This window comes from Toxorhynchites rutilus, chromosome 2 (genome assembly GCF_029784135.1).
Source record: "Toxorhynchites rutilus septentrionalis strain SRP chromosome 2, ASM2978413v1, whole genome shotgun sequence".
Lineage (NCBI taxonomy): Eukaryota > Metazoa > Arthropoda > Insecta > Diptera > Culicidae > Toxorhynchites > Toxorhynchites rutilus.
In genome coordinates this window covers 102,971,320-103,259,677 of record NC_073745.1, presented here as the reverse complement: position 1 = coordinate 103,259,677, position 288,358 = coordinate 102,971,320, and the positions used below count along the sequence as shown (strand labels likewise).

General features: G+C 39.1%; 9 protein-coding genes across 12 annotated transcripts; 4 read left to right on the top strand and 5 right to left on the bottom strand.

Annotated features, from left to right (window-relative positions):
- Positions 1 to 5,557: 5,557 nt before the first annotated feature.
- On the bottom strand, positions 5,558 to 37,283 carry LOC129766011 (uncharacterized). Its single transcript, XM_055766471.1, has 8 exons — positions 37,201 to 37,283; positions 36,978 to 37,137; positions 36,654 to 36,906; positions 36,306 to 36,595; positions 26,698 to 27,589; positions 6,281 to 6,522; positions 5,960 to 6,218; positions 5,558 to 5,896 (listed from the first exon to the last, which is right to left on the bottom strand). The coding sequence occupies exons 1-8, from the start codon at positions 37,250 to 37,252 to the stop codon at positions 5,612 to 5,614; spliced, it is 2,433 nt and encodes an 810-aa protein (XP_055622446.1). The 5' UTR covers positions 37,253 to 37,283; the 3' UTR covers positions 5,558 to 5,611.
- Positions 29,222 to 30,885, top strand: LOC129769933 (zinc metalloproteinase nas-14-like). Its single transcript, XM_055772470.1, has 4 exons — positions 29,222 to 29,289; positions 29,355 to 29,448; positions 29,512 to 29,676; positions 29,738 to 30,885. Exons 1-4 carry the CDS (start codon positions 29,287 to 29,289, stop codon positions 30,262 to 30,264), a joined length of 789 nt encoding a protein of 262 aa, XP_055628445.1. The 5' UTR covers positions 29,222 to 29,286; the 3' UTR covers positions 30,265 to 30,885.
- Positions 37,284 to 61,387: 24,104 nt separating the features above from the next.
- LOC129768553 (seminal metalloprotease 1-like) lies at positions 61,388 to 62,961 on the bottom strand. The gene is made up of 3 exons (XM_055770281.1): positions 62,308 to 62,961; positions 61,614 to 62,248; positions 61,388 to 61,553 (listed from the first exon to the last, which is right to left on the bottom strand). Exons 1-3 carry the CDS (start codon positions 62,396 to 62,398, stop codon positions 61,452 to 61,454), a joined length of 828 nt encoding a protein of 275 aa, XP_055626256.1. The 5' UTR covers positions 62,399 to 62,961; the 3' UTR covers positions 61,388 to 61,451.
- A 29,440-nt stretch (positions 62,962 to 92,401) lies between these two features.
- LOC129768552 (blastula protease 10-like) lies at positions 92,402 to 93,472 on the top strand. Its single transcript, XM_055770280.1, has 4 exons — positions 92,402 to 92,503; positions 92,562 to 92,750; positions 92,817 to 93,271; positions 93,342 to 93,472. The coding sequence occupies exons 1-4, from the start codon at positions 92,407 to 92,409 to the stop codon at positions 93,435 to 93,437; spliced, it is 837 nt and encodes a 278-aa protein (XP_055626255.1). The 5' UTR covers positions 92,402 to 92,406; the 3' UTR covers positions 93,438 to 93,472.
- Positions 93,473 to 102,708: 9,236 nt separating this feature from the next.
- Positions 102,709 to 258,126, bottom strand: LOC129768551 (protein lines). Of its 3 annotated transcripts, none has more exons than XR_008741687.1 (4): positions 257,435 to 258,126; positions 240,781 to 243,652; positions 102,869 to 102,947; positions 102,709 to 102,805 (listed from the first exon to the last, which is right to left on the bottom strand). XR_008741687.1 is itself a non-coding variant. In XM_055770279.1 (3 exons), exon 2 carries the CDS (start codon positions 243,485 to 243,487, stop codon positions 240,782 to 240,784), a length of 2,706 nt encoding a protein of 901 aa, XP_055626254.1. In that variant the 5' UTR covers positions 243,488 to 243,652; positions 257,435 to 258,126; the 3' UTR covers positions 228,222 to 228,780; position 240,781. The 3 variants fall into 3 exon arrangements, 1 of the variants encoding a protein (XP_055626254.1); XR_008741688.1 differs by having other exon boundaries at positions 102,718 to 102,808; XM_055770279.1 differs by lacking the exons at positions 102,709 to 102,805; positions 102,869 to 102,947 and adding an exon at positions 228,222 to 228,780.
- On the top strand, positions 226,484 to 227,356 carry LOC129766009 (tigger transposable element-derived protein 1-like). The gene has a single exon (XM_055766470.1). The coding sequence runs from the start codon at positions 226,484 to 226,486 to the stop codon at positions 227,354 to 227,356; it is 873 nt and encodes a 290-aa protein (XP_055622445.1).
- Positions 258,127 to 261,121: 2,995 nt separating the features above from the next.
- Positions 261,122 to 262,756, top strand: LOC129768932 (WASH complex subunit 1). The gene is made up of 2 exons (XM_055770880.1): positions 261,122 to 262,405; positions 262,464 to 262,756. The coding sequence occupies exons 1-2, from the start codon at positions 261,233 to 261,235 to the stop codon at positions 262,665 to 262,667; spliced, it is 1,377 nt and encodes a 458-aa protein (XP_055626855.1). The 5' UTR covers positions 261,122 to 261,232; the 3' UTR covers positions 262,668 to 262,756.
- On the bottom strand, positions 262,697 to 278,466 carry LOC129768933 (protein mago nashi). 2 transcript variants are annotated; one of them, XM_055770881.1, is made up of 3 exons: positions 277,936 to 278,466; positions 263,082 to 263,590; positions 262,697 to 263,020 (listed from the first exon to the last, which is right to left on the bottom strand). In XM_055770881.1, exons 2-3 carry the CDS (start codon positions 263,355 to 263,357, stop codon positions 262,838 to 262,840), a joined length of 459 nt encoding a protein of 152 aa, XP_055626856.1. In that variant the 5' UTR covers positions 263,358 to 263,590; positions 277,936 to 278,466; the 3' UTR covers positions 262,697 to 262,837. The 2 variants fall into 2 exon arrangements, with proteins under 2 accessions (XP_055626856.1, XP_055626857.1); XM_055770882.1 differs by having other exon boundaries at positions 263,082 to 263,493.
- A 4,470-nt stretch (positions 278,467 to 282,936) lies between these two features.
- On the bottom strand, positions 282,937 to 284,898 carry LOC129769381 (venom peptide isomerase heavy chain-like). Its single transcript, XM_055771622.1, has 2 exons — positions 283,704 to 284,898; positions 282,937 to 283,423 (listed from the first exon to the last, which is right to left on the bottom strand). The coding sequence occupies exons 1-2, from the start codon at positions 284,575 to 284,577 to the stop codon at positions 282,984 to 282,986; spliced, it is 1,314 nt and encodes a 437-aa protein (XP_055627597.1). The 5' UTR covers positions 284,578 to 284,898; the 3' UTR covers positions 282,937 to 282,983.
- Positions 284,899 to 288,358: the final 3,460 nt, after the last annotated feature.

Sequence of the window (288,358 nt, the reverse complement as noted above, 5' to 3'; positions counted from 1 at the left end):
TATATGCAGTACTCGTAATTCCAAAGCGCTTAATCGTGTTCAACAACAAGGGCCTAGAAATTGTCTCGAAAGCGCGTTTTAGATCCAAGAAAACAGCAATGATGGTCTCTTTACATTCTAAATTATCTTTCCATTTTGCTAACACCAAGTTCAATGCGGTTTCACAGGAATGACCTTCCCGATATCCCGATTGTTCTGGTATTAGCAAAGTGTTATGATTTAAATATTCCAACAGCTGGCCTTTAACAACTAATTCCAATATTTTCTCTAATGTGTGCAACATGTTGATGGGACGAAACTCTTCGGCTTTAATCGTTCCAGCAACCTTTTGAATAGGGACTATCAGGGATTCTTTCCACACCTGAGGTACATGCCCAGTTAGTAAAGATTTATTGATAAGGTCCAGCAAGATGTAGTCAATAACATGAAAGCAATCTTGAATAACTCTAGCATTAAAACTATCTACTCCAGCCGTTTTTCCTAAAGAAAAGCAAATAGTTCTAAGTTCATTTAATGTAATTGGGTGAAAAATTTTAAAACTACAATTACTATTAATCGGCTGTTTTATTTCATCAGGTTCATCGATCAATTCAATAGATTGATTGATCAATGAAACACTATTGACAAAATAATCGTTAAATTTAGAAGCTATTATCTGTTCAGACTGTTCAAGTGTGCCATTAAAAGTTATGGATCGCTATTTGCTATTATTAGGTTTCAAAAGGGATTTCAAAATTTTCCATAACTCTTTGCTGTTGCTTTGATGCTGATCAATCTTCCTCTGAATATATTCACAACGAGTTTTCTTAACAGATTGTGAATATCTATTGCGCGCGTTCGTGTACATATTCCAATGATTTTCATTATGTTTCGAATATTTCCTCCAGCACTTTAATTTCACAAAATCATCGTTATTAACGAAATTATCTACTACATTAATAACTAAGGTCTCATGATCGGTTATTTTTAATTTTGCATCAGTGACAGAGCAAACTGTGTCAAAATTAGAATAAACATGATCAATTAAAGTTTCACTGTGCCTGAAAATACGCGTAAAATCATTTACTGTTTGTTTTAAATTGAAAAAATCTGCTAAACGCTTTAAATGGTTTGAATTATGGTTATCTCGCCAATTGATATTGAAATCACCAGCCAATATATTTAATATGCTGGAATCAAGGAACATTTCTAGCCAATTTTCTAAAATTTCAACAAAACGTTGGTCACTTGAGCTTGGAGAGTGATACAAAACACCATAGTTACCCATCTTCATGCCACGTTCAACTGTAATGCCCAAAAACCAGTTTCCATCAATAACTTCGTTGAGGCGAATATTGAATTGAACTGATTCTCTGACATAAACAGCAACACCGCCAGTATGTCTAGAATGTGATAGACAAGCAGCAACATTATATCCCGGAATACTATACTGATCAAACGATTCTATTTCAACGATGTGTGTTTCCGACAAGAGGACCAAAAGTGGACGCTTTTCTGACAATCTGACGTAAAGCTACGTAGTTTGTTGACAGTCCCGCAATATTCAAATACAAAATATAATATTGGTTCACAATTCTTCTGGAACCTGGTTGCTGTTTATTGAAATGCAAGCTCCTTTTTTTCAAATCAAAAAGTCTTTGATAGACTGAACATTTAGAGCTAAATGCGGCATGATTGACGTCCATATTCATTTTCCGTTCTCTATTTATTTTCAAACAATTAACGCATTTCAATACAGTTGACCTGCACTCAGATGTCTTGTGTTTCTGACTACACCTAGAGCACGTTTCACAATTTTGTTTGCAATCCGTGCTCTTGTGTCCAAATTCTCCGCATTTGAAGCATCGCAACACATTTATCGCGGGGACTACGGAGCACCGATCAAACCCGACATTTACTTTTTTCGCATTCAATAAACTATTGTATGTGTCAACATCTATTTCAATTACAGCACTGAACTTGTTATATGTGAAGCGTGGATTTTCGTACACTTTTAAAATTTTGACTTTTGAGATAATCAATGAAGACATCGGAGGAAATGCTGATCGCTCATACCCACAATTTTTAATCTGGGCACCGATGTGGGAACAACAGCACTGTATTTTTCACCCAAATTGCTTTCGATATCATTTTTTACATCGTTTAAATTGGTTCCAGTAGCACACTCAACAATGATGGAGCCATCTCTACCATTCCTAAAATTATTTATTTTGTGTGTTCTTGGATCAAGTTTCGTTTTCAAATGCTTTCGAGTATCCTCGCAAGCTTGTTTGGACTCTTTAGGTTTTATAACAATGACTGGATGAGCCTTACGATTCTTTTGCTTGACAGTAATATCCGTTGTCTTATTTTCATTAACAATGTTAGAACTTCTTACAACATCCACGAAACTTATCTTATTTTGAAGAACATTATCATCATCATTATTATGACATTTACGTTTCTTCCGTTTCGGATTATTCTGGTTCGATTCTGTAAGAATTGTACCAGGTTCACCAAGCGAATCATTATTCATTGCAGCAAATTTATTTTGCGCATTAATTGATAAAACTGAACTTGTCATTGAATCCAATTTCTCACGTATTAATTTATCAAGAGACCCATTTACATCTTGTCTCAATTCTTCCATACCGCACTTTAACGCACTGTCTATCTGAGAAGTGATCTGATCTCGCATGCCTGTAAGCGAGTCAGAGAGTTAAGATAATTTCATCACCTCTTTCTCTATCTTACGCACATCCGAGATAATATCACTCTGCTCACCACAACCCTGGTCTGATAAACAGTCATTGCATGTAAAAAAAAAACATTCACATTCTCCGTGATAAGCTTTGCCGTTACTTTAGTCAGAGGAGTACAGCGGTAGTGGAATACACCGCTACACTTACCTATACAGCAAACCGGCAGATCACTCACCACTATCCCCAGTTTACACACAGAACATTCCATTGCCAATTCCTCCAATACAAATTAAAGCGGACGCTATTAGACACAACAAACACCATACAGTGAAGAGAAGTAAAAACAATTGAATCGCCACAGCTGCTATACAAGAAAAGTAGCACGCTGGGGCGATCGAGAAAAATATAAATAAACAAGAATCAGCTGTTGTTGCAGCCGTTCCTCTACTTAGCCTGATATTAATGCACAATGGGCATGCGAATGAAGTAATCTTTCGCCGCACAAAAACAATATTTCACACGTAATTTTTGTTTTAATAATCACAGCACTAAACACACTAGTATGTCCACCATGATTAGTTCAGCGAATAGCAGGCGATTGACCAGAAGCGGCCAGAAATGATCAATAGGAATGGTGTTGTTTCCACCACGACAACGCTAGGCCTCACACATCTTTGATGACCCGCCCAGTGTTGCTAATGGTCACCATCGTATGACTGTTCATGGAGACGTATGTGCTGTGTCATTAATGAACATCATAAAATGAACAGTCAAACAACCGTCGAACTAAGAATGTCATATGACATTTCGGCTTTTTTTCGTCCTATACATTAGATATCCATCGCCCCGTAATTAAACAACAGTGTTCACGGGGAACGCTCACCGCTGAAAACGTTCATTCAACACATTCGCACTTGATAGGGGAGAGTTCGACGGTTGCTTCGATATAGCAATCCGTCTGAATACCATCCATCATGTATGGATGTGTGAGTGAGCAGGTGGATGTATATGTGCAGCTACGCTTGAATGCAGAATAAAGGGAGAAAAAGAATGCACACCACTGCAGTTTTAATGTCAAATGACATTAAAACTACAGTTATATTAGCCGAAATTGAGGGATGGTTATGAGCACGAACGGTAGAATGGAAATAGCATATTTTCATCGCTCTTCTGGGTACGGTCGACAGAAAGAGAAAACATATAAACGTTCAATTGATAGTCGTGTTTGCGGCTGTGCGTTTATTTCTGATGTGACTGTTAGAACCGAGCAATGCATTCTTGGTTACATACGCAATACATATTGAGCCGTAACTCTTGAGCAAGGGCAGTATGTGATGGTTGAGAGAAATGTCGACCGTTTACAACACTGGACCCGCCAGAAGCTACGGGAGCTCGGATGGGATGTCCTATTGCGCCCACCGTATAGTCCGGACCTGGCTCCAAGTGATTATCATCTCTTCCGGTCCATGCAAAACGCTCTTGGTGATACTAAGTTGGCCTCAAAAGAGGCTTGCGAAAACTGGCTGTCTGAGTTTTTTGCAAATAAGGCGGGGGAGACTGGGGTGGGTGTTTATAAGGGGGGATAATGAAGTTGCCTTCTAAATGGCAACAAGTTTGCGAACAAAAGGGCGCATATTTGACTTGAATTGGATAATTTTAAGTATGTTAAATAAAGCGCCAAATTTCGATCAGGGATACGACATTTCTTTTTCCCCAACTCTATATTACATTGGTGAGTTTCTTTATTCTTTATTTCATCCATACATAAAACAGGATGCATCTCATCTAGGATCACAGAGGGCGGTCTTCATCATTTCATTCCACTTCGGTATCTTTTATCTGATACGCACCATCCAACGACTGTTTACCATCCTTCTGTCATCATCACTCGGTAAACACTGGTGGAGTGAACAAACAATACCCAACAACCAAACAAAACGGCCCTTTTCAGGTGGCCACCAAATCATTATCAAAGAGTTTAACGATGTGATTCTTCAAACATATCCAAAATCAACAGATAGCCTAGCGAAATCCTACGTCAACTAGGCGATCGTGTCTCGAACCCAACCCTCCTGTGATTTTGTTTATTTGACTGGGGGTAGAATCACAAGGTGAGTGCCTAACCATTCAATTTTTTTTGTGTTCAAATTATATTCCGCTGTTACTCTGGTGAATTCTTTTGGCCGGAACCATTTAAGGAGCAGAAATTGGACCAATCTAAACGAGGCACATAGCATGTTTGGATAATGCTTCACATTTCACAATTACTGAATTGTTTATCCTAAGAAAAATAAAATATTATTCATTGTGATAGACGCGTAGAAATATTTTCTATCAATTGATGCAAACATATTTGCGATCTAAATGATGCTCGGGGTGAAGCTTTCGAAATCTTAATTTTTTTCCTACATGTTCAGTGCCTAGATTTTCATTTTACCCCTATATCTTTTATCAGTATCGTACAGGCTTCGTGCACATATTATGTAACGTTGAAAATCCGAAATCCCTTTACACTATACGTAATTTGTGCATGAGGCTTAAAGTAGCATGTAATGATCGGGGGAAGTGTACTTTTCAAGGATATCAGGTAGGTCCATCGTCATTTAGGTTAACAGCGACAGGTCGATAGCTGCAACAAGCATTTAATCATACATATGAGATACCAGAAACACCAGAAACAAGACATATTCTGGTAATGTTCATCCTTTTAACTTGAGTTTGAACTACTGAGCGATGAACGATAAACAGATGGCACTGACACATGACACATGATGATAGGGTTAAATTTTAACAAAAAGGTTTGCTGATGTGATGTATTTTTTCAAGAACCGAATGTCATCTAAATGATTCTTTTAGTATTGAACATGCTTGCAATCTGATTCAATTATAATTATTCGATTAATTAATTGTCTGTTGCTTTCTTGCGTGCTTTACAAATTCTCCTTAATAAAGTCCAAAAACTCGGAAACCCGAGTATACACCGTCGGATATCCCGGGAAGGCACAGCCGTAACCCCACGAAACGACACCAATGACCATCTCATTGGACACGAGCGGACCTCCAGAGTCTCCCTGGCAGGCATCAATACCCGCAGCGCCGGCACACAAATGGGTAGAAAGAATGGGTCCGAATTGCTCGTAAGCCTTGCTACATTCAGCATTCGAAACGATTGGCACCGAAACACTCTGTAGCCTTTCTGTGCTCGGTCCTTGATACTGAAAGTATTAACAGTTTATGCATCAAAAGATCGTGGCATTGGAGTTAAAGCTATTCATTACATAGAGGGTTCCCCATCCAGCGATGGATACCTTGGAACCGTGCTCGATTGTGAATGTTCTGTCTGGTAACGCGATCGGCTGGACGCTCTGTCCGAAGATTAAATTCTCACTCAGCTTCAGGATTGAAATATCCCATTGCAGCGTCCAATCGTCGTATTTTGGATGGTTGATGATTTCAGAAACGGTAATTAGCTGGCCCCCAACGGTCCGTTGAGTAGATCCGGCGCGGATCGAGAAATCGCTGGGGTTGGCATTAGTGCTGAAGTAGAGTGTAAGTATTTAGGTTGGACAGTTCCACTCATCATTCGACACATTACTCACTAGTATACGCAATGGGCCGCTGTCAGGATGGTGTCGACCGTAATAATCGCCCCACCGCATGTGTGTGCCCCGTGACGTCGCAGTGATACCTGATATGGATGATTCTCTATAACTGTGTCCTTGCCTCCTACGATTCTAGTGTCGGTTCCGGGTGCTCCCAGGCATTGCAGCGCTGAACAGAGAAGGATACCAACAATAGCTGTGACCAAATACATGTTTTTTCCTACCACCGAACCGAACCACTACTGGACTAATGGGCAGTGAATAAACAGTTTTTATATGATCAAATTATGAAATGGATTCACATTTTACAACTCACGATGAATTGATACAGTTTGATAACAACTGATATCAGCCAGCAAAACAATACCAATCGGATTTAATTACGAGTGTTCGGTGGATGCCATTATCGGGAAGCAAGATGTTGAGATCAATGATAGCGTCCAACGCCGGAAATACCCATCGGCAGCAACTATGGAGCCATGGTAGTGAGATCGCTTGGAGAGATGGGAATGTCTTTCGTAAGGGTGTCTACAGTGACCGGCATAAATAATAACCTACCATTTATGAGTTCTTCTATGTTCGAGATTTTTTTTGACGTAGAACTACGTCTTTCATCAAGGGTGCCAAATCAGAAAACAGGTCACGTTTTTATGAAATAAAGTTAACGTTAATAACTATTTTTGCCGCGAACGGATTTTGGCGATTTACATAACAAACGAATCGGACATTCCCTAAGATTAGTTTGATATGCTATACATTACAATTCCATAGTCCGTATATGGTTTAAATTGATGAAAATTGGAAGCATTCCTCATATATTTGTTCTGTCCATTTGTGTGCTTTCCCGAACAGAGCTATCAATAACGAACAACTTATCGACGAGCAATGGAGGGGAAAACGGGTATTGCTTGATTCAAGTTTTACTCACTAACGTTTTCTTCTTACCTTTTTATTTTCAGAAGCCGTTTTCCCGCCAAATTTGCGCTGCGTTGTGTTGTGCTGTGTTTGAGTGAGAAAAAGTGCTGCAAAAGTCTGTATCAAGACTCAGTGAATTTGAAATAAAAAGAAAGAATAGAAAAAGAAAATTATAAGCGAAGTTATAAGGAAACCAAAAGAAGAGAATATATTGGTGATCCAGTTTAGTGAGTGCCAGAGGGCCTCTTCGAAGGCTATTTTTTCATTTCGTGGTATTGAGGTGTTTCTACGGCGATAACCAGAGATCTCGGTTAATCACTGGATGTTATCTTGAGGTACGCGGTAAGCGAAACCATTTTTCTTATCTTATCTCATCAATAAATACCATATTAAAAACTCAGTGGGTCGATTAGCCCAGCCGTCATTATGGCGGCTAAAAGCAGTGGTGGCGCGGTACCACCTGATATAAATAAAAGGCGCAACAATTATAATTATACAGTTCCACTTTTTATGGACCCAAACGGCGAGTTCTGGCAAGCACATTTCCTTTTGCTCCAGGCAGAGGAAGGTTGTAAACTTCCAACGAACCCGTTTATAATTGGGAAAACCATCCAAGATGCGGTGAAGGGTGATATTGAAAACGCCCACACCGAAGAAAACCTATCCCGATACGTGTTGAAGGTGAGAAATCCCGAACATGTTGAAATCCTTCTTTCTCTGAAGGAATTAATTGACGGTACAAAAATTAATGTCAATTACCATCCAACGCGCAATTATTCTAAATGCGTCGTTACTTGCTGGGAAGCCATAGAATTGTCTGAAAAAGACCTTATGGCTTCACTAAGCGATCAAAATGTAACGAAAATTCATCGTATGACTAAAAAGGGTAAGGATGGTGAAGTAATTCCTCTTCCTACTTTAATATTGACGGTTTTGGGTACTGTTCCTCCACAATTTATAAAATTTGGTCTACTAAGAGTGGCAACCAGACCTTTTATACCAGAGCCAATGCTCTGTTATAAGTGCTGGAATATCGGACACACAAAATTGCGTTGCCCAAGAAACGAACCACTTTGTGGAACTTGTGGCGAAGAGCACAAAATTGTCAAAGATACCAAATGCGACAAACCAGTTTTTTGCCTTAGATCCAAAAACAATGAGCATGAATCTTTCAACAGAAAATGCCAATTTTACCAGGACGAAAAGGAAGTCCAACGGCTTCATATTGTCAAGGGGATCTCGTTTGAAGAAGCGCGTAAAATTGCAAAAGGCGGTAAAACCACCTATGCAGGAGTAGCGCAACTAAGGCTAACTCAACACAAAACAGATGACGAATTCAAAAAAATCATCGAAATTAAAAATCGCGAGATCGAAGATCTCAAGAAACAATTGGCAAATCTTAATAAAAAAAATTGATTTGATATGTGCTAATGAATCTTTGACCGAAATGGACACAGAAAGCGATCGTGAAAATACTAATATCGGAATTAACACTGAACAACCAGAACACACCATATACATGAACAAAAAACGATCAAAAAAACACAAACGACATTTAACAATGGACAACGGACAACAACCGGCAAAAAAGACTCCGACTAGAGAACACATGAAAACTCCACCAAAAACGAAACAAACTAACAAAGAACCACTTATAATCGGACCCAACAACACACAAATGAAAACAAATATGGAAATAGACCAATCTTTTGACAAAATGACGCTAAAGCCATCCACTTCTGGTAACAGTACATCTGCCCCAGCTAGAAACAACTCTTCATAAATGGCTAACAATCCCACCAAAAATAATTGGAAAATTTTTAACAATTTAGCCGTCCAATGGGACGTTGGAGGTCTCAGAAGTAGACTTACTGATTTACAACTATTAATTTCCGAAATTAATCCCATTATTCTTTGTATTCAGGAAACAATGACTCCTGGTAATTTTTCTTCAGATTACATAAAAAATTATGTAACATATTTTAAGGAAGGCCCGGAAACCGGGTCCCCCCATAAACTCCTTAAACTCAACACTTCAATGCAAGCAATAGGAATTTTATCTGAATTCCCAATTGCAGTTACAGTTGTTAGCCTGTACATCCCACATCATGCTGACTTGGCTACACTTGGTGGTCAACTGGATCATCTAGTGAGCCAGCTTCGCCCCCCATTTATAATTACGGGTGATCTTAACGCTCACTCTCATACTTGGGGTAGTACACACCTAGATCGAAGAGGAGAGATAATTGAGGATTTCACTTCTGATCACTCCCTTCACATTTTGAATAATGGTCAACATACCAGATTACACTCTTCTAATGGTCTCACAACCGCCATTGATCTCACTATCGCTTCTAGTCAACTTGTTTCGAAGCTATTATGGAACGTTTATGAAGACAACTGTAATAGTGATCACTTCCCCATTATTATTTCCCTTGGTAAGTCTTCTCCGGAAGTACCCACTAGACCAAGGTGGAAATTTGAATTCGCAGATTGGACTAGTTACCAGTTAGATACTGAAAACCGCCTCTTAGCCAGACAGGATTGGTCTGCAGAAAGCTTTTCTCAGACCATCCTTGAAATTGCTTTATTGCACATACCAAGAACCAGTGGAAATCCTGGAAAAAAGTGCGTCCCTTGGTGGACCCCTGAGGTCGGAACTGCTATTAAATGCAGAAGAAAGGCGTTAAGAAAATTGAGAAACACCAACTCAAACAATCCGCTCAAGCCTATTCTGTTGAAGGAATTCCAGAAGGCGCGAAGCGAAGCTAGGTCTGCCATTTTCAGAGCCAAACAGGACAATTGGGCCAAGTTTGTCGAAGACATCAACCCTCAAACGTCATCAAAAGAGTTGTGGAGCAAAATTGGAAGGCTAAACGGCAAAAAGAGAAGAAACCAATACAATCTCCTTATTGATGGTCAATATACTATTGACCGTAAAACAATAGCAGAAGCTTTTGGGTAACATTTTGCCAAAGCCTCGTCCAACCATAACTACAAATGTCTTTTCCAAACCAGAAAAGCCAAATGTGAAAATGAACTCGTTGACTTCAACTCAGATTCTGAGTTTGATTACAACAGGGATTTTTCCATCATCGATCTTGAATGGGCACTTGGTAGAACGAAAGAAGGCTCTGCAGGACCAGACGAGATTAGCTATCCTTTGTTGAGAAATCTGACCTACCTTGGAAAAAAAGTCTTATTGAAATTTTACAATAAGGTATGGTCCAGCGGGAATATTCCCAATTGCTGGAAAGAAGGTCTGATAGTTTCACTTCCGAAACCAGACAAAAACCAACATCTTCTTGACAATTTCCGACCTATAACTCTTTCGAGTTGTGTCGGAAAAGTTCTAGAAAGGATAGTTAATCGACTCTTAAAGACCTTCTTAGAGTCTAATAAGCTACTAGATCCAAGACAGTTCGCTTTTCGTGCAGGGAAATGCACAGAAGATCACCTCGAAGAATTAGAGGCTATTGTACATGACGTTATCGAGAAAGATCACCACGCAGATGTGGCCTCACTTGATCTTAGCAAGGTATTTGATAGAGCATGGAGGTACCCAGTATTGAGGAGTCTCTTCGACTGGGGGATCCGTGGAAGACTAGGTTTTTATATTAAAAGTTTCCTAGAAAATAGAACCTTTAGAACCATAGTCAACAACACAAAATCTTCACTAAAAATCCAAGAAAATGGAATTCCCCAGGGCTCGGTTATATCACCAACCCTCTTCTTGGTCATTATGCAATCCCTTTTTGCAAAAATTCCTGATAATGTAAAAATCCTTGTTTATGCAGATGACATTGTGCTAGTTTTAGTTAGCGTCGCTGCTTCAGCAACAAGGAAAAGACTTCAGAGAGCAATTGATTCCGTTCTAGACTGGGCCCAAAATCTTGGTTTCGAAATATCTCCAGAAAAATCTAAAGTTCTTCATATATGTAGTCCAAAAGCTCACTTCAAAATTTCCAACCCCAGAATTTTCGAAACCCAAATCCCTTCAGTCAAAACTCTTAAAATACTCGGAGTAACCTTTGACAAGAAACTTAGTTTCTTGCCACATGCTCAGGCGATCAAAAAAGAAGCCCGAAACAGATTAAATTTTTTGAAGGTAATTTCTGGCAACCTAGTTTCCGGACATAGGAAATCTCTTTTAAGGATAGTAAACGCTTGGTTAATTCCAAAAATTCTCTATGGAGTAAGCATCTTCAGCAGAGGTGGCGAAAAACCGCTTAAAACGATCGAACCGGTATATAATAAGGCAATAAAGATAGCCATCGGTGCCTTTGTTACAAGTCCCACTCTCGCTGTTATGGCGGAAAGTGGGCAGCTACCTTTCGATCGGCTCGTTACGAAGATTGTAACCGATAGAGCTATCCGTTACCTTTCAATTCCTGACCGCGACCATGATGTCCCATTAATATCTCGGGCGAAGGACCGATTCAAAGAACACACCAATCAGGATCTTCCCGATATATGTGTACATTCGACGGTTATGAAAAGAAATTGGAATGTGAAACCGCCGAACGTCAACCTTGATTTACTCGAGGAAGTTCGTGCAGGAGATCTCCAATCAAAAGTAAAGGCATGTTTCAATCACCTCGTAGAAACAAAATTCCAGTTTGAACACACTGATGGTTCTGTAAGCACTGACGGTGTCGGTTGTGGAATTTTTGATAACCAATACACTGGTAGCTTCTCGCTTCCTCCTCAATGCACAATTTTTAGCGCAGAAGCTTTTTCGCTTCTAATCGCTACCCAAGAGTGCACACATGATTCTCTTCCTACTGTTGTATTTTCTGATTCCGCGAGCTGTCTCCAGGCTCTTCAAAAAGGTAAAAACCTTCACCCATGGATCATTGCAATAGAAGAAGCTGCTTCTGACAAAAATATTACCTTCTGCTGGGTTCCCGGTCATACCGGAATTCCTGGAAACACTGCCGCCGACAAATTAGCCGGTAGGGGCAGAACCCAAGAACCCCCTAATATACCCATTCCTCGCTCTGATGCGAAACTTTGGGTAAAACAACAGATCCGCCAAAGTTGGGACATAGCCTGGAGAAATAGCAGATCAACTTTTCTTCAAAGAATTAAAAACAACACTCTTCCATGGCATGACAGAAACAACAGTAAGGAAAGACGGCTTCTCACCCGTCTTCGAATCGGCCATACAAAGGTCACTCATACATATCTTTTTCAAAGAAATAAAGAAAAACCTCAATGCTCTTGCAACGAGGCTCCCATCTCTGTAAGTCACTTGCTACTGGATTGCCAACATACGAAGGATGCTAGAATTAAAGGGTGTGTCACATCAAATTGCATCACGGAAAAAACGCTGTAGAAATTCGCCCAGTAGACCGATCCTTTTGAAAATTTTAGACAGTAAAATAAAAACTATTAAACAACTTTTGGCATTTTCTTTTTATTCATACTTCGAGCCCAAGCCCGTATGCTCGCACCTTCCTCTTTACCCCGTCCATAAGGTTCTGTACAACGTCAGGTTGTAGTTTTTTTTTTGAACAGAAATCCATTTTCTCTTGAAGTTCGCCTCCGATTTGACAACGTTTGGGTTCTTCCGGAGGGCCTGCTTCATAATCGCCCAATATTTCTCTATTGGGCGAAGCTCCGGCGCGTTGGGCGGGTTCATTTCCTTTGGCACGAAGGTGACCCCGCTGGCTTCGTACCACTCCAACACGTCCTTTGAATAGTGGCACGAAGCGAGATCCGGCCAGAAGATGGTCGGCCCCTCGTGCTGCTTCAATAGTGGTAGTAAGCGCTTCTGTAGGCACTCCTTAAAGTAAACCTGCCCGTTTACCGTGCCGGTCATCACGAAGGGGGCGCTCCGCTTTCCGCAAGAGCAGATCGCTTGCCACACCATGTACTTTTTGGCAAACTTGGATAGTTTCTGCTTGCGAATCTCCTCCGGAACGCTGAATTTGTCCTCTGCGGAGAAGAACAACAGGCCCGGCAGCTGACGAATGTCCGCTTTGACGTAGGTTTCGTCGTCCATTACCAGGCAATGCGGCTTCGTCAGCATTTCGGTGTTCAGCTTTCGGGCTCGCGTCTTCCCCACCATGTTTTGCCTTTCGTCGTGGTTAGGAGCCTTCTGAACCTTGTATGTACGCAGGCCCTCCCGCTGCTTGGTCCGCTGGACGAATGAACTTGACAAATTCAGCCTATTGGCGACATCCCGGACCGAACTTCTCGGATCACGTCTAAACTGCTTAACTACGCGCTTGTGATCTTTTTCACTGACGGAGCATCCATTTTTGCCGTTCTTCACCTTCCGGTCGATGGTTAGGTTCTCGAAGTATCGTATCAGTACTCTGCTGGCCGTGGATTGGACGATTCCCAGCATCTTACCGATGTCCCGATGTAACAACTCCGGATTCTCGAAATGAGTGTACAAGATTAATTCACGACGCTCTTTTTCGTTGGACGACATTTTTCCAAATTTACGAAAAATTGACAGTGAAGCATGGCCAACGTGATCTATACACTCTTATCTGATTATAAGCGAAAGCTGAAGATATAATTCCTAAAAATTAAATTTCTACAGCGTTTTTTCCGTGATGCAATTTGATGTGACACACCCTTTAGGAATAATATTGGACAGAACCTAAGGGACATATTAAGTAATGATGACACTCAGGAGAATAACTTATTATTATATATAATAACTAATTGAATTTTTGAAAGAAACAGAACTTTACAAGAAAATATAGAACATTTGAAACAAAAATAATAAAAAAGACGGGTGGGTAATGTCGGGGACATAACCGGAGTGACGTAGGACTATACAAAGGGGACAGCTTTTGTTAAATATATATTTTGAATATATTGTTTTATTTTCTTCTCCTACGTGAATACCTACCTATCTACCTGAAAAATGGATTAGTTTACTGTTTACTCTTTATGAATATGTTGATGGTTCTGAAAAGAACCTTTGGTGTTGTGTTTTTGTTATCACTCGATATTCCCATCTTGTTCGGTTAAACCTTCCTGTTTAGCTATTGCGTTTGCCACTCGCCACAGCTTTCACAGTTGGAAAATTTCTTCCCATCCAGCTTGTGACATATTGTTCAGTAAATTACATTTAATGCGACTTTGCCACTCACTTAAACTAATTGTTGCCTTGCCGAACCGAAGCTGCTCTGTTCTTGATGCGTGTTTTCTCATTGTCGTGAGCAGCTTTGCAAGCCAACTCGAGCACTCCGACGGCCGAAACTCTATAATCGCTGTTAGGTATACTGGTGCTCCGGCACCAATCCGTTCGGCCTAGTTACCCTTGCGGAGCAATCAGTGAATGCGGCCAACAGGGAACTGGAGATCTGCACGGTTCGAGTGAGACTTTGCCTTTCCCTTAACTTGTCCTCCTTTGTTACGTCCACGATGCCGATGCCGTACAACCACACGGGTTTACGGTTTGAAAGAAAATAAGATATTTTTTGGGGTCCACGTGCTTTATACTCTAGCGCAATTTAAGAATTGGTGAAAATCAATAAGCTCAGAACAACTGCCAAATTCACATACTCATCATATCCTGGCAAACAAATTATGAAAAAATCAATTTGTGTTTTATTATTATTTTGGATAATGTTTTAGAAAGCTTTGAACTGTATTTCCTAAACTCTTTTTTGGAAGGTTTAATGGCCCTGAAAAGCGCCTTGTTTTATGGAATGGTTCCAATTTAGAAAACTTAGTACTCGTGCTTTTGAAAAAAACCCATTTCGAACGCCCTCGATGCCGCCTTGTTCTGGATTTGCCACCAAAGCAGTTTGTATAAAGAACAAACTTTTTTCTTCTGCTACCTGATGCCGTTTTGCGATTGCGTTTGCCACTCGCCACTCGCTGCAACTGCCTGTTGTCTTGATGTCCACCGAACCGAATGTGTTCTGTTCCGAATGCGGGTTTTCTTATCGTCGCGAGCAGCTTTGCCAGCTAACTCGATCACTTCGGCGGCCGAAACTATATAACGCCGGCTAGGTGGACTGGTGCACTGGTACTAACGCGCTCGGCCTAGCTACCCTTGCGGGGAACTCCAGATCAACACGGTTCGAACGGGATTTTGCCTTTCCCTTCACTTTTCCTCCTTTACCATGTCCAGACATGGCTGCTTGGGTTGGTTTGTTGATGTGTTGTGATGCGAACCGATGTGATGTATGGTTTGAATGAGAATGATCGTTACGGAAGGAAGGAAGGTATTGTATTATAGAGACTTTAAACTTTTGCAGTTCATTCGTCTCTAGCCTTGAGAAAGGCCCTTTGAAAACTCTACTCTACTCTACTCCAGCGCTACCACCTCCGCCCTCTTGCCTTGAGAAAGGCACTCGATCCCTCGCCGTCCAGCTCGTCCAGCAACGATGTTGTCCAATCGGTGTCCACACAAAGAATGATCGTTACGGCAGCGGAGCGGGGATTTTTAAGCTGACTGGCTGGCTCGAGAATTACGCATGTGTGAGACTGCGACCAATGTTTCGTTCATTTTTTCTTTTTCCTTTCCAATCGTGCTTCATTCTATTTCGCTGCTGCTCTGGTTGCCCGTTTTGGTCGGTACAATATGAGGAGCACAAAATGGACCAATCAAAAATGGGCACATAGTGCACTTTGACAATGCTTGATATTTGACAATTATTCATATATTTATCTCAAGAAAAATGCAATGTTATTCGTTATGATAGATGCGTAGATATATTTCCTATTAATTGATGCAAAAACCTTTGCGATCTATTGAGAAATGCTCGAGTTATAAGCGTTCCAAATCTTGCATTTTTTCCTACTTGTTCAGTGCCTAGATTTCCATTTCACCCCCTATATCTTCCGGTTAGACGTAGTCCTACGTCAAAAATAGTAGAAAAGAAAATCGGAGACGAATGAATTGTTAGATTTAAAGTCTCCGTAAACAAAGAAAAAGAAGAAGAAGAAGAACATTGCGAATCTCGGAGACGAATGAATTGTTAGATTTAAAGTCACCGTAAACAAAGAAAAAGAAGAAGAAGAATGGAGGGGAAATCGTAAGATGTAAAGTCTGCGTGAACAAAGGAAAAGAAGAAGAACGAAGGGGAATATTTGCCTAGAGTATAAACAGTGGATTCGTGAGGAAATCGACTGCTGGGCGAGCTGGAGGCCGAGGGATCGAATGCCTTTCTCAAGACAATGAGAGTGGAGGAGTAATATTATGGATAAAGTAAAGTTTTCCAAGGGCTTTTTTGAAGGTTAGAGACGAATGAACTGAAGAAGTCTTAAGCAATGAAGGAAGGCAAACTTCCAGTATCGTTCATGTCTTCGTTTCGGATTGAGCTGTGGACGCTACCAAATTACTCACTCGCTGGTGTCTCTGGCATTGCAATCATTGCATGAAACTAACGCCATTGCATTAAGGTTCTGAGCTACACAATTATGTGGGGATCCATCCAGCAAGGATATCGTCAGCTCATCAAGAAAATAAATGTTCTTGAATTTTGCCATTAATTTGGTTTCGCATGACGGTAGGAAAACTCTCTCCACAAAGGATGACAGCTAAGCTAATCTAGACTGGCAATATTCACAGAAAGGGCGTCTGTTGAGAAGAGCGCAAAACGTAGATAAGTGTATAACGGAGATAGTGTATAAGTATATTTATTTTTTTTTTTTCCAAAATATTTATTTTTATCAAGGCTCATATGGCGTTAGCCTGACGGGGCCGGAGTTCAATATTTTGACAGTTTTTCTTATTATCTATGTTAGTAATATGTAACCGATTACTCGCGGTCGGCTCGAGGTTAGTATTACAAGTGTTCTCGTAATTGGGATGTTGCTGTCTCCAATGCTCTGTACGTGTGACCGACATGGGATACTTCCTATTGGGATGCAGCTGACCATTAATCAGCAACGCCCCCCTAGTATGTACCCCATATCTAGCGTGGTGCGTCTTCTCGACTCGAGGAATCCAGGATAGAATGGTCACTAGCCGGGGCAATCATCAGCTCGTGTAGAGTTGTCATGAGCGGTACAACCTTTGGCTCTTGTTGAATCATCAGTGGACTGCACAACCTTTGGCCCGTGTATCTGTAAAGAGTGTGTGTATGTATTGCCGCGACTAAGTAAAAGTTTATCATTTGGATAGGAGGGATATGAAACGGGGACACAACGAAGGAAACATCATTAAACGTTGACATCGGCGTTTCTGAGGAACAGGTATAGATGAAGCAGAAGATCAGGATCACGGCTACCTAAGATATCCCGGACGGGGATATCCGATTGTCTGCCTTGTGCTCTCAGTGCTCTAGAGAGCTGAGAGCGAGCAGCATGGAACCGGATACACGACCAGACAACATGCTCGATGTCGTGGTAGCCATCGCCACAATCACAAAGATTGTTTGCTGCGAGCCCAATGCGATAGAGATGCGGGTTTAGGTTGTAGTGATTGGACATGAGCCGAGATATCACGCGAATGAAATCACGACCAACATTCAATCCCTTAAACCAAGCACTCGTCGAAACCTTAGGGATAATCGTGTGTAACCAACGACCGAACTCATCTTCACTCCACATGCGCTGCCAACTAACGAGTGTGTCCTGACGAGGAATGTGAAAAAAATCATTATAGGCAATTTGCCTTTCAAAAAGTGTGCCTTCTGAAGCGCCAACCTTAGCTAGCGAGTCCGCTTTCTCATTCCCCGGAATCGAGCAATGAGAGGGAACCCATGCTAAGGTATAAGTATATTTAGTTGCTATTTGTATGCATCTTCGCTACACTGAAACCCCATTTGTATCTGCTCCCGTGTGCATTGACCCTGTAACGATGTAACAATCGCCTATTTTTTTATGCTGTGATTGACGATTGTTTGGTGTTGCAAATTATGCAGTCGTAATGATAAATATAAACAAGGAGGGGAGAATAGCGGGAGGGAAACATTTACGCTAGGGTATTGGTAATGAATCTCTGCTGAGGCAAATATTCAACCTTTTTTCAAGCAGTTAACATTGTTTGTTTTCTGTCATCAATGCATTGAACTGACGCTATGGTGAAGCAGGTGTTAAGGTTGTGCACCAAAAAATTATTTGGGGAATACCAAGTTATTCAATAGGTTATATTAAGTTATTAATTTACATTGCTACTCTTTTCGAGGTTGTTGAGATTAACAGATAGGGTTTATTTCGTTCATTTAGTCACCAAGAAAGTAAATGTCGTTCTGAAATTTTGTATGTGATTTGGTTTCGTTTGCCAGTAGCAAAACTTTCTCCACTAAGGATAAAGTTATAAAAAAAACTACTTGAATTAAATTAAACTACAGCGTAGTTCTACGTCAACAATGCGGTCGTGTCTTGAACACAACCTCCTATATATTTTTTTTCGATTCTGTGCCTCACTTGGTTCATGTAAATCAGTGGCCAGGTACAGACATGATGCGGCCGCAACGATTTTTTCACACTGCTGTTTATAACAGTATGTAAAATATATGGACCGGTTCTTTCTGGGGGTCTTCGTAGCCACTTGGTTACGCGTTCGCTTACTAAGCGATCGATCGTGAGTTCAAACTCAGGGCCCTCAGTTGACCATCTTTGTGTTGTTATAGAACAACTACGTCCACCGAACCATCATCAGCGATGAAGATCGATCCACGGTGGAACAAAGATCGATTCATCCATACAACTGCTCTGCTCTGCAAGAAACATCAGGTTGCTGTTCTATAAATAACCCAACAATGATCAATATCAACTGTCTCCGCTGTCCGGTCTGCTGAACAATGGAAGAACAGAAAGAATACCCTTACGCCTAAATGGCTACTACTGTGTAATTTACCATAATGTAATGGAACAGAAAACCTAACGCCTGAATGGCTACTACTACTGTGTAATTTACAATTTATAGAAACATAAACATATGTACATGTACACGATTAAAAACCCGGCTCTGTTACAGCTAAAATGCTAATGAGCCTAATAAATCAATAAATGGGATAAAAAAAACAACCGGTTCTTTCTGTTTTATAATATGGAGACGGTATCACGATTAATTGGGTGTTCCTCCATTCATTCAAAAAGTTATTGGAATATTTTTTATTATATTTCAATATAGAAAAAGCTGAAATACAAACATACTTCAACGCCGTTTCGATTTTACCTAGATAACTTTTTGAGCCAGTTTATTGGACGCTAGAGGTTGCTACGCGAAGCGAATTTTCCAAATGATCATCAGTTTCTGTGCTCATTGATTCCGATTTCATTTGTTGCACAAAGAAAAACAGTTTATTGCAAATTCATATACATTTCCAATCTAAGCAATAAGAAGAGCATGTTCTGGAAATCGCGCTTCTGGAACAAATTTTGCGAAGAAATAAAAAAAAGGGTTATCAAAGGGCCTGGCCGGGTACGGGAGTAAAAAGTACCTCCAAACTAAATCACCAGCTGTGTGGCAAATATTGTATAGGATATTAAATAAGAAATTTTGACGGTTTATTTGATCCCCTATGTGATTAACATAGGATCTATAGTGAAAAACGTACTTTTTCCTTTATTTCACGCCATTCTGAATAGCTTTGAGACAAAAATATGAAAAAATACTGAAAGTACATCTTAAGGTGTATCGATAAATATCTTCAAACTATTTTTTTTTCAAAAAATCTATTGATAAAAAAATTAAATACGCAGTACAAAAAAAAATTATATATTTTCTGGCATTTCGAATTTTTGAAAAAAATATAACTTTGAGATCCACTTCTGCTCTAATTTTTATTCAAATGCGTTCGTATGTGTCTTTTTTTTTACATGTGGCGTAATTTTTCATGAATTTTTAAGAGCATTGCGAGACACAAAAATAATTTTCTTCATAGTCTGCATTATTATTTTTAGTTTCTGGAAATAGATTATTTTATTGTATTCGTAGTTTTCAATGGTAAGATTTAAATTTAAAAAAAAACAAAATTCTAATTTTTTTAAGTGTTCTTCTCATTAATCTGAATGATCTTTCAACAAGGACTTTATTCTTTTTCACAGAGCTCTATCGTACTGCTGACTCCTATGAAACCATTCTGAACCATCTGAACCCAATGTAAAGTTAATCTCATATATTTTAAGATACGAGAAAAAAAAATTGTACAGTACAATGCTCTAAATATACCGACAAAATTTAAACATATGAAAAACAAAATTTTAAAAATATTAAAGCAGTAATGGGTCTCTAAATTCAAAATAAATTAAAAATGCCCAAAGGCCAAAAAAAATTTTTTTGCGCAATCCTCTTAAAAATTCAAGAAAAAATTACGCTACATGTGGAAAAAAACAACACACACGAACGTATTTAAATAAAAATTAGAGTAAAATTGGGTCTCATAGTAATTTTTTTTTCAAAATTTCGAAATGCCTGAAAATATATATAATTCTTTTTGTACCGCGATGAACACTCTAAAAATACTGAAAAAAATCACATATACCTAAAATAGACGTAGAAAGAAATTTGAATACAAATTAGAGTAGTACTGAATCTCAAAATTAAAAAATATATTAAATATTATTTGAAATTAAATAAAAATAAAAATTAATTTCAATTTTTTTTAGTGTTCGATTTTGTGATGAAAAAATTGTTTGAAAATATGGATCGATTAACCTAAGAGTAATTCCAAATGAAATCGACAAATGACAAAACATGAGTATTTTTGATTCGAATGAAAGTGTGTATTCCGTTTGGGTTAGAGGAAATATGAGTTTTCCACAGCAATTAGGATTTTTTTACTCAAGTGTAACTTTTGGAAAGGACGTATCGATTTGAGTAAGAGAAATCTTTGATAATTTATATCTCAAAAACTATGAGTCGTACCGAAATAGTGTCTTAGAAAGAGTTATAGAGTATTGATGGTTGAATATGAAAAAAATGTACACTCAGAAAAAAAATTAGTATTCCTTTTTTATTTACAAAATAAAAATTCAATTTGCAATATCGACAATACATATTTTTTATTTTTTTTTATTTTTTCATACAAAATAGAAGTCATGCAGAAAATTTAAAAAATGGGCTCAAGATGGTAAAACTATTTTTGACGAACTTCGTGGAACATCGAATTTTTAGGAATTTTCGAAACTTCGAATATTTGTATGTTAACAATCATTTTTAGCCACAAATTATGAATCCTGATGTGATTTAAAACAAAAAAGGTTATTATCAATCTCCTTCTAAATGTAGCCATTCTCGAAATATTTGAAAAAATATTTCTAATTTATTGTCTTTTTTATAGTAAATAATCCCTATTAATATGTTTGTCGTGCTACACCGTCATGTTCATGAAATTTTATGAATTTTCTTATAATTTCCAACAACTTTTCCATACACTGAGAATAAAAATTAGTGCTCTTTTTTTTATTGACAAAATAAAATTTTAATTTGCGAAATCCAAAAATATGTATTTTTTAATATTTTTTTAATTTTTTTCATATAATATAGAAGTCAAGTAGAAAATTTAAAAAATGGGCCCAAGATGGTAAAACTATTTTTGACGAACCTTGTGGAACATCGAATTTTTAGGAATTTTTGAAACTTCTAGTTTTTGTATGTTAGCAGTCATTTTTAATTACAAATTATGAATCCTGATGTTATTTAAAACAAAAAAGGTTATTATCAATCTCCTTCTAAATGTAGCCATTCTCGAGATATTTAGAAAAATATTTGTAATTTATTGTCTTTTTAATAGTAAATAATCCCTTTAAATATGTTTGTCGTGTTATACCATCATGTTCATGAGATTTTATGAATTCACTTATAATTTCCAACAACTTTTCCAAATACATCGTTATGGTAAAGACATATGTTTAGGAGTTACGTTACGAAACATTCGAAGACATGTGGGTTTTTTTTTTACTTGTTAAAATGCTTTATTGCTTTGTTCATAGTTTTATGTATACATTGTCATATAATTTCTAAGAGATTCACTATTTTTGTCATTATCTACAACTTCTAAATTATACATTATATATCGAATGAATGTTTTCACAATTATGCTTTTTATGCTTCTATTACAATGAATTTTAGCGTAGTGCAAATTATCAAAGTTTATACTGTTTTGTTGAGCTGTTGTGTTTATGTTCGTAATAGTTGTCTGCCAAAGATTGTGAACTATGCGGCATTCTGAAAATTTATGTCTAATGGTTTCTATTTGCCCACAATGTTGACAATCCGGATTATCTCTTCTCTCTTGTCGATAAAGTAACTCATTATGATGCAGCTTCCCATGAACCAGCAGAAAATATATTGACTTCTCATCAGGTTTCTGTTATTAATATTTTTCTACACCGTTTTCCAATTCTGTGTAAGTCTCGTGGTAATCCCAACAGGAGGCAGCTGCTTTAACATGTGATTATAGATAAGGTTTGATGTCGGGTTATCTATTATGCTTCGGGGTCTATTTTCCATCATTTGTTTGATAGTCTTAATGTGTACAAGATCAGTTGGAATTTGTGACATTTGGAAATATCGGGCTAAAGAAGGCGTCTCGTTCAGACATTTCAAATACCGGTTAACTAACAGACTCTTAGTCTTAAGATTCGGAGAATGTAAACCCAAACCTCCTTGCGATCGTGGACGAAAAGTGTCTATCATCTTGATCCGTTGCCCTGGAACTCCATTCCACAAAAAGTATCCAAATTGTTTTGTAAACTGCGCGATGTACTTGTTCGGCATTGGTAAGATTGAAGACAAATACCACAATTTAGAACATATATAAGTATTGAGAAGGATAATTTTTTGCCTAATATTCACCAAACGTGGACGATTCATCCATAGTAAACCGTTTACGTTACGGTAGACAGTTTCCCAGTTCCGGGAGATAGTATCCTTTATGTTATTTTTGAACGTTATGCCTAGTACTTTTATAACATCTTTCTTGACGAGTCCCGTCCAATTTGGAAGCGGAGGACCAATATCCATTGCTGTCGTTTTTGCCATATTTAATTTAGCTCCTGCTGCTATCGCAAAACGTTCAAACACTCCAGTATTCGAGGAATTTTCGTTGAAGCACGAACAATGATTGTGATATCGTCTGCGTATGCATATAACACATTCTTCTGGGCCGCAACATATTTCCGTCAAAGCGTCCAGGAGTGGTTGAAGATATATAACAAATAGGAGCATGCTTTGTGGGTCACCTTGTCTGACAGATCTTTTAACTGGAAAACTTTCACTCGTGCAGCCATTTATCACTATTTCGCAATTTTATTTATTTTAAAATGATCAATAAATTTACAAAAAGAGTATTGAATCCCATCCTACGAATAGTTTCCAACAGATATGAAATGCTGACTCTATCAAAGGCACTGCTAAGATCACATGCGATAGCAATTCCTCCTGTACCCTCTTGTTTAGATAATGCAATGTAATCCCTGACTGTGCATGTAGCTTCAAAAATATTGCGATTTCCATTGCTGCATTTTTGGTGCGAAGAAAGAACATCTGAGGTGATCTGTTCAAGACGATATTTAATCACTCTGCTGAATATTTTATAGTCTACGTTCAGCAGTGTGATGGGTCTCAGTCCATCCAGTCTATTGTCTCCTCCTTTTTTACGTACCAGCACGATTATTCCATCTTGCAGATCTTGTCTCATATTTCCATTTTTAATCTCGTTCATCACCAACACTAACTCTCTTTTTATTATGCTCCAGGCTTTTATGTAAAACTCCCTAGTGATACCATCTTTCCCGGGTGATTTGTTAGCTGCAGAACTTTTGATAATGGTGAAAATCTCATTTTCCGACATATCTTCCATAAGGCGTTCATTTTCGTCGTGGTTTGCGTCCAGTGTTCTTCTTGGATAGAATAATTCATCGTTCTCGGTGTCTTCTTCTTCGAACAGATTTTTGGTAATGCTCGAAAATAACACGGTTGATCTCTGTTTTATCCGTAATTTGTCGTTGATTCACCTCTAATTTTACAATGTTGGTTTCTTGTCGTCTGTTCTCTTGCTCCGCAATTTGAAAAATCGACACGTCTTCGCCTCCCAGTAATGAAATATTGGGTCTCCTTCTCGAATAACTAAATTGTTTTTGTTTTTGCAGCATTATCGCTTTTATTCTATTTATTTCGGTTGTGCGATCATGTTCCCGATGTTCCTCAAAAGTGCGATTCAAACAGGCATAATAAAAACCCATTGTGCTATTGAACGTTTGTATTGCAATCGAATTTTTCCAACGAAAAAATGATCTTTTTTTCCCTTTCACATAGGAAGCCCACCAGTCGACCCATGATTCATAATTTCTTTTTTGGCGTATCCAGTAATTCCATTTAAATCTCAATTCATTAAAATTTTCGTCTGTAAGCAGTTGATTATTCAATTTCCAATGAGGACGCTCAACTGTGTGTGGTCGCAAAGGGAGAACAATGCGAGATATCACTGCTTTGTGATCACTGAAGCAATTGGCATGAAGCCTGCAACATCGTGTATTGAGAAGACATGCCTGCGTGACGTATATTCTATCAATTCTGGACATAGATCGTCCACGGACAAATGTGTAGTCTATCTGATGATTAAAGTGCTTCCACACATCATTCAAATTTAATCCTTCGCATAGTCTCTTCAACATAGGACTTATGTTTGATACTCCTGTTGCATCGTTTGAGTCAGTGACTGAATTGAAATCACCCAACATTATGGTGTGTGTAGAAAAATTTGATTAATATTGAGGAATTGTTTGGTTGAAAGATAATTCTCGAGCAGCTCTGTTATTCGATCCTGACGGTGCATACACATTTAAAATATTTATTAAATTGTCATCGTTCCCCAATTCGATGCATACCAACCTCGAGTCCAAGCTTCGTTGCACTCGCCTAACATTTATCCCATTTCGAACTGCTATCGCTGTACCCCGCTGCGTTTCATTTACGTTCAATATCATATTGTAACCATGCAAACATATGCAATCACCAGCTACCTCTTGGAATGCAATGATATCTAAATCTAAAGGGTGTGTCACATCAAATTGCATCACGGAAAAAACGCTGTAGAAATTCGCCCAGTAGACCGATCCTTTTGAAAATTTTAGACAGTAAAATAAAAACTATTAAACAACTTTTGGCATTTTCTTTTTATTCATACTTCGAGCCCAAGCCCGTATGTATGCTCGCACCTTCCTCTTTACCCCGTCCATAAGGTTCTGTACAACGTCAGGTTGTAGTTTTTTTTTAACAGAAATCCATTTTCTCTTGAAGTCCGCCTCCGATTTGACAACTTTTGGGTTCTTCCGGAGGGCCTGCTTCATAATCGCCCAATATTTCTCTATTGGGCGAAGCTCCGGGCGGGTGAAGCGTTGGGCGGGTTCATTTCCTTTGGCACGAAAGTGACCCCGTTGGCTTCTTACCACTCCAACACGTCCTTTGAATAGTGACACGAAGCGAGATCCGGCCAGAAGATGGTCGGGCCCTCGTGCTGCTTCAATAGTGGTAGTAAGCGCTTCTGTAGGCACTCCTTAAGGTAAACCTGCCCGTTTACCGTGACGGTCATCACGAAGGGGGCGCTCCGCTTTCCGCAAGAGCAGATCGCTTGCCACACCATGTACTTTTTGGCAAACTTGGATAGTTTCTGCTTGCGAATCTCCTCCGGAACGCTGAATTTGTCCTCTGCGGAGAAGACCCGGCAGCTGACGAAAGTCCGCTTTGACGTAGGTTTCGTCGTCCATTACCAGGCAATGCGGCTTCGTCAGCATTTCGGTGTACAGCTTCCGGGCTCGCGTCTTCCCCACCATGTTTTGCCTTTCGTCGCGGTTAGGAGCCTTCTGAACCTTGTATGTACGCAGGCCCTCCCGCTGCTTGGTCCGCTGGACGAATGAACTTGACAAATTCAGCTTATTGGCGACATCCCGGACCGAACAACTCGGATCACGTCTAAACTGCTTAACTACGCGCTTGTGATCTTTTTCACTGACGGAGCATCCATTTTTGCCGTTCTTCACCTTCCGGTCGATGGTTAGGTTCTCGAAGTATCGTTTTAGTACTCTGCTGACCGTGGATTGGACGATTCCCAGCATCTTACCGATGTCCCGATGTGACAACTCCGGATTCTCGAAATGAGTGCACAGGATTAATTCACGACGCTCTTTTTCGTTCGACGACATTTTTCCAAATTTACGAAAAATTGACAGTGAAGCATGGCCAACGTGATCTATACACTCTTATCTGATTATAAGCGAAAGCTGAAGATATAATTCCTAAAAATTAAATTTCTACAGCGTTTTTTCCGTGATGCAATTTGATGTGACACACCCTTTAGTGAACGTACGAATGCCCTCAGCGCGTTGATTTTGTTATTATTGCATATGCCGTTTAGATTAATGGTAGCGAAAGTGTATGAAATTTTTTGTATATTTACTCCAGGCATAATTATTGATTACTTGCCATCGCTTTTCGACCTCGTTGATCGTCGTGCTCTCGTGTTGTCTACTATTTCATCGTCAGAAATTTCCATAGTAGTCTTCTCCTCCGCTCGGGTAAGAGAGTTTGATCTACTATTCGTTGGAGTGATACGTGGACGATCACTCACCATGCTGCTCGTCATTGGTTTGTGTGTTTGGTAGATAGTCTGCTCATTCGTTGGATCGGTGTGTGGTGCTGTGGTTTTAACTGCTTTTTCCCTAGATTCCTCATCCAGGGGTTGAGCGGGGCGTTTGAAATGACTTTGGGATTGCTGTGTTGTGTTTTGTTGGGTCGACAAATGTGTTTTTTGTGGTGTTGCTTTTTCTTGAACGGAATCGGCATGCTCTCTTGTCGGACCGACAAGCACTTTGGAGTAGAGCGTTGGACTTTTGCTTTGAGTCGATAGTTTCACTCGGTTTTCAGCGCAACTGGTCCCGAAATTGACCTCCTGATTACAGTGTCTACAAGTTTGTATTTGATTTGTATAGGTGCAGTGGCTGCTGTAACCTTTGATGTTTACGAAAGATAGAATTGAAGAATTCATGCGAATGCGTACAATACGTACGCCGCTCGGGGTTTGAGAGAAGAACTGTGATCGACACATTTCATGTTTGATGCTAATAATCTCTCCATAATTCGAGAGATATTCCACAATCCACTCTTCTGGCATCTTCGGTGGCAGATGATGTAATTTCACGTCAGTTCCACCATCCTCCACGTAAAGTCTCATACGGTGAGGATTGCCATTGTTGTTGAGAACGAACTTATCGTCGTACTCCTCCACTACCTCTCGAACCGCCTCTTGTGTTCTCAGTTCCACGAATACTTTTCCTTCGATCCGATCGATTTGTATGGCAGCTACTTCTACTGGTGTCAGCTTCAAGTTTTTAGCGATGAAGTTGAAAATACTTTCGTCTCTCAACTTGCGTAATCCTTGAATATCGATGAAGAAGTTATGTTTCCTCAACGAATCCATTTTCGCAGTTGGGGGCTTGGTCTTATGAGCAAGTTTTAAACCCCTAATGTATACGGTACTGATATAAACTTTTTGATTTGAAATTTCCGATCACTTCGATTTACGTCTGCTCAACACGAATGCTTAGCGGTGATTGTGGGTTAATACAAATCGTAGCGAAACTAAAAAATCTTTTTTATCTTAATACAAACTTCAATCAATCGAAAAAAATTGTTGGAAATTATAAGAAAATTCATAAAATTTCATGAACATGACGGTATAACACGACAAACATATTAAAAGAGATTATTTACTATAAAAAAGATTATAAATTAGAAATATTTTTTTAAATATCTCGAGAATGGTTGCATTTAGAAGGAGATTGATAATAACCTTTTTTGTTTTAAATCACATCAGGATTCATAATTTGTGGCTAAGAATGATTGCTAACATACAAAAATTCAAAGTTTCGAAAATTCCTTAAAACTCGATGTTCCACAAATTTCGTCAAAAATAGTTTTACCATCTTGGGCCTATTTTTTAAATTTTCTACATGACTTCTATTTTATATGAAAAAATTGAAAAAAATATTAAAAAATATATATTTTTTGATATCGCAAATTAAAATTTTATTTTGTAAATGAAAAAGAGTACTAATTTTTCTTCTCAGTGTATATTTTTTTCAAATTAAGCCAACAATACTCTGTAACTCTTTCCAACACACTATTTCGGTACGACTCATATTTTCTATAAATTACTCATATTTTATATAAATTATCAAAGATTTTTTTCTCAGAGTACATTTTTTCATATTCAACCATCAATACGCTATAACTCTTTCTAAGACACTATTCCGGTACGACTCATAGTAGTTGAGATATAAATTATCAAAGATTCCTCTTACACAAATCGATACGCCCTTTTCAAAAGTTACGCTTGAGTCAAAAAATTCCCAATTGCTGTGGAAAACTCATATTTCCTCTAACCCAAACGGAATACACACTTTCATTCGAATCAAAAATACTCATGTTTCGTCATTTGTCGATTTCATTTGGAATTACTCCATGTAAACCTTATATTCTTTAATAAAATTCACTTTTGTAAACACTTTCTGAACAGTTTTATTTTGATGTTTGAAAGTTTAAGACTACTTTTCGATACACTCCTTATATTCATTCATCACTCAGATGAAAAGCAAAATCCATCATTTTTCAAATCAGGCTACGGTCCGTAAAGTGAAATGACCCGTTAAATATTTAATTCCGGTGTCCATGTATTATTTGTAGCGATAAAAACGGAACCAGAATACGATGAAGCTCTGAAAGTTGTTTTGAAGAAAACTGAAGCAAAATGGGGTTTTACATAATTAAACCACTCTCCCGTGTAGTTTTCGCGAAATTTTGTAATAATCCTTACTTCTTGAACAATCCTTGTATACCATCATAAAGGCAAATTACGTTTCAGTCATAAGAAAAATTTCCGTCCCCATTCAGAGATTTTGAGTAAACGAGACCAAAATGTAAACATTGCCTACATCCGTTATCATACGGAAGATACACTTGAAACTTTCCCCTCCAAATCTCGAACAAATTCGCCGAAAAGACACACAATAATCTTATCATTTTCTTATCATCTTCAAATGAAAATCTTGCGAACTATAAAACATTCAGAGGTCACTAGCGAAAAAAAAACTGCAGATGTTTCGTGCTTCACACAACGTAATTCAAGTGGTTAGTCCATCTCTGGAGGCCAACATCTGCAATGGTGAGTATTGTCCGTGGATTTTAACAGAAAAATTAGAAAAAAAGGCATTGGTACATCTTCTCTAGGGTACAACATTATTCTATCTCGTGTGTATAGTTCCCCTGATGGGAATCGTAAGAAGCGCCCCGACGGAGAGATCTATCGAAATACAAGAACCAAGTGAGAACGAACTCTTCGATTTCCTGTTTGTTCGAGTCGAAATCGAATCTAAATCTCTTTCAGATACCCCAAGTGCAAGCCCATTGGAGGAAGCCGGCTTCTTCGAAGGCGATATGTTACTCACCGAACCCCAGCAGGATATTATCTCCTCCGGTCGAACGGCTTTGATATCGCCCGAGTCCCGATGGCCACGTAATACGGTATACTATGTTTTTGATGACACCCTTTGTAAGTATCCCATAAAATTTTCTATGAATAAAAACCGTCTCAATTGAATACATCTCCCCAGCTTCACAGCAAATTATACAAATCAGGCAGGGTCTGGACTACATTGAGAATTTTAGCTGCATAAAATTCTTGCCTCGAACCACTCAGAAAGACTACGTCAGGGTGACAGGCGAGTACACCGGATGTTGGTCTTTCCTGGGCCGCCGGGGAGGTGAACAACAGCTGAATTTGCAACCGAAAGGGTGTATGAGTCGGGGAACCATTATCCATGAATTTCTGCATGTGCTGGGCTTTGTGCACATGCAGAGTTCACCGGAGAGGGGTTTTTACGTCACGATCGTTTATGACGCCATTCAGGGCGGAAAGCAATCCAATTTCAACCTTTACCAATCGAAGCTGGTCGATAATTTCGGGGTTCCTTATGACTACGACAGTGTGATGCACTACAGCCCCACTGCATTCAGCAAGAACGGTGGCCATACGATTATTCCTTTGGAGCAGGGCGTCACGATCGGACAGAGAGTGGGGCTGAGCTTTAAGGATATCAAGCGTTTGAACCTGCATTACCCGGAGTGTCACATACAATAAAAGCAAGCATTGTAGTGGGCGGAGCGAACTATTTGAACTTTTGTTTTCATTATTTTTTTTTATTTTTGATTGATTTTTCATTTGATTGATTGTGTTCGCGCGCAACTGTATTAAGTTTTCGGATACATAACAGAAAAACAGATTTGAATTTGAAACACAGAACATAACGCAAACAGATAGGGTAGCTGTTCCAGTAATTGTGAGTCTAAGCACAAGCGTTGTTTTAAAATGTGTTTCTAAGTATTTATATCGCTAATATCCATTATATTATGTATGTGTGTGATAATAAATATTATAGACTGTCATGTTCATTAAATGTTTTTATATATTGTTAACAAAATATGTGTGGAAAATATATGTTCCAGTAATAGTAACAATGTTCCTATCATAGTGGAGAATGTTCCAGTAATAGTGGTAGTTGATTTTTTTATTCAATACTCCGTTTATACGAGCAAATGAATTATGACTTTGCTTTTCCGTACACTGAAGTATTATTGAATACTTTTTTCTTAGGAAACGTTACATATTCAAGGGAACATTTACAGCTTATGTTACGTTTTTTTTTCATATGGAGGAAAGAAATCAACATTGTGGTAATTATTATTTTCAAGTTTCATGGAAAGAAGGGTTGTGAAAAATAAAATGTGACTTTCTGTGCTCTACATCAACTCTCTTTTCGGTAGTTTCATACAAGCAAATTATAAAATTTTTATTCAAACAGATTACAAATTTGTTAAACTTTAGCTTACTGCAATTGAAACAACGATTCCATAACGAATAGTTTTTATTTCATATAAAAAAAATAAAAAATAGAAAATCAAATTCATTTAACAAATCAACTAAAAATCAAAGCAAATCAGATACATACAATAAGAAATACAATAAACATTATATTTAGATCAACATTTCGAAAGTTTCAATGCTTGAAGAAGTTCTAGTTTAGCCTTCTTCATCCCGTCAGCCTTCAACTGTCTCATTGTACTGTTGAATTCTCTCTCCTTTCTTTGCAATATTTCCTTACGTTTCTGCTCACGAAGTTCCGCTTTCTGTTTCCTAATTTCGTCTCGTTTCGCAGCTTTTTTAAATTTCATTATTTCAGCTTCTTCTTTATGTTTCTTTCTCTGTTCAGCTCTTCCTTTCTTTTCTATTATATTATTTCCCTTCTTTTTTTTCCAAACTTCATTGAGACGTTCCTCTGCTGTCAGAATTGGGAAAAACTTCCGAGTGTAGTTTCGATGCTTCATGCTGCGCTTTGGTGTTGCCGGAGTCTGCAGTAAACTTGAGATATCATCGGCCTTCCTTTTGCTGTCACGCTGAGTGTTGATTCGATCCGCCAATGCGGCTGCAGTGTCGGTTGTCCCCATATCGTTGAGAAGATTCTTGCTGTTACATCACTGTTTTCTTCATTGGTTGAATTTTTGCAATCTATCAATTCGCGACCGGGATATATGTCATTATCACCAGACAATATTGTACACAACGGTCTATTTCTAAGTCTCTTTCTGTTCTATTGCTGCACACAATCAGCTGTTCTGTCTGCTAAACCGAAAGAGCGAACAAAGCAGGAATTCATAAACTCTTCTCTCGAGAGAGACATGTTCGCTATGTGAGCTATCACAGTGCTGTGTGGATCACGTTTGCTCGGGATGCTCAGAATCCCCTTTCGGCGCAAACAGATTGATTTGATTTCATTGATTGATTGGACTTTCTATAGGTTAGTAGGTTGAGTTCGCTATTATATTTATGTTCACAATAAAGAATTCATAAAATATGACACCATCCATTGGGCTGTAGGTAACCAATCCGAGAGAAAGATAACACTGGTAGCAGGTAGGTAGGTGTAAAGTGATCATATTCACTAGTACTATGGACATTACCTGTCAGCTGGATGATAGGAGGTTCATAATTTACACTATCTAGGCGTAGCACACTTGGGGTTGCAGGACGATAGGGTTCAGATTTATTCATTAACATTGTTGAGGGCAGAAATTTATTATCCTAGTTTGAAATTATAAAATACCTAAAATGAATTGAATCCTAAATGAATTTGTCGTAGAATTAATTACAGTGTAGGAAATTCGTATGCTATAAAACGTAATCCGTAAACATAACGCAATAGTTCGCGTCAATCTAGTTCCTATCACTGTTTGCACGCATACGTATGCAAATAACAATTATAAAAATAGAAACAATTGTATCGATAAGTCCCTTTTTCAGCCATTCTTTGTGTGGACACCGATTGGACAACATCGTTGCTGGACGAGTTGGACGGCGAGGGATCGAGTGCCTTTCTCAAGGCAAGAGGGCGGAGGTGGTAGCGCTGGAGTAGAATAGAGTAGAGTTTTCAAAGGGCCTTTCTCAAGGCTAGAGACGAATGAACTGCAAAAGTTTAAAGTCTCTATAATACAATACCTTCCTTCCTTCGATCATTCAGTCAGAATATAACCTTTGTAGCGAAAACACTAAACCGAATTTCCATCGTTTTCCGAAACGTTTTTTTCCTTTCCACTGAGTTTTCTAGTCGGAGTGCCCGCGAACAGTTTCGTGCATAGTTGGACACCAATTTCGTTCTGAGCTTCTGGGAAGCCATGTCAACCTCAACTCAACTCTCGTCACAAGCTGTTAATATATGGTGCCGAATCCCGGGAGGAATTCCCGCTCGTCGTCCGAAGAAGCTGAATTTCGTCACTCTCGTTGGCTGATAGACTGCGCCAAATCTCTCGTTGCACGTGACCTGCAAGTTACCAGAGAAGAAAATCTGCATCTTAACCGAAAGAACTTACTTGGCTCTGCTTTACCTATCCAGAAGCTCAATGAAGCGTTCGAGGCTACTCAAGTTAATCAAGTAGCGATTCGCATTGAAAGGTTAGATCATTTGTGGGATAAATTCGAGGACACGGAGGACGATATTGCAGCGTTAGAGGGTCAGGAGGACGGGTTCTCGGAGACTCGACAGGAGTTTCAAAATTCATACTTTGAGCTGAAATCATCTCTGGTTAGCAAGCTACCGCGCCCTGCAGCTGCACAACCATCTTCTCCTGATCTACCTCCACCATCTCGAAGTGTACCTCATACTACCCATTCCATGTTAGTGAAGCTTCCCAAATTTTGATTTTTTAACGTAGGATTACGTCTTTCGGGAACATATTGGGGTACAAATTGAAAAATGAAAATCGAGCAAATCGTGAAAATTGTCCAATTTCAAACGCTTATTGCTCAGTCATTTCATGATCGATTGATGAAATTTTTGCGTCAATCGATTTCGGCGCTCCATAATAATTTTCTATATTGAATAAAATAATATATGTCATTAAACTAACTATCGAACAATTGAAAATCTCAACCCTTATCCTAACGGAAATATCCACTAATAATTGGTCGAAATTGACGACACATGCGGCGGTTCCCTAACAGAGACATCAAAACCAAGCTGCCTGAGGGAAATCGGCATTGCAAATACATGAAGATAGGGGGAACTTTTGTTCCCACTGAAATGTGTTCCCTAACAGAGACATCAAAACCAGGCTGCCTGGGGGAAAACGGCATTGCAAATATATGCAAGTCGGGGAGTTGGCATTTTTATATTGCAAGTAAGGTGAGTGATACGATTAATTCTAGCAAATAAAATGTAAATTTGGAACTTTAATGTTGGTTGCTTCGTGAAATTTCTTATCAATGACCGATCGTGTATTGTGAAAAAATTAGCACAAGTGTAGGTGTAAAATTGTATAAGCTAGCAGTTGTGTCAAAATTACTTGATATATTAAACGATTTATTTCAATTTCCATAAATATAAACCAATGTGTGTTTCCACTCGAGAACGGGTCGTTCGGTTTAAGCTGTCTGTTTTGTTGTGTTCATTTTCACCCAAGTTGATGCGGCAAGAAAAAAATTGGAAAAGTGAAGAAATATTCGAAAAAATGATTTTCCATATGCTCTACATATAGTATTAGGTGTTGTTAGTCCAACTAAAATTCGAATTGGGTAGAATAAACACTCAGAAAGTACAAATTATAAAACAAAATTACCTTTTTCATTTCAAATATGTTTTCTCTATATCAAAGTAACATGTTTTTACTAATGAGAAAAATTGATAATTGTGTTCGGTATTGGTAATTATCTTATATTACATTGATGAGTTTTTTTTCTTTATTTCATCCATACATAACACAGGAGGAATCTCGTCTAGGGTCACAGAGGGCTGATACGCACATTTCGGTAAACACTGGCGTAGTGAACAATCAATACTCAACAACCAAACAAAATTGCCCTTTCCATGGCCACCAAATCATTATCTTCAACATATCCAAAATCAACAGATATCCTAACAGAATCCTACGTCAACTATGCGGTCGTATCTAGGACACAACCCTCCTGTGACTTTTTTTTCTAATTTTGAGGCTCAGTACTGATTCAATTTTTATTTAAATATGTTCGTTAGGGTGCCAATGAATGTATGGGAAAAAATCGACCCTAAAATTTCTAAAAGTTACCCTATACAAAATGTTCACCACCTCGAAAAAACATCCTATGCCAAATTTCAGCTCAATCGGACTTAAGAGAAAGTGGCGCCAAGCGGTCAAAGTTTGAGTTTTGTGAAAATCGAAAAATCACCCATGGGGGGAGTAAAGGAAATCGGGGTTTTCGAAAAAAAGTTTTTGATGCCAAATGTCTTAAAATGGCATGAAACGTCGAGATTTAGTGTCATCTCGAAATTTTTTTTTGTCAAAAATATGTTTTTTTTGAATACGAAACGAAAAGTATGTATGGGTCTGAAGTAGCGAATCGACCCATACATACTTTTCCCCTATTGGAATCATTCTCCATCCCACCCTTAATCAATGCAAGTGTGTTGTTTCATGCCGGGATGTAGTTTTCATGCCAGAAGAAGACCTTCTTACTGAGCTATCTGAACAGAATGTGATCGATGTCAAAAGAATTTTTAGATACGATCCAATTAAAAAAACGCAAAAACACAACACCAAAGGTTCTTTACAGAACCACAAGCATGTTCATAAAAAGTAAACAATAAACTGATTAGTTTTCCAGGTAGATAGGTAGGTATTGACGCAGCAGAAGAAAATAAAACAATATATTTAAAAATATATTCAACAAAGGCTGTCCCCTTTGTATAGTCCTACGTCACCCCGGTTATGTCCCCGACATTACCCACCCGTCTTTTTTATCGTTATTCATGTTAAGTTGGCGTTTATTTTGTAAAGGAGTGAGAGTTTTTCCATCTGGTTCTATAGTTATGAAACACTGGAATTTTTGTTTTTTGAATGTCTCTTGTCTGAACACAATAAAGTTGAAATGGCCAGTCTTATAAATGAAGATAGTTATTGTATTCTACACTATATATTTAAATTCAACCGACTGCTTACATGTCTCTGGAAACTCAGAAAAAATAACTTTTTCCACTTTTTCCCAAAAATGACTTTTTTAAAAAGCTCATAAGTTTTGAACCACTGAACCGATTTAGATGATCGACATATCAAATTGAAGCCAATGAGCTAGCCTTGCAAATAGAATGGTTTATATTTTTGTTATTATTGATTGCAGTCGTTTTTTATTGTTTTCATTGCTTTGGACTAGAGGGTTTCATATTTTTTTATCTTTTTTCTTGAAAGCTGAGAATTTTTTACACAACATATCTCAATGTCAGAGATGCATTTTTTTCGTTTTTGAGTTATGATTTTTTCAAAGTTGATTGATGGTTCGATAAATATTTTTTCACTATTACCACCATAGAAATCTGAGAACCACTATATCGGTTTGGCATGGAATGGCTGTATATGTCAAATCGAAGAAATACATACAATCTCTAAAACATCAACCGGACAATTTCCACTTGCATGATCCACAATGCACACCTAGTACTGCATTTAAATAGTAATCTTTCAACGAAACTTTCTTCCTTCTTTCTAAAAAGGGTAATATTCGAAAATTGATAATTTCTGGTTAACAGTAACGAGGAATGTGAGAATAATCGAAATAGTTATTCGCTACACGGCATCATAATTTATTTATTTCATTCTTGCATATTCTTTTTGATCCACTCCCTGACTTGCAGAACCTTAACGTAAACACCTGGATATTCAGGAGCTGCACAGCTGATTCCCCATGACACAATTCCAGTCAATTTACCGCTTACCACTAGCGGACCGCCAGAGTCACCTTGGCATGAATCTTTCCCACCCACACCGAGCTTTCCAGCGCAGAACATGTTCTCGGTTATGCCGCCCAATGTTTTATACGTTTCATTGCATTTTGCATGATCAACAATGGGAACTTCTACTCCTTGCAGCACATTGGCTAGTTGTCCTTGAGGCTAGAACATTAAGTTTTTTTAGGTATTCGAGAATGAATCATTAACCATTAATACTAACCTCAAGCGTTCCCCATCCACTAACTATACCTATGCTTTTGGGTTGATAAAAGTCTTCCGAGTAGGCAAGATCAATAGGAGCAATCGTTTCTCCAAACTCCAAATTACTCTTCAGTTTAAGGATAGCGACATCAAAATCCATCGTAAATGCATTGTAATCTACATGAGATTGAACAGATTTAATTGCTACCACTAGTCCACCACAGCTAGTTTTATTGGATCCGGCTCGAATTTGGAGGCTACTGGGGCTGATCCTGAGAATGATCAATATGAACTGTTTGTGGTTTTCCGAACACTATCCAAGTGTAAGCAAAAAGTTTTCTACCTTTCAACACAGTGTGCAGCAGTCAGTATAGTGTTCTCATTCAGAATAGATCCTCCGCAAAAGTGACGGGAGCCCAAGAGTAGCGAGACCTGATATGGAACATCGTCGATTGTCACGGGCTTTCCACCTACAATCTTACCGTTATTTTTCAGAAGACCACCTGTAAAGGTTCAGTTATATTGAAAATTGGGACCAAAATAGAGTCATTCGAAGCACTAGAAACCTTCTCCGACGGCCAAGATTGCCAAACCCGATAGAAGGAAACGCAGCCCCATAACTTCGCGGAGAATCTGTCTGTTAAAACACCACACCGAGACTTGAATAAGATTCAACTGGAGGGAGTCCTCTATTTTATAGCAAACTACTACATTCCGAAACAAAACTTAGACTTAGTTAATCAGAAAGGTATAATAGTTTACGATATCAGCAGATTAGGAGAAAATCTGCGTGACACAGATACGCGATTCGAATTTGTTATCAGATGGGATTTTGTTAGTGACATTGATCCAAATGCAATTGGTCACGGTTTGAAATGTAGTGAAAGATAAGATTACTCCGATACGCTTATGAAACTGTAATCTGGAAGAACGCTAAGAAACCACAATTTGTCCGTCTAGCCCTGATCGTGCAGGCAATGATGAGTGACAATTTTTCCGAATATGTCATCCTGTCGATATGGTGGATATTATCGTAGGGACACTCTCATTTGTCCCTAATGTTTGAGAAACAATATAGTGAGGAGTTCGTAACACATCACTCTGAAATTGATTTCTATATTCATAGAGAACGTACCGTTCTGAATCATATTTCGGACAACATCATATTCCGGACACTTTGTTCTAATATCTTGAAATGCTTAATGCACTGATGATATAACTATCAAATTGATATCACAATTGCTTAAGAGTAATGCCTTAGTTTCACTATCATTTCACATGAGAACTACATTTGAATTATAACATAATCGGCAGAAATCTTACAACACTACTGATTATCGTTTGTGTTTGACGTTTCCTTAGCGTGAGCAAGTAGAGTTTACCCGTTCATAAATATTTGAATTTTTCCCGTGTTTCATCAGTTACCATCATCGTTAACAGTTTGATTGCTTGGTAAGTGTTTCGCAGTTGATTATAAAATATAATCAAGTGTAATGTAATTTTCGTCCAAAAAATTATAAAATAAAGTGTCCGAAATTTGAATTCAATCTGTCCGAAATTTGATTTTGTGTCCGAAGTTTGATTCTTATTTGCTTCATATGAAAAGCATTTAATTCGATAATTTTTTTTATGTTTTCAATCAAATAGGTACCAAAGTAGAAAGCTCAAAAGCATATTGAACTAATTTATTAAAAATATCAACCAAATAATACCTGTGCATAAAGTTGAGATCTGTTTTCTGCATCATATGCCTTAAGCGTCCGAAATATGATTCAGAACGGTATCAAAATTTCAATCAACTGTTCAAGCTTTTCCCATACCTCGAGTTTGAAGAGTTGATTTATTACGTCATATAATCATTGAGAGACATTGGTTTTGCATACAGTAATCTATGATTTGTAACGTCTAACTGTCCCCATCCATGGCAGTAATCGTACCAGCCATATATTGTTAAATTTGCATCATTACAAATTTTATAATCCCGAATGTAAGGTCATCATAAATAATATTGAACACGATATAACTCGGACATGAAAATCGTGTTAGAGTACAATCGTGCGTATTTTTTAGTTCTTCAATGTATCGGGTCTACATGACCAGGTGTTTCTAAGACCATTGTTTCAGTCTTACCTTTTACTAAAGGGTGTGTCACATCAAATTGTATCACGGAAAAAACGCTGTAGAAATTTAATTTTTAGGAATTATATCTTCAGCTTTCGCTTATAATCAGATAAGAGTGTATAGATCACGTTGGCCATGCTTCACTGTCAATTTTTCGTAAATTTCGAAAAATGTCATCGAACGAAAAAGAGCGTCGTGAATTAATCCTGTGCACTCATTTCGAGAATCCGGAGTTGTCACATCGGGACATCGGTAAGATGCTGGGAATCGTCCAATCCACGATCAGCAGAGTACTAAAACGATACTTCGAGAACCTAACCATCGACCGGAAGGTGAAGAACGGCAAAAATGGATGCTCCGTCAGTGAAAAAGATCACAAGCGCGTAGTTAAGCAGTTTAGACGTGATCCGAGAAGTTCGGTCCGGGATGTCGCCAATAAGCTGAATTTGTCAAGTTCATTCGTCCAGCGGACCAAGCAGCGGGAGGGCCTGCGTACATACAAGGTTCAGAAGGCTCCTAACCGCGACGAAAGGCAAAACATGGTGGGGAAGACGCGAGCCCGGAAGCTGTACACCGAAATGCTGACGAAGCCGCATTGCCTGGTAATGGACGACGAAACCTACGTCAAAGCGGACTTTCGTCAGCTGCCGGGCCTGTTGTTCTTCTCCGCAGAGGGCAAATTCAGCGTTCCGGAGGAGATTCGCAAGCAGAAACTATCCAAGTTTGCCAAAAAGTACATGGTGTGGCAAGCGATCTGCTCTTGCGGAAAGCGGAGCGCCCCCTTCGTGATGACCGGCACGGTAAACGGGCAGGTTTACCTTAAGGAGTGCCTACAGAAGCACTTACTACCACTATTGAAGCAGCACGAGGGCCCGACCATCTTCTGGCCGGATCTCGCTTCGTGTCACTATTCAAAGGACGTGTTGGAGTGGTACGAAGCCAACGAGGTCACCTTCGTGCCAAAGGAAATGAACCCGCCCAACGCGCCGGAGCTTCGCCCAATAGAGAAATATTGGGCGATTATGAAGCAGGCCCTCCGGAAGAACCTAAAAGTTGTCAAATCGGAGGCGGACTTCAAGAGAAAATGGATTTCTGTTAAAAAAAACTACAACCTGACGTTGTACAGAACCTTATGGACGGGGTAAAGAGGAAGGTGCGAGCATACGGGCTTGGGCTCGAAGTATGAATAAAAAGAAAATGCCAAAAGTTGTTTAATAGTTTTTATTTTACTGTTTAAAATTTAAAATTTTCAATTTTTTTATCCAAATCGCTTCGATCGGTCTACTGGGCGAATTTCTACAGCGTTTTTTCCGTGATGCAATTTGATGTGACACACCCTTTATATAGCCCATCGCTCGGACTTTCTTCCGATTCCGGCCCATCGTCCTTTACACCAGCTGTTTTCCCGCTCGTTTAGCAATCAAGTTCCATTGTCTCTTGGTTTCCTTTTCGTCGCTTGTAGGTAGGGTAGAGCGTGGCTAGTTGGTCATAGGAGTAAGTTGGTCAGTGACGATATCTTGGAATCTCAGCATCCAAAAAATTAGCGATCTATGGATGAAAAATAGTGAATTGCTGATACAATAAAATAAGCAAATTGGAAAAACTTTTTATTATGTAGGTTAAAAAAACGGACATGGTTCCGATTTTGCCAAAAATCATTCACGGTTTGCGCATTATAAAATGTGTTCTAAAACTGGTTAATAACCATGAAAAAAATCGGCTCAAACGTAAAACTAAGGTATATTGTACGTATTAGCTTGAAGTGTTAATGGAAAACGCTTTTCAAATTATTATTTTTTTAATTTTCATGAATATTTTTTTTCATATATAGAGGGGCTAGTTGGTCACACAAATTGCTCGTTTGAGAGCAACGCATATAAAAATTTTCAGGTATGCCGTGTTTCATTACGCAAGGTATAAATAAATATAGAAAGCATATGTTTTACTACTAAACGACTGGATCAGTAACAAGTAACAGTAACCGAAACGAGACAACCACCACACAAACCACTTGCAATATCATTGTCATTTTTATATTTTTTGCTGTAAAATTTTCATTAAATATAATAAACGCTGACATTGAATATCACAACTCACAATAATGCATTGAGTAATGTAGCATACCTGGAGGCTATTTCTATATACTTTGAGGCGAACGGTACAAATGTCATCAAAACAAATGCGAGCAAGAAGGCAAGCGGTGTGTGTCGCAGGGATGCCAGGTGATTTTTTTCAAAAGTCTTGACATGGTACGAGGAAATGTCTTCACCATAATATCGGAGGAAAGTTCTTCACACTAACACGGAACTATGATAACTCTATTTGTTTATTTCAGCTTTAAAATTTTGGTTGTAACTCAAACCATATCCATTAAACTTATTGTAGAAAAGGTATGTGACCGGAAAACCTTCGATTTGTAAATCAGTCGTTTGAAAGATGTAGGTTAATCTATTGCATAGTAGGGCGCAAATGAACTAATGTCTTCTAGAGACAATATGTATCCAAATCGCTTTGTTCGCTGAGACTAAAGCCCTACTTTTTTGACGATATTTTCAGCCAATAGTTAGAATTTCATAGAAATAATATCTTTTAAAAATCCATGTACACTATCATACTGAAATGCCTTAAAATATGTCATAATGTCTTCACAAAATTAAATGTCTTCAAAATGAAGACATGTCTTCGAACCTGGCATCTATGGTTCGCCACGAAGTGGAAGAGAGACGAAATCGCTAGAAAAGATTGCCTGACTAATTTTCAACAACCATGATAATTAGAAATTTTCATTGATTTGTTTTTTTACCTGCTACATGATATTAGGGAACTGTTTTTGTTTTGATCTAATTAATTAATTTATAATGAAGAAAACTTCTAATCGAAAAACGTTTATTACTTGCTCAAAAACATGCCTATTATTGACCAACTTACCCCGTGTTTGGGGATAGTTGGTCAATTTATTCTGAAATATAAAAACGTTAAATACAAGAAAAATGTCAAATAATTTATTCTCTGGTTATTTTTCATTGACAGGGTAAAAGTAAGCTTCATTGTGGTACAAAACATTCTAACGCAAAACTTCGTACTACAAAGTTATAACCAAATTTATTCAAAAATGACCAACTAGCCCCGCCCTACCCTACACCTTTCTTCTCCTGTTTGCACTCCACAATTGATCAGTATTTCTCAAACGACTCAACCTCCGAGGTATTGGTCGGATTCCGCTCAATGGGAACAACGGTGTCTTTGCACCACTTTACTTTGGTCAAATTTGAAAAGTGTTAGCTAGTCAAGTCGGATCAGAAAAAAAACAACCAACCTGGTGCTATCTTGATGCTCCAGTAATATCAGTAAGATCTTCTAAAAGCACGGCTTTTGATAAATTCCCTGGTTCATGATTCTAGAAGATACGATGGCGTAAGAGATGCTGAAATAGAAGTTAGGCAGGTTGTTTCCACACCAAGAAAATCTCATTTTTGCAAATTTCGATAGAAAATGATATAAAGGGCATCCTGCTCGGGTTTCGAAATCTCTGACTTCCGCGCCAGAGAACGAAGGTCCTCTGTCGGAATTCAAATTTATTGTTGCCCTGACTAGCGTCTTCGCTTTGCCACTCGACAGTATCCACCTTCTATTGACCTTTCAACCAACTTACCAAAAATCGATCCGAAGTTTTTAAAAACAAGTAAAAACAAGTGGAATACAGCATGTAATTTTATCAAGTCGTTCGAAATATTTCGAATCGAAAAAAATACAGAATAAGGGTGATAATCTTGACACGGAGCCACACGGAAATTCTTTTCGGAATTTTCCGTTCTCCGCGCAAAGAACTGCCGCAACCTATGCTTTGTAGAATTTTTCTACAGCAATATTTTTATTGTTTTTTTGAACTCGCACAAACTCACGCTTTTTTAAAATATTAAAGATGACTACGATTCTTTTTTTATCGACCAAAACAAAATCACTTCCAATCTTCACTCCAAAGAACTTATTCGCTCGGCGGCTCAGACGGAAAAGCTCGATTGGGTTCTGTTTCTTGAATTCGAAACCGATCGAATATTCTAGAATGTATTTCGTCCATTTCCTTTTCTACTTCCGGATTCACGAATAATGATTCGTGACTTAATTCCCGCCGCGTCATGTTTGAAATATGGAGTCTTCATCGATTATTTTCTTTAAGTCGGTTTAGACAGTAAAATAAAAACTATTAAACAACTTTTGGCATTTTCTTTTTATTCATACTTCGAGCCCAAGCCCGTATGCTCGCACCTTCCTCTTTACCCCGTCCATAAGGTTCTGTACAACGTCAGGTTGTAGTTTTTTTTTGAACAGAAATCCATTTTCTCTTGAAGTCCGCCTCCGATTTGACAACTTTTGGGTTCTTCCGGAGGGCCTGCTTCATAATCGCCCAATATTTCTCTATTGAGCGAAGCTCCGGCGCGTTGGGCGGGTTCATTTCCTTTGGCACGAAGGTGACCCCGTTGGCTTCGTACCACTCCAACACGTCCTTTGAATAGTGGCACCGGCCAGCGAAGCGAGATCCGGCCAGAAGATGGTCGGGCCCTCGTGCTCCTTCAATAGTGGTAGTAAGCGCTTCTGTGGGCACTCCTTAAGGTAAACCTGCCCGTTTACCGTGCCGGTCATCACGAAGGGGGCGCTCCGCTTTCCGCAAGAGCAGATCGCTTGCCACACCATGTACTTTTCGGCAAACTTGGATAGTTTCTGCTTGCGAATCTCCTCCGGAACGCTGAATTTGTCCTCTGCAGAGAAGAACAACAGGCCCGGCAGCTGACGAAAGTCCGCTTTGACGTAGGTTTCGTCGTCCATTACCAGGCAATGCGGCTTCGTCAGCATTTCGGTGTACAGCTTCCGGGCTCGCGTCTTCCCCATCATGTTTTGCCTTTCGTCGCGGTGAGGAGCTTTCTGAACCTTGTATGTACGCAGGCCCTCCCGCTGCTTGGTCCGCTGGACGAATGAACTTGACAAATTCAGCTTATTGGCGACATCCCGGACCGAACTTCTCGGATCACGTCTAAACTGTTTAACTACGCGCTTGTGATCTTTTTCACTGACGGAGCATCCATTTTTGCCGTTCTTCACCTTCCGGTCGATGGTTAGGTTCTCGAAGTATCGTTTTAGTACTCTGCTGACCGTGGATTGGACGATTCCCAGCATCTTACCGATGTCCCGATGTGACAACTCCGGATTCTCGAAATGAGTGCACAGGATTAATTCACGACGCTCTTTTTCGTTCGACGACATTTTTCCAAATTTACGAAAAATTGACAGTGAAGCATGGCCAACGTGATCTATACACTCTTATCTGATTATAAGCGAAAGCTGAAGATATAATTCCTAAAAATTAAATTTCTACAGCGTTTTTTCCGTGATGCAATTTGATGTGACACATCCTTTACTAGTAGTCTACTACTAGGAGTCAAATCTAATTAACTCTCTTTGAAACGACCAAACTCGTTTCATCACTCCCTACTCTCCCCGAAAAAAACATATGGAACATGATACTCTTAATTAAAACTAAAAATATAATTCTCAAGATTGAGGGGCTCGGAATGCAAGGGGTGTAAGTGACTTGATCGATTTCTCTTCGTCAACTTTTTCTTTGATTAATAACTCAACTGCAAAAACGTTCCAATTTGAGTTTGCTATAGAATCTGATAGATGAGGTTCTGACCTACCTTCCACATTGTCAAATACAGCTGGGAATGAGTTTGCAGCTAAGTTATGACCAAAAGAGAGAGTCGATGTAGAGAAATCGATAAAATCACTTACACCCCTTTCATTCTAAGCCCCTCAATTGTATTTACAAAAAAATTGTATGGGGTTGCATCTAGGACACGAACGCATATTTTCGAACAATTACATTATGTAATCCACTTGTTTACCACTTTGAATATTATTTTATTTTTTTTTTAAATCGTTTATTTTTACAGGCTCAGTTACATAGGTTTAAAGGAGCCGAACTCCTTACTGTATTGTTACTAGTATATATACATTTTTCCTTAATTCTAATGTTAATAATATAGGAAACCGATTACTCGCGGTCAACTCGAGTTTAGAAGGGTGACATATTTTCTTCAGGAAAAGGAGGGGATATGAGGATATGTTGACAATGATCACACTCACACTCTCAATCACACTCTCAATCACACTCATCACACTCAATTCTTAAACCTATCTTATATCTAACATGTATTTACATTTCATCTTATTCTTAAGAAGGGATCCGATCTCTCACAAAGGAAAAGGAAAAGGAAAAACTAAGGGTATAAGGACAATCACACACGAAGATCGATAGCTTTAAGGAATACATATATTTGGGACATGTAATCAAGGTCTAACCGAGCCAACACGTCTCTCACCGGCACATTGGGCTGCCTTCCTCGGGCCCGAAGGGTGACTACTAAATTCGATCTGGCGACAAGATACAGCTCGCACGACCAAACAACGTGCTCGATGTCGTGGTAACCTTGGCCACAAACACAAAGATTGTTGTCGGCAAGATTAATACGAAAGAGTAGCGCATCTAACGAACAGTGATTGGACATGAGTCGGGAGAAGGTGCGAATAAAGTCCCGACTCAAGTCCAGACTTTTGAACCATGGTTTGAGGCTAACCTTAGGGATAATCGAGTGGAGCCACCGGCCCAATTCATCTTCGTTCCATTTGCGTTGCCAGTTAACTATGGTATTTTTGCGGACTAAAGAATAAAATTCATTGAAGGCGATTTGACGCTGATAAATATCGCCTTCAATTGCACCTACCTTTGCTAATGAGTCAGCCCTCTCATTACCCAGAATTGAGCAATGTGAAGGGACCCAGACAAAGGTAATGACATAACAGCGTCTGGATAAAGCACTCAAAATTTCTCGTATTCTCTCAAGGAAGTACGGCGAGTGCTTTTCCGGCCTCACTGAACGGATAGCTTCGACAGAGCTAAGACTATCCGTTACAATGTAATAGTGTTCAACAGGTCGTGAGGCGACGCTGTCCAGCGCCCAGTGTATCGCTGCCAATTCAGCATTATACACTGAGCAAGGATTCTGAAGACTGTGTGAGGTGCTAAAAAATTCGTTGAACACTCCAAATCGTGTGGACTCATTCATAGAGAACCCATCAGTAAAGTACATATTATCACAATTGATATCCCCATACTTTGCATCGAAGATCGTTGGAGCGATCCTCGATCGTTGGTAATCTGTATATCCATGGATATCTTGCTTCATGGACAGATCAAAATGCACAGAGGAATTGATGTAGTCAGGGAAACAAACACGGTTGGGAATATACGAAGAAGGATCAACCTGCATGGAGATGAATTCATGATATGAACTCATGAATCCGGAGTGAAAATTTAGCTCGATCAGCTGCTCAAAATTTCCGATCACCAATGGGTTCATAACCTTACACCGGATGAGGAACCGAAGAGATAATAAATTGAAGCGATCTTTTAGTGGGAGTAGGCCTGCCAAAACCTCGAGACTCATGGTATGCGTTGAGGGCATACATCCCAACGCGATACGGAGACAAAGATACTGAATTCGCTCGAGTTTAATGAGGTGTGTTTTGGCAGCTGATTGAAAACAGAAACTGCCATACTCCATCACTGAGAGAATAGTTGTTCGATACAACATTATAAGATCTTCGGGATGGGCTCCCCACCAGGTGCTGGTAATTGTACGGAGAAAGTTTATTCTTTGTTGACATTTTTTACTCAGATACCTAATATGGGCCCCCCAAGTACATTTAGAGTCGAACCAGACCCCAAGATACTTGAATGACATAGCATGAGTGATCGGTTTACCCAAAAGTTGAAGCTTTGGTTTTGCTGGTTTATGCTTCCTAGAAAAAACCACCATCTCTGTTTTCTCCGTGGAGAATTCGATCCCTAGCCCAATGGCCCAGGTTGAAAAATTGTTCAAAGTATCTTGTAAGGATTCTTGCAGGTCGGATTCGTTTGATCCTACGACAGACACCACTCCATCATCTGCAAGTTGTCTTAGGCTGCAATTTTGTGTAAGGCAATTGTCAATGTCGCTTACGTAGAAGTTGTACAAAAGGGGGCTTAAACATGAGGAGTCCCATGTAAGAGACCCGACTTACTGCCGAATCTCCGTGAGAAAAGTTCAAATGTTTCTCACAAAGCAAGTTATATAACATATTATTCAATAGAGGCGGCAGACCCCGAGATTGTAATTTGTCTGACAAAACATCTATTGAAACAGAATCAAAGGCCCCCTTTATGTCCAAGAATACTGAAGCCATTGTTTTTTTTTCGGCGTAAGCCATTTGAATTTCTGAAGAAAGCAACGCAAGACAATCATTCGTCCCCTTGCCCCTGCGGAACCCATATTGTGTATGTGAGAGTAGGCCTTTCGTTTCATCCCATCGATCAAGGCGAAACAAGATCATTTTCACCAACAATTTCCGTATACAAGACAGCATTGCTATTGGGCGGTACGAATTGAAGTCGGACGCGGGTTTTCCGGGTTTTTGAATAGCTATAACTCGTACTTGTCTCCAATCATCTGGAACAATATTATGCTCCAGAAACCGATTGAATAAGTTCAACAAGCGATGTTTCGCCACATCAGGGAGATTTTTCAGCAAGTTGAACTTAATTCTATCCGATCCCGGAGCAGAATTGTTACATGAAAGGAGAGCAAGAGAGAATTCTACCATCGAAAACTCGGAATCAAGATCGCACCTATCTTGTGGTATATCTCGAATAATTCTTTGCACTGGAGCGGAATCGGGACAAACCTTTCGTGCAAAATTAAAAATCCATCGATGTGAATATTCCTCGCTTTCATTGGATGAAGAGCGATTTCTCATGTTTCGAGCCACTTTCCATAATTTCTTCATTGACGTTTCTCGTGATAAACCTCCCACGAAATTTCGCCAATAAGCACGTTTTTTCCCTTTGATCAAGTTTTAAATTGATTTTCAAGGTCAAAATACGTTCGAAAATTCTCAATGGTTCCACGTTTCCGAAAAGCTTTAAATGCATTCGATTTATCTCCATAAAGCTTGGAACACTGGCCATCCCACCATGGATTGGGAGGCCTTCGACGAATAGTGGAACCTGGGATGGGTTTCGTTTGAGCGCGAACCGCGCTGTCATAGATCAAACGAGAAATGAAGTTATACTCCTCCAATGGAGGCAAACCATCTCTGAAATTGATGGCTAGAGTAATCGCGTCCGCATATTTTTTCCAGTCAATGTGTCTTGTGAGGTCGTATGCCATGTTTATTGATTCAGAAGAATTCAACCCATTGGTGATAGAAATTTTGATTGGCAAGTGGTCACTACCGTTGGGATCCTGGATTACATTCCACTTGCAATCTAACGATAGTGAATTCGAGCAAAGCGAGAGGTCAAGAGCACTTGGGTTAGCAGGAGGTTTAGGTACACGTGTTGTTTCCCCAGTGTTCAAAACGGTCATATTGAAGCTGTTACAAAGGTCATATATCAACGATGAACGATTATCGTCGTACGGTTCCCCCCAGGCAGTTCCGTGAGAGTTGAAGTCTCCCAAGATTAATCGTGGCTCAGGAAGGAGTGAGCACATGTCAACAAGTTGCTTGCGGCTAACCGCAGCTCTCGGAGGCCAATACAAGCTGACTATACAGAGGTCTTTGCCTCTGATGTTTGCATGACATGCAACAGCTTCGATCCCTCCAATAGGTGGAAGGTCAATTCTAAAAAATTAGTGACACTTATTGATCCCCAATAGTACCCCTCCGTATCTGTCATCGCGGTCCAAGCGTATTATATTAAAATCGTGAAAAGAGAGATCATTTTGAGAAGAGAGCCAGGTTTCGGATAGATCAAAAACATCACAATTGAGTTTATGAATTAGAAATTTGAATGTATCCAATTTAGGCATAAGACTACGACAATTCCACTGTAAAACAGCGATATCTCCGACATCTCTATTTAAATTAGACATCAAGAGAGATAATCATTGCAAGGAGGGGCCATGTTTGCATCAATTGCTGCAAAATTGTCTTTAGTACTGGAAGCATTGCGGTGACAATGGTTCTGATGGAGTCGGAAACATTAAAACACGTGAAGATTTGATCCACAAGGTCAGACAACTTTATAAATCCCGATTGGGAAGTTGAACTTGACGGAAAAACAGGGACAGTTGGGGTTTTTGATGTCCCCTCGAGTGCTGGGTCGTTCGAAGGTGAACTATTACCACGGAGGCCAGGAGGGACCTGATTTTGCTTATCCGCTGCACTCGATTTTTTGGGCAAGCTAACAGGGGGTATCACCGGTGGGACTTGTCCTTGAACTTTGGGAGTGGTCACATTTTTGCGCCGGGAATTCCCTTGAGAAATAAACGGCGTGCCCCCGTTAGCTGTATCCGCTTCCATTTCGTCAACTGGCAACGTAGCGAAGACATTGTGTGTATTGATTGGTTGTTGTTCTTGAGCCAGTGGAGAAGCGCCCTTCAAAATTTCTGCGAAAGTGCGTTTAGAGCGTTCCCTCAAAGAGCGCTTCTGTTTCTCCCAGCGAGCCTTGTATGTTTCACAAGCTGAGAGCACGTGTGGGGATCCCCCGCAATATGGACACTTATGCTCAGTCGCACTGCAGGATTTCCCCTCATGTTGTTCTCCGCAAATGGCACATCGTTCTTTATTGGCACAATAAGCAGCCGTGTGACCAACTGACTTGCACTTTAGACAAGTCATTGGCTTTGGAATAAAAAGTCGCACGGCTAACCTCAATTTATCTACCATCACGTAGTCAGGGAGAGCTGAACCAGCGAAGGTGACTCGAAACGAGTTGGACGGCGTAAATTTCTTTTCTTCTCCTTCATGGGAGACTGTTCCGAGCTGGCGGCAACCCAAGATCTTAACAGTCGTCGAGGGCAGTTTTTTAAAACGGCCGGTACCTTCACTCGTAATGTATTCGCACGTCAAGCCCGTTTCGGTTATCACACCCTCAATTTCGACTATGTGAGATGGAATGTAGACCCGATACTCAATTGTAAAATGCTGATCGACAACAATCTTGTTTGCGTCTTTTCGATCATTCACGACAACTCGCAATTTGTTTGGTCTAACCTTCGAAATTTCCGAAACGGAGGTATACCTTGCCAGATCTTTCGCGATCTGCATGACTCTCAACGCCTTTCCATTTGGCTTAGGCCTGAAGAAAACAACCCAGGGACCAGTTCCGGGCGCATCTTCTGGATAGACCTTTACACGGGGAGTGGGAATAACAGGGGGGGAAGGCGAGGACGGGGATTGAGAGTGGGAAGGCGAAGGTTGAGAAGGAGCGGGAAGAACAGAGGGAGAAGACGAGGTTGAAGGTAGAGTGGGATCGTTAAGGGCAGATGGGAGATTTGTTAGCTTTTTGGAGGGAGGCTTGGTAAGGTTAGCTGACTCGTCCCCAGAAGAAGTATCTTCCGTATTTGGAACACGTTTGAGTGACTTTTTTTTATCCGTTAGGAGGGAACTAGAGTCAGAGACCTCCATATCCGAAGGTCCCCCACTCTCTGCCATTTTAAATTTTCACTTATATTCTAAGTATTTTTTTAAACAATATTTCATGCTTGGCTTTCCGAGGATGAAAGCCTCTATCCCAGTGCAGGCAGGGCACTTCACTCACTATCCAGATAGCGAAATGAACTCTTCAGCGGCAAAAAAAACAACAATCATGCGGTAACCGATAACGGATCTTGGACGCGACTTTCCTTCGTCTGGTTACTTCGGGCAATCGGCGAAGAATGAATATTATTTTAGAATGCATCTAAATTATTGTAATAGATTATGTTCTTCGTTACAAATAAAGCTGATGAACGTCCTTTTACGTTTGATATGATGCCTGGGACTACCAAAATATGTGAACGGAAGAATTGTCAAACGATCATTGTATTTTACATTTTTCTCTGAAATTATTGCACATCTCATGTTTACATAGTTCTCGAACCGCCAAAGTTCATTCGCCTCTAGTATCTGAAATGACGATTTTCCCAGGCTTCTCAGTTTAAAAGTACGTTTTAGGGCCACCGCAGACTGCAGACTGATTTGTCGGCCGATAGTTTGATCGGCTTCCTAATCAGTGCGGAGAGGTATGCATGTGTGCACATTACGCCTATTCAGTTGGGTCGGTTTTTGCACAAGAAGGTCGACCCAACCAAACTGTTGGTTGACAAAAAGTCTGTAGTATGCGGGGGCTCTTAGGGAAATATATTCCGGTCTGCACAACGACAAGCGAGTACAAAAGTATTCAACACCAAAAAATACCCCCGACTTGCATGTATTTGCAAAGCGGATTCCCCCAGGCACATTGATTTTGAGGTCTGTGTTAGGGAAACACAGCTCAGTGGGAAAAAATACTCCAGACTTGCATGTATAATTACAAATCGGATTTCCACGGGTACATCGATTTTGAAGTCTGTTTTGGGGAAACCGTAAATCAGGCCAATCAAAACTTTAGGCAATTAGGGCGTTTAGATAACGCTTAACATTTTACAGTTATTCAATTGTTCATCTCATGTTAAATATTATTTTTTAATGTGATAGACACTTAGAAATATTTCCTATCAATTGATGCAAACATCTTTCTGATCAGTTAAGATACGTTTGAGTTATAAGCATTAGAAATACGGGTAGGGTTAGCACACAATTCGGCAGAACAAGTGCATGGGAAAAAAGGAAGTTCTTCCAGTTTTCATGAATTTAAACCGTTTAGAGATTAGCGAATTGTAATGTATAGCATATCATACAAATCTTAGAGAATTTCCGATTCGATTGGTACGCAAATCATGAGAATTCATTCACAGTGAAAATAGTTATTAACGTTAACTTTATTTCATAAAAACGTGACTTGTTTCCTGATTTGACACCCTTCCTAAAATACGTAGTTTTACGTCAAAAACTCAAACTTAATCATACCAAACTTCATCCGAACGCAAATTTACTAATAATTTAATCAAAGTCTTTTTTTTCTCTATTATAGTGACTTTCAACAATTTTTTGGCTGGTTCGTCATATTTACTTCCATTTTAGGAAGACTGTCGGGAATGAGAATCAAACTCGTGACCTTTGCGTGAGAGGTATGGATTTTACCACTACGCCTGATCGCCTCCGAAGCTTAATCAAAGTCAAATAAATTAATAGTAAAAACTATCTAGCCTACCATTTTCAAAATTTATTTACCACCACGTTTGAAAAATCCGAACTTATTATGATTTGAAATACAGTACCTTACTTTGGATATCATCTGCTGAATTGTATAACACCAACCAAATCGCCTTCAATTTATGAATTGGGATACTTCTACCAAAAAAAACCTCCAATTAATCAATTGAAATATGTAGTCTTATACCAAATATTATATCGCGAAATTTATTTCGGAAAATACTATGTATTTCCTTCCCGGAATTATTGAAACCAGGTTGCATTCTCATCTACGTAGATGACCTGAAAATTTTTCTCAGTTACAGAGCTTGCTCATCAGCTTCTGGGAGTTGTGTCAATTGAACAAAATGACAGTAAGCATTGCTAAATGCATTATCATGACGTTTCATCGCGTAAAGGAACCAATATTGTTTGACTACTCTCTGGAAAACTATGTACTGGCCCGAGTCAATCAGGTGAACGTCCTCGGAGTGATACTGGATCCGAAACATACCTTTAGCGTTTATCGCTCGACGTTAGCTACGAAGGCCTATTGTCCACTTGGATTTATCATGAGGATCTCCCGAGAATTCACTTATTGTGGCGCTATAGAGTAGTGCGGGACAAAAGTGCGCATTTGCCTTTTTGAAGCAAACGAGCATAAAAATTCGACAACAGTGCATTCGTTTGATACATTATTACACCTGCAGCTCATACATATAAACATGATACATTTCATGAAAGTGACAGAAAGTTATGAGGTAGAGGTGGGCAAAACCTAGGTGGTACGGACTCAATTCACTTCATTTTCAAGCAAATTCATGCATGCTTTCAAGCGATTTCTTGCAATAAATTCTCAGACCACCAGAGATGCCAGAACTACAAATATGTTTGTAAATTTACAGACATATCTGTAAAACACTTTATTTTTGTTGTAGACTTTTTGGATACAACAATATTTCACAGGTTTTTGAAAAATAAGAGGCTCTATTCATCACATCAAAGACATTTGACTCACCATATGACTTTTTCCATAGTTTTAATAGTTTTTTTTTATTAATTCGTTTATTTTACAGGCTCAGTCACATAAGTTTAAAGGAGCTGAATTCTTAACTAAACATATTAACTATATCTATATATCTATGAACAATTTTCCTTAATTCTATTGTTAATAAGGTAGAAAACCGATTACTCGCGGTAGATTCGAGTTTAGAAGGGTGACATATTTTTATCAGGAATAGGATGGGATATAAGGATATGTTGACAATGTTCACACTCACACTCTCACTCACACTCATCACACTCAATTCTTAAACCTATCTTATAACTACTATGTATTTACATTTCAACTAAATACAGAAAACTTATTATATTTAGTTTATATCAATACACATGACGTTAGGCCAGCGATACTCAACCTGCGGCCCGGCAGACTTTCTGGTTGGCCCATCTGGTGTGTATGAAGTTTGGAACTCATACACATAAGTACTTTTGCCCTGACATCATTGCAGACGAAAGAGGGGATACGATTATTCGCAATTAATGAAAAATTGCTTCCTCTGCAGGTAGGGTAAAATCTTGAACGAAAATTGTCTCTGATAATTATTTTCTGTTCTGGATAAGATTGTTTTGCTGAAATTCAAGGAGATTTATAGAAAAATAGTTAAGTTAGGGTCAGGACTATGTCTTCTAAGTATTTAACGACATCGAATAACAATTTTTATTCTATTTTCAACAACTTACATTTGCTTTCGGGTCTGCTTATGACGAAATATGAGTTACTGTTCGATATTGTTACCACAGACATGGTTCATGGCCGTGTGGTGATCTAAAGCTTGTATAGCCTTTCATGGCGGATGGAAAATATACACTGCATTTTCTTATAAATTTCACCAACGACAAGACCGCAAGCCTTGGTGGATGTCCAACATATCAACGAAAAAATACTGATTATAATGATTATAGAAATTAACAACGCGTGTGTTTGTGTATGTATGTATGTGTAGATCGTTGAAACATTTAAACACACTTACAACACATAAGTTATTTTTTATTTTACAATTAACATATTCACTAGAAATATTTTTTATCACAGAACAACGTTTGCCGAGTATACATACAGCCATTCCGTGCAAAACCTATGTAGTGGTTCTCAGATTTTCGTCAAAAGTGGTAATTTTGTTTTTTATCGCAAAATATTAGACCCGTATTTTTTATTTTCTCAGTAGGGTTCCCATTCTCATTTTAGGGTAGTCCGAAAAATCATCTTTTTTCCACTTTTTCCCAAAAATGACAAATGAAAATTAATAACTTTTGAATCACTGAACCGATTTAGATAATCGACATATAAAATTGAAACTAATGACCAAGCCTTTTATAAAAAAATATTTAAAAATTATTATATTTTAGTAATTATTGATTGTACTCGTTTTTATTTTTTTATGACTTTGGACTAGAGGGCGCTATATTTTTTTATATTTTTTCTTGAAAGCTGAGATTTTTTACATAACATATCTCGATATCAGAGATGCTATTTTTTCGTTTTTTAGATATGATTTGAAAAATCATTTTCCCCCTCTGTCCAACTAGAATTTTCTGCAAAAAATCATAACATTTGAATTACTGAACCGATTTAGATGATCGATATATTAAATTGAAGCCAATAAGCTAAAACAAGCCTTCCTTGAAAAAATATCACACTTGCAGGAAGATTGGATTCTAGTCGCATAGGTCTAGTTTAGTCACATAGGAATATTGATCGAAGACTTAAAACATGTTAAATTTACAAAATTATGATTTAAAAACGATAATTATAGCATCTCTGATATCGAGATATGTTAGGTAAATAATCCTCAGCTTTCCATAAAAAATATAAAACAATATAGCGCTCCTATCTTTAACCGGGAAAACTATGAAAAACTACCTCAATCAATAATTACAAAAACAAAAATTGGTTTTTTTCGCAAAAGTAATATTTTTTCAAAGAAAAATAACTCGTAAGCTTCAATTTGATATGTCGATGATATGAATCGGTCCAATAGTTCAAAAGTTATGACTTTTTGTAGTGGGAAAAATAGGGAAAAATTGTTTTTCGAACCATCGATTAGTTTTGAAATATCATATTTCAAAAACGAAAAAAATTACATCTCTGATATCCAGATAAATATTTTATGTAAAAAATTCTCAGCTTTCAAGAAAAAATATTGAAAAATATAGCGCCCCCTAGTCCAAACCCATGAAAACATAAAAAACGACTACAATCAATAATTACGAAAATAGGATCCATATTATATGCAAGTTCAATATTTTTCAATTAAAGTTCATATCATATCATCATCTAAATCGGTAAAGTGGTTCGAAAGTTATAAATTTTTGAAAAAAGTCATTTTGGGAAAAAGTCGGAAGAAATTGATTTTTCGGATCACCCTAAAATGGAAATGGGCACCCTAATGAAAAACTTAAAAAAATACGAGTCTAATGTTTTGCGATAAAGAACAAAATTACCACTTTTGACGAAGATCTGAGAACCACTATATTGGTTTGGCATGGAATGACTGTATATATATATATATATATATATATATATATATATATATATATATATATATATATATATATATATATATATATATATATATATATATATATATATATATATATATATATATATATATATATATATATAATATATATATATATATATAAATATATATATATATATATATATATATATATACAAAATACAATCTTACGTGCATCGCGATGTACAAAGTATTAATGAATATGTTAAAATTAACGTTAAAAGACATTTCTATAGATTTGCACACTTTTACAGACTTTTCCACATTTTTTACAGACATTCACATGTTTTTACAGTTTTTTTTTAATCATCTGGCATCTCTTCCTTCCACTTTTTATCGAATATTTTCAAATCGCAGGTGTAAACATTTACGTGACTCTGACTTCGTTTGTTTTTAATTCGTTCGGGAAAACGTTATGTCAAAGAAAGGGGATATTAAAAATGCGTTGCTCAGTGGAAGGCTGAGATGCTCTTCCAGAGATGCAATGGTTAATTAAACAATTGACGGAAAAATGTAATTCGTTCATTTTATAATTTTAATTGTTTTTGCCCTTGACAACAATACCTCTCTTCACAATCCGATCGGCCTGGGTTCAATCCCAGCTGGCGTCGTTGGAATTTTCTGAGGCGAAAAATCTCTGGTTACGTCTTCCTTCGGAGGGGAAGTAAAAGAAGTTGGCCCGGCTCATGAGTTGTTGAGTCTGTTAGGTAGGAACAGGTGGAGTCGCCTCCCTGATGTCGGTGATTGGCACTGAAGTGGCGGAAATAGGCCGACGAAAAATAAGGGAAGATAAAAAAAAACAATACCTCTTCTATAGTGTTGATTATCATAAGAAAAATAACACTCCTGATCGTTGGATCTCTTTTGACATTTCAATTGGATCTTTTTTGACAGCCATTTAGATTCACTCCGCACTACCTATGGCAAAACGGTTCACTTTAATGAACCGTTCAGTGACCAACCGTTCACTTAAGTGAACTAGTTCTTTTGAGCAGTTCACTCACTCTTTTGTACAGTTGCGGGATAAAGGGTGTTCGGATCAAAAAGTGATCAAACTAAATTGCGTGTAAATAGATTATTTGTTTAATAAAAAAATCAAAGTATCTTTCTTTTTGAAGTTCAATATGTATAAAAGACGGAAAAAATACTCAGTTAAGATTCCGGTCGACCTAGTCCAAATTGGCGAGCCTTTCGTTTGACGCCAATGACAGTTTACTTTGAACTGCTTCTCGCTGCTAATAGTTTTTTGGGTCTTCTTAAGGTTCTGCATAACTATCGCCCAATATTTTTCGATTGGGCGAAGTTCTGGTGTGTTGGGAGGGTTCTTATCCTTGGGCACAACCTGCATCTTGTTAGCGACATACCACTCCATGGCCTTTTTTCCATAATGGCAGGATGCCAAATCCGGCCCAAACAGCAAGGACAAGTCATGTTTCTTCAGGAAAGGCAGCAAACGCTTTTGAAGACACTCTTTCACGTCAGTTTCCTGGTTGACGGTCCCGGTTGCAACGAAAATGTCGCTTTTCAAGCCACAAGTACAGATAGCTTGCCAAACGAGATATTTCCTGGCAAACTTTGATAGTTTAATATGCTTGAAAATGTCTGCCACCTTTCCCCTTCCGGTTGCTGTATAATACTCTCCATTTCGTTTCGTCGTCCATTACCACGCAACCAAACTTTGTCAAGAATGTCGTATATAGCTTCCGAGATCTTGTTTTTGCCGTAAGGTTTTGCTTATCGTTGCGATTTGGAGTCACTACCTTCTTATAAGTCGATAGTCCGGATCGTTTTTTAGGTTCATGCACGGTTGTAGACGATATCCCAACTTATTTGCGACATCTCGAACGGAGAGGTTGGGATTGCGCTTGAAAGCGCTAGCCACTCTTCTGTTCGTCACTGCGGCTCCCGACTTTCGATTTCCCCCAGATCCAGGCTTTCTAGTTGTCGACAAACGTTCCCCGAACACATTTATTACTTTGGTGACGGTTGATTTGGCCACATTCAACGGTTTTGCTATTTCTGCGTGCGTATAGTTTGGATTTTCACGACGCATGTACAAAATTTTGATTCGTCGCTCCTCTTGCTTTGACGCCATTTTGACAACTAAAGATCTAATGTCAAAATCCAAATAGAGGCATCATTCTACACACACACACCTACAAAATGAGGGGCGATCATGGCGATTTTATATGAATGATTAGAAAAAATACGGCGAATTTAAGTTGACCACTTTTTGATCCGAACACCCTATATGTCAAAGCAAGTATAAAAAGTGTGGGATGTTACGTAGTACTGTTCATTCATAAAATGCTGTTTCTATCATTATTCGTCCGATATTTGTTAGAAATAACTTAGCACAATAGAAAATCAAACTTTGATTTTGAAATTTTGTTTGAGTCATTATTCATTATTTTAAGCATAAACTAACATTGTGCTGCTTTGCTTACGATGTTTTGCAATAAATGCTATAGCAAAACTGTACCCAAACCGCGAACGTCCATCTCAAAATTATCAAGCACAATATTATATAATATAAAACATATTTCAAGACTGTTTAAATCTTTCCGTTTTCAACTATATTTTCTAAGTGAGGTAGATTTGCATATCAACTTACTGAAATATTTACCTTGAATTCCAAAATATGAAATTTGATAAATAATTTAACAATCCAATTTAAAATTATCGTATGCTGAATTGTTGTGTTTTCTATGAAAGCGACTATACCGACATATTATTTTTGTTGTTTCATGGGGCTATCGTTTGCTTCCATTCGTTAATTTAAGAACTATTTACCTTGCAGCACCATTCATCTATCACTCGTTCGTTTCCTTTCCTCTTATGTACCGCTTACCGTACATAGTTCGTTATGAACTGCATGCACAGTTCAGCCAGCGATCAGTTCGTTCTGAACTGCATACGCAATTCGTTCTGAACTGTATACACAGTTCGTTCTGAACTGTATACACAGTTCAGTCGGCGGTCAGTTCGTTCTGAACTGTATTATCAGTTCATCGTTCACCGTACACAGTTCGTTCTGAACTGGGTATACAGTTCATATGAACTGTTGCTCAGCAAAAAAGAACGGCAGTTCGTTCACTTTTTTTTGTGAACTAGTTCTTTTGATCAGTTCATGAACGGTTTGCCCATCTCTATTATGAGGTAAAAAAAGTTTTGCGATGTTTCGGGGGTATTTTTGTTCCCATCGAGCTGTGTTTCTCTAACACGGACTTCAAAATTAATGTGCCTGGGGGAATCTGCTTTGCAAATACATGCAAGTCGGGGGTATTTTTTTGTGTTGGGTACTTTTATACTCGCTTGTCGTTGTGCAGACCGGAATATGTGATGATGATGATGATGATGTTGGATTAAAGAGGCTTTAAACTTTTCAGTTCATTCGCCTCTAGCCTTGAGAAAGGCCTTGGGTTTTTTTATATCAAATTTCGCGCATGCTTCCTCTGCTCTCGTTTCCGGTAAATCATGTATATAGTGTAATAATTGTATAACATATGCTGGAAGAGAAGTACGTTAGTAATGGGAGGCATATTTGGTCACCTGGTAGTAGAAATAAGAAATAGTTATATCAAACACGCTGAAAGAAAATAAAATGAGAAATGATGTCTAGCCCAGGAAGCTGAAAGTGAATTATATGGAATATGTTTCCCTAAAACGTTCTTTTAAACTGAGAAGCCTGGGGAAATCGTCATTTCAGATACTACAGGCGGATTAACTTTCGCGGTTCGAGAACTACGTAAACATGAGATGTGTAATAATTTCAGAGGGAAATGTAAAATACAATGATCGTTTGACAATTCTTCCGTTCACATATTTTGGTAGTCCCAGGCATCATATCAAACGTAAAAGGACGTTCATCAAATTTATTTGTAACGAAGAACATAATCTCTTACTATTACGATGCATTCTAAAAAAATAATCGAAGTGGTAAACAAGTGGATTGCATTATGTAATTGCGTAGTTCTACGTCGAAAATATGCGGTCGTGTCCTAGATACAACCCCTTACATTTTTTTTCTTCAACAATGAGTTTCAAATGAATCAAGTGAAGGTAACTATGTATTTATAAACTTGATCTATAAAAATAAAAATGATTTGGTGTCCGTTCCTCACGATTTGACTCATGAACGGAGCAACGGATTTAAACAGTCAGTATCAGGATTGATGCGTCTTAGTCTGCATCAGGGTTATATGCCAAAAAAGAAATTATATACCGCGAATATAGATTACGTACATAAAAATAATTTCTGTGGGAACTTGAGTGTTCGAAATGATTTATATCGATATATCAACTGTTGGTGGGACGAAGTTCGCCGTTTCAGCTAGTCTGTTAATAAAAAGAATTCTGTTTCAAATGTTGGAAGGAAGGAAGGTTTTGTATTATAGAGACTTCAAGCTTTTTCAGTTCATTCGTCTCTAGCCTTGAGAAAGGCTCTTGGAAAACTTTGAAAAACGTCCAGCAACGATGTTGTCCAGTCGGTGTCCACGAAACGAATGACAAATGTTGGGAAGGAAGGAAGGTTTTGTATTATAAAGACTTTAAACTTTCTCAGTTCATTCGTCTCTAGCCTTGAGAAAGGCCCTTGGAAAACTACACCTCCACCCTCTTGCCTTGAGGAAGGCACTCGATCCCTCGCCGTCCAGCTCGTCCAGCAAACGAATCATCGTTTGCCCAGTCGGTGTCCACGCAAAGAATGGCTGCTGAAGTGTTGGACATTCTTCCAGGCAATCTTCCAGATCATGATTTTTCTCGGCTGCTAAACATAAGCTTATCCCATCGGTTGTCACAGGTGCAAAAAGAAGCTAGGACACTTTGGTCGTTCTGAATCAGTTGGATACAGTGATCCAACGTTCGATGCAGTTTGATAATTAATGTGGATGGAGGACCAGACGAGAACCCTCGTTTTAAAATGGTCATAGATATACGCTTCATTATTTTAATCAATTAAACCTTGACGCAATATTGTTTGTTACAAATCTTTTTTTGTTTTTAGTTTGTTTTTGTTTTGAATTTAGTGAGGATTCAGAGAAAACGTTCATTTCAACTTGAACCATGGAAGAGACAGGATTGGTATAGATCCGTTTTCCAAACCCCAGGTATATCAAAAAGGTATTTGGTACTACAGTGCACCAAAAACACAGATTCTTATTTGATTTTTTGTTCGTTTGTTTTACTTGAATTTAGTAAACAGTTTGAAAATAGAAAACACATAAAAGTCGCATGAAAATAACTCCTACAATGTTCACCCTTTCACTGCAGGCTTAACAGATTCTCGATAGAATAATTGAATTTCAAATTTTTATGTTTATGCCACTTTTCTAGTCATTCAGAGTGAATTAAAATCAATTCAAATATATACAAAATCATTACATATCATGCTAAATGTGTTTACTATTAGTACTAACATTCAACAAGATGACGTCCAGCTGGATCCAAACTTCAAGGAGGTTCTACCTTCTTGCATTGACACCTCAGGCGTTAAACTCTTTTCCGATGATTGCAATGTCACATTTTGTTTCCACCGTCGATTGCCGCAGCAATTTGTGTGCTACATCGCAATAACCCAGGGTAATCTGGGTTACTTTCAATACCACTGAACTGCTCTTGCCCATTTATATGCAAGACGTTTGAAGCTCCCCGTTATATGGTTGTTACCACCATCCTGTTTGCAAAACACCTTTGCATCTTTTCTTCTGTTTTATAGTCCGAGAGGTAACACTCAACGGTAATCCACACTGAGCCGCCCTAATTTGATTTTGCAGAACATTCCGATCAAGAATTCCGAGAATATTTGGAAGTGATATTTGCCTTCTACCAGAGAACTCATATGTTTTTATTTCAAATGTTTTTTCACAATTTACTAGAAACTGTTGATTTTTCGAAGTGGTATGATCCTTCGTCAAACACTTTCTTCGACATTGGTTGTATAACAATATTTATCACATTTATTTTTAAGTCGTAGCTCCCTTCAGGAAACAATTGTACATCCTGTTGATTTTGAAGATGTCCTTTTCGCTCATAGCGACTCTTTGGCCCATGGTTTCTTTTGTTGGCTAAAACATGAAAGTTTCTATTGGATTTGGCACTATATTAGTCTGATCCCACAATCTCACCTTTAGCGGTACAATTGTTTTCTGTTTGTTGATACTAAACGCCGTGGAACTGTAATGCATAATGCTTCCGTAGTCATATTCCGTCCCAAAGTTGCTTACCTTGTCCGCCTCGTACAGCAGGAAGTTGTGCTCGGTACCGGGTTGAATATTTTCCCACTCGATCTGTACGTATTCGTCTCGATTGTACGTACTTTGCATATGCCGGAATCCGAGAGCGTGAATGAATTCATGGATAATACTGCCCATCCTAAAGCATCCCTGATCCAGCTCATAGGGTTGCAACTTGATGCTCTGACTCCCCCCAATATGTCCCACCGTTGCGGAACAACCCGATCCATCGCCATGCACTCGGATGTAGTCCGGATTATTTGGATCACGCGGTCTGAATCTCACACATGACGCTCTCTCGATGGTCCGCATGGCGGTGAGGATATAGTTGATCTGACCCTCGGTGAAATATTCCTCCTCGATTTCATAGTAAACCGTGTTCTCTGGCCAGCGATATTTATTCGCTATCATACCATTCCGCCGAAACAGCTCCAGGTATTGCTCATCGGTTAGGATCATATCACCCTCGAATTGACCGCTCAACTCCTCGGCCAGATCTCCCGGCTGAAGGTTCTGTAGGCGTGCAACTGAAAGTGCGCGTGTTCATTCGAATGATAGGTTCTCATTTTTATTTGAAAAATCTTACCATTCTCTGGTGAGTTTTCAAAAATCCTCAATGAGGGTGCTCCATTGCAAGAAGTACTAACCACAACCAGTATAATTAAAAGCGTGAACATTATTTTACTTCGCAGAAAAAAAAATCGTGTAATATCTGTGGATTAAATTTTACAACTCAAGGATTACGCGCCCCGATGGTACTGTTTTATAGCTTGCGAATAATTGGCAAATCAGATCAGATTGGTCGTACCGTAAATCTTTCTGCTATCGGACAGTCAGCTGATTGAGCCCCGATAGTCTTTTAAAAAGATATCCGTACTACGTAGAATGATTGTTTGTAAATAACCTACCTTTATCATTCTCCTGTATCGAGAGCACGAGAAAAAAAAGAATCATTCCCCATCAAGATATCAAAACAAAGACAGATTCCATTCGCATTCCAACGTTCTTTGTCACAGTTATGGGATGAAAGAATTTTACCAATGGAATGCATCAGTTCTCGTTATTGACAAAAATTATCACAAAATGAGGTTGTCATCGTCATCAGAGTGATTCAGCAGACAAAGCGCTTGTCTGCTAAAGTTTTACTGGACTTTACAGCAAGCGGACCTTTGTGAGCAGATTTTCCGATACGATTCTTCGGCAAGCATGTGATCGATTTGTATGTTCTTCACATAATCCATTTGTCTTTTTCAACAATTTAGAAACGCTCCGATCTTATCATTTGATCACGACACAACACTTGAGGAGCCCCGTTAATCACAACTTTCCAATCCGGATTTTCGAAGCTGTCTGACCATCACATTCTTTAATGTTCTCTACTACAGTAGATTATACGCTAGCGGATTATTCGCGACAGTGAGTTCTATAGTAAATATATCCCGGAATTTGTGAATGAGTGGTTGGCTCATGCTCTTTTGTTTTCGGTCATAGCTTTTACATTATTTGACCCCAGGTGTACACGGCCTTATAGATGGATAGTTTAATGATTTCTGTATTGATTAAACAAAGTTTTCATGCCGAAACATATGTTTGAACCTCATTTTTAATCCTTTTTGTGTTATCCGCGGTAAGCTTGCCCGACTATTCCGCGGATAAACGGGGTTCTACTGTATATCAGGACCATTCAGATCTAATGGTAAAGACATTTTGCAGCTATCAATGCAAACACAGCATCTTCTCACAGTCAGTATCTCCCTCTATGTCTCATTTAAATAGAGAGGTCGTAAACCACTCTTTTCGCCGTAAGGTTTCAGATAGAAACCGAGATCACTGTTCATTTTAGCGGGTTTAAGCGGTGTTTAGCAGCGGTCGTAGTAGGCGTATCTGAAATCATTCTATTTCTCTGTTAAGCCTTGTTCTCACTGCAGCTGGGCGTCAGTGTGACTTGGGCGGTGCGTGTGACGCTTACGATTAATCGTGTGTGTTCTTACCGATGTATTCACACCAGGCTGACGTGTCGTGAGCGTGGTTTTGACGTGTGGCTGGCGTGCAAACGAAAACACTTCACGGCGATATTTGTACTTCTCCGCTTCTCTCTAGCATATATTTGTTTGTAGCAGTGACATAATTTAAATTTTTGACGTAGGACTACGTTTTTGATTTCTATATAGGGGGGTCACTCTACGAAAAATGTAACGTTTATTAAGAGTTTTCAAATGCATATTACGCAGAATCGTTCTGTTGATATATGTTATAATATATACCATTAGACGGCAAATTTATCCAGCATTTTTTTCGCCTGAGACATCAACAGTCGAAATAATAAAACAAGTGAGCAATTTAACAAACAAAAGAGGTATGTTTTGCGAGCGGATGCGAAGGTAAATCATGTATTATGCATTTTTTCTTTCAACTTCGTTCCCATGAATGTTGTATGCAACACAAAATTGTGTGCAATAATTCTATCTATCAAACAAATTAACAAGACCTTTTTCGAATGTTGAAGTAATCAGATAAATTGTTTATTTATTTGTTCGGATTCCACGAATGAGATTGTTTCCTTCGAGGTGGATGAGACGAAGGCGAGCCATCGGTAGGCCTTGTTAGATTCTTGGCAAACCAAGGATTTAATCTTCAAGTGTAGAAAACAAAGGTATTTCGTGATCCATCCGTAACAGACGGAACGCGAAACACGAGAAATCTCGAGAGCGGTCCGCAATGTGTGAAGCCAGTGTCTCCGGGCGGCGAAAACATAGGCAATTGTACAGCGAAAAATGATAGGAATACTAGGATGGCAGCGATTATATTGTGCCGATCTCAGCATTACATCGCATCACAAAAATGGAATGAAATAAAATATTATTAATAATCTTCATGACTCATATTCATAATTCTCAATTACTTAATTCTTTCTATAATAGATTGAGCAGTAGAACAAAAACGACTTGATTGTGATAGTCTGCAAACGAACATTGTTTCACCGAAAAAGCTTCTGCCAAAAATAAGAATAACACAATAGAAAGAAATAACAATATCACCATTTAAAATAAAGCAACTTCATGACTTCATGTGTATTTTACCTCAAAATATCACGAAATCGCAAGTATTTTCAAATTGTTTTTCTTTCTTCCTCATAAACTTGATATTCAATGTAATCAATGACGATATATATTTTTCTTCGTTTACCGATATTATCCATCTACCATTCCACCCTGTTATGTGTCAGATTGATATTCATTTATCATTTTCAGTTAGACAGTTCCTATCAGAAGCTGATTTTCTTTTTTTGTTCGTTACAAACTGTTTGACGGTTATGAGTACATATAACAAACGGCTCTTTCCATGGCTACTATTTGGAGTTTCGAAAAAGTAAAACTAACAGATTTCTGAACAATGAAAAGAATTACATTAAAACAAAACAACTTTTCTGAACAATTACAGTCCTACGTCAAACTTCCGTCCGTGCCCCAAGGCTCAGACCCTTCTACTTTTTTGTTTTTTTTTTTATTTTTTACATTTTTCACCTTCCGAGTTTTTAGCCGGATACGTCCAACGATGTTGAATTATTGAAAAATAAACCAATTTTCTATCTTTCATTCAAAAACACACATTTACAATTTTCATAGAAGACACGCCGCTGGCACGGTGCAATGTGAGTGAAATAAAATATCGTGGCGAGAAGTGAACACGTCCCGCTCACGCCACGTCGACGCCCCGCTGCAGTAAGAACATGGCCTTATAGTGACTTTAAACACTTTTGACTGGTGATTCCATTTTTGGAAGAATGTCGGGAGTAAGAATTGAACCCGTGACCTTTAACATGAGAGAAACAGATGTTACCACTAAACCGGATCGCTTCCCCTATATCTGAAATATGTGACAGCAAATTGTTTGGAAAACCTGTATCTTTCGACGGTAAAAATTTCACGTTGATCACGAGGCCTGAAATTCTATAAGGCCACTGCCAGAGGAGATGTCCCCAGCAAATTTCGCTATCGCTGGTGAATTCGCCAGGAAGTTTCTGAGTTGGCAAAAGATTTGCAGTTGTGAAATCCAAGGTTGTCGTCACAAACAAGACAATGGACTCGAAAATGAAAAGAGATAATGTCTGCAGAAACGTCTCCTTCCATTTATTAAGGCTCACAAAGGTCCGGTGAAGTTTTAGTCAGAATAGGGCAGATCGTGACAATGGAATCGATTACATTGAAAAAGACCTCAATCCTCTCAATTGCCCCTAAATGCACAATCGAAAAAAATATAGGGTAATTGCCAAGCGAAAATTGAAGAAGGGTGCCAAAGTGACTCGGGATGCTGCAGATATGAAGAGATCGTGGAATAAAATGACTGTTGAGGTCAATCAACAGAGAGTGCAAATTTTGATGAAAGTATCCGAAGTTATCCGTTCAGAAATTCATCAAAACTGTAGCGTAACAATTTTTCAAATAATTTTTCCAAAAAGAACAATGAATTATCTGCATTTCAATATGAAAGCAGTTTTTATGACTTCAGCCAATCTCGAGACAACTGGTTTTGTGATCGCGGATTCCAAATGACTCAAGCTTTATTATGAGAATACTTACCTCATATGTTCATTGCTTTTGATATGTTCTCCCAATTAGTATTACGTTTCAAGAATTCCTGTAGAATTGATCTTTCATTTTATCCCCTATAACTTCCGATTAGACATTAGTCCTACGTCAAAAGTATTTGTTCACGTTCACATTCACCAATGGTCTAAACCAGCCTTATGAATGAAAAAGTGAATGAGTAGAAACGGAAAAATGATGTGAGCAACGGACAGAAATCAAACGTACAATGTATCAATACCTCTGACACTTATTGTGTACACCTAGCTGGCTTTCTGTTAAAATTGTAAATGAAAACAAAAAAGTTATCTACAAAGATTAGCTCGATGTAAATTTTCATCTGCAGAAAATAAGGTTCTCATTGTTATCGAATAATTTTTTGGTGTATTTTTCGTTACGTAAGTGTTTTACCTTCACTTCTGTTCCAGTTTATGGGGTCAGCAGTGAAGTTTTCTCATTTTTACTCCAGAAATATTGATGAAAAAATAAAATACTGATAAAGTCGGGTAAGACGGACACCCCACCGGAGGGAAAGGCGAACATTTTGTTTTGCAAACAATTTGATTATCTGCTCCTTTTTTATAAGATGCCCACTAACTTCGTTTGCAAGTGTACCAGATATCATGGACGAAACAGCAGAGCGGTTTTTAAAACGTAATCCGAAGATGTCATTCCGAATGCCGGAAGCTATTTTAGATATGAAAAGATGAGAAAAATTACAAACCCTTCTAGGCGATTTTAGTTTAGCCTTTTTGCTCGATCTTTTTTAAGCCCTATTTGAAGACCTCCATAACTTATTGAGTACATAAACTTGAATGTTCAGTTAGTGTCCGTCTTTCCCGACTCAATCTTAGTTTTTCAAAGATGCCGGATACATTCATTCCGTGAAATTTCTGCCTCAAAGACAAATTTTTTATTACAGGAAGAGACCAGGACTATCAATTTGTGGTGAGATAGATATATATTTTTTTGTGAAATTCACGAAAAAAACAGGAAGTGGGTTATATCTATGGTATAACCGCAAGGGTGACGTAGGACTATCGTTGATTTAGAGATCATTTGTATGAAGTTGAATCTGAATTCATTCTGAATGAATGAATATTTGGAGAACTTCGAAAACGAGAGCGTTACGTTGGAGGCACAAGGTTTTATGCATCCAATATTGGATACCGAAATATCCTACTGATGGGGAAGAATAATCTTCAGAAGCTATCCTGTTGATTGCGATTGATTGAAAAACCACATAACCAAATGTATTTGGTCACAGTGTTACATGGATAGAAAAGAATATATTTTGAAAATTCCCAAAGGAACTGGCAGATTATTTTCAGTAACGATTAGATATTTCCACATTTTCCTCGATACTGGAAGCCCACCAGTGGTTAATGCCAACTCGATAACCACCTGTTAATAGCACTTGATTGAAACATATTTGGTCACAGTGTTACATGGATAGAAAACATTCAATTAAACTCTTTCACATGAATATATTTTGAAAATTCCCAGAGGAACTGGCAGATTATTTTCAGTAACGATTAGATATTTCCACATTTTCCTCGATACTGGAAGCCCACCAGTGGTTAATGCCAACTCGATAACCACCTGTTAATAGCACTTGATTGAAACATATTTGGTCACAGTGTAACATGGATAGAAAACATTCAATTAAACTCTTTCACATGAATATATTTTGAAAATTCCCAAAGGAACTGGCCGATTATTTTCCAGCAATGATTAGATCTTTCCGGAACTTTCTCGATGCTGAATGGCATCCTAACGGAAAGAGTTCTGCGCGTGTATGTGTCGATCCTTCGCCGTCCACCTCCTCCAGCACGTTAGGCAACGATGTTGTCTTGTCGATGTCCTCACGAAAAATGAATGTGCCTCACTTCTTTCTTTCTTTCTTTGTTTTTAAGAGGCTTTAAACTTTGCAGTTCATTCGCCTCTAGCCCAGTGAAGAGCCACAATAAAACCAGTCCAGAGGGGACTGGCGAAAGGGAAACCAAAAAAAAATCACTCATCAGATCTGTCCGCTCGACTCTCGGTTAAAGAAGAAGGTAGGAAGGGATCCTATGCTTCATAAGATATTTAATATATGCTGTAAAGAAAAGTAAAAATTTACTGATCCGAGGACCAAAGCAGTAACGAAGCACAAGTGACCCAGCGAAAGGCGTGTTCCAAAGCCAAAAAACAAAAAGGCCCTTCTCAGGAGGATAGGAAGGAAAGGAGTGGAAAGATTTGGGTGGGATTAGTGGAGTGGGAGGGGGTGGGAGTGGTATGGGAAGGAAAGAGGGGAGGAGTGGGTGTGGGGTGGGGTGAAATGAAATGAAATACAGTTTGAATAGATAATAAAATATAGTGGTTTTGAATTTAATGGTATATAGTAGAGCTGAAAAATGGAGAGGTTTATTTAATGAATTTATCCTCCTTGGTGAGTGTGGCTGTAGGAATAGGAAGTTGATTAAAGTATAATGTAATGGATAGAAGATAGATGTGGGTATGAAAGTATATATTATATTATTTGTTATTTATTATTATTGAATGCGTGTATATACATGTATGAAAACCTTCCTTCCGACCCGTACATACATGTTTATACACACATAAACACGCATACATGACTGTGAAGTGGCGAACTTTAATAAGCAATTTCCAAGGTATTTAGTATTTCGGTTTAGATTTTACCAAAGAAGTCGGTTTCTTTCAGAAACGCAATTAAATTGGTTTCTTGGGTCTCGTCTCTACTGAGGATATCTCGGAGACTCTGACCTATGTTGTGTCGGACTCGAGCATCTTTGGTATGTTGACATTCAAGTAAAAGATGGCTAACGGAAACCGGAGCTTCGTTGCAAGCACATTGGGGTTTTTCGGCTCTGCAGAACAAGTGTGAGTGGGTGAAGTTAGTGTGCCCAATTCGAAGACGGGTAAGGACTTGCCTTTCCCTACTATTGAGACGGTCCTCCCAAGGGAGAGTGGAATTTTTGATTTTATGAAGATGAGTGGGACGGCTGTTTATCCAACCTATGTCCCAACTTTCACGGACTTGCTGTTTTACCCAGCGGACAATGTCAGATGGAGGACAGGGCATGTCTGGGGGTTCTATTTTGCTGCCCTTGCCGGCCAGTATGTGCGGCGGCTGTGTTTCCGCGGATTCCTGAGTGACCAGGAACCCAGCAGAAGGAGATGTTTTTATTTGAAGCAGCCTCTTCTGTTTGCTTAATCCATGGGTGTTTGCTGTTTCCACTTAGAAGATCGTGGAGACAGCTAGCTGAATCTGAGAATATTGTGGTAGGAAGAAACTCATGGGTGCATTCTTGGGTAGCTATTAAAAGGGCGAAAGCTTCCGCACTGAAGATGGAGCATTGCGGTGGAAGAGAAAAGCTACCAGTGTATCTACTCTCAAAGATTCCACATCCAACTCCATCGGCACTGACTGAACCATCTGTGTATACCTGATGATTAATTTGAAAATTGGATGCAACGAGGTTATTGAAGCAGGCTTTGACTTTTGGAGAAGGGTCTCCCGCCCGAACTGCCTTGAGAAGTTCAAGGTTAATGTTCGGCGGTTTGACGTTCCAATTTCTTCCCGTCGCAGATGAACGTTCACATATATCGGGAAGATCTTTGTTCGTGAGATTTTTGAACCATGTTTTAGCTCTATGTATTAATGGGACATTGTGGTCGCTTTCGGGGAGTGACAAGTGACGGATGGCTTTATTGGTGATGGCTTTTGTTACCAGGTGGGTGAAGGGAAGTTGCCCACTTTCTGCCATTACAGCAAGAGTAGGACTGGTGGGAAAAGCGCCAATTGCGAGCCTAATTGCTTTATTGTAAATTGGTTGAATGGTGTTTAACACCTTGTCCCCTCCACGGCTGAAGGTGCCTATTCCGTAAAGGATTTGTGGGACCAACCAAACATTTACAACATTTAGCAGCGTCTTTCTATGACCAGAGGCTAGGTTGCCTGCGATAGACTTGATGATGTTCAATTTCTTTCTGGTGGCTATTTTGGTTATTTGGGAATGTGATAGGAAGTTGAGTTTCTTGTCGAAAGTAACCCCTAGTATTTTCAATGTCCTCATTGTAGGGATCGGGATTTTGTTGAGCTGAAGATAGGTTCTCCTTCTGAGAGCTTTTCCGATATGTATGTGTTTGGATTTCTCCGGGGAAATTTTAAAACCTGTTTTTAGAGCCCAGTTTTGGATGGAGTCTAAGGTTTTTTGAAGCCTCTTTCTCTGAATTAAGCCGAAGCAGCTCGTAGAGATAAGAGTGATGTCATCTGCATAGACTATGATCTTTATATGGTCCGGGATAATCTCGAATAGAGATTGCATGGCAATGTTGAAGAGGGTTAGTGAAAGTGCTGAGCCTTGTGGGAAGCCGTTTTCTGGGATTTTTAGAGAAGATTGGTGGTTGTTAATAACGGTTTTGAAAGACCGGTTTTCTAGAAAACTTTTAATGAAGAGACCTAACCTCCCACGAATCCCCCAGTCGAAAAGGCTTTTCAGCACTGGGTACCTCCATGCCCGATCGAAGGCCTTGGATAAATTCAGGGAAACAATATCAATGTGGTGTAATTTTTCAGTTGCGTCGTCTAGGATTTTTTCGATTGCTACAAGGCAATCTTCTGTACCTTTTCCCGCACGGAAGGCGAATTGTCTGGGATCAATCAGCTTATTTGACTCTAGAAAAGTCGTTAAGCGTCGATTGATCATTTTTTCCAAGACTTTCCCAACACAACTTAGGAGAGTGATGGGACGGAAATTGTCAAGAAGATGATTGTTCATGTCTGGTTTCGGGATACAGATCATTAAACCCTCTTTCCAGCACCTGGGGAGGGTTCCACTGTCCCAGACTTTGTTGAGGAGCTTCAGAAGTGCTTTTTTCCCGAGATGGGGTAGATTCTTAAGCATAGGGTAGCTGATGTCATCAGGTCCTGTGGATCCTTGTTTGACTTTGTTCAGTACCCAATCGAGCTCTTTGAGGGAGAGGTTTTTGTTGAAGTCAAATTCCACATCGGTATGAAAATCGATGGGAATTCTTTCGCATTCCGTTTTGTGGGTTAGAAAGGTTTGGTCGTAGTTTTGATTGGAGGAGGCGGAAGCAAAGAAATCTCCAAACGCCTCGGCGATGATTTTCCGGTCATTGGTGTATTGACCGTTAATTAGAAGATTATATTCTTTGCTTCTTTTCTTTCCATGAAGCCTGCCAATCTTACTCCATAACTCCTTTGTTGACGCGTTGGGATTAATTTCGCTGACGAATTTAACCCAACTGTTGTGCTTGGCTGTGTTGATAGCAGTCTTAGCTTCTTTGCGAGCCCTTTGGAACTCTGCAAGCAGAGTGGGTCTCAGTGGGCTGTCCGGATGGGCCTTTCTTAATTTGCGTAGGGCCTTACGTCGACCTTTGATCGCTGCCTTCAGCTCAGGCGACCACCATGGGACACATTTCCTGCCAGGGATGCCACTGGTTCTGGGGATGTGCACCATTGCAACTTCTAGGACAACTTTGGAGAATTCCTTGGCTGTCCAATCTCGTTTAGCGGAGAGGCGGTTTTCAATGTCAAACTGATAGCCAGCCCAGTCAGCGTATTCAAATTTCCATCTTGGCCTTGTTGAAAACTCTGGAGAAGTTTGGCCGAAGGAAGTGAAGATTGGAAAATGATCGCTTCCGCAAGTATCATCGTGGATGTTCCAAGAAAGTTTTGAAGATAGTTTGTCTGATACTATAGTGAGATCGATGGCTGAAGTAGTACCAGAATAATGGATTCTGGTGTGTTGGCCGTTGTTAAGAAGGAGAAGAGAATGGTCGGATATGAAATCCTCAATGATGGATCCTTTTCGATCGAGGTATGCACCTCCCCAGGCGTATGAGTGGGCGTTGAAATCACCCATAAGCATGATTGGGGCGGGAAGTTGGGCGAACAGATGGTCCAGTTGTCCGCGTAGAGTGTTCGGATCGGAACCATAAGTGATGTAGATGCTAACGACGGTGATTGGAAAGGGGTGTTTAATGCGCACTACCACTGCCTGAAGATCAGTGGTAATGGGAAGAAGATCATGTGGAGTGCCATCTTTGATTGCGATTGCAACTCCTTTTTTTGAGGGTTGGGACCCTCTTTGAAGTATGTGATGAACTTTGGAATGAAATTTTTATCGAAGTTGTTTGGTGTCATAGTTTCCTGAAGGGCTATGACTGTAGGATTGGAGCTCGAAATAAGCATTTTCAATTCTAAAATATTTTGTCGGATACTTCTGATATTCCATTGTATCCCGAATTTCTGTATTGGAGTGAATGTGTTAGAGTGATTTAACTCTAATTCCTAAGTCTTAGTTGTGTTGTGTTTGGACTATCCAAAGAGGATTAGTTCGATTGTCCTTTACCCTTGGAAAGAGAAGCTTTCTTCGGGGTGTTGTTGTTCTTGTTTGGTGTGGAGGTCTTTGGGGTGTTTGTTGTGTGTGTGTTGTTGTTTTTTGATGTATGTACGTTGTTGTTGTTGTTTTTTGTTTGATGTGCGTTGTTGTTGTTGTTGCTGTTTTTTGTTATGGTTGTGTTGTTGTTATTCGTTGGTGTTGTGGTTCTTTGTTCATTTTTTGTTCTTTTTCTTTCTTTATTGATTTGGGTTTCATCTTCAGATTTTTGTTCTGATTCTGAAGATGATTCTTTATTTATTTTCCTTTTGTTTTTTTTCGGGGCTTCGGATGTATCCATTGAAATTACCGATTCGCTATCTGATTCGGTTGTCGAACTTTCGGTAGACGATTCGGTCATGGTTGTGTCCATAACTGAGGGAGTGCTTTCGCGACTAGAAGCGGCCGAAGCGGCCGAGGCGCAGCTGTATTTGCACTTGCAGCCGGCCATTGGTGCCCGAATTTTGTTAATTCTATCTTGTAAAACGCTTGAAAAGGTTGGACCATTGTTTTGGGTGAGTAGATTCTTGGCTTCTCTGTAAGAGATTCCTCGATCTATTCTTGTCCTAGTTATTTCGTTTTCTTCAAGCCATTTAGGACACTTCCTACTAGAAGAGGAGTGGTTTCCTTGGCAATTGATGCAAAGTGCTGGAGAGTTGCACATCTTAGAATCGAAGTCTTTGGGATGTTCTTTGCTGCAGTTTCTGCATAGCGGGTCCTCGCGCTTGCATCTTTTGCTGGTGTGCCCAAAATTAAAACATTTGAAGCACTGCATGGGGTACGGATAGTAGTTCCGAGTCCCAGCGCGAATGAAGCCAAAATATATGAATTCGGGAACAACGGTTCCGCGAATTGTGAGGATTAGTGTTGGTGTAGGAATAATGGATTCTCCGTCTTTTCTGGTTATGCGCTTAACGTCGATCACTTTCTGATCGGAAAGCTCTTTCGCTAGTTCTTCGTTTTTTAAATCGATTACGTCTCTACATGTTACAACGCATTTGCGTTGGTTCAAAGTTGGGTGGAAGATCACCTCTACAGGGGTGTTGTCTATTAGTTTAGTAATAGAAAGCAACTTACCGACAACATCCTCGTCCCTAGTTGTCAAGATGTATTGCAGTTTCTTCTTTTCATCGCGCTGTGGTTTTGCGCTGTTGAAATCTTTTGCAACTGCATTGATGGTTTTGCTCACGGTGAAGGGGTTCGTTGGAAGCACCTTGTCTCCTGTAGCTCTGAGAAGCAGTATTTGAAGGTTGCCATTTGAAGTTTGTAGCCCGGCCTCCCGGAGGCCCGGAGCTACTAGAAGCCATGCTTCTGCTTGACTATATCACTGATATAGTCAGCAGAAAAAAGTGTGATAATCACAAAAAAATTCCTTACTGAGGGATCTTCACTAGTGGGATATGTACCCGAAAGTTCACTTTGTTCCGGTAAAGCACTTTAAAACCACCAATTGACGCGAATCACTATAAAAAATCACTTATTGTGATAATTGTTTCAGCCACTTCACTGTTTGTATGCGTGTTTAAATTCTTTTTAAATATATTTTTTATTTTAGCAACACTACAGTTGAACTGCCAACACTGCCCGAAAAAGGGGCGTGGCGTCTATGACGCCGAAAAGCGCGCGCTTTTCCGGTTTGCCGGCAAGCGCCCGCTCTCCACAGTCGACGCGAGCTGTTGCTTTCTTCCACTCTTCTTCTGCTGCCACTTAAAAATAATTAAAATTAACTCCTTCGGAATCGCCAGGGGGAGACGTCCTAGTCCGCTGTCCAAAACGCCAAACTGCCGAGCTGAAAGAAAACGCGACCTTCTCGGTCGGAGGTTAAAATCAGTATGTGTGTCTCACCACCAGAATATCGCTTAAGTATGCTTTTTGTGTGTGATTGAATCGAGAGAAGGTGTGGTTTACGATGGCAATTTGGAAGGCAAACTAGAGGGGAATGAACTCTCTGAGCTCGGAACTTTCGGCGACTGAGCAATAATCGATTGCGGGCGCATACAATATTGGATACGGAAATATCCTACTGATGGGGAAGAATAATCTTCTGAAGCTATCCTGTTAATTGCGATTGATTGAAAAACCACAAAACCAAATGTATTTGGTCACAGTGTTACATGGATAGAAAACATTCAATTAAACTCTTTCACATGAATATATTTTGAAAATTCCCAAAGGAACTGGCAGATTATTTTCAGTAACGATTAGATATTTCCACATTTTCCTCGATACTGGAAGCCCACCAGTGGTTAATGCCAACTCGATAACCACCTGTTAATAGCACTTGATTGAAACATATTTGGTCACAGTGTAACATAGAAAACATGGATAGAAAACATTCAATTAAACTCTTTCAAATGAATATATTTTGAAAATTCCCAAAGGAACTGGCAGATTATTTTCAGTAACGATTAGATATTTCCACATTTTCCTCGATACTGGAAGCCCACCAGTGGTTAATGCCAACTCGATAACCACCTGTTAATAGTCGCGCGTGTATGTGTGTGTAGCGATGTCTTCCCAGGGAACCGTTTGTGGCATCACTCTCCTCCTGATAGATTCCCTTCTGGCCTAGGGTGCACAAACAGGCTCTTGGTGACACCGTTCATCCGCGCTTTCATGATAAATAAAGAGCTTCACCGCAACAGCGACAACATGCTCCAATCGCTGTTCAATTAGAACTGAGTGGATTTCCGAGCGCCGCTCGCTTATATACCGATTGGTGATTTCAATAGCCTGTTTTGAAAGCAATTTTAAGACTATTGAAACAAGTTTTTGGATCAAAAAGTAACAAGTATATAACGCGTAGACATTTTATCTTTCGAATGAAGTGTTTATCATACCATTTCGTTCAGTTGTTTAGGAGCTATTAACGCTCAAAATCTCGGTCTCCGGCGTAACGCTTTCGTTTTCGAAACTTAGATTTTACACCCCGGTATAGAAATGAAAGACGTAGTCCTACGTCAAAAATCAACTTAAGGTGTCCGTCTTTACCCCTTCCCCTACAAGCGGCTTTCGTGGCAGTGGATCGGCTGGTTTGCTTAGTTCGAGAGCGACATGTCACATTGTCAACGATGCTTATTTTTTCGGGTCGATTCACCGTCTAGGGTTACCATCTGTCCTGATTTAGCAGGACATGTCCTGATTTTTTTCCCTAAATCTAGCCTTTGTCCTGATTTTCATGAAAAATTCAATTTTGTTGCAGAATTAGAACTATTTTTAGTGTAAAGTAAATTGATTTGACCAGTCGAAAATATGATCTTGGTTTGTCCACTTGATCATAATTTCTCTTTGAAGAAAATCGTTAAAAACATAGAACATTTGGATAATTTGGACGCCTTGTGGTATTATAAGCAACTAGAGACTTGGTGATTTTCAACACACCCAAACTCGTCTTGATTATATGTGATTTTTATGAACAAAAATCGATTTGCATTTACTAGTTGCGTAAAAACACTCTAAATCAGACAAACCAACATCATTTAACTTATTATGTGTTTGAGTAAAACCTTTTTTATTGAAGACCAAAGTTTTGGGAGCATATAAAGAGTAGTATTCGGATCTTCCACGAGATCTTTCAACTATTTTCATTTCGATATTGTTTTGCGTCGATATTCGAAGTTAATAGGAGTACCGGTAAGTTTCTTCGTTTTTTTTTTTTAATTAATGCTTTATTCTGCAAAAAATGGTTACATATTTAATATTCAGAGTATTGCCCATTGATAGTCACAACTTTTTCCCATCTTTCTGGCAATTCACGGATCCCTTTGCGGAAATAATCGGCCGGTTTGTCAGCTAACCATGAATCGATCCAATTTTTAACAAAATTGGAGAAGTGCTGGTCTACCAGGCCATGTTGCATCGATCGAAAAATATCGTAGCAATGTCTGAAGAATACGGCGGGTGGGATAGGACCTCCCATTTCAACATTTCCAAGTGTGACCGATTTCGCGACATGCGGCGGAGCATTGTCGTGCTGCAAAATAACTTTATCGTGTCTTTGCTCGTATTGTGGCCGTTTTTCCTTCAGTACACGACTCAAACGCATCAATTGTCGTTGGTAGAGATCCCCCGTAATGATTTCATTCGGTTTTAGTTGCTCATAGTACACCACACCCAGCTGGTCTCACCAAATAGGCAGCATAACCTTCTGGCCGTGAATATTCCGCGCGGCCGTCGTTGATGCATGGCGGTATGTTGATGCATGGCCAGGGTATCCATACGTTATCCGACGTTTAGGATTGTCGTAATGGATCCACTTTTTATCGCCAGTAAAGATTAGATGCAAAAAACAGGAAGTGGGTTATATCTATGGTATAACCGCAAGGGTGACGTAGGACTATCGTTGATTTAGAGATCATTTGTATGAAGTTGAATCTGAATTCATTCTGAATGAATGAATATTTGGAGAACTTCGAAAACGAGAGCGTTATGTTGGAGGCACAGTGTTACATGGATAGAAAACATTCAAATAAACTCTTTCACATGAATGTATTTTTAAATTCCTAGAGGAACTGGCAGATTATTTTCCGGATCTTTCTCGATCCAAACGGAAAGAATTCCGTGCGTGTATGTGTGTGTGTGTGTGTAGCGGCTGCTTCGAGATCTTCCCGGGAAACCGTTTGTAGCATCACTCTCCTCCTGATGAATTCCCTTCTGGCCTAAGGTGCACAAACAGGCTCTTGGTGACACCGTTCATCCGCGCTTTCATGATAAATGAAGAGCTTCACCACAACAGCGACAACATGCTCCAATCGCTGTTCAATTAGAACTGAGTGGATTTCCGAGCGGCGCTCGCTTATATACCGATTGGTGATTTCAATAGCCTATTTTGAAAGCAAATTTAAGACTATTGAAACAAGTTTTTGGATCAGAAAGTAGCAAGTATAGAACGCGTAGACATTTGATCTTTCGAATGAAGTGTTTATCATACCATTTCGTTCAGTTGTTTAGGAGCTATTAACACTCAAAATTTCGGTCTCCGGCGTAACGCTTTCGTTTTCGAAACTTTGATTTTACACCCCGGTATAGAAATGAAAGACGTAGTCCTACGTCAAAAAATCCCTTTCTTTTATGCCGTTGGAGCAGTTGTTCGGACGTAAACAAACGGCATTCGACGTTTCGTATCACTAGTCCAAGTGTACCTGCAAGTTCTTGTTGCGTTTGTGACGGATCTTGATCGAGTAAAGCCTTCAATTCTTCATCTTCAAACTTTTTTGGCTTTCGTTCCTTTGTCTTTCAAGTCAAAATTACCACTTTTAAACCGTGCAAACCACGTCTGACAAGTTCGCTCAGTTGGAGCATGGTCACCAGAAACTTCCACCAAAATGCGATGACTTTCCGCAGCTTTTTTCTTCATATTGAAGTAATGAAGTAACATTCCCCGCAAAAACACTCTCGTTGGTACGAAATTCGACATATTCGAAGTGGCAAAAAACTATGTTGTTTAAGCTTCAACTTTTTTTGAAAAAGATGCACAATGTCTGGAATTATTACATTATTACAGGTAGATCTGATTAGGAACGGCATATTCAAACACGGAAACATTGCCAGAGTATTCGATTAGCATTCATTTCCAAATCCATGCTGAATTATGTGGTGCAGAAATCCAGCCGTTCAGAAAATTTGGGTTGCAGAAGGAGCTCTTGCGTTTTATACCCGTAGCTTGTACTTCGGTGCTATTGCACTTGATGTTTGATGACTCTGAAGCTGCAAAAAAATCTCCTGTGCTCGTAAAAAGACAGAAGCCATCACCTCCGCAGTATTTTCACTGCATGAATCGCCCAAGAAATATGTTAGTAAATAAATTTCACGTGTTTGTATCCATTCATATCTCAAAGAATCACAATGGTTTGGTCATAATCGTAACTGAGACAGGCATACTGATTTTCAACTCCGAACAGATAGTATCCCTAGTCTAGTGAATCCTGTGGAGATTTCTGTCGCAAACGGACAAGAATTTCTAGTGGCGTATAAGGGACATGTCATGATGTACATAGTGTCCAATATTTTCTCATACAAATTCAAACTTCGATTATTTCACATGATATTCCGTTCTGAATCATATTTCGGACGCTTAAGGCATATGATGCAGAAAACAGATCTAAACTTTATGCACAGGTATTATTTGATTGATATTTTTAATAAATTAGTTCAATGTGCTTTAAGCTTTCTACTTTGGTATCTATTCAATTGAAAACATAAAAAAATCATCGAATAAAATGTTTTTCAAATGAAGCGAATAAGAATCAAACTTCGGACACTAAATCGAATTTCGGACAGATTGAATTCAAATTTCGGACACTTTATTTTGTAATTTTTTGGACGAAAACTACATTACACTTGATTATATTTTATAGTCAACTGCGAAACACTCTCCAAGCAATCACAGTAAACTGTTAACGATGATGGGAACTGATGAAACACGGGAGAAATTTAAATATTTATGAACGGGTAAATTTTAAGTGCTCACGCTAAGAAAACGTCAAACACAAACGATAATGGGTTGTGTTATATGATTTCTGCCGATTATGTTATAATTCAAATGTAGTTCACATGTGAAATGATAGTGAAACCAAGGGATTACTCTAAAGAAGCAATTGTGTTATTAATTTGATAGTTATGTCATCAGTGCATAAGCATTTCAAGATTTGTTGCCCCTCTAACCTCGAGTAAACCGCGAGTGTTGGGTTAGGGTCACCAACTCTAATTGAGCACCACGTTTTTAGTATGTGAGCTTTAAGCTGCAAATAATTATTTATTTTAGCATAGCCATAACATTATTTTGTTCCCCTAAACTTACAAATTTGGTGTAAGAAACTTCTGGAAGTGGTATGGCTTAAATTACCCTTTTAACTGCGCTGACTACAATGCTAGTTTCTAGAATGCAGCTAAGTTAGTTACGCAATTTTCGTACTATTCAATTGGTACTTACAATAACTAGTTCTATATTTAGGTTTTATAATTGCACGGTAGAATAAGTTTTAGATTTAGGAACTTAGGAAAATATATATAAATAATTAGAATAAGAATAAATGTCGTACTGGTACACTCAAAGCCTTCTGATCATTTTTTAATAATTCTTTTGTTCCATCCTTTTATGACCCAGTAGCGTTACATGCCATTCTTCTATCGCCATGTCACTTGTTGACAGCTGACGCCACGTCGTAGCGTGAAGCGTTGCTGCGATGAGGGGTCTCGTCGTAACATACTCCCGCCCGTAAACCTCGGTGAGAGGCCACAACTCTAGGAGCATCGGCAGCAGGTTTACTGTTCAACTCGACGTCCAAAACAGCTAATTTCACTACTGGTCTGCGTAAGACCCCCGACGATGTCCGCACCAGCGCTTGCCGCACTCTACCGTCTCGTCCTGGGAAAACTCGCTCAATTCTTCCTCGTATCCACTGGTTCCTCGCCGCCCCGTCAACTACCAGTACTAAGTCACCGGTCTCTAGATTCTTCACGTCCTCGAACCACTTGCATCTCCGTGTGATCATCGGGAGATATTCCTTGAGCCATCTGCGCCAGAGTTCATCCGTGATGTACCTGGCCAATTTCCAGCTGCTTCGTAGTGTGCATCGGTTGTCCATCTGTTCAGTAGGCAGGAACTTTGTCCCAGAAGAATTTCCCAACAAAAAATGGTTGGGAGTCAGGGCCTCCTGATCCGCGGATTCCAACGGAATGAAAGTAAGTGGTCTGGAGTTTATCATTCCTTCTGCCTCCAAGATGATCGTCTCGAATGTCTCATCATCTGGCTTCCGCAGGACGTTCAAAACTGATCCTATCGCCACCTTCACCGATCGAACGAGTCTCTCCCACGCTCCACCCATGTGTGGAGCAGCTGGGGGGATGAACTTCCAGGTGGTGCTTGTTGTAGTGAACTTCTCAGATAGAGCTTTGTTACTTGCTTCCCTATGTGCTTTCAGTTCATTGCTGGTACCTTGGAAGCAGGTGGCATTATCAGTCCAAAATTCTCTGGGAAGGCCTCTGCGTGCGACGAAGCGTTGTACTGCCATAATACAAGATTCGGTGCTTAGCGAGTGCACAATCTCCATATGTATCGCTCTAATCGTCAGGCATGTGAAGAGAGCCACCCAGCGTTTTACGTTGCTCCTGCCAACCTTCACAAGCATCGGACCGAAATAGTCCAACCCGGTGAACGTAAAGGGTTGAGTGAATGCTGTCAGACGCATCTCGGGAAGCGGAGCCATCGCTGGAGATCTTGGCATCGCCTTGGTTACCCTGCAGAAAGTACATGAGCGTTCAACTTTATCCAACAGTCGTCTTAGGGCAGGTATTTCGAAGCGCTGGCGGATTTCATTGAAGATGGTCTCTCGGTTGGCATGACGGAAGCGGCGATGATACCAGTCTACAATTAGGAAAGTGATTAAATGTTGGTTGGGAAGAATGATCGGAAACTTAGCTTCGGTCGGTGCATACGGTGCAGCACCAATTCGACCACGGCTACGCAGAACGCCGTTCTCATCCAGGAATGGACACTTGGTGTAGATAGGGCTGGATTTGTCTACGGTGACGTGGTGATTCTCTGGTGACCCTTGAGTCTTGACGAGGTTGTTGATTTCGTCCGTGTAATACACGGTTTGAGCGGTTTTCAGCAGTTCTTCCTCGGCCCGTCGAAGTTCTTCGTTGGTAAGGTTTCCGAGTTCAAGTTTATCCTTCGATCGACACCTGCGAAAATTTTCGATGCCTCGGAAAACATATGCGGCTACTCTATGCATTTTGGTCCATCTATTGAACCTCTCGAATACCATGTTCGGAGCGAAGTGGGTGGCGTGGAAACGAGTTGGCCGAAGCTCTTCTTCTGTTGGGACGATTGTTCGCTGCTTAGGCCAACGTTCTTCTGGTTCGTAGAGGAAGGCCGGTCCCTGGAACCAGGGGTTGTCGATTGTCACAGGCATACCATTCCTCCACTTGGTGGCAAAATCCGCAATGTTTTGCTTGGATGGCACCCACCGCCATTCTGACTGTTGCGTAGAAGAGAGAATCTCTCCTATTCGAACGGCTACGAATTTGTGGTAGCGCCGATGATCGGTGGAGCGTACCCACGCTAGAACGGTACTGGCATCACTCCAGCAGAACCGTCGACTTACTGTATACGTGTGCTGTTTTTGAACAGTTTCCATAAATCGAGCGCCCAAAACTGCTGCCTTTAGTTCGAGTCGAGGTATGGAGAGCGTCTTCAGCGGTGCTACTTTTGTTTTGGCACCGACGAGTTTCACCTGTGTTGTGTCTTCGTTTTCCAAGCGAAAGTATACCACGCAAGAATATGCGGATTCGCTTGCATCCACGAATAGGTGGATTTGTAAATGAGAGTAGTCCTTCGTTGAGCGGAAGTAGCATCGTGGTATGCGGAGTGAGTCTAATTGTTGGAGTAAAGCCACCCATTGTCGCCAGCGTTCGTTGAGATCGTGTGGGAATTCTTGGTCCCACTCTATCCCTGCTGCCCATAATTCTTGGATAAATATTTTGCCGTGAATGAGTAGGAAAGCGATGAGACCTAGCGGATCAAATAGGCTCATGACCACTCTGGCTACCTCGCGTTTGGTTGGGATGTGACCATTTTCCAAAATGTGCCGTAGATCCTCTCGCGTACCGAAGGCGTAGATGAACACGTCATCATGCGGAATCCACTTCATCCCTAGCACCGACTCGCATTTCCCATCACGTTCCAAATGTAGGTTTTTGGGTTCATTCTCCGTAATTGTTTCTCCTATTCCTTGCAGAACTTCAGGTTCGTTGGATAAGAAGCTGCGAAGAGTGAAACCTCCTCTGGAGTGTACAAGTTTCACTTCATTCGCCACCGCAATCGCTTCGTCGGTGGTCTCGAAGCTGTCCAAGTAGTCATCAACATAATGTTTGTTCTTGATGGCTACTGCGGCTCTCGGATACTCACTGGCGAACTCATCTGCGTTGAAATTTTTGACGTACTGCGCTGACGCCGGGGAGCAGGATGATCCAAATGTGGCTACGTCCATGACGTAAACTTGAGGTTGATCTACTGGTCGATTTCGGAATATGAAGCGTTGTGATTGACAATCAGGAGAACGAATTTTAATCTGGTGGAACATTTCCATGACGTCACCACTTACAGCCACAGGGTATTGGCGGAACTGACATAAGACCATTGCAAGTGGCGCTAGTAGGTCAGGTCCCTTCAGGAGTCGGGAGTTGAATGAGACTCCACCCACTTTAGCTGCCGCATCCCAGATTAGGCGTACTTTACCGGGCTTCCGAGGGTTTGTCACGACGCCTAGAGGAAGATACCACACACGGTTAGCCTCAACAGAAGTCAATTCGGCCAAGCTCGCTCGATGTGCATATCCTTTGCTTTCGTAATCCAAGATCTGTTCATGTACGCGCTCCTTCAGTTCTGGATCTCGTTGAAGACGACGTTCTAGAGACTCCAGACGACGGACGGCCATGGGGTAACTGTCTGGAAAGTTTGGTTCATCAGTACTCCATAGCAGACCGGTTTCGAATTTCGATCCATCTGCTGTGCGTCGTGTTGTCTCTCGTAGCAGTTGTATTGCACGTTGCTCGTCCTTCGACTCATGAACTTGATGCGCCTCAGCAACTCCAGCATCCTCCAGTGTGAAGTAGTCTCGAAGCTGTTGATTCAACTCACGATCACGATCCGAGACTGTTCCAACGTGGAACCCGATAATCATCGAATTCGTTGCTTGATTTGGAACATACCCATAAATGCTCCACCCCAGTCGACATTTCGCTCCAATAGGATGGGAGGGTCCTCCTTCACGTAGTTTCAGAGGCACGCATAACCTCAAGTTATCTAGACCAATCAATAATTTGGGCTCGACCAACTCATAGTCACTAAGCGGGAGCCCACGCAAATGAGGAAAACGATTTGCTAGGTCCTGATACTTTATACTTTGCGTAGGAAGCACGAGACGACTCACCGTACGAACATTGGAAAGGGTGTATCGGGAGCTAATATTTTTACCGGAGATGTCGAGCTGCACGCATTGTGATTTTGGCTCGACTCGTGTAACATTTCCCGTCCACTTCAAAGTAAGTGCTTCTGTCTTCCCATTGACACACAGTTCTTTCGCAACGGTTTCGTCCAGTAGAGTATACGACGAACCCTCGTCAATAAAGGCAAATATAATTTGCGAGGAATCGTTGCCATATAAAATGACAGGAAGAATGCGGAAGAGTGGCCACTGGGATTCACCGGAAGTAACGTGGCTGGATGAAACGTTTATTTGCTCGAAAGAAGAAGACGAGTGTAAAAGTGTATGATGCTTCTGACGGCATCCGTCAACCTCGCACCCTTTCCAAGAACGACAAGGCCACTTGCCGTGATTATTCAGGCATGTTCTGCAGAGGGCCTTCTGCTTAACTAACTTCCAGCGTTCATCTACACTGGCACCATTGAACTGATGGCACTCAGACACACGATGGCCCGCACGACCACACGAGAGGCATACCTTGCCGGGTTTCGTGCTAGCTGGAGTGCTGCTGGACGTAGACGCTGGAGTTTTCTCTGCAAGATGAGCTTGAATTATACCAGTATTTCCACCCTTCGGTTTGATGGTTCTGCTTTCATAATTTGTGGTGTGTTTCTGAACGCTGAATCCCGGCACGGTGTAGGAAACTTCGCTTGCTGCTGTCACCAAACCCGACATGAATTTCCCGAAGGTGTCGAGTGTTACGGGTTGACGATGGGTTTTGTAGACTGCCCAATCGAGTCGTAATGAGCCTGGCAGTTTTTCCACTAACTCCTGAAGGAGTACCGGATTCGTTAGATGATTAAACTGCTGCGCTGCTTTGAGATGGTCAACCAAATTCTGCACTGCTATGCCGAAATGCATAACAGTCTCCAACCGATCGTGTCTGGGTGCCGGAACTTGTTGGATTTTATTCATCATCGATCTGATGAGAAGATCCGGTCTCCCGAAGAGCGTACGCAGGGTCTGAATGACGTGCGGTACACTAGCTGGCAGGAGCAATCGGCTTTTCACCGATTCGAAAGCGTTCCCTTTTAAACACCGCTGAAGTCGAACGAGATTTTCTGCGTCCGAGTAACCGCAGGTGGTTGTTGACTGTTCGAAGTTACTAATAAAAATGGGCCAATCCTCTGGGTTCCCGCAGAAAACAGGCAGGTCCTTTCCTAGTACCTGTCTCGCAGCGATTTGAGTTTGCGATAGTGTTCGAATCGAGGTAACAGGAACTGTCGACGCCGGTTGCGGTATTGGAACCGGGTTACTCAGTTGAACTGGTGCAGTAGAGGGTACTCCGATTGGAACAGATGGGTTGGGCAGTGAAGCGAGAAGACTCTGTAGAGGACCTACGACCGGAGGTGAAGGGGGTGCCACCTGTGGTAACGACATGTCCGGAAGCGTTGGTTGGATAGGATTCTGAGGAACTACCGTTAGCGGATGTTCTGGGTCTTCAGGATTCGGGTTTGTAAGGGGTATGTTTGAATTCCCTTGTACATTTCCATCTGATCTTCCAGAATTTTGACCGTCTAGCCAGTCTTTCACCTTCTGGTCGGAATTTACGACCGATCTACTCCTACTGCTCGCTTCTGCCATCTGCCGAATGATACTCTGCCGCTTCTCAAAGGATTCTTTTTTTATCTGCTGCTGCTTACACTTCATCTCCAACTCCTCTTGCAGTTTACGGCCACGGAGGCGATTCTTTTCTTCCAGCTGACGCTCTTCCTCTTCTAATAACCGTTTCCTGATCCCTTCTTCTTCCAACAGGGCTTGTTCCTTCATCGTTTTCTCTTCTTCGATGAGTTTAAGCTGCTCTGACAACAATACAGCCCTTACACTGGAGGTCACGCTATCTGGTGGGCCTGGGTTCTTTTTTCCTTTCTTGGAGCCTATCTTTGAATCCGCCTTGGATCCTTTTGTAGAACGTGTTCCGATCCCTGGAATTTGCAGATGATCTTTGCTGGATTGTCCAGGTTTTGAGCACTGCTTACACGCATATGTAGCGCTTGGCTGTCGGATTTGCTCGTCCACACCGGCGCATCCAAAGTGCTCCCACAGCTTGCAGAAGTCACACTGGACCATTTCGCATTCTGCCGAATCCGTTCGTTCACAGGATTGGCAGTTCCGAGGGGAATTTTGATCTGCCATACTTCCGATACCCGAACAAATTTCTTAAAGAAATGTTGGGTTAGGGTCACCAACTCTAATTGAGCACCACGTTTTTAGTATGTGAGCTTTAAGCTGCAAATAATTATTTATTTTAGCATAGCCATAACATTATTTTGTTCCCCTAAACTTACAAATTTGGTGTAAGAAACTTCTGGAAGTGGTATGGCTTAAATTACCCTTTTAACTGCGCTGACTACAATGCTAGTTTCTAGAATGCAGCTAAGTTAGTTACGCAATTTTCGTACTATTCAATTGGTACTTACAATAACTAGTTCTATATTTAGGTTTTATAATTGCACGGTAGAATAAGTTTTAGATTTAGGAACTTAGGAAAATATATATAAATAATTAGAATAAGAATAAATGTCGTACTGGTACACTCAAAGCCTTCTGATCATTTTTTAATAATTCTTTTGTTCCATCCTTTTATGACCCAGTAGCGTTACATGCCATTCTTCTATCGCCATGTCACTTGTTGACAGCTGACGCCACGTCGTAGCGTGAAGCGTTGCTGCGATGAGGGGTCTCGTCGTAACAGCGAGTAATCGGTCGAAACTTACTAAACATAGATTTAAGTTGAAATTCTGTAAAAACAAATCATGAATTAGTGGCTCCGCAAAGCTCATGCGCTCACTATCTTTGATATTTTTCGAACTCTAAGCCCACCATTTGTCGTTTTGGACATTGTGAAACTGTTGCAAGACAAGTAATTTTTCATCCTTCTGTCCGAAAAGACAAAGTCTTGTTCATCGTGCCGTTATAGTGGGAGTGTTGCCCTTGAAAACATCCGAAAAATCACGAAATTTTCTTAAGGTGAAGGTGAAAGCTAGCCATTGAAGTAGTATAGGTAAAACGACGTGTAAAAATGGGGTGACAGTGTTTGTGAGAGAAGGGCAAAGCACACGTAAATAGATCAATTCACTTATCAGCAGTGTTTGGATTTCGATCAAAATCGAATGATACACAATGTGTCATGCAAGTAAACTCTCACGAACATATAACCAAATATGAGAGGATCATTCAGATACTTGTATGAATGTCAGTAATCCCTTGTGTAACATTTAGTGATTAAACTAAGAGAGGAACGAAGACTGTTGTTTGCATATTCGAGCTGTATCAAACATGGCACACTATTTTCGAAGCCTGCATACAAGTTTGAACCGCATATATCGTCCCATTTTGCTATAGCGAAACCCACTGCACAGACAAGTGCAAAGCAATGAATGATACAAGAAAAATTACGTCATCATTACGTCACCATTTGCGGAGCGCAGCGAATGGGAAAAGAGATAAAAAGCGAGAGTTTTTGCTTCTCACTGGAGCGGTGTTGCTAGTAAAACTATGCGGTCTATATGAATATACACATTTCAAGGGATAGCGGCGTTAAAAATGGAAAATATAATCTGACTACCCTTCTCTTAGCCTCTATCGAGCTAAATAATCATATAGTTTGCACTCTCTGAGACATAAAAAAATTATAGGAGGTTGTGTCCAAAATACGACCGCATTGTTGACGTAGAACTACGCTGTTATTTTATATAAGTCGCTTGTTAATACCTTCGGATATTATTCTATAATGCTGTGAAATTTTAGAAACAACTGCTTAGTAGAATAATCTCTGAAATGATTTTTTCATTGTAGAATCAGTTAACGATAATTGATTGATGATTCATTCTTGCCCTCGCAAAACAATCGTATGTCGCAATTTATTTCATGTCAATGCATTGGAAATTTACCTCGAAGGCTATTCCGGTGGCCTTTTTCGAAATTGACATAGACTCGGCTACAGTCGATTATATACATGTTGCACCAGCACCATTATTCCATATCTCATAACTACATCAATATATCTTTGGCACCGCATGTCAACAACAACACTGACAACACTTGCAAGTATCAAATATCATGCTACATGTTATTTAGTATTGTCTCAAAGGAATCGCACCTCTAGATATCGTTCGTACAAACTAAGCGTAAACCAAGCGCCAAACAAGCGTTCACCATAGCATGCATACAGAGCCATACATTGGTGGCTTGAAACTACTAGCAATATAAACATTTCTCATCATTTTGCGCTATCCTCAAAAGCAACGCTTCTGTTAATATTACTGGCCTCGAAAAGAGTTGCATTACTTTCTTATGCTCGAGATAAGCGCAGCTGTCTCCCTTAGTGGAGGAAGTTTTGCTACTGGCAAGCAAAACCTAATCACATACATAATTCCAGAACATTTACTTTCTTGATGACTAAACAAGAGAAATAAACTCTTTTTGTTAATAACAACCTCGAAAACAGTAGCAATGCTTCATTATGATCAATATTAGCGCAAATGCAATCCTAGTTGAAGGCAGTTTTGCGACTGGCACGCGAACCCAAATAACCTATAACATTCCAGTAAGATATTCAAGATGCTTAGTATTCCCAAATAATTTTTTTGTGCACAACCTTAACGTCTGCTTCGCCATAACGTCAGTTTAATGCATTGATGCATTCTCAAAGGCACAAACGAAGCCCTTATGAAGACGGAAAATAAACAATGTTAACTGCTTGGAAAAGACCGAATTATGCCACACAGCTTGTACTCTGCTGTAACACCCATTGATGCGAATTCGCTGATGAGTTTTTCAAGAGCGACCGCCTTCACCACCAGCGGGGGGGGAGCTTGATTTTGGTTGCTGCCTGGGCGTTTAAATTTCGACCGACGCGCCGAAATCGCCTACTTCGCTGTTGTTCGGTGCGGTGTCACATTCGCGAAGGCTCGGTTCAGTGCAAGCGCTTTTCACTGCACCAACACCGCGTGCATCATTAGATAACGCTTACCTCGAAATTTTATTGCCCCTGGCAATGCGTTCGTTTCTTGCAGGGCTCGAGCCTGCCTTCCTCTTCTTCTTGCTCATCGCACACTACGCGAAGCGTCCAATTTATGACGCGGAAAGAAGAACACACGATACGAATAACGCGAAAAACGAACAGAAAAATCAAACGACGATTTCCAAGTTGGATTACCACTGGTGGGGTCCAATCTTAGATCGAAGCGCAGCGAAAGCAAAGTGAACTGGATTACTCAACAGTCCGATGCCGAATGAAAGTTTGCCTCAGCGAGATCCACTGTTTATACTCTAGGCAAGTATTCCCCTTCATTCTTCTTCTTTTCCTTTGTTCACGGAGACTTTAAATCCTACGATTTCCCCTCCGTTGATCGTCGATAAGTTGCTCGTTATTGATAGCTCTGTTCGGGAAAGCACTCAAATGGACAGAACAAATGTATGGGAAAATAGAAACACTTAAAGTTTTCATGAATTTTAACCATAACCATAACAAGGGGATTCTAATGTATGGCATATTAAACAAATCTTACGGAATTTCCGATTCGTTTAGTATGTAAATCGCCAAAATCCGTTCGCGGCAAAAATAGTTATTAACGTTAACTTTATTTCATAAAAACGTGACCTGTTTTCTGATTTGAGACCCTTAATGAAAGACGTAGTTCTACGTCAAAAATCAGGATCTGCTACATTAGCTGAATATGAATCTTTCGCTTTGCGTTGTCTGTACGATACTGCTGTTTCATGATGCATGGAGAGATCGATATGCATATGTTAGAGGCAAAGAAGAAAATAAGCTTTCTGCACCGAAAGCGTATATGATAGCTTTGCTTGCATGCTGGTGTGCAATAAAGTGCGAGCCGATGCAGAGTTGTCTCGTTCTCTTTTGTGTTGTGCTTTGCAGCACATAACAACAATAGAATACCGCTGAGGGAAATGTTTCCTGAAGGATCATATTTGAACGAACGAAAGCGATTTTTTCAATGAGTGGATCATTTGGCAAACACTGCTTATCAGACTGTGTGGCGCTTCATTGACACGAGTCTTTGAATACATTTGAAAAAAATGACATTTTAATACTAAAGTAAAATGTATGAACGATATGTTCCGATGAACTATTGCAAATATAAATATTTATAGAAGGTGCATTTGCATAGGAAGTAAAATTATGATCATACGTGAGCGTAACATGAGTAAATTTATAACACATGCGAATTGGGGCTCTTATGGTATTAATAAGTTCTCCTGCATAGTAACTCGATAATTCCTTAATATTTTCCTTCGTTGATCTATTGTTTTCACCTATTCACGTTGGAGAGCCTTAACCCTTCTTTTCGTTGGCCGAGGCATTTTGATTGAATGTAATACTTTTCCGTTTACTGTTTTTGAAAGCATAGGCAGCCGTGGCAGTGTTCCGAGCTCTGCAATACAATTTTCTTACCCAATGTTAAATTTGCTAAAACTTACATTATAGACCCATTAAACGTAAAAATAATAATTGAATTGATATCAACACAATGTTCTTCTATTGATTTTCATGACATGAAACACTATGACTCAAGAATAACATTTTATTGAGTGGTTTTTATAGCTGTTTCGATGATGTTGTCTGGCATTAGTTTGCCGAAAATTGAAAAATGAAAATTTAACTTTCAGAGCACTAGCTCGAGTTTTGCGACGTTTTTCACTATACAGTGCGACAGCAGATGGAAATTTAATATTTTGTGAGTAATCGATTAGAGTTTGGTAGATATTACTTGATGGAAAGTGTGCGAAAACGATCATTTTCTTCACACAGTTTCGCAAATTATTGATTTTCGGGTGAGGGGTGAGGGAGGGAGATCAAAGAAATGAGCGCCATTGTGGCAGCCATTTGTGGCTAGCTTCCACCTTCACTTCAAAGGCTTGGCGTGCCAGGTCATGTTCGAATACATTGTACATTATCGATTTCGAAACATTGAGATCAGCGGCCATTTTATGTACAGAGTGTTGTGATTTTCATCGTGTTCGCTCTCTGACGATCTTAATCATTCACTCCGGATTCACTGGCTAGACAGGGTGGATATATCTTGCGTTCTTCTTCTGTAGGAGTCTTGAACCAATGCGACCATTAGTTTGATCTATTGTGGTGAAAAGGTAGGTATCTTGCGTTACACAAAAGCTGGTGTTTCATCGAATTGACAAGGATGGAATTGTTGACTCGAATTGGGCGAGAGATGTTACCGACAGAAAGTCAGTTTCCGATTACATCTTCAAGATCTTCTCGTCGACAGTATCCTGGACCTCACAGAAGCAGACATCGGAGGCGCTATCTTTCGGCCGAGGCCGAGTATGTGGGGATCATCATTGCGCTAAAGGGGGTTTCAAGGCCGTGACTTCTACCGTATACGTAATGTTGTTGTTGGCACCATTTTGAAAAAAATCTCAAAAATTTCGGTTTTATTTTTTTTTATTTATTCAAAGGAGTGTCTGAGAGTCTTAAACTATGTTGATCATCGATCGAGTTTCCACTTGCTGTAATTACGGCCTCATCGCCCTTTCGGAACGCATACCAGGTCCTAATAATGTATCCTGGATTCTTTTCTCTTCGGGTGCAGGTTAAAATTTAAAATCTTGAAACCCCGATGTAGAACTCTGTGTTTACTTTGCCGCCTCCTGAAATGAACATCGGGTTCATTTTTTGCCATCGGAAGCCACCAGTCCAAAAACACCAAAACGCTAGCAGGAGGCTTGATCAGGAACACGTTTCTATACTCGACGGCGACATCTTTTACCGGGAGAGAGTTAATATAGCGAACGGTTCTTGAATTTGATGCGGGATGGACGGTAACGATGTTCCATGCTGTAAAATCGTGGATTCCGTGTTCCTCTGCCATTTTTCTTATTCAGCCATTCCATGCCAAACCGATATAGTGGTTCTCAGATTTTCTTCAAAAGTGGTAAGTTTGTTCTTTATCGCAAAACATTAGACCCGTATATTTTATTTTTTTTATTAGGATATCCTTTTTCATTAGGTCCGAAAAATCAGGAAGGAAGGAAGGTATTGAATTAGAGAGACTTTAAACTCTGAGAGTTCATTCGTCTCTCCGAAAAATCATTTTTTTACCTCTTTTTTCAAAAATTCATAACTTTTGAACCACTGAACCAATTGAGATGATCGACATATCAAATTGATGCCAATTTATTAAAAAACCTGCACAAAAATGGATTTTATTTTCGTAATTATTGATTGTACTCGTTTTTTATTCTTTTTATGGCTTTGGACTAGAGGGCGCTATATTTTTTCATATCTTTTTCTTGAATGCTGAGGATTGTTATATAACATATCCGATTTCAGAAATTCCCTTTTTTTTTGTTTTTCAGATATGATTTTTCAAAATTAACCGATGGTTCGAAAAAACAAAAAAATGTTGAAGAGTTTTGGGACAAAACTGATTCGGAGAGATAATTTAATCGCCACCACATATAATTCTTTACAAATTCGAATGAAACAGACCATTTCTACACAATGCAAGCATAATACAAAGTATATGCTATAAGTTTCTAAAACCTTCGAAGGCTTGTAAATTTCACTCGAGTTCAATAATTCAATTGTGTTATCTGATAGTTCGATAAAAGGTTGTAATGATAATTGCTTCACTCAGAGTTAAACGATAACACTGACCCTAATCTATATAAGGCATTCGACAATCGGTTTGTCAAATCAGCTACCGTCAGCATTATGAACTCGACAGCCGTTCTGTTCGCTACACTAGCAATCATTTGCGTCCACGGAGGACCTATCAGTAGTCGATTGCAGCCAAACAGCCCTGGAAACAGTAGGTGATCATACTTACAAAGAGATAATAGTTTTCACGTTGTAAATCTTGAAATAAGTTAGAAGACTGCGCAATTTGGCCCCTGCCGACTTGGCGGAGGAATTGAGCGGACAATTCGAGGGTGACATCATTCTGACCGAAGCACAGCAAGATGAGATCCTCTCCCGCAAAAGAAACGGTCGCATTGAATTGGCCTACAGATGGCCAAGCAACGAAATTCCGTACGAGATCGTCGTGGATGATTTTGGTGAGTTTGAAAAAAGAATGCTATGAAACTCTGACAAGTTATTGGATTGTCCTATCCTATTTGCAGCTGCGGAACAGATAGGTCACATCGAGCGTGGTATCCGTCTGTTGGAGAGACAAACATGCCTTCGGTTTAGACCACGTCGAAACCAAACTGAAGATTACATCCGAGTGATAGGAAACAACCCTTCCGGCTGTTGGTCCTGGGTTGGAAATGTTCGAGAAGGCATGCAGGAGCTACATCTGGCGCCCGCTGAGTTGGAGAGCGGATGCTTCCGTTTGGGAACCATCGTGCACGAGTTTATCCACGCTATAGGTTTCTTCCATATGCAAAGTGCCAGCGATCGGGATGATTATGTGGAGATTCACTACGACAATATCCTCGAGGGTACCGAGTCGAATTTTCTGAAGTATTCAGCCGATGAGGTGACAAGTTTCGATGTGAGGTATGACTACGGAAGTGTGATGCATTACGGTGGAACGGCGTTCAGTAAGAATGGACTACCGACGATTGTTCCAAAAGTAGGTGGAAGAATAAATGAAGCGATGGGAAAAGTTTTTTCTAACGTGCTCTCGTATTTCTATTTTCCAGGATCCCAATGCAGAAATCGGACAACGGATCGGAATGAGCGAACGTGATATTTCCAAAATTAATCTCATGTATCGATGTTTGGGCAAAAAAGTATAGCGGTTTATATTAAAGAATCTACAGAGCTCACATAATGCAAAGTATTTGAAATAAAAAAAAATCCAGATAACTCAGTCCACTTCACGGGTCATAGTGCTTCAATCAACTGTCGCTTGGTAGTGATGCATCCCTTGGCGAATGCTTCCACGTGTTTTCCATCGGATTCATGTCGGGGTAAGTCAGGGCAGAGCAGTTATGGTATGATGTCGCCGAATCGTGCATAATTTTAACTGTCGCAAGTAAAGCATTGTTCAAGCTGTTGCAGTAATCGAATCTGCATCACACGCTAACAATGATCCTGTCTCATGTAAAAAGCAATACGCCCATACACTTGGCTGAGATTATAGACTACATGTCGTGGGGGTCATGTGATGAGTGTTCTTCATTATTCATCTTTATGTTTAAAGTCTTTTGACGTAGGGCTAGGGGCTCATTTCAATATTTCTGTGTGAAAAATTGTTCAGTTTTTGAACGCTAATACCTCCTCAATTAATGAATGGACTTTGGTTCCAAATACACACATTGATAGGAAATATCCTCAGCAATTATTTGTATGCTACACATTAGGGTTATCAGCTCATATCAAAATGATGAAAAATTGGAAGAAAGAATTCCCTACTTTCCCATACACACTACTTTCCCACACATTTCGTCTGCGCTCCCGCAGCAAACAGCTATTCATTACAAGCAACCATGGGTACGGACGAAACGTATGGACAAGGTGAAGGAGGGAGACAAAAAATGAGATTATAAATAAATATAGGCGGTCGCTACAATGTTAACTATATGGCTATATAAAGTGAGCGATGGTGAGGCTTGGCCCAAGGTGCAACTGACATTCCACCGATTCGAACGTGTTTTTAGCGCAAAAGAGTACGGAAAAATAAAAGTTTTCTGCTTACAGCCTTTCTTAAGGCTTGTTATATGTGCTAACAAGATTTGTTACAGCTTTGCAGAGCGACAGAAGGACGAACGGATTGCGTTTTGCCAATTATTTATTAAATCGTTTATTTTTACAGGCTCAGTTACATAAGTTTAAAGGAGCCAAACTCCTATCTGTACAGTTACAAGTATATATAAACATTTTTTATTAATTCTAATGTTAATGAAGTAGAGAACCGATTACTCGCGGCTTGCTCGAGTTTAGGTGACATTTTGTTTCAGGAAAAGGATGGGATATAAGGATATGTTGACAATGTTCACACTCACATTCGCACTCACATTCATCATACTCAATTCTTAAGCCTATCTTATATCTAACATGTATTTACATTTCACCTTATTCTATTGTTAGTAAGAAGGGATTTGATTTCTCGCGAAGGAAAAGGAAAAGAAGAATATAAGGATATAAGGACAATCACACACGAAGATCGATAGCTTTTAGGAAGACATATATTTGGGACATGTAATCAAGGTCTAACCGAGCCAACACATCTCTCACCGGCACATTGGGCTGCCTTCCTCTAGCCCGAAGAGAGTTTTCTAAATTCGATCTGGCAACAAGATATTCCTCGCACGACCAAACAACGTGTTCGATGTCGTGGTAACCTTGGCCACAAGCACAGATATTGCCATCGGCAAGATTAAAACGAAAGAGTAGCGCGTCTAACGAACAGTGATTGGACATGAGTCGAGAGAAGGTGCGAATAAAGTCCCGACTTAAGTCCAGACATTTGAACCATGAGGCTAACCTTAGGGATAATCGAGTGAAGCCACCGACCCAATTCATCTTCGTTCCACTTACGTTGCCAGTTAGCGATGGTATTTTTACGGACTAAAGAATAAAATTCATTGAAAGCGATTTGACGCTGATAAATATCGCCTTCAATTGCACCTACCTTTGCCAATGAGTCAGCCCTCTCGTTACCCGGAATTGAGCAATGTGAAGGGACCCAGACAAAGGTAATGACATAACAGCGTCTGGTTAAAGCACTCAAATTTTCTCGTATTCTCTCAAGGAAGTACGGCGAGTGCTTTTCCGGCCTCACTGAACGGATAGCTTCGACAGAGCTAAGACTATCCGTTACAATGTAATAGTGTTCAACAGGTCGTGAGGCGACGCTGTCCAGCGCCCAATGTATTGCTGCCAATTCAGCAATAAAGGGTGTGTCACATCAAATTGCATCACGGAAAAAACGCTGTAGAAATTCGCCCAGTAGACCGATCCTTTTGAAAATTTTAGACAGTAAAATAAAAACTATTAAACAACTTTTGGCATTTTCTTTTTATTCATACTTAGAGCCCAAGCCCGTATGCTCGCACCTTCCTCTTTACCCCGTCCATAAGGTTCTGTACAACGTCAGGTTGTAGTTTTTTTTTTGAACAGAAATCCATTTTCTCTTGAAGTCCACCTCCGATTTGACAACTTTTGGGTTCTTCCGGAGGGCCTGCTTCATAATCGCCCAATATTTCTCTATTGGGCGAAGCTCGCGTTGGGCGGGTTCATTTCCTTTGGCACGAAGGTGACCCCGTTGGCTTCGTACCACTCCAACACGTCCTTTGAATAGTGGCACGAAGCGAGATCTGGCCAGAAGATGGTGGGGCCCTCGTGCTGCTTCAATAGTGGTAGTGAGCGCTTCTGTAGGCACTCCTTAAGGTAAACCTGCCCGTTTACCGTGCCGGTCATCACGAGGGGGGCGCTCCGCTTTCCGCAAGAGCAGATCGCTTGCCACACCATGTACTTTTTGGCAAACTTGGATAGTTTGTGCTTGCGAATCTCCTCCGGAACGCTGAATTTGTCCTCTGCGGAGAAGAACAACAGGCCCGGCAGCTGACGAAAGTCCGCTTTGACGTAGGTTTCGTCGTCCATTACCAGGCAATGCGGCTTCGTCAGCATTTCGGTGTACAGCTTCCGGGCTCGCGTCTTCCCCACCATGTTTTGCCTTTCGTCGCGGTTAGGAGCCTTCTGAACCTTGTATGTACGCAGGCCCTCCCGCTGCTTGGTCCGCTGGACGAATGAACTTGACAAATTCAGCTTATTGGCGACATCCCGGACCGAACAACTCGGATCACGTCTAAACTGCTTAACTACGCGCTTGTGATCTTTTTCACTGACGGAGCATCCATTTTTGCCGTTCTTCACCTTCCGGTCGATGGTTAGGTTCTCGAAGTATCGTATTAGTACTCTGCTGACCGTGGATTGGACGATTCCCAGCATCTTACCGATGTCCCGATGTGACAACTCCGGATTCTCGAAATGAGTGCACAGGATTAATTCACGACGCTCTTTTTCGTTCGACGACATTTTTCCAAATTTACGGAAAATTGACAGTGAAGCATGGCCAACGTGATCTATACACTCTTATCTGATTATAAGCGAAAGCTGAAGATATAATTCCTAAAAATTAAATTTCTACAGCGTTTTTTCCGTGATGCAATTTGATGTGACACACCCTTTATACGAAAAACTGACAGCGATAAAAATACAGTGTAAACTGTACACTTTAAGGAGCTGTCCACATACCACGTGGACAACTGTTGGGGAGGTAGGGGCTACGGAAATATCCACGCTTGTCCACGGTGAGGGGGGAGGGGATATAGACAATATCCACGTTGAATGAATATTTTGAAAAAAAAACTGTTTACATCTGTGTTCAACAATATATAAAAATTTCTGCATTCTGCATTTTCAATAAATTCATTCGTATTTATCGACAAAAAGGATTGAGCTGTCTGATAATGCTGAACATCTATAATTTTCATATAGTTGAACTTATTTGCTGAAATGTGTATTGAGATTGTATTTTGGAGTGTATCTTTGAGGCAAGCCGAATGAACCATAATCAGCTATCCCCAAAACTGGTCTTCACTCGGAGAAAGTCATCTTTGTATCTGGTGAGATTCGAACGGTATTCTGCCTTATGTATTATAAATTCCAGCAAGTTCAAGTACGCAACTAAACAAATCAGCGATTTATGATTAGCCAATATGATAGGTGAGTGTTCCACCAGAATTATGCCAAATCCCATATTTTTTCGACAGCCCGAAGAAAAATTCTTGGAGTTTGACTGGGATGTGGTACTCGGTGGAGTACCTATTTGGGCAATACTCACCAGATATTGCATCTTCAGATGCCGTTGGGAAGAAGGGCAAGAATTTCGACTCATGGAATGGCATAAAAAGTATCCTGCAGAGTTTTGACGTAGGACTACGTCTTTCATTTCTATACCGGGGTGTAAAATCAAAGTTTCGAAAACGAAAGCGTTACGCCGGAGACCGAGATTTTGAGCGTTAATAGCTCCTAAACAACTGAACGAAATGGTATGATAAACACTTCATTCGAAAGATGAAATGTCTACGCGTTATATACTTGTTACTTTTTGATCCAAAAACTTGTTTCAATAGTCCTAAAATTGCTTTCAAAACAGGCTATTGAAATCACCAATCGGTATATAAGCGAGCGGCGCTCGGAAATCCACTCAGTTCTAATTGAACAGCGATTGGAGGATGTTGTCGCTGTTGCGGTGAAGCTCTTTATTTATCATGAAAGCGCGGATGAACGGTGTCACCAAGAGACTGTTTGTGCACCCTAGGCCAGAAGGGAATCTATCAGGAGGAGAGTGATGCCACAAACGGTTCCCCGGGAAGATCTCGAAGCAGCCGCTACACACACACACACACACATACACGCGCGGAATTCTTTTCGTTTGGATGCCATTCAGCATCGAGAAAGATCCGGAAAATAATCTGCCAGTTCCTCTGGGAATTTAAAAATACATTCATGTGAAAGAGTTTAATTGAATGTTTTCTATCCATGTAACACAGGTGGTTATCGAGTTGGCATTAACCACTGGTGGGCTTCCAGTATCGAGGAAAATGTGGAAATATCTAATCGTTACTGAAAATAATCTGCCAGTTCCTTTGGGAATTTTCAAAATATATTCATGTGAAAGAGTTTAATTGAATGTTTTCTATCCATGTAACACTGTGACCAAATACATATGGTTTTGTGGTTTTTCAATCAATCGCAATTAACAGGATAGCTTCAGAAGATTATTCTTCCCCATCAGTAGGATATTTCCGTATCCAATATTGTATGCGCCCGCAATCGATTATTGCTCATTCGCCGAAAGTTCCGAGCTCAGAGAGTTCATTCCCCTCTAGTTTGCCTTCCAAATTGCCATCGTAAACCACACCTTCTCTCGGTTCAATCACACACAAAAAGCATACTTAAGCGATATTCTGGTGGTGAGACACATTCATTTTTCGTGTGGACATCGACAAGACAACATCGATGCCTAACGTGCTGGAGAAGGTAGACGGCGAAGGATCGACACATACACGCGCAGAACTCTTTCCGTTAGTATTGCATTCAGCATCGAGAAAGTTCCGGAAAGATCTAATCATTGCTGGAAAATAATCTGCCAGTTCCTTTGGGAATTTTCAAAATATATTCATGTGAAAGAGTTTAATTGAATGTTTTCTATCCATGTAACACTGTGACCAAATATGCTTCAATCAAGTGCTATTAACAGGTGGTTATCGAGTTGGCATTAACCACTGGTGGGCTTCCAGTATCGAGGAAAATGTGGAAATATCTAATCGTTACTGAAAATAATCTGCCAGTTCCTTTGGGAATTTTCAAAATATATTCATGTGAAAGAGTTTATTTTAATGTTTTCTATCCATGTAACACTGTGACCAAATACATTAGGTTTTGTGATTTTTCAATCAATCGCAATCAACAGGACAGCTTCTGAAGATTATTCTTCCCCATCAGTAGGATATTTCCGTATCCAATATTGGATGCATAAAACCTTGTGCCTCCAACGTAACGCTCTCGTTTTCGAAGTTCTCCAAATATTCATTCATTCAGAATGAATTCAGATTCAACTTCATACAAATGATCTCTAAATCAACGATAGTCCTACGTCACCCTTGCGGTTATACCATAGATATAACCCACTTCCTGTTTTTTGGCGAGAAAACAAAAAGTCTGTAGATTTGTGGAGAAAAAAACGGTGCACATACAGTACCTTTCAAGAAGTTAAAACCACTCAAGTTTTTGAATTCTTTAGCGATCAGGAAAAGCTCGATTGAAACGAAGTGTAAATAGTGGGAAACATTAACTATCTTCGTTAATTTTATGAAGGAGTGATTATGTTAAATGGGGAGTAACATATGGTTCTAAAGTTATGAAACACCGATACTTTGTTTTTTGAAAGATTACAAAACAATGTAGGTTACAAAGTTTGTTTTATAAACGAAAATAGTCATTGTATACCATTTCATTATTTGGACCGATATCTTTCGCATCTCTAAAAGCTCTAAAAAGAAAAATGAGTGGTTCTATAGTTATGAAACGAAGTATGGAATCGTACAAGTGTGTATTCTAAAAATTATGCTTTTGTTTTCCCCCTACAAATTGGCAAAACTATTTCGAATAACCCTACATATCCCCAAACTTACGAAGTTGTGAAGAAAGATCATTGGTAGATTTTTGTAGAGCAGATTGATGATTAAACGAAGCTAGTTTTTTTAGAAAAATTAAGTGAACAGTATCAACCATTAGGGACAAATTATTTTGAGCGTTTATAAGATTATCTATTTGAATTTAATTATTCTATTCAGGCGCGAAACATTGAAAAAACAAAACCGCCAGTGTTTCATAACTATAGAACCAGATGGAAAAGTCAGGAGTAGAACGAAGTATTTCGGAATCATTTGTTGCTGTTTTTGTGTCAAAACCACCGCGATTATTGGGTAATTGGGCACCAGTTAACGAAATCCGGACGGTCTTCAGGGACTAGGGACTTCCCAGATCAAAACCCATTTGAGAACTTTGATGAATAATCTTATGAAGGGTAGATGTAGCTAAAAAGCAGTATCATTATTTGAACGGACATTGAACTAAAATGAGTTACGGATTAGAAACTGGTTGTAATTCATGCAAAATCGATTGAAATTTTGAAAAGGAGTGATAGATAGTAGTTTAGCGCCTTACAAAACAATAAAGTACAAATGGCCTGTTATTATGTTATTATATCCTACACTATATATTTCATTTCAGTCGGAAGCTTAAAGAACATTCCAGCTTAAAAACTGAAACAGCTCAACCAGCATACGTTGATTTATGACAGAAAATGTCCGAGACTAGATTCACTAGTGATGTTTCTAACTAAACAGTGATACAAATAACTTCAAGGGCAATGTTTGGCAATAAACCAAAAATTGATTACAAACCGCTATTACTAATGAAGCTAACATTTTTACCAAGTAAAAACAAAGAATAGAAAATAAAATGAATTTAAAATAGAATTTATACGCAACACAATTTTTTCCCCGAATTTTGTTTCCAAGAAGAGAAAAAATGTCCGCGTGGACAACAGAGGGAGGGGTATAGAAAATGTCCACGCTTGTCCACGGAGGGGGAGGGGGTGTCTAAAATCATGCTTTTTCTGTCCACGTGGTATGTGGACAGCCCCTAAACTACTTCTACCTAAATTTTCAAGAAAAAATACCCAATGGGTAATTTTCTACAGCGTTTTTTCAGTGTCTTTTTGAATCTTTTCTCCAGGAAACTGCCTATAATCCATCTTCACGTCAATTTTGTCCTCCATGACGATGCATCTTTCGTACTTCGTAAGAACCTCATTGTACAACTTCCGGGCACGTCTTTTGGCCACTCGCCATTTCTGTTTCAGTGTCCTGATTGGTTTCTTACTGACCGGACAAAAAATCGAAATCTTTCTCGCAGAAAAATCCTTCTGACGGTATCATTACCCGACAGCCCTGGATTTGCTCTAATCGTTCTTAACACCTGCAGATGCAGCTTCCGATCTCTGGTTCACTACGTCGCTTGTTATGATCCTGGCGATCAATAATATCCCACTCAAGGAAATGTTTGAGAACGCTGCACATGATCCATTTAGCCAATTTCAAGGATTTCGCTATTTTTGAACCTGACCACGGCGGATTTTCGAAATAGCTTCCATTTGCAAATGGCAAATGAATCGTGACGACCTTTCCAGCCCTGAGAAAGAAAACATTTCGAAAGAAACTGTTGTCAAAACATTCCGTCGCCGACCACTGGGAACGATACAGTAAAATAAGCAGTGCGTCCAGATGTTAAGTGACTCGAGCTTTAGCAGCTTCTACTCGAAGAGAACGTCGAAATGAGTTAGCCTCGGATCGGAATTCCTTACCGGCCAAAGTGTCAAGAATCTGCTTCGGATTCGGTGGTGCCTACATGCTGATAAACGATGGAATGGCACGAAAGAAGCGTTCATGCTTATCGTCACTACTGGATAATTTGCAGAATTTGGATGACAACACCGCTGCTGACCTAGGTTTGTAGTTGATGATATGGGAAAGATGCTATGCTGAGCGACAGAAACGGGAACAAACTGCTGCTGATATCATTTGCATTAATTAATGGACAATTTTTGAATGGCGTAAAAAAATCTACAGAAGATAATTTAATTGGACAAATTTCCCATAAAATATAATAGAGGCGAATGAACTGCAAAGTTTAAAGCCTCTTAAAAACAAAGAAAGAAGAATAAAATATAATTTTATTGATCATGTTACTAAAATATTTCGACAAGTTTGCGCTGTAAATCTCCCCGTTCACCGAATGTCCTGAACGGAAGAAGAGCGGCTTTGACATCCCCTTTTCGCTGATAGTTAGTCACAGAAGCACCTTCATAGGGAACTTGGTTTGGTAGATGTACTTCAAGTCGGAACTTACCTCGGTAGTGGGGGACGTAAAACAAATAGTTTCCAATCGTTGTCCTTCAGCGTTAAATACGTCTCGTCGTCCACGACGATCGCGACGTTCTGCTTCGCCTGAAAAATTTAACTCTCCATCACTTTCAGCCTTTGTTTCTGGGTCACAGCTTCCTGTTCCGATACGACTGGTCTTCATTTGCATTTCCGCATGATGACATCTATCTCCGCTAGGTAGTTTTTCACTGCCCAAAGCCCGGAACGATTTCCTCCGTTTTCTGTTTTAGCTTCAGCTGCAGTTTACGATCGAGTAGCACCGTCGGTCGACCGGAACTAGACTTCCGTTCAATGCTCCCATTCTTCTCAAGAAGTGTAAGTAGATTATAGATACCGGAACGAGCATATCCGGCGAACTCAAAGTACTTGACGATGTCCACTTTCTTTGTAACAGGATGGAGCTCCCAATACGCACAAATTATGGTGCGCAGTTGTTTTCGCCATTACATCCGCAGCTCGACTGATAGTGCTGTCAAATTTTGTGAGAAAACTCATGGGTTACTATGATTGACGATGCACAAATTGGTAAAATTTGTCAACTTTTTTAAATGCAAGCGTTACATCAAATAAATGGAGGTTTCACATCGTCCAGAGCTCCCTTTTCTCGACCTTCATCACGGATACAGCGACACGGGTTGCCGAAGCTACTGAAAAAATAATACGATTACAAAATACCATGGGAAGTATTCAATAAAATATCAACCTACTTGGTGCCTCTTTGGAATATCGCTCCAGTCTTTTTCAGGCTGAGGTTTCACCACATTACATCGCTGGCATCGCGTGCATCTGAGTATTTTTGAGGGGAATTAGTTGGAGAAAAATAAAAATGTTCAAAACCATAGATTATTGGTAAATAATAAAATTGTTCATAACAAAAAAACAAAAAAATGTAAACGATAATTAAAAATAACAGAAAAAATACACAATACTCTTACTTGAAAGTGTATGGATTTGAGGAAATAATATATCAACGAAATAGCATCGAGATTACGTGTAGCGGATCGAAACATTGGATGTCATCCCCTTTTCGCGAAAATTTTCTATTAAAGATGACCTTTTATTTTAAAATTCAGAGCAATACCACACAATGTGATCAATATCGTGATAACCTTTACCACAAATACATAAGTAACTATCACTAATATTAATACGAAAAAGATGTGCATTCGAGGAATAATGATTAGACATGAGTCTGCACCTTCCCCGTATGAAATCACGAGAATAATTATATCCTTTGAACCATGATTTGAGGGAAACTTCCTGGTATCAAACAATGAGAAGGAATCCATACAAAAGTGATATTAAATGATCTACTCATCAAAACACTTAAAAGCTGTTGGATTCCAGACAAAATGTTAAAATGTTCGGGTGACAAGAACTGAGTATGTTGTAAAGCAGCGTATATCGCAGCCAATTCCGTAACAAACACCGTAAACTAGGCTTACGGAATGTGGAGAAGTTAATATACCCCAAAGCCTGTAGAACCATTAAGATTAGATCCATCAGTAAAAAAAGTTTTGGTTGAGTCAATATGTTTATATCTTGACAAGAGTATTGCAGGCATAACTATCGGAGCGGAGATCAACTGAAATACCACTCACATAAACTTTCATTGACAAGTCAAAATTAATAGAAGGATTGAACAAAATTGAAGGAATGGACTGGAAACCAGATAAAGCAGATGGGCTTTCCAGGGTCAGAAATTCATGATATATCAACATTCGCTTAGTGCCTAAAGTAAGCTCACAGCTCACAGAAAGAGGAAGGATACCAGCTAAAATTTCTAGGCTCATTGTATGTGTTGGCTGCATACATCCTAGAGCAAGACGCAAACAGCGATATTGAATTCTCTCCGGTTGCAGGATGAGTACGGGCAACGGACCTGAAGCAAAAACTTCCATACTCTATAACAGATAAAACGGTTGTTTTATACAACATAATCAAATCGTCAGGATGGGCATCCCACCAAGTCTCTGTTATGGATCGAAGAAAATTTATTCGTTTCTGACAAGGTGTTTTCGATGATCCTGAAACGTTGTGGTATTGTCGAATTCGAGAAAAATTCTTGAAAGGAACATTCTCAATGATTGGATGCTGAAGAGAATTAATTGGATTTTGAACCGAGGTGAGTGAAACAGGATCATTTGTTAGTTGTGTTAAATTCATTGTTGGGTTGGGTATTGAATTTGACAGTAATTGGTTTTTCTCTTTCTTTGGAGGAAGAACTTCAGAAAAACAATCATGCGGAGTATCTACGATGCTCTTATCCACATCGCAGGTTTCGTTCCCCTCCATTTAGAAAAATGTGTGTAACAAAACTGAAAGTAGATAGAGCACGTCTAACGTCTAACACGTCATATATATATTTCCTCTTATATATGTTATTAAAAAAAAAGAAATAAAGAAACAGATAAATAGAATATAACAAAATATTTTCCAGTGGAAGGAGATCTTCAAAAATCCTGTTACTTCACTATTTCTTCCGGAAAAAGTTTTGAAAAAGCTGAAATATTCGTTATGTTGAAAATTATACGTCACCTATAAATGGACAGTGAAAGACCCAAAGGGAAACACTTCAATCGTGGTATGGATGACAGCTATCCAAGAAGGATCTAATGTAGGGTTCTGAAGATATCATAAGCCCAATAAACCGTTTGAGGTGACTCCGAAAGTTTCCTATTTACCTCGATGGGGAACATGATTGATGACTCATGATTAGCATGCTCCTGAAAAAGAACAGGTTTTTCGATTTGGACGTTCTTAATGAACGCATACCTGGCGTCAACCATCGTAGAACAGTTTCCCATTGTCTGACGGTCGTTTATGAGATGACAATGATTCATGAGCTCACGGATCCAACGGAAGGATTTTCTCTATTTTCTATCCGAAACACGCTACAAACACATCGAATGCTCAAAATTTAAATAGTATATTAAAAATTCACTGTACATAGAAAGGCGGGTTCTTTTCAAAAATATAAATTATTATGCACAAACTAGTTCTTAGCTACGCTTAGACTTTACAAACTATGTCGCTCTGAATGTACATTCTAACGGAATAAATTATACTAAACTGTGTTTTATCATAAATTAAAAGCTCTAATTTATTTTTTTAGTGTCTATATGCTAACTCAATACGGTTGAGTTTAGCGTAAAATGCGGTAAAATTATATACAATGGACAGAGCCTTTTGCGATGAATCGACTCTATTTTCATCATCTCATCATCAGGTTTATTTTTACAAGATATTTACAGTAGTCCCTAGGTTGGACACAAGCACAAATGCACTTCATCTGATTCTCAGTCTGCTGATTGTGTCTAAAGGTATTCCAGATGAAATAGGTTACAATTTATAATCATAATGTTGGTAGTAATAGTGGTTGGGCTAACATTGGAACAAATTTGGTGTTAAGGCACTAATTTATTACTTCTTTTCGGCATCATCCAAATAAACAACTAATTTTTTTTCGTATCATTTAAACTCATTCTCTGTCCCAAGACATAAAATTTTGATTTGAACCTATACTAATCATTTCAAATTTCAATTTTTGAACCCTAAATAAATCTAGTATTTTATTTCTTCCGAACATTTTTACACTAAAATAAAGACTAATACCCAAAAAAAACACGTCTAATCGAGGGCCAAAGTTTCTCCGCCGAATATTTCTCTTATGTTCGTTTCACTTTTTTTCTGTTCAACTTTTTTTTTATTTAAACCCGAAAAGGAATATATCCAAAACGCTATGTTTTCGAAAAAAAAATGGTTCATTTGTATTTGTGATCGACAGAAAAGTGATTCATAAAATAAGCTGACCTCAACTTCTCTATTTGTTTATTTGTATGTCTTGTCTCGACAAATCTTTCTGCGTGAGTTTCGCTTACATGATTTGCGTGTATCTTGGTTTTGCATTTTTATTTGTTGTATGTAGCAATTCTTGTGTGTAATTGTGAGGAATATCCAATGTTCGTCGATATGTTTCATTAACATTTTTCTTCCAGAGTGTACAGCCAGATAAGCTAAGATATTAGCACAAACTAACAGGAGTATAAATTATCATGATAGGCTTTCGTAACTTGCTGATAGTTTATGGAGATTCTGAAGTGAGATTTCAGTCAAGAGGAAATTAATGTTTCCTGAGATTACTTTGCAGAATTGTTGGGATGCAGCGAATGATTTGATAGCTAGAGAAGAGTTGGATGAGCTTTTCGAATTGAATTCTGAAAATCTTGAAGAAATTCTTGTAGAAATGGGATTGAACAAAAAATATGCACCTAACATAAAGAAAGTTAGGAATAACTTCGCTTGTAATTCAACATATAAGAAGTATAGTGCAGAACGAAAACTGTTATAAAAATTGTTATAAGCTTCCTGAAATTAATGAAACTATTTTTCAGAAACAAGCTGTGGTAGAAAAAGATGAAACTTTCAATGTGAAATTATTTTCGCGGAATATTGAATATTCAAATACCGCAAAAAAATTATCACGTAAGTGAAAAAGGCCTAATTACTTTGAAATAGTCACGCCATATTGTAACTTCAAATTTTAAACGTCGATAATTGCAAAGTAAGTTCCTTTGAGAATGAAAGTGTCTGCTTGTCATAAGACTGCGTTGGAGTTCATGAAGCAAGATGACATTTCTATTCAGTCGTCCATGTATTAATAGTTATTAATTAATAGCAACATCAATTCGAATTTTAATTAAATCGAACAGATTGTATGTCCGAAACAGATTCATCTACTTCACGTGTCGAAAAAAGATCATTATCTATCGAGATTCCTGTAGAAGCATGTAAGAACGGGATGAAACTTAATTCTACAGAAATTGAATGACGAAATATTGAAACTACAGTAAGTCAACTGCAAGATGAATCAACAAACGACATGCAAAGACTCGATTGTTTTACTTAGTACCAATGATCTTAAAATATCGATCAAACCCCAAGACACTACTTATAGCAGTGATGTAGATATAAGTGAACTCGTGTTCAATACAGCTGACTTTGAGAACACTAACAGGATCAAATACAATGTCAAAGTTGCCAAACGTGGGACAACTGCGACAAAAAGACCTTATAGTGGTGTTTCAATTTACGAGTGTTCATTTTACATCAACAAGAAGAACATTGTAAAAATAATGACCAATATAATGTAATGCAAAGTAAAGCCAAAGTTGGTGATGCTAAATATAAGCAACAAAAGCATAGAAGGCCTTTTATAGTGGCTCTAGAAGATTTGTTAAAAATCAAAAACGTAGAATACATTTTCTATTGCATTATCAATATCAATTCTCATAATTGTAAGAAATCTGGCTGGCTATTTTATGGTGTCTGCGCTCACAAGACCCGCTGATCTTAAAGCTTCAAAATTGTTTCTGTTACGGATGGTGATAACTTATATAAATATATAAAACTGCAGTTCCAAAAACCACTTGAATTACGAACCAAGTTAACCAACCAAAAGAAAAAGGGAACCTTTTGAGCAGGTAGACATGGTCAGCAAAAATGGTTGGGTTATATCTTTGATAAAAAATACTCCCTACTTGCATGTATTTGCTAAGCGGATACCCCCAGGCACATTAATTTTGAAGTCCGTGTTAGGGAAACACAGCTCGATGGGAACAAAAAACCTCGACTTGCATGTATATGAAAAGAAGATTCTCCTAGGCATACTGATTTTGAAGTCCGTGTTGGGGAAACAGCTATTTGCAAAACGGATTCCCCCAGGTACATTGATTTTGAAGTCCGTGTTAGAGAAACACATTTCGGTGTGAGCAAAAATACCCCCTACTTGCATGTATTTGCAAAACGGATTCCCCCAGGCACATTGATTTAGATGTCCGTGTTAGGGAAACACAGTTCGGTGGGGACAAAAATATCCCCGACTTGCATGTATATTTGCAAAGCGGACTCCCACAGGTACCAATGATTTTAAGTTCTGTGTTGGGGAAACCATAAATCGAGTCAATCAAAACGTGGCAGTTAGGGTGTTTAGATAATGCTTGACATCTTACATTTATTAAATTATTCATCTCATGAAAAATAACATTTTATTAATTGTGATAGACGCGTAGAAAAATATCCTATCAATTGATGCAAACATCTTTTCGATCTATTAAGAAATGTTCGATTTATAAGCATTCGAAATCTTCCATTTTATCCTACATGTTCTGTGTTTAGGTTTTCATATATTCCGGTTAGACGTAGTCCCACGTCAAAAATCAGCAGTGAAGCTAAATCGAAACAGAAATATTGATGATTGTCAAGCTTCAAAAAAATGTCTGAGGATAACGGATCTTATATCAAAAATGTGTTTAGAAAGCCCTTTGGTGTGATTTGTTTTAATACGAAAATGTTCAAAAAGCTGAGAAAAATGAAGACTTACAGTCCTGTTTTCTACATGGATGGTACTTAATCGGTTATACGATATTCAAAATCTGAGACGCGTGTACAAATATATTTTTAGGTCGCATACAACTACCGGTCAAATTGTAATGCCCCCGTAACAACCTTTGTTAGTGGAAGCCAAAAAGCAGTCGACTTCCACAATTGGTTGGTTGCTTCGTATGAGTCAGGCAGCTCTATTAATGAATTGAATAAAATAGTGAAAATTGATAGTGTTGATTGGAGCTGGTGACTGATCGGTGGATTAATACGGATACAGATTAATACGAGTATGTCAAAATGACAGAATCGCAGAATTCGACAGATTTGTCGGAAACGTAAAAGACATAGAGGATGAATGGCATGGTCCATACTTTCGAAAAGGTGCTTCAACGCACTTGTTCGAGAAGAAAAAGAAGCAGGAAACCAACAGTTTAGACAAACAACTTGAACAATCAACACAAAAGCACCTGGATTGAAAAGAAAACAGTGATAACAACAGAAGAAGATCATTAAAAGAAGACTTAGAATTGTCTGTAATTTGTCATATATTCATCAATTCATTGACAAAGGATTCAAATTCCCAGTGACCACCAAATGGCATTTCGGTAGGTTACCATCAAAACATGAGAGCATAGGAGGGAGTAGCAAAATTGTAAGCCCAGAAATGCTTCAAATGCTCGATGCATACACATATATGGATGGAGAAACCTTAGATGCGATAATTACAGTGACCATAAAAGAATGTGAGGTCTAAAGCGTAAAATTAGTATCAACTTACATGTCGAGAAACTTGTTTGATCCAACTCAACTAGAAGAAGTATTGGACAGAAAACGAGATTAAGCAATCAAGCAAGTTGGAAGGGGGAACCATTGGGTTCTCTTCATTACTGATTTAATGAACAGAGAAACTTTTTATTTGAATCATCTCGGGACAGCATCCCCATATTTGAAAAACGCCAAAGAAGTTTTTGAAGTTTTTGAAGGCAGTAAGCTCTATTCCGAGACTTAAAGATAAACCATTTGATTAAACCAATTCCAAACAATTTCAACTCTCGCCGAGTGAAATTCAGTGTCGGTATTGTGCGTTATAACTTTTGGTATTGTGCTATTTGCTATAGTGTACGAGTGAAGGTCATTGCTGTCCGCTTTCGAACTGACCTTGGAACAAAGTGGAACAAACAAACGAAGGAAGCAACGCCCTTGGAGCGAGCCGGATCGGCGACTGTTGATTGCGCTCGCCAGTATAACGGGATCGTCATCGCGTGGATGTCGCTAACGGTATCCGTCATCACGTGGCTGTGTAAGCTATTCTTCCGTTATTGTGTTGTCTCCGTAGCGCGTGGATTCTGTCTCTCCCTGAATAGGGTAGTAGAGCGCGTTATCGGAACAACTAATAGATGTATCTTAATCTATATATTTATTATTAGTATTATTATTCAACTCATGTTATCTGAAACGGGTCTGACGTGCAAAACAATACAGAATGAGGGAGTTGGCAAGTTCAAGAAGCTTCCTTCGATGGATGTCAAGATTTTGGAATGTCGCCAACTTGGAAAAATCACCTAAGAAGGAGAAAATAAGAAATTTACTGGCTTCGCCCTCCCTGACTACGTTATGGTGGACAAATTGAGGCTGCCGATGCGACTCTTCATGCCGAAGCCCGTGACTCGCAACAAATGCAAGGAATCTCTTTCTCATTCTCTTCTTAAAAGGATTTCCACCCTAAACACAGCTGAGATCTTTTTTCAATGTAAGCAATTCGGGGTTGTATTCATGTACTTTAACTCTGCAATCACCAATTCAATTCGTGAAACCCGGCACTTCCAGATCTCCCCCAACAAACGAAACTACTGTTCCTCGGTTCTAATAAAGATTTATTCAAGAAATCTTTGCGTCAGAACTGCTTCTATTCCATCTATGAAAAAGGCAGAAAGAAAGGGGCTTTTTTCGATACCCGGGTATGTGCGATACCAAATCAAAGCTTGGGCTCAAGAGCTCAGGTTTACTGAGATTGAATCTGTAGAGGAAAGAGGCTTGAGGGCCCTTGAGCTTCAAAAGAAATTGTTAAAAGAAAAAAAAATTAGCAAACAGATCTGCTCTCTTGGAAAGACAATGGATCATTTTGAGCTACCCACCTATCTGCAATAACTATCCCTCCAGGAGGACTTCTCTCAGCCAGGAATTGCAAGTAATATTCCTAACGGGATGGATCACTTTTGATGAAACAAAGACACAAGTGTGCAGAATCGTTTTTTTTGTGAATTAGTTAGTAAGTAAGTTAACTCTTATGTAAGTTAGTTGTTTTTTTTTATTTTGAACCGAAGAACCCATGTTCTTTAACTCGCGTCATCGATCAGGTATTATACCTTCCTTAAATAGTAGAAATATGTCACAAATCTATTATTACAATCCACAGTAAGCTGAAGTCCCTTGGCCTTGGATGTAGTGAAAATAAGTCAATAATACAATTATCATCAAGGCTATCAAGACTGTCGATTAACAATAGTTGAGCCGAGGTGAGGTGAGTAGCAAAATTGTAAGCCCAGAAATGCTTCAAATGCTCGATGCATACACATATATGGATGGAGAAACCTTAGATGCGATAATTACAGTGACCATAAAAGAATGTGAGGTCTAAAGCGTAAAATTAGTATCAACTTACATGTCGAGAAACTTGTTTGATCCAACTCAACTAGAAGAAGTATTGGACAGAAAACGAGATTAAGCAATCAAGCAAGTTGGAAGGGGGAACCATTGGGTTCTCTTCATTACTTTTTATTTGAACTTTTTATTTGAATCCTCTCGGGACAGCATCCCCATATTTGAAAAACGCCAAAGAAGAGTTTTTGAAGGCAGTAAGCTCTATTCCGAGACTTAAAAATAAACCATTTGATTCAACCAATTCAACTCTCGCCGAGTGAAATTCAGTGTCGGTATTGTGCGTTATAACTGTTGCTATTGTGCTACTTGCTATAGTGTACGAGTGAAGGTCATTGCTGTCCGCTTTCGAACTGACCTTGGAACAAAGTGGAACAAACAAACGAAGGAAGCAACGCCCTTGGAGCGAGCCGGATCGGCGACTGTTGATTGCGCTCGCCAGTATAACGGGATCGTCATCGCGTGGATGTCGCTAACGGCATTCGTCATCACGTGGCCGTGTAAGCTATTCTTCCGTTATTGTGTTGTCTCCGTAGCGCGTGGATTCTGTCTCTCCCTGAATAGGGTAGTAGAGCGCGTTATTGGAACAACTAATAGATGTATCTTAATCTATATCTTAATCTATATATTTATTATTAGTATTATTATTCAACTCATGTTATCTGAAACGGGTCTGACGTGCAAAACAATACAGAGTGAGGGAGTTGGCAAGTTCAAGAAGCTTCCTTCGATGGAAGTCAAGATTTTGGAATGTCGCCAACTTGGAAAAATCACCTAAGAAGGAGAAAATAAGAAATTTACGCCGTCCGACTCGTTTCGAGTCACTTTTGCTGGCTTCGCCCTCCCTGACTACGTTATGGTGGACAAATTGAGGCTGCCGAGGCGACTCTTCATGCCGAAGCCCGTGACTCGCAACAAATGCAAGAAAACTCTTTCTCATTCTCTTCTTAAAAGGATTTCCACCCTAAACACAGCTGAGATCTTTTTTCAATGTAAGCAATTCGGGGTTGTATTCATGTACTTTAACTCTGCAATCACCAATTCAATTCGTGAAACCCGGCACTTCCAGATCTCCCCCAACAAACGAAACTACTGTTCCTCGGTTCTAATAAAGATTTATTCAAGAAATCTTTGCGTCAGAACTGCTTCTATTCCATCTATGAAAAAGGCAGAAAGAAAGGGGCTTTTTTCGATACCCGGGTATGTGCGATACCAAATCAAAGCTTGGGCTCAAGAGCTCAGGTTTACTGAGATTGAATCTGTAGAGGAAAGAGGCTTGAGGGCCCTTGAGCTTCAAAAGAAATTGTTAAAAGAAAAAAAAATTAGCAAACAGATCTGCTCTCTTGGAAAGACAATGGATCATTTTGAGCTACCCACCTACCTGCAATAACTATCCCTCCAGGAGGACTCCTCTCAGCCAGGAATTGCAAGTAATATTCCTAACGGGATGGATCACTTTTGATGAAACAAAGACACAAGTGTGCAGAATGGTTTTTTTTTTTGGTGAATTAGTTAGTAAGTAAGTTAACTCTTATTCCATTATTCCTGTGAGTTAGTTGTTTTTTTTTATTTTGAACCGAAGAACCCATGTTCTTTAACTCGCGTCATCGATCAGGTATTATACCTTCCTTAAATAGTAGAAATATGTCACAAATCTATTATTACAATCCACAGTAAGCTGAAGTCCCTTGGCCTTGGATGTAGTGAAAATAAGTCAAGAATACAATTATCATCAAGGCTATCAAGACTGTCGATTAACAATAGTTGAGCCGAGGTGAGGTTGATTCAGTAAATAAGATCTGCAGAGACCTGCAGAACAATCAGATCAGTTCAATTTTGTTAGTTGAGACAAAACGTTCAAATGTTTCATTCAATATACACTCCATGGTTATAGTTGTAGATCATATTTCATGTTAATATGAGTTAAACCAAAACCATCAACCCAATTGCATCAGAGAATCTGTAACCATCCAAAAGTTTCCTAATCTTTGTACGGCTGAGGATAATAAGTTGTTCGATGCATGTTTATCGCATTGCCTTTGAATTTTTCTTTGCTTTTGCTTTGACCGTTCTATTCGTTGGAAGAACACGCGCTCGAAGTTATTATCACGGGTGACGAATTATGGTGTTTTCAGTACGATCCTTCAAGCAAATGGAGTAGAGGGTTCGCGTGATGAAATCGAGAATCAAGACCATGTTAATCACGTTTTTCGACTCTCAGGGCATTATTCATAGAGAATTTGTGCCTCCAGGGCAAACAGTGAATACGGTCTTCTACAAAAGTGTCCATAGAGACACTTGCCCTCGTGGAGCAAATTCCTGCTGCGATTTGTACGCAAAACGAGTGAAGAGAGTAGCTCAATAATTCGTACCAGATTCGGTCTAGCGATGAATTGATCAACTCAGAAGCTATCAAGAGAACATCATTTTGTTAGGAAGGAGAGAGGATTCATCGTTAGTCGCAGGTTGCGACAGATCCCGATCTTTTCAGTGCTGGTTGCTGAACTGGTTGTCTGTAGTTAAGAATACTATAATTAGACCCGAAGAAAGTGAAAGAAATGGTGCATGAAAATCGTCATCACATTCGCTGCTTGGCTATTGAGCTGAGCAGTCCAGTCTTTTTTTCACCCTCTCAAGCCCGTGGCAAGTTCGTTTTTTGCGATAGTGTACGCGTTCGCACTCTATTTCGCGCTCGTTTCTGGCGCTCTTTCAAGAGTGTCAGTAGAGAGTGAGAGGGACGAAGTATCCTCGTAGAGAAATGAACGGAGAACAAGTCAATCCGTTCGTGAAATCAGGCCTTTCTAGAACACCGACGAAAAGAAGTGATGCGGTAGAGAACACGCGCTGAGTGAGCCCGCTCTGAACAAAACGCCGGAAAATAGTAATTTTATTTTCAATGTGAAGAAACCAATAAACAATAATAAAGTGCAAACAGGGCTAGATCGCTATTTTAAAAGAAAAATGAGCCCCGATAGTGCAAACGCTGGCAACGCAGCCAAAAAACAAACATTACAGCCAACACAGGTTCAATGCCCTTACCCCAGTGAACAACGAAAGCCCGCATCGATTTACCTGCGTCAGGTGGTAACCAGAAACGCGATTGACCTAGTTAAAAAAGCTATCGGTAGCAACAATTTTCTGTGCCGCAATGTGCAACGCGGAAATATTAGTGAACTAAAAGTGCAGTGCAATACAATTGACGATTATCGCAAAATTGTGAACGCGTTAGAGAAGGAAAAAAACTCTCTATTAAACCTACCGCTTAAAAGCTTGGAAAGGTTTAACTGTGGTGCTGAAAGACATAGAACAGTGTGTTTCACCCGATGACATAAAAAACGTTCTAAGCGATAAGGGGTTTGCAGTGGCTTCGGTTACTGATATGTTGAACCGATTTAAAAAACCACAGCCGCTCTAAAGAGTAGAACTAGAGCCATCATCAAGGAAATTGGAGCCGGGTGAAGTGCATCCAATTTATAAAGTCACCCGACTTTTAAATCGGGTAGTGATGTTCGAAGAGCCGCACAAACGGACCGGCCCCGTGCAGTGTCACAACTGCCAAGAATACGGGCGTACCAAAGGATATTGCAACCTTCCAGCAGCCTGCGTAGTCTGCAGTGGTACACATGAGACAAAAGAATGCCCAGTCTTAAGAACAGCAACAGAAGCAAAAAAATGCAGCAATTGCGGTGGCAACCACACTGCAAACTACAGGGGGTGCCCTGTATACACAACATTAAAGAAAAAACCGCAAGAATCTCGCTTCTTCTGGAATTATCGCCAGATCACTCACCAATACTTCTGGAATACTTCATAGAAAAGGAAGTGAAGCAGACGTCATCCAATCTCACTGAATTTTCAACGAACTGGACAAAATAAAAGACATATATCTCCTCTAACATTCTCGATCTACCTCTGGATAACGAACATCATATCGAGGACGCAGTTAACCAGCTCAGTGTACTAATGAAGAATGGTGCGAAAACAGCCACCCCGACCTATGAAGACCCAGAACCACAAAAAAAACTGTTTCTGCCTCCCACATAAAAGCAGCAGTTGCAGAAAAGCGACGACTAAGACGTATCTGCTTCACGGGATCTCCAGGAACACAAGTTAACAACAGTATCCAAGGCCAGGATAATTCAGCAACATAAACAACGGACCACTCAACATCATCACTCCGTTCCATAATATAAACATGAAACCGCTTAGCCACCTCGTCGAATTATCTCATATTACAGTTTTGTTCGTCAGCCAGTGTCGCTGACCAGGTTTAATTGTTTTACTGACTCGGGTTTCTGTGTGGCTCGTGGCGATAGTTCATTATCCGCGCGACAAAAATTCCGCGTAACCAAATTAATGTTTACGATTATATATAGCCAATTCGATTGTAATTGGTTAATTGTATTTCCTCTCTGTAAAACCGACTCCAAGCATCTCCCATAGGAGTTTGCATGAATTATTAGTTGGTAAGATGAAGTTTGTTAAGAGGGGGAGTAATAAAGTAGACACGTCGAAGACGGTCGCATTTAAACGGTTTTTTTTTTCGAATATATTTTTCCGACCGCCCGAATAGTATCGAAAGAATTCGGTTCCAAAGTTAGAACACACACACATTTATAATGTACCACATATGTTTATAATGTACTACATATTAATATAACGCCACCCTACGGTAGCTAACATAGAAGCATTACAAACATCCGCAATAGAACGGTCAGACTGAGATCAAAAACGATCTGAAACAATAACAAAGGCGGAATGCGGGCAAACATGCTATCTTTTGTTTAGATTAAAATATGCTTACTAAGATAAACAACGATCGCTAACAATGGGTGCGCGAAGAAATAAATTGAAAAATAAAGTCATTCGAAAAACGATCACTCATAAGTCTAGATAGTCATCTAGATAACTCCAAGACTCGAGTAGTGTTCCCGTTTATGTTAGCAGTTAATGGAACATTAAACTGAATACGAAGAAGATTGGGAAGTAATATATAATAACTTAGGAGAATTGAATAGGGTGCTCAATAATCTAAAAAAGGCCCCAGACCCGATAGGCAATGACGCAGCGACAGCGGCTGAATAAGATGGTCAAGTTGATTTTCTCGGCGAATAGCGACGTGGCGGTAGTGATGGACGACGAGACCTATCTCCCCCTGGATGGCAACGACTGACAGGGCACTTCGTATTTTACTTCCCCCACGAAGGAAGTGAGCTCCGAAGTGAAGTTTATTTCACACACCAAGTTCCTCAAGAAGCTGCTGCTGTGGCTGACAATCAGTTGTTGTGTCGTTCATCAAGAAATACCATAAGGACGAAGACGCGGTGTTCACGCCGGATATGGCCTCGGCTCACCACACGCAGTGATCGTTAGAGGAGATGGAGCGATTGAATATCGATGTGGTACCCAAGTCGGCCAAGTGGCGCTACCTCTCTGGGGTACTGTAGAATACCTTATAGTGAAAAAGGAAGCCTCCTCAGTTAGATACGAAGTTACTCAACAAACAAACAGTTTATGTTTTAACGTTATTTGGCGACCGTGACAGGACGTCCGAAGCCTGGCCAAGTGGCCGTAAAACATTTGTTTTTAGTGGGGACAAGTGAGCCCCAGTGAAATTAATTCCAGACAAGCGATAGCTGCCAAAAAGCTCATCGTGGAGGAGATCTTCAAGTTAGCCGCCGCAGCGGTTTTCAGGATAACACAAATGAAAGCCACGGAGGAGCTCATGCGGAGCTATAGGGAGCTGCAAATGGAAATCAGCGCTCACGAGGAACGTCGCAGAAGACAGGAACACCAGTAAAACAAAAAAATCGGGTAAGAAAATCGATATAAGTTTGCCCGTATTAGTATAACTTTTTTGTTGTATGAAAAGTTTTCCTTCTTTCCTACTTAAAATAACTTACAACGAAGTGATTGAAAAAACATAATAAATTATAGAATACCAGAATTTCATAGAACAGAAATAGACAGACATGTACAAACAACGCTCAACGAACAAATTGAAAGTTCAGTTGGAAGAGATATTCAAATTAGCAAATACTCTCAAGACAAATTTATTCAAATTAAATGTGGTGGATACGTCCCTTGAATATGAGCGCGCAGCGCGGTAAGTTAACATAAACATTGTACTCAGCATAATCGGAGTCACGCCACCCGAGCGACAACCGGGCGACGACGATTATGCTGAGCATCGCAAAAAGTGTCACGTAGCCACCGCCCAAGAGTAGGGAACCAATGTAAAAATTGAATTGAATAAAATGAAATGAAGCTTAACCACGAACGGGTAAAGACGTTCTTCACCAATTAGTAATATCACCGTCCGTCGAAACATAAATACTGATAGAAATGTTTAATTATTTTATATGCTTGTGAGAAAAAATTAAAAATTTTGGCAACACTCGTTGACTGAGCGCCACAGCGTAACTGAGTGCAACACATGTTGTTATTATTTTTTGTGTACCGTTTTTTAAAGAATACTTTTGTTGTTTTCAATTGCTATTGGCGCGTTATTCGCTTTGTTAACAGTGTTTATCCGTTTGTCCAGTGCAGTTTCGTTTATTTCCGTACCGAAGTGGTTAATATTCGGCAGTGAAGTGAAGTGATTGTTATTGATGGTCTTGATAAGGAACCTCACTCTATCACGTTTCCACGCAAGCATTGTCTCCCGAAACGACATCTGCTCGTCAGCAGCGGTGCTGAGAATTGCGTAAAACATCAACTTGCACCAACATTTCTTCATCGCGCATAAATTACACGCGATGAATAACGGAATATATCGCCGGTCCGATGCTTCAACGATCTTAATGTCTCGGGGTAGACCAAACAAACTGCGTGTAGAAGCACCGATCTTGGTGCGGCTTTATCTCTAATAGAAATTGAAGTGATATACGGTTATTTTGGAAAACGGGTCTACCAAAGGAATGTTGGTAACCATAAAACAAACCATTTTCCCTACTTAGTTTATTGTATTGTACCATTGACTGAAATACTAGTTTTCACGTTCGTGGCCGTATCCCAGCCACTGTATCGGATCTATCGGATTTTTGTGGAAATCACAAAAATTCATCGCAGTGGATTCTAGTGTATGTAAAAACATCTTAGAACTATATGATTGTTCAAAAAAATCGTTCCACTACCAATTAATCTCAAAGACCATACGTGGGAAAATTAAGGACGAGGCAAGTGACGTCCTAACCACAAACAATACATCCAACACTTGGGAGTGCATGAAGGATATATTGCGTTTGTATAATCCAAACAAGAAAAGGCCTTATTATCTTATTATTGTAGAATAAGAGAAATGACCACATTACTTCCGCTATCTGCATAGACAAAGAATGGAGAGGGCATGAAGCTGCTCTCATTAAATTGTATAATAAAATCTCACTTGATAGATTAGTTAACATTCCTCTTGAGACCACCTTGAATCGCCAACTCGACCGATTGCAGCAACATCAGCGGCAATTGGCGGAAACAATCATTTCATTGGAACCAGAACATCAACAAACAGCGCGATCATCATCCCACCAGTAAGACACATCATCGTTCGCTTTATCGCGAACCCAACTCCACACGCAGCGCGGACGCGATAGAAGAGAATGCAGAATCAGCATCAACGATAACGGGACACCGAGTGCACGCTTTCGATTCCCAGAAAATAGTATCTTTGTATAAACTAAGAAATCGGCAGGCCTCTGTATAAGGAAATGAAATAAAGTTAGTCTAGATTTAGCGACCATCGAAAACGGTTTGACATTTTTAGTTTTTAAAAACTCCGAAGTTCATGGAGGGAACTTAACTGGCGCAGTCTTTGTGGATTAGTTAAACGCGTTCCGCGAGTGATTAATGTGAGAAAAAACCGGCGTATTCCATCGAAGGGACATCGAAGGAAAAAGCATCATCAAGAGGATATTGATGATTTGAGGACCTCCAACAGAAGCACCCGGAATCAGCGTTGAACCTACACTATCGAGGGGACATCGATAAATAAATTAGGCACACGACCCGGTATTCTTATTCATCAGAAAAAATTGTGTAAAGGGGAGAGAAAATAAAGTAAATAAATAATAATAAATTCAAACAGAAAGGTAATAAAAAAAAAATAAGTATGTAATATTCCTCAGATACAGTATTTTATATAAAATTCACGAAATTTGTCAACAAGAAAATATCTCGAATTCATGCAATTTCAAAATTATACTTTTTCTAAAGCAACAACTATATTGATAATAACATTTACTAACATTTATCTTAAGTGAATAAAATACATTGTAATTTTATTTCTTCAAATTCCTCATATCAAAACAAAACAAAAAAAAAACAACTCTTTATATTACTATCTGATCAAATGTATAGGAAAATGTTACGGAATATACTGATAGCATGGCTGACAGCTCTCACCCAAATACACAGTGATCCAATTTTAAATATCGTGGATCTTGGAAATAACCCAATAGTGTTAATCAAACAAATTAATTGCAAAATACAGACTGGAACAATAAACATTATACATCCAATCAACTTAGATCAAATTGAGGAAAGCGCAGAACTTGTAACAGCAAAATTTTATGCTCAACTAACATCAACTAACCCATTGCACGAAGTTATAAAATTCCGAATCAAAAAGCTGTACTCGTCCCTCTACGCATTAAAACCACAAAAAGCGCACCGACAAAAGAGATGGGATACAATAGGCACCGCGTGGAAATGGATCGCCGGTTCACCTGATGCACAGGACCTGAGAATAATCAATTCATCCATGAATGACCTCATCAATCAGAATAATCAACAATATCAAATCAACGAAAATATCAACAACCGAATTACCCAACTGACACAGGCGATTAATCAAATAGCTAGTTCAATAAATAACAGTACGAAAGAATTGGATATTTTACAAGCAGTTACCACGATGTTGAACGTTGATATTGTCAATGAACTTTTAGATAACATTCAAGAAGCAATCGCACTCACCAGAATTTCTGTCATCAATAACAAAATTCTAACAACACGTGAAATAAATGTGATCAAATCTGCTCTTCAGGACCAAGGAGTAGAAATCAACTTTCCGGACGAAGCGCTACAATTTGTCACACCCAAAATTGCCGTCAATAATGGAGACTTACTGTACATTCTGCACGTTCCCGAATTGGAAAACTCTACATCTACAATTACAAGAATTTTTCCGCTCATCGTAAACGATCAAATTATCAAAACCTACCCAAGCCACGTAATACGACATGGGCCGAAACTCTTCAAAACCAGTAAACCTGAAGATTTTGTACAAAGATCATCCTACATTGACGAAATCGAAGATGACTGTATCAAACCAATCATACTCGGAAAGGAGTCTCGCTGCATCTCAATTTTCAAGAATGACACAATACAGCAGTTGATCAACGAAAACACTATATTAATCTCAAACGCCCGAAACCAGACACTCAAATCCAACTGTGGACCCGATGATAGAACTATCACCGGAAATTTCATAATCAAATTCGCAAATTGTACAGTCAAGTTCAACGGTCATAAGTTTCAAAATTCAGAAATAATCGGTGAAACCGAAGTTCTGTACGGAGCACTTTATAACACTCTAATTCACTGGACATTACAAAAAGAGCATGACATTACAGAAATACGCGACACAGCGATTATCAACAGACAGAAATTAGATCACATTCATTTACGACAGAATAGTCTTCGTTTCAGTCTATGGACAACATTCGGAGGAATTTCTTTGTCAACAGTGATTTGCTTCATAGCCGTAATTCTTTGTATAAAGAATATTAACATTTGCCCAGTATTAAAACTTGGAAGATCAAAATCAAACATCGATCCGAGACGGCTCGAACTAAAGGAGGGAGAAGTTAACATTCCTCTTGAGACCACCTTGAATCGCCAACTCGACCGATTGCAGCAACATCAGCGGCAATTGGCGGAAACAATCATTTCATTGGAACCAGAACATCAACAAACAGCGCGATCATCATCCCACCAGTAAGACACATCATCGTTCGCTTTATCGCGAACCCAACTCCACACGCAGCGCGGACGCGATAGAAGAGAATGCAGAATCAGCATCAACGATAACGGGACACCGAGTGCACGCTTTCGATTCCCAGAAAATAGTATCTTTGTATAAACTAAGAAATCGGCAGGCCTCTGTATAAGGAAATGAAATAAAGTTAGTCTAGATTTAGCGACCATCGAAAACGGTTTGACATTTTTAGTTTTTAAAAACTCCGAAGTTCATGGAGGGAACTTAACTGATTTACTCGAGGTTTGGACGAATCTTTATCGAGATTTTGTATAAATTATAAGCCTCAAATCTTTTGTCAAGCCCTTTCAGTGCCAGTTCAGCTACTACATTCCGTGGTGGCAGCCATGTAAAGTTAAATTTCACTGTTCATATGCGTTGGGTTATTTTTTATTTCTCGGAGAAGGCTTCTTTTAGAGTGATTCAGGCATCCCACAGTGGACCAGTGAGGTAGCACCATACGGTATCCCCTAGTTACAAGGCAAGACCGTGACCGGGATCCGAAGCCTGGCCAAGTGGCCGAACACAATTTTTTTTGGGACAAGTGAACCTCCAGTGAAGTTATGTTAAGGAGTAACAATGTCTATTTGATTTGTATAAGAACCATACAAAGAAACAAGCCTGTCGCAAAAACAGTAAAACAGAAAAAGACAGGACAGATCACATAAACGCGTAAGAAAAAGACTGTATACAGAAAACTTAATCGCGAAGTACCGAGTTTACAGAACTAATCAAGGATGATTAGAAATGGGACTCAGAGGTTATAAATTTGTAGACCTATCCAGTGGCTTAGCATGAATACACCATAGCAAAAAATATAGTTATACGTTGCCACTACTGACGGTCTATTTGAAGGTGAGAAGGCCTTTGGGTTGGGACATTCCATGATTATGTCAAGCCGTTGAAGGCTCAACTGAAATGATAGGGGCCAATTCATGGCATCCATGTACCAGGAAAGAATGAAACAGGAAACCAACGCCAGGCCCGGAGTTCAGCCCTAGCCCATAAAGCGCACACCTCTTCCCTGATGTTGCGGAATCCGACTTCCATGCATGAGAAGTTAATTGGGAGTTAGTGAACGAGTTTAACTCTCTTCTCATCTTAATGGTAAGTGAAAAATGGTAAGTGAAAGTGCCTCCACACACGAGGAAATTGAATCGCGAAACTACAACAAGCGTTTTAGACAGGGATGACAGGGAGACAGGTGTAACGAGATAACTTATTATCCTCGTTCATGTTTTCCTTTCCCACACAATTATTTCCCCACATCATAAATTCACATTCCCTCAAGTGCAACCTAACACCTCACCGTCCCAAAATAATAAAACACGGACACCAAACATAACTAACAACATTAGTCACTCAGCGACAAGTCTGTTTATTACTTCCAACGCCTTGCGTAAGCAAAGCGGAAAAGCAATCCAAACATGACCCAGCAGGAAATCATTGCATGCTCTCTCTCTCTTGTTTAATTTTCTTTGCTTATTGTTTGAGCCACGCCTAGAGGCGTGTATAGAATTGACTTGTGTAGACTTTAAGTTAAAAGGTAAACTAGTATTTAAGACTTAGAGGCCAAGGGGGCAGTGTTGAATAAAATGTACATAGGACTGGTCACACGACGTTTTGATTTAATGTTCGAATCCGAAATTCCGCCGAGTGTAAGTTAAAAGTGAAAATTTACTACATGGCGACCGGTGGCAGCGGCTCGATACCCTGCCGAGTGTTTGTTCGCGCGGTATCGAGGAAGTGAATTACCATAAGTGAAGACAATGAGCGGGACTGTTAAACGAAATGAATTAATAAAGTGATTGAAAGAAGACTATTCGCAAAATTTGGAGTTGCGACCCTCTGTGAGGTGAAAGAGTAACATTGAACAGTGGAGAACTAAGCAAATAGCTAAAAGTGATAATGCAGTAAACCAAAAAGTTCGGCGAGAAGGAAAAATAGTGCGCATAAAAAGAGAAATAATGCGAGCCTAACGACAAATTAAAACCCATAGTGCGTGTCTTTTGTGGATTGTGTATAATGCATAGTAAATGAGAATAAAACTCAAATGCGTGCCTTCAACCCAAACGGAGATAAGAACAAAATTGAACCAAGTTCGTGATCAAGGTGGGCCAATCCACGAAATATAACGGAGAGTGTAACACCAACGAGATGCAAAAAGTGACAGGGACAGGGATCAAATTCATGAAATCTGCAGGTCCAATTAGAACTCCAATTAGAATGAAGTTCACCGACTAAAGAACTGTTGTGCTTGATTGTCTTGGGAATTGTCTGCTCTAGCCGTTGCAGTACTACTGTGCGTCAGGGAAATGGGACTGTTTATGATGTATACTCTAGGTCACGTTGCTTGTCATTGTATCCCCTCTGTATTTAATGTTACAGTATTTACCAGGTTTCATCTACTAGAAATTATTCTGCTTGATTACCCAGGGAGTCTTCTCAGTTTGAGCCGTTGCGTCATCGAGATGGGACTGTTCATGACATATACTCTAGGTCACGTTACTTGCCATTGTATCTCATCTATATTCAATGTCACAGACACTGTACTATACTGTCTGTTGCTGAGTTGAGTTGAGATATGCTAAGAAAGTCTTAATTCGACCGTTGTATTGAATAGATTATTTTTTCAAAAATACTCCTGAGCGCGAGTACTTAAGTGGCACCCGAATTCGGCAGAATTCCCAACTTTGTAAAAGACATAAACAATTTCACTGGAAAAGCTAACGAAAGAATGAACTGGCTTATGGATGTGGAAAGTATTTTCGCGATTTATAGAGTGTGGCCGCTAGCTGCTATCAGCTGTTAGTTGTTAGTTGTTTCCTTCCACCAGCTGTAAAGCGACAATACGAGTACGCTGCGGTACCACCGACCAAGCGGGAAATCAGATTACAAAGAGCTGATTCAATACGCGCACGCGTTAGCGAGTATGGATATAGGTTAGTTGTGCTAGGATCAGCAATTAGGTTTCTTCGCGGATCATCCCAACCAGTGACTGGAAGAAAACTTAAAACAAAAAGAGTATAGCATAGACGCATATTCCCGTCTCGAAAGGGACGCCGAATTTGATCGCCCTTTGCTGTCCCGGGTGGCAATAATATTATTGAACGGAATTGTGACTTCTTTCACACTGGGAAACAAGGGGCATCAAAATTGCTGACAAATCAATATCTTAGTATTTAAGAACCAGCAAACCCTGTAAATAGTCAGTATCAATAAAGTATCAAACGAGTATCAAACTAGGGGTTACAATCTATTAAAAATGGACATTCAGTGATGACCATAGACAGCATTCAAATAAAGAGATCGCTTGCACGCTGGTTTTGTTTTTGTGCGATACGCGAAGTGAGCTGTATGTGCCCAGCAGCACTTAATAATAGTGCACGAACAAAAATGCGCGAGCAAAAATGCGCGAATCAGCGTAACACGCCGCTCGTTTAATAAACCTAACGAAAAAGGTTCAATATCGCTAAAAGCTAGATAACGTTAAAGAGTGAATCGAAAAACGCTCAATGAACAATGCGTTAAAGTGAAAAAAAGACAACACCGTGAGAACAAATCAAAGTGACGTGAGGAAAACGTGAGGCTGATGCAGTTAACGTGCTGTGGCGCACATTCAAGTGAAAGCAACTCCAAAAAGACCAAAATGATCGTCCCGAGGACATCGATGCGGAAGGTAATCAACTAAGCCAGACACGAAGCAGCCATCACATGCAGAGGTTCCGGATGGAAGAACAAGGCGGGTGAGCTCCTGAAATTATTATGTATATAAGCAGTTCTTAATTAGTAAAACGAAAACAATAAAAAAATAAAATAAATACAAGTTACGGCCCATTCTGGCCCTACACAAATCGAGACAACCCAATCGATAAACACTGTCAGCAAAATCGCCCGCGAAACATCACAGTCCGACGCACCATCAAATTCCAGCGGCGACCTGGATATTATCGCGGCGTCAACAACTCAGCCACGCGTGCACGCAACCCCGAAGTAAGCAGAACACATACGGTCAACAACAAACAAATTTGCGGAAGCAGCAGAACATCAGGAGCACCATTCCATTTTTAATTGAATAAAGAAATCAGTTTCAATTTGACGACCGAATCAAATCGACGCATTTTTTAAAAACTCTAAAAAGAAAGTCCCGGTCGTTTTTGGCGCAGTCGGTAGGATGCGCTAAGTATTTTTTTTACTTCAAGTTTAGATACTCGTAGTAACCTGTGCGCGAACTATCATATTAAGGACCAAACTAAGTGATAGAACAAACATAGTGAATTATAATCAGAATCTGTGCATGAACTGTCATATTTAGGACCAAACTAAGTGATAGAACAAACATAGTGAAGTATAATCAGAATCTGTGCATGAACTGTCATATTTAGGACCGAACTAAGTGATAAAACAAACACAGTGAGTGCTAACAACGAATTCACCGGAAAAAAAAAGAAACCAGGCGAACCCCCCCACATCATCCGAGAAGATCCTCCCTTGCGGTTTACGAGCGGAGCTAAGGTGAGTGGCAATTCTACTATTAAAACTAAAAGAAACATTATCCCCTTTTAAAATAAATAAAATAACAAATACTATAAAAAAATGAACCCCACAGAAACTTATAATACCAACTTTCCTGAAGAGGAATTAATTCAGTCCACCGTTGACATGTTCAACAGGGCTGAAAAAGTGCTAAAGGCGATGCAGACGCCTCAAGCCATAAAGGAACTGCCATGTTTTGACGGTAACCCCGTCAAACTACACGCGTTCATTAGAGCGGTTGAAAATCTAATGCCGTTCCTTAATACCATGATAAATACCCCATTCGAGAAAGTGTGGCCGCAATCAATACGTGCGAAAATCACGGGTGATGCAGACCAAATTTTAGAGATAAACGGTACTCCATTGACATGGAGTGACATGAAAAATAATCTGATCGCACACTACAACGATAAACGTGATGCATTAACGAGAGAACTGTTCCAGTTGCAGCAAACTGGAACGATTGAAGAGTTCTTCGGGTCGGTTCAGCAAATATTATCTTTGCTCGTGAACCACACGAATATTTCGACCACAGATGCTGATCTAAAAGAATCGCATCCGCACCCACACGGAAAACGCTTTACAAGTATTTTTAGCAGGGCTCAGGGAACCAATTGGTGGTAACGTGAGAGCCCGCCAGCCTAGAAAGTTGAAAGAGGCGTTTGATGCTTGCATGCAGGAAAGAAATTCCCAAATGAGACACGGACTGACGAAACCAGATTTTCACAGACCACCCAAACCACAACCACCATTCATACCAAAACAAATAAACTCATACCCTAAACCTCAACATAGAAACTATCCACACCAAAATTTGCATCAACCTCTTCGTCCCCCACCAAATGCTAATAATTTTAACAGACCGCAGATTCCCCCGCGGAATTATCAACAGAATTACCCAAACGTTTTCGCGCCGAGAGCAATGCACATGCCAAAACTCACACCGATGGAAGTGGATCCTTCCATCGAATCGAGGCGGGTTAACTATATGAACAGGCCACAGCAGAGGCCGATTAATTATCACGAGGGCACGAGCAAGAACAGTATAACGAGAATTACGACGAAGATGGTCAGTATTACGACCGTTTCGCGCATACGCAAACGGACGAAACAACTGCAATACAAGACAACTATGAACAAATAGAGGAAAACGAAATTACAGATGATCTAAATTTTCATCTAGCTCAAAGCTTTCAGATAGGCAGATGAGTAATTTTATCCCATATATTAAAACAAATACATCCAAGGGACCACTTAAATTTTTGATTGACACTGGAGCAAATCAAAATTACATTAGCCCCAGACACATCAACATAGAATATTGCGGATATAGTAAACCCCACAAGGTTCGGAATTGTTAGCGGGACCCACACTATAAATAGATACACAAAATTTAATCCTTTCCCATTTATCCCACAAACAAAACCTATCACCTTCCACGTTTTTGAGTTTCATTCCTTTTTTGACGGTTTGATTGGATCACTCCAAGAACTTAAAATCGATATATTAACCACAACGAACGAGTTAAAATTTCCCTCTGCCGCTGTCCAAATATTTAGGAAATATCCCGAACCTTCTTCTGTCTGTTTGAATTCCAATGAAACAAAAATAGTAAAAATAGGAACAAGTTTTAAGGAAGGCGATTTTCTACTGGAAAACGACGTAGAAATTCATCCATTTATCAAAATTCATTCTGGACTTTTCTGTTCACATGACTTTTCAACAAATGTCATTATAACTAATTACAGTAGGGAGGCGGTGGAAATGAAAATTCCTCGAAATATTGACAACTATTAATGGATTGTGGTTTTGGCCCGAGAAATCTAACAGGAACATTTCTCATAACGTTCGAGAACTGCTCAATTTATTTAAACGGAGTGCAGCACAAAACTCAAAACTACAATAAGAAATCAAACCTGCAGTTCAACCCCTGTACTCAGTTCACATCAACGAAATAAAGAAAGAGATGACACCCTTTGAACAATTGCATATTCAAAACCGCCACAGATTGGAACATATTGAAATAATGACGCAGATAAGTCGGACTATCACATTTGGAAAAATTATAATGTTGTCAGTAATTGTATCAATAATAATTTGGTTCATAATCAAAGAAACGAGATCAATTCGTTCAGTAATAACCATCAACCCAAACATGTTAACGGGAGCCGAAACCTTGTCATAACATGTTGAACCGGGACGGTTCAATCTAAGACGGGGGAAGTTATGTACGGAAACCAGCCCAGCAGCACAACAATCCACACTACACATCAAGGTCAGAGAATCATCGAGCCGCGCAGTCATCATGTAAACATTTCCAACGAACCGTACGATGCCAAAACAAATTCCAGCGCTATTGCCATAGAAGACATCGTCAGCAGAATCCGGAGAACCAAATGCAACACGACACATCATGAACGGGAACCAACCAAGATTGAATTATGCTGACTTAGAAATTTATAGTTATAAAAGGCTTAGCGACAGGGAACTAGAGTTAGTATCTAAGTTGACTTTATAATTAAAAGTTCGGTAAATAAAAGTTTGTTTTTTTTACACCACCTATGGTGTATAAATCATAACTATATATCGCGATATTCGTGCCTTGCTCTTTCAAGAACAATCAAGAATCAGGAAAACGCGAACGAATATCGCGATCGGGAGTGAAAATCGCACAAAATCTGATGATTTGATTAATAGCAGTGATTTAGAGAAATGTTAGTCAGAATCAGAGAATTTATCGAGGCAGAATTAGGATGATGAACGAGGAACTCCTCAGCTTGTCCTACCCGCAACTGGTAGAGTTTAGGCAAAACTTCGACGAGGAAGAGATGCACACACGGTAAAGAAAATGCCACCGCATGGATAGAGATACGCGAGAACTCACGTGCGTAGTCGCTATCACAAAAGCAATGGACAGCATTTCGTTGATGAGCGGGGTGAAGCGGAATTTTATTTATACCACCATCCGTCGGTACCGGGAGACGGGCTCAGCCAAGGACCGTACGAGATCCGGGCGGCCGCGTTCAGTGAACACGCATACAGCTATCAAAGTGGTGAGGGAGGCGGTTCGTCGAAAATTGAACCGCTCGATTCGAAAGACCCCATCCAGGTCAATCGGAACTGTCCACACCATCATTACAATGGACCTGGGATACAAGCCGAAACTCTTTGTCTTGCAACAGCCGAACAATGTCCAAAAGGATCGACTGCGGGCGCCGACGTTGGCCAGCACCCCCCCGTCCCACATAAACAATGCTACAGCTTACGACGCGATGTGGTTATGTGGTTCAGAGACAAAAGTAAAGCTATTTTGTTAGCCTTGATTTCAGGGCCTGAGCTCAGCATAAAACAGTTTGTGGAACAGACTAGGATATGCAGATTTGAATCATCTTTCTTTCGCTATAAAAACTCATTCAGCTAACAAAGAGCACATTGACAACAGCCCGACGTTTGGGAAAACTCGCACTGAAGATGCATTAGATCATGCTAATGAAGTCGCAAGAAACAAGCATAATTCGATTGTGAAGAAGAACAGAGTTTTAATTAGTTTGTTTTCTCGAGTCACATGGGCCGAGCTTCCGAGGTATCCATGAAAGCATAACGTCTGTAAATAGAATGCGAAGTTCGCCTTGCGTAGTCCGTATGATCCTGTTGTTTCATGATGCATGGAGAAGTTCGATGTGTATAAGTTAGAGGCAAAGAAGAAAATAAACTTTCTGCACCGAAAACATACATGACGGTTTTGTTTGCGTGCTGGTGTATCATGAAGTGCGAACCGATGCAGAGTTGTCTCATTCTCTTTCGTGTCGTGATTTGTAGCACGTAACAACAAAAGAATGCCGCTGGAGGAAATGATTTCTGTAAGACACACTTGAACACGATACCGTAATAATATCTCGGATAACTTATCAGAATGGGCTGAGCTTCCGAGGTGTAGCATACTAACAATCTCCCCTATTATCCAAAATCTAGAAGAATCAAAATCCTTTCAATAACTTCCAAATTCCATTTTTCAAACCATCATTTCCCCGTTGAGTAATTTAGTCATACACAAAACAAACATAAACTTCGAAAGTAAATCATCCCATATGACTAACTCAGCTAGACTTTTTTAATGACAACACTTCAAGAGCAGTAAAAGCAGAATCGCATTTCCTATGCATTCTTTACTGCCCCGCATTAAAAACCCGCTAGTACACACTTTCCAATATTTTTATTTCCTCCTAAAACTAGCTCAAGGCTCAAGTGCATTATTATATCACTCAGGCGCGAGCAATCCCCAAACAAAACAAACCAAGTTTTGGATCGAGTGTTGTGTGTAAATAAACACACCTCGCTCGCCTTTAATTTTTACGCTTCCAAGCGAGAGTTTGGTAAGCATAATTTTTTGTAATGACCACAGCGAGTGTATGAACGCTGAATGAACCTGCTTATATTTATTTCCAACGGCTTCCGCTATGAAAAAAATAATAAAAGAGAAGAGTCAGTAGAGTCGAAGAGGAGAGTCGAGTCGAGTCGGAAGAGTCAGATGGTTCTGTTTAGAGCAGAAACAAAAATCAGTTAGAAGGATGAAACGTAAATAGTGAATTCAAATTTTAATCAGTGTAAAAAGGAATGTTCGCTTTAGTGTTAAAAAGGAATGTTCTCTTTAGTGTAAGAAAAAAAGGGAATGATCGCTTTGGTGTGGAAAAGAATAAAATGCTAGAAGAGAGTGGTAAACTGAAAGAAGCAAAGTGTTTGTTTTTATTTCATTCACATATCACATGTCACGATACATGGCGAACAATATGTTACTATACGGGACGTGTTATTGTGTAGCGAGATATGATATTATACAGTGATGATAAATTGCAATACTGCTCCCAACGTGAATTATAATGTGGCTCCCCAAACTGAATTATTATATTAATAATAACCTAAAGAATATCTCAACAAATAATACATGGCGACCTTTCAATTAAACGAATAATACGAATCAATTAAACGAATAATAATAGGTCTCAATGAAAGCATAACGTCTGTAAATAGAATGCGAAGTTGTAATGATCAACGCGCGTTTATCGATAATGTCCAACAAAGCAAAACGGGCGGCACTCTATAACAAATTTTCACCTTGAATAAAATAATATATATCATGTAATTAACTATCGAACAATTGAAAAATCTCAACCCCTATCCAAACGGTACTGATTGGTCGAAATTGACGTCATTTCTTTTTCGCCTACTTCGCTTCTTTCGGTCCCCGATAAGTCAAATATTTGCATGTCGAGCGAGTGGGGGGGCGTCTATTTCTCACATACCAACTGATATAAAAGGACGGTAGCATTTTTGGATTTCTCATTCTCGTTCAACGCTCAGATCGGCAAACATCTGGGCTTCTAGTGTGCAGTGCTCTACAAATCAACCAACACCATACGGTGCGGCAAAGGAGAGGAAGCCATCGGCAACCAACGATGGATGCGGTGCGGCAGAGGGGCAAAAAAGAGGAAGCAGCGGAGAGCATCGAATTAAATCTAGTGTGCATTGCTGGTGCGCTCCTCTTCACATCAACAATTGGATGCGGCAAAGGAGGCAGAGGAGCGAATTGCATTGCATCGCATCGTATCACACCCGCTATCCGTCGTTTAGCTCGTCGTGGTGGTGCCAATCAAACCCTCGCAAATCGACGCACAGAACCCGATAGCGCCAAAGTCAAGGAAAGCATCAGCGAATCCGTAAAAGCTACCGCTCCCAAAACTGCTACATCCGACTGAAACGCAGCAGATTCCGTACAACCCATTAAACCATTCCAGTCCTTCTCAGGACTATCAATTTGTTTTGAAACAAAAGAGTTTATTTACTGTTTTCCACTTACCACAAAAACTATATAAAACCGATCAAAAATACTGTTTATTTTTCAACATCGTTGCTGGACGAGCAGGACGGCGAGGGATCGAGTGCCTTTCTCAAGGCAAGAGGGCGGAGGTGGTAGCGCTGGAGTAAAGTAGAGTAGAGTTTTCAAAGGGCCTTTCTCAAGGCTAGAGACGAATGAACTGCAAAAGTTTAAAGTCTCTATAATACAATACCTTCCTTCCTTCCCCGTTTATTTTTACATTTTCTACTAACAACTAACATGGAACGTATCACGTCAAAAACATACGTTTCATCAACCACCTTTTACTGGATTTAGCAAAAGAAGCGAAGGACATATGCATGCATGTATATAACGGAACGCTCCAGTCATACACAGTCCGTGAGGGACGAATGACCTTTGGGTTAAAGTCCCTTCAAAAACAAGAACGAACGATACACAGCCCGTATCAGACAAATGCATGAAGGAATTCTATAAAATAATATTTTTGCGGTGCCTTTGCGCCAACTACACGGGCGAGTAGCACCATAGTAGCAAAAAATGTCGAAGTTCGTGACATCTGGTAGCAATATTTTTCTTCTTTTGAATTATAGAGACTTTAAACTTTACGTTCATTCGTCTCTAGCCTTGAGAAGGGAGCTTGCGAAGAAAACTAGTTCATACTCTTTCTCGACCTACCTTTAGAAAGACATTTCAGGGTGCCGACTCAAAATCCGAAAATAGATTCCCTGATATTCCCTGATTTTCCAGTAATTTTCCAGAAAAATTCCAGGTGTAGACTTGTAGTTAAATTCTCTGGAAGTACTAACATTAAGTTAGCTTAAACAATGAAATTTAAGAACGTCTGTCGATATTCTAGAATAAATTAATTGTTTGTGATTTTTAATTGAGTTTAACAACGACTGATAAGGGCCCTAAAAGATTTTTAAAAAATGGACAAATACTAATACAAATACTAGTACAGAATGAGACATTTTCATTTTGATTTGGATCAATTTCATGAAACTGTTACGATTTTAACGAAATGCTTTATCTCGCAATCTTTTGGCTTCCTTCTGCACGTTTTCCAAAATTTTTCCCGTTTTACCTCCAGATATTCCACTTCTGTTTACCGTAGCCGTTTTATTAACGCTCTTTATCGTCTTTCTTTATTGATGCTATCCTTCCGAAGTGAAGTATAGCATCATAAGCTTGTCGCATAGCACAACCGTTTCCTCCCACTTATTTTCATAAAAACATTCGCTAATGGAAAAGCCCCTCAACGTTGAGGTTTCCAATGAGAGACAGAAGACCGTTTTGGGTAAAACTTCCGTAAACCTGTCCTTTTCAAAAATGGTTCAGTCGTTCATTCTTCGGATCATAGTGAGCAAACTTATTTATGTTGCTAGCAATATTGTTTCAATTATAAACCTGTTGGAGCTCCACTGATACGACCAAAATCCGTCAAATATCAAAAAGTCAATAGTCAAAAGCTTCTCGAATCGTTTTCCCCTTCATTTTTTATCGGAATCAATGATGGAAAGATCAAGGACACATCAACGCAGTGCTTCGCTTCTCAGATGAAATTTTAAGATTTGTTAAGATTTTGGCGATTTTTTTAAGCTCGCGTAATTTGACCAATTCACGTTTATACCGTCCATCGACACAAAAGGAAGTTTGTTCAAATATATAACTTCCATGCCTTCTTCAAAAGCTGCAAGTCCTGATGCTTGAGAATGTCCCAAAGAACATTGACGCCATGTAAAGATTTACCAAATCCTTCTCATTTTCATCCCAAAATCTGAAATGCAAATCAATCTGTATCTTCTTTGTAGTCTTGCTCAAAGACTCGCCGAAACCAAAGGTAATGTAAAGCTTACATAGTTTCATCGAACTAAAAATCGTCATAAAGCTCATTTTATCACACCCTAGTTAGACCCTAGGGAATTGGTTGAAGTTGAACAGCAGATACTGATGCCAAAAATGCCAGTAAAACATCGCGAATGTGAAAGCCGTCTACTTTTGCGCTGTTTACCCTTCGGAAAGCCTAAGTTCACCTACAGGCAAAAGCAAACATATACTGAAAAACCTACAGAGAGTCGAAGTAGTCAAATACAAGTATTTTGGTATCATTAACTTTCTAATTACTACAATAATCAAAATTATAATTGGCGGAATTTGTTTTTATTCCAGGTTGACGGCAAAATTCCATGATATTCCCTGATTTTCCCTGACATGTTTTGAATTCCCTGATATTCCCTGATTTTCAAGGTTTTTCAAGGTAGTCGACACCCTGTCATTTTCATTGTCGCTCAGCACTCCTCAGCAAACGAGTCTGCTTTCGGCAGCACCAAACGACGCCATGAGCAATATTCATTTAGGGAGGCAGATTAATCTCCCATCGAACTAGCAGGCCCGAAGGCAGTTTTGAATTGATAAAATTTAAATGTATTAATTTTTTTTATTTTGATTTTTGATTGTTCAAAACAATTATATAAATTATTATATATATTGCCTGATGTTTCTACCAAAACACATCATTCAAACACATTTTTTTTCATGCGCAATTTTCATATAAGATTTTTTGACGTTGGATTACGTCTTTCGGGAACATATTGGGGTACAAATTGAAAATCGAAAATCGATTACATCGTGAAAATTGTCCAATTTCAAACGCTTGTTGCTCAGTCATTTCATGACGGATTGATGACATTTTTGCGTCAATCGATTTCGGTACTCCATAACAATTATATTGAAGAAAATAATCTCATCCCCTATCCTAACGGAAATACCCACTTCTGATTGGTCGAGATTGTCGACACATGCGGCGAGACCCTAACAGAGACATCAAACCAAGCTGCCTGGGGGAAATCGGTATTGCAAATACATTAAAGTAGGGGGAGCTTTTGTTCCTATCGAAATGTGTTCCCTAACAGAGACATCAAAACCGAGGTGCTCGGGGCAATCGGCATTGCAAATATATGCAAGTCGGGGGTTGCTCCATGAAATTTCATATCAATGACCGATCGTTTATTGTGAAAAATTTAGCACAAGTGTAAGTGTAAAATTGTATATGTTAGCAGTTATGCTAAGAATGACTTGATATATGAAACGATTTATTTTAATTTCCTAAAATTGAAAACCAAGGTGTGTTCCCGCTCGAGAACGGGTCGTTTAGATTAAGCTGTCTATTTTTTACGGCGAGAAAAATTGGAAAAGTGAAGAAATATTCGAAAAAGTGATTTCCCATATCCTCTATATATAGTATTAGGTGTTGTTAGTCCAATTAAAATTGAATTGGGTTGAATAAACACTTAGAAAGTAAAAATTATAAAAAAAGAATACCTTTTCCATTTCAAATATGTTTTCTCTATGTTCTCTCTCTCTCTATATCTAACATGTTTTTACTGATGAGGAAAAATTATAATTGTGTTCGGTATTGTTAATTGTCTTATGTTACATTGGTGAGTTTTTTTCTTTATTTCATACATACATATCACAGGAGGCATCTCGTCTAGGATCACAGAGGGCGGTTTTCATCATTTATCGTTCCACTTCGGTATCTTTTATCTGATACGCACCATCCAACGACTGTTTACCATCCTTCTGCCATCATCACTCGATAAACACTGGTGGAGTTAACATACAATACACAACAACCAAACAAAACGGCCCTTTTCAGGGCCACCATATCATTGTCAAAGAGTTTAACGATGTAATTCTTCAAACATATCCAAAACCAACAGATAGTCTAACGGAATCCTACGTCAACTATGCGGTCGTGTCTCGGACACAACCCTCCTGTGACTTTTTTTTATCTTTAAACGGTAAATAATAACATAATTATATACTGACGACTCAGTGTGAACTGACAAAGTTCATGACTATAAACGCCAATGAAGTACAAATCCAAAGAAGTTGTTGCGCAAGCTTTCGATGAAAATGTTATACTGAAATATGGAATACCTGACGAAATAGCTACAGACAGAGGAACGGAATTCATATCCGAGTTATTTAAGAAGAATTCAACAGCTTGTCACCACGAAACTGTGGAAGCTTTGGAAAATTCACACAAAACATTGGGAAGTTTTCTCAGAATTTATGCATCAAACAATCCTAGAAGCTGGTCAAGCTGAATCAAATTCTATCAATTTGCAAATAATACTGCAACGCATTTGGAAACGGATAAAACTCCGTTTGAGATAGTTTTCGACAAAACCATGTAAAATTCCTTCAAATCTTACAAACCCAGAATCAGTAGATCCAATTTACAACATAGACGATTACGTTAAACTTCTAAAATTTTAATTACAGACAATAAGTATAAGAACGGTTAATATAATCAAAAACAGCAAGAGTAGAAAACACGCTAGAAACACTAAATAAATAAAATATAAACCAGGGCAATTGATACTGGTAAAAAATGAAATCAAATAAAAATAAGATAACGTCTATTTAGGACCTAAAATAGAGACAAAATAAAATATCACAATCCGTACCTGGAACAGTTCACAAGTGGAAAGGTAATGCAGGGGCTTCCACCTCGATGCCGCGCTGTTTAGCCAGTCGAGTGTTGAGGTTTCAGAGCACGACATCTAGACAACTGCCGAATGATGAATCATCGGAAGAGATATAGTCTGGCCAACTAGCCTATAGGCGAGGATTTCCCATGAACGATTGTGACTCACCCAGGATAGGATCCATGGACAATGAATAAAGTGCACAAATACAGTGAAGGATGCGTGGTTAAAGTGTAGTAGTATGTGTTGCGCGTTAATGACCATTCTAGCCTTCGATCAGAGTGGACGTGTTTTCAAATTGCTCGAAGCACCCGCGAATAAATTCAGTTATTTTGCAAACGATTCAGTTATATTGACCTAGTTTTTCACCCAGTGTAACGTATAAACGTAAATAAAAAATCAACATGAGTTGCGAAATTTGCTGTGATACCGGAATCAACGACAGTGTCAATTTGTGGAAATGTGCTGGCTGCCCGAGACGATTCCACGCCGCCTGCATCGGCGTACATCGCAAGAAGAGCGTTGACATTACGTCATATGTTTTACCGTGCTGTAACAAGTGCCAGAATTACGTACGCGCCGAGTTGGACTTTAGTGAACTTACCGAGCAGCAAAAAAAATTCAACGAGCAACTACAATACAATACGGAAGTGATCCATCGGCTGACACTGCAACAACAAAATGCAAGTGTTGTACATGAAGCCGTCGACAGACTTGAGGGTCAGCTCGTCGATCTGAAAAATTAATTGTCCGCAAATAAAAGCAGCAATCTCTTTGCGGTGACGATAAAAAATCATATTACGTCACTCATTGACATCGCAATGAGTAACACGAAAGAGAATATAGCGGATTATATTAAATCAACGACGATGGAATTGAATCGCGATCTCAGCCAAATGCGGGAAGAAATTCAACAACTGGGGAATTTGTCACTGGAAATAGCGGCAAACATTAATCAAACCCCACAGGATAGTCAAGTCGAAATAGAAATATTAGAGGAATTAAGAACATTGTCAGCCGTTATTATATCAACAGGAAACAATGTTGAACATATGCTACCACCTCCACCGGAGTCCTGTCCCAGTCTAGCTGATGAGTTGCGTGCGGAATCGCGATCGTAATGAACTGACCCACTTTATAACCGTGTGCGTAAACTCGAATAAACACAACAGCGCGCGTCAAACGAACCAAACTTCTACGTTATGTTTATGTTTATTTTCTTCACTAACATAGGATAAGCGACCAACAATGTAAACCATGAAAATTTATAAAACTTTGTGATTATTCAATAAAGCAGTACAGTTGAGTTCAAGACGAAGACTCGAAGAGTCTGTTTGTCTGATGACCTATTCCCACTTGGCGACCAATGCCTTCTCACCACTGGTCGAACCTTAGCCCGTTCAGATTGTAAGAACTATAAGTGTTGTGTCCTATCTCGGGTCGAGACTTGGTGAGTGACGTGGACTACTCGTAACAAACCGCTATCCAACAAAAATTCCAGTGGTTGAGTACAGATGATCAATGAAACTGTCCAAAATAGGACGTGAGTTTCGGACCGACCGTGCGCTTGTAGAGACGCTAGTTAGCAACATCGCTATTCAGCAGTCACACTATCGAAACATAAAGTTTACAGCGAGGAATTCAACATCAGCAGAATTCGGAATTCCAGATAAACATAACTGTTGGGGCTGCAGTGGACTGTAATTTCGCCGGTCGATAAGGGTGCTCGCGTTCCCAGCGGGAACCGAGCCGGGTGGGAGCAGTAACCGCTGTGTTCCTTCCCAGGAGGGCAACTGGGCCGGACTCCTTGGGTTGGCTTCACCTCACGAAGCCAACGTCGCAGTTGGACTGGACTAGCATGGCTAGCAGCAACCGCTTAAACTCGATGAGCCTTGAGAAAAGCTTTCTCATGAAAACTCTATTGAAAACCTTTACTCTTTTTATTGCGGCAGAGGTGGAAGATTGGATGTTCCGGCGGTCGGATGCAAACACCGGAGACTTATAACTGTTCACACTATCATTTTTATTTACATTGTTTTTCTCTTTTTAATTTCTATTTCACTTCGATATTCACTTCGCGATGGTTGGATAACGACTGATGTGCTCCGCAGTAGGCACGTCACATTTATGATGTGGCACCGGAACGGGTTTCTTCTTGCCGGTGGTGCAACTTCTTACTTTGTGGTGTCGTGTGCAAAATATGCGTGCTGCTCGATGCTGTCGCTTCAGTTCGGTCAGCGTGGAACTGAACAAAAACATCAGACGATTTGGGACGGAAGCGAGATGCTGACTTGGCGGCATCGATCACCACATCGGTTCGCGATAGGTTCTGATTCATGAATAAAGTTAGTTTAGTTTGAGAAGTAGAACCTTGTAGTTCATTTTTAAAAACCCTTCCGCGGATTCTTTAACTCGCTCAAAGACGCAAAAATCCACCTGTGTAAGCAGACAATCCACTTTGAGGTAAGTTGAAAAAGACTCCGCTTATCTAATGGAAGACCTGTTGGTGAAAGATTATTGATCGCAAGCAGATCAGAAGCGTCTTGATGGATGATATACATCGTTGATGGATGATATACGTCTGGCCCACCCCTTCAGTATTTTAGACAAAAAAAACAAACCGAGATAGCCAAATGTTACCGAGACCGAGACAAAAATGTTACCGAGATGGCCAGATGGATACGAACAGTGGTTGGTAGATAAGGATAATACAGTGAAGTCGGCACGACACGGAGAGGTTGCTGTCTAACGACCAGCCGTATCCCAGCTTAGCTGAATACATTGTACCGAATCTTCCGGTCGCCCTAAACACATTACCACATAAGTAACTGTGCAGTGGTATGTGTTCTGTGCAAATTGGTATTCTGCACTTGTTAATTATCAATTTAATCAATACCCATGTCATTGGGTAATTCCTGAGGTTTTTTGTTTTGTTCTCCCTTGGTGAGTGCATTTGAATTTCGCAGAGAAATTTTCCATCTTTAGGGCCATCTCTGCAGCGCTCATTGACGAGGTAAACGAACAGCAGCAGCACGCATCCTTGTGGCGCTGCTGATATGCTCTTGAAGGTTTACGAGGAAGTGAAGTTAATCGACACGGAGAATGGACGAACGATGTAGAAAAAGAGAATCCACCCAACCAACCAAGTTGGACATTACATAAATTTCAATGTTTTGGTTGTATGTCGCTTTGGTACGGTGTCTAACGTCAAGATAGTGAAAGTAGTGATTTGAATATTAGTGTATTGGAAAACAGTGAAGTAGAACAAGTATTTTTCAAAGGTTCTCAATTAAGTGGCATGATTGTTGTGTTATTAAGTGTCGTGTTCTCCTGTCGTTTCATCTATTTAAGATCGATTTCACCGATCTCACCAAATTCTTCTCCTACAATCACTCAACACTGCATCTGTCCATCTGCAGCAACTCGAATAAACCACCCAATGAAAATTCGCAATTTTCTAGCCAGGTAGGAAACCTTAACTAGTTTGATAGTTGTGACCGCACACAGATTATTAAATACAGTGGATATAGTGAATATAACGAAATCTACGCGAGACATATAGTAGGCTGAGGTTGCTTACAGATAGTTAAAAATCGATTATCAGAGGAATTTAATAGCACACAGTTGCATCAGCATTGCGTTTGCTGCATCTAGAAGTTTCCAGTGCGTTTTCTGACAACCGCTCTCTAACCAGTACACAGTAAGAGAATAATTCGACATTCTTCTGCAACCACCACCAACACGACACAGAGAAAATTTGGTTTAGTTTTTGTTCTACTCCCGATTTTTCCCGAATATTGCACATGCAATTGGTTTGATTAAAAATTGTCCCGCTTGGAATCCCTCCCAGTCGTAACAGTGTGGAAGCACAATTGAACCATGCGGACTCATCCGGACGTTCAATGCCCATTATCTGATAAGTGAATGTGTAGTAGAATATGTGTAATATGTTAGTGTGTATTATGCACATGTTAATTATCAATTTAATTAATACATGTATCGGTTAAGAAATATGTTTTTAGGAAGACTCAAGACAATTTTTTGCATCAAACGAAAACAGAGAAATGTAGTGTTTCAAAAAGTGATATATCAAAATATCAGTACCCAAGAGAGTCCGAATTATGTCTCTCTCTCTCTCTCTGTGAAATCAAACGCCAAAATTTTGGATGTTGTGTTGTAAGCAAATAGTAGAAAACAGTTCACGTAGACATGCCCATAGTCAGTAAATTTAGAGTGTGCTGTACCAGATTTCCAAAAGATCATAAATAATTGACCTGAATGTCTCTAGAGAAAATTACAACCCTTGAAACCAGAATTGGTTTATTTTCTATATGTTCCCACGCATACGTTGTTTATGCTTATTCATAATTTCATGCATGACATATCTTCACTGGGTCATGTCCTTTTTTGAACCTTTTCCATTTCACACAAGTGTTGCAACTTAATTAGGGCACTTGTGTTCCCAAGCATTAAGCGTTGACTCAATAATTGATGTTGCACCATACTAGAAACAGTCTCATGGCATCGTATTTCATGGAACAACCATCGCGCTAAGCAATTATATTCTTTCGCTCTATCTATGAGCCATCCGCACACGCCTAGAACATAGCGACAATGTGTTCACGTGTGCATATTGGTATTTGTCATTTCAATTCACTTACTTCTGATTGGATAATCAGTAAATAGTTGTTCCAGGTTTCTCCCACCAGTTTAACATGTTGTATTAGTAGTACTAGAATTAAGAACTTTCCTGATTGTAAAAGAACGTGAATAAAAATGTTGAAAATTATGTTGTCAACCACAAGGGGAGCAAACGTCTCTTTATTCTAAACCAAATGAAAAAAAACAAGTCCGTTAGTTAGTGTTACGTGTTTAATGCAATGTGTTGCGCGTTAATTCAAATACATCGCGAGATATCCCAAAAGAGAGTCTGAAACAAAGCACAACATTTGACAAGACCCGGATATCTTTCTATTTCTTCCTCGAGGCAGATTCTAAAGTAAAAAAAACAATAGTTCAGAGAGCACACAGCTGCTCGCGATTAGATCGTGTGCACTGACACATAGGAGAGCTCGAGGAGAGAACGCCCGTGCACAACAATTGCAACGCGGCAAACAGAGCTCTGTCATTCTCGGTCAAGTTTCCCCGTTTACGTTCGATATCTTTTAAAGTGAAACCCCAAATGGCGACGGTAGCAACACGTAAGTATAATCCGGAAAATAGAGCTTCTGTCACCACAGCATTGCAATATAAAATGTTTTGAATGCGTAATTCACATCGGTTACAGGTTGGCATATAGAATGTTTAATAGTGTATAAATAATAACTATCATTCATTTCAACAGATTGCCATTCAAAACCTGGCAATTGAAAACTGCTGAAAATAAGCAAGAGTATGAAAGCAGGAAGCGAGAAATTCAAGAGGCGTTCAAGTCAATGATGGGTCTAGTTGTCGACAAGCCGAAACCGGGTATGGTTCAAGGCTATTCACCACCAAACTAATGGGCGGAGAAGAAAAGAATGTAATCACCATAATAACATTTGAGAAGACTTGGAAAATGATCAATGTTATGTGAAAATATTACATCCTTAAGAATAATGCATTGCAATCCACCGCAATGTACTAAACCCAATAGTCTGTAGTCACTTTAACCCGGAATATCTTCAGGCAGGTCGACGGACATTTGCCAGAGAGATCAGAATCCAGAATCATTGACGAGCTAAACGAGCAGCAGCAGCACGCATCCTTGTGGCGCTGCTGATATGCTCTTGAAGGTTTACGAGGAAGTGAAGTTAATCGACACGGAGAATGGACGAACATTGTAGAAAGAGAGAATCCACCCAACCAACCAAGTTGGACATTACATAGATTTCAATGCTTTGGTTGTATGTCGCTTTGGTACGGTGTCTAACGTCAAGATAGTGAAAGTAGTGATTTGAATATTAGTGTATTGGAAAACAGTAAAGTAGAACAAGTATTTTTCAAAGGTTCTCAATTAAGTGGCATGATTGTTGTGTTATTAAGTGTCGTGTTCTCCTACAATCACTCAACGCTGCATCTGTCCATCCGCAGCAACTCGAATAAACCACCCAATGAAAATTCGCAATTTTCTAGCCAGGTAGGAAACCTTAACTAGTTTGATAGTTGTGACCGCACACAGATTATTAAATACAGTGGATATAGTGAATATAACGAAATCGACGCGAGACATATAGTAGGCTGAGGTTGCTTACAGATAGTTAAAAATCGATTATCAGAGGAATTTAATAGCACACAGTTGCATCAGCATTGCGTTTGCTGCATCTAGAAGTTTCCAGTGCGTTTTCTGACAACCGCTCTCTAACCAGTACACAGTAAGAGAATAATTCGACATTCTTCTGCAACCACCACCAACACGACACAGAGAAAATTTGGTTTAGTTTTTGTTCTACTCCCGATTTTTCCCGAATATTGCACATGCAATTGGTTTGATTAAAAATTGTCCCGCTTGGAATCCCTCCCAGTCGTAACAGTGTGGAAGCAAAATTGAACCATGCGGACTCATCCGGACGTTCAATGCCCATTATCTGATAAGTGAATGTGTAGTAGAATATGTGTAATATGTTAGTGTGTATTATGCACATGTTAATTATCAATTTAATTAATACATGTATCGGTTAAGAAATATGTTTTTAGGAAGACTCAAGACAATTTTTTGCATCAAACGAAAACAGAGAAATGTAGTGTTTCAAAAAGTGATATATCAAAATATCAGTACCCAAGAGAGTCCGAATTATGTCTCTCTCTCTCTCTCTGTGAAATCAAACGCCAAAATTTTGGATGTTGTGTTGTAAGCAAATAGTAAAAAACAGTTCACGTAGACATGCCCATAGTCAGTAAATTTAGAGTGTGCTATACCAGATTTCCAAAAGATCATAAATAATTGACCTGAATGTCTCTAGAGAAAATTACAACCCTTGAAACCAGAATTGGTTTATTTTCTATATGTTCCCACGCATACGTTGTTTATGCTTATTCATAATTTCATGCATGACATATCTTCATTGGGTCATGTCAATTCACAACTAATCGATTGTAGCTGAACCTTTTCCATTTCACACAAGTGTTGCAACTTAATTAGGGCACTTGTGTTCCCAAGCATTAAGCGTTGACTCAATAATCGATGTTGCACCATACTAGTATGGTGGATACCCGCCTGATCGATACATTGTATGCGCGCTATCAGCATAAAGCGCAATCCGATACTCGAAGAATTAGCGATTGTTGCTTATGCTGACGGCAGCGAAAAGGATCACGTAGCCATCCACTGCGAGCATAGAATAAGCACATGTATGTAAAATATGAGTTTGAATAAAAAAGTCTAGTCGCGACCGTTGTGGAAGCAAGACGTGCGTTCTCAACTTAGAACAACGGTATCATATCATAACCCCCCAAGTCCCCCAGGGACTTGACATGGCGATCCTGCCAGGAGGCAGCTTTACCAAGTGTTTTTTTTTGTTCTCCCCGAGAAATTCTTACCAGTGAAGTCATCATCTTCTAGTTTAAAACAATGAAAAACCAGTGCATGGAATGCTGAGTAGAGCAAGTGTGGAAATGTGAACGAATTTAAGTGATGCAGAAACAATTACCTCTTTCCAGCGCTGGAAACTAGAAAATACAAATCAATGTTAACCAGAATGTGCTTCATTGTGATACGTCAAATTGTGAAAAACAAATTAGTGAAGACGAATAATGGTTCCACATGAGACATAAGTGACCAGCTTAAAATGGTCGTACTGATCGAAGGACTGATGCCCTTGTGTTTCACGCCGTGTCGTGTGTGAAAGCTGAGTTTTCATTTGAAACCATTGAAGTGCCCCGCGAACTGAAAAAAAACCCTACACGAACAATGGGTTGGTTTAGTGCGGACGAAATCGTCGTGCCCGTTGCGGCTAATGCCGCTAACGAACAACAAATTGATGCGCAAGCCGTCGCGCTGTGTGTGCTGGCCGCCGCCGCTGTTGGGTACATTGCAACCAAACTATTAATTAAGCTGCACCGTCAGCATATCGAGCGGGTCGCTGCCCGCACCGTGAGGCTGAATAATCTATCGTCCAATGTGTAGTGAGAAAAACTATAGCAACCATAACCCGTGAATGCAATAGACTTATACGTGAACAACTACATTAACTAACATGGAGAACGCCACGGAGTACGGCACTAACGCCGCCCTTGCAAATATGTGCAAGGAGATGCTACGAGAGCTGAAAGACAGGGTGTCGTTTCGACTACAAGAGATTCTGCTGCCGCCGGAGGAAGCTGCCGCATACTACAAAATAGCGGAGAATATATTTGCCCAGGCAGCCGGAGCCACCGTCATCTGCCGATACAGCCAACGCGAGATCCGAGCACTACGAGAGTTGATGGATGAGGTCGAAACCCTCCTAACTTGGAACATCGCGCGCTCGGTGCGCCGATAAACAAAGAAAACAAACCCAACCAGCTAAGTATCCGATTTTAGTATAACTAAGTCTCGATTTTAGTAATTGGTATGAAAACCATACATTTTTAGAACACTACACGGAACATTCGATTGCTATCCTCCTTGACTGGAAATAAGATAACAATAATAAGCCATGAGATAACGAGTGAGTAGAAAAAAAAACCCTAAGTAAATGTCTTAGGAAATAAGAACAGGTTAGGTTTAGATCCTCTTCTTCCATTGCCAAAGGGCATGGATAAATTTCTAGATGCGGGAGATGCACTACACAAGCTCCTCTCGAATTTAAAGAAAACAAAGACTGTAGTAATACGATACACTGTCATATTTTCAATAGCATGTAACCATCCCTATTATTGCCGTTAAAACATAAACCATACACATAGGCATGAAATTGCTTAAGCCATAAATTAAACACTCAGCGTGTCAACTAAATTCATGACCTACAAAGAAGCAACACAGTCAGCACCAAAACCTTTTCCTTTTCCTTGTCGTTCAATCCATTTTTATTGATGCCAAATGGGCATAACAAATTCTGTTGCTTGTACTTATTGTTTCCAGATGTGAGCAACAAACTTCGTTGCTTACTTTCGTTATTTACAAAACATGTTTCGCGCGTCGCTTCCCTTAAGTTAGGTTACCTATGTAAGATTTTGAAAAATAAAGAACATTCATGATTCAACAACCAACCGTTCATAACCTGCATCCGAAGTCCGATCGTGTTGCCACATGGCAACCGTGACAGAGGATTTTTTTTTAAGTGTTGAAGAATCGATTCCTTTGACCGGCCGTGTTTGTGATCACTGTAATTTTGCGATGCTGCGATTCCGCGGATGTGAAGTGTCATTTGTGTTTTTACCGATCCGTTGGAAAAGTGTAGAGGAAATTAATATGCGGTATTTCCGTTGAATTGAGATAACCATCTCTAGCCCAGCTGCTGTTCGGTTAACGGATGAGCAGTTACAGCAAGAAGTCGGTTTTTGTTGTGATAAATATGGTGTGATGCTTATCGATAAAAGGTTGAGAACCAGCAAATCCAAGACAGAGTAAGTGCAGAGAACTAGCAAAGCCACAACAGAGGTTCCAGGTGAAAAGTGAAGTTGTGAAGAAAAGTGGTCATCATGGGTTGGTTCGTAGATAGTGTAATTAACCACTACGAGTCCAACACCACTGAAATAAGAATTATGGCAGGTTCAATAGTGGCACTAGTGGCATTCATTGTTTGCTACACATGCGTGAAGGTACACGCTAAGTACAATAAAGCAAGAACTTGTCAGCAAGTGCAGAGAGTAATAAGGTTGAATAACCTTGGTGAGGCTCAGTTGGCCTAAAGACTTACAAAGAACATTACGAGTGGTAGTGATATAGTGCTATAATCAAGCGAATTTGAACAGTTATCTGAATGTGGATAACATTGAACATTGTGGACAGGAGTCGAATCCAGTGCCAATGGGTACAGTAACGGGAGAGCAATTAAAAGTGAGAATAATTACGCTGTAATAGCGAGGAGCCCCTAAATGAGAACGACCCCCGAAGAAGAGCTAATAGCCGGACGAGCAGGAAGGTGTGGGACCATGCTGCGGAGATCCTAGCGGAGAGATCGGGTGCGTCACTCGATGGAGGTATTTTTAAATGTTAGAAGCTTTAGAATTTAAGTTACAGACGTTAGATAGGATAATGTGGTGGATATGTCGCCATACGCACGCCATACGAAGGAGCATGGCGCAGCGATAAAGTGTGTCGTCTTCCATATGTTTCATATGGCAGCAGGAGCTGCAGTACTGAACCAGTACGAAGAAAGATTTACCACCGAATTAAGGCGAGCGGTTGCGTCAGTGGAGGAATACTTGGACTGGAATACTATTACGGTTCCAGCTAAGCAGAACAGTCAAAAAACGCCATTAATGAACAACTCGTGAACCGAAAACCTTCGCATCAAATCTATCTATATCAGTACGAACATTTTCAGTAAGTGGAGCTCAAAGTTTGCGAAACATGATTTGCATCTGCTTGAGAATGAAAAGTATATGTAGAAGAAGTGAACCACAGTAGAAGAAATTTAATAAAACAGTTTCAAAAAAAAAAACAAAAAAATGCCCCACGTACAATAAATCGCTGAAGCAGTGGAAAGTGATATAGTGATATAGGCAATTATTAGTATGAACTAGCATCTCATTCCCGGAAAGTAATTCCGTCAATGTTTTATTGACTAGAACTGTTTTAATTGACTAAAAAACGTTGTTGTTGAAGCATGTTGAGCATGTTATACTAAATTACGGTGTGCCAAAACAGATTTTAACAGACAGAGGGACTGAATTTATGTCCGCATTATTTGTAAAAATATGCAAATTACTACAAGTGGAGAAGCTGAATTCCACAGCATACCACCATCAAACAATTGGTGCTTTAGAGAACTCTCACAAAGATCTAGGAAATTTTTTACGGATACAAACTAATAACTCGTATGGAAATTGGTCTGCCTGGGTACCATTTTACAAATTTGTCTATAACACAACGGTACACAGTGCAACAGGCAAGACGCCATTTGAGTTACTTTTCGGAAGACATTGCACACTTCCCTCAAACCTGACTGGACAAGATGAAGTAGACCCAATCTACAACATCGACGACTATACAAACATTTTGAAATTCAAATTGCAAACATCTCAAAAGATGGCAAGAGAAAACCTACTTAGGCTGAAGACGAATAGAATTGCAAAATGTAGTCAAAATTCAGAACCGAAATGTTTTGTAAAAGGAGAACTGGTCCTAGTAAGAAGAGAAACAGGAACTAAATTAGATCCAAAATACGACGGACCATATAAAGTACTAAAAGACATGGGTCCAAATGTAAAAATATTAACCGAAAATGAAAAGAATATAGATATAGTACATAAAGATAGAGTTAGAAAATTCATATCAAACTAAAAAAAAAAAAAATGTAAGCCGAAAAAAGATGGAACGTTTCGTATGGAAGTCGATTACCGACTGTTGAATAAAAAGACAGTGAAAGACCGCTATCCTATGCCCGATATTGAGTGGTGTCTCAATAAGCTCAGTGGGGCAGAAATGTTTATTACGGTGGATCTTTATTCTGGATATTACCAAATTCCAGTAGCAGAGGACAGCCAAGAGTGTACCGCGTTTTCCACTCGTGACGGCCATTACCATTTTCTACGAATGCCGTTTGGATTAGCAAATGGATGCTCAGTATTTCAGCGAGCTATGAATCACCTAACAGCGAAGTTGCGGAAGGAGGGTATCGTTGCCTATATTGACGATCTGATAATCGGTGGGAAAGACGTGAAGGAATTGCTATGTAAATTCGAAAAAATGCTTGGAGCGCTTAAGGAGAGTGGATTTACCATTAATTTGAAGAAATCGCACTTCTTCAAGTCGTCCGTCGATTTTCTCGGTTTCGAAGTGTCAAAGAACGGAATTCGACCTGGTGCCATTGAAACACAGGCCGTTCAGGATTTTCCCGTGCCGGAAAGTGTATTGCAAGTGCAACAATTTCTCGGATTGGCTGGATTTTTCCGGAGATTTATTCCACAGTTCAGCGTAGTTGCAGCTCCATTATTCTCGCTGTTGATAAAAGATGCCAAGTTTGAGTGGAAAAGTGACCAGAGTGACGCGTTCGAAAAACTGAAAAACGAACTCAGTGAGCGACCAGTATTAGTGTTATTCGATCCGAATCGAGATTTGGAACTCCATATAGACGCATCTCAAGAGGCTGGTATTTTGTTAATGCGTATGGATGAAGGTTGGAAAACGATCAGCTACTATAGTAAGCGTACATCAGAGACCGAACGAAAATACCACAGTTACGAATTGGGGTGTTAGCAGTAGTGGCCAGTGTTGAACGATTTAGACATTGATCGGGAAGTTTTTCGTGCTCCGTACTGACTGTAGTGCAGTGAGAGATACGTATGAGAAACGTGACATGAATGCTCGAATCGGGAGGTGGTTTTTGAAACTGACTGAATATGATTTTTGCATGGAGCATAGACCAGGAAGCTCCATGAGGTATGTGGACGCTTTGAGTAGAAATCCTGTTGGAAATGGTGAAAGTATTGAACCTGTTCTGTGCGATATGATGCCCATCGATATAAGCAACAGTGACTTTCTAGTGGCACTACAGAGACAAGATCCTCGATTGTGTGACATTATTGATGTGTTGGGGAGAGCCCCGTTGACCGATGAAGAGAGACAAATTCGGCAGTGTTATCAGTTGGATCGGCATCGTCTGATAAGAGTGGTGGAAGGAGAAAAATGTTTCGTGGTTCCAAACCGTATTCGTTGGCGTCTAGTGCACGCATACCACGATGATATGGGTCACTTCGGAGAGGAAAAAGTGTTGAAACGACTGAAACAAAAATTCTGGTTCCCGAAGATGCGCAAGTATGTACGGTCATACATACAAGCGTGTCCACAATGCGCGTTCTATAAAACCAGAGGGATATTTACATCCCCTACCCAAAGAACCCATACCATTTAGAATAGTGCATATGGATCATATGGGGTCATTTGTCCGATCAGCTAGAGGTAATTCGTACGTGTTGCTCCTCACTTGCGGATTCTCGAAATTTGTGGTTGCCCGAGCGGTTCGGTCGACGATAACAGAACCTGTGTTGAACTTCTTGGAACGGGTGTCGAAAGTGGCTAAGTAAGGGGGTGCGAGTGTGGTGCATAATATTTGAGCTGCATAATTACAAACAGATGTAGCTAACAACAATAAAATTCCATCGTCTTGGCCTCGAACGTGGGCAATAACACCCAAGTTCAATTGCCCATGCTCGAACCGCCAACGACGCAACTTCCCAGGCTCAGCCACGACCGTTCTCGAATTACAACAGTTCGATGTTTCACGACGAGTCATCAACCGTCATCAAATTCAAGTACACATGCGTTTTTCCAATTTCCTCATATTACTTTTTTTTAGAGAGATCTTTCTAGCAATAAGTTCAGCTAAGTAATGCAAAATAAAATCAATTCATTCTAGTTTCGACTCTAGAGAAATGCACGTCATTTCACTCCGAAAATCGCCCTACAGAACGTGACATTATTACTACATGGCGACCGTGACAGGACCCGCATTTGCGGCTAAGTGAAAACTATAAGTGAACGGACACTGCAGAAAACACGCAACACCAAAAGTGAAAAAGTGTAGTGCAAAGAAATAAAACTAGTTCGGACATGGGACTTTTTAGTTCGAAAAAAGTGGAAAACACTGGTGACCCACAGGTCACAGTGCTCAACTTGCTGGAACAGCATACGCTGTTCCACGAAAGCAATGAAACAATTATGTGCATCATCCTAGTGCTAGTGGCAATACTAGCAGGATTGAAATTTGTGAAAGCATACAAAAGGTGCAGGCGCACCGAAGCAATACGCGCAGCGCGTTGAGTTGCTGCTATACAGAATGTTTGAACAAACAATAATAAGACAAACGTTAATGTGAAGTTAGTGCGACGCAAATCAAACTACGGACCAACGTTGGTGTCACGTGATCACATGATCAAAAATCGGAACAATGGAAATAGACGCGGCAGAAAGGAAGCAGCCCCTACAGCGGTCCCGACGATATCAGCCCCTACTGCGGTCCCGACGGTAGCAGCCCCAGCGATGATTAAGTACCGCCAAATGATCTAAAATACTGTAAGTGATTTAATAGTAAATAAATTACATTACATTACATGGGTATAAATGAGGATATAATAGATATCCAGAATAGTTTAGGAGAGCTCAATAGAATTTTAGCAAACTTAAAAAAAGCCCCAAGCAGAAAATATAAAACTGAAACCGTAAAAGCTAAATTAAAGCATTGTAAAGAAATATATGAAAATATTAGAAATCTACTTGCTCTTAACGAAGACGATCTCCCTCCGAATGAATTACAATTCCTCATCAAAGCAAAGCGGCTAGCATACGCCGAAATAATCGAAATTCTTAATATTAAGTTAGCATTCTCCAATAATTCACCGAGAAAATTTAAAACAGTAGGATTAGGAATAATTTTTTGCCAAACGCTAAGCAAAGCAATTAAAGCAAGAACGGAAATTGAAGTGAGAATGCCAGTGGTAGATATTAAATTGGGAACCGCATTGGTTAGTGCCTATGACGGTTCACCAACACAACTAGACGCATTTATCGACGCGGTGGCGTTATTTGCAGACACCGTTGACACAGAATTTGATAATGCCACGCCGGAACAAAGAGCTGCAGCACAAGCTACGGTTGTTCGATTCGTGAAAACAAGACTCACTGGACTCGCGCGCCAGGCAGTGGGAGAGTTGAATACCCTTCAAGAAATTGTTGACGCATTTAAAATACGTTGCGCACCTAAAACTTCCTCGGACAGCATACTAGCTAAATTAAAAACTGTCAAACAAAATTCTACAACAGAAAACTTCTGCGATGCTGTAGAAAAATTGACTAACGATCTGAAATTCGCGTACATAACAGAAAAAATTCCCCAGGACACAGCAGAAAAAATGTCCACAAAACGGGGAGTAGAGGCCCTTATAAGCGGTATCAGGAATACTGATACCAAACTTATATTGAAGGCCGGAAATTTTGCACAATTTAAAGACGCAGTGCAAAAATTACAGGAAAATGACTCCACAGAGTCAACGCAATCAAGACAAATTTTCCACGCTACCCAGAGGGGACGTGGCAGATACATAAATAATCGTGGGCAGAGCGGACGAGGTTATGGACCTCGCGGCAGAACCACATATAATAATAGCGGATGCTAGAATAATTTACAAAATTACAATCAATACAATGATAATAATGGTTACAGAACCAATAATAATAATAACTGGCGAGGTAGAGGTTATCAACAATCCTACCATCGAAACCAAGTACGTGGTCGTCAAGTTTTTTTACAATAACCAGGGAAACATCCAGGTCCCCCAACATCAACAACAAATTAGGGGAATAATCAATCAGCAACAAAATCAATCGGTGCAGCTAGCTCAATTAGTGCAGCAGCGCCAGTAAAACGTTATTTTTCAATTAATCCGACTTGTAGTAACTTTGTTGTTCTGCAGCTAGATTTTTTTGATACAGAATGCACCCTACTTGTGGATTCCGGAGCAGAAATTTCTATTTTCAAGGCAAACAGGATTAACCCAACAACATTCGTAGACACTAATGACCAATGTCCAATTTTAGGAATTAGCGACTATACAGTACCCACTTCAGGCACTGTTTTAACAGGTATTACCTTATCAGACCAAAACAAAATCGATCATTATTTTCATATAGTTAGCCAGAATTTACCAATCCCCACTGATGGAATACTCGGCAGAGACTTTTTATGCAAATATCATTGTTCAATCGATTATGACACTTGGATCCTAACAGTTAGAAATAACTCTGAAATTTGTGAAGTTCCAATTCATGATGATATCAATGGAGACATTTTTCTTCCACCCCGTTGTGAAGTGTTTCGACGAATAATCATTGCGAATGATAATAATACATATCTAGTAAAATCAAATGAAATACAGCCTGGAGTATTTGTCGCGAATTCCATACTCAATTCAAGCATTCCTATTTTAAAATTTCTCAACACTACAAACAAAATAGTCAAAATCAAACGAAACTTTTCAAATCAACTGTCCAACATTGAAAATTATGAAATATATACCTTTAATAAACGAAACGATGAAGACAGATACCAACAATTAGTGACGGAACTAATGCTAGAACAAACACCACCAGATTTAAAATCAAAAATAACAGAATTATGTAAAAAATATCACGATATTTTTGCTTTACAGACAGATAACCTGACATATAATAATTTTTACAAGCAGACCATCCGTCTTGCAGACAACTCACCGGTTTATATTAAAAATTATAGACTTCCTGAAGTCCATCGAGACGAAATTAAATCACAAGTGGATAAGATGCTGAAGGATGATATCATTCAACCTTCTTTATCTCAGTACAATTCACCATTTTGGTTGTCCCTAAGAAATCTACTACATACGATAAACAATGGCGTCTCGTCATAGATTTCAGACCACTTAATAAAAAAATTCTAGGGGATAAATTTCCTATCCTTAGAATTGATGATATTTTAGACCAACTAGGTAGAGCTAAATATTTCTCTACTCTAGATTTGATGTCTGGATTTCATCAAATAGAAATGGATGATAATTCGAAAAAATTTACAGCCTTCTCCACCGAATCGGGTCATTACGAATTTAAAAGACTTCCGTTTGGTTTGAATATTTCACCGAACAGCTTCCAAAGGATGATGACCATTGCATTAAGTGGTCTTCCTGCGGATTGCGCATTTTTATACATCGATGACATTACTGTCATTGGATGTTCCATTAAACACCATTTGCAAAATTTACAAATTGTTTTTGAAAAGCTTCGACAAAGAAATCTTAAACTTAACCCAGCCAAATGTAATTTTTTTTGTTCTGGTGTGACATACTTAGGTCACAACATTACTAATGAAGGAATAAAACCTGATAAATCGAAATTTTCAGCAATTCTTAACTTTCCGACTCCCAAAAACGCAGACGACGTTAGAAGATTCGATGCGTTCTGTAATTATTATAGACGTTTCATACCCTATTTTGCAGAACTGGCAATTCCTTTGAATAATTTATTACGTAAAAAAGTAAAATTCGAATGGTCTGATGACTGTAAAAATTCATTTGAAATTTTAAAACACAAGTTGATTTCCCCACAAATCCTAAAATTTACTGATTTCAAAAAAAAACATTTATTTTAAACACCGACGCTTCCAAAATAGCTTGTGGTGCAATGTTGACTCAACCCTATAACGACACTTATCTACCAGTGGCATTTGCGAGTAAGTCTTTTAACCAAGGTGAACGTAACAAGTCCACAATATAGCAAGAATTAATCGCAATCCACTGGGCAATTACCTACTTTCGTCCTTATTTATACGGAAGACGATTTACAGTCAAAACTGATCATCGTCCTCTTGTATACCTATTTACAATGAAAAATCCTTCGTCTAGATTGACTAGAATTCGTGTGGATTTAGAAGAATTTGATTTCAACATTGAATATGTGGAAGGAAAGCTATACGTCGGCGCCGATGCACTTTCACGAGTAATTGTTGATTCAGATGAACTCAAAACCATCTCTGTTTTACCAATACAGACAAGGTCAATGACGCGAAATAAAGTCGAAGATGTCACTAAATTATGTAACTCTAAGACTGATCACCTTAGAGCATATGATTCAGTGAATAACATCGATGCTTTTAATCTTCCTAAACTAGTCTTTGAAATGAATGAAACACAATCAGTACTGAAAATAAAAATGTATGACAAAAAGTTGAAAAAGAATATTGCTCAAGCGCAATTTTCTGAGAATATGTGCACAACAATTAAGGACGTCCATGAAATTATTGATACAATTAGTACAATGGCCAAACATCTAAAAATAAAAAAGATAGCAATTGCAAGAAACAGTGTTATTTCTTCGGAAATCAACATTGAAAAATTCAAATCGATTTATAATCAATCATTGAATGAAGTAGATATAATTATCTACTCACCAGAAATGATTATAACCAACGAAAATGACATCTATCAAATAATCCATGAGAACCACGCATCTCCTTTAGGAGGACACGTAGGAACTACAAGATTATTAAAAAAATTACGAACAGTGTATTATTGGAATAACATGAGGAAAAATATCAATGAATTCGTTAGAAATTGCATTGATTGTAAGTTAAATAAACACACAATAAATACAAAAGAAAAATTTACTGAAACCAGTACACCCAGTAAAGCATTTAATCTTGTATCAATCGATACAATCGGACCTATGACGAAAACCAAAAATGGAAACAGATATGCCCTAACGATACAATGTGATCTCACAAAGTACGTTATTGCTGTTCCCATACCAGACAAACAATCTCAAACAAAAGCAAACAATCTTAGCAAAAGCATTCGTAGAACATTGTGTTCTCATATACGGATGCCCGTATTTAATTAAAAGCGATTTAGGTTCAGAATACAAAAATGAACTATTTAAAAATATTTGCTCACTACTGGCAATCACACATCATTTTTCCACAGCATACCACCCTCAGACCATAGGTGGCCTAGAACGCAATCATCGATGCCTTAATGAGTATTTAAGACAATTCATTAATGAGCAACACGATGATTGGGATTCTTGGCTTCAATATTATACTTTCTATTACAACACTACTCCAAATATAGAGCATTCATACACTCCATATGAGCTAGTCTTTGGCAACCTAGTTAATTATCCTAAAAGTTTAATAAAACCTACAAAAATAGATCCCATTTATAATTACGAAAATTACTATGCAGAGCTCAAATTCATGATACAATCCACAGCAATCAGAGCCCGAGAGCTATTAATAAAGTCTAAGCAAAAAAGACTAGCTAGACAATCAACAATAGTAAACCCCATAGACATTTCAATAGGAGAGAAAATACTACTTAAAGCAGAAAACAACAGAAAATTAGATGTGGTATACAATGGCCCCTAAGAAATTATTTCAATCAATCATCCGAATATAACAATAAAAAATGGTAACACCAATGAAGAGAAATTAGTACATAAGAACAGGATAATTAAGTTGTAATTGGAACATTTATCAACATATGATACGATTTATTTTCGTACAACTTTAGTCCTAAGTATCAGAGGTACTTGGTAACGCACAGATTTAAATTTCAAAATGATTCCTCTACGCTCATCATTTTCCTTAAAAGGGGGAGATGTGGTGCATAATATTTGAGCTGCATAATTACAAACAGATGTAGCTAACAACAATAAAATTCCATCGTCTTGGCCTCGAACGTGGGCAATAACACCCAAGTTCAATTGCCCATGCTCGAACCGCCAACGACGCAACTTCCCAGGCTCAGCCACGACCGTTCTCGAATTACAACAGTTCGATGTTTCACGACGAGTCATCAACCGTCATCAAATTCAAGTGCACATGCGTTTTTCCAATTTCCTCATATTACTTTTTTTTAGAGAGATCTTTCTAGCAATAAGTTCAGCTAAGTAATGCAAAATAAAATCAATTCATTCTAGTTTCGACTCTAGAGAAATGCACGTCATTTCACTCCGAAAATCGCCCTACAGAACGTGACATTATTACTACACTTGCCAACCGGTTCAACCATGACGGAAAGACCAGAGAGAGCTATAGCTATAGTGAATTTACAATATTGTCAAGGAGGCAGGCACAAAAGGCCCTGCCCAAGTATCACGGCTCGCCAATAGATTGGCCAAAATTTAAAGAGATCTATCTCGAAAGTACACGTGAATGTGCATTCACTAATTCTGAAAACCTAACTAGATTGGAAGCAGCTCTGGAAGGACGTGCAGCTAGAAGCGTTCAACAGCTGTTTATAAATTCAGAAAACGTTCCGAGCATTATGGAACGACTGGAAGAAAATTTCGGTAATCCGAAATTTATCTATGAAGAGTTACTCAATGATTTACAGAAACTGAAAAGGTGAAGTCGAACGCTAGTCATAGAAATATCTGACGCTCTGCAGAATATGATAGCGAATATGAGTATTATCAATCATGAGGGATATCTGCTAGACATCAGATTGACCGATGATTTAGTAAGAAGATTACCATATAATTTGCAAATAGAAAGGACTCAAGAACGAATGAATACAAAAGAAGTGCCATATCTACGACGGATGAGCGATTGGCTCAAACCGTATGCGAGGATAATGAGAAATATGACAACAACGTCGACAGAAACCAACAGAAGACCCATACATCTTCATCAGGAGAATAGAACTCAATTAATATGTCCTGCTTGCTCATACAATCATACGATTTATGATTGCAGAAAATTTAAAGGTATGACCACAAGGGAGAGAAATGAATTATGTATCGAAAAACAAACTATGCTTCAGCTGCCTAGGAAAGGGCAACAAAACGAGAGAATGTTCTTCATCGATATGAGTATGGATCAACAAATGATCATATTCGATATTTGAGTTTACATTGCCGAAAATGAACCAACCTAGTTTGCTTCTCACGGCTATGGGATCTTTGTCATTTCCTTTTCTAGTCTCCATGGCCGATAGCAAATGGCTTTCAGGTTCAGCCCAATCAAAATCGTAGGTTCAGCCCAATCAAAATCGTAGGTTTGGCATGTTCATAAGATCAAATCGATGTGGTTTAAATAGATGCAATAAGCGTCATCACAAAATTCTGCATCCCAATACAGTCCCGAATACACCTCGTACTGAAAACTGAAACGTACTGAAATCAATCTGAGCCTGCGCAAACCACAGCTGAAACTAATCTTCACGAAGATAAAACCAGTAAGCGATACTACCAAATCATTCCGGTAACGCTCCAAAATGGTAGAAACTCAATTGATACATACGCCTTCTTGGATACGGGATTCTCAATAACCCTTCTTGATGAAAACATAGCAAACTCATTAGACTTGTATGGACGGGAAGAACCTCTGAGGCTAAAATGGACGCAACATGTCTCAAGAGAAGAAACTAGAAGCAGGGTATTGCAAGTACGCATACAAGGGTCATCGAGAAAGTCATATCGGCTTGATGGTGTACGCACGATAAAGAACCTTCAACTCCCGATGCAGACATTAAATTATACTGCGATGGCAGCAAAATATCCGCATCTAAGGAATCTTCCGATTCAAAATTATGAACATGCCAAACCTACGATTTTGATTGGGCTGAACCTACGATTTTGATTGGGCTGAACCTGAAAGCCATTTGCTATCGGCCATGGAGACTAGAAAAGGAAATGACAAAGATCCCATAGCCGTGAGAAGCAAACTAGGTTGGTTCATTTTCGGCAATGTAAACTCAAATATCGAATATGATCATTTGTTGATCCATACTCATATCGATGAAGATTCAAGGCACATGGTGGGAGTACACTCCGCAGAGGAAAACATTGATGTGAAGAACATACCAAATGAAACAAGATCCGACGGAATCAGTTCTAATCGCAATAAAAACAGTACGTTTACATCCGATATGGACGGTAGTGATGTCAAGCAAGTACGATCGAATTATCATCGTAGGAAATCTAAACACAAGAAGCGCTCCGAGCAAGTAAACAAAAAGGATGAATTGCAAGAAAATGTGAAAACAGCAACCTCAAGAGAAGATTCGGACGTTGGTTTAATGCGATGAAAATAATAATGATTATCATAATGTCATTTTCTCTTGTCAGTGCGATACAAATAAAACCCATATCAGACGATGGCATCATTTTCGATCACGTGGGAACATGTCTCCTAAGAAGAGGAACATGGAAGACCAACATGCAAAGGAATGTTATACCAGAAGAAGATATTAAAACAATCAACGGGATAAGAGGCAATTTGACCACTGCGACTAATGACATGAAAATTATAATCGAAGATTCCGTCTTAGAGCAAATAGCGACGTCAATCGAGCGACTGTGTGACGACGCTATCCAAGAGATACAACATCCTGTAAGAACAAAACGAAGCAAGGGAATTTTCGGATTCTTAGCAGTGTAGTAATATGATACACTATCATATTTCACTCTCATGTATCCATATCTTTTATTGCCGTTAAACACAAACCATGTGCTTGAGTTTACTTGAACCATAAATTAAACACTCATGTTTGTCACCCAAATTCTCGACCTACAAAGAAGCAACACAGTCAGCACCAAAACCTTTTCCTTTTCCTTGTTGTCCATTCAATTTTTATTGATGCCAGATGAGCATAACAAATTCTGTTGCTTATGATTATTATTGCCAGATGTGAACAACAAACTCCGATGCTTACCAAACATGCTTCGCGCGTCGCTTCCCTTTAGTTAAGTTTACCACTGTAACAATTTTGGAAAATAAAGTACATTCAACAACCAACAGTCATAGAGTAAAGAACCTGCATCCGAAGTCCAATCGTGTTGCCACAATACCGCGCGCAGCTGATGGCGATAAACCCAAAACCAAAACAGACCTAGTTCTGTTCCGATGAAATACGCGACAGTTTACTAAGTCGTAATACTTTACGATTTCCCATGAAATCGATATGCACTATGCGATATGCGCGCTTACGCGCAGTAAGCATTTTTCATTCTTGACCCCAATCACATCGAACACTGCATTCGATTGATTGGCTATTTCTCTATGACTTGGCTCCTCCCAACGCAAGAAAGAACTCTACACAATTATTGTAAAAGGTTAGCTTAAGACTTTTGTGTTCAATATTAAGTGAGTGCTAGAGACACACTCCGCGCGAACATTCGCGTGGAGTTTTAATTATTATAAGGCGAAGCCCTTTTTTTATTTAAATAAAGAGAATTTTTTTGTTTTTGAAAAAGTAAAAGTGAAGTGTTATTAATGCTAGTAAATGCCATAATAATAAATGGCGACCGTGTTTTCAAACCCGCAATCTTCAAAAACCGTGAGTTACCGAACGTGAATTTTCGAGCACATTGAAAGTGCGTGAAAGCCACTAGTGAATCTTGGAGGAAAATATGCGACTTGATTAATAGACTGACCGGCGAACAATTATAGCAATCGGTATCGAGAAATTTGAAACGAGCAATATCTGAGGTATGCCCTCTCTGCGACACTTTTGGCAGTTTGTGGTATGTGCAACATCAAGCAGATGGGATTTAGTAACAATAACAAAATTAATATGAAAAAGCGACCGTGAGTGAATTCGAACGAGCGTTCTTCAAAGTGATCGAGATTCAAGGAAAAAGTGAAAATCGGGAAGTGTCTTAATTAAACGGCACCCGTGAGTGTTAACAGCATGCGCGAGCAAATTTAAAACAGCGCTCACTATTTGCCCCGTTAAAGTTCCCGTCCACAAAATCGATCAAGATTTAGCAGAAAAAAAAGATTGTGTTGTAAATTTAATGTGTATGTGGCTGTGTAAAAATGAAGAATTCACAAGTAATATTGGCATAAACAAAAACGCAATCTGATCAGTGTATTTAATCGTTTTCGCGATAACATGTGAAAGGGAACAAAACTCACCCAAAAACGAGCCGCAAAAAGTGAACAGTGAGCATCGATTTCGCGATAACAGGTGGAAGTGAACCCAAAAATTGGAGATTGGAGATCTATTGGAGATCTATTGGAGGGTCTACTCCTGGTTACTACTGAAGAATTTTTTGGCGTACAACAAACGTGTCAACCAGCAGAAAACAGTGAGAAAAAAATGACATGAAAAACGGGTACGGAGTCGGGAATCGATGAATCGATGAACAATGGTGAATAATTTAAAGAGTGGAAGGCGAAACCACTGCCAGGAGTAAGGAACTGGCAGGCTGGAACCTAGATGAAAGGAATTAACAGAGGACGAGGTTAATCAACTCCTCCCCGGCGAGGGCCATCAGCTAGTAGCAGCATCAGCAGCAGTAGCAGTGGAATTAATTAGTAGGCGCCCCAGAGCCGACTCCAGAGGAAAAGTGAATTCATACGAAAAGGAATAACAAACAAACTAACCTTGTAAGTCAAACAAAATTGCAGTTATGACATCCAATGAATTTTATACAATATTACCGTAATACGAAATTAGCAACAAAAAAAAAGGGAGGGAAATAATCAAGCAATTAGGATAAATGAATTCAGGAGATCCTCAGGTTACGGTTCTTAAATATCTCGAACAGCATTCGCAGTTTCACGAGACTAATGAGACTATCCTGTGTGTAGTTCTAGTTATCGTACTATTGCTTGCGATTGCAAAAATTTATAAAGCATATAAATTGTACCCGATCGGAAGCTCTGAGAGCAGCAAGATCTGTTGCTGGATCACAAGAGACAGCTTGAAATATACATAGGCGTCGTGCACAAATTACGTAACGCATGTAGGGGGGGGATGGGGGCTCGAGGTTTTGTTACTTAATGTGACATAGTGGGGAGAGGGGTAAGCGTGCTTGTTACGTAACATAATTCAATTTTTATTCCTAAATAAATTCAGCGCCCCTATATGCTTGAGCAGATAGCTTCGATTGTGGGACCGAATGTGGTGTGTTTCCTGAGTCAAGATGATAAAGCACGTGTTGTAATGGGCTAAACCACGATCAATGCATCTCGAATATCGCGTTAATCTTCCAGATCATTATTTTTTCTTGGCTGCTACACATAAGGTTATTCCATCGGTTATCACAGGTGCAGAAAGAAGATAGAGCACTTTGGTCATTCTGAATCAGTTGGATACAGTGATCCAACGTACGTTGCAGTTTGTTCAGGAAGGCACTGTTCTTCAAATTCATGGGTTCGATTTTAAGAAAAAGTTGGCGAGCTCCCTGAATTCGAAATTATTCGATATCGAAGATTTATTAACCCAGTAATCATAATTAATGTGGATGGAGGACCAGACGAGAATCCTCGTTTTAAAAAGGTCATAGATATATATTTTCATCATTTTAATCAATTGAATCTTGATGCAATATTCTTTTTTTACAAATGGTCCAGAACGCATGGCTTTTAACCGAGTTGAACGTCGGAAGGTTAATATTTCTAGAAGTTAGAAGTATTAATACTTTCGCATGATAATTATGGATCTCACTTGGATGAAAAACTCAAAACAATCCGAAACTGGAAGCGAAACATTTTGAGTATGCAGCGAAATCGTTAGATGATCTGTGGAACAACCTAGCAATCGATGGATATCCCGTTGAAGCCTGGGTGCCAGGGTGCGGCAGCATAACTTCCTTTTTTTAAATGCGCGCCACTCAGTTAGTTGATGTCATAGCGGAGCGCTAGTGGTCTCGTTCAAGAGGGGATACTGTAAAGTTTTGTCCCGACACGGTTCAGTCGCCATCATGCGTTGGAATAGTGAGAAGCAGTGTTTGGATTTCGATCAAAATCAAATGATACACAATGTGTCATGCAAGCAAACTGTTGATTGCATATGGAAGTTCTCACCCTCGGAATGGGTAACGACCCTGTGAATCAATGGCCTACGTAGGCATTTTGCTGACAACTAAGAAATAATGTTCACACGATGGAGACCTCAGCGATTATCGGCCCTCCGAGGCGTAATAAAACGCACTACGATGTATGGAACAGAGCGAGTTCCAAGAAATCATCCGTAATCCAAACACACAACAATGTTCGGCAGTGACAAAGTTGAAAATTCAATCACCATGCACGATGTCGCGTCCTATTCTGTGGACGGCGCATTTATCGTGGCGATAATAATCGCCATCATCATCTACCATTGGCGGAGGAACGCCAAGCGACTACAACAACTGGAAGGGGCGCAGCGGAGAAACCGCCTGGACCATGCGAGCGCTGTTTGAGCGGACGGCGCGGGCCACCCATGCAGATGAGCACATTTTGTGCTTACCAAGCACCAAGCATCAAATGCACACGAAGGCAAGAAAATCCAGACCATGCCAAACTCTGTAAATTTAAGAAATAAAATAGAGCAGTCTAGATTCAACCTCGGAAGTATAAACTTCATTTTATCCGAAATCCATGTCGGGCTCTTGCCCGACATTAGTGATTCAACAACATTTAGTTTTAATCAAAAACAGCATATCCGATCTGTATCAAACATCGCATACCATTTTCGAAGCCTGCATACAAGTTTGAACCGCATATATCGTCCCATTTTACTATAGCGAAACCCACTGCACAGAAAAGTGCAAAGCAATAAATGAAACAAAAAAAAACGTCATCATTCAGTCACCATTTGCGGAGAGCAGCGAATGGGAAAAGAGATAAAACGCGAGAGTTTTTGCTTCTCACTGGAGCGGTGTTGCTAGTAAAACTATGCGGTCTATATGAATATACATATTTCAAGGGATAGCAGCTTTAAAAATAGAAAATATAATCTGACTACCCTCCCTTAGCCTCTATCGAGATAAATAATAATATAGTTTGCACTCTCTGAGACTTAAAAATCAGGATCTGCTACATTAGCTGAATATGAATCTTTCGCTTTGCGTGGTCCGTACGATCCTGCTGTTTCATGATGCATGGAGAGGTCGATATGCATATGTTAGAGGCAAAGAAGAAAATAAGCTTTCTGACCAAAAGCGTATATGAAAGCTTTGCTTGCATGCTGGTGTGCAATAAAGTGCGAGCCGATGCAGATTTGTCTCGTTCTCTTTTGTGTCGTGATTTGCAACACATAACAACAAAAGAATACCGCTGGGGGAAATGTTTCCTGAAAGATCATATTTGAACGAACGAAAGCGATTTTTTCAATGAGTTGATCATTTGGCAAACACTGGTGAGGAGCGTGCCTTTGCCGTTGAGGTTTACTTTTCAAGCGGATGTTCGGTTATTGCAACACAGCGTGCACTTCGGAATCGCTTTAATTTAGCCCCGTTGGCTCCCGTCCCAGACCGCAAATCAATTGTTACATGGGTCACTACATTTAGACAAACTGCAAGTGCGACAAAAGGAAGAACTGGAGTCCCTCGGCCCGTTAGATCACCTGAGGATATTGAAGCAGTGAGAGCGTCAATGTTGCGATCGCCACGGCGTTCTGCGAGCAAACACGCATCTGCCCTTGGACTGTCCGATCGTTCTGTGAGAAGAATTCTTCGTGATGATCTTCATTTTCATCCCTATAAGATGGCGATAGTGCTGGAACTTTCAGAACGTGACTTCAATTCTCGGATGAACGCGTGTGAGCTTCTTCTTGATGTCGTTCCCGAGGGTGCTATTGTTTTTTTTAGCGATGAAGCCCATTTTCATTTGTGTGGGTCGGTTAGCAAACAAAACATGCGCTACTGGGGTGACACCAACCCTCGAGAATTGCATCAAAAGCCTTTGCATTCACCCAAAGTCACAGTGTGGTGTGCAATTTCCTCAGATGGAATTATTGGTCCCTGTTTTTTTTTTGGAAAAATGAGGTTACAGTGACGGTGAATTCGGGCCGGTATGTAAACATGCTACAAATTTTTTTTTCCCACGGCTAGAAAATTTGGATTTTGGGGACACTTGGTTCCAATAAGACGGTGCAACAGCACACACTTCAAGAGCATCGATGGCTGTTTTAAGGGAACACTTTCCAGAGCGCCTTATCTCAATTAGAGGCAATTTGGAATGGCCGGCACGCTCTTCCGATCTGTCCCCATTGTGATTTTTTTCTATGGGGTTTTTTGAAATCCCGTGTTTATGTGAACCGTCCAAGAACCCTACAAGATTTGAAGACCAACATCCAAGAAGAAATTGCCAACATAACACCTGCTACGCTAACAAGAGTCATGACAAACGCCAGAAATCGGTTTACGCAATGTATGGAGAATGAGGGACGTCACCTAACAGATTTGATCTTCAAAACAATGTAAATAAAAACATTAGACATGTACCTACATTATAAAAAATCTATCATTTAAATTTGAGAACGTATTTTTTAAATTCCTAAGAAAGCGAACCTTTTGTTGAGCATTGACAAATCTCGATGCTCGATTCAGTCTCGAACTTCTGAAAACAAACAGTTATTTTTGTATAAATCAACATCAATTTATACCAGCTCCTGTTCCTCTCAGCCAAATACTAGATGGTTTGAAAGTACCAATCCCAACAGATGTAAGCATTGATTTTCTTTCTCTGTTTCTATTCTATGAAGTTGTCAAATTTAATTCGAATAAACTTTGATTCCGGCATGGACAGATTTTCTACGTTGATATTTTCATTATTTTATAAAATCTGAAATGTTATGAAAATTTTTCAAACGACTTTGAACGATAGGATTGACGAATTGCCTGGATGTGATCCAATCACGTGGTTGAAACTCCCCGGCCAAAAAGAAAGATGGAAACAAAAATTTGTAAATAAACAATAAAAAATTAAAATGTAATAGTGATTGATTATCGAACAGTAAATATCATTTTTTTCTCTCAATCATTTAATTTTTTTTATTATGGAAGAACAAAGACTATAGTAAATAAATAATGAGTTGTGTTGGAGTTGTATAATGAAAGTTGTTGGAACTATGTGTAAAATGGACCAACTCAAGGAAATTGAATCATATCTAAAAAAGGAATACCAGAATCTAAATAAAAATAAAAACAGACCACGAATATTGCATAACATAGAATCTAAAAGGCAACAATTGCAAGAAAATTTAGCCAAATATAGAACTGTATTAAAATCGTTTGAATATCGACTTGGAGCATCAGTTTGCAATGATGAAGTTGAAACTTATGGTGCACTGAAACAAATATACCAGAAGGTTATAAAAATTTTAGATTAATCAGAAGTAATACAAAGTAATAAACAAAAAGACTCATTATTAAGGGTAAAAAGCGAAATTAATTTGATTAAAACGAAAATCAAATTAAAAATACTAGTAAAAATTTTAATTTGGTATTTTAAAACACGGAAATCAAGCAAAATGGCATTAAGCATTAAAACAGCCGCTGAATTGGCAACACTAATACCCACCTATGATGGAAGTCCAGGTAGAGTAAGATCTTTTATAGATGCAGTTAATCTGACTAAAACAATAGTACCAGATGAAAATAAGGCTGCAGCTATTCAAATAATTTTGACGAAATTGAGTGTTAAAGCGAGAAATTTATTCTCCGCCACCCCAACTGATTATGATGAAATCACAACGCGAATAAAATCAAATTATAAAGAAAAAGGGAATTCGGATTTAGCAGTAGCTAATCTGAAAAATTTGAAATTGAAATCTGTTAATGAAATCGGTAATTTTACAAAACAACTCGAGGTTCTAACAGATAAATTGAAAGACACTTATATTAGAGAATAAATTCCTGACGATGTGGTCATCAATGTCATGGTGGAGAATGAGAAAACAGAAAATAGAGACACAAATGCAGTAGTACTGCATTCGATTGAAAACAGACAACCGAACAATTATGGTCAGAACAGTAACAAATATATAAATCGCAATTCTAACCATAGAAATCCGATGATGAATGACAGATTTAACCAGAGAAATTATTTTCAAGGCAGATGTCAGACTGGATACCCAAATAATAATCGTAATTGGCAACAACATCCCGTTAGTAGAAATTTCAACCAAGGCTCACAACAATACCCTTCTCAAAGAAATTTCAACCAGAATATCAATAGAAATCGTAACGGAACTTTTAATAGAAATAATATTCCAACGAGAATGTACATTGCAAATCAGCAAGACATTCCTCGACTGAATAATCATACAAGCAATAATCGATTTCATCCACAAAACGAATCAGATAATACTTGCCAAGCTGTGGTACCATTCAACAACAATAACCCAAATAACCCTAACAATCAACCGACACAATCAGGAATTTACAATCCCGATTATTTTTTAGCCAACCAGTAACAATTGAGCACAGATGTCGACTAACTGGGCAATTGTTACGGTCAGGCTCACCGATTTTGACAATAAATTTAAATGCATCAAACTTTATTCAGGTCGAAGTGCGCATGACTGGAAATAAAGTATGCAACCTAATCATTGACACCGGTGCAGATATTTCCTTGTTTAAAGCACGAAATATTCTCCCAAACCAACCTGTAAATATTAATAATAAGATAAAATTAACCGGAATTACGGAAAATAGCGGAAAAACTCTAGGAATAAGAAATACAAGTATATTTAAATAATACTTTAACATTAAATCATGATTTTCATCTAGTTACCGCAGATATACCAATACAAGCAGACGGTATACTAGGACGAGATTTTTTAATAAAATATAAGTGCTTAATAGATTATATGGCTACTTACCTTTAATATAGCTAATGTACAGATAATTTAAAAGAAAGCTTCATGTTACCGAGCCGAAGTGAAGTAGTTAGAAGGATACCGTATTTAAATATTATAGAAGATATGGTAGTTCATTCAGAAGAAATTTACCCAGGAGTTTTCTGTGGAAATACTATAATTTCACCAGCAAAACCCTATGTAAAATTTGTAAATACCACAAACAAACCTTTGTATATACACTATTCAGAATTTAAACCTACTTTAAGTATTTTAAATATTTACTCAATACTTAATGGTAATAACAAATAATAATAATAATAATAGATTCGATGAAATTTTTAAAACCATTGATACAGAAAAATTCCCATATATGCTAAGGACAAGTTTAAAAATTTAATTAATAGACATCAAGATATATTTTGTCTTCCGGAATCCTTTTCCGGAAGACAAAATATATCTTGATGTCTATAATTAAATTTTTAAACTTGTCCTTAGCATATATGGGAATTTTTCTGTATCAACGGTTTTAAAAATTTCATGTGACCCAAAACAATTTCTATTCGCAAAATATCGTTCTGAACGACAAACTTCCAGTATATATTCATAATTACAAGACAACTCATGCTCAACATAATGAAATAAATAGACAGGCGAATAAAATGTTAGAGAGTAATATAATTAAACCCTCAGTTTCACCATATAATTCACCAATTCTTCTAGTACCAAAAAAATCTAGTGATAATGACAAGAAATGGCGTTTAGTTGTCGATTTCAGACAACTAAATAAGAAAATGTTAGCAGACAAACTTCCTCTACCAAGAATTGATGATATTTTAGACCAACTTGGAAGTGCAAAATATTTTTCATCTTTAGATCTCATGTCAGGTTTTCATCAAGTACCTTTGGACACTGAGTCTAGAAAATTTACAGCATTTTCAACACAAAACGGACATTATCAATTTACGGTATTATCGTTTGGATTAAATATAAGTCCAAACAGTTTCCAACGCATGATGACCATTGCAATGGTTGGTTTAACTCCAGAAATGTCTTTCATTTATATCGACGACATTATCGTCACGGGATGTTCAGTTAATCATCACATTTCAAATTTGACTCAAGTTTTTGAACGATTAAGATTTTATAATTTGAAGCTCAATGCTCAAAAATGAAAATTCTTTAGTACAGAAGTTACCTTTCCAGGTCACAAAATAACAGAATATGACATGTAACCAGATGATTCTCAATTTTCAGTAATTCAAAATTATCCAATAACAAAAAATGCAGATGAAGTTAGAAGATTCGTTGCATTTTGTAATTATTATCGAAAATTTGTACCGAATTTTGCATTGATTGCAAATCCTTATAACCAACTTCTAAAAAAGGATTCAAAATTTATATGGACAGATAATTGCCAAAATGCATTCAACATATTACGAAATTCATTAATGTCACCTAGATTACTCCAATATCCAGATTTTACGAAGCAATTTATATTAACAACAGATGCTTCAGACATTGGTTGTGGATCCGTATTGTCCCAACAAACACTAAATGGAAACTAACCTATAGCTTTTGCAAGCAAAACATTTACACCTGGTGAAAAGAATAAACCAGTTATTTTAAAGGAATTAACAGCCATACATTGGGCTATTAATTATTTCAAACCTTACCTATACGGTAGAAAATTTTTAGTGCGAACAAACCACAGACCATTGGTTTATCTGTTCGGAATGAAAAATCCTAATTCTAAGCTAACAAGAATACGTCTTGACTTAGAAGAATACGAGTTTACAATTGAATACATAACAGGAAAGTCAAATGTAGGTCCTGATGCGTTGTCACGAATAGTAACAACAAGTGACGAACTAAAACAAATAAATGTGCTGAAAGTTAATACTAGATCTATGGCTCGAAAACTACATATTAACCCAAATAACGAGAATATAAAACAACAGCATGTATCTAGAGAAACTGATCACCTCTCTACATATATGACGAATAATCCATCTGAAACAAATAAACTATTTAAAATTGAAACCATTGAAGACAGAAACGAATTGAAATTGATAGTGAAAAAGAATGATAAAATTGTTGCCCAAATTAATCAACAAGTGGTGAATGGAAGTCAAACCTTAGGGTTTGCTCTTCTAAAATTGGAAGAATTATTGACGAAAATGAATCAAAGTAAAATAGCGATATCAAGCAATGATGAAATATTTAAGAAAATATCCATGGAAAACTTTAAAAATATTGCAAATACACAAGTGTATTCTATACAAATTATTATATACAAACCACCAACATTTGTAACAAAACTATCATAAATTCAAAAAATATTATACAACTATCATAATACTCCTACAGGAGGACATATAGGTCAGCATAGACTATACCTTCAAATAAGAGAAACGTATAAGAGGAATAGTATGAAAAAATCAATCGCTGAACTTGTAATAGCTTGTGGATCATGTAAACGAAATAAAGTAGTAAAACACACTAAGGAAAAACAGATTGTAACCACTACTCCATCAGTTCCATTCGAAATTATATCTATAGATACAATAGGTCCATTACCTAAAAGTAATAATAACAATAGATATGCGGTTAGCATTCAATGTGATTTAACAAAATATATTGTATTAATTCCAGTACCAACAAAAGAAGCGGGTTATTGCTAAAGCACTTCTTAATGAATTCATACTTACCTATGGAACTTTTCTAGTATTACGTTCAGATCAGGGAACAGAATATAATAATGAAATTTTCGAACAAATATGTAAAATGTTGAAAATAAAACAAAAATTCAGTACTGCTTATCACCCTCAAACAATTGGTTCGTTAGAAAGAAATCATAGGTGTTTTAACGAATACCTAAGATCTTTTGTTAACGAACCTCAATCTGATTGGGATGATTGGCTAAAATTTTATGCATTTAATTATAACACAACACCACATTTAGAACATGGATTCACTCCACATGAGCTGATATTTGGAAACAAAGCATGGTTATCTCAAGAAATTTTTGAATTCGGAGTAGAACCAGTATATAATTTTGAGCAATACAATAAAGAATTAAAATTTAAATTACAAAAATCAAATGAAATCACAAGGAATAAATTAATTGAGCAGAAGATAAAAAGAACTATTGCAGCAGAAAACAATGTCAACCCAATTCAATTGAAAGTAAATGAATCAGTCTATTTAAAAACAGAAGAAAATTGGATCCATTTTACTAGGGACCCTTTTCAGTAGAAGAATTGTAAGATCCAAATTGTAAAATAAAAAAAAACCAAGGACAAATCAATCAATGATAGTTCACAAAAATAGACTAACCAAAATTCAACAAGATAATGCTCAAAACCCTATCAAAAGTTAGTAAATAAGTTATTGAAACCACATACCATTGTTTACAATATACCAACAGCTTTTGAAAATAAAATTTTAGAAACCTATAAAAAGTCTATACAATATTTGTAACATTGAGAGAAGCCAAGGAATAATTAATTCATAATCTGAATACTAAGAATGATTTCATTTTATTACATCATTCTCCCGAAGAGGGATGGTGTAGTATGATTACACATCCCATTTCAAATATCATTCAAATCCCATTCCAAAATCCATCCTAAAACTCACAATATACAAATTATCCTTCTCCTCATAAGCAATTGATTGTTCCATAATAAATGACTCATGCGCAGTCACTTCGATTTACGATTCCCATGAAACATTCCTCAAGCACAACTGCATTATTTCGTTAATTGCTTTTCCCCACATTCATCCATAGAAACAAGCCAACATGCGCTGGCGGTATGAATGCACTCTTACATCATGTCGCGCGCAGCTAAAGGCAATAAACCCGAAACCAAAACAAACCCAATTCTGTTCTGATGAAATATGCGACCATATACAAAGTCGTCGTGACACTTCACGACTTCCCATGAAATCGATATGCTCGCTTACGAGCGCAGTAAGCATTTTCATTTCTTGACCCCATTCACATCGAACACTGCATTCGATTGATTGGCTATTCCCCTTTGAAATCGACTTGGATCCTCCCAGTGAAACTCTACACAAACTGTTGGAAAAATTAGCTTAAGACTTTTTCAACTAAAGTCTGCTTCATTTAATATTGGAACAAATTCTTTTGCTCATTGTGGCGCTCCTAGTGGACGGATTTGGAAACTTTTTTCACCCACGTGTCGGGAAATTCATTACCTTTCACCATGCATTTATGTCATAACACCAAACGATAGCATTTTGTAAACAACCGCCATGGAAGCCGAACGGAGAGATAAAATTGTGCACATTTTTCTTGAAAATCCATTGTTGTCGGCATCTAAGCTAGCTAAACAGCTTAAAATGCCCAGAAATACCGTATGGCGTGTTATCAAGCAGTACAAGGAAACATTGACGACGGCTCGGAAGCCGCATTCGAAGCGTCGGAGTGGAACTGTCGACCGGAAACTGCGTGGGAAAGTCATCAAGGCCTTCAAGAGGAATCCCAATCTTTCAGACCGCGATTTGGCCAATAAGTTCCAGGCCGCTCACAGTACGGTGCGACGAATTCGTCTCCGGGAAGGAATAAGGTCATTCCGAGCCAGCAAACAGCCAAATCGGACGCTGAAGCAGAACAATGTGGCCAGAATCCGTGCTCGAAAGCTGTACGACCAAGTGCTGACCATGTTCGACGGATGTATTCTGATGGACGATGAGACCTACGTGAAGGCGGACTTTGGGCAAATCCCAGGTCAAAAATTTTATTTGGCGACGGCTCGGGGGGATGTACCTGCAAAATTTAAGTTCGTGTTTGCGGATAAATTCGCCCGCAAGTACATGATTTGGCAGGGGATATGCAGTTGTGGACAGAAAACCAAAGTCTTTCTCACTGACAAGACAATGACATCAGAAGTCTACAAAAAAGAGTGCCTACAGAAACGGATTCTGCCGTTTATTCGTGCCCACGACCGTCCAGTAATGTTTTGGCCGGACCTCGCAAGCTGCCATTACAGCAAAACGGTTATGGAATGGTACGCAACGAACGGGGTCAGCGTAATACCGAAGGACCTCAACCTCCCAAACTGCCCCCAGTTCCGGCCGATAGAGAAATACTAGGCAATCACGAAGCGGAGGCTTAAGGCAAAGGGAAAACTTGTTAGGAACATGACTCAAATGAAGAACTGGTGGAATCAAATCGCCAAAACGGTGGACGAAAAGGGTGTGCGCCGCCTAATGTGCCGTATTACGGGAAAAGTACGAGAATTTCTTCGAAACAGCAATGAATAATTTTTTATGAAAGAGTAAAGAAAATGCTACATTTGTATGAAAAACAAATTATGAATTCGTTAATAAATGACTGAACTACACGCAATTGTTTGTGTTCCAATATTAAATGAAGCAGACTTTAGTATTAAGTCAGTTCTAGAATTACACTCCACGCGAATGGTCGCGCGGAGCATCAACGCATGTTTACTTCAATAAAGTGATTCAAGTATTCCACAAAAGTTTTAACGATTTCACCAGTGGCGACCAATTAATAAGTGCACATAATGACGACCGTTTTGTAATTCTACTTGATGGTGTAGCATGATTTCAAATCCGATTCCTAACCCATTTCAAAACCCATTCTAAATCCCATACCAAATTCCATTGTCAACTCATTCCCATAAGCAGTTAATTGTTTTCTAACAAATGACTCATGCGCAAGCACTTCAATGTTTACCATTCCCACAAGCATAACTGCACTTCAATGTTTACCATTCCCACAAGCATAACTGCATAGCTTCGTTAATTACTTTTCTCCCACAAATATCCATCACCCATAAAAACTAGCCACATGCGCTAGCGGTATGAATGCATTCTTACATCATATCGCGCGCAGTTGATGGCGATAAACTTAAAACCAAAACAGACCTAGTTCTGTTCCGATGAAATATGCGACAGTTTACAAAGTCGTAACACTTTACGATTTCCCATGAAATCGATATGCACTAGGCGATATGCGCGCTTACGCGCAGTAAGCATTTTTTATTCTTGACCCCAATCACATCGAACACTGCATTCGATTGATTGACTATTTCTCTATGCCTTGGCTCCTCCCAACAAATTAAAGAACTCTACACAATTATTGGAAAAAAGGTTACCTTAAGACTTTCATGTTTAATATTAAGTCAGTTCTAGAGACACACTTCGCGCGAACGGTCGCGTGGAGTTTTAACTAATAAAGGGCTAAGTCCTTTTCCTACTTAAATAAACGGAAGTGTTATTCTATAGAAACAAAAGAGAAGTGTTTTCAATAGTGGAAAGAAAAGTGACCAAATAGTAAATGGGTCCCAGGTGGAACCCCCAAAAATAGGAAATGGCGACCGTGTGACATCGAGCAAAGCAATCAGCCAAATCCACACGGGTAGACGTGAACTGTGGTGTCGTGATACATTGAATGATGAAAAAAAAAATTTTTGAAAAATTAAAAGTGAGTGATAGACGCTGATCAACAAGTGCGCTAATTCGCTAACCGAATAGCTGAAAGTCTAAGTCTAAGCAAGTAGATATGGAACAAAGTGAGTGATAGACGCTGATCTACAAGTGCGCTAATTCGCTAACCGAATAGTTGAAAGCTGACAGGTTAAAGAACACATATGACGCACGAAGTGAATTGCGTTGAAGACCGAAGAAAAGTGAATGAAAGACAATAGCAGTGATTTAAAAACAAAAAAAAAACAACAACTGACAAGAAAATCGCCAAGATGCGTGAGTCTTTGTGTGTATGCAACGTGAAGTGAATATGCATTCAATTAAACAAAAATCAGAGCATAAAATACGAAAGCGAGAGTAGCGGTCAGTGAAATTGTGTAAAGACCGCCCCAGCCACCTGACCAGCCAGAATAAATAGCATGTACAAGGCAAGAAGTATTCGAAAAAATTGCCTTCGATTAGGACCCAACTGAACACTTCTGGAAGGATCTGGTGAAAGCAACGTTCCAGCAGCAAGCAGAGTGAGCAGTAAAAGCAGCGTGAGCAGCAAGCAGCGTGAGCAGCGAATCAAGCGACGGTGGTCCAAGGACAGTTCTCAAGTAAATGATTAAAATTGTTTTTTTTTATCTGTAGACTCGAGGGAATGCAAATAGCACCCAACAAAAAAAAAACCCCTATACAAAACAAAACAAAATTGAGCGAAGTTAACTTCAAGAATTTTTTTTTATTACACAAAAATGATATGATGAAATAAGAGTGATTTACACAAAAGAAACACAAAAGGGGAAGACTTAATAAATGAAATACAAGTAGATCATATACAATTAAATAATTGTTATCATTTAAATTGCAGTAGTAATTAATGAAATACGAATGTAATACGAATATTATTATATTTTTTTCCGCTAAAAATGAATATTAAGGAAACAAACTAACATGGGATTAATTAATACAAAGAAGGTCACAAATTCAGGAGACCCTCAGGTTACGGTCCTTAACTATCTTGAACAACATTCGCAGTTTCACGAGACTAATGAGACTATCCTGTGTGTAGTTCTAGTTATCGTACTATTGCTTGCGATTGCAAAAATTTATAAATCATATAAAAATTGTACCCGATCGGAAGCTCTGAGAGCAGCAAGATCTGTTGCTGGATTACAAGAGACAGCTTGAAATATACATATATAAACCTTATTTTTTTTGTAATTTTTTTTTGTAATTCTGATAAAAGTACGAATACGAAAATGATTAAAGACGAGCTCCAAGAGTTCCTAGAATTATTGGATGCGGTTAGCAAGGGCAAAGGCGAAGGACCTTTCGCACCCGATAATGAAGTATTTGAACACTGCAATAATCCTAATACATGGGAAGATGTACTAGATAGAATCGATGAATTACCTGGAGATGATCCAATCACTTGGTTAAAACTCCCAGGACAAAAGGAAAGAAGAAAGCAGAGATTAGCTAACAAACAAAATAAGAATCAAAAGAAATACTAGTTAATAAACAGAAAAGGCATTATAATCGCAATATCTTGTATTTTATTATTATGAAAGAACAAATACTATACGAAGTAAATATATAATGAGTTGTGTTGGAGTCGTATAATGAAATCTGTTGGAATTGTGTGTTAAATGGACCAACTGAAGGAAATTGAATCATATCTTGAAAAGGAATACCAGAATTTAAATAAAAATAAAAACAGACCACGAACATTGCATAATATAGAATCTAAAAGGCAACAATTGCAAGAAAATATAGCCAAATATAGAACTGTAGCATACCGTTGTGGGTACCGGAAACAAATGACTCATGCGCAAGCACTTCAATGTTTACCATTCCCACAAGCATAACTGCACTTCAATGTTTACCATTCCCACAAGCATAACTGCATAACTTCGTTAATTACTTTTCTCCCACAAATATCCATCACCCATAAAAACTAGCCACATGCGCTAGCGGTATGAATGCATTCTTACATCATATCGCGCGCAGTTGATGGCGATAAACTTAAAACCAAAACAGACCTAGTTCTGTTCCGATGAAATATGCGACAGTTTACAAAGTCGTAACACTTTACGATTTCCCATGAAATCGATATGCACTAGGCGATATGCGCGCTTACGCGCAGTAAGCATTTTTTATTCTTGACCCCAATCACATCGAACACTGCATTCGATTGATTGGCTATTTCTCTATGCCTTGGCTCCTCCCAACAAATTAAAGAACTCTACACAATTATTGGAAAAAAGGTTACCTTAAGACTTTCATGTTTAATATTAAGTCAGTTCTAGAGACACACTTCGCGCGAACGGTCGCGTGGAGTTTTAACTAATAAAGGAGTTAACGCAACACCAGCCAGCTCAACATACGACACTCGAGATAAACAAAATACGAGTCATCACAATATCGACCAGCGGTCGATAAACATAAACATTCCCAGACGGCCCGGATAAACATAAACACATCAGACCACCCGGATCGTTCCCGCTAAATATGCTGAATTAAGATAAGATAAAATTATTGTAAACCATCTCAAGTGAATATAAAAGACAGGGATAACAATTGTAAAGTCAGTCTGAAGTCTAAAGTTATATTTCAAACAGTAAAATAAAAGACGGAGCTTCACTCCGAAAGAAAAAATATTTTTTTAAATTAAGTGAGTTCGAAATTTCTTAACTGGCGCCCGAATAGGGACCAGCGCGAGTGTAGTGAGTGATAGTAAGATTCGCCACGGAAGAGTGACGCGAACAAAAAACTATCCGAAAAAATCCGAAACTCCGACCGCCATTGAGCAGCCGTGTGGAAAGGCTCCACAAGTAGCAATTAGCAAAAGGGAACCAGCCGCCACACCGGAAAGATTTTGGACACCGCCTGGTCTCGACCCGAGGAGAATACCGACCGTCAGAGGCTCCGGTTCCGAAAATCAAAGACGAGGACTTTCACCGAAAGAGGTTTCGAAAACTCGCACTTCCACTGGAAAAAGTCGGAAGTTAGAATGCTAGGAATATTCATACTCGCCCTCTGCGTATCTCAGACACTGGCAGGAATCCAAATACACGATCTAACAAACAACCCACTTGCAATTATACCTCTTGGAAAAGCTAGAACAAAAATAGGATATATACGCATTGTACATCCAATTGATTTATTCCAAATAGGCGACACAATATCTCATGTAAATAGAGAAATACAACTAGAACCATCAAACAATCCGTTGTACGAACTTATACAAATCAAAAATAATAAATTGTATGAAACATTCCTCAAACTTAAACCATTTGTAAAAAGACAAAAAAGATGGGACACATTAGGCACCATTTGGAAATGGGTAGCAGGCAATCCGGATGCAGAGGACCTACGCATCATCAACGCAACGATTAACTCCCTCATTACACAAAACAACAAACAAGTTATGATCAACGAAGCCATAAGTAACAGGATCCAAGAAGTAACCAATCTAGCTAACCAAATCCTTACAATTGAAAATCAAAGAATCAAGAATCACTCTATTGAAATCAACCACCTTATGATGTTATCAAATTTAGATTCACTTCAAGACCAAATAGAAACACTTGAAGAAGCAATCTTGATGGCAAAACATGGCATACCAAGCAGCAAACTTTTATCCATGCGCGACTTTAACACAATCGCAACCTTTTTGGGAAATCACGATGTATATGTTACATCATTCGAAGAACTCCTATCACAATCAACAGCACAGGAGATGATAAATACAACACATATTGCATACATTCTGAAAATTCCTCAATTTTCCAAAAATATTTATGAATATGAGTACATTGATTCTATCATAAGCAATAATAAACGAATCGCATTACAACACAATTATCTTATGCGAAATACCACATATGTATATGAATCAAGCCAACCATGTGAAGACCAAGGAAACTACTTCTTATGTGAAACTCAAACATTAACCCCAGGCAATGATTGCATAAACCGCCTCATACGCGGACAACATTCTAATTGCACCTTTGAAAAAGTATATTCAAAAGGATTAATCAAACGAATAAACGACGCCTCCATTCTCATCAATAATGCAATCGTGACAATTTCATCAAATTGCAGCAATACAAACCAACAACTTAACGGTTCATTCTTAATCCAGTTTGAAGAATGCAGCCTACAAATCAATGGAGAATTCTTCTCAAATTTTGAAACCGTCATACCTGGACGACCATATCATACTACAACAGGCTTATTAGCCACTGAAATTGACACTCTTGATGCACCACCTGCCGAATATCTCCAACATCTAACATTAAAAAACAGAGAACAATTAGAAACAATAAGTCTTCAAAATAATTCACTCACCTGGAAGCTTAACTTATTTGGATCTTTAGGAGGAGTAACATTCATATCTATTATCGCCATTATCGGAATATTCCTATATAATTCAAGAAAACCAATCATCAAAGCCGAATTCAAGGTTCCAGATATCAACAGAGAAAATATCGCCCTTGAGGAAATCCAAACTCCAGTCAACAGAAAAGATGAAACCATCATCACAAATCCAGAGTTAACAACAACAGAATTATCAGAACAACGCAAAACAGAAATACAATCATTTATCAATATGCCATCACCATTTCGAACAATCCAACTTTGAGGACAAAGTTACTTAAGAGGGGAAGAGTTAACGCAACACCAGCCAGCTCAACATACGACACTCGAGATAAACAAAATACGAGTCATCACAATATCGACCAGCGGCCGATAAACATAAACATTCCCAGACGGCCCGGATAAACATAAACACATCAGACTACCCGGATCGTTCCCGTTAAATATGCTGAATTAAGATAAGATAAAATTATTGTAAACCATCTCAAGTGAATATAAAAGACAGGGATAACAATTGTAAAGTCAGTCTGAAGTCTAAAGTTATATTTCAAACAGTAAAATAAAAGACGGAGCTTCACTCCGAAAGAAAAAATATTTTTTTAAAATTAAGTGAGTTCGAAATTTCTTAACTAAGGGCTAAGTCCTTTTCCTACTTAAATAAACGGAAGTGTTATTCTATAGAAACAAAAGAGAAGTGTTTTCAATAGTGGAAAGAAAAGTGACCAAATAGTAAATGGGTCCCAGGTGGAACCCCCAAAAATAGGAAAATGGCATATTAACATTTCACAATATTAGAGCGAAACCGCTATGCTTTATTGGATGTTCAGAAAGTATTCGGGTAGAAATTGCAGTGTTTAAGATGAGTTCACGAGGTACCAATATTAGAGCGAAACCGCTATGCTTTATTGGATGTTGAGAAAGTATTGGCGCATTCAGGTTGCAGGGTAACAAAGTCCAAACATTAATACGGACGTAAAGCTGACATTCACAGAGGAATTATTTTTAATTATTTTTCATCGAGGCTTCCATACCGGAAAGCTCGTTGCATAGGTTCAAATGTTTACTCGATACAGGCTCATCACTGAATCAGACATTTTCGAACATTTAGGTGTAAAGGAGTTAGATAGTTACAATACCATATCAATAGTAGGCATAGGTAATAGTAAGTCAAAGACAATAGGATCAATTAATTTAAACCTAAAGATAGGGAAAAAAATCTTTTTAGTTAGATTACACTTGGTTGAAAACTTAATAGTGCTTTGTATATTGGGTTACGAATTCCTACAGAAACATGTAGTATATATTGGGAGAAATCTTAACCACGTAGTTTCCGGTAATAATACCGATGTTATAGGCGAATCAAATATAAAATCCCAAACATTCAATGGAATAGTGTTACAAAATACGTGGCGAAAATCATTTGAAAAAGAAAAAGATAATTAATTCGAAGAAAATGCCGTATTTGAATACGACAAAAGAGATGAAGTACTATACAACGTTGAACAACCACAAAATTCAGCAAGAATGTTAGATCTGAACGCGGACATGGATTATGACATTATGGAAAATAAGAACATCCAGATGATTCGGGGTTACGAACGGTAGAGCGTTCTAAAGGTCGGTTTGGAATAGGACCCGAGTAACCAGCAGCCGTGGAGAAAGACGAACGGATGAGTCAACTCAACAGCGAAGGAGCAGTAACCCACACCTAGTATCAGAGACCAACCAATTGATGAGTCACTGTATGAATTGATATAAAGAACCATAAATGTTCCTGTAAATTATATTCCTATTTGAAACAAATGTTTTATTTAAAAAAAAGAAAGTGATGCAAACAGTAAGCCAATCGTTCAAGTGTGAATCAGAACTAATTAAGAGCATTCTCATAACGGGTGTTAAATAAAAAATGAGAATTTTTTCAATACCTTTCAGTAACTCAAATAAAGAGCGTAACATTTTCTTTCTCCAAGAAAATTGCTCTTTGGGCTCCCTAGAAACAGTAGGCGTGATTGGTATTGCTAGTTTGAATTTAGTCAAAGCAAAGATGGCGTCGAAACAGCACGTGCTCCGCGAACGCATTGTACGGTTCTACGAAACGCATTTCCAGCAAGGAAAAAAAGTTCACGGTGGCACATTTTAAGGAAGAAAATGTACCTGTCAGTACGGTATATCATATCCTGGGTTCCCTGAACGTAGAGCGGAAGGTCGGAAGTGGTCGTCCGGTGACGATAATGACGAAGCAGAGGAAGACATCGTTAAAGAAGCCGGTCGGAAATATGGCTGCTCCCACGTATTGATCCATCGGACCCTCACGATGGAAGGAATCGTCTGCAGGAAGAAGACGAGTTCGCCGGAGTACACGGAGGAGCAGATTGAGACGGTTAAATCACAGTGTCGGTGGATGACCAAAAAATACCGCGGGACGTCTTTCGTTCTGGGCGACGAAAGCTATTTTCCGCTGTCCAAAACGCATATTCCAGGAAATGATAATTACTACTTCAGCGACAAGTCATCCACACCGCCTGAAGTGAAATACAAGTTCAAGCACAAGTTTGAAAAAAAGGTTATGTTGTACATCGTCATTTCCGACCGGGGCATTTCAAAGCCTTGGTTTAAGAAGAGCGGTCTGGCAATCAACCAACAAATCTATCGAGAAGAGTGCCTCGATAAAATCCTGCTGCCGTTCCTGAACGAGCATCACGCGGATGGGAAGTACGTATTCTGGCCGGACAAGGCGTCTTCCCATTACGCCAAGAAGACGCTGGCGTATTTTGAGGAGAAAAAGATACCGTTCGTGCCGAAAGATCGTAACCCAACAAACTTGCCCCAGTGCCGCCTAATAGAGTATTTCTTTGGCTCACTTAAAGACTGCCCCAGAAAGTATGGACGCAGTCAGAAACCGCTGCCATTTCACAATACTTTATATTTGGTCCTTTTTTTTGGCTGCGTCCCGTTGTTTACTTTTGTCTCTCAGCACCTGTGCAGTGGCATATTTTTTCTAGCAGTGTTTTTCCAAAATGCGTGGCCTTTCAGCAGAACAACGGCGAAAAATTGTGCACAAATGGTGTACAGAACCCGGATTGTCATTAAGAAAGTTAGCAAAAATCGAAGGTGTTAGTGAGAAAGCCGTGCGAACAGCGATCAGGAAATTCAGTGAGGATAACTCTTTTGAGGATAAACCGAAAACAGGTCGAAAAAAAGGTCCTGCCAGTCCTCGTTTGGATAAATGTATAATGAAGGCGTTCGAGCAAAAGAAAGAGGTATCCGAACGGGATGTGGCCAAAAAAGTTGGCACGTCGAAATCAAACGTTCATCGCGCAAAAGAACGTTTGAATCTGCGAACATATAAGAAGCAGAAGCAGCCAAAACGAACCCCAAAACAAAAAGCATCGATCAGGCCCAGATTGCGAAAGCTGTACGATACGATGCTTGCTGGGAATTCGAAGTGCATAATCATGGACGATGAAACACACGTTAAATTCGACTATAAATCCTTGCCGGGGCCACATTATTATACGGCGCGAGAAGGGTAAGTATTAGACAAGTCTGAAACATCCGTTCGAGTCGAAAAATTTGGTAAAAAGGCTATGGTCTGACAAGCTATCTGTGGCTGCGGTAAAATTTCGCAACCGTTCATTACAACTGCTTCAATGAACAGCGAAATTTACATCAAGGAGTGTTTAAAAAAACGGCTTCTACCCATGATTCGTAGCCACAACGATCCTGTTGTCTTCTGGCCGGATTTAGCGTCATGCCATTACGCGAAACTAACGGTAGAGTGGTATACCTCAAAAGATATAACATTCGTTCCAAAGGACATGAATCCCCCTAATTGCCCGGAAATTCGTCCTATTGAAGAATTTTGGGCATTGACGAAGGCACATCTTAGGAAACATGTCTCTCCAGCAGAAACCATTCAACAATTTGAAAAGGACTGGAAAAAAGTGTCTAGACTCGTCGCTAAGAAGTCTGTGCTGAACCTCATGAAAAACGTTCGCAAGAAGGTGCGCCAGCTTGCATACAATCGATAGATAGCATAATTGAGAACACCGGGCTGTTGTACTAATCTTATGTTAACAATATGTCGAAGAAAAACTAAGTTTCTAACATTTGTGTTTTATTTATACTAAAATCTGGGTGCGTCCATACTTTCTGGGGCAGTCTTTAGTGCCCTAGTGTATAAAAACAATTGGAGGGTCAAGGACACGAAGCAACTGACTACAAAAATCCGGAATTGAAGAAAATACATTATGTTATTAATAAAAAAATACTGAAATCGATGAAAAAAAAATTTTTTTTTATGTGTGATTGAAAAATTTCTCATTTTTTATTTAACACCCGTTATTAGAGCGAAACCGCTATGCTTTAATGGATGTTGAGAAAATATTGGCGTAGAAATTTCAGTGTTTAAGATAGGTTCACGAGGTACCAATATTAGAGCGAAACCGCTATTGTAGCATACGCATGAGTCATCCGACTATCATTTATGACTTTATGACTTTGTTGGACTTTTACGCTTAAACACTATACAACGAAATCAGTTCATTTTCTAGACATGTGCTTACTAACATTATTCTGTTTCAATCGACATACTGATTAAGGCGGAACAATGACTGTGAGTCATGTTGATTATTTTTCAATCATACTGACGCATAATTGCAGCGCAGCGCGCAGCACATACTTTACGACCATACGCGAGCATAATAAACTGACCCACTTTACGACCATACGCGATCGTAATAAACTGACCCACTTTACGACCGTGCGCGTATACTCGAATAAACACAACAATCGCGCACCAAACAAACCAAACTTCTATGTTTATGTTTATGTTTATTTCTCTTACTAACTTAGGATAAAGAAACAATAATGTAAGAATTGATAAAACTATGTGAATTGAATAAACGGAGAACAGTCGAGTTCTGAACGAAACCAGAGCATGATATTATTCCTGATGACAAAACCCTCAGGCGGAACCGACGCCTTTTTGTCCGCTACTCTATGCTTCAATGGATGTTGAGAAAGTATTGAGGTAGAAATTGCAGTGTTTAAGATAAGTTCACGAGGAACCAATATTAGAGCGAAACCGCTATGCTTTAATGGATGTTGAGAAAGTATTGGCGTAGAAATAGCAGTGTTTAAGATAAGACGATGGACGATGAGAAAGTATTGGCGTAGAAATTACAGTGTTTAAGATAAGTTCACGAGGTACCAATATTAGAGCGAAACCGCTATGCTTTAATGGATGTTGAGAAAGTATTGGCGTAGAAATTGCAGTGTTTAAGATAAGTTCACGAGGTACCAATATTAGAGCGAAACCGCTATGTGTAACGGGATAACACATTATCCTGTTTAACACATATTTCCTTCCCCACACATCATAAATTTCAATGCATGTCAAGTGCAACCAAATATCGCTGTCCCAAAATAATAAATAACATTAGTCACCCAGCTCGAATGTATGTTTATTACTTTCCGAGCGTTGCGTATAGCAATGCGGAAAAGTAATTAAAACATAACCCACTTGAAGCTACAGCCACGCTTGCTTTCTCTCTCTCTCCCTTTACATAGAATGTTTTAAGTTTGAGCCACGCGTGACCGCGTATTTATGATTGTAATCTGTGTAGAGTTTAAGACAGTATTTAAGTAAATGAAAACAAAGATTGACCGCAGTCGTTATAGACGAGCTGTTAAAGTGCATACTTTCATTCTAATATCACATCACAAGATCAGAGTAGGGAACCACCAGATGGCGACCGTTGAGCAGTGAACCGATAAGTCCAAGTAAAAATCATAAAACACGTGAAAGAACACCCGCGCCCCGTATGTGAGTGCAACGTATAAGCGACCAGCGGGACAATTTTTTTTTTGCGCTAGTGCCTGAAAATGTGCGCTCAGTGAAGAAAAGATGTTTTATTCTCTCTCTCGACAATGTTCGCGATGTAGCATCAGTGGAACGCGAATGAGTGAACAGAATAATGTGACACCCTCGAAATGAGGCGAATAATGAAATGAACAGAATAGTGTGACATCCTCGAAATGAGGCGGTTCCCGAGCATCTTGTGAAGAGCATCGAAATGCAAGAGAAGGACTTGAATCAAATAAAAAAGTGCTTGTGAATTTTTGTTTAATAACAAACGAACTGTTTGAAAATGAAATGAACTGTTTGAACTCGCAACATTGTGATCGTTAACTGTGGAGTTATATTGTGATCGTCGGCTGTATCGCGAAATCGGAAAACCAGTTTCGATTTTGAGTACGCGTGTCGGACCGAGTACCAGCGCTCCAGGTTCCAGAAACCCATCACCCAACATGTGTGTCACATCATCCAATGGGTGGCCTACCAGGTCATCCACTACTAGCAGAGCGGATCAATAGATAAGTTGGAGCAAGTTATATATTCTTTATTTGTTTTTTTTAAGTGAATTAGGAACTAACAAATGATACATATGAGATAAGTTAAAACATAACATATGTGTATAGAAGAAGCAAATATGGGTTTGTTCAGCTCTAAGAAAGTTCAAAACAGTGGGGATCCTCAAGTCAACATTGTAAATCATTTAGAGCAACACACTGAACTCCACGAAGCACAAGAATTAATTTTGATTATAATATTGGTAATAGTCAGTGCTCTAGCCCTAACAAAACTTTATAAATTATATAGAACATGTGCAAAGAAAGAGGCACTGAAAGCGGCGCGTTCTATTGCGGATATTCAAAGCGCATAAATGCGATACACATAAAAGTAATAAAAGTCCAGAAACAATATATAATTTTTGATGGTTCTGTTTAGAGCAGAATCAAAAATCAGTTAGAAGGATGAAAGGTAAATAGTGAATTCAAATTGTAATCAGTGTAAAAAGGAATGTTCGCTTTAGTGTTAAAAAGGAATATTCTCTTTAGTGTAAGAAAAAAGGGAATGATCGCTTTGGTGTTGAAAAGAATAAAATGCTAGAAGAGAGTGGTAAACTGAAAGAAGCAAAGTGTTTGTTTTTATTTCATTCACATATCACATGTCACGATACATGGCGAACAATCTGTTACTATACGGGACGTGTTAATGTGTAGCGAGATATGATATTATACAGTGATGATAAATTAAAATACTGCTCCCAACGTGAATTATAATGTGGCTCCCCAAACTGAATTATTATATTAATAATAACCGAAATAATGTTGATCATAGCAACATCGCTGTTATTACCATAGTAATTATATTGTTGATTTGCCAGAGTTAATAAAATAAATTTTCTTATAAGTCGTTTGAACCTCAAGCAGTTAGCACGTATTTATTCTCTTTTCCATAATCCGAGAGTCTACGCAAAACTTCCAATAGGTTATGGGCCCAGACTGAGCTCGGAGGAATTGAGATTCAGTTATACGCTATCGCTTTGAAGAACATTTTGTTTTCAAGAGAAGGTTCTGAAAATTTGTGAAGAGATCGTGATGGAGTGGACCAGGATTGTGAAGTTAAATAATACAAACTACGAGTCGTGGGCGTTTTGTGTGAAGGCATTGTTGCGGCGTGAATCTTTGTGGAAGTATGTGGATCCGGGGACTGCTCCAGACCCTGTAACGGATGCTTGGGCGGACGGTGATGAGAAAACGTTAACTACGATCCAGCTGCTGGTGGAGGAGAGTCAGATCCATTTGATTCGGTCTACAAACACGGCGAAGGCAACCTGGAATGCGCTGAAGGAACACCACAGTAAATTGACTCTAGGACAGAAGGTATCAACACTGAAGCAAATCACGAATCTCAACTACAAGATGGGAGACGATATGGAGGCGTATTTTGAAGCTATCGAAAAACTGTACGTACGACTGGAAAATGCAGGTTTTGAAATGCAGGAATGCCTCAAGGTTGCGTTGGTTCTCCGAGGGCTTCCGGATTCTTTCACTCCCCTGATTATGGCGTTGGAGGCTCGAAATGAGGAGGATCTGACGATGGCAATGGTTAAGGCGAAATTAATGGATGAAGCTGATAAGCGGAAGGATTCCAGTAGCGAGGCGAACGAGCAGGCACTGAAGGTGGGAGCTCGTCCGAAGGTGCTGTCCTGTTTTCACTGTGGCAAAGCAGGTCATAAGAAGCGGGAGTGTAAAATTTATCTTTCTGAAAACAAAAGTGTTGGAGAGAAAAATTACAAGAAGAAGCCCAAAGAAAAGGCTAAAAATGTGCGCGAAAATGAGTTAAATGATTTTACGTTCATGGTGAAATCCGTAGGGAAAAGTGCGAAATCCTGGCCGTGGGTGATTGATTCCGGTGCAACGTCGCATTTGACGAATGACAGAAGTGTTTTCATACGTCTAGATAGCAGTGTGTGTCCTGTGATGTCAACTGCCGATGGAAAAATGTTACGCACAGAAGGAATCGGAGATTGTGTAATCGAATGCTTGGACGATCATAGGCAGATTGTGAAAATAACTCTGACTGATGTGATTTACGCGCCTGATCTGGAAGGTAGTTTAGTGTCTATCGGAAAACTGACGGAAAAGGGTGTCAAAACGGAATTTGTAGGAGAAATGTGCTTGTTACGATTCAAAGGAAGAATAATTGCAACGGCGAATAAGTCTGCTGGTCTATATCGCCTCAACTTGGCATGTGAGAAGTCCCTGATGGTAGGAGATCCGAAGCACAGTGAAGAATGTATTCATACATGGCATCGTAAACTTGGACACAGAGATCCTGAAGCAATCGCGGAGCTTGAGCGAAAAGGATTCGCAACTGGAATAAAAATGGTGAAATGTGGAATCCGTATGACATGTGAGTGCTGTGTTAAAGCGAAGATGTCACGTCCATCGTTTCCGTCTCCAGCAGAGAAAAAGTCAAAGGAGATACTCGATATTGTTCATAGTGACTTGTGCGGTCCAATGACGGAAACTCCTGGCGGATGTAAGTTCTACATGACCATGATTGATGATCACAGCCGATATACCGTGATTTATTTTCTCAAATCCAAGTCCGAAGCGGAAAATAAAATTCGTGAATATGTCCGCTTCACGCAGAATCAATTCGGTAGAAAACCTAAAGTTATTCGTTCTGATCGTGGAGGTGAGTACACCGGAAATAGCATTCGGAAATTTTATGCAGATGAAGGTATCCGAGCAGAGTACACAGCTGGATACGCCCCACAGCAGAATGGTGTTGCTGAGAGAAAAAATAGAACACTCAACGAGATGGGACTTTGTATGCTATTGGACGCAGGACTGCCACGACGCTTCTGGGCTGAAGCAATGAACACTGCCGTGTATATCCAGAACAGACTTCCGTCCAGGGCGATTGGGACTACACCGTATGAAATCTGGTTTAACAGGAAGCCGGATTTGAGCCACATGGAGATTTTTGGATGCGATGCTTATGTTTGGATACCTCCACAGAAGCGGAAGAAACTTGACGACAAAGCTGTGAAGATGACGTTTGTTGGATACTGTTCTGAAAGCAAGGCATACAGATTGCTAGATACGAAAACTGGAAAAATTGTGGTAAGCCGTGACGTAAAATTTCTAGAGGCGATTAAAGACAAACAGATGAAAGATGTGTCAAGTGTCCCAAAAGAGCGAAAATTCGAAGAAGTTCCAGTTCATCTGTCCAGAAAAACTGAATCTGATAGCGACGAGTCCAATGAATCAAGTGAAGAGTTTTTCGGATGTGATTCTCCAGAAGAAGCGGATGCGGACGAGAATCAGCTATTAGATGAAGAATTTGATGAGGAGCAACAAGTTCAAAGGGAACTGAGTCAAGAGCAGCAAGTTGACGGAGATTTTGTTCAGGAGGAGTCTATTCGTGAAGACCTATCAGAAATCGAACCTGCTGTAAGACGTCTTGACAGATCCAACCGCGGTATCCCTCCAGTGAGATACGGTTCTATCGGAGTAGCAGTCGGTTCAGGAGAAGAACCTCGAACATATGCTGAAGCAGTGAGTAGTGTTGAAAGTACTGAATGGAAGGCAGCCATGGAGGAAGAAATGGTTTCTCATCGCGAAAATGCTACTTGGGAGCTTACTCAATTGCCACCAAATTGTCGTGCAGTTGGGTGCAAATGGCTATTTAAGCGAAAGGAGGACGAAGCCGGAAAAGTTGCAAGATTCAAAGCTAGACTGGTCGCCCAAGGTTTTTCCCAGCGTTTCGGGTATGACTACGATCAAGTTTTCGCCCCAGTTATGAAGCAGACGACACTACGAACCGTGCTAAATTTCGCAAGTAAGCACAAGCTGTTGGTTAGGCACGTGGATATCAAGACAGCCTACCTTTACGGAGAGTTACGGGAGGAGATTTTTATGAAACAACCCCCAGGATACTGCACAGGCGATCCGAATACCGTTTGTCGTTTAAAGAAAAGTTTATACGGTTTGAAGCAGGCGGCACGCGTTTGGAACCAACGAATTGATGCAGCACTGAAAGATATTGGTTTTCAACGTTCAAGTGCAGATCAGTGTCTCTATACGCGTCGTTCAACTTACGTACTTATTTACGTTGATGACATCATCATTGTCTGCCAGAGCGAGAAAGAGTACGTTTTAATGGTGACATCCCTCCGGAGGAGTTTCAAGGTGGTCGAACTCGGAAGCATCAGGTATTTTCTGGGTATTCACGTAAGGATGGAAGATGAGCACTATGTATTGAGTCAGAAATCATACATATCGAAGATTCTTCAGAAATTTAATATGCAAAATTGTAAGCTTTCGAATGTTCCCATGTCGAGCGGCTTTCTACAGCAAAAGGAGAAGGATAGTGAGAGACTTCAAACTACCCAGCAGTACCAAAGTATCATCGGAGCTTTGCTGTATTTAGCCGTCAATACACGCCCGGATATATCTATTGCGACATCTATACTCGGACGGCGTGTTACGAAAGCAACCAAGGCTGATTGGACCGAATGCAAGAAGGTTTTACGTTATCTCAGAGGCACGGTGGATTACGAATTGCATTTGGGAAGTGGCAAGGAACTGCAGCTAGAATGTTTCGTGGATGCTGATTGGGCCGGAGCAGTTACAGATCGCAAATCTAACACTGGTTTCATGTTCAAGCTAGATGGTGGATTGATAGCATGGACTTGTAGGAAACAAACTTCAGTAGCACTTTCCAGTTGTGAAGCTGAATATGTTGCGTTGGCTGAATGTCTCCAGGAACTCCAGTGGTTACGGAAACTGTTTACTGATCTTGGTGTGTCGTTAACATTGCCCATTAGGGTATACGAAGACAATCAAAGTTGCATAGCGCTTACAGAAGCTGACCGGTCTTCTCGTCGATCCAAACATATCGACACTAAGTTCTGTTTTGTGAAGGATATGGTTAAAGATGGCATTGTAGCAGTTCAATACTGTCCAACAGATCGGATGCAAGCAGACCTACTTACCAAGCCCCTGGGACCAGTCAAACTGAAGGCGTTAAGACAATTAATTGGAGTTAAATCCAGCGAAGTTGAGGAGGAGTGTTGATCATAGCAACATCGCTGTTATTACCATAGTAATTATATTGTTGATTTGCCAGAGTTAATAAAATAAATTTTCTTATAAGTCGTTTGAACCTCAAGCAGTTAGCACGTATTTATTCTCTTTTCCATAATCCGAGAGTCTACGCAAAACTTCCAATAAATAATACATCAACAAATAACACATGGCGACCGCGAAAATGAGCTGCAATCTTCGGATAAACTGTAAAAAGTGGACAATCCATGGAAAAAGTGAAAAATAAAACAGTGTATTGTTGCATTTAAATGAATCGAGAAGAATGAAGGATGAACAGTGAATTTTATGGAATTGATCAAAAGCTGGCTGTGTGGATAAGTACGTGCAAATTAGTGATAAACACAATCCAACAACTATACACTCGCAAATAGTAGCAGTTCAAGCTTAAAAATGAAAATGTGCAATGAGCAACTGAAATCTACGAAACATTAAAGTGTAGAAACTGTGGCACAGTAGGGAACCACCAGATATGCTTTAATGGATGTTGAGAAAGTATTGATGTAGAAATTGCAGTGTTTAAGATAAGTTCACGAGGAACCAATATTAGAGCGAAACCGCTATGCTTTAATGGATGTTGAGAAAGTTGTAGCGGGATAACCTATTACCATTATCCTTTCTCACTTGTCATAAAATCCCAACGATCCTATTCCCACAAATTCATTCCCACGCCATAAATTATCGTCATACATGTTTGTAGGCCAAATGCATTTTTATGTCACTAGCTCACAGCTGCATACGATAATATTAAATAACAACCACTCACCCTACAGCGTAACATTATGCAGAACTAACCCACTTCAACCAAGTGTGAAATGACAACACACAGAAACAACCACTACCCTTTTGTTCTCCGTTTTGACCCGTTCGAACCAATCGAACGCGCTCACATATTTCCTTGCTTGCTCCTCCTCCTCTAGAATAGAAGCTATCTTGTGTAGAGTTTTAGTTTAAGCATTATAAAAAGTACATATCGAATGCAAGCGAGCAGTCTTGCAATTTAACCAGTTAAGCTAACGAGTGAACGAAGCACGCGAGGAACGATAAATGGAAATGGAACTAAGAATATAGTGTTTATAAATTAGTGGAAAGTGCCTGAGTTTCCATTCGAACAATATCACAAGTGTCCAAAGTGATCGAAATAAATATACTCCACGGAATCCTATTTAATACCCCCACAAAGTTGTAACGAGATAACTTATTATCCTCGTTCACGTTCTCCTTTCCCACACATCAATTTCCCCACACATCATAAATTTCAATGCATGTCAAGTGCAACCAAATATCGCTGTCCCAAAATAATAAATAACATTAGTCACCCAGCTCGAATGTATGTTTATTACTTTCCGAGCGTTGCGCATAGCAATGCGGAAAAGTAATTAAAACATAACCCACTTGAAGCTACAGCCACGCTTGCTCTCTCTCTCCCTTTACATAGAATGTTTTAAGTTTGAGCCACGCGTGACCGCGTGTTTATGATTGTAAGCTGTGTAGAGTTTAAGACAGTATTTAAGCAAAATGAAAATAAAGATTGAGGCCACTCATGTGACAGTCGTCGACTATTACCTGTCTATTTTTTGTGAAAAATCCGAAACGTACCGAACGGCTACATGGCGACTGTGACAGGACGTTTCGTGACAGGACAGGACAGGATGAAAAATAGGAATCAGTACAATTACTTTTTATTTTATTAGTACGAGAAATAAATTATCGAAGAAAGTAAAATATCGAATTAAAAATGACAAGGAATTAATGAATTTCGGTACAGTTACCGATGAAAGTAACATATTGAAGACAAAGAAGTCGATAGAAACAATAAGCTTTTAAAATTATTATTATGGGCAATGCGCAAAATATGACGATTTTTTTTTTTGCCAACAAACAGGTTGTATGCAAAGCAGCTTCATCAGCTGTGTAAGGATATTAAATCAAGGTTAAAGAATAACATTTAATATCATGGTAATGGTCCAATGAGAATACATGAATAGAGTTTTTATATTGAAATGCAAGCGAAGAATTATTGTCGACAAACATAAAAATTGCAAGTAACATAAAAGAAACCCTAGGTAACGCATTAAATGAAATTGAAAATATGGCCAATAAACTGAAAATTAGCGCGATAGCTCTAGCGCTATCAAGCGTGATTTTTCAATTATGCAGCGTACAACTCTTCAAGAAGACGTGTAACGACTCGCTTAAAAATTTGCAAATTGTGCTCTACACACCCAAGCGTGTGATAGATAGCCTTGAAGAAAGATCAAAAATCCTGAACAATTATCACAACACCCCACTGGGTGGACATATCGGAACAAACCGACTTTATAAGAAACTAAGCAGACTATACTCTTGGAACAACATGAAAACTGATATCTCCGAATACGTAAAGAAATGCATGCAATGTCAACAAAATAAACACACAACAGCAACGCACGAAAAATTTATACAAACCAAAACCCCGCAAAAACCATTTGACTGCATATCTATGGACACAATTGGACCTTTTAACAGGTCAAACTCTGGCAATAGATACGCACTAACCATACAATGCGACCTATCGAAATATATTATAATCAAACCCATTCAGGATAAACAAGCATCTACAATAGCAAAAGCATTTATCGAAAACTGCATCCTTGTTTACGGCACTCCTTCAGTTGTCCAAACGGACCAAGGAACCGAATACAAGAATGAATTATTCGAAAACATATCGAAACTATTACAGATGAAACAAAATTTTTCAACACCCTATCACCCTCAGTCCATAGGAGGACTTGAAAGGAATCATCGTTGTCTGAATGAATACGTGAGACAATTCGTCAACCCCTCACAAAGTGATTGGGATGACTGGTTGCCTTACTATGCATTCTGCTACAACACGACTCCCCATACAGATTTTCCCTACACACCTTTCGAACTTGTTTTCGGCAAAAACGCCACATTACCTCTCGACTTGAAAAATCCCACTTTCATTGAACCAGTATACAATTTCGAAGACTATCACAAAGAGCTCCAATTTAAATTAAAAAGTACAGCAAAAGCCACTAGAGAATTGATTGACAAAATAAAAACGAAGCGCATAGAGAAACAAAACAAGATAGCAAAACCTATTCAATTAAAAATAGGAGATTCAGTATTATTAACCAACGAAAACAGAAAAAAGCTTGACCAAGTGTATCAAGGACCTTTTACAGTCACTTCAATAAAACACCCTAATGTGGAAATTATAGATGAAAAAACTAAAAACACACACAATGTACATAAAAACAGAATAATCGTTAATAACGCCAACCTCCCTTAGGGGGAAGGGGTGCTACACAGAAACCTTGTACAAATAAAATATGAAATTTTCTATTAAAACGTAGGCATAAAAATTTAAACTTACGACATAATAAAAATTGTACTTACATAAAGCAAATACAAATAGAAGATAGATTTCAAATAATGAACTATTTTATCCTACGATAGTTAAACCAGAGAGAGTAAAGCAATAACACTTTAAATTTCGGCACACTAGAATGATTCCACTCTATTACATCATTCTCCCTAAGAGGGATGGTGTAACGAGATAACTTATTATCCTCGTTCACGTTCTCCTTTCCCACACATCTATCCTTTCCCACACATCAATTTCCCCACACATCATAAATTTCAATGCATGTCAAGTGCAACCAAATATCGCTGTCCCAAAATAATAAATAACATTAGTCACCCAGCTCGAATGTATGTTTATTACTTTCCGAGCGTTGCGCATAGCAATGCGGAAAAGTAATTAAAACATAACCCACTTGAAGCTACAGCCACGCTTGCTCTCTCTCTCCCTTTACATAGAATGTTTTAAGTTTGAGCCACGCGTGACCGCGTGTTTATGATTGTAAGCTGTGTAGAGTTTAAGACAGTATTTAAGCAAAATGAAAATAAAGATTGAGGCCACTCATGTGACAGTCGTCGACTATTACCTGTCTATTTTTTGTGAAAAATCCGAAACGTACCGAACGGCTACAAAGTTTTGGCGTAGAAATTGCAGTGTTTAAGATAAGTTCACGAGGTACCAATATTAGAGCGAAACCGCTATGCTTTAATGGATGTTGAGAAAGTATTGGCGTAGAAATTGCAGTGTTTAAGATAAGTTCACGAGGAACCAATATTAGAGCGAAACCGCTATGCTTTATTGGACGTTGAGAATGTATTGGCGTAGAAATTGCAGTGTTGAAGATAAGTTCACGAGGTACCAATATTAGAGCGAAACCGTTATGCTTTAATGGGGATGTTGAGAAAGTATTGGCGTAGAAATTGCAGTGTTTAAGATAAGTTCACGAGGTACCAATATTAGAGCGAAACCGCTATGCTTTATGGGACGTTGAGAATGTATTGGCGTAGAAATTGCAGTGTTGAAGATAAGTTCACGAGGTACCAATATTAGAGCGAAACCGCTATTGTAGCATGATTTCAAATCCGATTCCTAATCCATTTCAAAACCCATTCTAAATCCCATACCAAATTCCATTGTCAACACATTCCCATAAGCAGTTAATTGTTTTCTAACAACTGACTCATGCGCGAGCACTTCAATGTTTACGATTCCCACAAGCATAACTGCATAACTTCGTTAATTACTTTTCTCCCACAAATATCCATCACCCATAAAAACTGGCCACATGCGCTAGCGGTATGAATGCATTCTTACATCATAACGCGCGCAGTTGATGGCGACAAACTTAAAACCAAAACAGACCTAGTTCTGTTCCGATGAAAAATGCGACAGTTTACAAAGTCGTAACACTTTACGATTTCCCATGAAATCGATATGCACTATGCGATATGTGCGCTTACGCGCAGTAAGCATTTTTTATTCATGACCCCAATCACATCGAACACTGCATTTGATTGATTGGCTATTTCTCTATGTCTTGGCTCCTCCCAACAAATTAAAGAACTCTACACAATTGTTTGGAAGTTAGCTTAAGACTTTTGTAATTAGTTGTAAGTTAGTTCTGTAGTTACATTCCAAGCGATAGGTCGCATGGAGTTTGGATGCGAATAAAGTTAATACGTAAATGGTAGCAAACGTATTTCATATGAGATAGTGAAACAACGTCCCTTGTATGTAAAATGGCGACCGTGTTTTTGTTAAACTGCAATCTTCGGATAGACTGTGTTTTTTAAACTACAATGTGTCTTTTTGGAACTGCATAGACCGTGTTTTTGTTAAACTGCAATCTTCGGATAGACTGTGTTTTTTAAACCGCAATGTGTCTTTTTGGAACTGCATAGACCGTGTTTTTGTTAAACTGCGATCTTCGGATAGACTGTGTCTTTTTAAAACTGCATGGACCGTGTTGTTGCTAAACTACAATCTTCGTATGGACAGTGTTTATAAATACAATCTCCAAAGTGAAAGTCGTGATGTGCTTTTAGACGGAGTCTAGACTTAATGAGTATGCTTCAGTGAATGAAAAAATTACTTGCCAACTCTATGGAAATAACGGCACCAGAGTGTAATTGGCATGCGCAGACAAAAGGCGTTTATTACCGATGATGGTCCCAAAATCGAGCGGTAACAGGTGAGAAAAAAAACGGTTGCGAAAAAAAGAAAAAAGGAGACAAGCAGCAGATTGTGTCGAGTGTGGGATCTTTGGAGGCAGTGAATATGTGGCAACAGGAAAATCGTCGACACAGAAGGAGGTTCCCGGACGCGAATCATCCGCCAGTGGTAATGGTTCGCAAGTGGTCCTGATTTGTATCCCCCACGAGTGAAGACGGAATTGTGAAGAAGCGGAACCGTATTCCAGTGTGAGCAGTGAAAGCAACGTTCCAGCAGCATGCAGCCTGTGTGCAATTAGTGCAGAAACTGTGAATATCATCATCAGCCAGGAAAGTTTTGGTGTGATTCGATCGGCAGCAGGCAGCATGAGCAGCGAGCAAAAATGAACATGAAGTGTGAAGAAAAGTGTGAAGGAAATTAATCGAAAGTAAAACCATAAATGTGACTGCAAATTACAAAGGTGAACAGAAAGACAGTTACCAAATGAAAATACAAGGCGGAGAGACCACTGTGGGAAGCCGGCGCGCTCCGACAGGCGGGATTATAGACGAATAGCGGAAGCGGTAGAAATTTTTTTTGCCAGACTAATGGGCACAGGAAACCAGAAGAAGAGCAGCACCACCGATACGACTAGGAGGAAATGGACAGCCAAGCAACAACAAAACATGAGTATCAAAATATAAATATATATATATATATATATATATATATATATATATATATATATATATATATATATATATATATATATATATATATATATATATATATATATATAAGTTAACGCAAGCAACATCATTTTCCCCACAGCAACAGAACCGATCACTGTGGAACAGTTTATCGGTAGCATCAATTCGCAAACGCAAGCGAAACAACAATTTAGGACACCAACGTAAAACACCGATTCGGACTCTGTACCTGACGCGACAACGGACTGGATAGAATGTGCAGCGTAAGGGCTTTAGGTAAATGGCTAGGCTTCATGATGTAAAATTGACAATAATAAAATCAGTCTAACTTGTACTCCCGGCGAAACCGGTCTTTCCTTTTTAAAAACTCTTCGATATCCTCATGTAACTTAATTGGCGCAGTCGGTAGGATCGCTCGTTCAAGTGTTCACGCGTAGATCCAATTCGCGAAAGTGATTTCCCGCGCGAACGAATATCGAGTGGCTGACGATTGGAGAACTACAACGGACGCACGAGTGATACCTTTTTATCAAGTAAGTAATTAGATCTTAGTCAAATTAACAATCATTTAATCGGAGTGGTACAAGGCTTACCCGAAACAAAAAAAGCTGTATCCACATCCATAAAATATAACAAAAAACTACTAATTCAGAGAGACGAGCCCGGGTAACACCGTAAGCGACTCTTTTTATATCACAAAAGTGAACTACTAATCTAAAACAAAAACAAACGTTAAATCAGAAAAAAAAAACTAGCTAATCTAACAAGAGTGATTTAAGTTTTACCTTGGAGTGCTTTGTGAATAATCGCGAAAACAATGAACCCAAACAGTTTTAACATATCCCCTGAATTACCGAGGAGCAATACCTCAGCACAGGAGGAAAATTTAAATGAACACGAAGAAGCCGCCAGAATTGCTCAAACAGCGGTAATGTTCGACAAGGCGGAGAAAATCCTAAAGGCGATGCAAACGCCCCAGGCAATCCGCGAATTGCCGCAATTCGACGGTAACCCCGTCAAATTACACTGCTTCATTAGAGCAGTGGAAAATCTGTTGCCCTTTTTAGAAACTCTTAAAGGGACACCCTTCGAGCAAGTATGGCTTCAATCCATACGCTCGAAAGTAACCGGAGATGCGGACCGAGTTTTAGAAACATACGGGACACCGCTAATCTGGGAAGAAATTAAAGCTAACCTGATAGCTTACTATAACGACAAGCGTGATTCAGTCACGCTTACCCGCGAATTGTTCCAACTGCAACAAGCTGGAACAATAGAAGATTTTTATAGTTCGGTTCATCAATTGCTTTCGCTTTTGATAAACCATACAAATATTTCAACATTCGATCTCAACTTGAGAACGGACAGAATCTCGACACACCAGGAGAATGCTCTTCAAGTGTTTTTAGCAGGACTAAAAGAGCCCATCGGCGGGAACGTAAGAGCCCGCCAACCAAAAAAATTAAAAGAAGCTTTCGATGCTTCTATTGAAGAGAGAAACTATCAAAATAAATGCGGTCTTAATAAGATGGAAACTACAAATCGATTCCAAAAACCGATTGTTGTAGCACCACCTCCCCCACCAAGGCAAAAGAACTGGAATAATTTTAATCATTACCAAAGAGCCCAGTATCAGCCTCAAACGAATCATTTTAATCCACAGCAAAATTTTTCGAGATTACAAATGAATCCTTTTAATCAACGGCAAAATTTTCAAAGACCTCAAATGAATCAATTCCACACACCTTACCAACAACATCAGAACCAAAGCTTTCTAAATCAACCGCAAGTTCCTCCGCGAAACGTATTCGCCCCAAGACCAGTTCAGATGCCGAAGCCTACTCCCATGGATGTAGACCCTTCAATAAGATCTAATAAAATAAACTATATGAATAGACCTCGGAGAGCAATCAATTACCACGAAGGCACAAATATGTCTGATCCTTACGGCCCGTACGAAGGACCAAATTGTGAATACGAAACCTATGATGAAGAAAATTATGAGCAGGATAATTATCACAATGAATCGATGGCTAGTACATCTTTTCAACCTGTGGTAAACAATCAGGAAGAGAGTGTCGAAGAAAATACCACTTCCACTGATGAACTGAATTTTCAGATAATTACGGCCCAAGAAACTCCTCCGTAAACAATTTTATACCGTACATACAAATCAATACCACTAAAGGACCACTGAAGTTTTTGATCGATACGGGAGCGAACAAAAACTACATTAGTCCGAAACATGTCAATTTGGACAAATGCAAGTTCACCAAACCTGTAAAGGTAACGAACGTTAATGGTTCGCAAAATATAGATCAATTCGTAAATTTCAACCCCTTTTCCACAATACCAGGATCAAAAAAACAAATATTTTACATATTCGACTTCCACAAATTTTTCGATGGTCTCATAGGATACGAGACCTTACGTGAACTAAAAGTCAACATATTAACAGATCAAAATGAGTTGAAATTCCCCACTGGCGTACTGAAAATGTTTCGAAAATATCCAAATTCGGCAATAATCCAGTTAAATTCCAATGAGACAAAAATTGTGAATTTACCAACTATCATCAATAATGGAGAATTTTATTTGGAAGATGACATTTTTCTCTCTAAGGACATTATCATACACTCTGGTATCTACAATTCAAAAGATAGCCATGCTTTTTTCACTGTATCAAACATATCAAAAAGCCCTTCAAAAGTATTAATAAAACGTCCTCTAGATGTTGAACTTAACAATTTTTCCTTAGAGGAACCGAACCAAGATTATGTAACTCAATTTGGCAGGACACCCATTTTCGATCAATTGAGAGTTGATCATCTGAACAAAGAAGAAAAATCTAACCTAATGAAAGTGATTGCAGATTATGAGAGTATATTTTATGTAGAAGGCGAACAACTGACCTTCACCAACGCGATTAGACATAAAATTTCCACAAAAGACGATATACCGATTCACACGAAATCTTATCGCTACCCTTTCTGCCATAGAGAGGAAGTTCAGCGACAGATTTCGAAAATGCTTGATCAAGGCATTATAAGACCTTCAAGTAGCCCTTGGACTTCACCAGTCTGGATAGTCCCAAAAAAGATGGACGCATCCGGCCAGAAGAAATGGCGACTTGTCATTGATTATCGTAAGCTGAATGAGAAAACGATCGATGATCGTTATCCCATTCCTAATATTAACGACATTCTTGATAAGCTTGGCCGTTGCATTTATTTTTCAACACTTGATTTGGCATCTGGATTTCACCAGATCGAAGTGGATAAGAGTGACATCGAAAAAACTGCGTTTAGTGTCGAAAACGGACACTACGAGTTTTTAAGAATGCCATTCGGTTTGAAAAATGCTCCATCAACGTTTCAACGCGTGATGGATAACGTTTTGAGAGAGCACATTGGTGTCCGATGTCTTGTGTACATGGACGATATCATCGTGTTCTCTACCAGCCTAAAGGAACACCTTGACAACCTAAAGAAAATTTTTGATAGTCTTAGAAAATTCAATATGAAGGTGCAACTCGATAAAAGCGAGTTTCTTCACAAAGAAGTAGCCTTTCTAGGCCACATCGTAACTCGTGAAGGAGTAAAGCCAAATCCCGAAAAAATGGAAATCATCAGAAAATGGCCACTTCCGAAGAATGAAAAAGAACTAAGAGGATTCTTAGGAATTTTAGGCTATTACCGCAAGTTTATTCGAGAGTTTGCGAAAATAGCCAAACCACTTACAAAAACGTTGAGAAAAGGAGAAGCTATCACTCACACTAAGGATTTCGTAGATGCCTTTGAGCGATGTCGAAATATTCTTACATCGAGTGATATATTACAGTACCCGAATTTCGACAAACCATTTATTTTGACAACAGACGCCTCCAATTTCGCAGTTGGAGCCGTTTTGTCACAGGGGCAAATTGGCAGTGACAAACCAATTGCCTTTGCTTCTCGAACGCTGAATAAGTCAGAAGAAAACTATTCCGCAATCGAGAAAGAACTTTTGGCGATCGTGTGGGCATGTAAATACTTCCGTCCTTATCTTTACGGAAGAAAATTTACTCTATACACCGATCATAAACCTCTCACATATAGCTTAAACCTTAAAAACTCAAATAGCAGACTCATTCATTGGCGCCTCTATTTAGAAGAATTTGATTACGAGATTAAATACAGACCTGGAAAGCAGAACATCGTAGCCGATAGTCTTTCCAGAGTACGAGAGGAAATCAACCTCAATGAAGCGGAAGAAAACTCTTCTTCCACATCTGAAAGCGACACTTCGTCAGACGGAGCCACGGCCCACTCTGCTGATACCGACGATTCTGACTTTATCCCAGGCACAGAAAAACCATTAAACGAGTTCTGTAATCAGATTGTTCTAAAAATCGGACCCAACGAAGAAGAAACCTATGAAGAAATATTTCCACGAGTTTTCCGACGAAAAATTACGAAATTGATATTTGGAGTTCCATACCTAATTAAAATGTTTAAAAATTACATTGATCCCAAAAGATCAAACTGCATCCTCTGCCCGGAAAAGTTGATACAGACGATTCAAATCGTCTATAAAAACTACTTCAGTAGAGGCAAGCCTTTCAAAATTTATTTTTCTCAAAAAATTCTCATAGATCTGAAAACGGCCGAGGAACAAAATATTGTTATAGAACAAACCCACGAAAATGGGCATAGAGGGGTATGGGAAAATAATAGACAAATAGCAAACAGGTACTATTTCCCAGCAATGAAAAGAAAAATACGACAGTTTGTAAGGCTCTGTCGCATTTGTAATAAAAATAAATACGAGAGGCAGCCATACAAAATCATGCTCGGACCCACTCCGGACCCAAAAAAGCCTTTAGATTTAATACATCTAGATATATTCTTAAAACAACCTAATATATTCCTTTCCTTTTTAGATAAATTCTCGAGATACGCTACATTGATTCCCATCAAATCTAGGAACATTCAAGATGTACGTAAAGGATTAACTAAATACTTTTCCATTTATGGTACCCCAAATTTGATCGTTACTGACAACGAACCTTCAATGAAATTCATCGAAATTAAAACTCTTCTGGAAAACTTAAAAATAGACATCCATTTCACTCCTCCAAACCATAGTTCAAGTAATGGTACAGTGGAGAGGTTTCACTCAACTTTGGGCGAAATCTATCGTTGTACTAAGCCTAATTATCCCGACATAAACGAAAAAGAAGTTTTTAGAATAGCTTGCACCATATACAACAACACAGTCCACTCTACCACAAAAACCAAACCCCGGGAAATATTCTACGGAATAAGGGATGGAGAGGAAAGGCCTCTTGATATGGAAAAGATTTTAGAAAACAGAAACAAATTCTACAATGAAATTATTGTACAATCAGATAAAACTAAAAATAAAAATTTGGGTTACCATAATAAGAAGAGAGAACACCCACCGGTCCTTCGAGAGGAAGAAACCGTATATAATAGAAGACAAGGAATAAGGAACAAAGGAAAAGAAATGTATTTCCCAGTCAAAGTTGTCCAAGATAAAGGTAGAACGTTTCTGGACCACTCTGGCAGAGAAATACACAAAGAAAATATTCGGCGAAAATGAAACCATACAAATTATTTTTCTAAATTATAGATGTTGCGGAGCCAACTTCTAAAACTAATTACGCTGACGTTCATCACGACCTCATCATCGAGAACGATACAAATACATGACCTGACCAGAAACCCAGGACTAGTGACGTTACAGACCGGAAACGTACTAATTAAGACTGGACGTCACAGGATATATCACACAATAGACTTGGAAGACTATAGACCATTACTAAACAATATCGCTATCACTATCGACGGACTTAAAATATTCACAGACTTCAGCGACGTTTATATCACATTACAGTCCAAATTTAAGAAAGCCCAAAACACGTATATGAAATTGTTACCAAATAGAAGAAACAAGAGAGGAGCATTCAATTTTCTAGGCTCAGCCATAAAGGCGATTACAGGCAATTTAGATGAAGAAGATCGAATCCAAATAGATAACGATATAAATGACTTAAAACGAGGCAACCAAGAACTTATAAGACAAAATAATATTCAAGTAACTATCAACAAACATCTAGGAAAACGTATAAACAAATTAATAGATTCCGTTAATGAACAACAAAGAATAATCAAGCAACAAATTATATCAGCCAGACAATCTCTAATCACCAACAAACTTGTCAATCAAAATTTCACAGCAATCCGACAGGCATTTAAAATTTCTTATCATGTCGACCTAATACAAGAACACCTAGACTCAATTTTCGAAGTTATACAACTTGCAAAAATAAATATCATTTCTAAGAATTTTCTAGAAGCAGAAGAACTAAAGTTTATCTCAGATAAGTTAGAAGAACAAAATATTACCATTCTACATCCAGACCAAGCATACGATTACCTAGACATCAGAGCCCTCTTCAAGGAATCCATCCTCTACTTCATCATCGGCGTCCCGCAGATTTTACCACATCCATTCACCAGTCTTCTCCTAGAACCACTTCCAATCAACGGTCAAATCATCAAACTCCCTTGGCATAAAGCAGCAATCTACGGAAACTCCACCTATTTCATCAAAGGCAGTTGCCAAAGTATCGGCGAAAATTCCATTTGCGAAGAAGATAAATTAGACGATACCTCAGACGACAGATGCTTCTCCAAAATCATACGAGGCTCCCCAGGAAAATGCACCTTTACGAACTATCGGAATACAACCAACATAAAACGATTGACAGACAACCATATCATCATCATAATCACAACAGTCACACTATCAAGCGACTGTCTACATAACAACAGAGTTTTAACAGGAACGATGCTGTTGTTTTTCGAGAACTGTACAATCTCACTGAACAACAAAACTTTTAGCTCCATTACGTTTCCATCGAGAATTATCCCAACAATAGTGCCTCTGGATGGCGTGAAAATTGAACAAAACGAATTCGAGCAGAACCTGGACTTTCACACATTAAAGAAATTACATTTCCAAAACCGAGAACAACTGGAGATAATTAAAACCCGATATTTCATCCAAACATCAACAAGTTTGGGCCTCTCATCTATATGCTTCATTATAGGCTTGATCGTCATAGTTTACCATTGGTACCAGAAGAAAAGGACACCCAATGAAGAAAAACCAAACATCAGTTCAGCAGACAACCATCATCCCAACACAATTGTATCGGGACGATCCAAACTTGATGAGGGAGTAGTTAACGCAAGCAACATCATTTTCCCCACAGCAACAGAACCGATCACTGTGGAACAGTTTATCGGTAGCATCAATTCGCAAACGCAAGCGAAACAACAATTTAGGACACCAACGTAAAACACCGATTCGGACTCTGTACCTGACGCGACAACGGACTGGATAGAATGTGCAGCGTAAGGGCTTTAGGTAAATGGCTAGGCTTCATGATGTAAAATTGACAATAATAAAATCAGTCTAACTTGTACTCCCGGCGAAACCGGTCTTTCCTTTTTAAAAACTCTTCGATATCCTCATGTAACTTAATTTATATATATATCAAGTTCTAAAGAAAAGCATCAAATTGTAATCACATATGTAATGCAAAATTTAAATGAAGAACTGAAAAGTTTTCTATTAACAAACAAATAACTTATTTTTCCCTATAAAACGCACATGTGTGATGTAGAGATGGGGCTATTTAGCTCAAAATACAATTGAAAATAAAGGCGATCCACAAGTGACGATTTTAAATCATGTGGAGCATCATACTTTGATGCACGAAAAACAAGAACTAATTTTAGTAATCATTATGATTATCACAACAGTAGCTACAATAATTAAATTATTCAAAGCATATAAAGAATGTGCTCGTAAAGAGGCCATGAAAGCAGCTCAATCTGCACAAGCTATGGCAACAAGTGTCTGAAAATTGTAACACAAATCGAATAAATAACGAAGTACAGGGTGGGCCATTTAAAGTGGAAGCATCTGGCAACCCCATAACTTTTGACAGAGATGTCAGATTAACAAATGTCATACCGCGTTGGAAGCGTCATTTCAGTACAATTTTAACCATGGAACAATACACACCTAAACAACGCGCTGAAATTGTTCAGCTGTACATTCAAAATAACTTCTCAATTGTGGCTTTTGGCAAAAAATCATAATGTCTGATGAGGCGCATTTCAACTTGAATGTAGGAGTGAATAAACAAAATTGTCGGTTTTATGCTACTGAAAACCCTCAATTCATCGAAACGCAACCTCTTTACGACCAAAAAGTTACTGTGTGGTGTGGCATTTATGCCGATAAAGTCATCGGCCCGTACTTCTTTGAAAACGAAAATGGAGCAACGGTAACCGTGAATGGGGAGCATTATCGGACAATGATAACCGATTTTTTATTGCCATTTGTTCGTGAAAATGAATTGGACAATTACTGGTTCCAACAGGACGGCGCTACATGCCATACAGCGGCTGCCACGACCAAATTATTGCGCGAAATGTTCCCCGGAAGATTAATATCGAAAAACGGCGATTATGACTGGCCACCGAGATCACCTGATTTGACGCCTCCTGACTTTTTTTTATGGGGATATTTAAAATCCAAGGTATACACTGGTAAACCAAGGACCCTGGCTGCGCTGAAAGACAATATCCGACAAGAAATTGCTGCCATATCGGCCGAAACATTGGGCAAAGTGATGGAAAATGCCGAAAAAAGGGCACATTTTGCGGTCAAGGCCAGAGGCGGTCATTTACGAGATATCATAATCAAAAAGTAGTTAGAACAAATCTACTTGGACCAAAATAAATGAATTTCAAAAAAAAAATTTAAAATTCTATTGCAAAAACAAATCCTTCCACTTTAAATGGCCCACCCTGTAGATGAAATATACATCGGAAATTGGAATATTATTACAGAATTTCAGATCCTAATTTTATACTAAAATAAAATATATACACCATGAATAAAGACGAATTCGAAGACTTCTTAAAGTTATTAGATGATGTCAGTAAGGGCAAAGGCGAAGGACCTTTTGCACCAGATAGCGTGGTATTCGGCAATAATAATAATAAACCAAAATCTTGGGAAGAGATATTGGATAGAATTATAGAATTACCCGGAGATGATCCAATAACGTGGATGAAAATTCCCGGACTAAAGAAACGTCGTAAACAAAGATTAGCGAGTAAAAACTATAGTTAAACTTTTTTTTTTTTGGATGAATAAATAATATGAAATTTTTCCTTATTTCAAATAATTTTTTTTTACTCTATCTCTTCAATTCGAAAGGATAAATCCTAAACAATCATGAAAATTAAATGGAACAGCTCAGAAAAATTGAAAGTTATTTGAAACGAGAATATCAAAATCTAAATAAAAACAAAAATAGACCTCGAACATTACATAACATTGAAACTAAAAGGCAACAGTTACATGAGAACATAGCCAAATACAGAACAATATTGAAATCTTATGAATATCGACTTACAGCCTCCGTTTGGAATGAAGAAGTGGAAACATACGGAGCTTTGAAATTATTGTATCAGAAAGCTGTAAAGATTATAGACGAAACTGAAATCATCCAGCGGGAATACGATAGTGAACCGGAGACACTTGGTAGGTCCAGTGGTCTCCTACACCCAATCGCTGACGATTCCCTATTGAAAGTAAAAAGCGAAATTAACCTGGTTAAAAGAAAGATCAAATTCAAAATACTAATAAAAATTTTAATTTGGTACTATAAATCACGCAACTTAACTAAAATGGCGTTGAGTATTAAGACAGCTGCTGAATTAGCAACCTTAATACCCTTTTATGATGGAAACCCAGGAGGAGTAAATTCTTTTCTAGATGCGGTAAATCTAACCAAAACGATAGTGCCAGAAGAAAATAAAGCTGCAGCTATCACAATTATTTTGACAAAATTAAGTGGAAAGGCAAGAAATTTATTTCCTGTTACCCCAACTAATTATGACGAACTTACGCAAAAAATTAAAACAAATTGCGAAGAGAAAGGTAATTCTGATTTAGCATTAGCTAGTCTTAAAAACCTGAAATTGAAATCTTCAAATGACGTTGAGAATTTTACAAAACAACTCGATTCTCTAACAGAAAAACTGAAAGATACCTATATTAGAGAGCAAATTCCTGATAATGTAGCAAGGAAAATGTCTCAAAAAGTAGCGATTCAGACGCTCATTAAAGAAACATCAAACAAGGAAACTAAAATGATGTTAAAAATTGGAAAATTTGATAATCTCCAAGAAGCAATTAATGTTATGGTAGATAATGAAAAAACTGAAACAAACGCAGTAGTATTACAATCATCTTATACCAATCAAACACATAATAACAGATACGTAAATCGCAATTTCACCTATAGAAATCCTATGGGGAATAAACGATTTACGCCAAGAATCTTTTCTCAAGGTAGATGTCAATCTAGATATCCCATGAATAATAATAGAAATTTCAACCAAAATTGGCAACGATATCCCATCAAAAGAAATACTAGCCAAAATTTTCAACAATATAATAATCCAAGAAATTTTAACAATAACAACAATAGAATCCCAAACACAAGTTTTAACAGAAATTACATACCTACGCGAATGTATTTCGCAACCCATCAGAATACAACTCAACCAAATAGACAAATAGGTAATAATCAATATTATTCTCAAATGGAGTTAGAAAACTCTAGCCAAGCTTTGGTAGCAGTTAGTAGCAATACTGCAAATAACTCAACTAATCAACTACCACAAGAAAGATTCTATATTACCGACCATTTTTTAGCCAACCAGTAACAATTGATAACAGATGTCGACTAACTGGACAATTGTTACGGACAGGCATACCAATTTTGACATTAAATTTAAATGCATCAAATTTTATTCAAGTCAAAGTGCACATGACTGGAAATAAAATATGCAACCTGATCATCGACACCGGTGCAGATATTTCGTTGTTTAAAGCACGAAATATTCTCCCAAATCAACATGTAAATACTAATAATAAGATTAAATTAACTGGAATTACGAAAAGTAGTGTAGAAACACTAGGATTAACAAATACACCTCTATGTTTTAATAATACTTTAACTTTAAATCATGATTTTCATCTTGTTACCACTGACTTACCAATACAAGCAGATGGTATACTAGGAAGAGATTTCCTAATAAATTACAAATGTATAATAGATTATGAACATTGGCTACTTACATTCAATATAGCCAATATACAAATTTCAATACCAATAGAAGATAATTTAAACGAAGGCTTCATTCTACCGGGTCGTAGTGAAGTAATTAGAAGGATACCATACTTAAACATTAGAGAGGATATGGTAGTCCACTCAGAAGAAATTTACCCAGGAGTTTTCTGTGGTAATACCATTATTTCACCATTAAAGCCTTATGTAAAATTTGTAAATACTACGAATAATCCTTTGTACATACATTATTCCGAATTTAAGCCTACCTTAAGTATTCTAAGTGATTACACTATACTTAATGTAAATAATAAAAAAAATTAATAATAAGAGGTCTGAAGAAATTTTCAAGAGCATAAACACGGAATAAATTCCTACATATGCTAAAGATAAATTTAAAACATTAATTAATGGTTATCAAAATATATTTTGTCTTCAGGAGGAAGACATTACACAGAATAATTTCTATTCACAGAATATTGTGCTCAGTGATAAAGTTCCTGTATATATTCCTAATTACAAGACAATTCATGCACAGCAAACCGAAATAAATAATCAAGTAAATAAAATGTTAGAGAGTAATATAGTGGAACCTTCAGTGTCACCATATAATTCACCAATTCTTCTAGTACCAAAAAAAATCCCAGAATAATGACAAAAAATGGCGTTTAGTTGTTGATTTTAGAAAACTAAATAAAAAAATTTTAGCCGACAAATTTCCTTTACCAAGAATTGACGATAGTTTAGATCAACTTGGAAGAGCAAAATATTTTTCAACATTAGATCTCATGTCAGGTTTTCATCAAATACCTTTGGACAATGAATCTAGAAAATTTACAGCATTTTCAACACAAAACGGACATTATCAATACACTAGATTACCATTCGGATTAAACATAAGCCCAAATAGTTTTCAACGCATGATGACTATCGCAATGGTAGGTTTAACACCAGAATTAGCATTTATTTACATAGACGATATTATAGTCGTAGGATGTTCAGTAGACCATCACATTTCAAATTTAAAGCAAGTTTTTGAACGATTAAGATTTTATAATTTAAAGCTAAATGCACAGAAATGCAAATTCTTTAGCACAGAAGTTACCTTCCTAGGTCATAAAATAACAGAATATGGCATGTTACCGGATGATACTAAATTTTCAGCAATCCAAAATTATCCAATTCCAAAAAATGCAGATGAAGTTAGAAGATTCGTTGCATTTTGTAATTATTATCGAAAATTTGTACCAAATTTTGCATTGATTGCAAATCCTCTTAACCAACTTCTAAAAAAGGATTCAACATTTATTTGGACAGATAATTGCCAAAATGCATTTAACATATTACGAAATTCATTAATGTCCCCTAGATTACTCCAATATCCAGATTTTACGAAGCAATTTATATTAACAACAGATGCTTCAGACATAGGTTGTGGAGCTGTATTGTCACAACAAACACCAAATGGAAATTTACCAATAGCATTTGCAAGTAAAACTTTTACACTTGGCGAGAAAAATAAACCAGTTATTCTGAAGGAATTAACAGCTATACATTGGGCTATAAATTATTTCAAACCTTACCTATACGGTAGAAAATTTTTAGTGCGAACAGATCATAGACCATTGGTTTATCTGTTCGGAATGAAAAATCCAACGTCAAAATTAACCAGAATGCGTCTTGATTTAGAAGAATATGATTTTTCAATTGAATATATATCAGGAAAATCTAACGTAGGAGCCGATGCTTTGTCAAGAATAATAACAACCTCTGACGAACTAAAGAAATTAAACATATTAGGAGTAAGCACAAGAGCAATGACTCGTAACATAAAAAACGACGATAGTATAGGAACATCATCTGATAAAGAGATTTCTGTACCAAGAGAACTTGATCACTTCTCTACGTACATGACAAACAATCCATCAGAAACCAACAAATTAGTCAAACTTGAAACAAAAGTTGACAAAAATGAAATAAAATTTATATTGAAGAAAAATAATAAAATTCTTGCGCTAGTGCAGCAACAAATTTTTAATGGATGTCAGACATTAGTATCTGCACTTCTAAAAATCGAAGAATCAATGATTGAAATGAACCAAAGGAAATTAGCGCTGTCAACTAAAGATGAAATTTTTAAAATAATATCAATTGAAAACTTTAAAATGTTAGCAAATGCACAAGTGTATTCAATTGAAATTATTATTTACAATCCACCAACATTTGTAACAAAAAAGGAAGATATTCAAAAAATATTATACAACTATCATAATACCCCTACTGGAGGACATATTGGTCAACATAGGTTATACCTTCAAGTAAGAGAAATGTACAATTGGAGCAATATGAAAAGATCGATTGCAGAATTCATTAAGGCCTGTGAATTATGCAAACGAAACAAAATCATAAAGCATACCAAGGAAAAACAAGTGGTAACAACAACGTCATCCTACCCATTCGAAGTTATTTCCATAGACACTGTTGGACCTTTACCTAGAAGTCACAACAACAATAGATATGCAGTTAGTATTCAATGCGATCTGACAAAATATGTCGTATTGATTCCGGTACCCACAAAAGAAGCTAACGTAATTGCTAAGGCGTTAGTAGACAATTTTATTTTAACTTACGGAACATTTTTAATTTTACGCTCTGATCAAGGAACTGAATACAATAATGAAGTCTTTGAGCAGATCTGTAAAATGCTTAAAGTCGAACAAAAATTTAGTACAGCTTATCACCCTCAGACGATAGGATCGTTGGAGAGAAATCACAGGTGTTTAAATGAATACCTGAGATCTTTCGTTAACGAACATCAAACTGATTGGGATGAATGGTTAAAATTCTATTCTTTCAATTACAATACAACCCCACATTCAGATCATGGATTTACCCCTCATGAACTTATTTTTGGAAATAAAGCTAAACTACCACATGAATTACTCGAAAAAGGAACAGAACCAATATATAATTTTGAACAATATAGTAAAGAATTAAAATTTAAAATACAACGATCTAATGAAATAGCAAAAGACAAGTTAATTAAGCAGAAAATTCAAAGAGCAAGCAACTCAGAAAACGATAGTAACCCAATTCATTTAAATATTAATGACAAAGTTTATTTGAAAGTAGAAAACAGAAGAAAATTAGATCCTTTCTACGATGGACCATATATAGTTCAAGAATTATTAGATCCAAACTGTAAAATTTTAAACCCCAGAACAAACCATACAACTGTAGTACACAAAAATAGAGTAATAAAAATTTAAACAAAAATTTTTATTTTTCCCAAAATATATTCAACAAAAAACTTTCTCATTTTGAATACATTATTTACTTCAAAAACTATATACCTTTAGTCGTAAGCAAACATTTTGTAATGTTGAGAGAAGCCAAGGAATAATTATTTACTATGAATTTACCTGAATACCATGAATGATTTCATTGCATTACATCATTCTCCTAAAGAGGGATGGTGTAGCATGATCTCAAATCCGATTCCTAATCCATTTCAAAACCCATTCTGTTACGGACGGAAATGTCAAATCAGGGCCGGTGGTAAAATTTGTTTACGATCTAGGGATAATAAAAGAAATATGTGTTTCCCTATCTCGAGCAACGGCGAGAATAGGAGAAACTGAATTATGAAACACATGTTTTTCCCGTATCTCGTATAGGAGCGAGAAAGGGAGAAAACAACTAGAAAATAGGTACTTAGAATGACGCAGGCAAAAAGAGATTGCCGGATAAGCAGGTAGAACACATGGCAGGAATAACTGAAATGACGCAGGGAAAAGGAGTTTGGCACCAAGGCAAAAAGAGAAGTAATGAATACCCTTGCGCACCAACAGGCAGTTATTATTGTGATAAGATGTTCAGGTAGCTTATCGCTATGTGTGGTGAGGGTAGAATTAAGAACTGGGGAGATAGTTTTAGTATAAAAACTGTAGAAATCACAGAAATAAACCACTCTCGATTCGTCCACGGAAGAAGCGTTTTCTTTGTGAGTAGAATCCGAACCAGCTAGTCAAATTACTAGCATCTAGGGAATTTTGACATTCCCTAGATTAACAATGGTGGCTCCAGAGAGGAACAATTGAACTCACGCAACTTACTCACATTGAAGATGAACTTTTCTGAACGAATCTGAGCAGTCCTGTTTAAATTTGATTTGCGCCCATCGGAGTACGGAGTGGTTCGGTATTGTAAAGACGAACAAGGTGAGGCTGTCATGAGGACACCACCTAAAAGCCAAGAGGCATAATAGCGCATATCTCAGAAAACAGTAGATCGGTCCTGCAAGACGGACAGATCGCCAGGAAAGGCAACACATAAAAGTAATTGGTCCTGCAAGACGGACAAATACCAAGTTGAGCAATAAAATCATATAGCGGCGGAGACAACCAGGCGTCTCGCCAATAATTAAAAACCCGGCACCAGGGCCGGTCAGATAGGCGTAGGCAACTAGGTGCCACGCTCGAAGGGGACGAAGGCATCCAGGCGCCTCATCAAGAATTAAGGTAACAAAAATGGCATCCAATGAAATTAAAATATGTTTATCCGTTGAACTAGCTCGTTCATCCATCGAACTCCTGAGACTTCTGGATAACGAGTGTCAAGCCGAAAAAGTCGCTCTGTATGCCAGCTGGGAACTGCATGACAAAGAGTTTGCGGCAAGAATTGAGCGAGGATGGACGGCCGAAGATGATAAGTGGGAAGCCGAAGTGGAAACACGAGAGATCGCAAAGCTGGAAGAACTCGAAGAACGATGCTCCAGATACAAGGCTTCCATCAACAACATAGCAGCGGCCCATGGTATACAGCTTCCTCAGATCAGAATGTATCGAGTGAAGGAACCATTACAACCCGCCAGGAATGCATTAGCTACTGAGACAGCTGAGTGCAAAGATCCAGAATCTGCTGTTAAGTGCGATACAGTGAAGGCACCGAGCGAATCATCTGGTAATGGAATTGTGGTTAAAGAAAATCGCGCATGTGGGGAAAGTGAGCAAACAGAACCGGATCTCCCAGTCGAAAATTCGGTTGCTGAAAACAAAAGCTCTATTGCAACACCAATCGCTGCACAGAAAGCTGAAGTTGAACAAATGCCACTGACTGAATCAAATGAAGAAATTTCCGAGCAGCTTGAATGCAAGCCGACAAAGATGATCCAAAAAATGAGCAGCACATGTGGAATGCTGCTGACTGAGTCTGAGTTACATCCGGTATACAAAGGCGCCATTGGAAATCCGGACCACTACCACACCCCTCGTTACTATTATCACCGACGACGCATGAAAGGTGATTACCAACCGATTTGTGCAGCAATGAAGCTACTTGGATTTCCAGTATGACAACAAGCGATGACCCGGAAAGGAAATGTAAGGTGAGTGGGCTTTCGTAGGAGGAAATGAATAATTAATATTTTGATTTTAAATGAATATAAATTTTATATGGGAAAATGGCACTGTAATGATGGCCAATAATTTGTATTTCATAATCAAACCACAATATAATGTATTGAGTCATTTAATGCAACAAACCAAGTTGAAATAAATAATGGAAAAAGTAGGGCTGTTGAAGGTTATAAGGAACTCTTACGGAAAAATATATGAAAATCAAGAAGAACAAAATGACACGTAGGAGCCATTTATAAAAAAAAAATGAATAAAGTTCATTAGATATAAGCTTTGATAAAAACAAAAAATACATCTTAAAATTTTAGTGCCAAACAAGGACCATAGAGATAATACGATACAATTAAATACCATTAGAAATCAGGAATGAAAGATAGAATAGAAGCAGGTTGCCATAACAAAGAAAATTGCACTCATATGAATGTACCGTCCGTATCAGGTTTTATAAATCTACTTGATTTATCAGGGCCGGAATGTTACGGACGGAAATGTCAAATCAGGGCCGGTGGTAAAATTTGTTTACGATCTAGGGATAATAAAAAAAATATGTGTTTCCCTATCTCGAGCAACGGCGAGAATAGGAGAAACTGAATTATGAAACACATGTTTTTCCCGTATCTCGTATAGGAGCGAGAAAGGGAGAAAACAACTAGAAAATAGGTACTTAGAATGACGCAGGCAAAAAGAGATTGCCGGATAAGCAGGTAGAACACATGGCAGGAATAACTGAAATGACGCAGGGAAAAGGAGTTTGGCACCAAGGCAAAAAGAGAAGTAATGAATACCCTTGCGCACCAACAGGCAGTTATTATTGTGATAAGATGTTCAGGTAGCTTATCGCTATGTGTGGTGAGGGTAGAATTAAGAACTGGGGAGATAGTTTTAGTATAAAAACTGTAGAAATCACAGAAATAAACCACTCTCGATTCGTCCACGGAAGAAGCGTTTTCTTTGTGAGTAGAATCCGAACCAGCTAGTCAAATTACTAGCATCTAGGGAATTTTGACATTCCCTAGATTAACACATTCTAAATCCCATACCAAATTCCATTGTCAACACATTCCCATAAGCAGTTAATTGTTTTCTAACAACTAACTCATGCGCGAGCACTTCAATGTTTACGATTCCCACAAGCATAACTGCATAACTTCGTTAATTACTTTTCTCCCACAAATATCCATCACCCATAAAAACTGGCCACATGCGCTAGCGGTATGAATGCATTCTTACATCATAACGCGCGCAGTTGATGGCGACAAACTTAAAACCAAAACAGACCTAGTTCTGTTCCGATGAAAAATGCGACAGTTTACAAAGTCGTAACACTTTACGATTTCCCATGAAATCGATATGCACTATGCGATATGTGCGCTTACGCGCAGTAAGCATTTTTTATTCATGACCCCAATCACATCGAACACTGCATTTGATTGATTGGCTATTTCTCTATGTCTTGGCTCCTCCCAACAAATTAAAGAACTCTACACAATTGTTTGGAAGTTAGCTTAAGACTTTTGTAATTAGTTGTAAGTTAGTTCTGTAGTTACATTCCAAGCGATAGGTCGCATGGAGTTTGGATGCGAATAAAGTTAATACGTAAATGGTAGCAAACGTATTTCATATGAGATAGTGAAACAACGTCCCTTGTATGTAAAACTATGCTTTAATGAATGTTGAGAAAGTATTGGCGTAGAAATTCCAGTGTTTAAGATAAGTTCACGAGGTACCAATATTAGAGCGAAACCGCTATGCTTTATGGGACGTTGAGAATGTATTGGCGTAGAAAATGCAGTGTTGAAGATAAGTTCACGAGGTACCAATATTAGAGCGAAACCGCTATGCTTTAATGGATGTTGAGAAAGTATTGGCGTAGAAATTGCAGTGTTTAAGATAAATTCACGAGGTACCAATATTAGAGCGAAACCGCTATGCTTTAATGGATGTTGAGAAAATATTGGCGTGGAAATTGCAGTGTTTAAGTTGTGCAGGATTTTGACGGCGCCAGTGGTTGTGTGGTTAGCGTAACAGCCTCACAATCCGATCGGCCTGGGTTCAATTCCAGCTGGCGTCGTTGGGATTTTCTGAGGCGAAAAATCTTTGGTTACGTCTTCCTTCGGAGGGGAAGTAAAAGAAGTTGACCCGGCTCATGAGTTGTTGAGTCTGATAGGTAGGAACAGGTGGAGTCGCCTCCCTGATGTCGGTGATTGGCACTGATGTGGCGGAAATAGGCCGACGAAAAATAAGCGAAGATAAAAAAAAAATTGTGCAGGATTCGGATTAAAACTATCAGTCCCAATTTGGAACAATATAAAATCGTACCTGCAGACGGAAAATCACCAGCTTTACACTCATGATAACCTCCACCCGAAAAACCATTTAAGTGTTCTGTATTTGGGCTGGCGGAAAAATATATCTCGCAAGACCACGTGTTCGATATCGTAATAGCCTTGGCCAATAACGCATTTACATTAACTCATAAAATTAGTGATTTGAGGGGGATTATTGTTTGTAGTCTCTTGTAGATGAATTTAAACACCATCTGAGAAATCCTCTGTGGAACATTAAACATTAATGTCGTCCTATCTGCTGTAGCGCATTTTTTCCTCACAGTTTCATCGAAGTAAACGCGCTCGGAGAGGAAAATTGAACGCCCGTACGTCACAGAGATACTCATTCCCATGGAGCAAATTCTTGTTAGGAGTTGTAAACAAAACGAGGAAGCAGAGTAACTCAATTATTCGAACTAGTTTCAGTCTAGCAATGCTTTGGTCAACTCAGAGTTACCAAGAGAAAATCATTTGGTTATGATGGGAGAGGATTAATAGTTAGTCGCAGTTTGCACAGATTGCGATCTGTGCAGTTTGCGATTAATCGTAAATCGCATCATGCTCCCTTGCTTTCCATCCTTGATTGTAAGAGTCAGTTTCGATTCAGTTTTAGTTTAGATTTAATCTAGTTATAAGTAAAAGTGGAGCATAGCTCCAAATAAACAATTTGTTTTTCCTTTAACCAAAGGAGAGAAAGTTAACTCTGCGGCGAACCCTCTTCTAAACAGAAAAAAGGCTGAAGAAAGAACACTGTGAACCTTCTTCAACTGACCGAAGTGAGTGTCGGACTCCTTCTCGTGCAATGACGTTGTTACGTGTCAGTTTTTTTTTGTTTTCGTCTCCCGTCCGATAGACAGCAGACGGCTAATCGATGCAATTGATTAATTTTATTACCAGCAGATTTGGGCGAATCTCATCCTGTCCAAAACCGTTTTTTAGATTCAAATAATTCCAAACATTAACATTTCTCTCAAAAATTTCCGCTATGCTTTATCGGATGTTGAGAAAATATTGGCGTAAAAATTGCAGTGTTTAAGTTGTGCAGGATTCGGATTGAAACTATCAGTCCCAATTTGGAACAATATAAAATCGTACCTGCAGACGGAAAATCACCAGCTTTACACTCATGATAACCTCCACCCGAAAAACCATTTAAGTGTTCTGTATTTGGGCTGGCGGAAAAATATATCTCGCAAGACCACGTGTTCGATATCGTAATAGCCTTGGCCAATAACGCATTTACATTAACTCATAAAATTAGTGATTTGAGGGGGATTATTGTTTGTAGTCTCTTGTAGATGAATTTAAACACCATCTGAGAAATCCTCTGTGAAACATTAAACATTAATGTCGTCCTATCTGCTGTAGCGCATTTTTTCCTCACAGTTTCATCGAAGTAAACGCGCTCGGAGAGGAAAATTGAACGCCCGGACGAGAGAGCGAGAATCGTAAAGCGTACGTCACAGAGATACTCATTCCCATGGAGCAAATTCTTGTTAGGAGTTGTAAACAAAACGAGGAAGCAGAGTAACTCAATTATTCGAACTAGTTTCAGTCTAGCAATGCTTTGGTCAACTCAGAGTTACCAAGAGAAAATCATTTGGTTATGATGGGAGAGGATTAATAGTTAGTCGCAGTTTGCACAGATTGCGATCTGTGCAGTTTGCGATTAATCGTAAATCGCATCATGCTCCCTTGTTTTCCATCCTTGATTGTAAGAGTCAGTTTCGATTCAGTTTTAGTTTAGATTTAATCTAGTTATAAGTAAAAGTGGAGCATAGCTCCAAATAAATAATTTGTTTTTCCTTTAACCAAAGGAGAGAAAGTTAACTCTGCGGCGAACCCTCTTCTAAACAGAAAAAAGGCTGAAGAAAGAACACTGTGAACCTTCTTCAACTGACCGAAGTGAGTGTCGGACTCCTTCTCGTGCAATGACGTTGTTACGTGTCAGTTTTTTTTTGTTTTCGTCTCCCGTCCGATAGACAGCAGACGGCTAATCGATGCAATTGATTAATTTTATTACCAGCAGATTTGGGCGAATCTCATCCTGTCCAAAACCGTTTTTTAGATTCAAATAATTCCAAACATTAACATTTCTCTCAAAAATTTCCGCTATGCTTTATCGGATGTTGAGAAAATATTGGCGTAAAAATTGCAGTGTTTAAGTTGTGCAGGATTCGGATTGAAACTATCAGTCCCAATTTGGAACAATATAAAATCGTACCTGCAGACGGAAAATCACCAGCTTTACACTCATGATAACCTCCACCCGAAAAACCATTTAAGTGTTCTGTATTTGGGCTGGCGGAAAAATATATCTCGCAAGACCACGTGTTCGATATCGTAATAGCCTTGGCCAATAACGCATTTACATTAACTCATAAAATTAGTGATTTGAGGGGGATTATTGTTTGTAGTCTCTTGTAGATGAATTTAAACACCATCTGAGAAATCCTCTGTGGAACATTAAACATTAATGTCGTCCTATCTGCTGTAGCGCATTTTTTCCTCACAGTTTCATCGAAGTAAACGCGCTCGGAGAGGAAAATTGAACGCCCGTACGTCATAGAGATACTTATTCCCATGGAGCAAATTCTTGTTAGGAGTTGTAAACAAAACGAGGAAGCAGAGTAACTCAATTATTCGAACTAGTTTCAGTCTAGCAATGCTTTGGTCAACTCAGAGTTACCAAGAGAAAATCATTTGGTTATGATGGGAGAGGATTAATAGTTAGTCGCAGTTTGCACAGATTGCGATCTGTGCAGTTTGCGATTAATCGTAAATCGCATCATGCTCCCTTGTTTTCCATCCTTGATTGTAAGAGTCAGTTTCGGATCAGTTTTAGTTTAGATTTAATCTAGTTATAAGTAAAAGTGGAGCATAGCTCCAAATAAATAATTTGTTTTTCCTTTAACCAAAGGAGAGAAAGTTAACTCTGCAGCGAACCCTCTTCTAAACAGAAAAAGAGGCTGAAGAAAGAACACTGTGAACCTTCTTCAACTGACCGAAGTGAGTGTCGGACTCCTTCTCGTGCAATGACGTTGTTACGTGTCAGTTTTTTTTTGTTTTCGTCTCCCGTCCGATAGACAGCAGACGGCTAATCGATGCAATTGATTAATTTTATTACCAGCAGATTTGGGCGAATCTCATCCTGTCCAAAACCGTTTTTTAGATTCAAATAATTCCAAACATTAACATTTCTCTCAAAAATTTCCGCTATGCTTTATCGGATGTTGAGAAAATATTGGCGTAGAAATTGCAGTGTTTAAGTTGTGCAGGATTCGGATTGAAACTATCAGTCCCAATTTGGAACAATATAAAATAATTGGATCGTACCTGCAGACGGACAATCACTAGTTTTACACTCATGATAAGCTCCACCCGAAAAAACATGGTACTTTTGGTGCTACTTTTGAAACGGAGGATCAATTACGATGTCACAGTAATCCTTGTGACATTATAATTAACAAAAAACGACATTCCCACATTTCAAAAACGTAAACGTACCTCACTGTCATGGAAATCGATCGCTCATTGGTTAATTAGTGAAAGTCAGGCAATTCCAAGCTTCTCCCATCTAATTGTAAAGTTCCGAAATAAGATAGACTTAAGATAGTATTTAGTCCAAATCTTTGAAGAACAAACAGTTCGTTGACAATCATTATCCGCGGTAACATATATTCTAAAAAGATATCATATGGCGACCGTGAAGTGAATCCGCAAAAGTTAAAGTCCAAAATCAGTGCTACAAATCAATTAGTGGAAGAAAAACTTCGTTATTTTAGTGATTTGCTAAATTAGACGTTGTGTGTCTGTGTAGTGTGACTAATTACTTTATTACCACTGTACAACTATAAACCCACCAATAAATAAAACGTCAAGTCAACAGCCTGTGATGAAACACACAGCTGTTTGCAATTTAACTAGAACCTTTTTTTACACCCTTCTGCATTCCCGCTTCCAGCCTACCCGCTATGTGAGGTCCAGGCATAAGCGCGACTGCAAATGAGACGTCAAATTACACGTGGCGAACGCAAAGGCGTTCGACCCGCCAAATTGCTAGAAATGCATTTACTGATTTTTGTCACTCCAATCGTTTCCAATGAAAAGTAACAATTTTTCAATGTATTGGAATTTTTCAATTTCTAGGATATATTTACATCTACGAAAGATGATTTATGCACCACTAGTTGACATAATTTCCTATGATCCTCTTATCTCTCCACGCTACTAATCTTTTGTTTACACCGAGTACCGTTATCTATTATCCATAGACAACTGCGTTTTATTGCATGATCAAATTCACTCGACATTAAAATTCGTACAAAATTAGTGTAAATTATTGCATGCGGTTGGACAAAGTATTTAGTATGATTCCTCGCTACAGACATACGAACGCAAAAGGTTAATGAATTGCAGAATGGTCGATAAGGATTTGAAAAATAATAAAATATGTTGATACGCTTTCAATACCCTAATTTTCCGAACTATGGCGGAAAAGGTTTCGTATTGCGCTACAGACTAAAGGTGAATCGGAAATTCAGAGTGATGATGAATCGGCATTTGCTGTGATCGATCATATTCCGGAGTGGGCAAAGATCTGCACTCAATAAAAAAAATAAAGGACCAGAATGCAACATCGAAAATGTTGAGTGGGTTTTGGAACGCTGTAACTGTCATAAAACGATGCATTTGTCAAAGCAATAACTGGGTCTTGTATAGAACATTTCAAAACTGTCCATCGATTTGCTGTGCGATCGTTATGTCATTAAATGTTTATAATCCAAAATGAAAAAATAATGTTTCGTTAGATCGAGAATATCCCTGTGAAAAAAATTCTACTGGAATTCCATGTGAATCGAATGAAAGCGAATCAACCAGATTAATTGGATTATTACTGGATTTTCAGATGGAATAGGTACACTTCTGAAATAAAGCTGTGAACTTAAATTAACATTATTGTATCTATGTATTCTATGTGATATCAACACATTTTTTAGAAAAAACCTGAACTAAAATTATATTTGAAAATAATTTTAAATCCATTTTATTTTATTCGATTGGCGTTTGAAATCACAATTAGTAAAGCTCCAGATCAATCTTCGAAGTTGTGTAGTTTATATTCAGATGCGGATTGTTCCTCACCTGGTCAACTGTACATTACTAGTTTCCGTGTTGGCAAACTAGATAGCCTGCACATCTTCGCTGATAATGGAAAAACAAAAAAAAAGTTTACTCACAAGTATTTTAAAATTAAATGGAACATGTGCTTTGTTATGCTACCCATTTCTCTACCGTAAAACAACAATGAGCCACAGCAAAGCTGGTACAGCAGGGTACAGCTAGTAAAACCTGAAATAAAATAAACTTAAATGGAATTTAAGCGTGATTCAGACATTTCCTTAGTTATTTTAATTAAAAAAAGAAAAATGTCCACGTGGACAAAGGGGGGTAGGGGTATGAAAATGTCCACGCTTGTCCACGGAGGGGGAGGGGGGAGTCTAAAATCGTGCTCTTCCACGTGGTATGTGGACAGCCCCTAATAAAAATAAGCAGATAATGATTTCCAACTTGTATTCAACCTGAAGAGATTCAATAAAGTTAGATATACAGGGAAACTTCGATATAACGTACCCTCGTTATAACGTATCCTCGATATAACGTCACTCGATATAACGTACATTTTACCTCGATATAACGTACACATTATCAAAGTCCAAAAAAAATTTTTTTTAGATATTTTTTTTCTGAAACAAAAATAAATGATCTCTATTTTGATACTACAGCTTGTGTTGTAACTTTAACCAATCCCGAAATACAACTGTTTTGTGATTCCGGATTCTAAACGAATCAAACTTCAATCAACAGAACGAAGGGAAACATCATGAGAAAAATTGGCTTCGTCTTCTAATTGAGTCCTTACTCAAACAGCAACACAATAAAGGAATATAAACTACGTTTCAGAGTTCTTTATTATGCTTCGATATAACGTACAATTCGATACAACGTACAATTTTGAAAGTAAAATGTACGTTATATCGAAGTTACCCTGTAGTTAGTTAGCGGACGAAGACGGTCGTGTAATTATTTGCTTCTTTACCTTTAGTTTTAGTTTATCTTTTTAAAAACATAACTTCCCCACATGGGAAGATAAGTTATATAATAGACTTAACATGACACACAAAAAAGGAAAGTCTTTTTAATAATGCTCAATTCCGAAGTCCAAAGTTTCCAGTATTATGCGTGAAATTGTTCTCGTTCAAGTTGAATATGAAATGAAATAGGCAAATTAAAAGAAATATCAGTTCGTCAGTTCCAATGACGTATGTCTTCAAATTAAAAAAAAAATCGGCTGACTCATAGCTCATGTAACAGTTGTCTACGAACAAAATGCTTCCTGTTAACCACACTCCCAAGAAGGATGTTTTTAATCAATAACATATCATATTCTCAATTAAAAGTAAAGTTATTAAATTGAATGGCGACCGTGACATTCGAACGCGCAATGTTAGAAGTGTTCGATTTGAGTAAAATGTGAAGTGCTAGTGCTAGAAAGGACATAGAGCGACGAGTGAAATGGTGAACTTGTGAGCGAAACAATAGTCCAGTGTCGAAAAGAACTTAGACTATCGACGATAGTTCAGACAGCAAGAATTCCTAAACTAAACAAAACTATGTTTTATTCGTGCACGATTTGTAGATGCGTAGTTTAATATACTTTCGGTCTATTTGACCCTAAACTTAAATTTAATAATGATGTGTTGATAATAAAGAAAAACGTAATGGGATTAATAGACACAAAAAAGTTCAGAATACAGGTGACGCCGAAGTCACTGTATTAAACTACTTGAAACAACACACCCTGTACCATGATAGTGAAGATACGCTCTTGTGTGTAATTTTAGCTTTAAAATCGATTTTCTTAGCAGCAAAAGTATATAAACTAGGGTAGAAGTACCTATCATCGCAATAGTTTTTTTAGAAAACATATCTTATTTTTGAAGGCTCTAATATGATTTTTAAACATCAGAAATTTCTTTTTTCTCGATTTTGGTACTTGATTCCATGCAAAACATTTTTCTTCGGTTGAAAAATTTAGTTTGAGAAAAGTGTGTCCCATTGATGCTTGCTTCTCAGCATTTTGCTAAGGAATATGTGCAATTGCATATTATAGGGCGCTTTTAAACGCTGAGTAGTATTGAGAAATAGCTAGGCTAGTCAACGAGGCACAGGCAGTTATTTCACAACCGGGAAGCACACAACAATAGTCTGATCTAGAGATGAAACGGATATTCGGTATCCTGCCTATCCGGTCAATATTAGGTACCCGGTTGGATACCGGATGTTATAAAAAAACCAATGATTTTCATTAACAGAAAATAAATTATAACCGGAACTTGTAATGCTTGTTAATTCTTTTTTGCTTTGTAGTTAATTAAGTGTACCCTCTTTCAGATTATCATCCCGGAAGTTTTTTTTAAATTTTGAATACAAATAATTGGTTGATGTTCTTGCATATTGAAATTATGTTGCACAAAATATGTCTGAACTGAAATTGTCTATGTTTCAACATGACCATGGTTATCGTAAGATAAAGTCAATTAAGAGAATCGATCAAAGCAAAAGCAAAAATTATGCAAAAATTATGCAAAAATTGCCGAATAATGAATAATAAATAATGAGTCTTGTACAGAATTAATTGGAAATTTCGAAACTGTCTTCTGATTTGGGAATAATCGCATTATCGAAAAAGTATTCATCAGAAAAACAAAATTTCTCATTCGATCAAAACTTTTTCCAGTAGTAAAATGACCTACAGGAGCGTTCTTGGAATCAAATGAATGCTGATTGATAAGGTTAATTGGATTTACTATTGACTTGGTTAATAAAATACTATGCTAATCTACAAAATCTTTTAGAAAGCAGAAAGAATCTATTTTATCCTTTCCAGTTTTGTTATCCACTACACCTACACACAAAACGATAGAAGCATTTAAGTATTACATCTCAAAACATGTAGAATCAACGACATAGTATTGTATACTAGGTATAAGATTTAGAGGCATGTTTCTACTTAAAATTATTATTGAAGTATTAGCTGAATCCTATTAACACTTTTTTTCCATGTCACACCCACTATTACCATAATAGGTACACTTATTGCGAAACTTCAGGAACACTATTACCATAATGGGTACATGGAAGTGACATTTTCAAACACGTTTTTTATACAATTTAGTCAATTGAACATCGAAATATCAGTGAGAATCTCCAAAAACAGAGTTTAAACTGCTAGAAAAAGTATACTTTTGTATACTTCTGAACTAAAATAGAGTATTTATTCGCCAATTTCTGGAAGTTGGTTCAATATGTCCTCCATTATTGGTACACATACCCTATACTGATTTCTTATTTATTTAATATCGTATCGTTATTATTGGTCATCGCACATGCCGACCGTGACAGGACGCGAACACAGCTGCTAGCGACACGTCCGCTTGTTGTGTAATTTATTAAATCAAGCGCGAAAACGCAGCTCAGTCGCACCAGAAACCGGAGATCAGCCAGTGAGGGATTCGGAAAATCATCGAAGACGAATTCATCAGAACCGTGGCAGACCAACTGAGAACTTTAAAACTTTCAAAAATATGTTTAGTGCTGATGTTAGACGAAATAGACAGCAAAGTTAAAATTTCAACTAAAATCCTGTCGAATCTAAAAAAAATCAAGACACAATATAATGAAGATAAGTACCCTGATAGAAAAGGCAGAAACTGCAAAACAATATAAAAGGGATATTGAGGAAATATTGATTTTACATGAAAATGTAATAAACGACACAACTTTGAAATTTTCAGCGAAAGTCGCAGGAGAAACTTATTTAGAAATACAAGAAATAATAAGTCTTAAACTAACAGAAATCAAACTACGGGATAACGTAACCATGAATAACCCACCCGAGCAAGTCGTGACTTTCGACATTATGAAGACATCCCGAAAGTCATGGAGATCTTAACTGGCGCAGTTGTGTGGATCGGTTTTCGTTTAAGTGTTTGTCGCTAAAATTCTCGCCCTAAGTGCCAAATCCCATGAGCCTTCATTGGTGCAACAGGGACCGGTGCTGTCCAGTTTCTGACCGTATCAATTGCGACAATTGAAAACCCAATAAATTCGTGAACTTGCAGAGCTGTAGATACCTTTCAATAAAGGGCTCCATGACTGGAATTGCAACCATACTGAGTAGTTTCTACTGTGGGATTTTCAGATAGTCGGAGACCTTCTCAAATCAGCCCAACGCACCCCTGTTTATGACAGTGAAAAGACGAAACCAAACTTCTATGAACTTCTTCTTCTTCTTGAATGGCGTTAACGTTCCCTGTGAATCTTTTGCCGTCTCAACGTATGCATTAACTAGCGTCATTTATTAATACTTAGTTGAGATTTCTTAAGCCAAATGACACGCCTTGAATGTGACGGCGCTAACCAACACAACTATACGCGTTTATCGACGCGCTGGCGTTATTTGCAGATACCGTCGACACGGAGTTTGCAGATACCACGCCGGAACAAAAAGCTACAGCACAAGCTACGGTTATTCGATTCGTGGAAACAAGACTGACTGGACTCGCAAGCGCCAGGCAGTGGAAGAGTTGAATACTCTCCAAGAAATTGTAGGCGCAATCACAACACGTTGCGAATCAAAAACATCTTCGGACAGTATACTGGCAAAGTTAAAAACTGTTAAGCAAAATTCAACAACAGAAAACTTCTGTGGTGCGATCGAAAAATTAACATGCTACCCGGGGGGACATAGTAAATACATAAATAATCGTGGGAAGAGTGGACGAGGTTATGGACCTCGCGACAGAATCACTTACAATAATAGTGGACGCTACAATAGTTACCAAAATTACAATCAATACAATAATAATAATGGTTACAGAAACAATAACAATAATAACTGGCGAGGTAGAGGTTATCAAAAATCCTACCAGCGGAACCTGGCTTTGACGGAGAAACATCCAGGTCCCCCAACAACAACAACAAATTGGGGGGAATAGTCACAAACCAACAAAATCATAACTCGACAACTAAATAAGCAAATTGAACCAAATTTGGCATATGGAGGTTTTAGGGAGCAATAAATGTTTCTATTGTGGTTCGACACATCTACCCTCTCTCTAAGGGGAAGGGGGCTACCATACATATGAAATATAAACTTCTGCATAACTCGAGAAACAATCAAGCAAACGGAGCCAAGTTTGGGATTTGAGGGTTTATGGAGACAAGAAATGTTTCACTCTTCCCTCCTCTGGAATGGAGAGGGAGTCCCATAAAAATATAACACATATTCCAACCACATGACAATTGAAAATTTTCGGAAAACTGAAGGAAAATGGGAAAATTTTGAAGATTCAATTCCCATTTATAGCTGTCCTTTTTCCATCATATTTTCTGTATCAACTATTTATTTCATGTAACGGAGAAACATGTTATTTGCAAGTGGTTGAAAAATCTTGAACGAAAATTTTGTCTGAAGATACACCCAGGTTTTTTGTACGCGGTTTTTTTACGAGGTTTTTTTTACGCGGATTTTCGAATTAATACGGTTTTTTTTACGCGGATTTTCCAATTAACGCGATTTTTTTACGCGGATTTTCCAATTAACGCGGTTTTTTTACCGCGTAAAAAAACTGAGCAATATCAAATCTGTCCCTCATGCTTCCTGAGACCATATGACGGAACTTAGTGCTATTGACGGATATTAGTGCCGCACCTATGTGCCAGGTTCGATGCATCTGTAGCGAACACAGATTCAATTTGCCCGCGTTGTTCACCACCGCCTATGCCAGTTTCGATGGGAACGACCACGTCAAGTCGGAGGACAGATTTTGCAACGCAAATGCCTGACAGAACAGAAAGAATTAGACCAGAAGCAGTTAGAGTTGGAACAGAGGCAATTAGCGCTGCAGAGAAAGCATTTCCAGGAGAAATACAAGCTGGGTCGCTAGCTGATGAATCTGCAAGTGCAAGAAGAAGTATCTCGAGATAGCATAAAGCTTGCGCAAGAATGGGTTGATGAGCACACCACTGCGAAGCAGAAATCCTCCGTACGACCTTCGTGTGCAACGAAGTTTCATCCAACCCCACATAACGGCTGGGGGAAGAAAGATTCATGTACATGTATTTAAGTCCGCTCGTCGAGAGCCACACACAATGAAATTCATGCATAGCATCAATCCCATTTAGGAATGAAATAAGCGCGCGGGACGTTTCCTTTTCATTCGTGGAACTAAAAACAACCGAACCCGAAATAACTTTACACACACGAGCCACACACGAACCACATTACGCACACACGAACCACATAGAGCAAAAAAGGATGAAAAAAACAACAACAGCAACATCAACGCAGTCACGTCATCCTACTGCGCATCAGCCTATCGATGGGGTACCGAAGTACAGCAGCGTAACGAAGTGAAAGTGCAAGCAAATCATTGTAAAGGATAAATATAGAGAACATTTGAGCCCTACAAATTATTAGTTTATTTTTAGTAAGTGTGTAGTTGACCAAAATCATTGTTGTCGGCGGGTTTTCCTCAAACCGCCCAAACACGTTGGAGGAATTTAGTGGAGATAGATAAATAGCTGTAGATGTAATTATGCAAATATGCAATATTTTACCAAATTGTAAAGTTCAAATTTCAGCTTTGCTACGAATTCATAGAATAAATTGTATTGCTATCCGGAACGGTGTGGACCTGGTTGTTTCAATAACACAAACATTTAGGTAAGTACTTGTATTCCCTCGTTTACGCATTTGCAGTCCAAAATGGCTTTTTTCTTTATGCAGTCCGAAATGGCATCTCCGCAGCAAACGAACCAAAAACATTGAAAGTCCATCACGTTGGAAACAAAACTGGACGTACTGAAATGTTTGTCAGGTGGACAATCTATTGCCGCTGTCAGCAGAACGTTCCAGTTGAGCGAATCGACAGTACGTACTATAAAAAAAAGCGAGGAGACTATCAAGAGAGCTGTGGTGGGCAGTGCAGAGTGCACCGCCAAGCGTTATTCGTACATTCGAGACCCAATAATGAACAAAATGGAAAAAGCGTTGCTTATATATATAGAAGACATGTCGCAGAAGCGTTGTCCCTTGGACCAAGGAACCATCATGGCTAAAGCTTTGCGGCTTTATGGGAAGTTTCAGGAAGAAGAGCCGTCGAGCTTCTCTGAAAAGAAACTGGAGTTTTCCGCTAGCAAAGGTTGGTTCTACAGGTTCATTCGGAAGCACTCGATAAGGAATGTGCAGATTAAAGGCGAAAGTGCTTCAGCAGACTTGAAGGCAGCCAAATCATATCCAGCCGAGTTTAAACAGTTGATCGAAGATGGTAAGTACCACCCCGATCAGGTGTTTAATGCGGATGAGACTGGAGTGTTTTGGAAAAAAAATGCCGAGTAGGACCTATGTGGCAAAGGCGGAAAAGTCGGCATCTGGCTTCAATTACTTCAATTAAAAATTCAATTATCGGCATCTGGCCGGATTACATTGCTTTTTTGTAGCAATGCCTCAGGAGATCGAATGCTGAAACCACTGCTTTTGCATAAATCTTTACGTCCAAGATCCATGAAGTGTTTAAACTTCAATGATCTACCAGTACATTGGATGACGAATGCAAAAAGCCTGGGTAACGCAGGAGATTTTCAGGAGATGGCTAGAAGAATGCTTTGTGCCGGAAGTCAAACCTTATCTTGCTAAAAAAGGACTGGAGTTTCGAGTGCTTCTCGTAATTGACAACGCTCCTGGGCAGCTGCGCGTCGAGCACCCGAATGTGCAAATTGTATTCCTTCCCCCGAATACAACATCTTTAATCCAGCCGCTCGATCAGGGCATTATCGCCACGTTCAAGAGGCATTATATTAAAACTACCTTCCGCTACATCTTGGATGAAATAGATACAGGCAATGCATCGACCATAATAGAAGCGTGGAAGTATTTTACAATGCGTGAATGCGTAGAATCCATTGAAGTTGCAGTGAAACTGTTGAAGAGGTCAACGTTAAATGCCTGCTGGAAGCCATTGTGGCCTGACTGTGTACATTCATCGATGCCAGCAAGTAACGAAGAGGGCGAAATACTTCTTCTAGCCCATGCTGTTGGCGGTGAAGGATTCGATGATTTTTCCACCGCAGATATTGCGGAAATGTTAAGGGAACCATTTTTCGAGGATGAAGATTTACTGGATTATGTGAATAATTCAGCAAATATTGATCATGACGAGGAAACGGAATTCACCGAGAGCAAGATTAAGGAAGGTTTGCAACTTGGTGAAACGCTTGCTGATTTTTTTGTGACAAACGATCCTTGTATCGAGCGAGCCATCTCCTTCCGTAACGATCAAAGGCACTGTTTACTACGATACACCGAGCTGGTAAAATACGAGAAGAAAACTACCGAAAATGCACAGCTAAACGGGGAGGAACCACAACCTGTCGATAGCCCGTTGAAACGCCGACGATGTGGTGTTATCTACGATAGCGATTAAGCATTGTACGATACATTCTATCAGTTTTTGGTTGAATCTGTGTTCTATTAATTTAAAAAACAAAGATATTAAACATTTGGATTTTTTTGAATTAATTTGTTATGTTATTTTTAATCTGAGCAATATCACATCTCTCCCTCAGGTGCACCTTTTTGAGCATTTAAACCATAAAATTTACCTTAGGCTGGACAACTACTTTGTCACACTCCACCTCGCTTCGTCATACCCCCTAAAATCGCTCATCTAATGAGTTACAATAAATGTTTACTCGAATTCGGATTTTCCAATTAACGCGGTTTTTTTCTCGGATTTTCCGATTTTTGCGCGTAAACCTGAGCAACATCACTTCTCTCTCTCAGTTCATATCTCTCCCTTTCAAGCTCCCTCAGAGCGTATGCCGCACCCCATCACGATTCTCAAGAGGATTTTTATGTGACCTTTTTTTCTTTACGGGGAGTTTCCAATTAACGCGGATTTTCCAATTAACACGGTTTTTTTTTCGCGGATTTTCCAATTAACGCGGTTTTTTTTACGCGGATTTTCCAATTAACGCGGTTTTTTTTACGAGGTACGTATCCCCCGCGTAAAACCTGGGTGTAATCTGATATTATAATGACGAGTTTTGGTAGAAGTACTAGAAATTTTATAGTAAAAGGTAATTTTAAATGAACATTTCTGCGATTGAACCAATGAACGTTCGCTTAGCAAGAAAACGTTAATGTTTGAAGGTATTGATAACAAAAAATAAATTTTGGGCGGTCAGCTAGTAACTAATATTTTAGTAGAAAGTTTTATTGTTGTAATTTGTATTAATAATTATTAATTACACTTGATATTTACTGAATTTTATGTCTATTTATTGAAAAAAAAAGATATCAAGTTTACTCACTGTTTGATATTGCATTTTTTATACGATAATGTGTTCAGAAATACTTTTCCGTGCATGCTATAAGTATGGAACACCTTCAATCCAATGTACTGAAATTACACAAGCTTGAATATTATGAATTATTTTGAATTCTACTGTTTCCTCTGTCTATTGGTATCGCATTATATAAAAGCCCGAAGTGGATAAATAAAACTCTCTCTTATCATACAACTCTACATCTGTGTACATCATTTATTGGAAGAAGTCAGTGATTTCGACAAGTTCGCCTCGCTCGCTCTCGGAGGATAGAGAAAATAAGTTTATCTAAGTCTACAACAGTGGTGCCGAAACCCGAAAAATGTGTCTGAGCCCCCTTTGGCTGACTCGAAGCAATTGATCGACGAATTCTACATCAAGAACACGTGACCAGCCGTCGTCACCTCCGAAAGCGTGAAGTTGCCTCAACTTCTCTTATTCATCTCGTTCATCGAAAAACCGACTCAGTTACCAGGTACGTCACATTTATCTCGTTGATTGTCCGAGATCATGCCAACATCTGCAATGAGAAAAACTCACACTAGTGTAGTGAATCGGTTAAAAATTTTACACAGACGTAGGTCGAACATTCTCGGCTCCGCGCAGCTTATAAAAACTTTTAATGATGAATACCATGAAGGCATGGTTCATCAAATACAGGTTAGAATAGATCTACTCGATGATCTATGGAAAAGATTTTGTGAAATACAGGATGAAATCGAAATATATGAGGAATCCGAAGATTCTGAGGACCTTTCAGAACAACGTGTGTCATTCCAGAACATTTATGTTGATCTCAAATCCTCTCTAATCACAAAATTGCCTCGTGATAATCTCGTTTCAACTTCTCGAGTACCGACAGGTCAGGTACAGCCACAAATCACACAAGCAATTCGTCTTCCGGAGATTAGAATCCCAGAATTCGATGGGAATCCGGAAAAGTGGATTGAGTTCCGAGATCTTTTCAAGTCGCTTGTTCACGCCAATGGGCAGCTAACTTCCGTTCAAAAAATGCATTATTTGAAGGCTGCATTGAAAGGTGAAGCACATCAAATAATTTCGTCAATTCTCGTATCCACCGAAAATTATCAAATTGCGTTGAAAGCTATCGAAGAAAGGTATGATAATCCTAACCTATTGATTAAGCGTCATATCTCTGCATTGTTCTCTATTCCTACATTGAAACGCGAATCTGCTTCAGGGCTATCCGAATTGCTCGATCAATTTGATCGCCATGTTAGTGTGCTGAACCAATTGGAGGGTCCAGATCGTCACTGGAATTCGGTCCTCGTGGAGAGTCTAAGTCGTCGTTTAGACTCAGTGACATTAAGGGAATAATGATAATGAGCGACCAACGTATGAACAATTAGTGAACTTCGTCAGAAAACAAGCTCGTATGTTACTATCGGTGAAACTATCCCAAAATGCAAGTGTATTTAGCAATGATGAGAAGCGACCAACCAAAACGGGTTCGACATTGGTCGCCACCGAACCTTCGATTAGATGCCCTCAGTGTAAGCAGAGTCATTTTTTGTATAACTGTGTACAATATAAGAGTTTACCGCCAAAGCAGCGTTTTAATCTTGCCAAACGATATAAATTGTGTATAAATTGTCTAGGTGGTTATCACATGGCTAAAAATTGTAACTCGGCTAATTGTGGAGTGTGTGGAAATCGGCATCACACACTATTACATCTGCCGACAGCAGATAGTTTGGATCGTTCTCAAACTAACTCGAGAGTATCGCACTCATTTATCGCTAATGAACAATCGGTAGAAAGTGAAGAACAATTGTATCCTAATCAGTACAATACGCAATCGTATAATACATCACCGTCGGGTTCGAAATCTACGCATATGCCAGTGGTTCATACCCTCGCGACTCTCTCGTCGACTACATCTACCACAGTGAGTTCATTATCTGCACACTCTGAAGGAAATAAGCCAGAGTCAACCTTAACACAGATGTATCCGTCGCGTAATATCGGGTGTGAAGTGTTTCTAGCAACAGCCTTGATCAAGGTGAAAGATTTGTTCGATCGTAATCACTTCGTGCGTATCGTGTTGGACAGTTGTTCACAGTGTAATTTCGTTTCGGAGTCCCTAGTTATGAAACTTGGACTCAAGCGTAGTAAAACAAACGTGGATGTGATCGGTGTCGGCACGGGAAAAGTACATATCACGGAAACAGTTATGCTTAATATAAAGTCTCGAGTAAGCAAATTTGAAGCTGCAGTGTCATGTCTGGTTATCCCGAAAATACCGGCGATTTTGCCCAGTAAAAACATCAACATTTCGAAATGGAATATACCGTCGAATGTAGTGCTCGCTGATCCTCGTTTTAACATTAGTGCGGGAGTTGATGTTCTCGTCGGCGCGGAATTATTCTTTTCGTTGCTAGAATCTAGCCGAATTTCGTTTGCTCAAGGTTATCCTCTATTACAGAGTACCGTATTCGGATTCGTGGTGTCGGGAATGTATTCATCTGCTGCAAATCAATCGCCGATTTGCATTATTAGTACCGCCAATAGTCTAGAAACAATGCTCCAAAGGTTTTGGGAAATTGAAAATTTCGACGTCGGTAGAGCGTTAACTTTAGACGAGCAACGGTGTGAAGATCATTTTAGAAGAACTGTGTCGCGGGAACCTGATGGAAGATACGTGGTTCGACTACCGCTACGCGAAGACCGGTTACCCTATCTTGGAGACGCGTATCAGCTGGCTCAGCGCCGGTTCCTATCAACTGAACGGCGTTTCAGGACGGACTCGAACCTCCGTGACAGCTATCATCAATTCATGGATGAGTACGCAAGATTGGGGCACATGCAGCGCACTACGCATACAGGTAAACCATTTACTTTTCTACCTCACCATCCTGTAATCCGCCCTGATAGTACCACTACAAAAATACGTGTAGTTTTTGATGGTTCGTGTAATGAAGGTAATCAATTATCGTTAAATGACGTTTTATATGCCGGACCAACGGTTCAACCAACTTTAGTATCGATTGTTTTAAATTTTCGAATCCCAAGGTATGTGTTCATCGCTGACATTGAAAAAATGTTCAGACAAATTTGGGTTCATCCGGAGGATCGACGTTGGCTTCAAATTTTTTGGAGAATAAATTCGACTGATCCACTTTCAATATTTCAATTGACAACAGTTACATATGGCACAACGTGTGCTCCTTTCCAAGCTACGCGAGTTTTGATGCAATTGGCAGATGATGAAGAGTCGCGGTTTCCGTTAGGTGCAAAAATAATTAGGAAAAACACTTATGTTGACGATACATTGGCTGGTGGTGACAATTTGAACGACGTTGTCAATGCTGCAGCGCAGTTAAGGCTGCTATTAGCCGCCGGCGGTTTCAGTCTTCGGAAATGGTGTGCTAATGACGCGAAGGTTTTACGGGAAATACCCCCTGACCTAATTGAGATGCCGAGTGAGATTGAAATAGATAGGTCGTCGTCAGTGAAAACTCTAGGGTTGCTCTGGAATCCTCACATCGATCAATTTGCTTTCAAAATTCCAGATTTATCCAGCACAGATACGATCTCTAAACGCGTTGTTGTATCGGAAATGGCCCAATTATTCGACCCCATGGGCCTAGTCGGATCGGTAGTTGCAGCAGCTAAAATCTTCGTACAGCGTTTATGGATAGGTCAGCATACGTGGGATGAACCACTCCCGGATGAGTTGAAAGACTGGTGGCAAGATTATCGCGAACAACTGCCGCTACTGCACCAGTTGAGAGTGCCTCGACGTGTAATCACTAGTACGTCATATGGGATCCATTGTTTTTGTGACGCATCCGAACGAGGCTATGGATGCGGCGTATATATAGTTTCTACTAACACGAGTGGTGGAAGAATAAGCAACCTACTAATCACTAAATCGAGAGTTGCTCCTCTAAGAACACAATCAATCCCTCGCTTGGAATTGTGTGCTGCTTTGCTAGGCAGTCAACTGATTAATCAAATTCTAACTTCTACAGAATTTTCTGGATCTGTGGTATTTTGGACAGATTCGTCAGTGGTATTGCACTGGATTAATTCACCGTCATTTGCTTGGAAAACGTTCGTATCGAATAGAATTTCAGAAATTCAAAAACTTTCTGACGGACATACATGGAGGCATGTTCCATCAGAAATGAACCCAGCTGATCAAATATCTCGAGGAGCTCAGCCGAAACAAATTTTAAATGATAAATTGTGGTGGCATGGTCCAGAATTTTTATTGAAACCTGAACATCTTTGGCCAATTATTGAATCTGCAACAGGTGAAAATGATATACATTCAACTGAACGTAGACTTGTCGTTTCGTTGCTCACTAAAAATAGTGCTCATGAGCATTGGGACATTTTTGAAAGATTTTCGGAGCTGTCGAAATTGTTGAAAGTCGTTTCATGGTGTACGAGATTTTTCTACAATACTTCGAAGAAGCATTTAAAAATTACTGGTCCGTTAACACCAAACGAGTTAAACACTACACTGAAACTATTAATTCGAGTTGCACAAGAATGTTCTTTCCCGAATGAATTTAAATCAATTAATAAAATGAAAGGTGAAGACTGCACTCAGCCTGAAATGAATTTCAAATCGCTATTGAAAGGTTTAAATTTGTATTTGGATGATTTTGGGTTACTTCGAATCAAAGGGCGCCTCGAAAGATTGTCCGCACCTTTGGATACCAGATGTCCGATCCTGTTACCTTCAAACCACAAAATTACATTTTTAATTGCTCGGTCAATTCATCTTCAAACGTTGCATTCTGGTCCTACATTATTATTATCAACCATTCGTCAACGTTTTTGGCCATTGCATGGAAGGAAGATTACACGAAAAATAGTTCGTGAATGCATCCAATGTTTTCGTTGTAATCCTCGGATGAGTAATCAAATCATGGCTCCACTTCCTGAAGTGAGGATTACGCCAGCGCGAACATTTACGAACTGTGGATTAGATTATTGTGGACCTTTCCTCGTTCGTCCACTCGTAGGTCGGGGTGCATCGGTTAAAATTTACGTTGCGAATTTTATTTGTATGGTCTCGAAAGCCATCCACCTGGAAATCGTGTATGATTTATCGTCACAGGCTTGTATAAATGCAATGAAACGCTTTATTGCCAGACGTGGACGTTTAGTAAACCTGTACTGTGACAATGCAACCGCCTTTGTTGGAGCAAATCGAGAGCTCAAAGAATTTCGCTTACAATTTCTCGACCAATTTAAACATGAGTCTTGGAACAGTTTTTGTTTACAACAAGGAATTAATTTTAATTTTATTCCAGCTCGTTCCCCTCACTTCGGAGGCTTGTGGGAAGCAGGTATAAAATCTTTTAAATTTCATTTTCGTCGAATTTTGGGAAGTAAAGCACTTCGGCTTGACGAAATGGTAACAGCTGTGACTCAAATTGAGAGTATACTAAACTCCAGACCACTAACGCAGTTGTCTGACAATGCAGGAGATTTAAATGCATTGACACCAGGTCATTTCATAATAGGAGAGCCAATGTTCTCTATTCCTGAACCAGATATATCAAATTTAGAACTTAATCGACTGAATCGATTCCAGGAGCTAAGACGATCCGTCCAAGATTTTTGGCGCCGGTGGTCCCGCGATTACGTGAGTCAACTCCATCAACGACCGAAATGGCAAACCGAAACGCAGCTCCATCCCATCGAAGGCGTTTTGGTATTGGTCAAACAAGAGAACCTCCCACCTCTACAGTGGAACTTAGGACGCATTGTACAAACGTTTCCAGGGAGCGACGGTCACGTCAGAGTAGTCCTAGTTCGCACCGCAAATGGACTGTTCAAACGCGTCGTCACCGAGGTATGCATCCTCCCAATAGACGTCCCACAGAAGCCAGGAACAATCGAGGACCAAGTGTTGACCGAACCAAAATAGGATAGGGTTCGCATGCGGATGCACTGAAGTGGAGGACCTGGATGTCGAAGTGTTGAAACTAGGGAGTTTCAACGGGGGCCTGTGTGTTTGATATTGCATTTTTTATACGATAATGTGTTCAGAAATACTTTTCCGTGCATGCTATAAGTATGGAACACCTTCAATCCAATGTACTGAAATTACACAAGCTTGAATATTATGAATTATTTTGAATTCTACTGTTTCCTCTGTCTATTGGTATCGCATTATATAAAAGCCCGAAGTGGATAAATAAAACTCTCTCTTATCATACAACTCTACATCTGTGTACATCATTTATTGGAAGAAGTCAGTGATTTCGAAAAGTTCGCCTCGCTCGCTCTCGGAGGATAGAGAAAATAAGTTTATCTAAGTCTACAACACTCACTTAACCAACCGCAATGTTTTTGAATTGGTAAATATTTTGTATGAATAAAATAAAGATAAAATTTCTACAGAATTTTGGCTATAAGGGGTCGATAATATCACTCACTTTCTGAAAAAGAGGTCTCTTGCCCGAAATAGCTTGAGTATCCCTGCTCTAGAATCTCGTTATTTTATAATACTGTTCTTTTATCTTCATCCAACACCTTATCTGTGTTTTTTAACAGATTTCAAAATTTCATTCTATGAATTTAATGGCGACTGCTCAAAATTGACATCTCTTCTACGTGTATGGGCAGCGTGATCCAAATGACTGGATGATGTTCATAATCGAATTTGTCCATCGTTTATACAAAATTGATAATTTAACTATAATAAAAGTGAAACTATACATCTTTTTCATAACTTTGAAAAATATATAGTACGCAACGCCACTCACTCTGGTTATCTAGCCACGCATTATACGAGATGTTGGATACCAGTTAATGTATAAATGTGATCATTTTGATAACGCTTAACAGGATTAAATATAAAAATACCTTCTAATCAAATATAGCTGTAAATAGTACATTTAGGTAAATGTTACTTTCGAGTAAATGTTGCATTCGGAAAATTGTCGCATTAGGGTATTTGTCACATTCGGGTGAATAATATTCGAGTAGCTGTCGTTCGGTTAACTGTCTTTCGGGTAAATGTGACACAATAGTTTTCCCTCGGTGTTCCAGAATAAGGAGTGTATCGAAAAGTAGTCTTAACACGTTGAGCCCCGATTTTACATATTTTTATTTTATCATTTTGTAACTGTCAGTCTCAGCACTTTCCTACCAAAAAGCTTAGCATCGACCCCTAAGGACCGACGCTGGACTTAACGTGTTAAACTTTCAACAAGTTATTACGTTTTTTACAACTTTTGAGTATTATTCACCATGGGCAAAATAGAGGCTTTATTAGTCTTAGCACTATCAGTGATAGCAGCTCTATCATATGTAATTTCAAAATTGAGTTACATATCAAGAATTAATAGCGGCTGTATATCTATTATACATGCTATCTCAATCTTTATTGATAGAGATATAGTTTTCTGTCCTAGCTACTGGACCTGTATACTGACCAGGATTGTTATAGGAGTCCTAATCTTAGCTTGTATTCTGCTCTATTGGACTTACCATGAGTACAAGAAGAGAAATGCTATCCTTCTCAACAACAGTATTAATCACGAATATCAGACATTGGTACTGAGGTCAAGGACCTTAAGAAGGTAATTCCAGTTAATATATACTCCCTGTAATTATTGTATTTTATTACTCTTTTATCAGTCAAGCGTACCTGTACATTTATTTATTATATTGACAATAGGGCTCTCCCTAGTTGCTGCGCTTTTGCGCTGTTATTTAACAAAAAAAAACAGGAAGTGGGTTATATCTATGGTATAACCGCAACGGTGACGTAGGACTATCGTTGATTTAGTGATCATTTGTTTGAAGTCGAATCTGAATCCATTCTGAATGAATGAATAAATGAATATTTGGGGACTTCGAAAACGAGAGCGTTACGTTGGAGGTACAATGTTTTATGCATCCAATATTGGATACGAAAATATCCTACGGATATTATAAATCACAGAACCAAATGTAATTGGTCACAGTGTTATATGTTTAGAAAACATTAAAATAAACTCTTTCGCTTGCATGTTATTTTCAATGCCAAGGGGAACTGGCAGATCATTTTGCAGCAGCCATATCTTTCCGGATTCTTCCCGAAGTCCACCACCAGTGGTTAATGCTAACTCGATAACCACCTGTTAATTGCACTTGATTGAAAAATCACAAGACCAAATGTATTTGGTCGCAGCGTTATATGTTAGAAAACATTTAAAAAAAACTGTTTCGCATGAATGTATTCTTCAATTCCCAGGGGAACTGGCAGATAATTTTTCAGCAACGATAATATCTTTCCGTAATCTTCTCGATGCTGGATGGAATTTAAACGAAAGAAGTTCCGCACGTATTTATATGCGTGTGTGGCGGCTGCTTTTTTTTTTTTTAAATCTATATTATAGTGATTTTCAACTCATTTGGCTGGTTCGTCACTTGTACTTCCATTTTTGGAAGAATGTTGGGAGTGAGAATTGAACTCGTGACCTTCAGCATGAGAGGCATGGATGTTACCACTACGCCAGATCGCCTCCTCGCGGCTGCTTCGATATCTCAAATGGAATCGTTTTTCGGTGCTGATACTCTCTCGGTCGTCTTCTCTTCTTCTGATAAATCGGCTTTTCTGCGCTCTCTCACAGTTCCAAACAAATTGAATGCGTGTCAGGTCAGGCCAGGTGATGAATCCCTCGATCCCTCGCCGTCCAGCTCGTCCAGCTCGTTCCGCTAGTTCAGCTCGTTCAATAACGATGTTGTCTTGTCGATGTCCTCACGAAAAATGATTCCGTTTCACTACCAGTAAATCGCTTAAGTATGCTTTTTGTGCGTGATTGAATAGAGAGAAGGTGTGGTTTACGATGGCAATTTGGAAGGCAAACTAGAGGGGAATGAACTCTCTGAGTTTGAAACTTTCGGCGACTGAGCAATAATCGATTGAAAATTATATGTTTTTCGCGATGCGAAACATTTTCCGTTGCGCGCGCATACAATATTGGATACGAAAATTCTCTACTGATGGGGAAGAATTATTTTCAGAAGCTTTCCTGTTAATTGCGATTGATTGAAAAATCACAAAACCAAATGTATTTGGTTGCAGTGTTATATGGATAGAAAACATTTCGCATCAATGTATTTTTCAATTCCCAGGGAAACTGGCAGAGTATTTATCAGCAACGATTAGTTCTTTCCAGATTTTCCTCGATACTCGAAGCCCACCAGTGGTTAATGCTAACTCGATAACCACCTGTTAATAGCACTTAATTGAAAAATATTTGGTCGCAGTGTTACATGGATAGAAAACATTAAAATAAACTCTTTCGCATGAATGTATTTTTCAATTCCCAGGGAAACTGGCAGATTATTTTTCAGCAACAATTGAATCTTTCCGGAATTTTCTCGATGCTGAATGGCATCCAAACGAAGAGTTCCGCGCGTGTATGTGTGTGTGGCGGCTGCTCCGATCTCTTCCCGGGGAACCGTTTGTGGCATCACTCTCCTCCTGATGGCCTAAGGTGCACAAACAGGCTCTTGGTGACACCGTTCATCCGCGCTTTCATGATAAACGAAAAGCTTCACCACAACAGCGACAACATGCTCCCATCGCTGTTCAATTAGAACTGAGTGGATTTCCGAGCGGCACTCGCTTATATACCGATTGGTGATTTCAAAAGCCTGTTTCGAAGGCAATTTTAAGACTATTGGAACATGTTTCCGGATCAAAAAGTAACAAGTATATAACGCGTAGACATTTTATCTTTCGAATGAAGTGTTTATCATACCATTTCGTTCAGTTGTTTAGGAGCTATTAACGCTCAAAATCTTGGTCTCCGGCGTAACGCTTTCGTTTTCGAAACTTTGATTTTACACCCCGGTATAGAAATGAAAGACGTAGTCCTACGTCAAAAAAAAACTCAGCTCATGTCCAATCACTACAACCTAAACGCGCATCTCTATCGCATTGGGCTCGCAGCAAACAATCTTTGTGATTGTGGCGATGGCTACCACGACATCGAGCATGTTGTCTGGTTGTGTATCCGGTTCCATGCTGCTCGCTCTCAGCTCTCTAGAGCACTGAGAGCACAAGGCAGACAATCGGATATCCCCGTCCGGGATATCTTAGGTAGCCGTGATCCTGATCTTCTGCTTCATCTATACCTGTTCCTCAGAAACGCCGATGTCAATGTTTAATGATGTTTCCTTCGTTGTGTCCCTGTTTCATATCCCTCCTATCTGATCTATAAACTTTTACTTAGTCGCGGCAATACATACACACACTCTTTACAGATACACGGGCCAAAGGTTGTGCAGGCCACTGATGATTCAACAAGAGCCAAAGGTTGTACCGCTCATGACAACTCTACACGAGCTGATGATTGCGCCGACTAGTGACCATTCTATCCTGGATTCCTCGAGTCGAGAAGACGCACCACGCTAGATATGGGGTACATACTAGGGGGGCGTTGCTGATTAATGGTCAGCTGCATCCCAATAGGAAGTATCCCGTGTCGGGCACACGTACAGAGCATTGGAGACAGCAACATCCCAATTACGAGAACACTTGTAATACTAACTAATATAATAAATATTACTAACATTGATAATAAGAAAAATTGTCAAAATATTGAACTCCGGCCCCGTCAGGCTAACGCCATATGAGCCTTGATAAAAATATATATTTTGGAAAAAAAAAGGTTATTACTCACAAACGGGTGAACTTTTTTTATCGTGTAATCAAAGCACGCTTTGTTTACATGCCAAAAATCGAAACACAGGTAATTTAATAGCGTAAAGTTGTTTTCGAAATGTCGCGGATTGATTGGGAAACTAAAAAGAAAATTCTGCACAATTGGTGCACCGAAAAGGGTGTTGCATACCACAAAATAGCAAAAAAAGATGGAAGTTTGTCCATAATTACGAAGTTAAACGAATCGGCGCAAAGTTCGGTATAGAGCGTCCTTTCGAGGATCTCAGCAAAAGTGGACGAAAACCCGGAAGAAGTAATCACGAATTGGACCGAAAAGTTGTAAATTATATTCACAATAACAGGTCTGCATCTATTCGTGATTTGGCCACGATGTTCAAAACCAGTGTTGGGATGATTCAGCGGATTAAATAGAGACATGGTCTAAAGACTTACATATAAGCAGCGGCAAGATCGCGCTAAAACACGAGCTCGAAAGCTATATGAGCGCATTTTGAGCAATCCCAACCAGTGCATTCTCATGGATGACGAAACATACGTCAAAGAAGATTCCAGAACGCTGCCGACACCTCAATTTTATACCAAATCGATTGGAGAGTGTGTACCAATAGCGGATACGACTGTTGCGATAGAAACATTTGACCAAAAAGCCCTCGTTTGGCAAGCTATGCTCAAATTTATGTGGAAGAATGCTTGAAGAAGAGATTGCTTCCACTTTATAGAAAGCCAAGGTTCCTCCTCTATTCTGGCCGGATTTGGCATCGGCACATTATGCCAAATCACCTCTACAATGGTTTTCGGAAAACAACATCATGTTCGTCGAAAAAGACCTCAAACCACCTAACTGTCCCAAGCTGCGGCCAACTGAACGTTACTGGGTAATTGTCGAGGCCAAGTTCAAAAAGGTAGGTACATTGTATAAAAATATGTCAGAGTTCAAGAAGAATTGGTCTGCAGCGTCCAGAATATGCACAGAGACTACTGCGCAGAATTAGATAAGTGGAGTTAAATCTAAGGTTCGATCTTTTTTTAGAAATCAACAATAAGCTTGATTTTTTCATTTCATTGCTATGTAAACTTAATTTTATTTAATAAAATTCATTTTTGTAAACACTTTCTGAACGTTTTAAGTTTTATTTTGATGTTTGAAAGTATAAGACTACTTTTCGATACACTTCTTACTTCAGTAAGAAGTTCCATAACGCCACTCCAATAGCATTATGAGATGGTTTGAGTCGCCATAACGCCACTCCAATAGCATTATGAGATGGTTTGAGTCGCCATAACGCCACTCCAATAGCATTATGAGATGGTTTGAGTCTAATTCAATCTGTTTTCCAGGCGAATTAATCCACTAAACTGTCCTGAGCAACGTTTGATGATAATCTATTGGACCATGACGAAGTGCGAACTCTGGAAGAGCATCTTCAAAGTGAAGGATGGAAATGACATGCTCAGGAAGTTGAGTAAAAACGAGTAAAAGATACTGAACAAAAATCTCGACGAACTCATCTGGGCTAAATAGATTATATTACGTAATGGAATTTCCCAAAACAATTGGATTCTCGCTAGGTTTTCACGTTATTACACCTTCGTTGTAATGTGTATTTAAAATCAGTAGTTCCTTTTGCGTAGCAGAGAAACTCCAACAAATCCATTTCAACATTACTCATCTCCTCTTTCAAACATAATAATTTACTAATTCTGCTGTCTACAAAAATGCATTTTCACTGGGTTAAAACTAATGGACGTAAATCGGATATTCATCACAAGCCCTCTCAATAACAGACGTTAGCATCCCAACCAAGATACACACGTGTTGCTGCCACACAACCTATCTACTTTCGTACCCACCTCAGCTCAGCTCGTTACCCTCGTACAAACTCTCGCAGTTCTCGATTAGCCGCAGGATGGGTCCGATGTTGTACGGAAAGAGCGTATCCGCCACCAGCCGGCTGATCTGCAGCCGCAGGCTTATCAGCACCGTCATCACGCAATCCAGGATCACGTTGTTGCTGTTGTTGTTGATCACGATGTTGCAGCTGCGGATGCTCTGCAACAGGGTGCTCGCATTGCTGTAGCTGTTGTGCTGGTAATAGCTCAGACAGCTCTGGGTGAACATGGACCAGTTCTGGCGCACGTACTTCAGGAACCGCAGCAGGAACAGCAGGAAGCAAGTCTCCGTGCTGATAAGTAAATCCAGGAACAGATGGGTGATGTTTGGGCCAAGATTGGAGAACTCTATGAAGGTGTACACCGGGTTGAGAATCGCTATCAACTCGGGGAAGGCATTGTTCCGGAACGAGATTCCCGAGGTGACGTCCAGTGTGCACACCATCGCCTCCACTAGATAATCGTCCTGATCGTCGAACAGATGGATCAGAACCTTGCTGAAGTGACTGTCGGGATGAAATTCCAGCTGGGCTTTGAGGAAAGTTTCCAACTTTTTCACCACATCCCGAATGCTTCGTTCGATCATCTGAATCTCTTGCATGTCGAAATCGCTGCTGTCCACACTGGAATCGCTCGAGTCACAACGAATCTCTTTCACGATAACGGCCACCGCTTTCAACACCAATAGTGCCATTTTCTGCATCAACGTCCGGTCGTAGCACGAGGTACCGATGGGATTACCGGAAGCACTGTTGCTACTACTACTACTACCACTACTAGCATTACCACTACCATTATTGCCGGCAAGACTACCATCGTTCGTTCCACCGCGTCCATTCTTCTGCTCGGGCGATAGCCTGCTATTGTGATATCGGATGGCTTCCCCTTTGAAGCCAATGAACCCGAGCACGCTGGTATACGTCGATTTGGGCATTTTGTCCAGTATCCGATGGTCCTTCACCGACCGGACGACATTATGCGCCAGGCTACCAACTTCTTCGGGGATGAAATCTTGCAACGCCAACGTACTTCCGTAGCAGAGAGCCTCGTTGAACAGCGTTAGCATCTGCTTGTAGATGACGGAGTTCTTCGTGGACAACAGCAGCAGCTGGAAGTGATCCAGCTGCGAATGGAACGGTTGGGTGTCCACCACGGAGAGGTTCGCCTTCACGCTAATTATGCTCTCCCAAAGGCGCAAAAAGGTAAGGATGCAGGTCTCGGTAGCGATGGCCGTCTGACTTTGCGCATTCTGTGGCTGGGAAGCAGCCGGCGCTCGGATCATATGGCTGATATTCTTCACCAGCGCGGGCCACTTATTCCCGAGAATACTTATCGTCTCGCACTTGATTCTCGTCGTGTCGAAACTTTCCGAATCCGTCAGGGTTATGATATGGCATAATTGTTGTCCCGGACCTGCTGTGGGCCCAGGATGTTGCAGCGAGTGGTGTATGCTGGACTCCAGGGGCGTTGATCCCCCACTGTTGGGCGACGAAGAAGAGGGCGGTGTGAAAATATTCCCTGCAGTGGATTCGCTGTCGTACTGCTGGGAACCATAGTGAGCAGCGAAATAATTATTCTCCAAAGGCGGCGGGTGAAATGCTGACGAAGTGGATGCCTCTCCACTGCTAGTACTCGGACCCTGCCCGTGTGCTTCCTCTTCCAGCGGATGTTCCGTTTCGTCTTTCCACTCCACTATTCGCTTGATTATATCCAGGCTAAAATTGATTTTCTTCACCGCCAAAACATCCAGCTGGTTGAAATCAAACAAATTCACGACAATTTTCTCCAACCATCGATCATCCAAATCGTCCTTAATTATAATAAGAAACGAGGACAATATTCTTCCGGATAAATAATTGATAAACTTATTGTTATAGTTACATAGTCCGATAATCTCATCGATATTCATCGATATAAAGTCCATTTCCGGATGCTGACTCTCACTTCGAATCAGATAGTTGCACAAATCCATCACTCCCGAGCAAATGGTGCCCTTGATGTTCTGCTTCAAGTACGTATCGAAAAGCAATTGTACGTTGGACAGGTACTTCAATAGATATTCAAAGGGCCACTCAATAAGTGGCAGGAACTGTCTGACTGCTCCCTTGCCTTTCTCCGATCCTATCCCTCCTCCTCCTCCTCCTCCTCCATTAACATAGTACGACTGGAATGACATCAGCAGCACATTCGTTTCCACCCCGCAAAGGCACTGCTTCACAATCGCTTCCTGGAACAGTGCCTGATAATCCTGCACCTGCTTCGACAGCAAATCTTCATCAGTTCCACCTTCCACTGCGGTACCACCACCACCGCCGCCGCCGTCCAAAAGCTTCGTCGCGGAGAACCTCGACATCGACGATGACGACGTGGGTGGCGACGACGAAAGGGACGTCGAGCTGGAACATGTCGAAGCGACCAGCGAGGAACCGTTGGACGAGTTTCCACTCGAGCTGGCCGTGCTGCTGTTGATGCTTGTGTTGGCACGATCGACCACATCGATCGATTCGTCGTCGTTCTCGATGCGCTGCCGTTTGATGACTGGCTGCTCGTTGGCCGACGACGACGATGAAGACATAATACTGTTGCTCCCAAGCTCGCCACCGCCTTCTCCGTGAGTGGGCGCTAAGCCCAAGCCCTTCTTGGGTTCCTTCTGGTTTTGGAGAACCATGGAATGGGGCAAGCGCTTTGTTGAGACGGTGTGTCTCGTGGGATTGTTGCTTTCTATTCGGTAGTGTTTTATAAGGTGCAATTGTTACAGTTACAGTTAGCCACCAATCCTGCGAGATATATCGCTGTTGTATGCCGGCACGTCGTATAGATGCATTATCATAATCTGTAAAGAGGTGAAAAGTGAAAGTTAAAAGAAGTTTCCCGATAAAATTTTCATGTGTAGAATTTGAAAAAAGAAACGAAGTTATTACAAATTTTTCACTACTCAAGCCAACCAGACTAGTCATTGGCACTATCATCTCAGATTACAGTGCATTTTTTTAGATGTAAAAACATTAGCCATTCAAGCAACTTGAAATCTAAAAAAAAATTACTTATTTTTTTCAAGGAGGGCCAAATGTTTTTTTTTTTTCATTTCTTGACACAAAATTCTAACTCAAAAACTATAAGACCTGCAAAATTTCGGTCAAGGAATGAAATGTAGCAAATTACACTGGAAAAAAATTGAAATTGTTTTTTATTATAATAGAAAATAGCCCACACTGTTAGAATTACCTAGAACAATTGTGAACGGAACATAATTTGAATTCAAAATGAATCAAACTAAAATTAGGACAACTTGACGCCAAAACGATGATCCTTAAAGTGAAGGAGGAAGGAAGCCACAAATGGCTGCCACAATGCTGCTCACTTCTTTCATTTCCCTCTCTCGCCCCTCGTCCGATATTCAATAATTTTGCGAAACAGTGTGTAGAAAATGATCGTTTTCGCACACTTCCCATCAAGCAGCAATATCACCCAAACTCTAATCGATTATCGAAGCAAGATATTAAATTTTCTTCTGCCGTCGCAATGTATAATGAAAAACGTCGGAAAACTCGAGCTAGTGCACTGAAAGTTCAATTTTTATTTTTCAATTTTTCGCAATGGTTTTGTTTGTATTGGTAAAAGCAACGTTATTTTTTTTCGACACTGATGCCAGACAACATCATCGAAACAGCTATAAAAACCACCCAATAAAGTGTTATTCCTGAGTCATAGGGTTTCATGTCATGAAAATCAATAAAATAAAATTGTGTTGATCTTTCTTCTTTCTTTGTTTTTTTTTTCCAAAATATATATTTTATTAAGGCACATGTGGCACGACCTACATTCAATCCCTTGAACCATGCACTCGTCGAGACCTTAGGGATAATCGTGTGTAACCAACGACCGAACTCATCACCACTCCACATGCGCTGCCAACTTACGAGCGTATACTGACGAGGAATGTAAAAAAATTCATTATAAGCAATTTGCCTTTCAAAAAGTGTGCCTTCTGAAGCGTCCACCTTAGCTAGCAAGTCCGCTTTCTCATTCCCCGGAATCGAGCAATGAGAGGGAACCCATGCTAAGGTAATCTTGAATAATTTTTCGACCAAAACACTCAATAGTTGTCTTATTCTTGTTAGGAAATAAGATGAGCGTTTATCAACTTTCATTGAGCGGATTGCCTCTATTGAGCTGAGACTGTCTGAAAAAATAAAATAGTGGTCGATGGGCAATGTTTCAATGATCCCTAATGCGTAATATATCGCACCCAGTTCAGCGACATACACGGAACAAGGATCTTTGAGTTTGAAAGAGGCACTGGAATTTTCATTGAAGATGCCGAAGCCAGTGGACCCGTTTATGTATGAACCGTCAGTAAAGAACATTTTATCAGATCCAACTTTCCCATATTTGTCCGAAAATATCGACGGAATAACATTGGAGCGTAGGTGATCTGGTATTCCATGGATTTTTTGTCGCATGGACAGATCAAAAATGACAGAGGAATTGCAGAAGTATTGGAAGCAAACTTGGTTGGAGATGCCTGGTGAAGGGTGCACGTCGTGGGTAAGGTACTCATGGTATAAAGACATAAAACTTGACTGAGGAGTCAGTTGAAGTAGATTTTCGAAGTTATCAATCACCAATGGATTCATGATCTTGCAACGGATGAGAAATCTGTAGGATAATTCTGTGAACCGAAGAGTAAGCGGGGGTACTCCTGCCAAAACTTCGAGACTCATCGTATGTGTCGAATGCAAACACCCCATGGCTATACGCAAGCAACGATATTGTATTCTCTCCAGCTTGAGAATATGAATCCTGGCAGCTGATCGGAAGCAAAAACTGCCATATTCCAACACTGATAATATCGTTGTTTTGTACAACTGAATGAGGTCTCCTGGATGGGCACCCCACCATGTTCCGGTAATTGTTTGGAGAAAATTGATTCTTTGCTGGCATTTCTGTTTCAAATACGCAATGTGTCTCCCCCAGGTACACTTAGAATCAAAATATACACCCAGGCATTTGAAAAGTGAAGCTGGAATTGGGCGGGTTCGTGCTTCCTAGAAAAAACGACCATTTCAGTTTTCTCCGTAGAGAATTCGATACCCAGCTTGAGGGCCCACGTGAACAGATTGTTCAGGGTATCTTGCAACGACTTTTGCAGAACGACGGGATTAGTACCCGTGATGGAAATAACTCCATCGTCTGCAAGTTGTCTCAGCGTGCAGTCTCTAGTTAGACAATCATCTATATCATTGACGTAAAAACTGTACAAGAGGGGCTTAGGCAGGAGCCTTGTGGTAGGCCCATAAAACTGTATCGAGAAGATTTCAAGCTGCCATGATTGAAAAACATGTGCTTTTCTGACAGTAAATTGTACAGGAATTCAGAATTGGTGAAAGTCCACGATTATGAAGTTTCTCTGAGAGAATTTCCATGGAAACTGAATCAAATGCCCCTTTGATATCGAGAAAAACGGAAGCCATTTGTTCTTTGCGAGCAAATGCGATTTGGATTTCAGAAGATAGCGCGAGACAATCATTTGTCCCTTTACCTCGGCGGAAGCCAAACTGCGTATTTGACAGCAAATTGTTCGTTTCGACCCACTTGTCCAAACGAAGTAGAATCATTTTCTCTAACAATTTACGAATACAGGATAACATTGAAATCGGCCTATACGAGTTGTGATCGCTAGCCGGCTTGTTGGGTTTCCGTATGGCTATCACTCTCACTTGTCTCCAGTCATGCGGGACAATATTCAGCTCCAGAAACTTGTTGAACAAGTTCAGCAAACGCTGTTTTGCCAAGTCGGGAAGTATCTTCAACAAGTTGAATTTAATCTTGTCCGACCCCGGAGCTGAATTGTTACATGAGAGAAGGGCAATTGAGAATTCCACCATCGAAAAATTCTCATAATCGCTTTGAAGTGGAATGTCGCGTACGACGTTTTGGGCAGGAACGGTGTCGGGGCAAACCTTCCTTGCAAAGTTAAAAATCCAACGGTCAGAGTATTCCTCACTTTCGTTTGTATGGTTCCAGCCACGCATTTTCCTAGCCGTATTCCAAAGAGTGCTCATAGCGGTCTCCCTTGACAAACCATTGACGAACTTCCACCAATATCCACGCTTTTTTGCTTTAATCAAACCTTTTAGTTTGGCTTCTAGAGCTTGGTACTTTAGAAACCATTCCACTAATCCAGTTTTCCTGAATTTTTTGAAAGCGGATGATTTTTCAAGGTAGACCTTTGAACATTCCTTGTCCCACCAAAGTGGTGGAGGACGACGTCGGAAAGTGGTAGCCGGTACACGTTTCTTTTGAGCTTGAAGTGCGCTTTCGTAAATCAAACTCGATATAAAGTTATACTCTTCGAGTGGAGGAAGTTCATGCATTGAAACAATTGCTTCAGATATTATATCCGCAAATGTTATCCAGTCAATATTCTTCGTGAGGTCATACGAAATATTGACTGACTCACGAGAGCTTGATTCATTAGCGATCGATAAAATTATTGGTAGGTGATCACTACCGTGGGGATCTTGGATTACCTTCCACATGCAATCCAGGGATAACGAAGAGGAGCATAAAGATATGTCCTGCATGCTTGCCCGTGCAGGAGGGTTGGCTATTCTGGTTGCTTCCCCAGTATTCAAAACTGTCAATTTGAAGTTGTCGCACAGATCATAAATCAAAGTGGTACGGTTGTCATCGTAAAGTGATCCCCATGCTGTTCCATGGGAGTTGAAATCACCTAAGATTAACCGCGGCTCCGGCATTGCCTCGATAGTATCAAAGAACTGATGGCGGCCTACCGTAGTTCTGGGAGGGATATATATCGAAGCAATGCAGAGGTCTTTGCCATTGATTTGTGTCTGGCAAGCAACAACTTCAATGCCTGTCATCGATGGGAGAGTGACTCTATAGAAGGAGTGACATTTTTTTAATCCCCAATAGTACGCCACCAAACGAGTCATTTCGATCGAGGCGAATAATGTAGAAATCATGGAAATTCAGTTCGTCGGCTGAAGAAAGCCATGTTTCACAGAGGTAAAATACATCACAGTTAGAGTTATGAACTAAAAATTTAAATTGATCTAGTTTAGGGATGATGCTTCTGCAATTCCACTGTATTACAGTGGTCAATTCCTTGACCTCTTGCACTGAATCAGGCATCGAGGGAAATGAACGCTGCTAAAAAGGCACATTTTTCTTTCAAGAATTTTCTCACTACCGGAAGCAAACATAATACTATGCTTTTAAGAGAGTCATTAATATTCAAAGCATTCAAAATGTTGTCCACCAGATCAGAAAGCGCAAACAAGCCAGGTTGTGACTGTTGCTTTGACCGCGAAAAAGGAACAGACGTATTGGGTGTTGTTCCGGAACGTGCTGAGGACCCCTGGTTAGTAGAAGAACCGTGTAAACCAGGAGGTACTCGCTTCGGTCTATTTTCAGCACGTTCGGTTCGAAGCTTCAATCCAACTTGGGAAATTTCGGACTTCTTACTGGGGAGTGATGGAAAAGTAGTAATTTTCCTTTTCCTGATGGCACCCTGCGATGTACCAGAACTTCCCGCATTGGGAGCGTCAGCGACAGGCTCGTCGTTCTGCAGGAGGGAGTAAGGATTGTCCTGCGTCGTTGGCACGGAATTCTTAAGCATTTCTGCATAAGTCCGTTTTGAAAATTCCTTTAAGGAACGCTTGATTTTTTCCCCTCTTTGTATGTACACCGGGCATTGAGAAAGATCATGGGGGGCCCCGTCGCAATGAAGACACTTGCGCTCTTTTGCGCAAGAAGTCCCATCATGACTCTCTCCACAATCTGCGCAACGCTTTTTGTTGCAACAGTAGACGGCCGTGTGACCAAGTTGCTTGCAGTTGTCACAACTCATTACCCGGGGTACAAACAATCGAACAGGTAAACGAAGCGCATCTATCGAAACGAAGTTTGGAAGGGCTGAGCCCTCAAAGGTTACTCGAAAAGAATTTGTCGAACTGAGAACTCTCTTATTATTTATAATAGATACGGATTTCAGTTGGTCGCATGCAAGAATCTTCACAGTTTTAAGCGAAGAGTTCTTGAAGCGACCGGCTCCATCCTTGAGTATATCATTTCGGGTCAAACCCTTTTCGGTGATTACGCCGTCGATTTCTACGTTACGACAGGGCACGTATACGCGATACTCAATCGCAAAGAGATCGCAACGGGTTATATCATTTGCTTGGGTCCGGCTGGAGACGACAACTCGTAATTTGTCTGGCCCCATCCGAGTAATCTCGGTAACATCTGAGAAGTTTTTTGTCAGCTCTTTAGATATGCGAATAACATTGAGGGGTTTGGATTTTCGCCTAAAGTACACAATGAATGGGCCTTTGGAGCCCTCAGGGTATACTTTTTGACGAAAATCCAGTTTTTCTTCATCCTCCTCATCATCAGAAATTACGTTTTCTATTCCAATTTCTACTTCATCTTCCGGTTCTTCAGGGGGTTCCGTATCAGAGATATACGTTGGCGTCGTTGCGGGATCCTCCCCGCCTTCAGCCATAGTAATAAATTTCGTCAACTGTTCGATATGAACAGAATTTATTGGTAATAAAAAAAAAATTAAAAAATAAATATAATGAGATAAACTTCTATTTTAGTTACAGTAGAAAATTATAGTTATTCAAACTAATTTTTATTAAATTAAATTCAAAAATGAAAAAAGTTCCAACAAATGTTCAAGTGCAATATATATGAAGATGGTCACCCTAATGCCAACGCTTGATGATTACGTAAACACCCAGCGAAACAATGGTATTTGTTATGCACAGAAAGTGGAAGAAATGATAGAAAGGAGAAGAAAAGAAATAAACTTCTACTTGCCGCTGCGGTGTGACGTATGTGATCTGTTGAATGGATCCTCAGTGTCTCGATCGTACACCACTTATTTGGTTGATATTCACCACGCTTGCAAGCGCGCCGGATGAAAAAACACAATAGAATCGATGTGAAAAAAACACCTCTTTCGGATCGAATGAAGAATGCGTCCGATAAGCTTGCAAGTGAGCGAACGAATCAATTGTTTGAATTGTGAATTGTTTTTAAGAGGCTTTAAACTTTGAAGTTCATTCGCCTCTATTGTGTTGATATCAATACAATTATTACACCCAGGTTTTTTACGCGGGGGATACGTACCTCGTAAAAAAACCGCGTTAATTCGAAAATCCGCGTAAAAAAACCATGTCACCTAATGGTAGATATGGAATGGGACTATCTTTACGTAGAACGGAAGTAAAAAATTGAGTGTTACTCGCTTCCGAAAACCCGGAGGAAAAAATTACTGCAATTTCGTTGGTTACTGGTAGCTATAGTTCGGTTTTCCCCACGAATGAGGTCATCTGCTGTTGCTAGAAGATTCCCTAGTAATTTGTACACTTTGTACACTTTGTACATTTGTACACCACTGTTAGACCGTCCAGAGCTAAGTAGACAGGGAAAGACATTCACGAATCGCTGCCCGTAAAAACCCCGTCCCGTTGTACCGCCCGGCGACTCAACACCGCCCGTTACTCAACACCTAAAATCCACCTAAGAATCGTGTTAAAGTTCGGCACTAAGCACTAAGCTCCGTTACAAGCACTAGTTACCATAATTTGCCTTGAGGGAACATGAGAGAAAAAAGTGAGCTGGGGGGGAGATGTGACATTGCACTGGTCTTTTTTTTACGCGGGTACCGCGTTAATTGGAAAATCCGCGTAAAAAAACCGCGTTAATTGGAAAATCCGCGTAAAAAAACCGCGTTAATTGGAAAATCCGCGTAAAAAAACGCGTTAATTGAAAAATCCACGTAAATAAACCTCGTAAAAAAACCGCGTAAAAAAACATGGGTGTATTTTTATGTTTGAGGGCTGTCCACATACCACGTGGACAATTTTAGGGGGGGGGGGTGTTGTTAGGCGATATGAAAATGTCCACGCTTGTCTACACTGAAATCCATATTCTAAAAATAACTCACGTAAGCTGTGAGCGACCGAGCTATTTTGTATGATCCTATATCTTTTAGAGTTGCGGGCTATGCATAGACGTTCGTAGCTCGAACCTATAAACCTATAAAACCTATAAAAAATGAGCGATTCCATAGTGGTTAAGTTTCCATGATATCACACGTTACAGCCAAAGTATGACCTCACTTCAAGGGATATAGTACTACTGTACGAATTTTGAAACCCGTTTTTCTCGATACCGTGTTTTTCCAACTGATGGCAGGGTTGCCAACTATAATTTGAAAAAAATCAGGAAGAATGAAAATAAAAATCAGGATAAATCAGGATAGTTTAAATTGGGTTGTCCGAAAAGTTAATGTCGATTTTTGGGAAAACAAAAACATAATTTTCAATCAAAGCATTACAATTCAATTTTAGATCCATAGTTCTGCTTCACAATCTTTCGCCATCTTTCACACAGCTTAAATATTCTATCCTCGCAGAACATGTTTGCTTCCTCGTCGAAAACTGCTGCGAGCCATACATGTGAGAAACAGGTTGCTTGGTAGTAGCTCATAATATAGAATTCATTCCAAATTCCACCAGAAACAGAGTATATCTTCCTTCGGGCGAAGACCGGATATGTAAAAGGATTAATAAGCATGGTATAAATTCTCGCTTAAGCGGAAACGCTAGTGTTTCGCCTGATTTTTTGATCGTTTACATTTTTTTCCGAAAAACGTAGAGCATCACTACAGTCAATTGCAGAGAAATCAATATTGAAATTTTCACTGAATTCATAATCCATGCTTTGGAATGAATCTTTACTCAACAAATGAGGAAAGCATATCAACAGTGGAAAACTAGTTTAATTTTTCCTAATTTTATTTAGTACGGTTATAGAAATATTTACCATTGTCCCATCATTAAAATTTATTCTACTTTGAATCAGACGATCAAATTACATATAGAATCTTTTTATATTGACTGTGGATTCAAAAATTTTCTCTTCAGTAATTTTACACTCTGAAACGTATTCCTACATTAATAACTCTGGGGATAATTATACATGCACATTATCCTAAATAAAGCAATATTGTTCCTCAAACTTAATCTCGTTGTAATTTCATAAATTCGTCAGAAGATCTGGTTTCATCAAATTTTCTAGCACTGCTTTGGGAAGCCACGAAACAATTGAGGGTAGAGATAAAAAAGATTAAGTACACAGTTTAACTTATTGTAAGATATATACAAGTGCGAACCGAAGAACTATCATGACAGAAAACTTTGGCATGGAAAACAGTATATTTATTGCGAATAATGTAAAGAGTACAAAAATCAGGAAAAATCAGGATCATTTCAGGAAAATCAGGATAAATTGAGTGTTCGTCAGGATATCAGGGAGCATGCTAAAAAGTCTGAAAAATCCTGAAAAATCAGGAAGGTTGACATCTCTGACTGGTGGTATCAATATCTTAGAATCTACTCGACCGATTTGGCTGAAATTTTTTATCAGCCTGTAAAAATAGATTATCTAAAGCGTTACATAGCCTTTTGATATCTCATTTTTTTAGAGCTTCTAAACAGCGATTTTTTATAAAAAAATAACACATTTTCAACAAAAATGGCCGCCATCTCGACAATTTTTCAAATTTTTAAAAACCCCTAAGTAACCCTTTGGTATTGTCCTAATGTTTCAAAATATTCATTGGAATTTGTTCTACGAACCGATGCCACCAGCAAGTTCTTCAGAACCGATACCACCAGCAAGATACCAATTTTCAGACAGCATCTACGCATCCAGCTGTCAACATACTTCTTCAAATATACCTTAAACAATAACTAAAATACCCGAGCTCTTCACTTTATTCGTAACATTCGAAAAAAATCCAAGAAAGTTCATTATTTTCCGACCTTCCAGTCAGGGGTCCCCCCTAAAAGGGAATTGAAAATTAAATGGAATTTAGGCGCAAATCAATTATTTCCTTAATTATTTTAATTTAAAAAGGAAAAATGTCCACGTGGACAAAGGCAAGTAGGGGTATGGAAATGTCCACGCTTGTCCTCGGAGGGATGAGTCTAAAACCGTGCTTTTCCTGTCCGCGTGGTATGTAGACAGCCCCTTAATGGGTCTATAATGTAAGTTTTAGCAACTTTAACATTTGTAAAGAAAATTGTATTGCAGAGCTCGGAACATTGCCATGGCTGCCTCTGCTGTCAAAAATAGTAAACGGAAAAATTACATTCCATTACATTCAATCAACATGCCTCGGCCAACGAAGAGAAGGGTTAAAGCTTACCGACGTGAATATTGAAAAAAAAATACGATCAACGAAGGAAAATATTGAGGAATTATCAACTATAATCAACTGATAGATGGTCTGCTTTGGTCCCCTCAAACACCTTGGTTTTTTCCATGCTATTTTTATGCCCTGGAACATTCCTTCAGTCTCAATGGCTATGGTATAAGTGGAAATTCACTTTCAAAAGAGCCCCAATTCGTATGTGTTTTAAATTTGCTCATGTTACGCTCGCGTATAGAATTTTCAGAATTTTACTTCATATGCAAATACACCTTCTATATTTATTTATATTCGCCATTGTTCATCGGGACACATCGTTCTTACATTTTACTTTAGTATTGAATTGTTATTTTTTTCAAATTAGTATACACTAAGACTCATGTCAGTGAAGCGCCACACAGTCTGATAAGTGAATTGATCTATTTACGTGTGCTTTGCTCTTCTCTCACAAATATTATTATCCCATGAATACACGTAGTTTTACCTATACTACTAGAATGGCTTCGTTCCACCTTCAACTTAATGCAAGCATTCATTCCTTTGGATTTATCCCGATGAGTTCGTTCCAAGTTATATGCACCGAATACCGTTCACCCGAGCGTTAGCGAGCGTCGGACGGCATACGTTTACCTAGTACCTTTGCCCGGTTAATTTTTCATTCATATTTCAATGCAAAAATTTACCGGGCAAACGAAGGATTACAGGTTTGCTTGCGAGAGGCCGCTGCTTCCGACGGCCGGTCGTCGGCCAACTCGGATTGCAACTCCTCAGCGGCTTGGGGCCGCCTCAGTTCCTTATTCTCGTTACATCGGAATTTTCACGTAAACACCTTAATGTTCAATAATTACAGAAAATGATTCCTTCTTTGAAAAACTAGAAGGGGGCGCAAGGTGGACGTAGGACCACCGTTGGCTTAGCAATCAATAAGTAACAAGCATATAGCTGTTAGAATTTAATCTTTCGAATAGAGTGATTATCACACCACTTCGTTATGCCGGAAAAGAAATATAACCGCTCAAAGGAGAAATCGATTCCGCCTCGGAAATACCCAACACAAATAATGCCCCCTCTTCAACATCCGACAATTGGAATCATCAGTCGATAGCGGCATTCGTGAGCATTCGATAATAGAACTACTGAAATGGGATTGGGACTACCATTCTCATGTCACTTCGCAATCACAAATAAATGGATTTCCTCCTCTTTTTCTTTTTTATGTTAAATTATAGAGGCTTGAAACATTTGCAGTTCATTCGTCTCTAGCCCTGAGAAGGGCCCTCGGGGACAACTCAATCCAAACCTCTTCTCCACCTGCCTTGACAAAGACACTTCATTGTCGTTTGATGATCCTCAACAAACCGTAACCGCTTCAGTAAACATCAAACGACGTTCTTGAAATGGATTTCCGAGCGGGTACCAGTTTATATATGAATGTGTGATTTAATTGGCTTGTTTTCAAAGAAATTTTCTAGGGGGTCTCCGTAGCCACATTGGTTGCGCGTTCGCTTAGTAAGCGATCGATCGTGAGTTCAAAACTCAGGGCCCCCATTGACCATCTTTGTGTTGTTACAGAATAACTACGTCCATGCAACAATCATCAGCGATGGAGATCGATCCACGGTCGAAATAAGATCGATTCATCCATACAACTGCTCTGCTCTGCAAGAAACATCGGGCTGCTGTTCTATAAATAACTCAACAATGGATCAACGACTGTCTCCGCTGTCCAGTCTTAACTGGATAATGGAAGAACAGATAGAAAACTCTTACGCCTAAATGGCTACTGTGTAAATGTGTACCATTTGCAATGGTATAGAAGGGAATACTCTACGCCAAAAAATGGCAACTGTGTAATGTGCTAATTATAGATGTGATAAATATGTGACATGTACACGATTTAAATTCGGCTCTGTTACAGCTAAAATGCTAATGAGCCTAAAATAAAAAAAACAAAAGGGATAAAAAAAAAGAAATTTTTAATCTATTGAACAAAGTTTATGGGTCAATAATTAATGAGTATATAACTCTTAGCCATCTTTCTAATAAAGTGATTACACTACCACTTCGTTTAGCTGGAAAAGAATTATTAACGCTCGAAGCAGTAATCGACTTCTGCTCGAAAATATCCAGCACAAATCATACCCCCTCCCCGCTAATTAGAATCATCGTTGTGACATTCGTTTAAAACTTCTGCTTCCACAAACAATATGGGTTCTTTGATACGGTGAAATATTCTCTACATAATATCAAACATTTCATTTTCTCCGGTATCAAATTCATAGCCAATGTCCTCATTTGCAAACAATCTGCATCGAATTGTCATCCACACTTCGTTTTACGCTAAAGGTTCGGTCGGCCCGACTGCAGAAAGTTTTATTTCATTTTTTATTCATCGCCGTCTCCAACCGTACAGACTAAATAAACTAGAAATGGGTTATATCTGTTCTATTACCGCAAGTAGGCAGATTCTGTTATATCTGTTATATTACGTATATTACGTAGGAGGCAGATTAGCAGCAGATTAGTAACAGATGTCCTTGAGTACGATTGCATCACTGTAACCGAATGTGCAAATCTTCTTCGCTCGACCACAATTACAATCAAACATTTCTTCATGATCATTCCATGCAAAAGCAAAACAGAAACTGATACTCTTGGATACGATTGCATTACGGGAACCGAGAAATGTGAAACTTCCGAATGAGTTAATAATGATATAGCACCTTCATCTACTCACACTTTCACTTCTCCATGCGGCACTTTTGACGTAGGATTACGTCTTTCGGGAACATATTGGGGGTACAATTTATTCAGTCATTTAATAATGGGTTGATGAGATTTTTGCACCAAACGATTTCTGCACTCCATAACAATTTTTTAAATCAAGGTGGGTAGCGTGATTTGATCGCAATTGACACTATCGCCAGGTAGCTAATTCGATGTTAGCGCTACGATGATGATGTCTGAGAAAACCACCAACAAAACGAAGTCGGTTTGTGTTTGCCATGTGCTCTTCATGTCTAATGATATTTGAGGCTGGACCGGAAAAAAGTTCTGCTTGTGGTCATGTTATTGGAGGCTGCGAAGTCGATAAGTCTTTGGCTCGTGGATGCGCGCTAAACCTGCCAATTACTGGTCTGAACTATTTCTCTTGGCCGACCCAAGCGTTTAAATAACTCATGGCACCATCGATACTTCCCAAATGGGGACTGTGGACGTTGGAAGCTATTCCCAGCTTGTGTGTGTTAAGGCAGCTGGTGATTCGCTCAATCTTTTTTTACTTACAGTGTAAATAAAAGATATTGAATTCAATAGAATTCGTAGTGCTCCATTCAATCATTAATTAAAGTTCGAATGTTCAAAATCTTTGCAAAAAAAAAAACTCAACTTCGGGCGAGACGAGGTTCACCGGGTCTGTTGGTAAAGAATGGGGATGGAAAATCTAATTAAGCTATTGATAGAGTTAAACAGTTCAGTCATTGAACCAATATCTTTCAAAACTATATATCAAAGAATAAAGAAGAATAAAGTAACTCTTGGCATGGAAATAAGGTATGCACTCTAATTTCGAAAAATTCTTCAAAAATGGCTTCATTCGTGATGAAACGTAGTAGTTTTCATTTAATTTTAATTTTCTATGTTTGTTTCAGTTAAGCTTCAATTTTAGTTAATCCCTATTTTTTTGACATGTGAAGAATTGATATGCATTTTCTCTAACTTGACAACGAATCTTTGAGCTCCGCTAAATTTCCGCAATAGGCAACAACGCTGAACAAATGAAGTTTTGAATCGATTGATAGAAATCTAAGTATTGTTGAAATAAGGAGAAATTTGTTCTACCTTCAATCAACAAAAAAATCTTCTAGAAAAGAGATATACCAATAAGTGTCTTTCGTTTGGGAAACAAAGTTTTTTATATAAAAATCCTTTTCTGTGAAGAAAAAAACGTCATAACCGGCAAAATTCCTGCATAAATCCGAATAAAGAACTATATCAAACGTACATACATTCGGTTCGCAGCGGTATACCACACGCAAAACCGATCCCACGGAGAACAAGGGTAATGAAAATACAAAATTCTCCGATACCCTCACATCCACACCATTTTTCTCATCTTCCTATCTCTATTTTATTCTTACCGGAAGCTATCAAAATTCTTCTCACCGCTTATGCGAGAGGAAAAGTTCTGCCATCGGGATACCCACAAGATCATCATCTCGCTATTGGCGTGATTGGAATTCTTAAAATCAAAAATGGAGAGCAGTAGCGAAAACCCAAACAAAAACATTAGAATAATACGCGTTGTCTCGCAGACAAAATCAATTACAACGCCTTGCTGCCAACGTCCCAATAAATACTCACCGTCAAAATAAATTTCATTCAGTAGAAGATGCGAAGACAGAAACGGCGAAAAAATGCTCCAATCCAACCCGGGCTCTCGATCGGCGACAATAGCAGCAGCAGCAGCAGCAGAAAGCAAGGAACATACGATCCCGGAGAATACGTGCGTTTTTTTTGGATGCTCGAATGTTTGTGTTCGTAGAGCGCACACCATCAACCACGGTGTCAGTCAATACAGCAAATGAAGAGTAAACTCGTTTTTTTTCACTGTGTAGGTAACTGTGTAAGTGTCAAAACCAGTAGCACTTTTCAAAATAAGCACAATTTTACGCGCAACCTAACTTCCAATATTATTCCAAAAACATCACTCCAGTTAATATCAGCCGACACGCAAAAAAAGCCATCACTTTTTACCAAATTTACACTAAAACATTCCACAAAATCGATCGTGCTCCCGAACTTGCGGGAATCTGGAAGCTTTTCCACTTGTGAGCTGGTGTGTTAGTGAAACGCTACTTCTACCTTTCGCAGCACCCAGCTCGAATATACACTATTTGTAGCACGTTTCCACCAGCCAATTATGTTTCGCAACGAACTATTGCTATTCACTGCCGATAATAGGTGATTTTCACGAATTCTAATCTTAGAAATATTACAATTTTGCGTAAAACTGAAGAACGGCAACTAGACACACACGATTTTTTACTAAAATGGCGACCTTCAATGACATCCAATGTTGGTGTAGACTGGCCAGGAGCCCCCGCTGCTAGGCAGAGATGCCAGGCATGTCACATTTTGAAGACTGTGAAGACATCTAATTTAGTGTTAACGTTTCTAAAAATTCGAAGACATTTACAGATTTTTGAGTCGTATGACAAATGAATAAAAGCATAATTGTTCCTGAATTGAAGCTTGGTTGTTTGTTCTGGTATTTATGATTTTAATATTGAGTTGACTTTTTAACATACTTTTATATGATGATCATTCAAATAAATGTCTTCACGTTTGGCATCATGGTTCTACTGGCAGACAGATATGTCCAATCGGTCAAAGTAGAGCATCGATGGTTGAAGGCAGCGGGTTTATGGTCTAGGTGAGGCCGTTTCGTCACTAAGTTGGTTAGGGGAGCGGTATACAGTACGGAAGAAAGCAGAAGGGGAATTATTTGCTTGTAGCGTGAAAGAAACAGACTGATCACGAGCGAGCTTCGGCAATAGCTTATTGTGTTTTGTTTACAAACAAAACACAGTAGACTTCCAAGATGGCTGAAGAGTGGTTTTAGCAAGTTGGCCCACCTTAGGATATACTTCTAGGCGCCTTGGCTGCCTCTTGAATAAGTGCACTAAGAAAAAGAAGTAATGAATATCAAGATGTTGAAACGATAGATGTTTTGTTCTTGACAGTTTCAGGAGTAAACAAAGACATGAGACGAGTAGCGAGACGTAGCTTTCAGATTTATTCATTTATTGTTTGGTTGTGTGGTTATGGTTTTATATCAACTTGCTGAGGAAAATAAATGAAGGAAACAACATTGTTGAAGATGCCATACCAGCTGCTACATGTTTCTTTCATTCCGTTTGAGAAACGGAAAAATCTAAGGGGCTGTCCACATACCACGTGTACAACTTTAGGGAGGGTAGGGGTTATGAAGCTGTCCACGTTTGTCCATGGTGAGAGGGGTGGAGGTACAGATAATTTCCACGTGGACACATAAAGTGATTTCTTTCAAATACTTTACGTCTGATCTATAAGTTTTTCGTTTCTAATTTATTCAACCAATTCAGCAGTTACTGGTACTGTGTAGAGATGCTAACAAACTGTTAGTATTGTTTAATTAGAAATGCTCCACATTGTTTTCTTCAGCTTCCGTTTGCCGTTCTTGTTGCAAATCGTGACAACAATTTTAAGTGGAAAAAATTGGGGAAAATTAACAAAAACCATCAGCTACTCGCAAAGCCGGCTTTTCTCGAAGAGAGCCATGTTTTGTGTCTGGTGGTATTGGAGTAACGTGCGACCAACAATTTTGGAATTTGGCTGGAATGCGCTTTTCCACTCACCGTATTCACCGGATATAGCACTTTGGATGAATTTATTTTTCAAGTTTACCTTTCCTTGAAAAAAATGCCTTTTGCGCAACTTTTTTCCCCATACTATCTGTTTTTCCGATGCTGTCAAACGTTTCTCCTATAGAAGGAGCAAACGTTTTCTTGACTCGGGCTTTGTTTACTTACCTTTTGTAACCGAATTACAAATTAAATAAATATTTTAAATTGGGTAACTCATATTTTTAAGTTGTTTTAATGAAAGAAAATAGTTCAAATAATATAGTCTTAGTGTTCAGAATCATAAAAAAAACATAAAAACATTTGGCTGGAAGTAAAATTGAATTAAAATTAAGTTTAGAGAAGTTTAGAAGTCAACAATACTGAAATTTCAGTATCTATTAAAATGTCTATTGTGCTTTTATCATTTTAACGCTAGCATTGATTGACTAAAAAATGTAGCTCATTCATTTTATTTAATTCGATTTATTTTGCCTTTAATAACAATACTTTCTCTATATAGTGGATTATTATAAGAAAAGAACTTTTTATAAAAAACACTTTTTTCCCCTCCCGATTATTGGATATCTTTTGACATTTCTATTTGATTCTGTTTGACAATTTGATTTTTTGGTACATGTTACCAATTCTCTAGTCATTTTCTACCCTACTAATCATTGGTACATGTTACGAAAGAAAAATGGTAGGAAAAAATGTCAAACAAACTGCGATTTGTTGGTCCAACATTGGTGCAATATCAGTGAAAATGTTGCTTCTCATTTGTGATGAATACCTATCAGGGATTATGAAAATATTTTTTAATAATTATTTTTAATTCAAAAAATGTATTTGATTACATTTAACTCCACCTACTTAGAATACATTATACTAATAACATATAACTTATTCTATAAACAGTATCAATTATTCTACAATATAAAAATTATCATTGTGAATAATAATAACAGTACTTAATAACATCAATTATTCTATGAGCAGCGTACAAGGGGAAAATTACTATCGCAGCCTCAACCACATCAATTTCATATGCATTTCCAAAGTCTCGAGTACTCGAAAAAGTTTCCGTTCCTCTTCCTGCTGCATCGCTCTGATTTGCATTATTTAGGGACGGAGATAGCTGATTAACAGAGTGTCGGTAGCACAGCACGTTTCATCCGTATTTTGTTCTCTCTGAACAAAGGAAAACATATGTTAATAATATTAAATATGTATACATGTAATGAAACATAACATCAACAAAATGCTCACCTCCGAATAACTTCGTCTCCAAAAGAGAAATGGCAATTGCAAAGTGCGCGCTTCACAGATGTTAGGTATGACAAAACAAACAAGGTTACTAATGGTATGAAGTAACATATACGAATCCTTGGTAAGAACGTTCATTGCGTCTGACACCACTTTTACGCGATTTTGGTAATATTTACAAAAAATATGTATATTTTACCAATGTTTTGGCTGCTAAAGATTTGGTAGCTGCTTTTACTAAACTATTTCTCCAGTGTTTCGATGTCGTGAATCAAATATTTGCCTGATCGGCAAAAGTACAAAATCGATGTTCTGTTCAGACTATGTTTTCTGCGTACACCGCGCAACATGATTTCTGTAAACAAACGATGCAACATTTTTTATCATTGACATTAATCACTCCTTGATACAACACAAATTGGTGTGCACTTCTAATAACATGCACTTAGTAATCATTCGATGATCAAAAAAATATAAGTTCCAGTCCGTTATTAATCTAAATGATTAGAAAATGCATTGCTACAGTATTCCAACGATCGATCCCGACTTGCGCCACGAAGAGACCATTCTGCAGGCGATCAACATTTTCGAGTTTCTGAACGAGGTGATCGACGATGTTTTCGGAAAAGTAAACCAGCGCATCGAAAAGAATCGAAAACGACTTACCCAGATAAATGCTCGAATCGACAAGGTTAATTCGGATGTGGCTAAGTTGAAGGAAACCAAAGAAGCAATTATAATATACTCACCATGTCGGTATCCTGGAGCGGAAATGGACACCACTGTGGTTGCAACATTCACCAGCAGCAATGGCATTCGGATGAAGGAGAGTGAATTTAGGCTTTGCGACAAATCATATGTTCCGGCCCATTCCTACCAGGAGAAGCTACAGTTCTATCACGTCAAGAGTTCAAACGAGAGACATAGAATATTTCCGTTTGATTCCACAAATACGGCTACTAGCAAAAAACAGAACATTCAATTTTTAGACTCGATTTTGATGTTCAACAGCAAAGATTTTGCCTTCGATTATAAAGGATCTTCTGCTGGTTCGAGAACCAGCAAGAGAAACGCGAAAGAAATCCGGGAGGAAAAAATACTCTCGGCATCTTCGCCAATCATCAGAAATCGTTCGAAGAGGAAAGGACAGGAAATATTTTACACACCGACATTGAATGATGCGCCGAAAATTGACGTTCCGGTCGATCTACCCGATTTGCCCGGAATTGTAACAAATATTCAGTACGCGGGCAATCATACACTAATTGCTCCATCATTGCAATTGGCAGCGATAGCTGATCAACTTCCTGAGCTGGAAGATCTAGCAGCGATAGGAGCAAAGGAAGCTTCCGCGGGAAAAACTCTTCCAGAGACTCAATCCTGTGAAACCACTCAACGTCCAGCTACCGTAGATATTGCCGATGCAGGAGCAGGTGCTATGGTGCATTCAACGCCTCCACCACCACCTCCGCCGCCACCACTGCCGCCAGTGGAAAAGCTAACAGTCGATAGAAAAACGGATGAAAATGATGGTAAGCCGAAAAAAGGTCAAGACAAAGAGTCATTTCTAGTTGAACCGGTTAGCGATGCCCATTTCAACTTGATGGAGGCTATCAGACAGGCGGGTGGAGTTCAGAAGGCAAAGTTGAGGCAAAGTGCTGCTACCGATACGAAGAAAGATTCGGTAAGACCGTATTACTAATAATTATCGGATTTTTTCTTACCTCAATATATTTCACTAGACTGAGCCATCCAAACCTGGAGAGCAGAAAAGTTTTATTGATGATCTGCACAATAAACTACAAATGCGCCGCAAGGGAATATCCGGTGCGCGAGACAACCAAGAACCGGGCAATGTTATAGATCGCATTTCGGCGATGATTCCTCCTCCGCCACCTAAAATTGACGCCAGCACCAGCGAAAGCAACGATGAGGATTGGGAATAACGGATTCAGTAGCCACTGCATTACAATGGTTTTATATCAAATGTTATATTTGGGTTAGCTCCGATTAGATAAGATAATTGGTTCTACAATGCAATGTTGAATTACAGATTTAATGCTGTTCGAAACTCCAAGACAACAGAAGTTTCTTCTGTCCCACGACAAACGCCCCATTAGATTGGTTTAATCTTGAAATGTAAACCGATCAGCGAGAAAACGAGGCACTTCAAATCCTGTACCAAGTAGTAGAAACACCGCAAGCCTTCGGGGTCTTTGGATTGGTTGACATCCACCAGTGAACCCGTTTTGGAGGTCGTAAAGGAAATATGTTCATCACCGATAACAATTTCCAACTCCTGAAAAACAAAACAAAGCACCATCAAACATAACCTCAAAACGCGCCCACAATTTGTGTACCTGTCTTCCAACCCGATCCGGTGGTGGCCACAGCGAGTCATCCTCTTGCATGATTTCCGAATCAACAATAATACGCTTCAACTCCTCCATCACAGACTGATGCACGTATGCCTCCTTGCGGATCATGGTGTCATTTTTATAGTTGGAATTGTTGGCATACCGCAGCTTGCCATCAGGACGGAACTCGAACTCTAGAAATTCATGACCAAACTTCCCCTTGTGACCGACGTAGTAGCGTAGGTAGAAATCCTCTGTATTTGAAGCCATTTGCGGCATCAGATTCCGTGAGAAATAGAACAAATTTGCACTATATAGACTAGAAATCAAAATGATTCCGGCGTAAGGATGCTTTCTCCTACCGATGCGAAAACTTTCTCTAGGCGCTCTGACACTTCGTGTTGACAGTTGGAATCTGTGCTGCAACAAACCATAAATGTCGTGCCGTAAACAGTGATAAAATCGCAGACCGGTATGCAATGGAGATGGGCAAATCGTTCGCGAACGGTATACTGAGAGAAATAATTGTAATATGAATACAACGACATTTTTGGTAAATGCTACCAGTATATAGTCATTTACATACAGTCAAACTCGTAATCGTACCCTTCATGCAGATCTCTTTTCCCTTCCTTCCTTTTTCCTTCGTAAGTCGAAAACAAACTTTCGAAACATTCTATTTAGATAAAGTCATAGTGTCATAGGCTGATGTCACATTAGGCGGATTCGTCGCCGCGGATTCCGCGAGTAAAACCGCAGCGGAGGATCTACAGTGTATTGTGAATGAGCCATCCCAGCAAACATTAAATCGCATAACAAGCGTATATATAACATCATATGCCCTAAAATTTGGTTGGCATAAAATGCACCTAACTGGCATTTGCATGCAAAAGTGGAGGCCATATCGATACATGGCAAAAGCTTACCGAATTAGTTTGGATGAATATGCAACTTTGTCCGACTATAATAGCGATAATGTTGAAATTGAATTGCCCAGCAAACATTAAATCGTATGATTTTGCACGTGCCAAGTCTTACAAGGAATCCGAATAAATAATAATCGCATATAATATCAATCAAAGTATGTATCGTGTATATTTGAAATCGCATAAAATGTAAAAACTCGATTTTATATACCATTATCAAATTAAGTCGCAATTCGGTATAATAAAGATCAATTTTATGATGCACATTGTCGTAAAATATATTTAATCTGCATCATATGCGTATATTACGCTGATGCAGTTTGTGTGTCGTATAAGCGTATAATTTACATACATAAATACTCATATATAAAAATGGCGATTCGTGAGGTTGTAATAAACGTTTCACGAAAATATTTTGCGCCATTTGTTTTTTTCTATGTCTGTAATAAATCGTATATAAGTATGGCAAAAGTCGTATTTGGTGTTTTGACAATTCATGAATATATTCATATTAGATCGCAATTCAATTCCAACATAATCGCTATTATAGCCGGTCAAAGTTACATATTCATCCAAACAAATTCGGTAAGCATTTGCCATGTATGTATATGGCCTCCACTTTTGCATGCATATGCCAGTTAGGCGCATTATATGCCAACCAAATTTTAGGGCATATGATGTTATATATACGCTTGTTATGCGATTTAATGTTTGCTGGGTGCGATCTAATATGAATATATTCATGAATTGTCAACGCACTCAATACGACTTTTGCCATACTCAGTTACAATTTATTACAGACATAGGAAAAAAAAACAAATGGCGCAAAATATTATCGTAAAATGTTTATTATAGCCTCACGAATCGCAATTTTTATATATGAGTATTTATATTTGTAGAAATAATAATTATTTAATTTACTTGTGTTGGGAGTGAAATATAAATGTTTAAAATGGCACAGATTGATGTTTGGTTAAAACTGCTCCGATGTGGGTTCGAACTCCGGTCGTCTGGATTATCATCCACCAGCTATCTCGCACGGTTATCTGAAATTTAATTCAACAGCGGTTAAAAATCGTACATATGATTCGATATGATATAACCTAATACATTCTATGCAGTAGGATCAGTCATTCCTGGTTGCCGAATTTATTATTCAAGAAAAGGATCTCTGATTTCCCCATAGTAGAAACCAAATATATAATATCATTGAACTGGAATAATAAAAAATAAATGAATAAATGAATATGAATTTTGTAATGTGTTCAGACTAGAGATGGGCAAACCGTTCACAAACGGTACGAAAGATCTAGTTCGCCGAAAAGAGTGAACGAACGGTCGTTCTTTTTCAAAGAACGGTAGTTCTCCCCACGAACTGATTGCGAGTGAACGATTCGTGAACGAACTGATTCCGAAAGAACGGTTTGCGAGTGAACTGTTTGAGAGTGAACTGTTTGTGAACGAACTGGTTCAGAACGAACTGTTTGCGAGTGAACTGTTTGGGAACGAACTGTTTGAGAACGAAATGTTTGCGGGCGAACTGTTTGTGAACGAACTAGTGCAGCTGAACTGATTTGCGCTGGACGGAATAGATAAATATAACGAGAACGCTTGTAAGGAAAATAAAACGATATTGTCATTTATGAGCAAAATGCCTGTAACGCAGGGTTTATTTTGTTAGTGCATACTCAATTTTGGGTTAAAAATTAAATTAAATCTTCGTAGTTTTAAATGTTTGCTTTTATATATTTTCAATTTCATGTATTCTTTCAATTCCGCGTAACATTCAGATATTTCCTGATTATCAGAAAAAAATCTGGGGGAAGCTGGCGCGATTCATTGATTAGGTAATCATAAAATTATAGTATCATAAAGTTATAGTATTATAAACTTATAGTGTTGTCGTATATATGTTGAGAAAAAAGTTTTTTTTGTTGCTTTCAATTCATTGTTTGGCCTATTGCGTGTACGTGTTATCGTGATTGTTTGTGTGATTGATTGTTCGCTGCTGATTTTTTCCCTTGAATGAACATTATGAAATATGATCTCACATGAAACCTGTGTTGTCTAAAAACAGAATATGAAAAATTGCACATATTTTGTGCGCATCAAATTATTACATAAACTTTTGTCGACCGATAAACATATTTTCACATACAGTTTGCGACTTTCAAAGAAGAAGCAGCTTATCTTTCCCCACTCAATTTAAAAAATATAAATCCCATACGTACACTATCCAATCCAACGATATCAATTAATAGCTGTCTATTTATGTTGGGTTTCAGCTAACATTTTATGTTGTTCTTAATACCGCTGAACGAAAGAGCGAAAGAACGGTTCAAAAGAACTGATTCACTTAGATGAACGGTTAGCGAGTGAACCGTTCATCAAAGTGAACTGTTTTGCCCATCTCTAGTTCAGACATTGCTGTTATGAAATGAAACTTGTCAATGTTAAATCATTTCATCGACATTTCAATATGATGTAATATGTTCTTTGTAAGGATCTAATATGATTTACTGTTTCATGATTTTCTTCAGCATGCAACACGATTTACTGCAGTACTGAATCGATTTAAATTATACGCTTATACGACACACAAACTGCATCAGCGTAATATACGCATATGATGCGGAAAAAATATACTTTATGACAATGTACATCATAAAACTGATGTTTATTATACCGAATTGCGACTTAATTTGATAATGATATATAAAATCGAGTTTTTACATTTAATGCGATTTCAAATATACACGATACATACTTTGATTGATATTATATGTGATTATGATTTATTCGGATTTCTTGTAAGACTTAGTACGTGCAAAATTATACGATTTAATGTTTGCTGGGATGTCACACAGAGCGGGGCGGTTTTGGAAGCGATTTCAAATCCGCGGCGGAATCTCGATGAAATGAAGCTCCGCAGCGTTTTTCATTGCGGAGTGTATATGAGTGTTCGTGTATTATGCTTCAATATTGTCAAACGTACACACTTGAACTCTACTGTCATGTTTCAACAACAAATAACACGATTCTGTAATTCACTTGCAGCAGTATAATAGTAAAATAGAGCATCGATTTTCAAGAAATAAATGATTCGATAAAATGAATTTAATATTACGTTTATTGTTGGCTATTGCCGTGGCCACACAACGCTCAAAAACAAGACAAATGAAACTGACAGTTCTCTGGTATAGTAATTAAACCGCCTGTGGAACCGCAGTGTGTGTTAGCTGAAAAAAAAACCGCCGCGTGCGTGAATCCGCCTAATGTGTCATCAGCCATATGAGAGTTAAAATATTTGCTATTTGTTTTCAGAATAATGGTTTTTATTTCTCTAAGAATGGGGAATGTAAATGGTAATGTATGAAAATTGCCACACACTCATATTCGTACGCTGGTTGAAATCTCAACTCGATCTCGAATGCTTTAACCAATTTCAGGATTCCATCATTTGTATGGTATCCCTTGTTCATTGCAACTTACTTCTAAAGCTGTCTAAAGCCGTTATCTACGAGTTTATTTTGAGTGTTCGGAAGGAATATTCATTAATTTATTCATCAAGTGGTTTTTAAAATCGTTTTTTTTTATCCAAAATATGTATTTTTATTATGGCTCATATGGCGTCAGCCTAACGTGGCCGGGAGTTCAATATTTCGACAATGTTTGCTTACAACTATGTTAGTAATATGTAACCGATTACTCGCGGTCGGCTCGAGGTTAGTATTAAATACAAGTGTTCTCGTAATTGGGATGTTGCTGTCTCCAATGCTCTGTACGTGTGCCCGACACGGGATACTTCCTATTGGGATGCAGCTGACCATTAATCAGCAACGCCCCCCTAGTATGTACCCCATATCTAGCGTGGTGTGTCTTCTCGACTCGAGGAATCCAGGATAGAATGGTCACTAGCCGGCGCAATCATCAGCTCGTGTAGAGTTGTCTTGAGCGGTACAACCTTTGGCTCTTGTTGAATCATCAGTGGACTGCACAACCTTTGGCCCGTGTATCTGTAAAGAGTGTGTGTATGTATTGCCGCGACTAAGTAAAAGTTTATAGATCGGATAGGAGGGATATAAAACGGGGACACAACGAAGGAAACATCATCAAACGTTGATATCGGCGTTTCTGAGGAACAGGTATAGATGAAGCAGAAGATCAGGATCACGGCTACCTAAGATATCCCGGACGGGGATATCCGATTGTCTGCCTTTTGCTCTCAGTGCTCTAGAGAGCTGAGAGCGAGCAGCATGGAACCGGATACACGACCAGACAATATGCTCGATGTCGTGGTAGCCATCGCCACAATTACAAAGATTGTTTGCTGCGAGCCCAATGCGATAGAGATGCGCGTTTAGGTTGTAGTGATTGGACATGAGCCGAGATATCACGCGAATGAAATCACGACCTACATTCAATCCCTTGAACCATGCACTCGTCGAGATCTTAGGGATAATCGTGTGTAACCAACGACCGAAATCTTCTTCACTCCACATGCGCTGCCAACTAATGAGTGTGTGCTGACGAGGAATCTGAAAAAATTCATTATAGGCAATTTGCCTTTCAAAAAGTGTGCCTTCTGAAGCGCCCACCTTAGCTAGCGAGTCCGCTTTCTCCGGAATCGAGCAATGAGAGGGAAATTTGACTGAGGAGTCAGTTGTAGTAGATTTTCGAAGTTATCAATCACCAATGGATTCATGATCTTGCAACGGATGAGAAATCTGTAGGATAATTCTGTGAACCGAAGAGTAAGCGAGAGTACTCCTGCCAAGACTTCGAGACTCATCGTATGTGTCGAATGCAAACACCCCATGGCTATACGCAAGCAACGATATTGTATCCTCTCCAGCTTGAGAATATGAATCCTGGCAGCTGATCGGAAGCAAAAACTGCCATATTCTAACACTGACAATATCGTTGTTTTGTACAACTGAATGAGATCTCCTGGATGGGCACCCCACCATGTTCCGGTTATTGTTTGGAGAAAATTGATTCTTTGCTGGCATTTCTGTTTCAAATACGCAATGTGTCTCCCCCAGGTACATTTAGAATCAAAATATACACCCAGATATTTGAAAAACATAGAGTGTTGGATCGTTTTGCCGGATAGGTGAAGCTGGAATTGGGCGGGTTCGTGCTTCCTAGAAAAAACGACCATTTCAGTTTTCTCCGTAGAGAATTCGATACCCAGCTTGAGGGCCCACGTGAACAGATTGTTCAGGGTATCTTGCAACGACTTTTGCAGAACGACGGGATTAGTACCCGTGATGGAAATAACTCCATCGTCTGCAGGTTGTCTCAGCGTGCAGTCTCTAGTTAGACAATCATCCATATCATTGACGTAAAAACTGTACAAGAGGGGGCTTAGGCAGGAGCCTTGTGGTAGGCCCATAAAACTGTAACGAGAAGATTTCGAGCTGCCATGAGAGAAAATCATGTGCTTTTCTGACAGTAAATTGTACAGGAAATTATTGAGAATTGGTGAAAGTCCACGATTATGAAGCTTCTCTGAGAGAATTTCCATGGAAACTGAATCAAATGCCCCTTTGATATCGAGAAAAACGGAAGCCATTTGTTCTTTACGAGCAAATGCTCGTAATGTTGACGCAACGTGACGTGACGGAATGTGAACGTGACGTGATGTTGTATGTTAATCGCACTTAACTCATCGATTGACTTCCTCCATACGAAACGATAACCATCAGAGCCAAAAATATCAAATTTGGACCCATCTATGGAAATAACGAATGTGTTTCATGCTGTTTGGAAAAATCAAATTGAAGATACTAATTTATTTTTGCTGAGAAACGGTTTGTCCTTATGTGCTCGGGCATTCAAGTTGCCCTTCCTAGGCACATTTTATTTGCTCAGTTTGGGTTTTTTTTTGCTCAGTTTGGTTTTTATGGATGGTGTATTGGATCAGAATGTTTACTTGCACATCCGAAAGGAAAAGTGTAAACAAAATGGAATGGAATCAAGGGTTCAAGTTTTACCAAGCCAATAACCTATTGTATTGGCTAAAGCACAAGTTATATAAAGTTCGCACATGGTTACATTACATTTGCTCACAAGTTATTGATACTCCTCCACAAACTTCCGACATCAATCCCAGTGAAGAACTATGGTAGATACCTGTGTAGCAAATTTAGAAACCATCAAATTTCTAAAAATACAATTTTAAAATCCACTTGATAAAAAAAACTGATGAATATTTCTTCCGAACACACCAAAACACTCTTAGACAGTAGCGTAGTGAGGGTAGATTGCGCCCCGGCAAACTAGAATATCATTCCCTTATTCTCTATTCTAAGCATTGCCTTGCGTGCTTTGCATCTAAATCAAGGTCTGAGCGTTTCTTTCTCGATCGAATGGATTGCCAAGCCATTGAGTCGGCCTTGGCTTATTTTAAAACGCAGATAACTTTTAATCAATTAAGTTTGCTGAAACTGCGTTCGCACGATGCCACTGTAACTGGAAGCGTCATTAAAATTCGTAGCGCCATCTCGATGTTAGGGTAAAATGTTTCGAGAGAATAATGTTCAAGATGTCTAAAGGCGTCGAAGAGTTCAGGTCAGGGAATAGGTCCTTCATCTGCGTCTTGAATTCTTCCACCTCTGAGACAAGATCTTCTGTTGCAACATCTGAAGAATACTTCCGCCCGAAATTTGACGCAACCTGCTTCAATTGATCCATGCTCATAGATGTTAGTCAGTCTCTCGTTAAAAATGAAAAATCTGATGCAGGGCGACCAAATTTTTCACCACCACGTGCGTTTTTTTATTTCAGAAGCAGACGGCGGACTACCAATACAATATGTTTTTTAAGTGACCGTTAATAAGTAGTATTTGATTGTAAAATGTTATGTAAAATTTTGTTTTAGGTAGCGAGAATAATGATTTATTCTAAAAAACTAGTTAGTTATAATAACAAAAGATTTTTTTATTTTTTATGTTTTTATTTTTACTGCGAAGAATTTTATTTGTTTATTTATTATTTATTTGTTTTGTATCTGATAAAGCACTGGAAACATAATCTTGAATATTTTCGTATTTTTGTTCAAATGCACTCAAATTTAGTTGCAAAAAGGCTGTTAAAGAGTAATCTGTCAAAGGAGAGCGATGTTTTGATACGATTGTATTCATAGTAGAAAATATTGTTTTCGAGTATAAGTATCTTAAATACTTTTGAAATCAAGGAAAAAAAAATTTTAAAAATATATCGCTATTAACATTGAAGATTTCATTTTCAATTAATGCTTTTTAATTTCATTGATATGTCTTCTATGTTGATTCCATCATTGAATGGACATGAATTATATTATTTTTGAAATATCTTCAAATCTTCTGTCGAACTCATTTCGTAACAAAGAAATTTAACCTGCATAACGATTTTATTCATGTGTTTTAATCTGTTGATTTAGTCGCAATATTTTGGAATTGCTTTAAATCTTGTCTCCTAAATTGTGCTATGATGGATAAAGTAAAGTTTTCCAAGGGCTTTTTGAAGGTTAGAGACGAATTAACTGAAGAAGTTTAAAGTCTCAAGCAAGGAAGGAAGGTAAACTTTAGGTATCATTCTGTATTCAAAGCAATGACAATCGCTTGTTCTTCCTTGTTTTGCGTCATTATATGGCTTCGTTTCGGATTGAGCTGTGGACGCGACCAAATCACTCACTCGTTGATGTCTCTAGTATTGGAATCATCGCATTGCATTGCATTCATCAACTGGCGCCATTGCATTAAGGTTCTGAGCTACACAATTGTGTGGGGAATCATCAAGCTAGGCTATCGTTAGCTCACCAAGAAAATAAATGTTGTGGAATTTTATCAGTGATTTGGTTTCATGACGGTAGGAAAACTCTCTCCACAAAGGATGATAGCAAAGCCTATGTAAACTGGCAATATTAACAGAAAGAGCTTCTGTTGAGCAGAGCGCAGAACGGAGATAAGTGTGTGTGTATTAAATTGCTTCAACCCATATATGGATATTTGTGTGCGTACGTGCGTGCTTCATAACCCGTACGTAAAAATAGTGCATCTTCGCTACACTGAAACCCCACTTGTATCTGCTCTCGTGTGCATTGGCCCTGTAACGATGCAACAATCGCCTATTTTTTATGCTATGATTGCCGATTGTTTTGTGTTGCAAATTATGCAGTCGTAATGATAAATATAAACAATGAGGGAAGACAGTGGGAGGGAAATATTTACGCTAGGGTATTAGTAATGAGTCTCTGCTGAGGCAGATATTCAGCCTTTTTCCAAGCAGTTAACATTGTTTGTTTTCTATCATCAATGCATTGAACTGACGCTATGGTGAAGCAGGTGTTAAGGTTGTGCACCAAAAAATTATTTGGGGAATACCAAGTTATTCAACAAGTTATATTAAGTTATTAATTTATTTGGGCTCGCGTGCCAGTTGCAAAACTGCTTTCAACTAAGATTGCATTTGCGCTAATCTTGATCATAATAAACAGTGCTACTCAAGGTTGTTGAGATTAACAGATAGAGTTTATTTCGTTTATTTAGTCACCATGAAGGTAAATGTCGTTCTGGAATTTTGTATGTGATTTGGTTTCGCTTGCCAGTAGCAAAATATTCTCCACTAAGGATGGCAGCTACGCTTATCTCGAGCATGTATTGTTCTGCGAGCACAAGAATGACTCATCAAATGATTCTACAATAAAAAAAAACATTTCAAAGTGACCAAACTGGTAGAATTGTTATTTCAAAATTTTTGTTGCATTATAAAATAATATCCGCAGTTATGAACAAGCGACTTGAATTAAACCACAGCGTAGTTCTACGTCAACAATGCGGTCGTGTCTTGAATACAACCTCCTATAATTAAAAAAAAAATTAGCACTTCGGGGTGTAATAATAATCCGATATTTGATTCCCAATTCTCTTGCCCTGAATTAGCATTTTAGAAAACTGCTTTCTGTACGTAGTAAACTATTCTAACTACCTATATTGACTGTTTTGTGACAAATTCCTCACATCATCGGATTTCAATATTTTTGCGCACAGTATTTGCTGATAGATACAATGGTAGTTGATAAAATTTGGAATATTATCATCAATTTTGCAATGATCCTTAAATCCATTATGACTTCCAGCCGTGCAAGGAGCTCCATCAGTCGTAAACGGTACCAATATTTGTATTGGAAATTATGTTTTAGTGACTTGAACGAGTTGTATATATATTTCGTCATGACGTTCCTTCATTGATAAAAAATTGTTAAAAATACTTCTTTATTAGACATATCCTGCAAACACATCCTTATGGATACACAAAACTATTTACCAGGACATCGAGCATATTGTCTGGTCGTGTATCCGGTTCCATGCTGCTCGAGCACAAGGCAGACAATCGGATATACTCGTTCGGGATATCTTAGGTAGCCGTGATCCAGATCTTCTGCTTCATCTATACCTGTTTCTCAGAAACGCCGATGTCAACGTTTAATGATGTTTCCTTTGTTGTGTCCCTGTTTCATAAATTTTACTTAGTCGCGGCAATACATACACACACGATCTGATGATTGCGACGGCTAGTAACCATTCTATCCTGGATTCCTCGAGTCGAGAAGACGTACCACGCTAGATATGGGGTACAGACCTGGGGTGCGTTGATGATTAATGGTCAGCTGCATCCCAATAGATAGTATCCCGTGTCGGGCACACGTACAGAGCATTGGAGACAGCAACATCCCAATTACGAAAACACTTGTAATATTAACCTCGAGCCAACCGCGAGTAATCGGTTACATATTATATTACATTATATGACCCTTGATAAAAATATATATTTTGGAAAAAAAACTATACGGTATCAGTTGATTCGTCGAGTTATAAGAATAACAACCGGAATTCATCAATACTTTCTATCAGCATCTTATCAAACTTTTTTCTGTTAGCTTCTGTTCTACGTATATACGTACGTGTTTCTTGACAGTGACTTTTTTTTTCAATTAAAGCAATTATTTCAGATTTATTTTAAAATTTTTGAACAATAATTCTTCTGATGAAATAAAACTTCTTTCGCCGTCTTCAAAAGGCTTCTTATGCTTTACTAAAATTTCACTTACTTCAAATGATGCAATTGTGGCTGTTTTTGATTTCGAATTCGATCTCGAGAAAACTCGAGGAAACAAACTCTACAAAACATTCATTTGGAGCCAACGATAGTTTCTTTTTTATTTTAATATTTTTGGGAACGACTCCTTTTATACATGACGGATTTTAGTAACGTGTAAATATTAGACAGGCGAGCGACTAGGAAAAGCTACACGGGCGACCAGTCCTGCGCGATAGCTTCTCCACGCTGTTCCAACTGTATGCACAGTATGCATTCTTATAATGAAGCTAAGGTCGAAAAAATGTTTTTTTTGTGTTTTTTGGGAAGCTGCCCTCAGAAATGTTATACTAAATTTTTTTTTTCGATTTTTGATTTCGTTGGGAAGTTACAGCCAAACGTATGAGATCACCTCAATGGATATAGTATTGCTGTACGAATTTTTAAACGCGTTTCTCTGGAAACCATGTTTTTCAGCTGGTGGTAGCGAAGTGGTGGATCCCCGATGTTTTTTTTCAACATGTAAAAATGGTTTATCTAAAGCGTTACAAAGCCGTTTTCTAATTTTTTAGATTTTTTTATGAGCCTTCAAACACCGATTTTTCACGGAGAATAACTAAATTTTATCAAAGATGGTCGCCATTTTACCATTTTTTCGGATTTTTGAAAAACCCTATGTGACGCTTCAGGTATTGTCCTAAAGTGCCAAAATATTTATTTGAATTCGTTTTGCGACACCCCGTTGCTTCAGAACCGATACCACCAGTAAGGTACCGATTTTTAGACAGCATCTACGAATCTAGCTGTCAACAGCGTAATGATCATAATTTGTACATTATACAATCAAAATACCAGAATACAAATATACATTGAACAATAATCAAAATACCCGAATGCTTTATTCCTAACATTCAAAAAATATCACGTGCATTCATTATTTTTCGACTTTCCAGACAGGGGCTAGCCCTTGAGCAATAAGTGTTCAACAACGCATAACATGGAGAGGCGCCTAGGCATGCGTAGCGAAAAATCAAAAGGGTATTGGTGCAATGTGATGTGATGTTATTTCAATTCAAATCAAAATCAAAAAGAGGTTATTGGTTTCATGTACGGACGCTACTGCTCGTAGATAATGGCTTTAGAAGTTAAAGATAGTTGCAATGAGCAAGGGATACCATACAAATGATGGAATTCTGAAATTGGTGGAAGCATTCGAAATCGAGTTGAGATTTCAACCAGCGTACGAATATGAGTGAGTCAATTTTCATACATTAGCACATACATTCGCCATTTTTAGAGAAATAAAAACCATTATTCCAAATAAACCATTCCATTATTCCATTATTCTGAAAAAAAGCGGATCTTTTAACTCCCATATAACACTATGACTTTGAGCTTGAACTTGGGTAGACTGTACAATTCGTAGTTTCTCTCCGTGATTGACCTGAACCAACAAAATTGCACAAAGCCCATATGACACTATGACTTTATCTGAAAAGAATGTTCCGAAAGCTTGTTTTCGACTTCCAAAAGAAGGGAAAAGAGATCTGGATGATGGAGTACGGTTACGAGTCTGAGTCACTGTCAAGCGAAACCATGATCCGTAAGCCCAATATCGGCTGCATTCGCTCGGTGAAAATGTCCGTATTAGAGTTATATCAAACCTTTTACCTCCGTATTGCTTTATGGCAACAATAAAAATTATTAAAGCCAGCATTCAGGTTTACTTATGTGCACCTTACACGATCAAAGTTATTGACAATATATATCGTGACAGCTAGGCTTTCGACATCCGATCTAACCTTAAGCAATATTTTGCCACCGTACACGGCCAATATTGTCATGAACCCGGGACAACGAAAGTATCCGCGATGACTAGTGGCGACATTCGAGTTTGGGATCCAAACTATTCTTCATCAGATTAGAAGGCTAAAAAGCAATTTTAATTTTGTAAAATTTCAATGAAAATTTCAATTTGGCATTATAAAATTACTTGAACCACGTAGTTCTGACCTTAACCTATATCCTTTAAATTTTCCGATATTCCTACTTAAACTTATTATTAAAATATAAAATCAATTTCAGGCACAATTTTTGTATAGGACTTTCTCACTACTTGCAGAAAAAAAAGATTTGCATTCACATAGAATACTAATTAGATTCGGATAAGTTTATTTTCGTTCATAATTTATAATTCAAAATTTGTTTTTTTTTCTCAAAAACACATCATAACACTCGCTTCACAAATGTATACAATGTTCCTCACACTTTCAGAGGTGCCAGTTTTTTTAGTTTGCGAAAATATATGCAAGTTATATTATCTGCCAGCGAATATTTTTATTCTATAAATAAGACTAGGTATAGTTTATAGTTTATATTCACCATATACAGTAGAACCCCCATTATCCACGAGCGGGTGATCTGCGGTACGGATTATTCGCGATAGCGAGTTCCATAGTAAATCAATAGCCCTTTTCGGAATTTGTAAGTGAGTGTAGGCCCATGCTCTTTTGTTTTGGTCATGGTTTTTACATTATTTGTCTACTGGTGTACACGACCTTATAGATGGATAATTTAATGATTTCTGTATTGATAAAATATAGTTTTCATGTTGAATTTTTTTTTTATTGCGTCATCTACGATTTTCGTTATTCGCGGTGAGTTTGCCCGACTATTTCGCGGATAATCAGGGTTCTACTGTACCTTGAATTAACACATGATATTTTTCCCAGAAATCTGTGATTTTCCCAGATCTTCCCATTTTCCAAATTTCTTAGCGGAATGTGAAGAAACACACAACTTAGACTAAAGTAACTACCTCGCTTGCTAACACAACAAAATGACCGAGTTCAGAACATTAAAACGTTGTTACGGTTCATCCACATCATATTAAAAGTATCCGTTTTTCAAACAAAATGTTTTCATTTATGCTTCCAAAACAAAAATTGTGGAGGCGATCTGGCGTAGTGGTAACATCCATGCCTCTCACGCTAAAGGTCACGAGTTCAATTCTCACTCCCGACATTCTTCCAAAAATGGAAGTAAAAGTGACGAACCAGCCAAATGAGTTGAACGTCACTATAATACAGATAAAAAAAAACAAAAATTTAATGTCCGCAAACTTACAGGCACGCTTGCGAATTTGGCAACTCAGTCATGAAGTCCGTGAGGTCAAACGTCAACATCTTGGATTTATATGAAATGTCACGATAGTGATGATCGAAAATCAGAAAATCCGGATTTCTGTGTCGTCGACTGTGTTCAGCTGTCATTATGCTCTCAAATGTCATCATATTGTCAATAATATTGACCGTGTAAGGTCCGCTTTATGCTATTCGGGACATCGAAGTTTAGTTTGACAGCCAGTTTATATGAAGCAAAGATAAACAAAACGCAAAGCAAAAAGTGGTGGATTTTAACAAGTAGTTTCACAACTGTAGTGAATTGATTTTGATGATGGTAAGCGTTGAATGGAAGAATAGTGTTCTACAGAGCTAATTAGGTTAAAATATATACACTAGCAATATAAGAAACATCTGTTTTATTGCTGTAGAAAATAACGCTTTCTCTGCGGCGTGAAAACAGAACACAGTTTAAGGAACAACATTATCAATTAAAATCAAATTGTCCGTATCAAATGAATATTCTAAGTAAAAGTGTAACGAGTTTTGCACAAGTAATAAAAAAATCGTGAGCGAAAACAGTGTCTAGTAATAATTTTTTTCGCATTTTTTCAGAAGCCATTATTGGGAGAAAACGCAACATGCAATGTATTTGTGGGCCTGGGAGATATTTTTAATTTCACTGCCAGAGGAAGTCGTTTGGTCGTCGAGGGTAATTTCACATACCTGGTGGAATGAAATGCAACGCGATGATATGAAGATTTCAGGTACGGTTGTTTATCAATGGCTCAATCTCCATCCTGAGTCGTTAAAGTTATTCGAGGTATCAGGTTTCATCTGTTTTTGATAAAAAGTTACACTATTCTGAGCCAATATCTTAATTTATAATCTGGAACGACTATACAATTCGAGCGACAGTGTGATTCAGCGTTATGATCATATTTTTCAGTATTACTAACAAAAGCAATTTCCTTATTGTAAAGGCAATTCGTTCAACTTATGAGGTCCACTTTTCAAAGGTTCTGGTGAAAAGATTTAGGAGTTCTTCTAGTGATGATTGTACACGGATCCGGACTATGTAATCTGACCATGCAAACAACATTTCAAATTAATTTTCATTCAATGTGTGTTAATTTACAACTGCATTTGAGCATGCTAGTCTCAATGAAGGTACTCTTATTCGAGTCTGTATTGTATGTCAACGCAATAAATAAACGGTTCCTGAAGAAAAACTGCTTTCACTTTATCACTACGTATTCGTTTTTTTATAAACTACAAAGAATTCGAGAAAAAATAGCACTCAAAGTACAGTTGAAAAACACACGGTTTGTTTACTTTTTCCTCATACATTCATAATATCCGCTAGATGGCGACAGCGTACCTTCTATGTCGCGAATCGAATAAAATATACAGTGTCGGACAAAACATTAAACCACTACTCAAGCAAAAAAAAGGAGGTGACAAAACTTTGAGAAGAAATAATCCAATCCAGATCTTCAATCCATTTATAACAATTTAAACATTTAAACAAAAACAATTTAAACATAACATAGTTCGAAGAATTTGATAGCATCTGTAATTAACACAATAGTCATTCATTAAAGTCATTCCCTGATTGATATTTTTGGCGTGTCGGGACAACCGCCATTCGGAATGCGTAAAGAAAACGATCCGAAATTTAAAAGTGCTCTGTTATAGCGAATTCGTTTTTATATAACTGAGTCAGTTCCACACTGACTCTGTAATAAAAAAACGTTTTCATTCTTTATCAGATCAGAAGGTTCAAGTGCAGTGTAAAAGTAAGTTCTTCCATTGTTCAGCAGACCGGACAGCGGAGACAGTTGATATTGATCATTGTTGGGTTATTTATAGAACAGCAGCCCGATGTTTCTTGCAGAGCAGAGCAGTTGTATGGATGAATCGATCTAATTTCGACCGTGGATCGATCTCCATCGCTGATGATGTTTGCGTGGACGTAGTTATTTTATAACAACACAAAGATGGTCAATTGAAGGTCCTGAGTTTGAACTCACGACCGATCGCTTAGTAAGCGAACGCGTAACCAAGTGGCTACGAAGACCCCCGCATTTCCTGTTTGTTTCACAAATAATTACTATTATAATATTGGGTTGGGGAAAATGAAATGTCGTATTTCTGATCGAAATTTGACGCTTTATTTAACATACTTAAAATTATCCAATTTAAGTCAAATATGCGCCGTTTTGTTCGCAAACTTGTTGCCATTTAGAAGGCAACTTCATTATCTCTCCTTTAGGTTGTCGTACGTGATCCACTTTTCATCACCAGTCACCATCTTCTTCAAAAATGGGTCGAGTTCGTTCCGTTTCAGAAGTGCATCGCAGGCGTTTTTTTTTATATTTTTTATTAAGGCACATGTGGCGTTAGCCTGACGGGGCCGGGAGTCCAATATTTTGACAATTTTTGTCTTACAACTATGTTAGTAATATGTAACCGATTACTCGCGGTTGGCTCGAGGTTAGTATTACAAGTGTTCTCATAATTGGTATGTTGCAGTCTTCGATGCTCTATACGTGTGCCCGACACGGGCTACTTCCTATTGGGATGCAGCTGACCATTAATCAGCAACGCTCCCTAGTCTGTACCCCATATCTAGCGTGGTGCGTCTTTCTCGACTCGAGGAATCCAGGATAGAATGGTCACTAGCCGGCGCAATCATCAGTTCGTGTAGAGTTGTCATGAGTGGTACAACCTTTGGCTCTTGTTGAATGATCAGTGGACTGCACAACCTTCGGCCCGTGCATCTGTAAAGAGTGTGTGTATGTATTGCCGCGACTATGTAAAAGTTTATCGATCGGATAGGCGGGATATGAAACGGGGACACAACGAAGGAAACATCATTAAACGTTGACATCGGCGTTTCTGAGGAACAGGTATAGATGAAGCAGAAGATCAGGATCCCGGCTACCTAAGATATCCCGGACGGGGATATCCGATTGTCTGCCTTTTGCTCTCAGTGCTCTAGAGAGCTGAGAGCGAGCAGCATGGAACCGGATACACGACCAGACAATATGCTCGATGTCGTGGTAGCCATCGCCACAATCACAAAGATTGTTTGCTGCGAGCCCAATGCGATAGAGATGCGCGTTTAGGTTGTAGTGATTGGACATAAGCCGAGATATCACGCGAATGAAATCACGACCTACATTCAATCCCTTGAACCATGCACTCGTCGAGACCTTAGGGATAATCGTGTGTAACCAACGACCGAACTCATCTTCACTCCACATGCGCTGCCAACTAACGAGTGTGTCCTGACGAGGAATGTGAAAAAATTCATTATAGGCAATTTGCCTATCAAAAAGTGTGCCTTCTGAAGCGCCCACCTTAGCTAGCGAGTCCGCTTTCTCATTCCCCGGAATCGAGCAATGAGAGGGAACCCATGCTAAGGTAATCTTGAATAATTTTTCGACCAAAACACTCAATAGATGTCTTATTCTTGTTAGGAAATAAGATGAGCGTTTATCAACCTTCATTGAGCGGATTGCCTCTATTGAGCTGAGACTGTCTGAAAAAATAAAATAATGGTCGATGGGCAGTGTTTCAATGATCCCTAGAGCATAGTATATCGCACCCATTTCTGCATCGCAGGCGTTGATTCGTTCTAAAAGATTTTTTTGCGTCAACTCGTGTGGCATCCATACATCCAGCTTTTTTTGGAATCCAATCTTCTGCAAATGGTTCCAAACGGTTTTATGGTCTATACCCAGTTCCTGGCCAATCGAGCGAGTGCTCACATTCCGGTTTACTTGGATGATTTCAACGATTTTATCGGTTTGCCTACCAGTACGGGGTGTATCTTCGACAGCCACTACACCAGAACGAAATCGATCAAACCAACGATGTGCTGTGCGAATCGTTATAGTATCGGGTCCATAAATTACACGAATTTTTTGTGCCGCCTTCGTTGCAATTTTACCTCGCAGGTAGTAAAAACGTAAAATGTGGCGAATTTCTTGCTTGCTGGACTCCATCTTTGACACGCTATATCTTGAGACTGAAAAGGACAATCACAACACTGTCAAAACGACACTTGTAGCACAGAATGTCGTCTTTAAATAGCCGTATAGTATGACCCGATGCGATAAGTACAACACAAGATATGTGTTGCCATATATTGACAATATACGACATTCCTTTTTCCCCAACCCAATATAAAATCATCATCAGACACAGTTTTCATTCAATATGTTTTTGCAATTTCGAAAAAAAACCTCTTATTTCATCACACAAAATAAATATTCGATACGTTTATGCATGTTTATTCCACCTGAATATCCATCATTATTTTCGCCTCCCAATGAAAGCACACGAAGCTTAATGCCGTCTACGCGAATATACTCTTCAATATAAAATCATCATCAGACACAATTTTCATTCAATATGTTTTTGCAATTTCGAAAAAAAACCTCTTATTTCATCACACAAAATAAATATTCGATACGTTTATGCATGTTTATTCCACCTGAATATCCATCATTATTTTCGCCTCCCAATGAAAGCACACGAAGCTTAATGCCGTCTACGCGAATATACTCTTCAAAACTAGAATCCGAATTGGAATACGATTCCAATAACACAAAAGCAAAAGCAGCAGCTTTTGTATTTTCAGTCTTTATTATTAGATTTTCCAAAACAATACCCGGAACATGACAGTTCAGTATAGTTGTATTGGTAAACCCGAGTGCGAACCCATGAAACATCTCAGTGCGAACCTAGCAGCTTTCGGGGTGAACCTAGTGCGAAACTGGGTTGAAACTGAGTGAATAAAAAAACGTTTTGAAAGCAGTTAGTTTGGCACTGGGGTTAGAACTGAACAAAAATGAATTCGCTATTAGAGCATTTAATTTTTTTCGCACTGAAATGCATATAAACCACCGAAAAATACTAAATGGACGATAACTTCGTCTAATATGCTGCTTTGCATATACCGCACAAAAATACAGTACAAAAACAGGTTTTCGTTGGATGTATCCGGCTAAAAACTCGGAGGGTGAAAAACGTAAAAAATAAAAAAAACAACAAAATCTAAATTGTGTCACTACTACAAACAAAAATATACTAGAGAGAAGCGGAGAACCGTGGCTACATCAACTGGCGATGTAGTTGTTACGACCCACCACAGGCACTGTTCAAGACAAGGACAATACCGACGAAGCAACGAAGGAATAAATTATATTTTTTTTATATTGCACTGTAGTTTTAACTAATTAGACTTAAGTTAATAATTATGTAGTTATAATACATTCAAATAGTTTTAAAATGTATTGCTTGATGGTGGCTCTTTATCCACTTGAGCCTAATAAAATCAATTAAGGAAAAAAAAGCGGAGAAGTACAAATATCGCCGGCGTGAAGTGTTTTCGTTTGCACGACAACCACACATCAAAACCACGCTCACGACACGTCAGTCTGGTGTGAACACACACGATTAATCGTAAGAGTCACACGCCCCGCCCAAGCCACGCTGACGCCCCGCTGCAGTGAGAACAAGGCCTTATGGATAATAAAACCTTGATTTTTTCATGCTTCATTGAGATCGTTTGTCAATATAATCACAATTTTGAGTATTTTTAAATCAAGGATACTTCGGACGAATCAAAACACTTGCAACACTTATAAACTTATATGATTTGAGGAGTACTTATCAAATAGATAAAATTTGATACACAGGTCAATTGATACCATATTTACTCCGGCACGTATTTTGTTACATAATATATATAACCATACTATTCATTCTGCACTTTCGAATTCACAAATATATCGCTGTTTCCAATCGCAATATATATCGTTCCAAGCCACATTGCCCCAACGGCCAACCTCGAGACAGTGCTCACCTCCGATTGCATTGTTAGGTTGATCCGGAGAAAAATTAAGATACCCGGTTAGATATCCGATCGGTTGCCCAGTGGAAATCCAAACAAATTGACCCTCGTTACCCAAGTCGGTTCCACCGATGAACCATGGTCCTTTAGCCTGGCTCGAATTCCCAATTGCGTACTCCAACAAGCGACTGTCCTCTTCCGAGGTAATGGTGGCCAATTTATGACCAGCGCTAAGGCAAAGTCGCCATGCCTCAAAGAAAGTAACTTCTCGGCTGTTATGTACGTAATATTGTTTCCTCAGTTTTCCAGAGTGATGGGGCCCCGTGCAAGACGTTCCGGAACTGGAATCTGAAATGTAATTGCAATTATACGATTATGTTCGTCTTTAAATAAAAAAAATCTACAGTCATCATCATCAATAATGGGAGAAGATTGGGTGGTTAAGAATAGTCCGATAAGAGCAATGAGAGAAACACGCTGTCTCATCTTAACCATGTGTATGATTCAATGAGCTGAAATAAACTGCGGTGAATTTCAGAAGCATTCTTCATCCCGAGAATTATGTTGTTTGATTGATGGCGAACTTTTTTTTACATTTAATTTGACGTAATCAAGTATTGCTACTCACCTGAATTTTCTTCAATCCATTTCATATATTTGCCGACATTTACAAAAACTGTATAATCGGTTGAGCTGCAGTAATTCTCATCGTTGCTTTTGGCCGCGGTGAAGGAGATGACACCCAGCAGATACCATCTACCTCTCACGTTTGTGAACAGTCCTCCGCCACTGTCACCATTGCAAGCATTGGTGCCGTTTCGATGTCCAGCACAGAACATTCCACCGGCGAGACTCCCCATAAAAACGTCCGGATTACTGAGCTTACATTTATCCTTCGAAACAATGGGAGCGGCTGCTGCTCTCAAAACGTTCGAAATTGTGTTCCGTTCGGTGAAACCCCAACCAACAATTGTACCAATTGTTTCTTTACTGTACATCCCTAGCGTGGGTAGACAGGCTGGCTGAACGAATTTCCCGAAGAGGATCGGCTTCACTGTTATCAGTAGTGCCAGGTCGTGGCCATGTCGCTCTCGTCTGAATCCTGGATGTACAATTATCGAGCTTAAACCAACTTCCTGTTCGTGGTCGTTTCGTACGGTTAACTGATGTTTACCAATCTGCACCGCAAGATCCTCAACGGGTCTTGCTGTCCTCAAACCAGGCGCTGCGGTGCAGTGGGCTGAGGTTATGATAACGTCCCGACCGATCAGTGTAGCTCCACAAATGTACTCCTTGTCAGGCGATAGCTGATATATTGCCACATGCCAAGGATAATCTCCAGGTTGAACTTCGAAGGCGTTAGTTATGAGTGAACGCGTTTTGTGCTGCCTTGCACCACACTGGATGCCGGACGCCAGTTGGACCAACAAAAGTACGCCAACGGCTGGAACAATTGCACGCTGCTTCATTCTTGACTTGGACGACTCAGAATGGATGACCATTCTGAGGGATGGCTATGTAATTGGCTCGTTATGGGCACACTTGTGAATCATCGCGTCGCTGCTGCTGTTCGGTGAATGTAGGGGATTTTTCTTTTCACTGCTCGGGTGTGATTCAATCGCAAAGACTCTATAGAAACTGACGTGATATTGAGAGGACTAAGTTTTGGGTTCTCGGGATACTTGGTGCTGTCATACATAGACCATCTGTTTTCATGGAAGCATGAAATCAAAATGGTAGGCAAGATTCGATCTAGACTTATTACACCCTCTGCTAGTTTCTCTTCGACACCACATATGACGACACAAAATAATCTAAGCGATTCAAATTACAGGAGGACATTCATCTTTGGACAGAAAATCAGGTCAGGTTATCCTGTCAAGCCCTACCTAACCGATACTGCTAAACAACAAAAAAATCAACCTCCTCGAGACCCGCGGCCTGATGCTTCTTTCTCATGATAACCGTCAAAGATGCCTCATGTGAAGACATTCTTTTATTATGGAAACATTTGGCATAATTTTTTTTTAAATCCCGATTTCATGTAGGGCTGAAGTACCTATTATCACAATAGTACTTATTATGGTAATACGAGTGGTTTTTTTTTATTAGTTTAGAAAACAAATCTTATTTTTAATGACCCTAATATGATTTATAAACATCAGAATTCTCTTCTTTGTCAATTTTGGTAATTGATACCAAACGAAACATTTTTCTTTTGTTGAAAAATCTAGTTTAAAAATAGTGTGTCCTATTGATGCTTGTTTCTTAGCATTTTGCTATAGATTATGTAATCAAAATAATGAGATTGTCATACTGTAAAGCGGCTGTTTTGATGCAAATACCTTCTTGATGTTGTAATTCGACCAATTTACACGATTTTATCGAAATAAACTTGTGTTTTTGTATTACCATAATTGGCACAATTTTACATCTATGTGCCAATTATCGCAATATCAAGAGCTGCCCTGTTCCTTTATTGGTTGTAGGGAATCGCTTTTGTATTGCGATAACAGGAACATAGCAACTCTGCTACAATACAAACTTATTTCGTGAAAAGTCCTACCAATAAGCACATTAATTTTTTTCGCGGTTGATACGTGCCGCGTAAATTCCGAAATTCCCTTAAAAATCCGCCTAAATTTCGAAATCCGCGTTAAAAAACCACGTAGAAAAAGCCGCGTAAAAAACGACTTCAGTGTACCAGTAAAAATATACGAGGGTTGTTCAAAAAATAAGTTTCAGTGCCTCAGAAATCGCGGAAAAATAAAGTTAGGACAAAAAACAAGGTGATTTTCGCAATCTACGTTTTATTTTCAATTTTTCTAAATAATCGCCCTAACGTTCGAGGCATTTTTCATAGCGTGGCACGAGTTTTTCTATTCCGAGCGCGAAGTGCGTTGCGTCCAACTTTTTGAAGTACGATGTAACTGCGGCACAAATTTCTTCAGTGTTATCGAATCGTTGACCGCCGAATGCCTGTTTCATCACCGTACTATTTATTGACGAAAGGAGTGTTCCTCATCCACGATAATCCGCGTTGACGGCATTGAGCTTCGTATTACGAAATGGGGAGTAGACACGACAATATGGATTTGCAGAAGAAATGAACACACTTTTAAAATAAAAATTATGAATCAAAATTATTTTTCCCAAATCAAATTAGTACTCAATGTAAACGAAAATCGCTTTTGCTTGCAAGTAGTGAAAAAATATCATACAAAGATTGTGTCTAAAGACAATTTTATATTATAATGGTAGGTTTGGTGGGAATATCTTAAAATTCATAGAAAATAGTTTAAATTAGGGTCAGAACAACGTACTTCTAATAGGTAAATAACGCTAAGGAAAAAAATTCATACAAACTTTAGCAATTTAAAACTGCTTTAGGGCCGACTAATCTGATAGAGAATAGTTGGATCATACAAACTAATGTCGTATCCAGATGTCGACACCATTCCGCTGTCAACGCGAATGCGCGGCCCCATTCAGCTCGCGTAACTGTGTTCGAGCATCCAGCAAACAGGCGGTCGGCGGTCAACGATTCGATAACACCGATCCGTAGTGCAAAATGACTTTAGTCTCTTTTTTTTGGGCAGACTTATCTCACTTCTTAACTAGGCGAACCTAGCCAGAATTTTCACCTGCCCCCGGACTTCTGAATGCCAAAGGGGGACTAGGCTCTGCGGAATGCACGTATCTGCATGCTCGTGCTGTTTCAGTCCTGACCGAGAAATTGTCGGGCAATCGCGCAGGTGCTAAGGATGACCGACTTTTGGATGCCGACCAATTCCTTCTCCATATTCAACACCTTTAGCGCTTCCAGAAGTGTCTTCGGGACAATTCCAGTTCCAGAGAGAACGACTGGAACAATTCTTGGGACCTCTCTTAGCCCCCACAGTTCCTTGAGCTCCACGGTCAATGGTCGGTACTTGCAGATTTTGCGACCGTGGGTCTCCTCCAGATTCTGGTTCAGTGGAATAGCGACATCGATGATGGTGACTTTGCGGTCGCTCTTGTCGTAAACCATTATATCTGGGCGGTTGTGGTGGATCGAGAGGTCGGTCAGAACAGTGCGATCCCAGTACAGCTTGAAACGGTCATTTTCCAGGACAGGTGCAGGCAGGTACCGGTAGTTTGTCACGTTGTCTTCCAGTAGAGCACATTGGAGCGCCAGTTGTCGATGAACAATACGGGCCTTCTGCTTCCAAGCTGCAATCTTCTCCTCCACTGTCTGCAGATTGCAGTTGAGTTGGTACTCCGCTTGCGCCAAGTGCAGAGCGCTGTATCCTCTGTCGGCGGCGCAGACAGCCCGGTATAGCGCGTTTTGGTTGGCGCGTTCTGCGAAGTACTCGCGCAGTTGTCGTACCTGGGCAACACACAGTGCAGATATGTCGACTATTCCAAGTCCCCCTTCTTTGCGTGGCAGTGAAACTCTCTCCAGTGCCGATTGAGGATGGTGCATTCCGGCCTCTTTAAATGCTTTCCTCATCCTCCTCTCAAGGTCCTCTAGGTCAGTTTTGCTCCATTTGACTACACCAAAACTGAAGGTCAGCAGGGGAACCGCGAATGTGTTGATCGCGCGTACCTTGTTCCCCGCGTTGAGGAAAGTCCTCAGGACACAGTTCACTCGACTCAAGAACTTGTCTCGCAGCTCCGTCTTGATGTCGGAGTGGCGAATCCCGGTGAGCTGTCGGAATCCAAGATATTTATAGGATTCGCCACGAACCATGTCTCTTATGAACTCGCCGTCATAGACCTCGTAACCTCCGGATTCGGTAAGCTGCCCTTTCAGCAGATGGACACAGCGGCACTTGTCAAGGCCGAACTCCATGCAGATGTCCCTGCTTATGTCTTCGACAACCCGGATAGCTACACCTAGACGCTGACGTGAATCAGCGTAGACCTTGAGATCATCCATGTAGAAGGTATGGGTCACTTCTTCGTGGGCGCCGTCGCCATACCTTATTTTATAGCCATGACCGTTTCTATTGAGCATCCTACTGAGGGGGTTCAGTGCCAGACAAAACCAAAGCGGGCTGAAAGAGTCGCCTTGGAATATCCCCCTCTTTATCTGCAGCGTTCTTGACTGCAACACATTTTCCCCATCACTGAGGTGCAGAGACGTACTCCACTGCCTCATCGCATGCTGCAGGAACCTAACGACGACGGGATCAATTTTGTAGAGCTCCAATACCCGGACGAGAAACGAGTGAGGTATGGAGACATAAGCCTTCCTGTAATCGATGTAGGCCATACTTAGGTTCCGCTGGTTATATACCG

What these genes read in the sequence shown, in the direction of transcription:
- LOC129768932 (XM_055770880.1), top strand. Translation starts at nt 261,233, where the DNA reads ATGCATTGCTACAGTATTCCAACGATCGATCCCGACTTGCGCCACGAA. An exon ending in CCGATACGAAGAAAGATTCG is followed by an intron (nt 262,406 to 262,463) that starts GTAAGACCGTAT and finishes ATATTTCACTAG; the next exon opens with ACTGAGCCATCCAAACCTGG.
- LOC129769381 (XM_055771622.1), bottom strand. Translation starts at nt 284,577, where the DNA reads ATGGTCATCCATTCTGAGTCGTCCAAGTCAAGAATGAAGCAGCGTGCA. An exon ending in ATGGATTGAAGAAAATTCAG is followed by an intron (nt 283,424 to 283,703) that starts GTGAGTAGCAAT and finishes ATTACATTTCAG; the next exon opens with ATTCCAGTTCCGGAACGTCT.
- LOC129769933 (XM_055772470.1), top strand. An exon ending in TATCGAAATACAAGAACCAA is followed by an intron (nt 29,449 to 29,511) that starts GTGAGAACGAAC and finishes AATCTCTTTCAG; the next exon opens with ATACCCCAAGTGCAAGCCCA. An exon ending in TGTTTTTGATGACACCCTTT is followed by an intron (nt 29,677 to 29,737) that starts GTAAGTATCCCA and finishes ACATCTCCCCAG; the next exon opens with CTTCACAGCAAATTATACAA.
- LOC129768551 (XM_055770279.1), bottom strand. Translation starts at nt 243,487, where the DNA reads ATGGTTCTCCAAAACCAGAAGGAACCCAAGAAGGGCTTGGGCTTAGCG.
- LOC129768933 (XM_055770881.1), bottom strand. Translation starts at nt 263,357, where the DNA reads ATGCCGCAAATGGCTTCAAATACAGAGGATTTCTACCTACGCTACTAC. An exon ending in CGGATCGGGTTGGAAGACAG is followed by an intron (nt 263,021 to 263,081) that starts GTACACAAATTG and finishes TTTGTTTTTCAG; the next exon opens with GAGTTGGAAATTGTTATCGG.
- LOC129768553 (XM_055770281.1), bottom strand. Translation starts at nt 62,398, where the DNA reads ATGTTCACGCTTTTAATTATACTGGTTGTGGTTAGTACTTCTTGCAAT. An exon ending in TGAAAACTCACCAGAGAATG is followed by an intron (nt 62,249 to 62,307) that starts GTAAGATTTTTC and finishes GCGCACTTTCAG; the next exon opens with TTGCACGCCTACAGAACCTT. An exon ending in AAACAATTGTACCGCTAAAG is followed by an intron (nt 61,554 to 61,613) that starts GTGAGATTGTGG and finishes TTCATGTTTTAG; the next exon opens with CCAACAAAAGAAACCATGGG.
- LOC129766011 (XM_055766471.1), bottom strand. Translation starts at nt 37,252, where the DNA reads ATGGGGCTGCGTTTCCTTCTATCGGGTTTGGCAATCTTGGCCGTCGGA. An exon ending in AATCTTGGCCGTCGGAGAAG is followed by an intron (nt 37,138 to 37,200) that starts GTTTCTAGTGCT and finishes GAACCTTTACAG; the next exon opens with GTGGTCTTCTGAAAAATAAC. An exon ending in CTGGATGGGGAACCCTCTAT is followed by an intron (nt 5,897 to 5,959) that starts GTAATGAATAGC and finishes TAATACTTTCAG; the next exon opens with TATCAAGGACCGAGCACAGA.
- LOC129766009 (XM_055766470.1), top strand. Translation starts at nt 226,484, where the DNA reads ATGCAAAAAGCCTGGGTAACGCAGGAGATTTTCAGGAGATGGCTAGAA.
- LOC129768552 (XM_055770280.1), top strand. Translation starts at nt 92,407, where the DNA reads ATGAACTCGACAGCCGTTCTGTTCGCTACACTAGCAATCATTTGCGTC. An exon ending in GATCGTCGTGGATGATTTTG is followed by an intron (nt 92,751 to 92,816) that starts GTGAGTTTGAAA and finishes TCCTATTTGCAG; the next exon opens with CTGCGGAACAGATAGGTCAC. An exon ending in TACCGACGATTGTTCCAAAA is followed by an intron (nt 93,272 to 93,341) that starts GTAGGTGGAAGA and finishes TCTATTTTCCAG; the next exon opens with GATCCCAATGCAGAAATCGG.